The sequence below is a fragment of the Thamnophis sirtalis genome, unplaced genomic scaffold (assembly GCF_051295495.1).
Source record: "Thamnophis sirtalis isolate CommonGarterSnake01/CBP01778 unplaced genomic scaffold, rThaSir2_p1.2 scaffold_15, whole genome shotgun sequence".
NCBI classification, from domain to species: domain Eukaryota; kingdom Metazoa; phylum Chordata; class Lepidosauria; order Squamata; family Natricidae; genus Thamnophis; species Thamnophis sirtalis.
In genome coordinates this window covers 44,075,089-44,344,407 of record NW_028261395.1, presented here as the reverse complement: position 1 = coordinate 44,344,407, position 269,319 = coordinate 44,075,089, and the positions used below count along the sequence as shown (strand labels likewise).

At 44.3% G+C, this 269,319-nt stretch overlaps 6 protein-coding genes across 8 annotated transcripts; 3 read left to right on the top strand and 3 right to left on the bottom strand.

Annotated features, from left to right (window-relative positions):
- Positions 1-32,814: 32,814 nt before the first annotated feature.
- Positions 32,815-35,961, top strand: LOC148042596 (uncharacterized). The gene is made up of 3 exons (XM_087702451.1): positions 32,815-32,921; positions 34,211-34,352; positions 35,157-35,961. Exons 1-3 carry the CDS (start codon positions 32,815-32,817, stop codon positions 35,400-35,402), a joined length of 495 nt encoding a protein of 164 aa, XP_087558577.1. The 3' UTR covers positions 35,403-35,961.
- Positions 35,962-38,936: 2,975 nt separating this feature from the next.
- PRKCZ (protein kinase C zeta) lies at positions 38,937-113,178 on the bottom strand. 3 transcript variants are annotated; one of them, XM_087702369.1, is made up of 21 exons: positions 112,950-113,171; positions 112,209-112,259; positions 108,621-108,851; positions 103,894-104,015; positions 102,209-102,298; positions 101,201-101,251; positions 73,341-73,426; positions 64,195-64,326; positions 61,220-61,301; positions 59,896-59,948; positions 56,838-57,026; positions 56,039-56,136; positions 53,002-53,088; positions 52,262-52,397; positions 50,977-51,064; positions 49,076-49,195; positions 46,671-46,750; positions 46,218-46,307; positions 43,488-43,603; positions 41,818-41,899; positions 38,937-39,775 (listed from the first exon to the last, which is right to left on the bottom strand). In XM_087702369.1, exons 3-21 carry the CDS (start codon positions 108,704-108,706, stop codon positions 39,755-39,757), a joined length of 1,809 nt encoding a protein of 602 aa, XP_087558495.1. In that variant the 5' UTR covers positions 108,707-108,851; positions 112,209-112,259; positions 112,950-113,171; the 3' UTR covers positions 38,937-39,754. The 3 variants fall into 3 exon arrangements, with proteins under 3 accessions (XP_087558495.1, XP_087558496.1, XP_087558497.1); XM_087702370.1 differs by lacking the exon at positions 38,937-39,775 and having other exon boundaries at positions 40,616-41,899; positions 112,950-113,170; XM_087702371.1 differs by lacking the exons at positions 38,937-39,775; positions 41,818-41,899; positions 46,671-46,750 and having other exon boundaries at positions 43,482-43,603; positions 112,950-113,178.
- A 2,054-nt stretch (positions 113,179-115,232) lies between these two features.
- Positions 115,233-232,722, top strand: CFAP74 (cilia and flagella associated protein 74). Its single transcript, XM_087702450.1, is given in 43 exon segments — positions 115,233-117,073; positions 126,053-126,193; positions 160,903-161,023; positions 167,208-167,393; positions 169,397-169,469; positions 170,153-170,296; positions 171,002-171,100; positions 174,957-175,061; positions 176,496-176,669; positions 178,210-178,320; positions 181,449-181,551; positions 183,304-183,461; positions 184,651-184,858; positions 185,683-185,853; positions 186,231-186,404; positions 188,738-188,856; positions 190,212-190,278; positions 192,825-192,914; positions 195,598-195,768; positions 197,795-197,889; positions 197,891-197,949; positions 200,197-200,309; positions 201,381-201,503; positions 203,972-204,093; positions 205,994-206,122; positions 211,156-211,243; positions 212,047-212,220; positions 213,972-214,105; positions 215,846-216,122; positions 217,386-217,520; positions 218,673-218,812; positions 219,836-219,970; positions 220,536-220,645; positions 221,174-221,229; positions 221,928-222,047; positions 223,487-223,666; positions 224,570-224,696; positions 226,429-226,583; positions 228,150-228,177; positions 228,180-228,284; positions 230,456-230,583; positions 231,319-231,453; positions 232,352-232,722. Coding segments are annotated over 40 exon segments (5,061 nt in total). The 5' UTR covers positions 115,233-117,073; positions 126,053-126,193; positions 160,903-161,023; positions 167,208-167,278; the 3' UTR covers positions 232,463-232,722.
- GABRD (gamma-aminobutyric acid type A receptor subunit delta) lies at positions 123,638-149,729 on the bottom strand. Its single transcript, XM_087702525.1, has 9 exons — positions 149,625-149,729; positions 143,258-143,370; positions 141,819-141,886; positions 140,437-140,657; positions 139,300-139,382; positions 129,664-129,801; positions 127,811-127,966; positions 126,001-126,212; positions 123,638-124,830 (listed from the first exon to the last, which is right to left on the bottom strand). The coding sequence occupies exons 1-9, from the start codon at positions 149,690-149,692 to the stop codon at positions 124,537-124,539; spliced, it is 1,353 nt and encodes a 450-aa protein (XP_087558651.1). The 5' UTR covers positions 149,693-149,729; the 3' UTR covers positions 123,638-124,536.
- A 10,847-nt stretch (positions 232,723-243,569) lies between the features above and the next one.
- Positions 243,570-253,846, top strand: TMEM52 (transmembrane protein 52). Its single transcript, XM_087702124.1, has 5 exons — positions 243,570-243,765; positions 246,747-246,790; positions 247,496-247,540; positions 250,977-251,146; positions 252,692-253,846. The coding sequence occupies exons 1-5, from the start codon at positions 243,694-243,696 to the stop codon at positions 253,006-253,008; spliced, it is 648 nt and encodes a 215-aa protein (XP_087558250.1). The 5' UTR covers positions 243,570-243,693; the 3' UTR covers positions 253,009-253,846.
- A 2,229-nt stretch (positions 253,847-256,075) lies between these two features.
- Positions 256,076-263,538, bottom strand: CALML6 (calmodulin like 6). Its single transcript, XM_087701910.1, has 5 exons — positions 263,445-263,538; positions 261,335-261,509; positions 260,458-260,602; positions 259,385-259,485; positions 256,076-256,365 (listed from the first exon to the last, which is right to left on the bottom strand). The coding sequence occupies exons 1-5, from the start codon at positions 263,445-263,447 to the stop codon at positions 256,319-256,321; spliced, it is 471 nt and encodes a 156-aa protein (XP_087558036.1). The 5' UTR covers positions 263,448-263,538; the 3' UTR covers positions 256,076-256,318.
- Positions 263,539-269,319: the final 5,781 nt, after the last annotated feature.

Genomic DNA, 269,319 nt, shown 5'->3' with positions numbered 1-269,319 from the left:
ATAGTTCTACCGTACAAAAAGTGGCGTTTTTTAAAATTTTGCAAGCCACTTTTTTTTGGGTAAACAAACTCCCTGCCGTCTTTTTCCAGTGTGACTATTTATTATCGTGACGTAAACACACACACACAAAACGCAAAGATTTCCTTGTGTTTTAAAGGCTGGGCAAAACGGGAGCTAAACCTGCAGAGATTAAATCTGCCATGAGGGAGGAGGTAGTAAATATAAGGTAGCAAACTGAACATTCTTTTTGAAGATGATATAATTAATTTGCCCATCCTCCTAATATTTAATATAAGAGATGCTCGCCGTTCTTATCACAATTTATATGATAATCGTAGGAAATATCACCCCCTACTGGTGTGGATTTCAAACTGAGTGTGAATTTTTTTTCTTTCTCCTTTCGCGATATAATTATTTCCTGTAGATACAAGTACTTCTCGACTTATGACCACAATCGAGCCCAAAATCTCCGTCACCGAGTGAAAATTTGTTAAGTGAATCTTGTCCCTTTTTTGCAACCTTCCTTGCCACAGTTGTTAAGTGAATCACATCAGGGGTTAAGTTTCCTCATTGACCTGATTTGTCAGAAAGTCGGCAAATGGGAATCACATGACCCCGGGACACTATGACCCTCATAAATAGGAATCAGTGGCCAAGCATCTGAATTTTGACTACCTTCCCTACCGGTTCGCAAATGTGAGCATGGACGTCTGCACAGGCACACCACCTCCTGTGCATGCGCAGTGCTTATGCATTACATCGGGGCGGGTGGGCAGAGCCTCCTGCAACCGCTGCTACTGGTTACTGGCTACTGAACCGGAGAGAACTGCTGAATCCCACCTCTGGCCATAAGGATGCTACCACAGTCATAACTGTGAAAAACAGTCATTAAGTCAACTTTTTTCAGTGCCGTTGTAACTTTGTAACGGTCACTAAATGAACTTATAATGCCTTGGTAAGGCCACACTTGGAATACGGCATTCAGTTTTGGTCGCCACGAGGTAGAAAAGATTTTGGGACCCTAGAAAGAGTGCAGAGAAGAGCAACAAAGAGGATTAGGGGACTGGAGACTAAAACATATGAAGAACGGTTGCAGGAACTGGGTATGTCTAGTTTGATGAAAAGGAGGACCAGGGGAGACAGGATAGCAGCCTTCCGATATCTCACAGGCTGCTACAAAGAAGAGGGAGTCAAGCTATTCTCCAAAGCACCAGGAGAAGAAGCAACAGATGGAAACTAATCAAGGAGAGAAGCAACTTAGAACTGAGGAGAAATTTCCTGACAGTAAGAACAATTAATCAGTGGAACAGAAGTTGCCTCCAGAAGTTGTGAATGCTCCAACACTGGAAGTCTTTAAGAAGATGTTGGATAGCCATTTGTCTGGAACAGTATAGGGTTTCCTGCCTAGGCAGGGGGTTGGGCTAGAAGACCTCCAAGGTCCCTTTCAACTCTGCTATTGTATTGTATTGTATAACTGTTGTAAGTTGAGGACTGCCTGTATTCCAAAATATTTTAACCACCCTAGGGGATTTTTTTTTACCTTGGTGGGCCTAATGCTCATTTCTAAAAATCTTCAAATCGTTAGAACGTGACCAGCCAGGGTAAAAAACAGATGAAAACAGCAATAGATAAACTGTTTTAGATGAAACCCCTAAGAAGCAGGAGAGTGGGGAGGGTGGCATCATTCCCTTTTATCAGTTCCCGACTTCAACCCAGTTTCCAAATGGTGCACTTCAACCTGACTTCTTCAACTTCTGGCATGCCAAGAAGCCACAAATATACAAACTATTGGTGAGATAAGCATTTGGCCGTTCTATCACTCTGAGCCAGTAGTATCCAACACATCCAGCTGTTGGATTTAAGAAAAGACCCTCCTTGAGCAGAAGAAATTGGGATGGAGGTTGAAATCTACATTTTATCTTGTGGCTGAACCAAAGGGCATGTGTCTGACTTGAGAACACAACGCATCTGAACTTACATATATATATATATAAACACCCATTATATATATATAAAATACCAACACAGATTTAATGCCCAGAAGAAATGGCAGCAATGAAGCAAAAGATATCTGTAGCCTAAAATTTTAGAATGGGGGGCTTGGTTGATGTCATTGAGCGAATGAGGGCCCATCCAAGCGGTTTAGAAGAGAACAGAACAGAACAGAATATAGAAGAGAACAGAATAGGAGAGAAGAGAAGACAACAGAACAGAAAAAAACAGAAAATAGAATAGAATAGGAGAGAACAGAATAAGAATAGAATGTAGAAGAGAAGAGAACAGAATATAGAAGAGAAGAGAACAAAATAGGAGAGAAGACAACAGAACAGAAAATAGAATAGAATAGGAGAGAAGAGAAGAGAATAAAGAATAGAACGTAGAAAAGAAGAGAACAGAATATAGAATAGAATATAGAATAGAGAAGAGAATATAGAACAGACTAGAACAGGATATATAAGAGAAGAGAACAGAATAGGAGAGAACAGAATATAGAATAGAATATAGAAGAGAATAGAGAAGAGAATAGAGAAGAGAATATAGGAGAGAACAGAACAGAATAAAGAATAGGATAGAAGAGAATATAGAAGAGAACAGAATAGAACAGAATATAGAATAGAATAGAATTCTTTGTTGGCCATAAATTGAGGACTATCTGTATACACTTTCTGCAGGAGCTCAAACACAGGAGGTTGATAGGTGTAGACCTCCCCGCTTCTTTTTGACACAAAACTGCCTACAGACTTGCCGGAGGAAATGGCCTCTGCTTTTAGCCTTCAAATCTAAAAGCGATGACACATAAAGAAATTGTAAAGGGGAGGAAGAAGGAGACGAGACGGTACAAATGATTAAAGCTGTAATTATAGCTGGTTAGGATGAGAATGAGGGAATGGCTGCCCACAACAGAACAGCAGACAAATAAACAAGCTTCACTTCATTTCTATGGCATAACAAGATGGAAGGGCAGTTACAAGAGGAGGGGGAGGGAGGGAGGGAGGGAGGGAGGGAGGGAGGGAGGGAGGGAGGGAGGGAGGGAGGGAGGAAGGAAGGAAGGAAGGAAGGAAGGAAGGAAGGAAGGAAGGAAGGAAGGAAGGTCAATAACCATTCATAAATCCCAGGACATCTAGCCTGGTTGACAGGATGTACCTCTTTACAAAAGAGCACCTATTTTTAAACAAATGTCAAGACTACGATTATATTCCATCCTGCCTCCTCCTCTTCCTCCTCCAAGGTCTCTTCCGACCCCCTTATTCCATGTTCTATGTTCCTTTTTCTTGATTATTTTGCATTGAAAAAGAAAGAAAAAAGAAAGAAAAGAGGAAGGATGGAAGGAAGGTAGGAAAACAGGAAGAGGAAGGAAGAAGTAAAAAAGGAAGAGACAGGAAGAGAAAAGAAGAAACAAAGGATGGAAGGAAGGAAGGAAAACAGGAAGAGGAAGAAAGAAAGAGGATGAGAAAGCAGAAGGGAGGAAAGGAAAGGAAGGAAAACAGAAAGAAAAGGAGAAAGAAAGAAAAAGAGAGGGAGGAAGGAAGGGGAAGAGGAAGGAAGGGAGAGAGAAATGAAAGAAAGAAAGAAAGAAGAGAAACAAAGAGGAATGAAGGAACAAAGGAAGGAAGGAAAGCAGGAAGAGGAAGGAAGAGGATGAGAAAGCGGAAGGAAGACAGAAAGAAAGAAAAGGAGAAAGAAAGAAAGAAAGAAAGAAAGAAAGAAAGAAAGAAAGAAAGAAAGAGAAACAAAGAGGAAGGAAGGAACAAAGGAAGGAAGGAAGGAAAGCAGGAAGAGGAAGGAAGGAAGAGGATGACAAAGCGGAAGGAAGACAGAAAGAAAGAAAAGGAGAAAGAAAAAAAGAAAGAAAGAAAGAAAGAAAGAAGAAAGAAAGAAAGAAGAGAAACAAAGAGGAATGAAGGAACAAAGGAAGGAAGGAAGGAAAGCAGGAAGAGGAAGGAAGAGGATGAGAAAGCGGAAGGAAGACAGAAAGAAAGAAAAGGAGAAAGAAAGAAAGAAAGAAAGAAAGAAAGAAAGAAAGAAAGAAAGAAAGAAAGAAAGAAAGAAAGAAAGAAAAAAGAGAAACAAAGAGGAAGGAAGGAACAAAGGAAGGAAGGAAGGAAAGCAGGAAGAGGAAGGAAGGAAGAGGATGAGAAAGCGGAAGGAAGACAGAAAGAAAGAAAAGGAGAAAGAAAGAAAGAAAGAAAGAAAGAAAGAAAGAAAGAAAAAGAAAGAAAGAAAGAAAGAAAGAAAGAAAGAAAGAAAGAAAGAAAGAAAGAAAGAAAGAGAGAGGCCTTGGGGGAAGGATTCTAGCACAGTAACAGTTTCTCTCTTCCTTCCTTCCTTCCAGCTTGGCTCCCTAGCCAACCACTGCTGGTACACAAACAGCCTAGCAAACCCCTGAACTCTTCAACCCTGCGGTTGGTGGGTGCTCTTTCTCTGCCTGCCAACTCCAGTCCACCCCCAGATTCCTCAAAGCCCAGAACAAAACCCAAAGGAGGAGGATTCATTTCTTCCCCATATCTAAGGAAGCTGTTTGTTTCCCTGGCTGGCCAGCAAAACAACCCATGTCTGCCCTGGACCCTGTCTGCAGCCCCTTGCCCCTCCCCTCTCTCCCAGCGAGGAACAGAAACATATTTCTCCTGGCCTGGTCTTGTTGAAAGGCCCGTGGGGTGGGGCAGGGTGGGGACATTCTCTCCAGCTGACCTCCTGCTCGACCAGATGTTCAAAGCGATGAGGAGGGGTTGACAAGAGGATTAGGCTGCTTTTTGTGATGACCCCGCAGAACAGAGGGAGGGAGGGAAAAAAGTGTCTGGGAGAAGAGAAAGAAAGAGCAAGCAGACAGAGACAGACAGAGAGACAGGCAGACAGAAAGAAAGAAAGAAAGAAAGAAAGAAAGAAAGAAAGAAAGAAAGAAAGAAAGAAAGAAAGAAAGAAAGAAAGAAAGAAAGAAGAAAGAAAGAAAGAAAGAAAGAAAGAAAGAAAGAAAGAAAGAAAGAAAGAAAGAAAGAAAGAAAGAAAGAAAGAAAAGGAAGAAGAACAGACCGAGAGACAGACAGAAAGAAAGAAAGAGAGAGAGACAGAAAAAAAGAAAGAAAGAAAGAAAGAAAAGAAAAGAAAGGAAGAACAGACTGAGAGACAGATAGAAAGAAAGAAAGAAAGAGAGAGAGAGAAAGAGAAAGAAGGAAGGAAGGAAGGAGACAGACAGGAAAAGGGAGGAGGGAGGAAGGAGGGAAAGAAAGAAAGAAAGAAAGAAAGAAGGGACGGGGAGAGAAAGGGAGGAAGGAAGGAAAATGCAGAGAAAGAAAGAAAAAGAAGAAAGAGAAAGAGACAGACAGAAAAAAGAGAGACAAACAGACAGACGAAGGAAGGGACACAGAGAGAGAAAGGAAGGAAGGAACAGAGAGACAGAGAAAGAAAGAAAGAAAGAAAGAAAGAAAGAAAGAAAGCATTTACCATTGTTCAACCCCCCCCCCCCAGAGTAATGTGTTGGGATGGGTGTTTATATCAATTGATTAAATAAATAAACGAAACACTTTCTTAGAAAGTACGTATTATTGGGGCACACAACGGAGTCTTGTGTAATCATCTGACTATTTATCAAGATCATGAAGTGCTCAGCAAGGATAGCCTAAATCCAATTTCCCCTACCATTCAAAGGTGCCTCGAGTCAGATTTTGACAGTTGTGACTTCATAAGAAACATTCATGCAATTTTCCTGGCAACCTACAGAAACGGCTTGCCATTAACTTCGTCTCCTCCTTTTTTTAAAAATTTTTTTTAAAATTCAACCATTTTTCACGGCCTGGTGGTTGCAATAAATAACTTGATTCGAGCATTCGGTCTAAGCCTACAGCTTAGAACTAACCTTGCCTAGTTTTGAAGCCCAGATAAAAGTTGACTAAAGTTGCCACCCGCTTCCTGGCCTTTTTTTTTCTTTTTAAATAAAAAAAAGGAAGGAGAAGATGGGAGGGAAAAAAATTATGACTAAGAGTCCGAGAATGGCTCCAATTCAAAACAAGAAACGTTTGGATGAGATAGCGACCATGCAAAAGCATCTGATTTGGTCTGAAGAGCCTTTCTGTTGTGGCTACGGCCTCTCAGCCAGCTGTTGCGGTCTCAAGAGTTTCCCAATCCGAGACGCGTAGTAACCCCTGAGGAAGGAGACCTTTTATTATTATTATTTCTTCCAGCGTGGCATTTGCTTGCCTGCAGTCCCTGAGCAGCTGGCCCTTTTCTTTGAACAAGAGAAAGAGAGAAAGCAGCCATTTGGTTCTTCTTTTTTGGGGAAGGGGGGTGCGGTTAGAAACATGCAGCTGCCACGGAGAGGGCCCGGGGTGGGAATTTCCCAAAGGTGTTTGCAACTGGGGAGGCAGCTGTGGCAACCATCACCTGGAGGCTTGAGAGACTTAGTTATGTGGAGAATTTTGGCTCGGCTTTTTCCAGATCGCCCATCCAGCAGCTTCCAAAAAGGGAAATCTGGCCCTGCCTCAGATTGGGAACAGCGGAGGAAAAGAGAGGAGGAGGAGGAGGAGGAAGGAAGGCAACAAGGATAGCTTTTACCTCCGGGGAAATTTTTGCAAACGGGGCTTTCTTATCGCTGCTTAGGAGCGATTTTAGATAGAATGGAATGGAAGAGAATAAGAATGGAATGGAATAGAATGCAGAATAGAATAAGAATAAAAATAAGAATGGAATGGAATAGAATAAGAATAGGAATAAGAATGGAATGGAATAGAATGCAGAATAGAATGCAGAATAGAATAGAATGGAATAAGAATAGAATGGAATGGAATAGAATAGAATGCAGTTATAGAATAAGAATGGAATGGAATATAATGCAGAATAGAATAAGAAGAATGGAATGGAATGCAGAATAGAATAAGAATGGAATGAGAATGGAATGCAGAATAGAATAGAATAAGAGAGTTGGAAGGGGCCTTGGAGGTCTTCTAGTCCAACCCACTGCTTAGGCAGGAAACCCTACACCACTTCAGACAAATCGATATCCAACATCTTCTTAAAAACTTCCCGTGTTGAACTATTCACAGCTTCTGGAGAAAAGTTGTTCCACTGATTAATTGTTCTAACTGTCAGGAAGTTTCTCCTTAGCCCTAAATTGCTTCTCTCCTGGATTAGTTTCCATCCATTGCTTCTTGTCCTGCCCTTAGAATAGTTTGACTCCCTCTTCTTTTGGGGCAAACCCTCTCATATTGTAAGACTGCTATCGCGTCACTCCGAGTCCTTCTTTTCATCAAACTAGACATCCCCAATTCCAGCAACTGTTCTTTGTATTTTTTAGCCTCCAGTCCCCTAATCATCTTTGTTGCTCTTCTCTGCACTCTTATACCTTTCCTTTTAGGGAAGATTTTGCAAAGGAGGCTCCCTTATCTCTGCTTATTTGGCTGCGACCTTTCCAGAGATTGCTACCAATATTAGGAGAAGCCACTGCACTTAAAAAAAAAATGGAACTCCACTCTTTAAAGTGGGAGTCACCTAATGTTTTGTTTTAAGCTCGTGACCCGCTGCCTTGGCTCTCTACCTGTGTGTGTGTGCAACTCCTTTCTTTCTTTATTTTTTTTATTACATATATACGTTCACAATTATATGATCTCATAACTGTTATTAATAATATGTATTTGTAACAATTTTTTTCTCCCCTATAGTTGACAATATAATTGAAGTTGCTTTCTTACCATCCTATAAACCCATCTTATTTTACAACAATCCTACTTCTTCTTCCTTCCTTCCTTCCCTCCTTCCTTCCCTCCTTTCTTCTCTCCTTCCCTCCTTCCTTCCCTCCCTCCTTCCCCCTTCCCTCCCTCCTTTCTTCTCTCCTTCTCTCCTTCCCTCCTTCCTTCCCTCCTTTCTTTCTTACAAGGTCTGCAAAATGATTCATTCAATCATGCCACGTGACTTTTGGTCTCTAAAGAGTCTCAAGATAAAAAAAAAATGCAATTAAAAAGAGTTTGACACGCGTGCAATGAAAAAGAAAAGAGGTGTAACTAAAAAAGGGAGACTCCATATAAGAGAAGTGAAGTTTCTGAGAGATTAAGAGAAAATGGTTGAAAGGAGGAAAGAAAGAAAAGGATTTACTAGTAGAATAGAAGGAAATATGTTAATATTGCCAATGGTATACAGCTAGCATGATGTGAGGGAAAATAGATTAATACTACTAATTGTGGATAATTAACTAAGTTAAATGTTTTATTATACAAAATTAAATTTGAGGATATGTGTTATCTGTAGCAAAACAAAATAATAAATGGAAATGAAATGTTAAATTCGATTAATTTGGAGGGGCAAATAATGACATTGTTTATATATTAAGATACATTTAATTAAGGAATTAAAATGAAGTCGGAAAATTTGGAAAGAAAATAAGATGGTGGAAATTTGAAATATGATGTAAAATGAACTGTGCATAAGAGAAGATACGGGGGGGGGGCAACACTTTGTTTATAAAAGAAGTTAAAATATACAACAAAAAATAAAAATAAAAAAGGGAAGCTCCTGTTTACAACAAGCCTTAAATTAATTTGATGTTATTAAATTAATATACAATTGAGCCGTGGTAGGAAATCTTCAGCTCTCCACATGCAGGAGAACTATATAAATTCCACTGCACTCCCATCCTACGTGAAACATGAGGAGATGGTTAACATCTGTTAGCTGCAGTGTGTTTTTTTTAAATATTCTGGCCTAAAGTTTAAGAGGGAGGGAGAAAACCTAATGGGAAGGAGGGAATTCTTTAGAGGAAGAAAAAAAAAACTTCCTTCTTTGGACCTCATCAACTACATTAGTTATATTGGGGGGGGGGTTTCCCCCCTCCTCTCGTTCTGTTTGATGTCCATATACCGCAAGACCCCGAAAGGCTACAAATAATTGCCCCAAGTGTAAAAGATAAGTTGAGATATAAATCACAGGTACAGAATAGGGAGAATATTCAATCGCTATGCAGGAATATGGTACGAGAAGATTTAATCTCTCCCTTCTCAAGCTAGCTGTCTCTCCTTATCGTGGAGAGTTCCAAAACTTTTTTTTTGGGGGGGGGGGGAATGAACGTTTCTTACATGGCAACAGCGCACATGTTAAAAAGAGTTGATGGATTGCACGCTGCAGAATTAGCAAGAGCAACCTAACTCGGTTTGGTGAATCAGCATTGGTCTTCTAATTTCTTTCCCCACCACCATCCCACACACACCTCTGTTGTCTCTTTTTGGCTAGTAGATAAACCCTGGGGGACTCCTCCTCTCAAAATCCTTGCTAATGAATGCCACCTGTTCTGATGGACGTGGCATTTTTGTGAAGCCATGATTTCACATCTCTCCCCATAAATCTGCATATCTCTTTATTTAAATGACAATGACATGACCACCACCACCACCACCCTCGCAAAAAAAGGAGGGTGTTATTGTTTCTGGCGCAGCCCAACATGGTCGAGTCATGTTGTTTTTAAAAAAGGGTATGTAAGCATTTTTAGCCTTTTCTTTGGGATACACAGCAAACTAACCATCCATTTCTGTGCCCTTTTAAACACGCCTATTATTCACATACTGTCTGACCACAGCTGAGATTTTACCTATGACAAAAGCTCTGTTGTGTTTTTCCCCCCTTCTCTCTCTCTCTCTCTAAAAAGTGCTTGCTGTGTGTATATAGTCTTTTGAAACAGATTGTAGTGGTTAAAACTAGCCGTAATAGAGGTTTATTCCCTCCCCGCCCCCTCTTTTCTTTAAAGGTAGGGTTGGAATTCCACAATGGAGCCGGTGAACCCTTTATGGATTTTAACAGTGATTTTTAAGGTTAAGGTTAGGTTTCCCCGGGGGCCCTGGGCCACAATGCAGAAACTACACTTTAGCTGTAACAGTGTCATGGTTAAGCAGGAATAAGTGGATTGTGCAAACAAGAGTCCCAATGGACAGTGATGTTTATTTATCTGGGTGCCATTGCAGCACCAAATAAAGAAAACGCCAAAGTAATCCCTTTCTGATTGTGTTCTTTATAAAGCAACTTCAACAATGGGAAGCTAGCATTATTAAAAAAAGGAACGTCTCTTACACAGGTAATCCATACATTTACTGTCCGTTCAAAGTTAAACAGTCCTATTCTATTCTATTGTATTATATTCTATTCTGTTCTGTTTTGCATATTTTCTGCATTCTATTCTAGTCCAATCTACTTATTCTATTCTATTCTATTTATTCTATTCTGTTCTGATGCAGTGGCTCACTGGCTAGGACGCTGAGCTTGTCAAGCAAAAAGGTCGGCAGTTTGGCGGTTCGAATCCCTAGCGCTGCGTAACAGAGTGAGTTGTCCCAGCTTCTGCCAACCTAGCAGAAAAAAATGCAAGTAGAAAAATAGGAACCACCTTTGGTGGGAAGGTAACAGCGCTCCTTGCGCCTTCAGCGTCGAGTCATGCTGGCCACATGACCACGGAGACATCTTCGGACAGCGCTGGCTCTTTGGCTTTGAAAGGGAGATGAGCACCGCCCCCTAGAGTCAGGAACGACTAGCACATATGTGCGAGAGGAACTTTTACCTTACCTTATTCTGTTCTATTCTATTTCATATTCTATTCTATTACATTCCATATTCTATTTCATATTCCATTCCATTCTACCCAGTTTTCCTGAAAATAAGACCTCCCCAGATAATAAGCCCAATCAGGCTTTTGAGCACATGCGCTAAAATAAGCCCTCCCTAAAAATATGGCGACACAGCAGCAGCCATGAGGTGACCACACTCACCGCCTCCTTCACCTCAAAGTTAATAAGCCTTCTCCAAAAATAAGGCCAAGTGCTTATTTCGGAGGTCGAAAGAAAATAAGACCCTGTTTTATTTTTGGGAAAACATGGTATTCTATTCTATTCTATTCTATTCTATTCTATTCTATTCTATTCTGTTCTACTATTCTATTCTGTTCTGTTCTATTCTATTCTACTATTCTATTCCAGGCAATTCCATTCCAATATTTATTCTATTCCATTCCAATATTTATTCTATTCTATTCTTCATTCCAAAATTCTATTCTGTTCTATTCTATTATCCTATTGTATTCTATATTCTATTTTATTTTATATTCTATTCTATATTCCATTCCATTCTACTCTATTCTACGTGTGTGTGTGTGTGTGTGTGTGTGTGTGTGTGTGTGTGTGTAAAAGGCATTTTACCAACACAGATCGGAATAAAGAGAAGGAGGAGGGGGAATGTTCCAATCAGAAGATTCAAGGATGAATTCAGAACCAGCATTTCAGGCTGTTTGATGAATCACACAGTTAGGTTGCATTTTGGAAATCTGGCCTGTGACACCCTCGAATCCACGCAAATTCTACCCTGGCCTATTCCAGAACTCACAAAATGTGTTTTTGCTCTCGTCTAGAGGGAGTGGGTTGCAAAGCAAAAAATTTAAAAATGGAATTTCTTAGTAACACCCATGATGATATGTTACCATCTGTTGCCGTTTTACAGACACACACCAAAACACACATACATAGACGGCAGAAATGATTGTGGTATAAAAGCTTTCTTGGTTTTTATATATGAAGTGTCACATGCCCGTGTAGCAGAATGTTGAAAAAAGGAGAAATGGTCTTATTTGGGGGAGGGAAAAGTACTATATTTCACAGAGATCCAGAACAAGAGAAGGAAAAGCACGGAGAGAGAGCGTTCAAAAAAGTGAGGCTGAGCCATCGCCAAAGGATTAGCAAAGTTCCAAAGTGTTTTGAGAGGTTAGGATGGGACCAAATCTGCATTTTTCTTTCTTGTTTTGGGAACGAAGCCATTAACGACTAGTCAGATAGCATGCTCGGTGCGATAAATTTACTTTTCCCATGTTTTATTTGGAGGAAATAAAAAATAAAAGCAGCAGTCGTCCCACTTCACTCCTTGTGCACCTCGGAACAGATATTTTCCAAACACATTCACGCTCAAAGCATGTTTTCTTTAAATTTCTGCTGCCTCTGCCTTTTTTATTATTTAAAAAATCCAGCTGCAATGGATGGCTGTGAAGGTTGGAACATAAGGAAGGCTGAGTGCCAAAGAATGGAGGTCTTTGAACTCTGATGCTGGAGAAGAATACCCCTGCATTGAGTCCCTTGGACTGCAAGGCCATCCAACCGGTCAGTCCTAGAGGAGATCAACCCTGACTGCTCTTTAGAAGGGCAGATCCTGAAGAGGAAACTCAAAGACTTTGGCCACCTAGTGAGAAGGAAGAAGGACTCCCTGGAGAAGAGCCTCATGCTGGGAACGATGGAGGGCAGAAGAAGAAGGGGACGACAGAGAATGAGATGGCTGGATGGAGTCACCGAAGCAGTTGGCGTGAGATTCAATCTATCCATCCATCCATCCATCCATCCATCCATCCATCCATCCATCCATCCATCCATCCATCCTGCAAGTCCCTTGGATGCAAGGCCATTCAACTGGTCAGTCCTAGAGGAGATCAACCCTGACTGCTCTTTAGAAGGGCAGATCCTGAAGAGGAAACTCAAATACTTTGGCCACCTAATGAGAAGGAAGAAGGACTCCCTGGAGTCCTTGGCCTCATGCTGGGAACGATGGAGGGCAAAAGAAGAAGGGGACGGCAGAGAATGAAGTGGCTGGATGGAGTCACCCAAGCAGTCGGCGTGAACTTCAATGGACTCCAGAGGATGGTAGAGGACAGGAAGGCCTGTGATCATAGGTCAAGTGCTACCTGTATATATCACCTGATTTCTCATTATGGCCAGTAAGATGCTATCTCCCAAGATGCAGATCTTAAGGAGTAACCACTAAAGATTTTTATGGCTGGGCCTAATCCAGATTTTAGGACAGGGAACCATTGCTGCGCCTCATGGTAGTAAATTCTACTGCCCACCTCTGTCCTCTCAATTCTTCCTTTTCTTCTAGCCTGAAAATCCCACAAAAATCTCTTTACAATTTTTTTTTAAAAATATCAATTTGTAGAATCTGGAGAGGGGGAGAAAATTCTTCTCATTGTGTCGGATTTTGGAGTATTCTCACATGCCTCTCCCCTCTTCCAAAACGAAAAAGCCCATATGAAAAAGCTCTGTACCCACCCTGAGCCTTTCTGTTTCCATGGAGTTTCATCATAACATTGGATTTGAGTTCTTCATGACGCAATTGTCTTATTTTCTTTCTTGCACTCAATTTTCCACTTAGTCTCCAAGATTTCAGTACCATTTTTCCTCGCTATTTTTTTTTCCCTCAGTTTGCAACGCCACTGGGGTATAAGTTCACATTCCTGAACAAAACCCTGTTTTTCAAAAACCAGGAGGGCAAACAGGTCTGAAATAAGTATCCGTGTCCTGTTTAGAAATGTCACGATCAGGATAACCATGGTGGATTCTCCCTTACCAATTCTATTGCACCCTTGCAAAAATGTTGTGCAGCTCCCAGCGCGCGTGCAGCAAGGAAGACAACTCTGAAGCGATGGAAAATAATGATCTCATCATTTCCACTTCACAAGGAAGGTAGAAAGGCATCTCTGTTGAGCACAACATAGAGTGTGTTGATGAGGGGTTGTTAGGCTGAGACGAATGAATTCTTCAGCACCAACTTATATTATGCTGTATGCATGATGTGCCACTTGACCAAATATTAGAATACAAAATATGTAATAACGCAGTTGGAAGATACCTTGGAGGTCTTCTAGTCCAACCCACTGCTTAGGCAGGAAGCCCTATAACATTTTAGATGAAGGGTTATTCAACATCTTCTTAAAAACTTCCAGTGTTGGAGCACCCACCACTTCTGGTGGCAAGTTGTTCCACTGCTTAATTGTTCTCGCTGTCAGGAAATTCCTTCCCAGTTCTAAGTTGCTTCTATCCTTGATTAGTTTCCATCTGTTGCTTCTCATCCTGCCCTCAGGTGCTTTGGAGAATAGCTTGACTCCCTCTTCTTTGGGGCAGCCCCTGAGATATTGGAAGACTGCTATCCTGTCACCCCTAGTTCTTCTTTTCATTAAATGAGACATCTCCAATTCCTGCAACCGTTATTCATATGTTTAACCCTCATCATCTTTATTGCTCTTCTCTGCCCTCTTTCTAGAGTCTCAACATCTTTTCTTACATTGTGGTGATCAAAACTGGATTTTGTGGGTTTTTAAAATCTTGGATACTACACAGAGTTGTGAGATGCAATGACTAAGGGTCTTTAGGTAAAGGTAAAGGTTCCCCTCGCAGTCGTTCCTGACTCTAGGGGGCGGTGCTCATCTCTGTTTGAAAGCCAAAGAGCCGACGCTGTCCGAAGACGTCTCCGTGGTCATGTGGCCGGCATAACTCAACGCTGAAGGCGCACGGAACGCTGTCCCCTTCCCACCAAAGGTGGTTCCTATTTTCCTACTTGCATTTTTTATGTGCTTTCGAACTGCTAGGTTGGCAGAAGCTGGGACAAGTCACGGGAGCTCACTCCGTTGCGCGGCACTAGGGATTCGAACCATCGAACTGCTGACCTTTCATGAGCGATAAACTCAGCGTCTCAGTCCCTGAGCCACTGTGTCCTCTTGGGGGGTCTTTAGCTGGTCCCAAGTGTAGCAGCCTGGAAAGACGCTCTTTACTGCGTGGTCTGTTGTTATTGTTGTCATTCTGGACGGTGGTAGGGAGTAGCCTAAACTTTCTTCCTGAAGCGTCTCAAATTGGCTCCGGTTGTTGACTCCTACACAATTTCTCCTACACAGATCTAGCGTAGCAACCAGAACACTGGAGATGAGAGAAGGCCACTTGGATTCTAAGCTCTTATTGGCTTGCCTCTGCTTATCCGCCAAGCTTACTGAGTGCTGCCCTGAACAGAACCTGCTGTTCCTATTTTGTTACCAACCACAACATTGGCAGAAAGCTCGCACGACCCAGTCGATTCATTTCTAGGAAGCACCTAAGGGTGTTCACGCAGAAACATTTTTTTCTCTTCTTTTCTGGGGTTTTTTTTTTTTTAAAGGCGTGCGTAGACGTTGAAGCCGTCAGCAATCTTTTTCGTGACCTCAAAGCATCACCTCCTGTGTGCCGCAAACTCCATGCCTTTCTGCCTCACCAAAACTGCTCAACCGAGCATTGTTTTTCAGGTCTGGCTAAACAAACGCACTGTGAAAATGAAGCACACAAACCTCCACCAGCTGGATCTCTCTAGTCCTGACGGTTGTGACCAATGGACGTGTACCTCTCTCTCTCTCTCTCTCTCTCCCTCCCTCCTTCTTTATCTCTCTCTCTTTCTGCTTCTCTCTTTCTCCCTCTCCCTCTTTCTCCCTCTCTCCCTCTTTCTCTCTCTGCCTTTCCCTCCCTCTTTCTCTCTCTCTTTCCCTCCCTCTTTCTGTCCCTCTCCCTCTTTCTGTCCCTCCCCCTCTCTCTTCCACTTTCTCTCTCTCTCTTTCTCCCCCACCCCTCTTTCTCTCTCCCTCTCTTTCTCCCTCTCCCCCTCTTTCTCTCTCTTTCTCTCTCCCCGCTCTCTGCTTCTCACTTTCCCCCTCTCCCTCTTTCTCTCTCTTTCTCTACCTCTCCCTCTTTCTGTCCCTCTCACTCTTTCTGTCCCTCCCCCTCTCTCTTCCACTTTCTCTCTCTTTCTTTCTCCCCCACCCCTTTCTCTCTCTCTCTTTCTCCCTCTCCCCCTCTTTCTCTCTCTTTCTCTCTCCCCGCTCTCTTCTTCTCACTTTCCCCCTCTCCCTCTTTCTCTCTCTTTCTCTACCTCTCCCTCTTTCTGTCCCTCTCACTCTTTCTGTCCCTCCCCCTCTCTCTTCCACTTTCTCTCTCTCTTTCTCCCCCACCCCTCTTTCTCTCTCTCTCTCCCCGCTCCCTGCTTCTCACTTTCCCCCTCTCCCTCTTTCTCTCTCTTTCTCTACCTCTCCCTCTTTCTGTCCCTCTCACTCTTTCTGTCCCTCCCCCTCTCTTCCACTTTCTCTCTTTCTCCCCCTCCCCCTCTTTTTCTCTTTCTCCCTCCCTCCCTCTCTCTCTCTCTCTCTCTCTCTTTCACCTTCAGCCAAAAGCCAGTGCCAAGCATGCTCTAATTTCCATCCGCAATGTTTTCGTTGGAAAAGATAAGTGACAACTGCAAAGCAGCAAGGAACAGACAGCCTCCTCCATTGCTTCGAGTGAGCCAGGGCCAGAAGATGTAGGTAGAAAGGAAAGAAATAAAGGAAGGAAGGAAGGAAGGAAGGATGGAAGGAAGGGATCTTACAAAAGTCAGGCAAGAACATTAAAAATATCATTAAACAGAGATGAAAATGACTAGGGCTTCGGTGCAACCCTACTTTTGAGGCTGAGAAGCTTTCCTCTTCCCCAAATTAAAAAGAAATCAGGTTCGCTGATTAGCTGATGATGATAATAATAATAATAATAAGAGGAGGAGGAGGAAGAAGCGGATTACAATGATACCCATTGTCATCGGGGCACTTGGTACCATGTCTAAGAATTTTATAAATCACATTAAGAAATTGAAGCTTCCTGAAATAACACCAGGGGAACTGCAAAAACTGTGCTACTTGGAGCATCGTATATCTTAAGAAGGTCCTTGGTTGATACCTAGGACGCTGGCAGCAACCCCTATCAACCACTAGCACCAGTCAATGGTATTTGTGACACATCTTTAAATGTTCACTTGACTGAATGTCATGTTTAATGAATAAAAGAAATAATAATAATGTACTTGGTTGACACCTAGGATGCTGGCAGCAGCCTGTACCAACCATTAGCACCAGTCAATGGTATTTGTGATTCATTTTTGAATGTTCAGTTGACGGAGTTTCATGTTTAATGAACAAAGTATCATAATAATAGGAGGAGGAGGAGGAAGAAAGAAAAATAGGAAAGAAGAAGAGGAGGAGGAGGAGGAGGAGGAGGAGGAGAGGAAGGTGGTGATGATGATGAAGAAGAAAGAAAGAAAGAAAAATAAAAAGGAAGATGATGATTTTGCCCTCCAAGAGTTGCAGAAGTTATTATACAAATCCAACAATAGCATTGGAGCTGGCTTATATCTTTGGCATTTTCTTTCTTTCTTTTCACTTTCAGTATGTCTAATACAATGACTGTTTCTTATCCTAAAAAAGAAAAAAAAACCCAAACCGTGCCACTGAACTGGAGTATGTTCTAGTAACCACGAAAAGTGGGCTGTTGCGTAATGTGTGCTGCCCACTTCATTATGGCGGAAGTCAAGGACAGATTTTTCAGAACAAAAACACTGTATAAAAGTACCTAACAACTAATTAAGTCAGTCTGATTCAGACAAAAATTCCCCCGCGGTTGAAAATAGATTAATCTTATTATGACATAAGCTAAGAGTAGATTTTCACCATAATTTTTGGCCGAAAGAGTTTGTAAAGGGGAAGATTTGCTCTTGGTGATTACTGCCACCTGGATGCCATCTCATATGGAGAAAACTGACATCATTGTCGAAATTTATTCCATCGAAGCAGCTAGGTTATCCTCAAAAGAAATTTACAAATCCTTCCATTCCCCACTATTGGGTCAGAGCTGAAGAAGCTTCTTAGATGAGAAGCGAAACGTCTTCAAAAAGAAAAAAACAAGAAAGTCCAGTTGCCTCCTCAAATAGTACCTTTAGGATGTTGTGTTGCAAACAGTACTGATTTTATGAATTAGAATAACAGAGTTGCAAAGGACCTTGGAGGTCTTCTAGTCCAACCCCCTGCTTAGGCAGGAAACCCTACACCACTTCAGACAAAGGGTTATCCAACATCTTCTTAAAAACTTGCAGTGTTGGAGCATTCACAACTTCTGGAGGCAAGTTGTTCCACTGGTTAATTCTCACTGTCAGGAAATTTCTTTTTAGTTCTAAATTGCTTCTCTCCTTGATTAGTTTCCATATGTTGCTTCTTCTGCCCTTAGGTACTTTGGAGAATAGTTTGACTCCCTCTTCTTTGGGGCAGCCCCTGAGATATTGGAGGACTGCTATCCTGTCTCCCCTGGTCCTTCTTTTCATTCAACTAGACATACCCAGTTCCAGCAACCGTTCTTCCTATGTTTTAGCCTCCAGTCCCCTAATCCTCTTTGTTGCTCTTCTCTGCCCTCTTTCTAGAGTCTCCACATCTTTTCTACCTTGTGGTGACCAAAACTGGACGCAAATATTCCAAGTGTGGCCTTACCAAGGCCTTATAAAGTGGTATGAACATCTTGATTCTATCCCTCTGTTGATGCAGCCTAGAACGGTGTTGGCTTTTTTGGCAGCTGCTCCACACAGCTGGCTCATATTTGTTTATTCCCGGGCTGTACAACAGGGAAGGATAAAGTGAGATCTCAAGCTTTTGATCTGATTTGATTCGAACCTAGGTTGACGTATCGCTTCGAAGCAGTATAAAGAAGGACAAATGCCAATTTTCATTCACCCTGCCCCTTCCCTTAAGGCGCATTTTCAAACAGGAAGTTAGGTTTAGCAGTTTCCTGTTCTCACACCCATCTAATTTTTGTCTCTCTCTCTCCCCCCCCCCCAGATAAAATGATGGGGGGAAAAACCCCGCTCTCTTCAAATGGCTTTTCCTTAAAATTCATTTGGGTCAGTCCTAATGGATTGATTGTTCTATTATATACAGGGGTTGGGGAGGGGTTGGCTGGCTCTGGAAGGGCATACTTTTTAAATAAAAGAGGGCTTGCTCTTTCTTGTCTTGTTCTCCCCCCCCCCCTTCTTAAAGCAGCAGTTGTTTGTGAGAGTGGAAAGGACATTTACTTAAAATACATTTTGCACCATTGGCTGAGAATTGCATTCCGTCTCTGGGATGGGATTAGATCAGCTTTCAAATCAATCATTCCTGGGGTAGGTCATATGGCAAGCACGTTACTGTCTGTTCAAATCAGCTTCCCACTGATAAGGGGCCACCAAACCGTGAGTGTTTCATTTTTAGAAATAGTATGACCAAAATCAGGTGGGTTTCCCCACTCCCCTTTTCTTCAGTTTCCATATTAAAAAAAATGAAGTTTCTTTCAAATCGTGAACTGTATAATTTTCTTGCCAACCAGGATAGAAATGCTTTTTCCTTGCAGCCCTTTAAAGATTTTTTCCCCCTTTCTAATCTGATCTTTCTAATATTTGAGCGGGCTCCTACAAAGACTAGGGCATCGTATTTTCCGAAGCACCAGAAGGCAGGACAAGAAAGAAGGGATGGAAACTAATCAAGGAGAGACCCAACCTAAAACTAAGGAGATATTTCCTGACAGTGAAGACAATTACCGTATTTTTCAGAGTATAAATCGCAGAGGCAAATTAAAAAAAAAGTTTTTTGCACTCTGCAGACCTCCCCAAAATGGCCCTTTTTTGTCAAAAAAAAAAAAAAAAAAAGCATGCAGAGCCTTTAGGAGGATTATAGAGGGCTCCTGGGGGGGATAAAAACAGCCTGCTTTCTGCTCATTTTTGCCCTCCCAAGCCCCCAAGAGCACTCTGGAAGCCTCCTAACGGCTATATTTTTGCAAAGGGGGTGGGGCTTTGGGAGGCCAAAAATGCTGCATTTGGTGTATAAGGCGCACCCAGATTTTCAGCCTCTTTTTTGAGGGGAAAAAGGTGCGACTTATACTCTGAAAAATATGGTAATCAGTCGGGCGATTTGCGTCCAGAAGTTGTGGGTGTTCTATCACTAGAGGCTTTCACAAAGAGACTGGACAGTCCTTTGTCTGAAATGGTCTAGGGCAGTGTTGGAGAACCTTTTCGGCACCAAGTGCTGAAATGGGAGCGCGCATGCGCGGGGGTAAGCACTGGAAAACGGAAGAGCAGTTTTTCGGCGCACATGTGCATGCCGGGAAGCCCACTGTCACCTGGTCTTCCGGTGTATGGTGCACACATACACGCAAGAACACCGGCTGGTGGAAGCCCAGCTTCGTGGTGTGCGCATGCGCACCAGGGAGCTGCTCTTCCAGTTTCTGGTGCTCCCACGCGGGATAACACCAGCACGCCGGAACCTGGAAGAACAACAGGCGACAGCTGGTGTGTCCAGAGAGATGGCTCTGCGTGCCACTTCCGACACGGATGCCATAGGTTCACCATTACGAGTCTAGGGCAAAGGAGTCAAACTCAAGGCCCGGGGGCCAAATCCGGCTAGCAGGTTGCTTAGATGTGGCCCACGGGGCTGTCCGGGAAACAACAAGCCCTCCCAAGCTCCGTTTTCAGTGGCAGACGGTTGCAGGAGGCTGTTGCAGCCGAAAATGGAGCTTGGGAGCCTGTTTTCATTGGCAGACCACCACAGGCGCCCCCGACATGAGTGACGTCAAGCTGTCTATGCCCGTACTGGCCACACTCACACTCTGCCCCCCCCCCCCCGCGGTCAAATACAACCCTGATGCAGCCTTCAATGAAATCGAGTATGACACGCATGCCACAGATGGCACATAGAGCCATTTGTCTGGGCACGCAAGGCTTTGCCTTGTCAGCTGGCCAGTGACTTCGGCCTTCTTTTGAGGCCATTTTTTGCCCTCCGGAGGCTTCAGAAGCTTCCCTGAAGCCTCCGGAGCATGAAAAATCGGCCCTATGGACATAACGTCCGGTTTGCTCGTTTTACCACTTTGGAACCTTCAGGGGCCTTCAGGAGGCTTCACTGAAGGCCCCGGAAGGCAAAAAATGACTCTATTGAGCAACCCAGAAGCCATTTCCAATTCCTGAACTTCCGATTTGCCCGTAAGGCTGGTTTTTCGCATTCCGGAGGCTTCCTGAAGCCTCTGGAGGGCCTCGGGGCGGGGGGGAGGCTGTTTTCACCGTCCCCAGGCTCCTACAAAGCCTCTGGAGCCTGGGAAAGGCAAAAAAAAGCACATGGGGGGAGCGCTGATCATGCGTTCGTGCATGCCGGTATTGTGCGCATAGCATTATGGGTGTGGCATGCCCGTGCACGACCCGCCCCCTGCGCTCCCCCCCCCGCTTTTGGCACGCGAGCCACAAAAGGTTCGCCATCACTGGTGCAGGGTCTCCTGCTTGTGCAAGGGGTTGGACTAGAAGACCTCAATATGTACCTAAAGACCCTACTTAGGTACCTTAATGGTGGAAAATGTCCCTTTTAGAAGAAAGCCAAAAGACTTCCAAGGTCCCTTCCAATTCTGCTATTCTATGGGACAACTGTGCTAGTCTTAATTCACCAGACATATCCAGGTTGCGCTGGACAATTCTACACCTCCCAACTGCTTTCAGATACCACATGCAACCTTTGCCAGGTTCTGCGCAGCACTATTTAAAATTCCTCGGATGATGACCTGAGCCATAAACTAGACTTAATGAGCATCTAGTTCGCATACTGGAGTGCTCTGTAATTTGATATAGTCTTCCCCATACTAATCTATTTACTCCCTTCTAAAGCTCCCACCCCCTCCTTTTAGATTCATTGGGGCCCTTTCTAAATATAGACTTTGTTTTCATACATGTATTTTTATATCTGCTGGCCTTTCACACACACACACACACACACACACACACACGCACGCACACACACACATATAGTCTGATGTATTGTCTATGCTTTTTAATTGGCCCTGCCCTACTCTCACGATGCTGGACTGTGACCGTAATGCAGATTTAATTGATGGTTAAGTCCTTTGATCAGCTGTTTTGGGGAGCTGAAAACATCGACAGAAAAGTACTCTAGGCGGAAAGGAAGGGGGAAGAGAGGGAGAGAAGAAAGGAGGGAAGGAAGGAAGGAAGGAAGGAGGGAAGGAAGGAGGGAAGGAGAGAAGGAGGGAAGGGGGAAGGAGGGAGGGAAGGAAGGAGGGAAGGAAGGAGAGTAGGAGAGAAGAAACGAGGGAAGGAAAGAGGGAGGGAGGGAAGAAGAAGTAGGACCATTGTAATATAAGATGGATCTATGGGATGGTAAGAAAGCAATCTTCAAGTATATTGTCAACTGTAGGGAAAAAATGGTTATAAATACATATTATTAATAACAGTTATGAGATCATATAATTGTGAATGTATATATGAAATTGATAAAAAAGTACTCTAGGCGTATATAACGAAGCAGCTATGATTTTTGCTCGTGTTCTTGATCAATTTTACTGGCTGCAACTTTGCAGTTAAGGATGCTTTAAAAAAAAAAAAAAAATCCGAGGTGAGAAATTCTTTCCTATTTCCACCAGTTGTGCTCTTCGTTAACAGCATGACCCTATTCTCCGCTGCGCAGACCGGACAAAAGTGCCTTTTAATAAGTTTGGGAACGTGCTATAAATCTATAAATCAACAACCTCAGATATGCAGATGATACCACTCTGATGGCAGAAAGTGAAGAGGAACTAAAGAGCCTCTTGATGCCGAGAAAGGAGGAGAGTGCAAAAGTTGGCTTGAAAGTCAACATTAAGAAAACTAAGATCATGGCATCCGACCCTCTCAATTGCTGGCAAATAGATGGGAAAGAAATGGAGGGAGGGACAGATTTTACTTTCCTGGGCTCCAAGATCATCGCAGATGGGGACTGCAGCCAAGAAATTAAAAGACGCTTGCTCTTGGGGAGGGAAGCGATGGCAAATCTAGGCAGCCTACTAAAAAGCAGAGACGTCATCCTGTCAGCAAAAGTGTGTCTAGTCAAGGCGATGGTTTTCTCAGTTGCAATGGATGGTTGTGAAGGTTGGGCCATAAGGAAGGCTGAGCCCCAAAGAATGGAGGCCTTTGAACTCTGGTGCTGGAGAAGACTCCTGTGAGTCCCTTGGACTGCAAAGCCATCCAACCGGTCAGTCCTAGAGGAGATCAACCCTGACTGCTCTTTAGAAGGCCAGATCCTGAAGCGGAAACTCAAAGACTTTGGCCACTTAATGAGAAGGAAGAAGGACTCCCTGGAAAAGAGCCTCATGCTGAGAACGATGGAGGGCAGAAGAAGAAGGGGACGGCAGAGAAAGAGGTGGATGGATGGAGTCACCGAAGCAGTAGGTGTGAACCTCAATGGACTCCAGAGGATGGTAGAGGACAGGAAGGCCCTGGAGGAACATTGTCCCTGGGGTCACGATAGGTCAGACACAACTTCACGACTAACAACAACAACCCAACTGTAAAATTAAACAAGCTCATTTCCTAGCTGTTACAAGGGGTAATGTTTTGAGCAGGTGGAAGGATCTTTATTCAAATTAAAGGCTAAGCAATTTTGTTCCATATCAAATTTAAGGGATGCGAAGATGGAAAATGCGTCCCCCTCGTTTTGAAGATCCCAAAAGATCAGACATGTTATGGAGCTGATACATATTTAGAGCGAGATTCATATTTAGAAGCCGTGTGTAAAACCACACTCTGGATTCACCTGTCAAACAGATGACAAAATAGTAAACTAGATTTTAGCTGATCACAAGGTTGCGTGGGCTACAATTCACCATGTGCACACCTAGAAAAACAGAGTAACTCAGGTTAAGATGTTGTGCAAATACAGCCAGGAAAAAGTTACTGAACTGATCACAAAAGGAAAACAGCCAGCTTAACATTCCAGAAACTTCACATGGATGGAGAGAGAGAGAGAGCTTTAAATAACTCGATCACAAATCATTAAGGGCATAAAAAGATCAGTAACTCTGTTCTGAAACTGGCTTAAGCAGAATTAGAGTATTACAGCCCAGAGAGTTAATTACCACTAGTCACGTCCGGGCAGTCTCAAACCAGGTAAAGTTATTTGGGGCTCAGAAGCAGGATTGTTTGTATTCATCACACAAATAACAAAAAGTAGTATTTGTTGCAAAATACATATAGTCCATGCGTCCGGCCTTCATTTCCCGCCACCCCCACCCCCAAACGTGGCTTCAATTTGACAACTGGGAACTAAAGAAGAAATGTAATCCAAGTTCTCAAAAATGCTCCGTTGTTTTGCAGTTTAGATTACTTCTGGGATCTTAAACATTTTGAATGGTTGTAGCAGTTACAAAGAAAACAGATAAAGAAAACAAGGAGGAGGGAGAGGAAGAAATAAATCAATTATTTCTAGCCTGCCGGGTGTTAATAATTACCAGCAATATATGTATTTATTATTTATACAGAAAATTACACCAAGTTGTATCTCATCTCATCCAAACACTCAAAACCTGGGACATTTTTTCCTCCACTTTCTTCCAAAGGTTAAAAGGTTCCCCTCGTTAGTCGTTCCCGACTCTAGGGGGACGGTGCTCATCTCCTTTTCAAAGCCAAAGAGCCAGCGCTGTCCGGAGATGTCTCCGTGGTCATGTGGCGGCATGACTCAACTCCCGAAGGTGCACGGAGTGCTGTTCCCTTCCCACCAAAGAAGGTTCCTATTTTTTCTACTTGCATTTTTTACATGCTTTCAGACTGCTAGGTTGGCAGAAGCTGGGACAAGTCACGGGAGCTCCCTCCATTATGCAACACTAGGGATTTGAACCGACCTTCTGATTGACAAGCTCAGCATCTTAGCCACTGAGCCACTGCGTCCCACCTTCCAAACCTAGCACTGATTTCTCTGCCAGGAATGAGCTAAGCGGGACAGATTTTAATTACAAGGGTGGTAGATTAGTGATTGTATTATTTGGAGGAAAAGGCAGCCTGATGGAATGAGCTGACTTGCAATAATACAATCTGTACTTTTAAAAAAAAAATATTATTATTTTACTCATAACTTATTCTTTCTAAGATTGATGATTGGTTTTTTTTAAAAGGTTTTTTTTAATGTGCCATTGAGGAAACACTGTTCTTTGGAAGGCAGCTAATGAAACTCTCCAGATAAATTTGCATTCCAAGAAGCTTGGGAGAAAGAAAAGGAAGTCCGTGTGTGTAGCCAATGTCGAAAAGAGACAGAGGCACAAACCGCAATCTCTGGAATTTTGTCGATCCGAATCCAGACGAGATGATTTACGAGACCGATATGACTGCTAACACATGCAGAATCCATTAGATGGCTATTCTAACAGATGGGAGGTAAAAAGCCACATGCAGCTAAGTGTATGCCTGCCATTAGAAACAGCATTGTGGTGCCAAGGCACGCTTTTTTTTTTCAGATTGTGTTTTCTTTGCTATCACCCACTGATACCCGTTACTAGCCAGGAGAAAGCATGACAAATCACGCCATTTCCCCACTTTGAAAAAGAACATATCTTTAGGAGAGAGAGAGAGACAGAGAAAGAGAGAGACAGAGACAGAGAGAGGAGAGAGACAGAGAGAGAGAGAGAATAAGAGACGGAGAGGAGATACACAGAGAGAGAGAGACAGAGAGAAAGAGAATAAGAGAGAATAAGAGACACGCACACACACACAGAGGAGACACACACACACAGAATAAGAGAGAGAAAGAGTAAGAGAGAGGGAGATCATACAGAGAGAGAGAGGGAGAGAGAGAGGAGAGAAAGAGAGAATAAGAGAGGGAGAGGTGATACACATACAGAGAGAGAGAGAGGAGAGAGAGAGAGAATAAGAGAGAGAGGGAGAGGACATACAGAGATACAGGGAGAGACAGAGAGACAGAGACAAGACACACACACACACAGAGAGAATAAGAGAGAAAGAATAAGAGAGAGAGGGAGAGGACATACAGAGAGAGAGAGAGAGACAGGGAGAGGAGAGAGAGAAAGAGAGAATAAGAGAGAGAGGAGACACAGAGATACAGAGAGAGACAGAGACAGAGAGAAACAGAGACAGAGGAAAGAGACAGAGAGAAAGAGAGAGGAGACAAAGAGAGAGAAAGAGAGAGAGAGGAGACAGAGAGAGAAAGAGGGAGAGAATAAGAGAGAGGAAGAATAAGCGAGAGAGGGAGAGGAGATTCAGAGAGAGAGAGAGAAAGAGAGAGAGAATAAGAGAGAGCGGGAGAGGACATACAGAAATACAGGGAGAGAGAGAGAGAAAGAGACAAGACAGAGAGAGAAAGAGAAGGAGAATAAGAGAGAAAGAATAAGAGAGAGAGGGAGAGGACATACAGAGAGAGACAGGGAGAGAGAGAAAGAGAGAGAATAAGAGAGAGAGGGAGAGGAGACACAGAGATACAGAGAGAGACAGAGACAGAGAGAAACAGAGACAGAGGAGAGATACAGAGAGAAAGAGAGAGAGAGGAGACAAAGAGAGAGAAAGAGAGAGAGAATAAGAGAGGAAGAATAAGAGAGAGAGGGAGAAGAGATACAGAGATACAGAGAAAGAGAGAATGCAAAACAATGGTCAATGGATGGCCTTCGCAAAGACTCCCAAGTTCCGTTGACAAGTCAAACAAAGGGAATGTGAAAACAGATGGGTTGACTGGAGCATCTCACAATCCATAGGTTTATGTGCAGCCAAAAAACTTCAGCTGGAGGGTCAGATATTTGTGGCTCTTGAGACTATCTATGACTCAGCTGCTCATACCAAGCTGGCTTACTCAGAACATGTTCATGTCCTTTTAATTCCCCTTCCAGCAGTTGCAACACGAACTTGCATTAAAGCATTTTGCTCATCTGTCTGGATGGGTCTGATTTTTGGGACCACCCTGAAAGTTGCTCGATTTCTAGAGGTAGCTATTAAGACCAGATTCCCAACAGCGACGTGGTGGATGGAAAGAAAACAAGTCTGCTTGCTCAGATTTTAATAGCCTTCTACACACAACAGGTCCAGGGCTCGGTGGACATGTGTTTGTAAAGCAACATATGGCAATTTGAATCAGCAACTTGAATTAACTTCTTGTGCGCGTGATCTTTGGCGTAGCGCGAGCTGCATAATGGATGCTGTTTTCGATGGGTAGAGGTGTCAAAAAAAAAAAAAACAGAAATGGGCTGACATTTTTAAAAAATGAATGCTTTTGTTCACCTTCTCAGCTTGTTGTGGCCTGCCAGCGGAGCTGGTGGCAGATTCGGACAGTGAGGAGGTTGGGGAGGAGCATGGGTCAGTCCTGGAGTCTGGGGAAGGCTCTGATGAGGGCTCTGAGTCGGAGGCAGAGAGGGGGCCAGGGCCGTCCGACAGTTATCCTGCCTTCGAAGTCAGGGATCAGTGAGGCAGAAGAACAGCTGGACCCTGTTCCAATGTGCGCATGAACAGAGCTGCCAGGAGAAGGGAACAGCTAAGGAACAAGGGCTGATTCGGGAGTAAAGGCACAGGTGGATGGTGAATGGCCCCTCCCATAGGGAATAAAAGAGGAACAAAAGGGGAGTGGAGTTTGCAGGAGACAATGAGTTCAATTCATTAGGGTGAAGATTTGTTCCTGACTTCGTGCCAAGGAATTGCTGCTACAGCGTGGCGTTTTGATGATAGCGGCCTGGCAGCTCTCCATAAAGCCTGATAAAGGTCTGTAGTTGTGAAATCTCATGAAAGACTGTTTTACGTGACTTTGCTGGAGAGGAATTCCCTTTAACCCTAAATAAAAGAGGTTTTATCAGGACGAGGAGTCGGCTTCGTGCTCTTGGGAAGCCTAGGTCAGAACACAGCTTCATTGCAAGATGGTCGTATTTAACTTTCCTAGCAGTATTGTGGTTTTGTGTGGCTGCATCAGACTTCAGGTCAGTGTGGAAGTCACTCCGAGAGCTGTACTTAATGTTTATCTCCAGGTATTTCTTTTTCCACTTTGAGTATAATGTTAGCCATGGTGTTGAAGGCATCTGTCTTCAACTGAAATAACCCTGACCCTGTCAAGAGCTTATGCTGGTAAATAGAATTACATAACTCTACTGTGATGTCCAGTCGGTGTCCTTTCCAGCAATAAAGGCAGGATCACAACAAATCAACATGCTCAGTGCAAGCCACTGAGCCGCCACGTCCCTCTGTAAGAACTAAATTTGGCTAAAAGTACAGCAGAGTGTGAAGGGACGTGGTAGCTCAGTGGCTAAGATGCTGAGCTTGTCGATCAGAAAGGTCAGCAGTTCGGCAGTTTGAATCCGCGTGAGCTCCCGTGGCTTGTCCAGCTTCTGCCAATCTAGCAGTTCGAAAAGCACGTAAAAATGCAAGTACAAAAATAGGAACCACCTTTGGTGGGAAGGGAACAGCGTTCCGTGCGCCTTCAGCGTTGAGTCACGCTGGCCACATGACCACGGAGACGTCTTCGGATAGCGCTGGCTCTTCAGCTTTGAAACGGTGATGAGTACCGCCCCCTAGAGTCTGGAATGACTAGCACATATGTGCCAGGGGAACCTTTACCTTATAGCAAAGTGTACTTTTAGCCAAATCATACTTTTTTTTTGTGCGGACATGCTTCCAGTTAAGACACTTAAAATAATTTCTCTTATTATGAAAAATAGACTCCTTACCTTCTATTGTTAGAACTTCCATTTATGCTTTCTTCATTTTTCTGCCATCTGTAGATATAAAATTGTTTTTCCTTTTACCTTGACAAGAAAGAGAAATGATTGTTTATCCAGGCCAAGGGCATGGCCGGAATCTATCACTCATCTTTTTGAGTTTTACAATCTTTAAGCAGAAGCATCATCACAGGAATTTCCCCCATCCTTCAACAGCAGACACACACACACACACACACACACACACACACAGAGAAAGAGAGAGAGAGAGAGAGAGAGAGAGAGAGAGAGAGAGAGAGAGAGAGAGAAATGTGTTACATGCATACAAGTGATCTGCTCGTTATTACTATAAATGTATATTGTAATTTTTAAAAAAAAACACTTTTTTATTTTTGCAAGCTTTCTAAAAAGACTCATTCGCCCACATGCCACATATGGTTCCATAAACACACACTGCAATGGTTCGGTTTTGTGCAACACTATCACAAAATATTCTAAAGAACTATTTACAATGCAGACAAACATAACTGTTCTTAATCATGACCATGTATGACTGTACCCACGGAAAACCCTCCAGATGTTTGACTCCCAGTTAGAAGCTGAAATTAAAAAAAAAAAAAAAAAGGTTTTAAATGAATTTCTGGTGCCCCCAAGTGGTTAAGCAATAACATCCCATTTTTAAGGGCTCTAGCGTGAAAAAAATCCAGGGAATTTAGAAGTGAAAGAAAAGCTTGTTTTTGTTTTCACAGCTGTCGTTTAAGGCCATGAAGCAATTATGTTCTGATGTCAAGTTTTCCTTTTATGCTTTCTTTTTCCTCTTAATGACTAAATCTTTTTCTGTAGCCTTATACAAGGTAGTGCTTTTCAGCTCTAGAAATCAAACTTAAAATCCTAGCAATCTTTACTATTCCCTGTGGTTTACTCACTAAAGTTAAGAGCTACTAATTTTTTAAAATGGGAAGAGGCAGAGGTTTTTTTTAAAATAAATTTTATTTAAATAAAGCAACTCTTCACTATCTTGTTAATTTGTCACATACTATGTTAATTGGAATGTTTTTTTTTTTAAAAAAACTGAACATTCCTAAAGCATATTGCCTCCAGAGATTTTATTTCTTATTCTTAGTAATGTTCTTAAAATATTATTTCCCCTCCGGCAATATTACTCTCTATCTAGATTGTAAGATTGTTAGAACAAGTTGCATGTATTAAAACAAAAGCAAGATATGAACAACTAACCACTAAGCTGAATACATGAGACTATCAATACTAGAAATCAACATGCAGTCACATGTTCCAGTAAAGGAGAATATCTGTAGCTTAGGGTTGAAATGATGCTCTCTGAGCTTGGTGACTTTCTTGCAGACGTTTCTTTACCCAACTAGGTAACATCATCAATGCTAGGTGGTGGTGGTGGAGGAGGAGGAGGAGGAGGAGGGGGGTTAATGGCTTCACAGTACTCCACAAGGGGGGGGTCCGTCTGGTAAGGGGAAAATCCAACATTAAAAATTATGCTTGGTCCGGACATTTTCCCCCTATAAATAAATACCCGGACAACGCCGGGTTATCAGCTAGCAGTTAAGATAAAAATTAAGGAACAATTTTTTTTTTCTCCAGTTAAACCAATGCCAAATTTTCCTTTAATCAATATTTCCAAGAAGGCAGGACAATAAACAATGGATGGAAACTAAGGAGAGAAGCAACCTGGAATTAAGGAGAAACTTACTAACAGTGAGGTGTAGGAAGTTATCACCCAGCTCTCTCCCAGAAAAAATGAAATATCTTAGGAAATATTGAAAAGGCAGAATATTTCTCTGGATGTGAAAAGAAAGAAACATGTTTTAAAAGGCAGAATAGCTACCTGCAGCTTCCTGCCCATCCCCCTTTGTCAATGGGCCATTAAGAAGGCCAAGCTAGTCTACTTTACATAATAAAGGCTTCTCCACTTCAGCTGCAGGGAGATGGGATTAAAGCATGATAATATTGGCCCCAACTGACCACATGGCATCTGAGAACTCAACCAAACCTGGATTCAAAACACAGCCTAGAGAGTTGCCCCTGCATGGCCCCATGGGAGTCTGACAATAAATCAGAATACATTTCTTACACAGGAACAGGAAACAGAGAGGTGGGACTGAACAGGTTATAAAAAGCCTAGCAAGCCCCTCCCTCAGCCCTTCTCTTCTTCTCCACCAACATTGAAGCATGTGATCACCTTTTCTGTTCAGGGCTCAAGCCACGAGGTCCTGTCCACCAATAAACCATCTTTCCAAGCAGCTTCCATGTCTCCTGTGTCTTTTTCCCCACTTGAAGCCGAACCCAGAAGGACATTTCTTTCATCAGAGGACAATCAACCAGTGGAACTGCTTATCTCCAGAAGTTGTGGGTGCTGCTTCATCACTGGAGGCTTTTAAGGGGAGACTGGAAAGTCACTTGTCTGAAATGGTATAAGGTCTCCTGCTTGAACAGTGGGCTGGACTGGAAGACCTCTAAGGTCCCTTCCAGTTCTATTCTGATTGATTGATCTACAACATTTTCAATAAGGATTTGCCCCTAGAAATACTTCCTATTTCTAAAGCTCCTTAAAAGACTACCAGTGTAACTATGGCTGTGTTCAAGGACAAATCATAAACAAACTGATCAGATTTTAGCCTAGCATACGAGTAGAATCAGGCTGCCAGGGTTAATTTCTGATTCAATGGATCCAGCTGGAAAACAAACTGGGTTGAACAAACCACAGTTTGTTCAGTTTGAAAAAACCAGGGGAAAACACGCCCTATAGCACCATAAACCTACACTTTTTTTTCCCTTGGAAATAAATTATGCTATAAATTTGCATTCTGTCTGCAGGACCAGACAAGTAAATATTGTTATTGTCGCTTCTGCTGTTGCTATTCTAATGAACAAACAGGACACTCATTGTAATAACGATATAAATCTTACACCTGGGTCCCGATATATGGGCTTGGCACATTGTGATGAAGGATTTAATAGAGTAATAACAATTGTCATTATCATTAGGAACAAGAATCGATGAGAGAACTGGTAGCAGTAAAAGCTACACATTAACTTGAAAGAAAATTCCACTGCATGAGTCACTATTATTTAAAAAAAACTGTTGCTGCAAAGGTAGAAAATTTTTGTACAGCCGCTTATTTCAAATAAAATTCTCGGTACAGATTAAAGGGTGGCCTAAATTATTACTATAATTATTAATATAATTTTTTAAGCATGAGTACACTAACCTTTAAGCCCAGAGCTGCAAAATCAAAATGATTTGGCATCTGCTCATTATCTATAAAATGACATTTTATGGCCTTTAGTCTTGTTTGAATTTTTGTTTCTATTGACCTTTTGTTTGGTGGTACTTTTAAGGGGCCAAATGTGAAGATTTCGAATTGAGTCTGGGTTTTGTGTGCTTTTCTATTTTTGTATTTTTATTGTACCTGGAGGTCACCGAGGACCTGTTGGATAGTGGTGGGGTAAAAAAATAAATAATATAATCAAGTAAAATCAAAGATAAAATGCTTGCTTAGCACTTTTGGTACAGTATTTCCATGTTTATATTTTTGTTTTAACCCAGAAAATGTTAGACTACAACAGGGCAAATGTCTAATAGATTCATAACATCATATCATACTATATATCACACCATAACCATATAGAATAGAATTAGAAATAATAGAAAATAGAATTAGAAATAATAGAGAAGAGAATAGAATTAGAATAAAATAAAATAGAATTAGAAATAATAGAGAAGAGAATAGATATATAGTATCGTATTGTATCATAAAATATATATACTATATTGTATAATATTTAATATAAAATAAATATTTATTGTCATATATATATATATATGTATGTATGTATGTATGTATGTATATATATATGTATGTATGTATGTATGTATGTATATGTGTACTTTATACCCTGTGTACTATATTGTAGTACTATATACTATGTAACTAATTTGTATTGTACATATTTCACTATAGCTTTACATACTATATATTACATAATTATTTTTATTGTATCATATATAATACAACATACTAAACTATATTATAACATAATATAAACCATTACAAACACACTGTCACTCATATTTATACACCCATACCTACACACACACAGGTACGTATACACACACACACACACATACACACACACATATACACACACACACACACATATATAGGTGTATATATACGTACCTGTGTGTGTGTAGGTATGGGTGTATATACATACATACATGTGTGTATAGGTGTGTGTGTAGGTATATATAGGTGTATATACGTACATGTGCATGTGTGCGTGTATGTGTATAGATCTGTGTATGTATGCTATAAACAGATGCAATATAAAATAAAATAAAAATGATGTTCTGTCATGGACAATTAATAGGATACTAAATATATAGTATAGTATAGTATAGTATAGTATAGTATAGTATAGTATAGTATAGTATAGTATAGTATAGTATAGTATAGTGTAGTGTAGTGTAGTGTAGTGTAGTGTAGTGTAGTGTAGTGTAGTGTAGTGTAGTGTAGTGTAGTATTGTATAGTATAGTATAGTATAGTATATAAAAACGGGGGGGAAAAGCTGAGGTAATTTTACCCCTCCCCCCAAAAAAGCCCCGCCCACCCGCCTGCCCAGCGCCCTCAGCAGGCTCCGCCCCGACCTCCTCCCGCATGCGCGCGCGCCCTCTCTTCCCGCCCTCGGAGCGGGAGGAGGGCTGGAGGGCGTGGCCTGGCGGAGGGAATGGCGGGGCTACCTGTGCGCGGCGGCGGGGGCAGCGGCGGCGGGGGCAGCGGCGGCGGGAAGCTGAGCCTGAAGCGGCGGCGGGAGGACCGCGAGGGCGCCCTGGGGTGAGGCGGCGCCTGGGCGCTCGCGGGAGGGTCGGGTCGGGTCGTTCTGTGTTTGAATTGAACGCATTTCATTTCATCTGCATGTCGCTTTTGCCAAGTGACTCGAGGCAACCGTGCAACCTGACCCTCCTTCCCTCCCCTATTTCCCCCATAACAACAACCCTGCGAGGTGGGCTGGGCTGGGGGAGAGAGAGGGACCGACCCAGCTGCTTTCACGGCTTGTTTTTCCCTCGGTTGGACACCTGGGGTTCCTCTCCTCTCTTCCTCTTGTTATTTATTCCCTCCTTTCTCTTTTTCTTTCCTTCCTTCCTGCATTTTTCCTTCCTTCCTTCCTACATCTTTCTTCCCTCCCTTTCTTTCTTCCTTCCTTTTATCTTTTTCTTCCTTCCTTTTCTTCTTTTTCTTCCATCACCTTCCTTCCTTTTTTCTTCCTTCATCTATCTTACTTCCTTCCTTTTTTTCCTTCCTTACGTCACCTTCTTTTTCTTTCTTCCTTCATCTATCTTTCTTCCTTTTTTTTCTTCCTTCATCTTTCTTCCAGTCTGTTTTCCTTTCACACACTTTTCTATTTCTCTTTCACTTGGATTCTCTCTCCACTTTTTCACTGTATTCCTTTCTTATTTCCACTTTCTCCTTCCTTCCTTCCTTCTCTTCTTTTTTACCTACCTCTTCCAGCCTTTTTCTTTCTTTTTCTCTTTCTTCCTTTCTTCCTTCATCTTCCTTCCTTTTCTCTTTTTCTTCCTTCCTTTTCTCCTTTTCATCACCTTCCTTCCTTTTTTCTTCCTTCCTTCATCTATCTTACTTCCTTCCTTTTTTTCCTTTTTTCTTCCTTCATTTTCCTTCCTTCCTTTTCTCTTTTTTTCTTCCTTATGTCACCTTTTTCTTCCTTCCTTCATCTCTCTTCCTTCCTTCATCTTTCTTTCTTCTGGTCTGTTTTCCTTTCACACGCTTTTCTATTTCTTTTCTCCTTTCTCTCGGTTCTTTCTCTTTTATTTGGATTCTCTCTCCACTTTTTCACTGTATTCCTTTCTCCTTATTTCCACTTTCTCCTTCCTTCCTTCCTTCTCTTCTTTTACCTACCTTCCTCTTTCAGCCTTTTCTTTCTTTCTTTCTTTCTTTCTTTCTTTCTTTCTTTCTTTCTTTCTTTCTTTCCTAGAATAACTAAACTTCTTGTTGTACAGTTAGTACAAGAAGGAAAATATTGAACTCTGTTTTACAAGCATTTTAAATGATAATCACTTTGTTCTGACAATGTGGACCTGTTAAAATTGTACCCTTCCCTTCGGTAGGACCACCAAAACCTCCTGGTTTGAAAATCAAGAGTTAAGTGATGCTGAAACTACATGGATTTCATTGCTCAGGACTGTGGATCCACATCTGAATCGATCAAGTTTAGAAAAATTTATCAAATTCCCAGATTTTCATCCGAAGGTATTAGAAGGCGGCAATGGATATGGTCTCAAAAGAGAATATTTATAAAATTAAGTCTTCCGTTTGCTGAATGTGGTCGTGTTTAAATGTCCAGGAAGTTAAAAGTTTATTTGTTGTAGAAAATTTAAAATATCAAATGCTTTACTACAGAGAGATACAAACAGGGCCGGGACAATAGGAAATTAATAAAGTTTCAGAAAATTTAAAGGTAAAGGTAAATGTTCCCCTTGCACATATGTGCTAGTCGTTCCCGACTCTAGGGGGCGGTGCTCATCTCAGTTTCAAAGACTTAAGAGCCCATGCTGTCCACAGATGTCTCTGTGGTCATGTGGCCAGCATGACTCAACGCAGAAGGCGCACAGAGCGCTGTTCCCTTCCCACCAAAGGTGGTCCCTATTTTTCTACTTGCATTTTTACGTGCTTTTGAACTGCTAGGTTGGCAGAAGCTGGGATAAGTCACGGGAGCTCACTACGCTACTCGCCACTAGGGATTCGAACTACCAAACTGCCGACCTTTCTGATCAACAAGCTCAGCGTCTTAGCCACTGAGCCACTGTGTCCCCTCAGACAATCTGGACAGAACTAAATCAGCCAACAGACAATTAAAACAGGATCTTTACACATCAAAACAAGTCACAATCAAATATTCAGGAATATTAGCTTTTAATTGCCTTTTAATTTCATTGGTGGAGATTTGGCCAAGGACCAGAACATTTAATGTAGCAAATGCTGGTCAAAATAGAGAAAATGTAAATTCGTATCGGCATTGCTGTTAAAATGCTGACCCTTTCTTTTCCGTTACAGAACTCTCCAATTGCAAATCCTCCACCGTGTCTCGAAACATTTAATTGCGGAACGAAGACATTTGAATGGGTCCCGTTTCCAGTGTACCGCAGAGATTGGAAAGCCGCAGATTCAGGAAGGCGTCAAAAATCTGTGCTGGAAAAAAACATTCCCGCAGGAGAAAATGCCCCAGATGAGGCAAACGAAGCCATTTCCTCAAAATCTCAAACGGCCAAAAGATATAAGGTTGGAGATACAAAAGAGTGACATAAAATATTCTCTTCAGCTGGAAGACGAAGGATTGGAGATGTATTACGCCACTCACCAAAAGTTCACCCAGACATTCTTCACTGACAAATATGTTCTGAACTATTCCCCCCCCAAAAAAAATTGAGTTTCAAAATTATGGAAAAAGACTCCTTTGCAGAGTGAAAGGTATGATGCAAAGATTACCATATTTTTCAGAGAATAAGACGCACTTAGTTTTTGGGGAGGAAAATAAGAAAAAAAAAATCTCCCTCTGCCTCCCAGCAATTTGCCTCTTTGCAGCAAACAGCAAACAGCCTGTTTCTGTTTCAGCACAGCCTGATTAGCACAAGCAGCTGATTGTCGATGATCAGCTGTTTCAGGCTGCAGGAATTGCCATAGCCTTTGTGTGCCCCATTTCCCAGGCGGCAGGGATTGGAATGCGCGGAAAACGGGGCATGCGGAGGCCGAAAATGCGGTGTGCGGAGGCTGATCCAACCGACAATCAGCTGTTTGTGCTAATGAGGCTGTGCTTAAGCTGAAACAGGTTGCTTGCTGCAAGGTGGAAAATTGCTCAGAGGCAGAGGCCAAAGGGTGGGGGCCGGTGGGTGGGCGGGGCTACATTCGGTATATAAGACCCCCACCCAATTTTCACCTTCTTTTGGGGGGGGAGTGTGTCTTATACTCCAAAAAATACGCTACTTCACAATAACTTATCTTTATTACCTCCTTGAGATGGCTGCTGTTTTTCCCATTGGTAGGCAAGAGGATCAGGGTGGCATATCCGGTTCACCGACAAAAGGGTGACCGACAAAAGCGCGCCCGACTAAACCGCGGTGACAAAACCGCGAGTTCTAAACCGCGTCGACGAATGAGCGCTGAAGCGCACCGACAACAGCGCGCCGACAGAAGCGCGCTCTAAACCTAACCCTAAACCTTACCTTAACTTAAATCGCACTTCTGTCGGCGCATTGATGACATCGCGGTTTTAGCGCCACGGTTTTGTCGGCACGCTTTTGTTGTGCGCGCATGTGTCGGGTCACGGGCATATCCAACTCATAATATTGCAGAACTTAAAATGTTTCAGTGAAATCTGATTTTAAGAAAAAAAGGCGGCTAAGAGCATCATCAATAAATTGGGGGAACGGGTAGGAATAAAATGAATGCTAATTGACTACCACGCGTTAGAAAGCAGGGTGTTAGGTGATAAATACCCAGTTTCACTGAAAATAAGACCCCCCCTGGATAATAAGCCCCAGCCGGTTTTTGAGTGTGTGCTAAAATAAGCCCTCCCCGAAAATATTGCAACACAGCCGCAACCATGAGATGACCACGCTCGCTGCCTCCTGCACCTCAAAAATAATAAGACCTTCCCGAAAATAAGGCCAGTTTTGGGGGGGAGGTCAAAAGAAAATAAGACCCTGTCTTATTTTCGGGAAACACGGTAGGTAGAAAATCAGTGATGTTCCCTGACAAAGGAACCTAATATTAAAATGTCTTGGAAATTTTTTTTTTATAATTTCAGCAGCTTTTTATTAGCATGAAACACGGCTGTGTACCTACTCAGAGTCCCCCCCCCCTCATTTAAATGCGAAGGGCAAATCTGTCCCTCCCTACAGAAATGTGAATGAATCATCAACCAGATAAATAGAAAACCTGTGAAGAATTTTTATAAGTAATAGGTTGGCATTAAGTGCCAGCTTTAAAAGCAGCAGGAGGGGCTGACTCATATTTTTCAATAATTTTTTGCAAGAGAATAAATGGAAACACTCAATTTTTGGAATGGATAGGAATTAAGTAAAAAAAAAAATTAGCCGGAGTTTTATATCTAGCCAATATTTTATATCCAACAATAGATTCAGAAGTTAGTCAACTCCATTTACCATGTGGCCCTGTTAAAAATCGAACAAGATAGTAAGATTTTTCTGTGTTAAACTAGAGTAAGAATATCATAGAAGAATGAGCAGTTACCTGGAAATATAATAGATTTCCGTATTAGGAGATAGTGATTTTATCTGCAGATCAAATTATCTCAATTGATTATACTCCAAACTGGGACATGATAATCATTTTGCTAAAAGCTTATTTGTAAAGTTTGTGTCCCGTTTCACGACTTTTCTTGACAGGTTAAATAAATCACTTGATTTGTTAAATTACTAACATGGTTTTTGAGTGAATCTGGCTTCCCCATTGCCTTTGTTTGTCAGGAAGTTGCAAAAGGTGACTCTGGGACACGACTACCGTCATAAATATGAATCAGTTGCTAAGCATCTGAATTTTGATCATGTGATCATGGGGAAGCCACAAATGTAAGTGTGGAAAAGTCTCATTTTATTTTTTTATTACGGTCACTAAACAAACTGTTCTAAGTCGGTTATATGTATAGTGAAATCTTGATGGGTACTTTGTTATGTAGGCTACAAAGGAAAGGTAAGTTTTCTTTGTAAATGTATCATGTTTTTCAGAGTATAAGACACACCGGAGTATAAGACGCACCAAGGTTTTGAAGAGGCAAATTTTTAAAAAAGTAGGTAGGTAGATAGAGAAGGGGAGAAAGAGAAATACAGTAGGTAGGTAAAGAGAGAGAGAGAAAGAGTAGTTAGGTAAGTAGGTAGGTAGATAAAGGGATAGAGAAATATATAGAGAAATAAAGTAGGTAGGGAGAGTGTGTAGGTAGGTAGGTAGAGGGATAGAGAGAGAGAAATACAGTAGATAGGGAGGGAGAGAGAGTAGGTAGGTAGAGGGATAGAGAGAAATAGAGGGAGAGAAATACAATAGATAGGGAGAGAGAGTAGGTAGGTACATAGATAAATAAAGGGGGGGAGAGAGAAATACAGTAGGTAGGTAGGTCGATGTTTCCAGGTGTATATATCCATGTGCTGGAGAAGGAAATCGCTGACAATCTGCAGCACTTAAGACTTTGTTTCTGCTGGCACAGCACTTAATCAATGTAATTCTCATCAATCAATTAAAGAGCTTTCCAAAAGGAAAAAAAAAGTTTTTGCACTCTGCAAACTGCCCCAAACCAGCCTGTTTCCCCCCCCCAACAAAGGCATGAATAGGGGGATGAGCAAAAAACGGGCCCGTTTTTTGTCAAAAAAAAATGGCATGCATAGCCTTATGGAGGCTTATAGAGTGCTGCTGGGGGTGTGTGTGCAAAAATGGCCCATTTTTTGCTCATTTCTGCCTTCCCCAGCCCCCAGCAGCTCTGTGAAAGCCTCCATAAGGGTATGCATGGCCATTTTGGTGAAGGGGGCAGGGCTTCGGGAGACAAAAAAATTGCTGTATTTGATGTATAAGACGCACCCAGATTTTCAGCCTCTTGAGGAAAAAAAGGTATGTCTTATACTCTGAAAAATACGATATTTCAATAATTTGGAGGAATTGAGTTTATATCATCAGCTTGTTGGAATTAAAAGGACAGGTGTCAAAAAAAATATCACAATTTTAAAGTATGGTTTCAACCTTAGCAAACTGAACACAGCTGCACTGACAGCTCTAATTTCATGCAGATTGAAATGTAAGCCCCTTTGCGCAGTTATAGAGAAATACAAATTATTGTAAAGTAATTAAGAGTTCATGTTTGAACTCTGTTTTTATTATAATAGTTTCTTTCCAGACAGTTTGAAGAGATCAACTCTGAAGAAATCAAATGGAACAGAAAACATTTCGTGTGCAGGATGTATGGAACTGAAACATACTAATAAAACATTGTAATCCATCTGAAGAAAGTCTATTATTTTTGCTTAATGAAAACAGTCGGAATATTTTCATTAAAGTCTTTAATAGATGTGCAAGAATATAAATGATCTTAGCTGTTTTAACTGGTTAGGATACCATCTTTTTTTTTGCACAAATAAAACTGGCCAAAGATCTCAACTAGTTAATTATACAAAACTACAAGAACATATTTTACTGTTTTACAATCATTAAATTAGCTAGAGTGTTTTCATTTACATTTCATTTACATACTAAGACAATGATATCGTCACCAGCTCCATTTGCAATATATTAAGGATTTTTTTTTAAACCACACACTTAATTACATCCTTCATTTTTCTTTTTAATTTATAAAACAAGAACTTTATATAAAAAAATTTCCCCTTCATCATGGACAGAACATTATACATTGCACACGAGCAGCAGCAATCGACTTTTTAACCAGTAACTTATTTGGCAACACAGCAACATTGTAAAATGCCTTAAATTGTAAATAAATCAAGGACTTGGTTTTTTTTTTAATGATGCCTGGGACCAAGTGCGTATCTAGTCCTGCTTTGATGTTTGGACAGTTATACCAAGTTCGGAGCAAAAGTATTCTCACGTTTTTTTTTTTGCCTCCATAATCTGATGGCATCGGATCAGTCACATGCCTACAAAAACCAGCTGCTCAGCTGTAAATTGAAGGGGAAAGAGAGGGAGGGAGGGAGAGAGAGAGCAGTGAAGGAAATACTGAATTTGTCGCTGAGAAGAAGGAGAGGGGAAGTAGGATACTCATTTTCAAGCTTTGCTTAAAAAGCAAAGTAGCTTGGTTATTTAAATCCCGAGCACCACGGAGGAAAAACAATAATAGTCCTAGCTGGATAAGTGCTGGTTAGAACAGACTTAAGAATCTTGCTGGAAAACAAAACAGCCGAAATTCCAAGAACTCGGCCTGGGAGTGCTAGCGTTTTTGTTATCGTGTGTATGTGTGTGTGCTTTTAATTAGCGGCCAAGCTAAGGGGAGAATCCAAAAACGAAATTTAACGAAATGGTTCTTGGCCAGATTTATCCACCTTCCAGATTTGCCCATCTTAAATCTACGAGCATCTTATGACTGCAAATGCAGGTAAGGTCTCCTGCACAGCAACCAATGCAATGTTATATATCCTGAGAAATCCTAGACGGAGTTATTTGATATCTATCAAGTCATGACGTTAATGGGATTTTTCACCCCCTATCTGTCGTCATAATGGATCCCGTAAAGTCAATCTGATTTATTTTCTTTTTTTAACCTTATTCTCAAAAACTGCAATGGACCCAACAATATTCAGAAAGGGCTACGGTATTAGATTAGCAATAATGGACTGGTTCAATCTGAATTTTCTTTCAATCCCAAAAATTGACAAGCAGTTATCTCGATGAAACACCCCACAGTTCTCCAAAAAAGGAAATAATGGACATTTTTATATCCAGGTAATATTTTTTTAAAAATCTGTGGTCGCCTTTCCCATCACTGAGTTGCTTTTTTGTTAAGTGTTTCATTTACCATGACAACCCCTGGGAGAACTAAACATTTCAAAGCAGTTGTTTTTAAGTAGGAGGTGTGCTTTATCAGAAAAATATGTATGTTGATGGATATCCTAGAATTCTTTTTTTTTTTTCCCAAAAATTTTTTTTTAAGGCTAAGATCTATTACATTTCCATTGTTCCTTTTGAATATTGCATTGATAAAAATATTATTCAAAAATCTAGTATACAACATAAATCATTGTAGGCACTGCTCAAATATTTTCATAAATCCACCATGTGCAAATTTAAATTTTCTGATGAGATTTTGGTAGTATATATATATATATATATATATATATTTATATATATTTCTCCCACGTTCAGCATAATCCAGAATGTTTTAAGATGCTAAATTGTAATTTTTGGAATTGTTATTGCTAAGATTCCTGTCCATTCTGAGACCATGATTAATATTAGATAGCAGCTGTTAGTTGTAGGTTCCATGTGTAAAATACTTTTTCTTTTCTTTTCAATAACCAGAAACTTCACAGGGTTCCTCAAATGTTCCAAAAATGGAATAATTTAATGTAGATTATCCATTTAGGCACTTAAAATACTGTACCCAAATTTGTTAACGTTGCTAATAAAACACAACCCCATTTCTATTTATTTAGCAAGTGTGCGCATACATGTGTGCCTACCCAGATGTGAATGTACACACACACATACAGACCCACGCACACACTGAGACACATAGGATAGGTACCACTTGTGAGAAAAGGCATCTAAAGTTAAGCTTCAACACCACAAGCAATTGTATTCTGGATGTTTGACTGTTTTATAGGAGGCTGTTGCATGGAAAAAGGTCCGTTAGAAGTTGGTCTACTTTCAACGTGATCTGGAATCTCTCCCCTAAGGATGCAACAAACCATCATTGAACCCTTCGTTGAAGCAGGCACGGAGTGCAGAATCCATGAAGCTAGCTCCGCCAGTTTCCCCCGGACTTAAAAAAAAAAGAAAAAAAAAGAAACAGGAAGCCGCCCCCCCGAATCACGTGATCTTGGTTTTTGTCAGCGGCCGTCTTATCATTTGGTCTCCATTCAAAACCTTATGGTGGCCCCGCCCCAGCCTTGCATGCATATACTGTAGTTCAGGATTAAATGTCCAAGTGCATTCATTATTATTATTATTATTCTTTTGTTCTCTCTGTGCCTCTTTCTCATACCGTTTCCTCGGTCGATAGCATCAATGGGTTAATATATTCAAATCCTTCAAACTCCGACTGGTCTATTCTTTTTATTACATCCCTGGGGACAGGAAGAAGAAAGAGGAGAAGAATTAACGCTCGTCTGTAATGTCTTCTCCAAACCAGTGGTAGGATTCAAAAGATTTTATTACCAGTTCTGTGGGTGTGGCTTGGTGGTGTGGCAGGGGAAGGATACTGTAAAATCCCCAATCCATCCCCACTCCAGGGGAAGGATACTGTAAGATCCCCATTTCCTCCCGATCAGCTGAGACTCAGGAGGCAGAGAATAGATGGGGGCGGGGCCAGCCAGAGGTGGTATTTGCCGGTTCTCCGAACTACTCAAAATTTCCGCTACCGGTTCTCCAGAACTGGTCAGAACCTCCTGAATACCACCTCTGCTGCAAGCTGAATAGGCAAATCATGGTCAAAATGAACAGGAAAAAACAACCCACATTTTCTTTGCAATAACCAATGTTTGTGGGTCTGTGTGCTTTTGGCTAAGCAGTAAGAAGGGTGGGAAATACAGATGGTCCTCAACTTGTGACCACAATCAAGCCCAAAATTCCTGTTGGTAAGCGAGATGTTAAGCGAGCTTTGCCCCGTTTTACCATTTTAAAAAATACCACAGTTGTTAACGTGAATCACTGCAGTTGTTAGAAGTTAGTAACATGGTTGTAAAGTGAGTCGGGCATCCCCTTGCTTGTCAGAAGGTTGCAAAAGGGAATCACGTGACCTTGGGGTACTGCAACTGTCACAAATATGAGTCGGTTAGCCAAAGGGTCTGAATTTTGATCATGTGACCATGAGGATACTGCAACGGTCATGTGAAAAAATAGTTGTAAGTCTTTTTTTCAGTGCCGTTGCAACCCCAAAGGGTCACTAAATGAACGGTTATAACTCAAGGACCACTTGTAAAACTCAGGAAGTACAGAGAGAAGCATTTAGAAAAAGCAACAATTCCCAAAACAAGGAACAGGAGCTCAATCTTTCAATCTTTACAGTTAAGGTAATTGTTGTGGGCCGCCGTGGCCAGCGGAGCTAGGGGCAGGCTCGGATAGTGAGGAGGTTGGGGAGGAACATGGGCCAGTCCTGGAGTCTGGGGAAGGCTCTGTGTCGAAGGCAGAGATGGGGCCAGGGCCATCCGACAGTTATCAGCTGCCTCCGGAGTCGGATATCAGTGGGGCAGAAAAACAGCTGGAGCCTGTTCCCGATGTGCGCATGCGCAGGGCTGCCAGGAGAAGGGAACCGCTAAAGAAGGGCCGACTCAGGAGTAAAGGCACAGGTGGACAGTGAATGGCCCCTCCCATAGGGAATAAAGAGCGAAAGGGGAGGGGAGTTTGCAGGGAGAGGAATTCCCTTTAACCAAAATAAAAGAGGTTTTATTGGGACGAGGAGTCTGCTTCATGATCTTGGGAAGCCCAGGTCAGAACAAAAATATTTAAGGTGGACAGCAATCTGTCCAGGGGGTGAATCAATTCCACATTGGGCAAAGTTGGGACTAGAACAGTGCTTCTCAGCAGTTGCTGGCTGGGGAATTCTGGGAGTTGATGTCCGCGCAGTTTAAAGTTGCTAAGGTTGAGAAACACTGCACCGTGTAACCCCAAAGTTCTTTTCCCTTCTTTGATTCAAGGCTAAACAATGACACTTACTCATCATCTGGAGTTAACTGCACAGGTTCACTGGTGAACTGGGTATCAAAGTTATCCAAACCATAATCATCCGTGATCTGAGGCTGAAATGGTGGGGTGGCCTGCTTCTTTTCCAGCTGAGTTGAGAGCAAGGAGGGGAAAAATGAGAGAGACAGAAGAGAGGAAATGATGTATTGTTTAAAAGACACTAAAATTCACACACACACAAACGTTATAACCACAATGTAATCAACCAAAGAGGCATTTCCAAGGCCAAGGTTGGCCATTTTCTATGTTTGTCCGTGTCTTCTGTGGACCCTTTCGGGTCAAGGTGGAGAATGAGCCAGAAACAGGCTGTGCCTCTCAGAGAGACAGAAATGTAGAACTAACTGCTCAAAAGAGAATTTTGACATCTCACAGTCTCGGGGTTTCTACCTTCCTTTTTCCCATGACACATTTTGAGTAAGTACCAATATGCATTTTAAAATGTTTCAATCGTACTGAGGTTCCCTAGATACTACTATGTTTTCCCCGAAAATAAGACCAAGTCTTATTTTCTTTTGAAACCTCCCCCTCAATATACTGCATATTTCAGAGTGTAAGATGCATCGGAGTATAAGACGCAGCAAGGTTTTGAAAAGGCAAATTAAAGAAGTTTTTGCACTCTGCAGACCTCCCAAAAAGGGCCTGTTTTTCATGAAAAATTTTGAGCGTTCCTCCCCCCCCCAAAAAAAAGGGCATGAATAGCCTTTAGGAGGCTTGGAGAGTGCTCCTGGGGGATGGGGGGGAATGAGCAAAGAACAGGCCATTTTTAGCAAAAATGGGCCCATTTTGTGTCAAAAAAAGGGCATGAATAGCCGTTAGGAGGCTTATAGAGTGCTCCTGGGAGCGAGGGGGGGGGAGTGAGCAAAAAATGGCCCATTTTTCACTCATTTACGCCCTCCCCAGCCCCTAGGAGCATCCTGAAAGCCTCCTAAAAGCTCTGCACAGCCATTTTGGTGAAGGGGGTGGGGTTTCGGGAGGTAAAAAAATGCTATATTCAGTGTATAAGATGCACCCAGATTTTCACCCACTTTTCTGAGGGAAAAAGGTGTGCCTTATACTCCGAAAAATACGGTTAAGTGCATCCGTGAAGTCGAAAAACTACGTGAATCCATCGTGTAATTTTTAAGGGGCCTTGAAATGGGTTTGTGCAGGCTCGGGACTAAGGTTGCAAGTCTTGCCAATGCTGGTGTGTGTAATTTGAGCGAGTGAGAAAGCCTCCGTGGACGTTTGTCATTTTGCACCTGCTGACTTTGTCTGTCTCCGGGGTGGGGGTGGGGGTGGAGCAGTGGCTGTCCTGTTTTTACCCTTGAAATACGGTGACCGATTCGGGGTCATCCAAGGAGTTCCCCAGCTGAGGGAGGATCTGTAAACATGGGTTTCTCCTAAGCCTATCTAGGCACATGACGTTGGCTTCTTGTTGACCTCCTATCAAAACTGGCTTTGAAAGAGGGCGGGGGGGATTCGGATCCTTCTTATTCTTGGACTCCACACAAGCAAAAGGCACCAAGTGGGGAAGAAATAGCTTAACGATGGCTTGATGCCACCTCTCAGCAGCATCAGCTAACAAAACAGAAAGCACACAATAATTCTGATTCTGCACCAGCTTTAGATCTTCTCCAGTTGTCTTAGAAAGTCAGGTGCCATCCCAAAGCAGATCTGAGGGGATAGCAAACATCTTCTTAAAAGCCACCAGAAGTTGTGAAGTTGCTCCAACACTGGAGGTTTTTAAGAAGATGTTGGACAGCCATTTGCCTGAAGTGGTGTAGGGTTTCCTGCCTAAGCAGGGGAATGGACTAGAAGACCTCCAAGGTCCCTTCCAACTCTGTTATTCTATTCTATTACAGAGTGTGGCAGGATGGGGAATAGAGGAATGAGAAATTCCCACAGAAGGAGGAAGAAGTAGGTCTCCTTTGGGAGCTGGTTGTATGGATATGCAAAGATTTAGGTTGGTCTATTATGGGTCTAATGGAGCTACCATCATGATAAAACTAGACTGGACATTCTGCATTATGGTGTACTGTATTATGGTTTATTCAAAATGGCCACTGTAAACCTGATGTAGAATGTTGTTTGAACCAAGTTATAGTTCCTCACTCATTCTATTATGGTTTATGTAGAATGTTGTTTGAACCAAGTTACAGTTCCTCACTCATTCTATTATGGTTTATGTAGAACGTTGTTTGAACCAAGTTATAGTTCCTCACTCATTCTATTATGGTTTATTCAAAATGGCCATGGTAAACCTGATGTAGAATGTTGTTTGAACCAAGTTATAGTTCCTCACTCATTCTGCTGGGTCACCAATGATTCTAATAGTTACACTTGCTTCTTGAAGTTCTCACACAAATGATGTAATCCACCTTCACGGTAGCAACAGAGGTGATGGTATTATGATCAGTGGTGGTAACCACTTACCTTCCCTAACGGTTTGCAAATGTGAGCACCTGCTCCTTCCTTCCACACATGCGCTTTGTCTATAAAAAAAGGGCCTTAATAGGATGCCGTAGAGCTGGGGCAAGTGGGCGGGGCAACCCGCAATTTCCACTACTGGCTCAGGCGAACCGGTAGAATATCACCGATTATGATACCTGTGACATCACTTGCCCCTCCCATTAAAGGACACGCCCCTTAGCAGGTGCAAAAGAACAGCTCAGACACACAGGCACAAAACCGAAGGGGGGAAAAAGGAAAAGTGAAATGCTTTACCAGATCCCAGTCTATGCTGCGAAAAAACGTGTGTGACTTGATTTCAGAAAATCCTGTTTGGGCTTGGCATCCGAGTCTCTCTTTGGGATCCTAGAAGGAAAGATAAAATTAATTTTCCCACGATTGTATTTAATTGACAGGTTTGTGAGGCCGAAAGACAAAGAGTCTTTAAAAACGAATTTGTAAACTTTATAAAATAAATCACCAAGTTCATCTTAACCATTCTGTCTCTCTATATTTTCACTTTACAAGTTACAGAATAGAATGTGGAAGGATTCTCTTAGTGTATTTTTCCCTAGTTTGAACACTGTTCAAAAACAATGAATAGGTTTTATTGTTTTTAAGGTTTAATGAATAAACCACAGGGATAACAGACGGTACTGAGAGCCAAAAAGTGCTTTTGTGCTTAATTTGCTGGGGGGTGGGGGTGGAGACAAAACATTGTAGACCTACCTTATTTAAAAATCCTTTCAAAACATGAGAGGCCTTAACAGAAAGGAATCTTGGAATTCGGATTGGTTTTTCAAGGATAACTGTTAAAAGTTTTTGGAAAGAGAAAATATTATATTCCCCAAAACATCAGTACAGTAATCATTTTAAATCTGTGTTAAAATGCAACACAATTTCCTCTCCACCCCTGCTTAACAGAATGTCAGGGTTCCAAATAACATCCAAAAGTAAATCAGAGTCCAAGGCAAAATATTGCTCAAAGTTCCAATTTATTAAGAGAGCCATGTTGGCACATCTGGGAAAACCAAAATCTGAAAGCTTCCCGGTTTTCCCCACCCGGTTGAAAGTTCAAGATCTTTGCCCCACACCCACAAGCCCATCACATGGTCCAATGTTCCACTACCGCAAAGACAGATTCCTCCCATCCAGTTCCGGCCAGGTGCCGAGACAAAGATGACCTTGGCTTTCTAAGAAGAATGTTATTATGGCTACATATCACCCCACTCCATATAATCCCCCCTCCCATTTTCCCACAGAAGAAAGTATGGCAGGCCTGAAATCTAAAAAGAAAAGATGGCTTGTAGGCAGGACATCAGGATTTTGTCAAGCACTTCAGTAGGAGACTCCCTTTGAAGTCAATGCAGAACCCAAAAACTAAACCATAAACCGGGTACCTCTCTTAATTAAGGGGACTCTGCCAATGTTAGCACGTTAACTGTAAGTTCTGAAGTAACTACGATACACAGGCTCACACTTCCCTCCTTGGCACAGTTCAAATGCCAATTCTGCTCAGTGATCTTTCCAGAAATTAGCAAAATGTAGGGACAGGATGTCCTGAATAACCTTCCCTATGAAATATAGAAATCCTCGGTGCTAAATAAAGAATATTCCGTATTAAATCAGTAGCTGGTGTGGTGTAAAAGATGGAGTCTTGACAGCAGACAATTCTTGCCTTTCATAAGGCAATTTTCTATCTGTCCTTCAATTTCATTTCAATGGGCATTAGGTACGCCAGCTGGGTGTATGATTTTGGCCTGATTCAAGATATTTTAACAACCATATAAGACAGGGGTCACCAACAGAGGTGGCTTCCGGCAGCCACTACTGCTGGTTTGCTCATGGGCACGCGGTGCGCTTGATGTGCGTGCAGGCGCAATACAATAAAAATTGTTCTGCACAAGCGCAGAACCAAAAAAACAAGATGTTGCTGCCCGGAGAACCACGGTGTGGCAGGCCTGCTGCCAGTTCTAGTGACCCAGGCTGCCAAACCACTACCGGTTCAGTCGAACCGGTCCGAAATGGTAGGAACTTACCACTGGTCACCAACCTTTCGGACCTCAGGGATCACTAAATTCGTAATTTTAAATCCGGTGGACCATTAACATGAATTAATGACGGGATGGGGTCCTTCAGGCACTTAGCTTGGGCGCCTGTTAGCAGAAAGAAGCGCCCGGGGGTCAACTCTAGCTTTGCTATCCATTGCAGTTGGGAATCTCGAATACAGCCAAAATGAATGTTTGTCTTGTAGCTAGCCCGGGCGCTAAATTGGCCCCCTGCAAACTCTGTGTTTCAAGGAGCCCGGCTGAAGTTTCGCGCACCTCTCACTGAAGTGCCTGGACTCCCAGGGAGGGGAGGGAAGGGCTGGAGCTACTAAACAGGCAGCCAAGCTAAGTGCCTGAAGGACCCCATCCTGTCACTAATTCATATTAGTGGTCCCATCAGCGAGTGGGAGTAATTGCTTTGGCAGGCGGTAGTTTGAGGATCCCCGATTTAGGGCAATATAAAAAAAATAATGCAAAAATGCAAAGATTTTTCTGCGGACCACCAAAATTTTCTCACGGACCACCAGTTGGTGACCACTGATATAAGAGGTTGAGTTTTAGAAGAGGCTATTTATAGTTCAGGGTGTCTTTGGAGCTCTCTGAGCTTGGTGGCTTTCTTGCAAATGTTTCATTAACGTCGATAGCCAATATCATCAATGCTAGCTGATGAAAGAAAATTAGGTCTGAGAAATTATATATCAGTGAACTTGCCTAGCGCTGATGGTGTTATGTAGTTGGGTGATGAAACGTCTGCAAGAAAACAACCGAGCTCAGAGAGTCCCAAGGACTCCACAGGTTAAATTTTTGTTTTCCAAATAATTTTTATTCTCACAGATGAAGGCATACATACATACACAGGTCCCAGGATAACGTTGCAGGATCAAATCTGAGTCAGTCGCTGGGACCAGAGGTTTAGTCTTTAAGTTTTTGGACTCGTGCTGGAGCCCATCCCTAAACCTCTGATCCCAGTGACCAATCCAGATTGGATGCTGCAATTTTTATACTGCTCTTGAGTGAAACTTTATTCTAATTCTTAACACTCTAGTTAAATGTTGGATACTAATCTGTCGTTACATTAAAAAATACCTTGGAAGAGGTAATCTTCAGTGTTCATATCTGGATTGTCGGTAATGATATCAAAAGGAGATCTTCCTGCCATCATTTCAAACATGAGGACACCAAGGGCCCACCAATCCACACTGAATCCTGTAAAGAAATATTAGAAAAATGTGTTTTCAATAAAAGATTTCAGGTTACGGAGCTGACTGTTACTGCTTTAATATACAGAACAACACTTAAGGATTAGAGACATTGATTGAGATGGGTGGCTATAGAAAAGAGAGAGGGTTTTTTAGCATCAGATAAAGATATGGTTGGAAGAGATGTTAGATCAAAAGATAGATTTAAAACAGAACTATTCCTATTAGGAATAGTAAAAGAAAAATATAGTAAAGGAGTGACGTATTTAATGCTGCATGGGATAACCACAGCAAGATTGGTATATGCGCAAAATTGGGAAAAAATGAGATGCCCGCACCGAAAAAGAGGTAATAATTTTTTTTTTAATGTGTGCAGAAATGGACAGACTGACACTAGAAATCAAAAATAGAGACAAGACAGAATATTATGAAATTTGGAACAAAATGTATCAATGGTTGGAAATAAGGAAAAGGAGTCGGAACAGAATATTTTGGGGATTGTAGAATTGGAACTGGATAATACACAGATAAATCTATAAAGGAGGATAACGGATATGTTAATAAGATTAATGTATCTGTGTACAATAAGTAGAAACTGTATTTGTTGTTATGTTAAAATAAGTATGGAAATGACAAAGCCAGAAAGGTCGCTCTATGTCCAATGTTTTTAATGTTTATTCAATACAAAAAATAATTATAAAAACATTTTTTTTTAAAAGGAGAGAGAGAGAGAGAGGGAGGGAGGGAAGGAAAAGAAAGAGAAAGAAAGAAAACAGAAGGAAGGAAGGAAGGAAAGAAAGAAGGAAAGCAAGAGAGAAAGAAAGAAAGAAAGAAAGAAAGAGAAAGAGAGAGAGAGGGGGGATGAGAGAGAGAAAAATGATAGATAGAGATAATAGATGAGAGAGAGAAATGACAGATGATAGATAAGAGGGAGAGAGATAATAGATAGATATATATAGAGAAATGATAGATAGATAGGTAGGTAGGTAGGTAGGTAGATATATAGAAATTAGGGAGTCTTCAGAGAAGATTTTAGTGGTGTACAAGGGCTGCTGTGTTTGTGTGTGTAGTGGAGAACATAAAAACAACCAGAACAAAAAAATTAATTCAGATGTCCTGCACTTTTAGTTTGCAACAATGCCATGAAAGATTGCTTCAAAGCAACAGATAAATTTAAGATTTGGGAGGAGGGGGGGGGGGAATTGCTTAAAAATTCAAACCCAACGGCAACTGTCGATCCCGTAAGTAGTGTGGCTGTCAGAACTATCTCCAACCCAGTATCTTAATCCCGTTTTCTGACACTCAACACTTTGGCTTGTGAAAGGGCAATCAGAACTCCCCAAAAGGAGACTTTACTGTATTTCTGCAGCCTTTTACAAGGAAAACATGGCAGCGATGGTATGAAGTCCTATCAAAGACCCATTGGGGTTAGCTAGCAATAGTTTATTTGCCAAAGGCATTCAACAACGTAGACCAGCCTTCCAAAGTTCATTATCTGAGGTTCCCTCAAAATGGATTCAGGGCAGCCTTCGAGCCTACAAACACTTGAACTCTACGTCACAAAGTATGGAGACAGGACAGTTTCTCCATCCTTCTCCATTTTGAACACTGCTCTACTCTTTTCTGCTCCAGAACATAATAAGGAACCCAGAGATGCTTCCGTTAGGTCCAACTTCTGCTTAAGGGCGTAAAGACATTAACACAAACACACAGCACATCTGTAATCACTCCGGATGAGAAGGCTTTGCAGTCTCTACATCTTAACACGCTCTCTATATCGCAACTCACCGTATTCTTCTCCTCGGAGAATCTCCGGAGCGATGTAATTTGGCGTTCCGCAGAAAGTGCTCGTCGTGTCGCCGGGGCCCAATCCTTCCTGCAAAAATGAAACGATTTGAAGCGTGTCGATGAAAGAGAAAAAATGGTTTTGGGAGGGTTTAGATTAACAAGAGTTGGAAGGGACCTTGTAGGTCATCTAGCCCACACACACACCTCTGTCCAAGCAGGAGACCCTACACCGTTCCTGACAGATGGCAGTCCAGTCTCTTCTTGAAAGCTTCCAATGATGAAGCTCCCATAACTTCCGAAGGCAACTTCTGTTACATTGCTTGATTGATCTCACTGACAGAGGCAGTGTGGGGGGTGGGTTGGTCGTGCACACACTGCATTGTAAGTGTGGGCAAGTGCATGCACACCTTCAGCACACTTGGACAGAAAGGTTAGCCTACACTGGTATAGGCTATGGACCTCCTCTGTCCTCATCAATAGTTCTAGATACACTACATTGCCATAAGTATTCACTCACCCATCCAATCAGGTGTTCCAATCACTTCCACGGCCACAGGTGTATAAAATCAAGTCCCTAGGCATGCAGACTGTTTTTACACACTTTTGTGAAAGAATGGGTCACTCTCAGGAGCTCAGTGAATTCCAGCAGGGAACTGTGATAGGATGGCACCTGTGCAACAAATCCAGTTGTGAAATTCCCTCGCTCCTAAATATCCCACAGTCAATTGTCAGCTGTATTATAAGAACTTGGAAGTGTTTGGGAACGACAGCAACTTGGCCACAAAGTGGTAGGCCATGTAAACTCGTCCGACATCAGTGTGTGACCTCACAAATGTGCTTCTGGAAGAATGGTCACACATCCCCATCAACACACTCCTGAACCTTGTGGGCAGCCTTCCCAGAAGAGTTGAAGCGGTTATAGTTGCAAAGGGTGGACCGACGTCATATTGAACCCTATGGATTAGGAATGGGAGGTCACTTACAGTAAGTTCATATGCGAGTAAAGGCAGGTGAGCGAATACTTTTGGCAATATAGTGTACCTCCTTCCTGTCTGGGCCAATTTTTCTTCTCTTGGTCTTTCACCCCTCTCTAAAGAGCAGAGGGATCTCTCCTGATCTCTGGCACCCCAACATGAGATCCCTTTCAAGACCAGGGTGAAAAGTCTCTTCAGCGATGGGAAAGGCTCCTTTGATCTCAGCAAAGGAAGAGACCCATCTTCAGCCTTGGCCACCTGTACAATCAGGTCCCGATTCTTAGGGAGGCTGACCCACTGACTCGATTTACCTTACACATGCCGTAATCTGTTAGCTTGATGTGGCCCTCTGTATCCAGGAGAACATTATCCAGTTTTAAATCTCTGTAGATAATGCCTCTCTCGTGGAGGAAGTTGAGAGCAATGCAGATTTCAGCAGCATAAAACCTGAAAGGAAAACGTAATTTCACTCCTTAGGGCCATTTAACAGTTGCTATTCCTTTCATTTTGCAATGGATGGATCTGTGAAGGTTGGACCATGAAGGAAGGGTGAGCGCCGAAGAACGGAGGCCTTTGAGCTCTGGTGCTGGAGAAGAAGACTCCTGCAGTGAGTCCCTTGGACTGCAAGCCCATCCAACTGGTCAGTCCTAGAGGAGATCATCCCTGTCTGCTCTTTAGAAGGGCAGATCCTGAGGAATCTAGCCTTCTAAATTGAGGAAACTCAAATGCTTTGGCCACCTAATGAGAAGAAAGGACTCCCTGGAGAAAGAAAGAAAGAAAGAAAGAAAGAAAGAAAGAAAGAAAGAAAGAAAGAAAGAAAGAAAGAAGGAAGGAAGGAAGGAAGGAAGGAAAGAAAGAAAGAGAAAGAGAAAGGAAGGAAAGAAAGAGAGAGAGAGTGAGAAAGGGAACGAAAGAAAGGAAAAAGAAAAAGAAAGAAAAAGAAAGAAAAAAGAAGGAAGGAGAGAGAGAGAGAGAAAGGAAAAGAAAGAAAGAAAGAAAGAAAGAAAGAAAGAAAGGAAGAAAGAAAGGAAGAAAGAAAGATTCACAATACCTTGCGTGTTCCTCTGGAAGTTTCCTCTGCCGTTGCATATGAAACATGAGGTCACCCCCATTCACATATTCTATAACAAGAAACAACCTGAAAATAGAACACACAACTTCTGTTAGTCAGCAGATTGTCTGTGGAGGGAGGGTGAGAGCGAACAGACAAAATATTGCGTCGCTGCTAACATGTTGTAAACACCCCCCTTGTGGTGTGTACTTCCTAATGAATGTTGTGTGTACTTCATAATGTTTGACTTCTCATCCACGAAGCCTCTTCCATTCTGGCTGAAGTTCTGACAGACTGATCCATTCCCCACCACTCAGTCAGAGCTGAAGAAGCTTCTTGGACGAGAAGCGAAACGTCTTGAAGGAGAAAACAAGGAAGTCCTCTTGAAAAAGCATGATCTTTGATTATTAGTCTTCTCTCCTGCTCCATTTGAATCCTTGTCAATGGTCATTAGAAAGATGGAGAGTTCCCCCAAATCATATTACTTTTGAAAATATTTTGCAGCATGAAATGTTGTGACATCAGACCCTCCTAAAGACCAAGTTGAGATTTCAGAAATTCAAAATAACAATGAAGTTGCCAGGTACAAGAGTTAGCTCTGTAACTCAGACCAATCTTAAGGCTTTCTTTTACAAATTAGCTATTTAGGGAAGGATTTTCTAAGCTTCAGTATCTATACCATGTGAGAAAACTAAGTAAGGACATTCCTATATTTTCTTTTCATTAACAAGAAATGTTGTTTGGAATGTTTTGATTACATGGTTTAAAGAAAAAAAACCCTGAAGTTTTCAGCTAGTGGAGGAAAAAACTCTGAGAGGGAGAGGGGGGGAGGGAGGGAGGGAGAGAGAGAGAGAGAGAGAAAGAGAGAGAGGGAGAGGAGATACAGAGATACAGAGAGAGCGAGGAGAGAGGGGGAAAGAGAGAAAGAGACAGAGAGAGAGGAGAGAGAGAGAGAATAAGAGAGGGAGGGAGAGGAGATACAGAGAGGCAAGAGACACAGAGAGAGAGGAGAGAGAGGGGGAGAGAGAGAAAGAGACAGAGGATAGAGAAAGAGAGAGAATAAGAGAGAAGGGAGAGATAGAGAGGGGAGAGAGAAAAGACAGAAAGAGGAGAGAGAGAGAGGTAGAGAGGGAGAAGCAGCTAAATTTACTACGCTCCTAAAAGAGCCAAAATTGTCTCTCCATCTAGATGATGCTACCCAGATGTAATAGAAGTCCCCATTAATAAATAAACACTTTCACACTGGCATGCCAATGCAGCCTCTAAAAGAGAAATAACTAAGAGCCTTTTAATTGTCTGTATTGCTGGCCTCTTTGGTGATTTGTTAAATGTGCACAATGGGTTTTAAAGCCTTTGTTTTGGGATCAACAGATCAATCAAGTTACTGCTCAACCTCCTCCCTCTTCCTCCCTCCAGCTAAAAGGAGGAAAACTCTAAAGGGAGTTTTAAATGTCCTTCTTCTCTTTCTAAACAGGTTGGGGGCTGTTGACCCATCACTGGCCACTGGAGACCAAGCTATGCAGAATGGGGTTGGTGGAGAGGTATATATGACTTCTGGCTAGTAGGAACTTTTTGCTCCTTAATCAAGAGGTTGAGTTGACCTTGACTGATTATCACCAAGGAGGGCCCGAAAGGGTTGGTATGTGGGATGGAAGACCAACAAAGACTAAGCCTGACCTGAAGGGGATCTTCTCACCTCTCTTAAAGGTAAAGGTTCCCCTCGCACAAATGTGCTGGTGGTTCCTGACTCTAGGGGGTGGTGCTCATCTCCGTTTCAAAGCCGAAGAGCCAGCGCTGTCCGAAGACATCTCTGTGGTCCTGTGCCCAGCATGACTCAATGCCAAAGGCGTACGGAAGGCTGTTCCCTTCCCACCAAAGGTGGTTCCTATTTTTCTACTTGCATTTTTTATGTGCTTTCGAACAGCTAGGTTGGCAGAAGCTGGGACAGGTCACGGGAGCTCCCTCCGTTACACAGCACTAGGGATTTGTGTGTTTCATTTCCCAACTAGGTAACATTATCAGTGATGAAGTTACCTAGTTGGGTAATGAAACATCTGCAAGAAGACAACCAAGCTCAGAGAGCACCGAGGACCCCACAGTTGAACCCTGAGCTATAAAGAGTCTAGAATTCTTTATAGCTCTACAAGGGTCTCTAATGAGACCCCTGGTCTAGAAGACACTACGCACTACTTCACACAACCCTCTAAAGCAACAAAGAGCTGGAGCTCATTCTTGGATCATCTCCAGGACAGCAGAAGCTCTGGAAGATGATATCATGCCAGACATAACATTGTTTTCCAGAAGGAAAAAAAAACATTACCCCTCATAAAAGATCACAGATTCTCTTTGGACCTACCAGCCTCCCTGACCAGGAACAGCTCATGACTCCGTCAATTCACTAACAAATAGAATCATTTCCAACTTTGAACCTTCACGTCATGTCAAAAAACAGAAAGCACATGTGTTCTTCAGAGGATTCTGGTCCCCAACGTCAGGGGTGAAATTCAGCAGGTTGCGACAGGTTCTGGAGAACCGGTAGCAGAAATTCTGAGTAGTTTGGAGAACCGGCAAATGGCTGGCCTCAGAGTGGGGAGGGAATGGGGATTTTGCAGTATCCTTCCCCTGGAGTGGGGAGGAAATGGAAATGTCACAGTATCCTTCCCCTGGAGTGGGGAGGGATTGGAGATATCACAGTATCCTTCTCCTGGAGTGGGGAGGGAATGGAGATTTTGTAGTATCCTTCCCCTGGAGTGGGGAGGGATTGGAGATATCACAGTATCCTTCTCCTGGAGTGGGGAGGAAATGGGGATTTTGCAGTATCCTTCTGGAGTTGGGAGGGAATGGAGATTTTGCAGTATCCTTCCCCTGCCATGCCCACCAAACCACGCTCACCAAGCCACACCCACAGAAACCGGTAGTAAAAAAAAATGAATTTCACCACTGCCCAACATGCATGTCCATTTAGATCCAGGCAAGGAATATTCCATTTAAAAAAATAAATAAATAAATAAATAAATAAGGGGATCTGCTTACTTACCGACTTGTCGTTTGAAAACAGGAATGTAAGCCAACTAGAAAAGGGTTATTGGATGCCTGCTCAAAGACATGCTTTTCGGTTTGCACCCAATCAATATCCTGAAAGAGAGTAATTGGAGAATGCAAAGGGATGCTATCAAACAGGGTGTTTAACACCAAAGGCCACACACTAACACACACACACACACTCACTCAAAACCTTTAATAATAAACATTCATAAAGTCCAGTGAGAGACTTCTCATTCCTCTTACAATCTTTTTTTCAAAAAAATCTTCTTATATATTACTTCGCTTCTTTTTTGTTTTTTGTAAAAAGTTTTATTTTTTTCTTTCCATATACATTCACAAATATACATTCTCATAGGTACTATTAACATATTTATCTGTTGACTTCTACCTTTTATCACAATCTGTTTAAGAATATAAAAAACACAATTGGGGTCGCTTTTTGTCACTCCGTAAATCCATCTTATTTTGCAACACTACTACTTGTTTCTTCCCAACCTCCCTTCTCTGCCTTCTTTGCTCCTCTCTTTCCTCTTTTCTTCTTCCTCTCCCTCTCCCCCTCTCTTCTTCTCCTTCTTACCCTCTCTCCTTACTATCCCTCCCTTACTTCCTCTCCTACTTCGCATCTTTTTTTTTTGTCTGGTCGAAATAATAACTGTTTTATGTTGGGTTTTTTGGAAAAGGCTGGAAGTTTTAATCATGTTAGTATATATTATTTTTCTCCCCCCCCCCCCGCTTAGAAAGCAGGAAGCTCAACAAGGTTAGGCTGGCGGTGTGTTGAAGCAGCTTTTTACCTCATCGTCGTGAACTAATTCCTTCTTGACGACTTTCATTGCATAAATTTGATCGTTCTTTTTCAACCGCACTAAAAGAACTTTGGCATAGCTTCCTCGTCCAATGACTCTGATCAGGTCGAAGTCTTGAAGGCCAAGCCCCTGTGAGATCTTGATGCCATCCATTCCGTCAATAACTGGCTTGAGTTCCTAAACGGAGACGTATGGAAGACAGCACATTATAAATTCCCCCCTCCAAAAAACCCATCTTTGCAATCAGAAAGGGAACATAGAATAATGGGGTTGCTTCTTGTCCTGCCCTCGTGTGCTTTGGAGAGTAGCTTGACTCCCTCTTCTTTGGGGCAGCCCCTGAGATATTGGAAGACTGCTATCCTGTCTCCCCTGGTCCTTCTTTTCATCAGACTAAACATATCCAGTTCCTGCAACCGTTCATGTGACTTGCACACCTCCTACCCACCCTGCCTTCTTAGGTATAATTACTTTTGTAAATATATATATATATATTCAATGGGTCTGGAAAAATGAAGTGTTGTGGAATGGAAAGCGCATAGTGAAAAGGGAATTCAATGCCTGCTCGATACCAACATCACCCCATCCGATCATGCAACTGTGATACTGAGACAATAAGATTCATAATTTTCTCGCTTGATTTACAGGGATGACCTTTAAATAATGGAGTGTTTTTAGTATCAGAATCTCAGGATGTCCTCCTTCAAAACCATGCTTGATTGCTACTATTAGCTTTATGGTTTCTGATCCTATTAATACTACACAGCTAAAAATAGGACCTTTTCCATCAGAAAACCAACACGCTAGAACCCCGGCCTGGAGAGATCTACGGGCTATCTTTTTTTAAGTTTTTAGGTGGCTGTTGAAGACTTGTTTCTTTAAAAGACATTTTCATCACTGAATGCCCTACTCGGTATGTCCCCTCTCCCCAAATATTACATGAGGGTCTTGTTCCATTAAAATTCCTCACGGAAAAAGACATCATTATCTTATTATCTATCTATCTATCTATCTATCTATCTATCTATCTATCTATCTATCTATCTATCTATCTATCTATCTATCTAATCTATCTATCTATCTATCTATCTAATCTATCTATCTATCTATCTATCTATCTATCTATCTATCTATCTATCTATCTATCTATCTATCTATCATCTATCTATCCATCCCTCTATTCATCCCTCTATCTTGTCTGTCTATCTATCTCTCTATCCATCCATCCATCCATCCATCCATGCCTCTGTCTGTCTGTCTATCCGTCTGTCTGTCCATCTATCTTCCTATCTTCCTATCTTCGTATCTATCTACCTATCTACCTATCTATCTATCTATCTATCTATCTATCTATCTATCTATCTATCTATCTATCTATCTATCTATCTATTATCTGTATGTATCATTTATCTATCTATCTATCTATCTATCTATCTATCTATCTATCTATCATCTATCTATCTATCTATCTATCTATCTATTATCTGTATGTATCATTTATCTATCTATCTATCTGTCTATCATCTGTCTGTGTCTGTCTATCTTCCTATCTATCTATCTATCTATCTATCTATCTATCTATCTATCTATCTATCTATCTATCTATCTATCTATCTATCTATCTATTTATCTAACATCTATCATCTATCCTATCTATCTATCTATCTGTATGTATCATTTATCTATCTATCTGTCTATCATCTGTCTGTCTGTGTCTGTCTATCTACCTATCTCTCTCTCTCTCTCTCTCTCTCTCTCTCTCTCTCTTATCTGTATGTATCATTTATCTATCTATCTACCTGTCTATCATCTGTCTGTCTGTGTCTGTCTATCTTCCTATCTTCCTATCTATCTCTTCCTATCTCTCTCTCTCTCTCTCTCTCTCTCTCTCTCTCTCTCTATTATCTGTATGTATCATTTATCTATCTCTCTATCTGTCTATCATCTGTCTGTCTGTGTCTGTCTATCTTCCTATCTTCCTATCTATCTATCTTCCTATCTTCCTATCTATCTATCTATCTATCTATCTATCTATCTATCTATCTATCTATCATCTATCTATCTATCTTCTTTTTTTTCTATATATAAAAAAGGCTGTATGTATGTTCCAGCATAACTCCGGAGTGCCTCAAGCAATTTCAACAAAACTTGGTACACAGATGACCTACCCTCTGGAAACAAATACTGGGGGAGAGGGGTAAGACACCCTTGAGGGGGGGTGTATGTGTGTGTGTGTGTGTGTGTGTGTGTATGTGTGTTGTGTGTGTTCCAGCATAACTCTGGAACACCTGGCCTGTTAAGGAGAGCGAGTGCGGCATCCTAGAGTGGCAATTGTTTGGGATATCATGGGAGGGAGAAGGGAGAGCCTGATTGGAGACAGGGCAGGAAAGAGGAGCACATGGGAGGGGAAAGGGAGAGGGCAGGGATAATGGGCATGGGAGTAGGGGGAAGAAAGGCCCCTGTCAGACAAACACTTCAACGTCTGTAAATACCCAGGCAATGCCGAGTCATCAGCTAGTCAGTAATAACAATGAATCAAACTTATTTGTGACCCATTTCTGATGTGGAGTAACCATTAAATTCTGAAATTAAGCCCATTCTGAACTTAGCAACCAAAACTATCTAGGATCGCCACAATGAACATAGAATCATAAGGCTGGAAGGGACCTTGGAGGTCTTCTAGCCCAACCCTCTGCTCAAGCAGAAGACCTTATATCATGCTGGCTTTTCTGTCAGCTCATCACGTTAAGAACTTTTGCAAGCAAGAATTAGTATTTGTACTGCCCATTTTTTCCCCCAATTATGTCTTCCAGACTGTACAGTTTTTCAGTGAGACATGCTGAGATTCTTTTTTTTCAGAGAAAAATGCAAATATAAAGGAAGAACGGAGGGAAGAGGCCAGTGTTGCTCAACTTCATGAACATTACGATGAGTGTCATGCTTGGGAATTCAGGGAGTTGAAGTCCACGTGTTAAACAGCTTTGTCTAACGGACCTGTTCCAACTAAATACAGGGTTCTACGAAAGGTGTACTGTAAAATGAGACCTACCTCAGAATCATCTTTAATGTTATCGTGTTTCCGAGAGGAAGAAATATAAGATACTGCAGGAGAAAACATACAAAACAGAACCGTAAAGCAAACACATTAGCAATTTTTTTTTTTACATCCAATAGCGGGCAAAGATAAGAGGGTTTACATTTAGCTGGCCAAGCCGCCAATTTAACCACTCAGGTGTCACCTTGTTCAGCTGCAATTTCACCTTATTAAAGGGATTTTGGAAGGAAAATCTTTTAACACGCATTTTGGTACACTTATCGAATATTTTTGCAGAAATTATTTCTTCTTCTCCGGGGCAAATGACCGGCTAGATATCCAAAAGTGTGACATTGGGTCACCTTGACTCTGCCCGAGGGTGGGGGGGAAACCCTGGGCAGTGTAAAACTAACCAAAGGGCAAAATGTTTTCAATGTTCACAGTTTCACTTAGCAATAGAAACGTTGGTCTCATTTGCGATAGTTAAGTCGAGGAATAGAAGGAATTGAGTGGAGTGGCTTAGAGTAGTGTAGAATAAGAGTAGAGTAAGAATAGAATAAAATAGTAAAAAGAGAATCAAATTAAGAATAGAATAGAACAGAATAGAACAACAGACTTGGAAGGGACCTTGGAGGTCTTCTAGTCCAACCCCCTGCTGAGGCAGGAAGCCCTATACCATTTCAGACAAAGGGTTATCCAACCTCTTCTTAAAAACTTCCAGTGTTGGAGCATTTACAACTTCTATAGGCAAGTTATTCCACTGATTAATGGTTCTAACTGTCAGGAGGTTTCTCCTTAGTTCTAGGTTGCTTCTCCCTTGGTTAGTTTCCATTCATTGCTTCTTGTCCTGCCCTCAGGTGCTGTGGAGAATAGCTTGACTTAGGATCTTAGGGATCAAAAAACCCCAGTTACAGTAACTGGTCTAGGTAAATTTCTTTATTTGATTGATAACCCAGTGGAAGACAGTGTATTATATTATTTCACTGACCTCCACATCAGCCTCCCTAATCGAAGCCGACTGTGGACCAAACCGTTGGATCTCCCCATTCCTAATCTTACACTTTTAACTACCACGCCACACTGATTGACAGTCCCAGAATAAACCCAGGAGCAAACTTTTATAAGTAATTGATTTTGCCACTGGGTCTGGCAAGTGACTCCACAGCTGTTCTTCTTCTTCTGCATGGCCCCCTTGAGAAGCCTATCAATTAGTCATTGTCCTTGGGGGGATGTTCTGAAATTTGAAGAATGCTGAACGGGGGAATCCCTGAAAGGTTTGTCCTTTTATTTTTATTTTTTTGCAACATCTTTTCTAGATTGAGGGGTAAGTCGTACTCACGTCCGTCTGTTTCTTCTCTGGGGACATCAGCTTCATCATTCTTATCATCTAAGTGAGGTTCCTGGGAAGGCATCACAGAATCCTGAAAGAATACGGATCTGTTAATAATAATAATAATAATAATAATAATAATAATAATAATAATAATAATAATAATAATAACAACCACCACCACCACCACCACCATCACCACCACCTTATGGGAAATGTAGGCAGAACTGCCTTGTGGGAAACGTAGTTCCATAACATGTGATCACATCTGTGTTCCCTGATTGGGCAGCGGGGTGCTCTGCCCGGGAAAAGTGATTTATGACGGGCACTCTGTGAAGAGTTTTTGGTGTTAATTGAGAACCAGGGATAAACGCGTGTTTCCTCACCCCCCCCCCCCGCTTCATCAGAGGAATGGAAAAGCATCGTTTTTTTCCACATCGCGCAATGGACAGATCAAGGTAAGATGTATCTTAATACTGAACTGTATGTTTGCTACTGAGAATTCCTGTCAATAAATTCATCTGAGAGACACCAATCCTAAAGCGTGAAGTTTAAAGCTGACTGGCCCCTGGCATGGTTGCACGCCGGGTCCAGAACAGTGAAACAGTTCCTAGGTCTTTGGTTAGGACTCGAGCTGTTGAGCTACCAACCAGCCCCAAAGGCTGTGAATCTCACCAAAGACTAACGTAATAACAATAATAACAATAATAACAATAACAACAACAACAACAATAATAAAGGCATAGGGTAATGGTGGTTATTCCCGAAAGCCAAAAAACATTGGACTAAAAATACTAAAAACCACATTTCAAAAGCGAAAATGGTAGGGGAAAAAACAACTTTTGTTGTAGGATGGATACAACAAGGCTTCCCTGGTATCTATGTCATCTCTCTGATGGTCAAGACAGTATCTCAATTTCAGGCTGGGATCGTTTGTTAATCTAGCACAGTGTCTCTCTATCTCAAGGGGTCGGCAACCTTAAACACTCAAAGAGCCACAAAGGTCCTAATCGGAAGCCCCCCTTTCAATTCTGGAGCCAACTGGAAGTCCGGTTCCCCTACCATAGAGTCTCCTCCTAGGGCGGCGTCCTTTTTCCTCTGCCTGTTCTAACCGAAAGCCCTATCAATTGTGGAGTTGACCAGCTACAAGGAGCCGCAGCAGGGAGATGAAAGAGCCACATGTGGCTGTAGAGCTATAGGTTGCGGAACCCTGCTCTATCTCAGCCACTTTAAGATGGGTGGACTTCAACTCCCAGAATTCCACAGCCAGTTGAGGAACATGGTCTAACACCATTTTGTCTGTGAATGACAGAGAAGGATTTTTCCCATCGTCTCCTATGTAAACCTTTGAACTAGAAAGTCCAACAATTTTCTATTTATGAATTACCATATTTTTCGGAGTATAAGACGCACTTCCCTCCATAAAAGAGGGTGAACATTTGGGTGCATCTTATACACCAAATGTAGCCCCGCCCACCCCTCAACCATTTTCAGCCTCCGCATGTCACGTTCTAGACCTGTTCCATGCTGCAGGGATTGCCACAGTCCATTGTTACCTCCACACATTGCGATTTTGGCTTCTGTGTCTCGTGTTTTCGGCCTCCGAACACTCCATTTTAGACCTGTTCAAGGCTGCGGGGATCCCTGCCACCACCAACCCCCCATTGCCTGGAACCGCCCGAAAATGAGACATGCAGAGGCTGAAAACGCGAAGCGCAGAGGCCAAAAACCTGATGCGCAGAGGCAGCAATGGGCTCTGGCAATCCCCGCAGCCTTGAACAGGTCTGAAATCGAGAGTTTGGGGGCTGAAAACGTGAGGCACGGAGGCAGTGATGGTCTGTGGCAATCCCTGCAGCTGCAACAGCTGATTTGGGGGTATTCCGGGAGGCCGATCCACCTGCCAATCAGCTGCTCGTGCCGAATCAGGCTGCAATAATGTGCTGAAGCTGAGCTGGCTGTTTGCTACAAGGACGCCAGCCAGAAGAATACCGATGGATGCTGGTAGGCAGAGGGAGAATTTTTCCCCTCGTTTTCCTCCCCCAAAAACTAATGTGCATCTTATACTTTGAAAAATATGGTACCCACGCCTAGCTAAAATAAGCACATTTTGCTGTATTTCACCTATGCCACCAGAAATAAATTTCTTTCTAAGGTTCTTTGGGGCAAAGAGTCACCCCACCAATAGTGGGTTCCAGATCGCATTGCAACTAGTATGATGCAATGGGGCCGGGCATCCACATGAACACACGCACCGCGCGCATGTGTACTTACCACCCATGATGCCTCCGTGACGCTCCAGCTGCTTGCCGGAGTGTCGCGCAGGCACTGTAAGCTTTGTGCGCATAAGCCCCAAACAGGTCAAATACAGGTAAGGCATGTGGGCCCGCGGGTCCTCTGAAGCACCATACCGGAACAGTACCTGGTGCTCCCAGCAGACACTGGTACGCCCGTACCAGGGCGTACCGGTCATATACCACCACTGCACCCCACATAGAGCACTGAAAAGTATATAAACCTGCGATGTGTGTGCAGAAAAAGCTTCAAGACAAAAAAAATGGCTGCAATCCATTTTGTTTTTTCACTTCAGAATTATTGTGTTTTTCCTTGTCAGAAAAGAGCAGTTAGACTTATATACCGCTTCATAGGGCTTTCAGCCCTCTCTAAGCGGTTTACAGAGTCAGCATATTGCCCCCAACAACAATCCGGGTCCTCATTTTACCCACCTCGGAAGGATGGGAGGCTGAGTCAACCTTGAGCCGGTGAGATTTGAACAGCCGAACTGCTGAACTGCAGTCAGCTGAAGTAGCCTGCAGTGCTGCACTCTAACCGCTGCGCCACCTCGGCTCAGAGGAATGAAGGAGTGATTGATCCCACACACACAAACCAGCTGACCAGTCCCGAGCCTTGACAGCGGCGTAACCTCTGCTCTCGTTGTAACTAATACAACCCAGCCAAAGCCTTGGGCAAGGAAGGGTCCAACTTACCATATGCCTTTTGCAGGTCAGTGGGACAAGAACGTGACAACGTTTATGGACCAGCAACTTGCAGTTGATGCACTTGTAACCTTGTCTTCCTAGACCCCATATCCTTTCGCTGCACTGGCCGCAGTATGCTCTCTGGAACACAAAGGGGAACACTTTGAAGCTTAAAGACACCCAGGCCTCCAGGTAAACAAAACCACATTTCGAAAGCGAAAACGGTGGGGGCGGGGTGGGTGGGGGGAAACAACAGCCAAAACTTTGGTTGTAGGATGGATACAACAAGGCTTCCCCTGGTATCTATGTCATCTCTCTGATGGTTAAGACAGCATCTCAATTTCAGGCTGGGATCATTTGTTAATCTAGCACAGTGTCTCTCTCTCAGCAACTTTCAAGGTGGGTGGACTTCAACTCCCAGAATTCCACAGCCAGCATGTGGAATTCTGGGAGTTGAAGTCCACCCACCTTAAAAGTTGAGGAACATGGTGTCAGCCTCTGCCTTGCACACTTGCTATCGCGGCTGCCATAGTAATGGGGAGGGTGAGGGGCTCCTGGTATTTGGGAGGGGAAAATGTGCGGATGGAGATATCCCAAAAAGGGAGTTTTGTTCTTGCCATCTTCTGCGCGGGCTAATGGCTCGTGTTTGGGTTTGGTCAAGGCCAACTGTCTCTGCATACCAACTGGATGAGGCCACTTGAAGACATGCTCCACAGGACACTTTTGGGAGCTGGAGATTGGACACTGGGTTGGGGTAACTGGGGGGAGGGATTTGGGTAAACGTTTGATATATACATGTTCACACTTTTTTTTTTTTGCTTCAGATCTTCGCTGTTTTCATTTCCTGTCCAGTAAAGGTACCTTTTTTTCTCTAATTAAATGGAGTTGGGAGGTTTTCTTTCTTGGATTTTGAATGAGGCACACCTGACACATGGCGTAGCACAGGGATGGCAAACCTTTTCATCACCGAATGCCCAAACCAGAACATGTGTGCATGCATGCTTGCCAGTCAGCTGGTCTTTGAGCGTACCGGAGTGCCGAAGACCAGCTGGAACTGCGCATACGTGCAGCGGAAACCCAAACACTAGGTGGCGACGTTGCACATGCACACAGAGAGGGCTCCGCGTGCCACCTCTGGCACCTGCACCATAGGTTAGCCCTCGGGGGTCTAGCACCATTTTCTCTGTGAACGACAGAGAAGGATTTTTCCCATCATTTCCTACTTAAACCTTTGAACTAGAAATGCCAGCACCAAATCTAGCCAACTTTTGAATAGGAAGCAGATAGAATATAATAGGTCCACTCTGAAAGTCTTCGTCTTCTTCATCCGCTCCAATCTTCAACAAACCAAAGGAGACCTTTCCATTTTCACCTCGACAGTAGCCTGAACGTGAGAATTCAGGACAAGAGTTTCTGAGTGGAGAGGTAACTTGTTAGTCCAACTACATGGTGACTCACCTTTTTGCTTATTCTTAACCCACCTGGTGTCAGGCCCTCTTTTGCATTGAGCCTTCGGACCTGCCACAATTACTGCTGTGGGAAATTGGGAAGGGGGAATATATGGAGTGGGATAGATCTAGTCAAAATAGCGTGCCTTTCTCAGAGAGTCAGGGACATCTTGCCCTGCGTCTGGAGTGGCGTGACTGGGAGGCATCTCCTGTTTTGGATGGTGCCTGATTGGGCCATGTGATGGACATGTGGGTGCTGGGCAGAGACTTGGGACTTTCATTTGGGTGGGGAAACCTGGAAGCTTACAGATTCGGGGTTTTCCCAGATGTGCCAACGTGACATCTCTAATAAAATGGAACTTTGAGGAACCTCAAGCCTCAGAACTTTCTTTCAGTGGGGGTGTTACTGACACCTGGCTTGTAAAGTCAACCAAGTTCATTCACTCATTCATTTTCTTCTATAGCCATCCAGCTCGGCCAAGTGACTTTAGACTCTTTTTAGAATAGAATAAGAGAGTTGGAAGAGACCTTGGAGGTCTTCTAGTCCAACCCCCTAGCTTAGTCAGGAAACCCTACACCACTTCAGACAAATGGTTATCCAACCTCTTCTTCAAAACGTCGAGTGTTGGGGAATTCACAACTTCTGTTCCACTGATTAATGGTTCTAACTGTCAGGAAATTTCTCCTTAGTTCTAGGTTGCTTCTCTCCTTGGTTAGTTTCTACCCATTGCTTCTTGTTCTACCCTCAGGTGCTTTGGAGAATCGCTTGATTGCCTCTTCTTTGGGGCAGCCCCTGAGATATTGGAAGACTGCTATCCTGTCTCCCCTAGTTCTTCTTTTCATTAAACGAGACATCTCCAATTCCTGCAACCGTTATTCATATGTTTAACCCTAATCACCTTTATTGCTCTTCTCTGCCCTCTTTCTAGAGTCTCAACATCTTTTTTTACATTGTGGTGATCAAAACTGGTTTCTGTGGGTTTTTAAAATCTTGGATACTACACAGAGTTGTGAGATGCAATGACTAAGGGTCTTTAGGTAAAGATAAAGGTTCCCCTCGCAGTCGTTCCTAACTCTAGGGGGCGGTGCTCATCTCTGTTTGAAAGCCAAAGAGCCGGCGCTGTCATGTCACCCCTGGTCCTTCTTTTCATTAAACTAGACATACCCCGTTCCTTCCTATGTTTTAACCTCCAGTCCCCTAATTGCTCTTCTCTGCACTCTTTCTTTTAATTCTTGTTAGCGAGCATTATATCTGTTCTATGTAAAATTTGCAACAAAACAAAACAAAAAAACGGCCATTAAAAATGAATTCTTTGGTGCATCAAATCTCGGTTTTTCATGCATCAAAGCCGGAGTTGTTCACTCCCTCGCATTTACGGCGAGGGAAGCCGTTCGTTTATTTTCCTTTGCCAAGCCCAGAGATGGAAAAACTCTTCACATGCTCTGCATTAGCCGACAGAAAGTGCTCTGCCGAGAGAGAGTTTGCAATGGGAAAGGAAAGGAGGAGGTCACCCTGAGAACGGAGACGTGCATTAGATCCAATTGTAATCACGGAGAACCATTTTTCCACCCTGAAGGGGAGATGGGTTCTTTTTTGTTGTGGTTGTTGGCTTTTTTTCAGGTCACTAGTCGAAGTAAATGCCTTCCCACTGTTAAGATTGCGAGAGGCTTAAGAAAAAAAAAATGTGCCTCTTGACAGAAGTGTGCTGGCCGACTACGAAGTGGGCGATTAGCTTTTGAAGCAGATAATGTCATTTCCGCTTTGGTCTGCCCCTTAAAATCCCGTTGGGTAGGAGTGGCAAACAGAACCCCAGTAAATCGATCGATATAAAAAGCATTTCCCCTCCTCTCCCACATAGCTGCTCCGTAGAAAAATATCCCCTTGGTTTAATTTGTAAGAATTTGCACTGAGGCAAAAAGAAGAAGAAGAAGAAGAAAGGATGACCCCTTTTCAGGTTCTGTAGACTCACACAGCTATCCCCCTCTGGGGAAGTCTTGAGAACAGCTCCTTGATGGATGTTACAAGGAGTTGTAACAGTTGAGGAGGGCCGTGACAGTTCCTCTGGCAACCGGTTTGCTTTTACATCCTAACCGAAAACTACAATTTTGCAAACCAGAGCTGCAGTGTTGTTTTCCTTTTAAAAGGCAAACAGATTCTTGCGCATCAAATGCTGAAGAATTCCCACGGAGGTGCGCTAAGAATCAAAAGGATCTGATTAATGTAGAGATTTTTTTTTAACTTAGCAGGAGCCTTTTATAAAGCAAGAGATCTCAAAGGGAGTTTAGCTCTAGGTTGAGGAGGTGAGGGGCAGAAAAACATACACTCATTAATCCCGGAAAGTGTGTGTGTGTGTGTGTGTGAGAGAGAGAGAGAGAGGGAGGGAGGGAGGGAGGGAGGGAGGGAGAGAAACAGCCCATCCCAAGAAGCTGGCTGGCATGAACTAATGGGACCAGCCACCTATAATCATCAGAGTTAAATTTTATTTTATTTCAATCATTTCCTGGGCATGGATTGCAAGGGAAACTGGCTACGGAACTATATTACCATAACGGACGTAATTCAATGTTACGGCTTTTGGTTTTAGAGCAAAATATTGTCGTCTTTTAAAATAGTTGCATGGAATGACCTGGAAATAAAAGATTATGGTAACTAACCTGCTGTGATCTGGATATGTTTCCTACATAAAGGCAAGCTTTATTTAGTTATTGTTCTGACCGAGGCCTCCCAAGAGCATGAAGCAAACTCCTGGTCCTGACAAAAGCCCCTTTTATGAATTGATTGTGAATTCTGCTCATTCACATCCAGCAAAATCTTTCCAGGGAGGATTTACAGTCACAGACCTTATCTGGCTTGGAGAGCCGCCAGGCTTGGCAAGGAGAGTCACAAACCAATGAAGTGAACTAATTGTCTCCTGCAAACTCCACTCCCCTGTCGCTCTTTTATTCCCTCTGGGAGGAGCCGTTCATCATCCACTTGTGGCCTTACTCCCAAGTCAACTCCTGTTCTTTAGCCGTTCCCTTCGTCTGGCAATTCTGCGCATGCGCACACTGGGAAGAGGCTCCAGCTATTCGTCTGCCTCACTGATGTCTGACTCCGAAGGCAGTTGATAACTGGCATATGGCCCTGGCCCCCTCTCTGCCTCTGACACCAAGCCCTCTTCAGAGCCTTCCCCAGACTCCAGGACTGGCCCATCTTCCTCCCCAACCTCCTCACTGTCCGAATCTGCTGTCCGCTCTGCTGTCCGCTGGCAGCCACAACAGTTATGATCTGTGGAGTCCTTGCTGTTCTCTTAGCTGGGTTGGTTTCTTACTTAGATATAATCCCAGATCAATAAGTAAATCTGTGGCTAAACATTTGGTGATAATAATCTAACTTTTTATCCTAAAGGAAAGCAGCAAGGGGGAAAAATAATAACACCCCCATTTCTCTGGCAGATAAATCTCATGAAGTTTTTGAAATGTTCCTCAATTCGAATTCATCAATTTCTCACGGGGAATGCAACAAGATCACTTTAACCTCGCAGCAATTTTTGTGAAAGTGAAAATTTAATTTTCTTTTTTCCCCCCAATTCTTCTCCCCACCACCACCTCAAGACTGAACCTCATTTTTAAATTGTTAGTGGAGTCCTCCTACTTTGCTTTGTCCACAAGTCAGAACAGGATTCTCCATTGTAACTAACTTTGAAAGAGAGCAGTGTTCAAACCGACTGGACGCAATCTGACTTCCCTTATCATTTTCCCCTTGTGAATTTAATTTCATTTTACATTCATTTTTATAAAGCTCCGGTCAGATTATTTATTGAGGACGTGAATGGTGTTACACTGTGAGTTTGGATTTATAAACCCATCCGATCCAATGCTTAAACTGCAGGCAAGAAAATAAAGGCCCATTAATGAATTCTAGAATTCTTGCTGAATTTTAACTGAATTATATGCCCTCGTATCCGTCTTAAACTATGAGCTAATGGGATCAGGACCTTCCTGGCTCTTTTACTAAGCCAAATAACATACCCAAAGTTGGGGGGGGGGGAGAAACAGATTGGAAAGTAAAGGTTCCCCCTGTGCTAGTTATTCCTAACTCTAGGGGGCGGTGCTCATGTCCATTTCTAAGCCGAAGAGCCAGCACTGTCCAAAGACGTCTCCGTGGTCATGTGACCGGCATGATTCAATGCCAAAGGCACACAGAACGCTGTTCCCTTCCCACCAAAGGTGCTTCCTATTTTTCTACTTGCATTTTTTACGTGCTTTGAAACTGCTAAGTTGGCAGCAGCTGGGACAAGTCACAGGAGCTCACTCCGTTACGCGGCGCTAGGGATTCGGACTAAACTTTCTGATCGACAAGCGCAGTGTCTTAGCCACTGAGCCACCACCTCCCTACAGATTGGAAAGTGAGACTCAAAAAAATAAGTAAACGTTAACGGTTCTCAGTGTTAAGATTTTGCTCCAGTAAAATGATGGGTAGATTATCAAGAATTTCAGCGTTGTATTTTTTGGGGGGGAGCTGCCGCTCTCCTACGTGGACCAAGGAGTTTACAACATCCCAAATTTCGTGACTTTCGAATCCCCTCGAAATGAGAATGAAGGCCAATTGACAGAATGGAAAATTATACATAATTGAGGCCATTGTCCAATTGCAGCTAAGCTCCCCGGCATAAAAAGTGTTTTTGTGCCTTTGCAAAAAAAAACAAAACTCCAAAAACACCCTTAATTTTCTGGCGACAAGAGCAATCAGAGGAAGAGAAGCGCCTGGCTGAGTAACCCTCAACCTCTTCGCACAAGTTACTATGGCCCAGTTCACACATCTCCCCCACGCCGGCATGTGGGAAGCCACTTGAAATGGAACTGAGTGGGAGAGCAAGTGTTTTCAGCAAGCCCGGTTTACGTGGCAGCTGCTCCACACGTGGTCTGGGCCACGCCATCGGCGCCGTGGCAGCCCACTGAAACCGTCCAGGCTTTGCAGAAAGCAGTTCTACGTCAAGAAATCGAATCGTGAAAAGCTACCCAAGGGCTTTCACTGATTTTTTTTTTTAAAAAAAATGAAAACATGCCCGAATGATCAGCTTTTAAACGCCCATCATTAGATGGGACTTGATTTTTGCAATGTTTTGATTTTGCCACCTAAGGCGCTTTGATATGGAGATGGGAGGCGTGCACATTTATTTATGCAATAAATTAAATGAACGTGCCATAATAGTTGATCAAGGGAGCGTAGGACTTACTACAGAATTTTGCAGGGGTTCCCTTCCATTGATAAAGGAAGTTGTGATTTTCCTAGGGTTAGGGATGGGACAAAAATAAAATACCCCACAGACTTGATGATGTTTAGATTTCTATATTATTGGGGGAGGGGGGATTGAAAGGTACAAGAGAAGCCTGACCCAGAGGGAGCTTTGACAGTATATCTGCTCTGCCCCCACAAACCTATTAGCTTCTTTTAAAAATTGTGAAACGCCCCCTCCCCCCAAATTATTTGCAACTCCCGCCAATAACTTTAGGGTAATATTTCAGCCTTAAGAATTTTTAGTCTCTTCAGTATTTAGAATAGAATAGAATAACAGAATTGGAAGGGACTTTGGAGGTCTTCTAGTCCAACCCCCTGCTTAGGCAGGAAACCCTACACCACTTCAGATAAAGGGTTATCCAATCTATTTTAAAACTTCCAGTGTTGGAGCATTTACAGCTTCTGGAGGCAAATTGTTCCACTGATTAATTGTTTTAACTGTCAGGAAATTCCTCCTTAGTTCTAAGTTGCTTCTCTCTTTGATTAGTTTCCACCCATTGCTTCTTATCCTGCCCTCAGGTGCTTTGGAGAATAGCTTGACTCCCTCTTCTTTGGGGCAGCCCCTTTATGAGACTCTTGCTGCAACAAAGTAATCCTTTTGTATTCTTTTCAAAGTCTTGTTTTCAATAGAAAAGGTTTTTTTCTTTAAAAAAAAAAGACTTTCAATTTGATAAAATAAAGAGCAGACTGAGACAGGAGACCTTAAACTGCCAGATGTGGGCAGACATATATGATGTAAGGATGCACTAGAGGCCCAAATCTTCCTGCAATTTAATTATGGCCCTGTTGTGATGCCGATTTAATTCCTTAATTGCTACTGTAGCGGATCCTGGAATCAGACGCGCCCTGCGTGGGGCTTATTAAAATGAATAGGTAGATGAGCCCACAGGTAGGTATTTGTTCTGCAGGGGAAAAATATTTGCAATCTACACATTTGATACAGAAACTTTTGTTTTTCTGGGATGTGAGTTTTGACTTGCCCCAGTTGGATTAATGCTTGACTGAATGCTCAGTCAAGTTTCCTTAGGCACACATAATTAGCTGCGCTTCTAAGCCAACCGATATTGTTAAAGAAACACATTTTTAGACATCTTTGTGCCTGGCAATCTGATATAGATGCATGAGAGGTTTGCAAAATGGAGAACGTTATTTTTTTAAAGAAAAACTGGACACCTGAACCTAACAGCTATGAATTCCAATAAATACATTTCAGAATAAATCAGGAATAGCTTTTTCTCGACTGCTTTAATTTGATCCCCATTAACTGCTGGAAACATTGCTCAAATCCATGGGTTTTAATAAGATCGACAGTAACCAGATCCAGCTTTCATGGTTTATGGCTTTTCAAAGATGGGTGATTCAAACCTCCTGCCTCAACTGCTTCCTAAAATGCAATTTTAATATTAAAATAAAGGCATATTCGCGTACGACATTCCTCAGGGACCTTTACGCGATCCAGATGTCTATATATCAAAACCAGAAATCAGGAAAGATTCCAGTCACCAGGAATGAGATTAAAAATGTGAGCTGCCATTACAAAATAATAAATCTAATTCTGCTCCGAACCCCTTCAACGGATGGAGATTTGCATCAGAGATAACAAGTGTGTGTTTGTGTGAGGGCATCCACACTAGCACAACAGCCTCCTCTTGTATCCAGAAGTAGTGACGGCCATGCCATCCTGACAGTTAAATAAACCTTTCGTCCAACCCTTTCTCAAAATGCACAAATCTTCACACACACACACACACACACACCCAAAAAATGGATTAGATACTGATTACAGTCTGCAGCATTAAAGGGATGGGTTAAGAAGGGGGGTAGGGGAAAGCTTTGCTTTATAGATGAAGTCAGATCTTAAACACAGCTGTGTCTCCGACACACACACACACACACACACACACACACACACCACTCCAAAGATAGAAATATTTATGGTGCCGTTAATTAGGTCACATCTATTTAGCTCCCCATGCATTTTAACAACAACGCTAAGCATCGTGAGGCTAATCCAGAGAAACAATAAGGGTAAGAAAATCCATGTGTATTGGGAGAGTAGATATCTCCACAAGCTGGAAAGCCAGCATAATATATAAATATATATACATATATATTCCTCTGAACATAGCAACCCACACAAACAAATACATTTGAGGGTTGGGGGGAATCATGTTCGGATTTTCTCTCTCCTGAACTGCAAGCTTGTTATTCAATCACTGTGTGTAGCTTAAGCTGAATTGATTCTTTCTCCCCCTCCCCACCCCACCATTTCCAGGCCAGGAGAAGGATTTACCTGGCAGGAAAAGCAGCCCCTGTTTTTTCTCTCTTCCCCACCCATCCCCTTACCCCCCCCCCACATGCACACACTTGCCTCCGGGCGGCTCCCCCCCCCCACCTCCGGCGTCTCTTTCGGCCACAGTACTCACTCTGTTAAAGCGCTTGGCTTGAAACAGATGGCCATTCACTCGGTACAGCTTCCTCCATCTCCTGGCGCCCCGCCGGTAGATTGATTCTGAGAAGGATATTAAAAAGGTGTAAAGCAGGAGCATATTATTAATCCGTCCCTACGGCGAGCTGGCGGCCTGTGGATTCGGGGCTTCTCCGAGCGCGGTCCGACAGAAAAGAGCATCGCCCGGAAAGCTGCGCTGTCAAAATGCATGTGAAGGAACATGTCTCCCCATCGCTCTGGCCTCTCCCTCCCCTCCCTCCATCTCTCTCCCCCCCCTCACATGATCATGGTCTTATTACAGTTCTAGGGCTGCAGACTCAGGTGAGATGGCGAGAGATGATAGACCTCGGAGAAAAGGCTGGGTGTTTAAGCCAATGGCCGACGAGGCAAGTTAGCTGGGAAACACCCCCCCCCCAGACAATACATAGATGCACAATTATGGTTCCCCCTCCACATTCTCATGGAAGATGATGTCGCTAGGCTCAAAGGGGGTAAAAGGTCTGGGGAGGGGGCTTTGGACATCCGTCAAGAAAGGACAAATATTCGGGAACTTTGTCCAAATGGAAGTCAGATTCAGGTGAAGAGTCCTCTTGGGCTGTTTGGAGCGGTACGGAGACCACATTCAATTAATATATATATATCATTTCACTGGATTTTCAAAGCATGCCCTAAAGCTATTTTAATACCAGCTTTGTAGCTTTTTTTTTTTTTTTTTTTTTTAGTTTTTCAGAGCAGGCTCAGCTGCAGGTGGAGAGCATAACTTGAGTGTGTTCCCTTTTGCAGAGCCAATTTCTGAAGAAAGGGGCTAAAGTAAGGGGTGGGGGGGAAAGTACGATCATCACCGACGATGGAATCCTTGATGACGCAGACATCATTGAACCGCATTTCGGAAGGATACCCGCCCCCACCCCATCCAAATATGGATCAGGAATCGGAAGACTCCCCCCCACCTCCCCCACCCCAAATGGCTGAGAACTTTCGACCCACACCATCGCTTTTCCTTCAAAAGAAACGCTCCTTCCATGCAAAAAGTCCTACATCGCCTTGGGTCCAAAGCACTCGCTGTCTGATCTTCGGGCTCTTTTAAGAATATGCAATGTATGCAGCTGGAGAAAAGGGATTATTATTGTTGTTGTTGTTGTTATTATTATTATTATTAATAATAATAATAAACCCAAAGCATATCAAGTTTTATTTTAAATACACGCCGTATTTCAGCCTGGAAAAAAACCTCCCAGAGGAATTAAAAGAAAAGAGCGGAATAAAGATCAATAAAAGATTACATTAGAAGAATAAAAGATCTGAAACGGGGGGTGGGGGTGGGGGAATCCTCCCATCAATGCTATAAAACCAAAGCAGATTCAGGGTTTTGCATCATTTAGGGAACCAGATACTTAGAAAAACTGGATTCTGGTCTTTTGCATCAATTAATTGTTATACTCAATTTATGAATGACGCGATGCATGACCTTGGTGCAGGTGTGTTCTAAGGACCACAGGTAGAGAAGCCAAAGAGTCAATGAGGTTTGAGGCTAAGATAACTACACGTCCAACAACTCACACCCATCGTATTGCATCCTAAATCAACTGTCTAAATGGATCAAGCCAACAATGTCCAACAAAGATTTCAACAGGCCTTTGGCTCAAGGACCATCACCCAAGAAAATGTCCTCTAAGATATTTCACCCCTCCCCACGGAAGCATCCATGATTGTCCTTTATAAAAAGTTTGGGCTGGGAAGACTTACATTTCCTCCATCGATGAAAAATCATTAGTCGAAATAAGCCCCTTTTCCGCATTCACGCCCAGCAAAGCGAAGTCAACCTTAGCCTGAAGCTTCCAACCAGACCAAAGGATCTTGAGGTAGACTTTAATTTCAGTGGGTTTTTATTAGAAAACGTGGAAAGGAATGTAACTGTTTCTATGACAACTGGACGGCCAAAACACATTCCGGGTTTGAAATAAACACAGGATGCGAGACGTACACACAAACACACATCCGCGGAGAAGACCTGGGAGAATTCGACCCTAAAATTAAAATCGCCACGAAAAAAAAAGAGATGATTTGTATTCAAAAGCCAAAAGAGCAAAAAAGGTTCATCCGCTTGCACCTCAATTCTTCTCAGAATTCCTTGGGAGCCATTTTCAGTTCTTCCCACCTCTATCTCTACGCGATGTCCTATGTCAGGGATGGCCAAGCTATGGCATGCGTGCCCAAAGTGGCACACGGACCAATGTCGCCCAGCATGCGGTGCCTTGCCTGTTTGTCTTCTGGGTTTCTGGCGCGCATTCGTGCACGATGATCAGCTGCTCTTCGTGTGAGTGGCAGTGCCGAAAACTGGTGCGTGCATGCGTGCCAGCCAGCTGATTATCGGGTGCGTATGTGCGCCGGAGGTTCAGCTTTCCTGGAGCATGACCCCTTCGTGCGCGGGGCTGTGCTGAAAACTGGCCTGCACATTCGTACCGGCCAATTGATCATTGGGCGTGCATGCGTGCTAGAACCCGGAAGTTCGGCTTTTCCAGAATGCGGCTCCAATGAGCATATGAGATGTTTGCACGCCATCATTGTCCTATGTTGTGCAGTCTGCATCTGTATCTTTCAGAAAAACCAGGTTTCAAGTCCATGACAGCTTAACACGTTACTTCCTAGCCACGTTTGACTTACTCCCTGTCAGAAAATCTTTTGGTCGGCCACTCTTCTTAAGAACCTCTTAGAGATGGAGCAACCCATAACTTCAGGAGGCAAGTCGTTCCGCTGATTTATTGTTCTAATCGCCAGGAAATTTTCCCCAACAACTAAGGAACTAAGGAGAAATTTCCAGACAGAACAATGGATCAGTGGAATGACTTGCCTCCAGAAGCAGTGGAGGTTTTGAAGAAGAGACTGGGCAACCATTTGTCTGAAACGATAAGAGGGTTTCCTGCTTGAGTAGGGGGTTGGACTAGAAGGCCTCTAAGTTGCCTTCCAACTCTTCTGTTATTCTGTCTTATTCTTCTTCTAATGTTTTTAGTAGACAAGCTCAAAGAACATACCCCTCCACTCCAGGACTGCAACCTGTGCATGTGGCTCTTTCATCCCTCTACTCTGGCTCCCCGTTGCTCAAAATATGCATCACAACTACCAATGCGCGACACCTGCAAGCACACAAGCTTTATTGAGCTTTTCGACCCATCTTTTTTTTTTTTCGGACTTCAAAATGTTTTTGTTGCATGCAGAAATAAAAATTTGTCTTCTCTGTAGCTGTTCATTGATTTCATAAATGCAACACGCTATATAGTTTTTGTATACATAGCATAAAAACGATTTATGCAGTGTTATCGTCATTTTAGATGTCAAAAGGATTTTGTGGCTCTCGGCGTTTTCTTTTCTGTGGGAAACACATCCAAGTGGCTCTTTTGAGGGTTTAAGGTTGCCGGCTCCCGCACTAGCTATTCTTGGATATTTCAAATAAACATTGAGTTAATAAATTTTTATCCTTAGTAGAGTTTGGAGCTTTATGCGAAGTTGGATAATATTAAAACAAACACTTCTATTGGAAGAATGCTTCCCATTTATCAATTATATAGATGTATATGTACCTCATTGTAAGGGGTATACTGTGGAGTTTGCCTGATGCTATGCGTTTCCCAAAGATAGTTCCATAATCACCAGAACACAAAAAAATCTAGAGTGCATCACGGTTGGATCAAGTATAGCTTTCTTGTGTTAAGTTAGATCATTTGATTACTTCGACAAACCTTTTAGATTTTTCTATCTGTAAGGAAGCAATTCTCAGGTGTTTTCACCTGCTCTCCAATACATTTTGGTTTAGAAATAATTTGATAGCACGTGGTGGCAAATGTTTCCCGATAGCTCATTCCCAAATATTCCATAGGTAAAGGTTCCCCTCGCACATATGTGCTATTCATTCCCGACTCTAGGGGACGATGCTCATCTCCGTTTCAAAGCTGAAGAGCCAGTGCTGTCCGAAGACGTCTTCATGGTCATGTGACAGGCATGACCCAACGCCAAAGGTGCACGGAATGCTGTTCCCTTCCCACCAAAGGTGGTTCCTATTTTTCTACTTACATTTTTTACGTACTTTCGAACTGCTAGGTTGGCAGAAGATGGGACAAGTAACGGGAGCTCACTCCGTTACGCAGCGCTAGTGATTCGAACCACCGAATTGCAGACCTTTCTGATTGACAAGCTTAGCATCTTAGCCACTGAGCCCCCACGTCCCTCTTAAATGGAAATATTCCATACCGTGTTCTATTTAAGGATCTAAAGCAGCCTTAATTCTTTAAAAGCAAACTTCTCTGGGATAACCTCTCACTGTTTACACAGTCGTTGATCGGCGCAAGGGGAATAAGAAAATTAAGTCCCTTTGGGTCTCGAAATAGCAAGAAAGATGTGAACTAGTTGTAAAAAGATGCTGTGGGAGATTCTGGAATCTGACCTTGAAATTTGATATTTAGTCCAATGAGCTCTCCAAAACTGGGACTCTACATTGTAATGCTAGTTACTGCAAATGAAAGGGATTGATTTTGACAACCTGCCTTAAGAGTATCGGTTGTTAACAGCAGCTAAGGAAGCGTTAAGATTTTGGACTGGAGTTCTCCATTAGTTGGTGATAACTACAGCAGCCGTAATGGCTCTATTGGACTTTGTAGAGGAGCTTCCCAGACAGCTGAATTAAAGGGTTAAAAGAAAAGGGAGATTAACCACCCGGAGGAGAGCCTTCTCAGTTGCTGCTCCGACGCTATGGAACAATCTCCCCGTGGAGATTCGTACCCTGACCACAGTCCAGGCCTTCCGTACAGCCCTCAAGATCTGGCTAGCCCGTCAGGCCTGGGGATAAATTTTCTTGCCCCTCGCGAATACTGAGTGAATGTTGTGTTTTAGTACTTTTTAGTTATTTCACATTTTCTTTTGTATTTTGTCTTTCACTCCCCTTCCCTTACTATTGTAAGCCGCCCTGAGTCCCCTCAGGGAAAAGGGCGGCCTATAAATGCTAAATAAAATCTAAAAAAAAAAAAAAATCTAAACCCATCGACAAGCACGTAAAAGGTAAAAGGTCACCAATGAAAGAAAATAGAGGTAGTTCTCGACTTATGACCTAATGGAGCCTATCCATTACAGTCATAAAGCAGGTCACCCATGCGACTGATCTAACTTTAAAGCTTTTTTTTTTGCGGTCGATGTAAAGTGAATGCTGTGGTTAGTAAGCGAAGCCATTGCTTGCTGCGGGGCATTTTTGCTGAAAACTAGACGTGAAGGGCGTTTTTTGGAGGGGGAAAACGTCATAAATCGTGGTCATGTGACTGCGGGACGTTGCAAACAGCCCGTAAGTGCAGTCAGTTGTTGAGTACCTGAAAGGCAAGTGACATGGCTGTGCGGAGGGAGGGGGGCGCACTGGAACTTCGGAGTGGGGGTCCATCATAACTTCCAACAGTTGCCAAGCAACGTGAGGACTAGCTATAAAAGCCACTCGAAAACACTCCACGACCAACAAAAACGGTGCATTTATGAGAATATCACAGAACATATGCAGTTATGCTCAAATCGGAGACCAAAACAAGCTTTTCACTGAGTTTTAGATCAAAGACCTGACTCATGCTCAACAAATCTCACCCCTCCTACAATTAAATCTTCCACTCTAAAATACCTGCTGAGTCATAACTCCACATGGAAGGTTGGCTCCAAACGGTAGCAAGTTAGCCTTCGAAGCAAGCTGAAAAAAATGGGGAGCTAAAATGAAATTTAAGGAAGCAAGGTGGGGGGGGGAGGAGAAAGAAAGGAAGGATGGATGGATGGAGGGGTGGGAAGGAAGGAAGGAAGGAAAAACGAAAGAAAAAAAAGAGAAAAGAAAGAAGAAAGGAAGGAAGGAAGACAAAACCAGTACTAATAGCCCTGTTAACTTTAATAGACTCTACACAAATAAATGCAAAACTTTGCACTGGGGAAACATCGGGGAAACATCTGAGAAGTGAATATGAAGAAGGCCGCTTAAGTCAAACTACAAGGCTTAGTGATAGTGCAGAAGGAGAGCTGGCTAGTCGACGGTCGGAAAGTAGCCCTTTTCCAACTCCTAAATGTTATTCAAAGGCCATTGGTGAGCTGCAGCTCCGTTCATCAGACACAGAGTGGCTAACCCAGTGTTTCTGAAACTTGCTGACTGGGGAATTCTGGGAGTTGAAATCCACAAGTCTTAACGTGGCCACTGTTGAGAAACCCTGGGCTACACTGATGCAGGAACTGTCCTGGGATGACAGCACAAGGGTTTCCAGCTTTGCTTCCGGTTGCCATCTAATGGAAAACCACCAGCTGCAGGTGCAAATCAGGAGCCAGCCGTACAAAGGGCTCCACTTTGAGAACGAATCGATTGCTCTTTAATCTTCCCTTAGTCAATCTATCGCCGGTTAATTGCTCGACTTCAGGCAACATCCAAGACCAGTGGCAATCTGTTAATGTTGCTACCAAGTAAAAGGGTTTTTCCTGCCACAAAACCTAGAGAGACGTTTCTAAAAATGGGACACTGGCTGATCAAACGTTCTCCTGCTGGCTGTGAATTTATCAACCTGCAGGGAATTCCCCATGCGAAGACCTTGTCTTCCAGCACTGTTTATGCCCTGCCAGGCTTCTAAGTAAACATTGCAACATAGCAGCACCGATCTTCCCTTCCAAATATGTTCCTTGGAGCGGGAATAGAGTCTTATCTTTTATGCAGAGGTGGCAGACCTGGCTTTAAAAGCTACAGCGGATGGTAACGGGGGGCGTTTCGGAAAGAAAAGGCCTCAGGGATCGCATTGGCAGGCAAACATGGCCCACAACTCTTTAAAGCAGCTGCCTCTTTTTTTGGAGCCAGCCCATTGCAGAACTTGGAGTAAATTGGTGGCTGCCTTCAAGAGTCGCAGATGGTCATTAAGCATGGGAAAACAGTCATGACCAGGGGTGGGATTCAGCTGGTTCAGACCAGTTTGGGCAAACCTGATGTTAATTTTACATCTGCTTTGCAAGGACTGGATGGCCACGCCCACCCTACCCCTCCCAGGAGTCTCCACGCGGTCCATTTTGGTTGGCAGGTAAGGCTCTGGAAGGGTGAAAAATGGGCCTCCTGGAAGTTCTGGAAGTCCGAAAACTGGCCCATTTCTGGCCTCTGGAGCCTGGGAAGGGCAAAAATGTCCCCCCTACTGTAGTGCAGAAGGTTGAGTAAGCCATGCCCACCGTGGCAGCGCCCACCCAGCAACCGGGCAGAGAACTGGTTGCTGAAATTTTTGAATCCCACCTCTGGTCATGAGTCCCTCTTTTCAGTGCTGTTTTAACTTCAAACAGTAAGGTTGTATCTATATTTCCTATTTCATCCTTGACATCATACGTTAAAGAGAAGGGGATACTTATCTGTGCTGGGAGTGTTTTATGAGACAGCTATTTTAACAGGTATTCAAAAAAGTTGAGAAGTTTAGCTGTCCAGAATTATGCCAGTGGAGTTCAACGACTAAACAACTTCTTGTCACAGTCAATAAAACATTGGACAAGACAGCTTTGTATGGGCCATAAGACATTAAGACATTAAGAAAGAAGCGTCATCCATTCTCAACCTTCTTGTTAAATGGTTGACAATTGTCACTGCTTAGCAGTATGCCAACCTGCAAGTTTTTTTTTCTTTTAAATAAAAAACAACAGCTAATGCATCTTCCCACAAGCAGTTTACGGCTTAAACAACATCACAAGCTACAGAGAACAAATTAGGAAAGAGGCACCTAGAGAGGCGAAATCAGCTTCAAAACCGCTTTGAGGGAAGGACACCGTTGTTAAAACATTTTAATTTAGTTCTTTTCCCTTCTAGCAAAAACGACACCGTAAAAAGGCCCTTAACTTCTCTTGATGGAACTGTTATCTTTTCGGTAAACAAAATTATTCTATGGAGAACCAGGAAAGAAGCTGACTGAATGGGGATCTGGGGCACGTTTTCTCCCGAGTAAGCCAAAACTAATAAATGTTACTCCATCACCAAAAGACAGAAATTGCTAAATGCTGTTTATTAAACTGTTGTTTATAGCTAAGTAAACACCAGCCCAGTCGTGGCAGGATTTCTATAAGGAAAAATAAAGGCAAGGCAAGACATAAACTTAGCATCTCATCAAACCTTTCTTTTATTCATTTTTGGCGTTAGCAGGGATGGCTAAATGGACCTCTTTGATTAAAGAAAAGAAGGCCATTTCGTTTCTCTTTGGAAACCACTTTTGGACTTTGTGCCTGAGGAGGGGGGGGACACGAAACTTTGATTTTGGGTTTTGCTGATTAGATAGATTTGTTTTTATAAATTGTTTAGGTGCTTTCGAACTGTTAGGTTGGCAGAAGCTGGGACAAGTAACGGGAGCTCACCCCATTACATAGGGATTCGAACTGCCGAACTTTCTGATCGACAAGCTCAGCATCTTAGCCACTGAGCCACCGCGTCCCTTCAAAGGAGAAATATCTCCAAGGAGATTTCCAAGGAGAAATATTTCTTAATTTCATGTATCGTCCCCCTGTACTGAGAGGTGCTATTTATGCAAGACTGATCTTATGCTTTTCACCCATCGATGTTTCTTTCTTTCTTTCCTTTTTTTTGGGGCCTCGTGCAACTGATTCTCCCGGGACTGCTTTGAAGCTGCTGTTTCATAATTTACTGTTTTATTTCTGTTTATTTCTTGACATTTTCCTGCTGCTTTCTCTCATTATCATTCATATTTCAAAACCTGAATACACATAATAAACTGGGAGTGCCATGAGCAAGTTCTGAAAATAAAAGATGCAAAACAAACCAAAAAATTGTACAGGCAGTTCTTGACTTACGCCCACAGATGAGCCCAACTTGCCTGTTGCTAAGCGAGGCATTTCTTAAGAGAGTTTTGCCCCGTTCTACATTTTTTCTTGCTGCAATTATTAAGTGAATCGTTGCGGTTGCTAAGATAGTCACACCGTTGTTAAGTGAATCTGGCTCCCCCTACTGACTCTGCTTATCAGAAGGTCGCAAAAGGGGATCCCATGACCCTGTGATTTTGCGACCGTCGTCAGTATGAATCGATTGCTAAGCATCCAAATTTTAATTGCGTAACCATGGGGATGCTGCAACGGTCGTAAGTATGAAAAAACAGTCATAAGGCACTGTTATCCATGCTGTTGTAGCTTTGAATGGTCACTAAGCGAACCTGCATTGCAATATTAATCTTTCTAGAATTTCATTTCGGGACTTCATTATATTGTAAAAGCCATACAGGATCCCGATTGGATCATTACACCTCCCACTGAAGAGACTTCTTAAAGGTAAAGGTTCCCCTCACACAAGCGTACTAGTCATTCCCGACTCTAAGGGGCGCTGTCCATCTCCGTTTCAAAGCCAAAGAGCCAGTGCTGTCCAAAGATGTGCCCGTGGTCATGTGGCTAGACGCTGAAGGCGCATGGAACGCTGTTCCCTTCCCACCAAAGGTGGTCCCTATTTTTCTACTTGCATTTTTTACCTGCTTTCGAACTGCTAGGTTGGCAGAAGCTGGGACAAGTAATGGGTGCTCAATTCCATTACGTGGTGCTAGGGATTCGAACTGCCAACCTTTCTCATCAAATCCTGTGATTGTGAATATTTGACGTTATTATATTTGGATATTTGAAGTCTTAGCCACTGAGCAGTGACTAAGACTTCAAATATCCAAATATAATAATGTCAAATATTCACAATCTCAGGATTCGGTTTTATTATCATCCCTTGACTTGGTTGTAAAAAAAGCTGAAAAGGTAAAATCAGTCAGATGCAATTCCCATAACTGGCAACGTGGCCAACAGATCAAAAGTTATTTCTAAGGACAGAGCATTTAATTGCGAACGCAAGGAAAAGGCAACCATAACTTCCTAGATTGGGGGTGATCCATGAAATATTTCATCTCCAACAGCATTGAGAAAACATCCAATTTATTCTTTAAGAAGTATCCTTTTTGCTCAATTACTGTGAATTGTTGAGCCCCAAAGAATATAATGTTGCAATTGTGTCTTTTGCACATGATGTTTCTGCCTTAGAAAGTGTCTCAGACTTTGAAGTACTATAAAGCCCCAACATCCATCTGGGAGTCAACTCAAAACTCAACTGCTGCCTGCCAGACCACTCACTGAAATTCCCTTGAAGGGTATTGAAATTCGTACGCTAAATATAAACCATAAATATTATTGAAACTAAAACAGAAGCTCACAAACGACGCACCGCTTGCTGAACAGATGCCATTCGTGCTTCCGGTTCCAATGAGCACAACTCTGCAAATCAATAAACTCTTAAATTTGTGCGGTGAACTCACAGCATTAAAATATTGACCGGAATAGCTTTGGGGATTATGAAATAATATTCAGATGGAATGAAGTTCTTTCAAGGAAAATTTGTGAGGTTGACAGGTCTAGAGGCCTCCCTGGTGGATGGAAGATCATCTTTTCTGACAATTTTGTTTCTAAACACACCCATCTGGAAAACGGGGCACAACAATCGCACTTGATTTTGCAGCCAGCTAGAGGGGAACATTTCAAGTCCATCTCCCGCTGCACCCTCATGCGATGGGATGAGGTGTCAACGCACAGGAAGGCGCATAGTGTCTACTACACCATCTCAGCTGGTTCAGATTGCTCATGAATTGTTGAAGGCACTGTTCTTTGGACAGTGCTGAAGTAATGTTGTTGTTAGTCGCGAAGTCGTGTCCGATCCATCGCGATCCCCATGGACAACCTTCCTCCAGGCCTTTCTGTCCTCCACCATCCTCTGGAGTCCATTGAAGCTCACGCCGACTGCTTTGGTGACTCCATTCAGCCACCTCCTTCTCTGCCGTCCCCTTCTTCTCTTGCCCTCCATCATTCCCAGCATGAGGCTCTTCAGGGAGTCCTTCTTCCTTCTCATCGTGGCCAAAGTCTTTTGAGTTTCCGCTTCAGGATCTGGCCTTCTAAAGAGCAGTCAGGGTTGATCTCCTCTAGGACCGACCGGTTGGATCGCCTTGCAGTCCAAAGGGACTTGTAGGAGTCTTCTCCAGCACCAGAGTTCAAAGGCCTCCATTCTTTGGCGCCCAAGTAGTACACAACTGCAAATAGGTATTTTGTTCTTCCTCTCAGTGTGGACAATGTCTTGGCTTGGCCCAGAGGGGAGGGATGAAAGCTGAACTCCTAAGTGGAAAATTATGTTTGGGTACCAGAGCCTTGGAAAAGTCACTTGTTAGGATCTGAAGCAGTCAAGGACCTTTGTGAAAAGGCTTAAATCCAAGTGAAGCCGGACACAAGGAAATGCAACAGAATCCTTCCAGAAAATCATTGGACGAGGAACGTTCTGAACTGCAACGTGGTCACAAGCTACCGTCTTCTCTACATTCTTCAATGACCATCATTACCTTTTCTTACATTTATATCCCTCTGTCTCCTACACGGATCGAGGAACAAGAACGTGGATTATCAAAACGAGTCGCAGTGGCCACTAAAATGATGGTGACGTACGAAGGAGAAACGCTGGATAATCAATGCTTCGTTATCCAGGAAGTAGCTATTAAGACAATTCCTAGCCAAGAGGAATTAATCATATGCCTTTAATGGAGTCACATCTGGTCTTCTTAGCCAGATCTCTCTAATTACTAATCATCAGGTTGGCCATTCTGATTCTCTGCAGTTCTTGCACAGGTAGTCCTCGACTTACAACAGTTCGTTTAGTGACTATTTGAAGTTACAATGGGAAAAGTGACGTTTTTCATGTCTACAACCGCCATGACATCCCCAGGGTCATGTGACCAAAACTCAAGACGCTTGGCGACTGGTTCGTATTTATGACGGTCGTAGTGTCCTAGGGTGTGTGTGTCACGTCATCCCCTTTTTGAGACCTTCTGACAATCCAAATCTATGGGGAAGCCAGACCCACTTAATGGCCATGTTACTAACGTAACATCTGCAGTGATTCACTCAACAACTGTATCAAGAAAGGTTGTAAAATGGGGTCAAAACTCACTTAGCAACTGTCTCGCTTGGTCATAGACTTTTTGAGCTCAATTGTGGTCATAAGTTGCGGATTTCCAGTATTGTCTTGAAGGCCACCACAGTTCACTAATCAAAGCACAAATTTTGACACCCAAAATGGGACAGATTTTATAGGCAGATTGCTTAGTATTTCCCAACATACCTTAGTTAAATGTACGAACTGTATCTTAGTTGATAAGTTAGTATTCTTATCTACAGTTTCACATGGACTGACCCTTCAACTTGGCATTTTTGATATAACTGCAGATTATAATCAGCCTCACCTCAAGACCCAGCCCAGTAGGATATACATCAAGGTCAAATTTGCTCTTACCATATGACACACAATTTTGGCCTTTACTAGAGTACTCACAACAAATGGACTTTGTAATGCGTTTGTTGGCTAACAAAATTTCAAAATGAGTTGAAGTTTTCAACTCAATATGAGGGAGTTTTCTGAAAGTCTGCGTGGATGAGTCAGTCTTACCACATTCACGCCTGCAGCCTCAATCACACAAGTTAACTGCCCCGTTTTGAGTCTTAGGTAAACAGCAGGAAGAACTGTCCCTTGTTTTCACTGGAAAAAGTTTACATGATGAATTAAGCGACTTCCTAATAAGAACTGAGCTAATAAAGGCACCTTTATTACCATGGCTATGAACCTGAAGTCCCACGTATGGTTATTTTTAACAGCCTTCTCAGTTTACAGGCGTAATGAAAATACAATATTTTCTCTTGTTCAAGATCAGGGATTTCTAAACCTGAGTACTTTAAGACTTGTGGACTTCAACTCACAGAATTCCTCAGCCAGCACTGGCTGGGGAATTCTGGGAGTTGAAGTGTACAAGTTTTAAAGTGGCCAAGTTTGGAGGTCCCTCTTCAAGAACATGGGAAGGCATTCTTCCCAGCCCTTTTTTTCACTTGCCTTAAACCCAGCTCAAGATTAAGCCAGGATCAACTCCCAACGAGACTAAAACCAGCATTTACTTCTATTTAGGAGCAAAACTTTATCTGTGTTAAATCTGTATATCAAACGGGAATGATGAAAGTAAGATAATAATGCCCAGAAGCGAACAGAAAGGCGTCAAAGCTATGTGGATATTCCTTAGGAAAGACAGGAAAAGACAGAGTGACAAAATGCAGATTTTATCATCTGCATTTCAGTCACTTCATTTTCCTTTAAACTTATCTGCTACAGTCAAATCTTGTGATTATTCTCAAGTATTGCTAGCTTCGCGGTGCTTTTTTCAGTGATTTTTTCCCTAATCTCTTATCTCCATTTTCCTCCCCTGATTGCGTCCTTGAATGAGCTGTTGTTGTGTCTTCTCCTGGCTTCACACCAGAAGTCTGAATTTAGTCATTGTGCAATCATTCAAGGCCAACCATCTTTCTTCAGCGATTATGAAAGCTTATTCCATGGGATCTTTTCCTCTTTTAAATTTTAAAACTCTCCCCCCACCCCCAAACTTCCATTTGGATTTCCTACCTGCTATCTCTTTCTTAGCTTCCCAGTTTCTCTTCCACATAAGCTATGGATGATGAATCTGTTTCTTATGGGGATCTTATATTCTGAGTGCATTTCCTACAAGCCAAATCTTTCATGCACTGTATTTCTCTGCATTTAATACGATCAAGATCTGTTCCATAACATCTTAGTTGCTGGACTGCATTTTCCCACTGTGTGTTTCCTTATCCCATGTTAGATACCTGCAGATGTCCATGGATCGTTTGAAGCAGAGGCTAGCAATAAATGAACAATTCTCCTTACAAAATTCTATTATTGCCAACATTATTGCAATCCATACGTTCATTTCAATCACAAATTAGTAGTCTTCTCTTGATATTGTAATTTCCACCCTTATATAATTCCTGAGATTACATCTAGAGTATGTGTCAATGATGTTGAATGTATATTCATCTCTTCATTTTAATAGATATGATCCTCTGTTTACTGGGTAAAAGTCCAGCACCACACTCAGCAATGATTTTTTAATGTTGCTGTCCTAACGTTCCTTTCTATGGCCTAAGTCTTCAACCATGTAATCATCTAATTTAAACTGATTTATGTTGGTCGCTCCTGTATGCTTATCCAAATACATTCAATTTAATATCCTTTATTTCCATTTCCAAGTTCTAGTACTCTTTCATGCTTACAATTACCCAGACTTATGCTCACAATTACCCACGCTTTTACAACAGTTGCCTTTGTTTAACCATGTCAATCGTGGCTTCTCAGAACATGGCTTGTCCCCTTGAGTCATTCACAAGTGCATCAGAATCTCCCTGGAATATTCAAAGTCTGCTTACCTCTTGAATACATATGTGTAAGTAATACTAAGACTGCATTACTATTGTTCTTCTCATCCTTCATATTACCCATCTCCTCCTACTTATGACTATAACCTTGTTGCTTGTATCTTTATGATTTATATTATTTAGTTCCTAGAATGATTTCATTGCTTATTTAATATCCATGACTATCACGAAGTGTATCTTATGATTCTTGATGAATGTATTTTTAATGTACACTGAGAGCTTATGTACCAAAGACAAACTCCTTGTGTATCCAATCACACTTGGCCAATAAAGAATTATATTCTGTTCTGTTCTATTATTATTCTATTCTATTCTATTCTACTTTACCTTCAATCACACATGGTCAATAAAGAATTCTATTCTGTTCTGTTCTATTCTATTATTCTATTCTATTCTATTCTACTCTACTTTCAATTACACTTGGCCAATGAAGAAGTCTATTCTATTCTATTTTACTGATGAGAAATACAGATGTTAATAGCCATACGTAAGTCTTTTGTGTCACAATTCTTGTTTGCTCATCTGAAGGGACAATCACCTCATGCAGGAAAGCCTGTTGAATGACCAAGTTCCTTCTTCTTGGAGTTAACACAAGACCAAAATATTATCCCAAAGTAATATCTCTTAAATCTCTTACATCAACAGATCTGCAGCCATGCTGTGAATCTTACTTGTTACATCACCCACCTGGATTAGACACTGACTCGTGGGACAATTTCGAAAGAAGCAACAATTAGAGATGGGCAGGTTTAAAGGCCGCACTTTTGAACAACAGGTTTTTTCACATCTATTTCATCCAACTCCAGAAGCCCCGATTCCCCCATTGCCTTTGATTCTACTTACCATCTCGCAAAACTCCCCAAACCATGTAAGTTGAAGTAGAATCAGATTTGCCCTTTGGACCAAAAAAACCCCAACCTTGAGATTCCCATTTTGCTCATGATTCTTCTGCACGTAAAGGAAAAAGTACTTTAAAAAAAGCAGCACATTCAGCATAGCTGCCATTTGAAATAACCGGCACGCCAGCCAGTTATGATCCAATTTGACAAAAGAGCGTTCAAGAAACAATGGCAACATAAACACGAGACAGGGCTGTAATAATCTTTAACGGAAGTGACTTGGAAGCCTGGATGGGGGACACAAGCGTCACCCACACAACACAACACAGATGCAATAATCCTGTTTACTTAACCGTGATTCAAAAGATGGAGAGTTTTAGACGCCTGTGGGGACTGCCATTCATGGGGATTCTCAATTGCTGTATTTTTCGGAGTATAAGACGCACCAAGATTTTGATGAGATAATTTTTTTTTAAAAAAAGTTTTTGCACTTTGCAGGCCTCCCAAACCCTCTGCACGCCTATTTTTTTATGGAAAACAGAACATGCAGATAGTTTGAGAGGTCTGCAAAGTGCTCCTGGGGACTGGGGGGGGGGGGGACAATAACGAGCAAAACTCCAGCCATTTTTTTTTGCAAAAACGGGCCCATTTTTTTTTTTTGCAAAAAACAGGGCATGCATAGACTTTGGGAGACTTGTAGAGTGCTACTGGGGGCTGGGGGAGGCAAAAACGAGCAAAAAACGGCCCATTTTCACTCATTTTTGCCCTCCCCAGCCCCCAGGAGCACTTTGCAGGCCTCCCAAACCCTCTGCGCGTCTATTTTTGTGAAGGAGGCGGGGTTTCGGGAGGCAAAAAAAATGCTGTATTCAGTGTATAAGATGCACCCAGATTTTCATCCTTTTTTGAGGGGGGGGGAAAGGTGCATCTTATACTCCAAAAATACGGTACCTATTCATCAATGAAAAGTGGAAGTGAAATATCCTAAAAAAAACCATTTCCTCCAATTCTGTGAAGTTGATCCTACAAGCCTGACACTCTGATAAATCAGCCATCAACAGACACATAGACATCAACAACATCTACCATGTTCCCCCCCCCACAAGTAAGACAAGGTCTTATTTTATTTTTGGGGAGGGCTTATTTTTTGGGAGGAGGGCTTATTTTAGCGCATGTGCTCAAAGGCCCGATTGGGCTTATTATCCGGGGAGGTCCTATTTTCAGGGAAACAGGGTATAGACTATGCAAATGAGACAATCACCCAGCCCAAAAGATAAAAAGACACCAGCACCTCTCCACCAGTAATCGGAACGCAGATCAGCATAGATTAGCTCCAAGGTTAACTTCAGACGAACCATCAAGCAAGCACTACCCCAGCTCACCCAAAGAATCTCAATCGCCCCCACCCACCCAGATAGACAAGCTATCAGAATATAAACTGAGAACAAATCCCATTCCTTAACTAGCACTGATGGTGTTATCTAGTTGGGCAATGAAACGTCTGCAAGAAAACAAGCAAGCTCAGAGAGCACCAAAGACCCCTCAAAGTTGACCATAGATAGCATAAGTAAAATTTCACTCTAGCCAGGCTTGGAAATCCATCCCCTGCTGATTGAATATTTACAAATATAAATTTATATATAAAGTTATTTATGTCCTAGGCCTTGAGAGATAGAACTAACATACTTGGAATTAAAAGAAGAAAGAAAACAATGACATAGCTTCAATACTTAATTGTATGTGGTGGTGACGATTATACAAACCACACCCCAATGCTAGAAATAACCCTACGGCCTCCATCTCATTGCTCTAAGTTCGAAGTGTTAAAAAAAGGGGGGGGGATAAATGTGCACTCCGAGAATTCAAAACCAACAAAGGTTCTTTCAAGAACCAACCGCACACATTCCAGTGTCCAAAAAGGTTGGGCCTGAACGGTGCTATTTCTCCCCCTTCTTTATAAACAGCAAACTCATGAGAAGATCATATAAATGTAATAAATAAATAAATAAAGATCACTTCTTAAAAGCCCCTTGGGGTTTCAAAAGCATATTTCCTTAGGGAAGAAATTCCGGTTGTTTGGGGGGGGAGAAAGAAAGAAGAAAGAAAGAAAGAAAGAAAGAAAGAAAGAAAGAAAGAAAGAAAGAAAGAAAGAAAGAAGGAAGAAGGAAGGAAAGAAAGAACGAACGACAGCTTTTTTTTTTGCTATTGCCCCAAACATAAACGCTTCCAACTAGGTAACCACAAACATCAGATGGGAATTATCCTATTAAAGGTCTGCGTTTCTCTTCCAAAATAAAGAGTCTGTTTCAATGAGGGGAGCAGACTTGGAAGTCCTGAATTGCTGCAAATGCAGGCCGGCAAATTTATTTATATTTTCACAAAGGCGCCGGTTTCAATTTCCCTTACACACCCACACAAAACCAATCCCCACACTTTGCCTTGCTAGCCGTAGCACAAAAGGTTTACTCTCTCTGCAAGCAAAGCTGCTATCGCCAGAGTTGCCTCATCATCTCTCACGCTCCTTCCTTTCTTCGCGGGAGGAAGGGTTCTCGTTCACGTGCTCTGAATAACCTAAGCATGGCTGCTAATACGGCAACAATTGAAGGGAAAAGCTGTGAGTCACACAGTGTGTTTACAGGGCCAGGAACGGAGAGACAATTCACATATTGGACCTTACACTATGACTTTCTTCCTTTAGATAACAATGCGTAGCATCCTCTGTACGATACAACCGAGGGTCCAGAGGGAAAATATTGTCTAAGCACCAGAAAAGCATGCAAGGAGTTACGGATTTCCTTGGCACTCACAGCCAAAGGGACACACCGATCACTGACATTGTCAGACAAATATCAAACATTCAACCTGTATCGGACGAAGCAAGTCGGAGGTGAAAATAAAATAAATAAAACAGGCCCAAGACTCCTGACAACAAATCCAATTACATGCCCACTCCCACCATCACATCCAAGGAACCCCTGTCTATAAAAAGGGCATGAGTAAGAAAAGCCCAGCTACACCACCACGACAACAACAACCACCGAAAGCATCTTTTCTTCATTTTCTCGGCTGGAAATTTTAAAAAAACAAACGAAAGGAATAAAAAGCCGGATTAAAAAGTGATTTGGGGTGAGTCCCCCGGCTGATCTCCCGCACAAAATCCAATTTGCCCATTCAACGGATCGATGTCGCCTAATGTAGCAATGCAGTACCATCTCTATTCTCCTGGATGCTGGCGCCCGCTCTTTTCCCAGGCTGCTGCTTCGGAAAGATGTCAGAAATCCAAACCAGAAGGCGACCATCTCCCCCACCACCACCTCCTCGCCACAAAACAGGCCGCAGACGTACCGTCAGGTTTTTTGGGGTACATCTCCTTCATCGGCCCTGACGAGCAGCATCCCTCCGCAGACGCCTCTGTCTGGTCTCTCTCTCCCTCTCTCTCTCTCTCCCCCCTCCCTAAAGCCTGTCACCTGGCGGGGGAACGTCTTTTCAGGGCAAACCCTCCCCGGCCCCCCCTCCCTGCCTTTCTCAGCGCTGTCTCAGCTACATCCCAATAAGCGGCGAGATCTGTGTGGGTTGCAACCGCGGCGACGGGCAAGGTGGACTGGTCCACCCCAGTGCATGTCCAATGCTGGTGCTGCTGCCGTTACAATCCCTCACCCTCCGCGCCCAGACCGACTGCATCGCCCTAACAATTGCAGTAAAAAAAAACACAGGAAATCGAGGGAGAAGGGGGGTGGGGTGGGGGTGGAAGCGTTACTCACTGAGTTTTAGTCCTTTCCTTCCTCCGCATGTAATTTGTTATGCTTTACAATGCAGTCAAGGATGCTGCCGGGCTCTCCTTGCCGGCTAATTCATTGCTGCTGCTCCTGGTGCTGCTGTTTGGCGGCTGCTAGACAACCCCCCCCCTCCCAAAAAAAGAAGGACGACGGCGGGCGGGAAGAAGCCGGAATATTAAGAGCCAATATTTAATGGAAGGCTGGTTCTCCTAGTTCTCTCACATCTCTGCCTCATGTATCCAGGCTCGGGTTGGACTGGCCCCCTTGGGAGGCTCTCGCTGGCAGCCGAGGCACCAACTAAAACACGGCATGGATGCCGGGGAGGCGAGGAGAGAAAAAAGCACGACTCGGTTTCCCCAAATGTTACGGAGAGGTGCCTTGGGGAAGGGTACGTTGGCAAGGGTCTGGAAAGAGGGGAGGGGGGAGAGAGAGAGAGAGATGGAGGGAGAGGGAGGGAGGGAGGGGAGAACTGATTGGGTTTTAAGGAGAGACGGTTTCAGACATGCGGTGAGCCAGCTGAGGATTGCATCTGGAAGCAATTTAAAGAGCAATTTTTCTCTCCGAGGCAGAGAGTGGAAAGCATCACCAGGGGTGTGTGCTATACAAAAAAAAAAACCCAAACCCCAATAAAATAATGCATGTACTTTAAATGCCGTGGGAATGTAGTAGATTTCCCAATGTTCAGCCTAAATCGGTGGCTCTTAGGCCTCCCCAGCTAAGCAGGGGGATCTTGAGCCTGCCGAAGGGAGATGCTTTTGATACAGAAGCCAGCAGAGGCCATGAGCCCTTCCCCAGGAAACCCTCCCCCGCTTATGCTAAAAATCAGAGGGTGTATTATCTTGTCTGCGCCCTTATCGCCCTCCTCCAATGAAGGAAACTATGTGGTCGCGCACCACAAAATCCTGGGAGAAGCACACACTGGTGGAGACAAATAGGAAGTGGAGGGGAGGGGATAGAGGGAGGATTTCCAGGGAGGGGTTTTTTTGGGGGGGGAATGAGGAAGTGGGAAGTCTGCTTTGAAAATGACAGTGCTGCAAATGTGCAGGTCGCCCCAGACCTATGACAGTTTGTTTAGTGTCCGTTAAAAGTTCCATCAGCACGGGGAGGAGTGAATTGGGACCGTTTTTCACACATGACCATCGCAGCATCCCCACAGTCACATGATCAAAATTCAGGCGCTTGGCCGCTGATTCGTACTTATGACAGTTGACATGATCCCCTTTTGCGACCTTCAGGGCAACTGTGTGACTAACTTAACAACCGCAGCGATTCACTTAACAAAACGTGGAAAGGAAAACGGGGCACAATTCACTCAACCACTGTCTCACTTAACAACAGAAATTTCAGGGTGAATTTTGGTCACACCTGTAGTTAAAAACAAGTTGTATCTTTTGCCACATAATCCTATCAATAGAAAATTCCTAGTCTGAATTTTGTTTTTTTTTTAAAAATCACGCTAAGGATACGATGTGAATTCAAAGGTCTGCAAGAAATTTGGAGGAAGCGACCCTTTAAAAAAACCGGCAACCCCCCCCCACCCAAAAGAGTGTTTACTTCACACAACAGTAAATGTAAGCATTGTGTAACCGCCTAATACAAACAAGAATCTGCTTTCATGATAAAGAGAGGAGGGACAATTAACCACACACTGTCTGTTCGATTCATTCCAGAATGTCCATATTTTTCTCCCCATTGTAGAAAATGATCGTGTGCTAACAGATTGCTAATTTAAGTGGCAGCCTATTTTGAGGGAAACGGGAGAATTGAAATTTCTCGCTCCGGTCTCCCAAAATAATTCCCAGGCACAGAAATGTAAATATGGCTCACTGTAAACAACCAGACAGGAGAATGAGTGAGAATTTTAGGATCAATTAAAACAAGCTTTCCCCGAGATTGGGGGGGAGGGGGGGGTTGAGTTATTTTTAGTGAGAATTATAGCAGTATACAATACAATAGCAGAGTTGGAAGGGACCTTGGAGGTCTTCTAGTCCAACCCTCTGCCTAGGCAGGAAACCCTATACTGTATCAGACAAATGGCTATCCAACATCTTCTTAGAGACTTCCAGTGTTGGGGCATTCACAACTCCCGGTGGCAACTTTTGTTCCCCTGATTAATTGTTCTCACTGTCAGGAAATTTCTCCTTAGTTCTAAATTGCTTCTCTCCTTGATTAGTTTCCACCCATTGCTTCTTGTCCTGCCCTCAGGTGCCCTGGAGAATATCTTGACTCCCTCTTCTTTGTGGCAGCCCCTGAGATATTGAAAGACTTTGATCATGTCTCCCCTAGTCCTTCTATTAAACTAGACATACCCAGTTCCTGCAACCGTTCTTGATATGTTTTAGCCTCCAGTCCCCTAATCCTCTTTGTTGCTCTTCTCTGCACTCTTTCTGGAGTCTCCATATCTTTTCTACATCGTGGCGACCAAAACTGAATGCCGTATTCCAAGTGTGGCCTTCCCAAGGCCTTATAAACTGGTATCAACACTTCACATGATCTTGATTCTATGTATGGTGGAGCACAAACTATTCTATAGACTATGAAGACTAACCTTTTTGTCGTTGCATGCTGAAAGTGTGCGCATGCAACAGCACGCACCTGTGCACCTGCACCCACAATGCAATGTGTGCATAACACCCCACCCACCTGCTCCATCTACTGCGCATGGGCCGTTTTGGGCCTCGTAGGCCACCCTGCAGTCTCCTGGGACCAAAAGTAGGCCACGGGGAAGGGGGGCGCACTGCCCCCCGTGCCTCCCTCCCCACATGCGTACGCGACTTCCCCCCAGTACATGCATACATGTCTTCTACATGCGTCCTGCCCCTTGTGCATGCACGGCAGAGACCCGAAAATCAGCTGGCCAGTGGGAGGCGCGCGGGTATGCGCAGTGTGGCTGAGCTGGGCCGACGGCTTGCATGTCCGCAGAGGGATCTGCGTGCCCCATGTGCCATAAGTTCGCCATCATGGCTATAGACAGATAATGTACAGGGTATACAGAAGGAAATTATTTGGATGTTTAAAAGCCTCTAATGATGACATAAATTGAAACAAACTGATTTATACACAACCGCTTCAGATATTAGCTGCTAATCGTTGGAAATTAATGCCATCAATTAACGTTGGTTCCCGAGTTATAGACACCTTTTTCGGAACTGGAGGACGATGAAATATATGGTAGTAATTTAGTGTATCTCCAAGACATTTATCACCTGTCTTCTCCGGAACTGCCTTTTCAAGTGTTTCATGTGTTAATTCAGGCTGACCACTGAAACAGCGGGACAGCGTGCTTCCTACACATATCAGTGAAGAATTAGGTCAGGCGAGTTACGCTAATCTATACAAATCCATAATTTATAATGGGGCTGTCAAATCAAGCGACTTTGTGAGATAATGCCGTGGAGATATCTTTAATAAGTGTAGCTGATCGTTATTGCCGCAGGTTCAGCTCTTGACCGAGTGGGTCTATTTTTACAGATCTGATTTCCACCCCCCCCCCCCCACCATTGCTCTGGAGAGGTGGTGCCATGATTCCGCACCCTTCTGTGGTAACATGTGCATCTAACTGGTAGTGCAACAGCTACAACAGGCTTACTAGATGTTTAAAAATCCAGATCTCCTCAAAATCAAGCCACTTCCTTTGCATCACTGAATAATTTTTCTAATTTAAAGGGGTCCCCAAAGATTATTTAGGCCTGCTCTGTTGTGGTGAGAACACTGCATTACCTGGAGATTAATCTTTAAAACTAATGATACACTAAAATTATTTTAAAAGCTATGGTTGGTTTAGGGATCAGCAAACTGCGGCTCCGGAGCCGCATGTGGCTCGTTTTATTCCTCTGCTATGACTCCCTATCGCCTGTCGGCTCTACAATTGATAGGGCTTTTGGTTAGGACAGGTAGAGAGAAAAGGACGCCGTGCTAGGAGGAGACTCTATGGTGGGGGAACTGAACTTGTTGGCTCCAGAATTGATTGGGGGGCTTCCGGTTAGGACCTTTGTGGCACTTTAAGGTTGACGACCCCTGGGTTAGTGTGACTACAGTTAGCCCTCGTCTTACAATAGGGACCGTTTACAATGGCACAGAAAGATCATTTTTCAGTTACACTTTGCAGAATCCTGACAGTCCTGTGATCTAAATTCAGACGCTTGGCAACTGACTCGTATTTATGACGGTTGCAGCGTCCCGCCTGGGGGTCATGAGATCAACTTTTTAACCACGTTCTTACAAGTCAAGTCAATGGGGGGAGCCAGATTCGCTTAATCGCGTTACTTGTATTTGTATTTAATGAATTTATAGGCCGCCCAATCCCGGAGGACAGAAAAGAAGTAAATTATAAAAAATAAAAAAATAATTTTTTTTAACTTAACAACAGCAGTGATTCCCTTAGCAACTGTGGCAAGAAAGGTCGTAAAATGGTGCACAAACTGGTCTCGCTTAGTAACAGGCATGTTCAGTTCTGGTCGTTAAGTCGAGGACTAGCTGTATCTGTGTGAAGAAGGCGAATTGAGCCAAGGTGGCGCAGTGGTTAAATGCAGCACTGCAGGCTACTGCTAGATCAGCAGGTCAGCGGTTCAAATCTCACCGGCTCAGGGTTGACTCAGCCTTCCATCCTTCCGAGGTGGGTAAAATGAGGACCCAGATTGTTGGGGGCAATATGCTGACTCTCTGTAAACCGCTTAGAGAGGCCTGTAAGGCCTATGAAGCGGTATATAAGTCTACTGCTATTGCTATTGCTATTTTGTTGGGCTTTGACCCCGCAGTGGAAACAATGGCTTGTAACAAACCACAGAGCGGTAACTGCCAGTGTTTTAAATCAATGTAGCTGTGGATTTATAGAAGCGTATATTTTACATTTAGCTGTTGGGGGTGTTTCCTTCCATTTATTTATGAGCTGAGCACAAAAACATTTCTCCAGCGACTATCAACCATACTGTAAAGATTCAAAGTATGTTCTACAAGGACAAAATTGTAAAAGCCATTTATTATTATATAACCCTTTCAATGAGACAAGAAACCCTCTGCTATGCATTTCTTGCAAAATATGAACCTTAGGGGTTTCCTCTTACAGTCATAAGATGGGTACCTGTTAAGATGAAATCATACCAAGATGGCCTAAGATAGCCTGGCTCTGTAGGAGTGCACCTCCAGTTTTTTTGGGGGGGCAGATGGCACACACTTTTAGGGCATAATTGTTTTGCCATATAAACTTGCAAATTTCTCATTCCAGAGAACTAAGACAAGATAATTTGAATATAGCATCAAAGCAATCTCGCCTCACAACCAGAAGTCTGTGAATTCAATCCTAGGTAAGATGTTTCTATCTCTGGCACAATGATAATATATCTGCTCTGCATTGGCAACAGGAAGGGCATCCAGCCAGTAAACACACAGATCCATTCAGTTGCCCACACTCTGCAAAGGATTATGGGGGTCATTAAAAGAAGTTGATCAAAGCAATCAAACCTCAACCCAACCAAGGTTCATGCAGATGTGGGTCTCCGTTTCAACCCAAATTTGCCCCCTATTTCAGAGGTCTCCAGACTTAGCAACTGGTAGGATTTGTGGACCTCAACTCCCAGAATTCCTCAGGCAGCCATGCTGGCTGGAGAATTCTGGGAGTTGAAGTCCACAAGGTTGGAGACAGCCGATCTGGCTCCAAGTATTAGCAATGGTCCGTGTGAAGAGGGTTGAGTTTAGTATTGCATCTCCCAAAGCATCCGCCACAGGGCAACTGCCATTAGAGACCCTACACAAGCAATAATGATTTAGGCGTATTCAAGCATTTAAAAAGTGACAAGAGCCATGGACAAATACGCATGCTCAGCATCACAAGACAAGATGTGGATTACAGAAGAAACGAACATTGGCGATGCCACCCAAAGAGTAAAAAGATAGAAGTGGAAATGATCCGGTCGCATCGCAAGAAGAACTGAGGTCAGGTGGACCGAGGGGGTCACAGAAATGGATACCACTTGATCAAAAGCATCCACAAGAGACCCAAAACAAGATGGATCTATGACATCTGCAAATATTATGGGCCCAATTGGCAAAAGAAAGCTCAGGATCGTATGAGTTGGAAACACGCGGAAGAGGCCTTCATTCTGCAGTGGATAGATAATGGCTAAAGTGATGGTGATGAAGTATTCAAGATATTGATAACTTTCACCCATAATAATTCACTTCTTTTTCAAGTAATACGCTGCCTTGTTATCAGTTTGCCGCTGAATTACTACTTATTTAAGCGAACTCTGAGTCAAGCCAGCATTTCAACTGACTCTCGGTTGCACTATAGCTTAGGAACGGCAAAATTGCTTACAGAACTAGAGGTATATATTGCTTGTATGTCTACCCAATCAGAAGAGGAGGAAAACCATCTTTAATCATACAAAGCATAACCTTTCAAGTGTCTCTAAATGTTTTTTGTGAAAAGCATCTATATGACACCACGGTCAGATAGGGGGACAACTCCACCATGTGTCTTTCAAAGTGCTAAATGCCACGGAGCAGCATCAGAGCTGAATGAAAGATTAACTTGTCAAGTGAGGGGTTGTTTTTTTTCTGCCGATCATTATCCGAGACTATCCCAGTAATTCAAATCAAGTTGTGTATTGGTCCCACTTACCTTGATTCGATTTAGCAAAGAAAGGGATTTATGCGTTGGTAATAATTTTTTGCAAGCAAATTTTGTGAGGAAAAAAAACCTGTACTTTCTTCTTGATGCCAATGACATGTCTGATATCTCTCATACCCAGCTGGATTGAATAGCCTTTTAGACAAAGGTTTCCCCACCCACCCCAATTTACTAGCTATCATAGTAAAGCTAAAATTATTATTGCTGCTAGTCAAAAATCTTTCAAAACAGAAACAGAAAACTGTTCTGCATCCAAGAGAGCAATTTCTTGTTTCATGTCACCTGGAAGAGGCTAATTAATGCACCTGGCAGATTGATAATCAATCTCAACAATTAATGTGGGTTTCTTGGTACATACTAAATAGAAATACAGTCATTACGTGTTTTTTCTTCCATGCAAAAGAATGGAAGTATCTCCTCAAATACTGAATTTTTGCAAAACAAATCGCTGAGGATAATTCTGGGGGAAACCAGCTCCACATCCAATTCATTTCTCTGTGCTGAAACTAGCCTTATGCCAATTCCATTCACACGATTGTTAGATCGCTCAGTTTTTGGTTGCAACTGTTTTTCCGCCCAAACATTTCTTTATCAAATTTATTGGCTGCCCATCTTACCGCAGGGTAACATTAGTTTAGTTAATCTTGTTTCCTAAAGCAAGTAAGAGTTGTATCAGTAAAATACTTGACAGTTTTAAAAGTATTTCCCATCTAGCTTTACAGCTTCTCCTTATAGATTTTTCTCCCCTTTGGTTCTTCTCCAGCCAAACAAATCCTTCAAATTGTGTTTCTCAATCTTGGCCACTTTAAGATGGGTGGGCTTCAATTCCCTGGCTGGGGAATTGTGGGAATTGAAGTCCTTATTTGACTTATGAAGACTTATTTTTCTGACATAGGATCCAAGTTTTAGATTTAAATAAAGGGAAAGTTAACTAGTCTGATTGCCAGAAGGAGGTAATCTTACTGACAGTGATGAACTTTGTCCTGTTAGTCTGGGCTAAATTATTAGAGTCCCAACTGACAAATTAAATAGGATTAAAATATTGTGGATATGATTTTCACATATAATCCTTTAGTCCTTTTGTAAAGTATGAGAATCCTCTTTCCTTCCTCTTTGTTGTTAAGTTTTAGCGTGGAACAATAATGTTGTGTTGACAGTTGAAGTGAATAATATTCCCAAACACTATAAAATCAACGGATGCAACTTTGAACTGTTTCGTTTCACCAAAAATTGCTTGGTTTTCTTTATACATATCTATCTATATCGATATATATTTAAAATGTATTTATTTGCCTGCTGTCCCTAATGAAAAGCAAATGGAAATTAGAACAGAGCTACAAGCAAAATCTTGTCAAGTACTCTCTCACAGGAATTACCTCCAGATTTACATAAATTGGATTATCTTTCCCCTTTTTAATCCATAATTTATTAATATAGGTGGGTGCGGCTGTTTACAAAATAGGTTAGAGCAACTTCAGCAGAATCCCTACATTAACTACTCATGCTTGGCCCTATTTTTGGGGAGGTCTTATTATTTTTGAGGTGCAGGAGGCGGCGAGCGTGGTCATCTCAAGGCTGCTGCGTTGTAATATTTTCAGGGGGGGCTTATTTTAGTGCATGCGCTCAAAAGCCCAATTGTGCTTACTATCTGGGGAAGTCTTATTTTCGGGGAAACAGGGTATGTACAAAGGGACATGGCTTGCTGATCACACAGTTGTAACCACCATCTTCATTTTCCTGGCCCTTCCCAGAGATGCCACTATGTACTCAATTTTTTCCCCCTTCTAATTACATCAGGAGCAAAAGACTCTAAAATGAGTAACTGCCTGTTTGTCTTTCCACGTCAGAGGCTGTTAGTATTCTTCTCCACTGAGATAAATCCAGTTGGGAAAATAAGGCCTCCAAATAAGGAGTTAATACTGATTTAGAGTAAGAATGTGCAGTTCTTTAGAGCAAAAAAGGTACTTCAGAGAATGCAGACACAACAATGCACCTCTCTGTAGTTTTCCCTAGAATTTTGCTAAAGCAACCATACACTCCAGGGTGAAATTTAAAATGCTGCTTGAAAGAAAGGCAGACAATTGCTACATGAATGCCTTGGGGTAATTTGAATAAAACAACACACTATTTAAATATTATTTACCATGTGAGAAAATGTCTGCCTAGCAATGCATCAAAACTACATTGTCATTTTGCCTTTGCGGGCCAGAAATATTTTGAAGGAAAATCAAAAGAGGAAGGCATGTGCTAAAACTTTCTTTAAAAAACCAGAATTTTGTGCCCCGATACTTACGATCTTCACCAGGACACCGCATGCCGGGTTGTTCTGGAATGCTTGGGAAGACTGCATCAAAAACATAAAATACGCATCATAAATATATAAATATATTTCCTGCAGAGGAGTCTTTCCTAGCTACTCAGTCTTTTGAATAAATGTGACAGTGACAGACTACTTCCTTAATCACAAAACTGGGAATTTTATAAACATGAGAATTCTTTGCAAACACCAATTACTGAAAGGAAAGTCAGGCTCAGCAACATGCAGAGAAAGGAGTTATTGGCAGTGAAAATAATCCTCGGAAAAGGAAAGGATGAGCAGGCAGCAATCTCACACAAGGAAGCATAAAATTATTCAAATCAGAACAATCAGAATCTGCAGAAGATAAAATTCCTATGATTTTTCTGTGGGTTTTTTTTTTTAACAAACAGCTTGTAATTTATAATCGCATCTCATTTATTTTATCAAGACATTGATACACCAGTTCTGCTTGATCAAAAGGTTACATGGCTCCTAAGGTCACACAAAACACTAAGACAAGAAAATTGCAACGAAACACGCCAGTGGCAGTGAGCAAGCGTTTTTAAAGCCCGTAAAAGAGTGATTTGGTTAAAAGAGGCAAGAGACTCCTATGGTAAAGGCCCTTCCCCCAATAGTGAGCATCTTCACCAAGTCCTCAAAGAGATTTTAATACAAGGTAGGTCTTCTTAGGAAAATGTTCCAGAGCCGAGACAGAGAAAAGAAATTTCACCAGTGGCATTGGTATCAAAGAGACCACAAAGCACACCTCCTGGTTATTTGTTGCGGTAGGTAGATAGGATTGTGTTATAAGCGTAAAATGGCTAAAGGTCAGATCTTGTTGTTCAGCACCAATCCAAAGAAGAGGCCAGTGGATGCCTAAACCCTGCACTTTTGCGCTTGCTTGAGAAAGAAGACAGAATGGAAGAACCGAAGCAGGATTTCTGATCTGAGAAGATACAGCTCAACAAAATGGTTTGCTAAACTACAAGTCTCAAAACTTGCCATGAATAATAAGCCCTTCGTCTCTGTACCGACAGTACAAACGGAAGGCTTCTTCCAGTTCCATCTGTGACGAAATGGTACAAGGATCACCTATTTTTTAAAAAAGAAAGAAAAGAAAAGAATGAATGTCATTTATGGAAGCAATCCGTGGGTGCAACTCTCTGATCTAAAATTGTTTTTCTTATTTTAAAACAGCGCGATTTGGAGATGGTGGGAATTCATTTATATATTTCAGAACAGCGGAGAAGGGACACTTAGCGGTTGAAAAAGAATTGTTCTGGGACCCAGAGACCCTTCCCTTCATCAACGTTGAGTGTAACTCCGTCTCATAGTTGTTACTCGTTGGGAAGGGCTGTGGGGAAATGGTATCCTGGCATAAAAATAAAACACTGAAAATCAGGATAGCACAGAATAGGGCTGGCTATTCATTCCCTAAGTCCCAATTTTCCCCTCTAATTAACAGAGCAAACATTTTAAAGGATGGCAATCATTCTGCAGGATTGTTTAGTGTGTTATTATGTCTTCCTTAGTTGGAAAACACCCGTTTCCTAAAGCAAATTCTCAACAGGTAATTGATGGAATTTAATGTTGCTTATTTGGAATGAAGCACGAAGGGAGGCCCCCAAAGAATAGTGAAGTTAGAAAACACCAGAATTGGAATACATCAGTCCCTCTATATTATTGCCTATGCTGACTGAAGAACAAATTAACTATGCTTTAAGGAAACAATACAATTACGAATTTTACCCAAATCTCGGCAGTACTTTTCATGTCGATCAGCTGAACTGCCCTCTGAACAAAACAATATACCAATATAGCTCTAGGTTACATGCTGATCATGGTTTATTAACCAAGGTTTAATCATGGTTTACTAAGGAACCACAGCTGGCTAGGTTTACACAATGTAGTAAGTTAAAAACCATAGTTAATCAGGCACATTGGCTTAACATAGGCCAGAGGTGTCAAACTCATGTCGTCACGGCGGTGTCCCATGATTTCCCCCCCTTGGCTAAGCGTGGGCGTGGCCAGCGCGTGACGCATCTGGATGCAAGTTTGACAGTCCTGACACAGGCTAAGCTCCTAAAACTCTAATCCTTCTCTACAAATTAACAGAAGACACCAAATTCTCCCCCCCGCCCCCTCTCTAGGTGATACAAAGAAAAGGAGATCTATCTATACAAGTTGTCCTCAAAATACAACCCATCATAAATGGAGTCTGACTATTATGCTCATTTATATCATGACAGTTGTAAATCTGGTCAGTCACAGGACCAACTGGTGGGTTTTTTTGGTGGCAATAATTAAGCAAATGCTGCAAAGATTAAGCAAGCCCGTTGTTTTTTATACTGCCGTTTAACTGAAAACCAAAGCTAACTTTCTATTTTCAGCAAAACCATCCTAAAATTCAGTCGACTCGTGAGGCAAAGGTTTAAAGGGAAATTCTGCCTAGTCCGAACATCTGAGGCTATTAATTCAAAATAAAGTGAGATATTGTATGTCCCTGATGACTTCAGTTTTATTTCTCTAATCGGAAGCTGCCCATCGAGTGACAGTTTGAAAAGGCTTTCAAAATAAAAAGTTATCCATTTAATATCTCCCTTTTCAGCCCAGATAATTAACTGCGCCATAAAGTGCTTTAGGGAAAAATGTTTTCCAAAACCACCGCTACGAAAAGCCTGAAATACCTTCATTATCAATCCACTTCAGGGTAATTGGCTGTTCCTGTGACAAACTGCACATTTCTCTCACTTCATCGCAAAGTTCATCATAGTTCATTGAGGCACCCAAGTTGGTGATGAGGATGTCCCTTGAAAAAGAGATGAATTCACAAATTAAGTAAATAAATGCTTTAAAACGCCTGGTGTTTGTAAAAAGGCAGATTAGCTCAGTCAAGATCCTTGGCAACTCCCTCCTTCAAGAAATATGTAACATCTGTGTGCAGGCAAACAAATATAAGTAAATAAATATGTGGTTACAAAAAGGAATGATCCTGCAGAATTGAGCAGCTAGACTGAAAGAATGCACCGGGGGTGAAATCAACTTACCTTCACTACCAGTTCGCAAATGAGCCCGCGTGCCACCTCCGCGCATGCGCAAGACCTTCAATTTCCAACCATCAGCTGTGACATGCAATTTAGATTAGATATAGAAAGCAGGAAATTCGACGATTCTAGCTAATATAACTCATGCGTCACAGCTGATCGGCGGAAATACTGGTTTGCCTGAACCAATAGCATTTTTTTACTACCGGTTTGGATGAACTGGTAGTATTTTTACTACCGGTTCGCTGGTAGCATTTCACACCTGGAATGCACTGCAGATGTCAGCCTCTGCTTCGCTACTTGCTTTCAGCTGCCATGAAACGGGGAGTGGGGGCATGGTATTTGGGAGGGGAAGTGTTCAGTACAGGAGTGATTGTAAAAAGGGAGTTGTTCTCACCATCTACTACGCACGCTGCAGATAGTGGATTTGACGCCAAGGCCAATTGTCCGGCATACCAACCTAATGATGCTTTTAGAAGATGTCTCCCACATGACACCTGAGGGATGTGCGGAATGGACTATGGGATGTGGTTACCAGGGGGAGGGAGTTGGGTCACATATTGATATCTATGATTACGCGCGCTTTTGCCTCAGATCTTGCTTTGCTTAGCTGCTATCTACTCATGACCAGTAAAAGTACTCTTAATTCTGCAAAATAGAGTTGAGCGGTTTCTTTCTTGGTTACTGAGGGAGGCTGCCTTGAGAAAAATACATGCATTTTCCTAATGCCATTACAGCTAATCCTCGATTTACAACAGTTCATTTAGTGATAGTTCAAAGTTACAACAGCACTGAAAAAGTGGCTTATGACCATTTTTCACACATATAACCCTTGCAGCATTCCCCCAGGTCACGTGGTTAAAATTCGAATGCTTAGCAACGGATTCATATTTATGATGGTTGAAGTGTCCTGGGGTCATGTGATCACCTTATATAAGTGACATTCTAACAAGCAAAGTCAACGGGAAAGCCAAATTCACTTAACAACCATGTTAGTAATTTAACAACTGTAGTGATTCACTTAAACAAATGTGGCAAGAAAGGTCGTAAAATAAGTCCCTGGGCCAAGATCTTTAGGCTCTTGTGAAAGGATTACATTTTAGATGGCTATCTGATATCTCAGAAAATGATAACATTTATCCTTATGTGTCAAAGATAAATTATTAGTCACATTTGCCCTAATTTCTGCTTTTTACCTGTAAATAAAAAATATTGGAGGTTTTACAGTCAGGGATGTCCATGTTTGTGATTCTGTTCATTGACATTTACCGGTCTATCTCAAGAGCCATCAAATTTCTGGTGGAAAAAAGCACCACCCTTATTTTCAGGTGCAAATAATAAAATGGAAAATTCCGTTCCCATTTTGGGTTAAGATAAGTGTAAACTGGGTATGTGGAAATATTCAGTTTGTAAATAGTAAAACAAGAATAACCATAGCTAAGCAACTACAATAAAGCAGTTTAAAAAAAGAAAATTAGCATTAAATAGCAGCAAGCTAGATCCAGTGTACAGGGGAAAAAAGGAGAGGTAGACTATTTTCAACGCATGATAGTGAAGAACGGTTAAGTAAGATTTGAAACGTTGTAGGAGATAGTAAAGGCTTCATACTCAGGAGACCTTGTTATGGCCTGCCATCGGAGCAGCCAGCAGACAGTAAGGAGGTTGGGGAAGAACATGGGCCAGTCCTGGAGTCTGGGAAGGCTCTGATGGGGGCTCTGTGTCAGAGGCAGAGAGGGGGCCAGAGCCAGAGAGGGGGCCAGAGCCATATGACAGTTATTAGCTGCCTTCAGAGTCAGACATCAGTGAGGCAGATGAACAGCTGGAGCCTGTTCCCAGTGTGCGCACATGCAGAGCTGCCAGACGAAGGGAAGAGCTAAAGACTAAGGTTCGACTTGGGAGTAAGGCTACAGGTGGACGATGTATGGCCCCTCCCGGAGGGAATAAAAGAGGAGCAAAAGGGGAGTGGAGTTTGCAGGAGACAATTAGTTCGCTTAATTGGTACATGACTCTCTGAGACTCCTTGCCAAGTTTTGCAGATATCATCCTGGCAGCTCTCCAAGCCAGATAAGGTCTGTGACTGTAAATCCTCCCTTGAAAGAATTTGCTGGATGTGGATGAGCAGAATTCACAGTAAATTAATAAAAGGGTTTTTTTTTTGTTGGGACAAGGAGTTTGCTTCATGCTCTTGGGAAGCCTCGGTCAGAACAGAACTGTCCTTTATTCAAAATATTAGTGTGAAGTTTAGTCTTGGGAAAATTTCAAATTAAAATACATTCCTCAACAGACTTCATTCCTGAGTCCCTCGGGAATAGGGCAGCATACAAGTTGAATAAAACCTACCGTAAACCTAAAGATTACATTACTGCAACCTGTATTTTAGCCATTCAGGATGAACACTTATACCACTTTAAGTAATGTATTTGTCACACCCAAAAATGTATAAAGTATCCACCTTTTAAGCATTCAAGGAGGCACATTAGCAAACATGAATAGTACAACTTCCTCATGCTTACAAGACTTCAATTCAGTCACACTATCAAAGGTGTTCTATACCAGAAATAGACATTGTAAATAATTTAACACCTTCCCGAATAATTCTTGACACTAATTTTGTATCCTGGTGTCGGCGCCTCCACAATGTGTGACACGTCAGATCACATGAAAATAGAAATCCTTTGCGTAGTGGCAACTTTGAGTAAGATTATTTATACCACGCTTTACATGTGATCAATAAACCCAGACGGAGTAATTACAGAATTCTACACTGCGTCAATTCAAACCCCTTCCCAACTGAAAGTGATGGGAAACAGAGGATGTGTCGCTGGGTAAGATTTTTCCCCAGATCCATTTTACAAAATGTGAAAATAAAGGAAGGTCTGACATGAAGCTAAGGGTTTTTGGTGTTGTTGTTTTTTCATGCATGCCTTATAGCATTACCCAAACTTCAAGTTCATTTGGATTTGCTCCACTTGTTGTGTTATATATGCACAAAACGGGACTTCAAAAAATAGTTTTTATCATTAGGATAAGCTATGCTTTAAAACTTTAATCTCTGTCCTGCATTATTGTACATATGAACACGTTTTTCATGTAAAGATGGGATTAGAAGTTTAAGGTTTATATTATATTCCCCATGTATTCTCTACATAGAAGGAAGTGTACCAATAGGTAGACCGATATATGGTATAAAGTAATCTTATGCCACTTTTACAATGACTTTACAAGCAGATCTGCCAGCACAATAGGTCTTGTCTCTCATTGCCAATGTCACTACAGCTGCAAAGGCCAAATCTCAGAGTCAGACAGCCTATGGATAAGTTGTGAGTTAATTCTAAGATAGTTGGTTCGCTGGTAGACAAGGTTCACCTAAGGGGATTTAAATAAGAGTTTCACCCATCTCCCTTAATACCTATATATCTTTTTTTTTTTAAAGACATTATTGGAAGTAAAAAACAAAACAAAGTAATTTGCTCAGTAGCATCTGGGAGAATGTATAGTTCAAAAGCAACTAATAAAATAGTAGAAAGGCATCCAAACGATTGTTTAGGATCCTAAACCGTGTTCAGAATTACAACATTATCCCTGACCTGACAGTCTTAGGATTTGTATAATTCCCTCTCTTGTCATGAGTCAGTGAACTCATTTTTACAGCGCAGATGTGAACATTTTTACCACAGGGCAATCTACTAATGGATAATGGTCGACAAATGCACAACTTTGTGTCTTTTCATCTTTGCCAAATTTGGCCATTCGTCTTTCTTTCTTTCTTTTTTTGCTCCCTTAAATTGTGCTTCAGTCACATAGGCGATGCTTAAGAAAGCAAGAAAACCAAAGCATGCAAAACAGTAGCTCAGAAATTTCATGAGAATTTCCACCTTCAATGAAAATGAAAGAAATGCAAATATACACCGGTAGTCCTCAACTTATGACCAGGATTGGGACCAGAATTTCTGTTGCTAAGCAAGGCAGTTGTTAAGCGAGTCACATTCAATTTTACGACCTTTTTTGCCATGGTTAAGTGAATCACTGCAGTTGTTAAATGAATTATGGTTATTAAGCAAATCTGGCTGTCCTTATCATTGACTTGGCTTGTGGGAAGCCAGCTGGTCACAAATGGTGATCACATGACCTTGGAATTCTGCAACTGTAGTAAGTACATGCCAGTTGCCAAGCATCTGGATTTTGATCACGTGACCATGAAAATGCTGTGATTATCATAAGTGCAAGACCTGGTTGCATTTTTTTCTCAACACTGTTGTAACTCACAAAGGTCTCTAAATGAATGGTTGTAAGTTGAGGACTACCTATATAGCTTGAACAAAATGAGCAAAGAAGAATGCAGTGCATAAAACACCCTAAATGTAACTTACCCATTATAATGAGTTTTTACTCTAACGAAGTCTTTCTTCGTGTTCATTTTTGATCCCATCCTGCTAGGCATGATACTATGCAACATTCAAATGGGGGAAACAATGTCCTCGTTTTATAGACTCGTCTTCAAATCATTCAAAGAATGACGAGGGGTTGCAATAAATGAACAGGCAACATTTTTATGCTTCGTCCCAGTAAAAAACTTCATTAGACTGCATGCACACACAAGTCTATACACACAAAAAAAGAAGAAAACAAATGAATGGAAAACATTCAACATAATAAATACTGAATTAAACCTAAAAAGGACATGCAAAGTCAAACAAATCAACCGTGTAATTTGTGTTCCTTTCCTTGCTACAATAAAGTTTTATACTATTGCTTAAGGTGGGGGAAAACCCAACCTTGTAACTTTAAGCATGATTACATTTAAATGGTGTACGTTCTAGAATAGAAGTTGCATCTGCTAAAACAAAGCAGGTAATATTTTGGCCAATAATGTTTGTTATTCCCACTTGAAAAACTGAATCATTTTTAGCAAACAAATTTGCTGGCTTGATTCCTTCCCTTCCAAGCACAGAAACTACAAAATGTGTGATATAAACTGTTCAAAAGGAAATTTTCTAATCACCAGTAAAGTTTGACTCCGGAATTCTTAAACATTGGAAAGTTTACATTTTGTTTTTATCTTAATGACAGTCTTTGAAGCATGGAACAAATTGTAACCTCCTTGCCTTTAGTTAGAACAGCTGAAAAGCAAATACCTTCAATAAAAAGATTAGCATTTCCACAGACCCAACTCTCACAACTTTTAAGAAAGTTGTCAAATTCACAAATCGTGTCTTAAATCTTGTGAACATTTAAATCTTGTATGTTATATTTTATGGGGCGAGTGCAACTCTCACACTTTGCGTTCTGGAGTGTAAAGACGCTACCTGTCACTGAATTACATGAAATGGTCTTCATTTTACACATAAAGAGAAAAGTCAGCTCAGTTTTCCCAGAAATTATCTCTACTGTATAAGCTCTCCTCTTTTAAAAGCAGTGTTCTATTTTTGGATGGCTCAAAGTAGCAATGCAAGTTATATATATATGGTATTTATTTAGGAATTAGCTCCTTTCTGTTCAAAGCCTCTTGTTTTTAAGTGTGCAAAGGACTGCGGCCCCTCCCATTCATTTGCAGACAGCCTCTAACTTCAACTATCCGGTAACTCAGAGGTGGGGAATTATGGCCCCTTTATTTATGACTTGTGGACTTCAACTCCCAGAATTCCTGAGCCACAATGGTTGGCTCAGGAATTCTGGGAGTTGAAGTCCACAATTCATAAAGGAGACATAGTTCCCCACCTCTGCTGTAAGTTCTAGGCTGCCAGACAGTACATGCATTCCTCACATACCACCAATGCCCTCTTCACATTATAATTGAAGAGAAGGAAAAGCACACCCTTTTCACCTTCTACTCCCAGGGCCTCACCCACTTACTACACATGCTCACCTTCTTAAAAAGACTTCCTGTTCCTTCAGCATCAAGTTTACCTCCTGGCTCAATCACTATAATTTAGCCCACTTATATTTAATTGAAATTCTTGCAAGTTCTTTTTTTTAATTACCCTGGCACCCATTCCTTTGTTTATTTAGTTGTAGTGCTCATGGTGGGACAAAAACCTCTCTCTTGCACAAAAACCCTTTAGACTGTATTAAATAATAATAGTATCAGCTCACCCATTTCCATGGAACCACTTTTGATTCATGCAATAGGTGTGTTTGTTCCACACGCATAAACAACCACAAGTAGCCTGACAAAAGCATAATCTTAGACTGACGTTCACATCAGCCAGGGAAGCCAACTGTTATTGTGGGAGAAAATGGCAGGAAGGACCATCATCTAAGCCAAAAATGGCATACAAATCAAATAATATCTCAATTTTTCTTTTCTTCTATGCCTTCCCAGCAAAGTAGACCTCATACCTCTTTTCCATTGACATTGTCAATCCCTCACAAAAGGGATCGATCTTACCTCCACCAGGTAAGAAGCAATGACAACACACTATTATGCAGAACAGCAATGATAAAAGTCTCCTCTCTCAAGCCTATCCCTTGACTCTCTCTCTCTCTCTCTCTCTCCCCCCCTCTCTCCCTTCCTCCCTCCCCCCTGCAGAGACACTGGTGGGTCTTTCTTAGGACACATTTTCCCCCAACCCCCCTTGATACAAAGGTTTGATAGCAAGATGTTCTGACAAAGGAAAGTACTGTAGAAACTATTAATAAATAACATTTATGCCTTTCACTGTGGAATATTTAACTATATGAATTATTAATTTAATCTAACTGTAAACTGATCCAATATACATATAAATGGCTATATAATGTTCAAAAAGTTCATACATACAAAGGTAATAGTATATACAATATTAACATTCATAATACACACATAAACAGCACATGCATGGCAATACACTTATTTTGTTGTATGTGTAAATAGCACTAAATATAATTATAACACTATTCATAGTCATAAGCTTTCCATCACCTTAACACCCCTCTATTTAAATGCAGAATCATATGGTGATTCCCCATACATACAACTTGTTTTTCCACACAATATGGAAGCAATTTGATGCCCCTTTTGGGGACAATTTCATTGCCTTCCCAGGTAAGTTTACAGCCCTGACATTTCCAGGTGGTCTTCCATCCCACTAGTAACTGGCTCCAAATTTTAGCTTTTTGAGATTAGACCAGGTGGGCAACATTCTAACATCTGCAATGGAGAATACAGAATGATTATCTGTATATGTGTGAGAGGTTTGTATATATACACTATAACACAATATCAGTTTTATGTACCCTTTGTTGCCAATATTGCTATTGTTGCTGTTCCTGTGCTCCTTGCAGTCCAGTGAGACTGCAGGAGTTTATATACAATGGAGTGTTTGATGAGAATAACAAAAAGCAACAGTAACACCCACAATGTTTGTATTCTTTCCACTAGTTCTCTGCCATACTAATCTCTCTGGCTACAGAATATGATCTAATTATATACAATGCACATATACCCACCATATACACAATGATCACTGCAACTTATAGACCACTACAAATTTGAAGTAGAAATAAACTTCCAAGCATCTTAAGGAGTAACCGAAATAAATTTACAAACAAATCAATACTTATTTTACACAGAGAATTCTAATAGCAACTGTAATAGAAGCTACATTATCTCCTATCTTGTTGGCTCTGTCCCATCTGAATTTCTCCTCAATGTCAAATTAGTCTACATTCAGCTAAAGAATATGATCTAATTAGACATATGGAGAGAGAGAGAAGGAATACTATGAATATTAGTAGTAAGGGAATGGCCTTCTCCCAAACTTTTCTTTTCGACACAATGTTGTTGTGACTGCTGGTTGTTATGGGTTTCGAGACAATCCTGAGTCTTGGAGACGACAGGAACAAATGCACGTCATTCTCGTGCCAACATTTTTCGGAAGTGGCTTGCCAATATTTTCTCCCAGAAAGGGGGGGGGGGAGAACCACCAGCCAGAAGTTGCCCTAAGTGGCTTTTGGTCGGAGGCAGGATTAGAACTCACCTCTTTCAGCTTGGGAATCAAGTTCTTTACCTCTGGACAATGAAATAGGACCTAATTGGAAAGATTAATAATAATAATACATTAATATTAGTTAAAAGAACAATAGCTTGGCTAGCCTTTCCTGGGGTGGGGGGGGTCCCCAATAGTTTAGCTTCCTGCTTTAGGTAATGAGGAGTGGGTTGCGTGGGGGGGGTTCTTTTCCACTTGACCCTTCTCACCCTCCCCCATTATTCCTGGCTCTCCTGTTTGCCCCCTTTCCCTCCCTCCCCTACCCCCAGCCTCCTAGTTCCCCCCAAAAAAGCTTCCTGCTTTAGGTAATGGGGAGTGGGCTGCGTGGGGGGGTCTTTTCCACTTGCCTCCTTCTCACCCTCCCCCATTATTCCTGGCTCTCCTGTTTGCCCCCTTTCCCTCCCTCCCCTACCCCCAGCCTCCTAGTTCCCCCCAAAAAAGCTTCCTGCTTTAGGTAATGGGGAGTGGGCTGCGTGGGGGGGTCTTTTCCACTTGCCTCCTTCTCACCCTCCCCCATTATTCCTGGCTCTCCTGTTTGCCCCCTTTCCCTCCCCTCCCCCCAGCCTCCTAGTTCCCCCCAAAAAAGCTTCCTGCTTTAGGTAATGGGGAGTGGGCTGCGTGGGGGGGTCTTTTCCACTTGCCTCCTTCTCACCCTCCCCCATTATTCCTGGCTCTCCTGTTTGCCCCCTTCCCCTCAACCTCAGTTTCCCCCCCTCCCCTCAAAAAGCTCACCTGCTTTAGGGGTCTCCCCTTCTACAGGTATCCCACCCACCCCTCACTTCCAGGTGAGGTGACGGGGGTCGTCGCCTCTCCGCACTTCCCGCGGCCGACTCGCTCCGCGAAACTTCGGCTCCAACTTCCCGGAGGAGGAGACGCGAGGGAAGGGCTCTGAGTCGTCCTTCGCGTCCGCCCCTTCCTGACAGGAGCTTTTTCTTTCCCGCTCCCCCCCCACGCTTCGGGTTTTTTCCCCCCTTCCTGAGTAGGGGGCGCGCTCCCGTCCGCGCGGGCAGTTAAAGAAGGCGCGCTCCCGCCGCCCGGCTCACCCCCTCAGCGACCCCCAGCCGCCCTCCCGCCTCCCAACATGGCGGCCCCGCCTCACTGAGGGGCCGCCTCCCTGTTCGGCCCCTCCCTCCTCCCTGTCAGCCAATGGCGCGCTTTCTAAGCGCCCGCCTCTCCGCACTTGCCGACCTATCGGAAGCCAGGGCCGGGCTGGCACTTCACCTGAGAGCCATTGCTTTCACACACCCCCACCCTCACCCCAATCTCAGACTCCAGCCAATCAGAGCTCGGAGACATGTCCTTACCTGGCGCCAAGGCGAGGGCGGGATGTCGGCCTGCCAATGGCCGGAGGGGAACCCGAGAAGGGGAGGAGAAGACTCACCTACCCGCCAATTGGGTGCCGCGAAGAGGACTGATTTGCCTAGCAACGAAGAGAACAGGAAGGGCCTGAGGTAAAAAAAAAAAAAAAAAAAAACGGGGTGAAAGTCGAAGTGCAAACTTTCCAGGTGGGCGGAAGCATCTTTAAGTGATTTTTTCTACCTCAAAATTATATATTAAGCCTCTTGATAAAGAAAAGTGGAGTTTATAAAAGGTTAGCCATTAAAAATGAGTTAGCCAGCCTGCAGTCCAGCACACATGGTCACCTCTATTATTTATGTACTTATTCAGAAACGAGTCCATATTTACTTAATTGAAAGTTAAATTTACTTTATTTTTAAATTTCTGAGACCCTTTGTGTGTCCTTTAGTCTTTTGCAGGATCGAAGTTACAGCAGAGAAGGAGGAAAGGAAGGGGGGAGAAGAGGAAAAAGAAATACACAGGAAGTCCTTGACTTAGGACCACAATCGAGCCCCTCATTTCCGTTGCTAAGCGAGACATTTGAGTTTTGCCCCATTTTACCACCTTTCTTGCCGTCGTCGTTAAGTGAATCGCTGCAGTTCTTCAATTAGCAACATGGCTGTTAAGCGAATCTGGTTTCCCCCGTTGACTTTGCTTGGTAGAAAGATAATCATGTGACCAGCAACGGTCGTAAGTATGAACCAGTGGCCAAGCATTCTGAATTTTGATCACATGACCCTGGGGGGGTTTCTGCAATAGTCATAAGTGTGAAAAGCGGTCACAAGTCACTTTTTTTCAGTGCTGTTGTAACTTTGAACAGTGACTAGCGAGCGTTTGTAAGTCGAGGACAACCTGTAATCCTAAAATTTGACTTTAAAAACAAAAACAAATCTCTATTAATATATTTTATCTTTTCTTTTCCTTCATAAAGTTGCAGGGTTTGGGGTTAACTTCTGTTTTCTGTTTTCTTTGTACGCTTATAAGAGAATTGGCGGTATCAAAATAGAACCATGTGAAATAAAATTTTCTCTTCAGTTTTAGCAAAGGATTGTTTGCAACAGGTACAAGGCATGAACTATGGTTCACTGAATTAATTCAATGACTCAAGTTCATGCAACATGTTGAAACGTTATAAAACTTATCTGGATTTGCACACTGGGCCATAAATCAGCCAATCACAGTTTAGCATTGCCATTGCCTTCTTTAATCCCAACCATATGATTTCCTTAATCATGTCAACACAATCAGTGTGGCTTAGAAGCAAACCATGGTTTAGCACTATGTGCAAGTCAGGTGTTTTTTCTATCTACCCAAATATAGTAGGGAGCATATTGCTTACAGCCCCAATCCAGGAGCCTTCGCAGGCAGTCACTTTTGCGACAAACTATTTTTGTGTTGAATTTATATTTACCGTCAGAAATAAAGGGAAACTAGTATAGATTTATTTCGAGCTATTTAGCTCTCATCAGCTAATCATACCTTTCTGGGATTCAAACCTGGGCTGCTTACATATTAGGTAGATGTATTAACCTCTAAGGCAATGTGCAAGCCTGTTCATATTCTTACAATAACAGAAAGTCGTCTTAAGGTATCTTCAAAAGTAAAGTTCCACGGTATGAACTACAAAAACTTACTCTGTTGTTTTATTTTAGGCCAAACACAACCTCAGATTTCTGTATACAAGGAACATATACGGTATTGTTTTCTTCCAGCAGAGGGCAAGAGAACATTAGCTAAATTTTAGTGGGGAAAATTGTTTCAGCCAATCATCTGATTCAATTCTGTTTTTGAATTTCAGAGGCTATTACGAAAAAAAAACAAAAGATAAGAGAAATGTAAGTGGCCTTCGGGCAATAGTATTCATCATTTTCTAAGAGAATACCTCTGTATTTGTAAATAGTAGACATTAAACTTTCATAGTAGCAGAGGTTGGAATCGGGTTTTGTCCTAGTGAAAATATGTGGTACAGGTAGTCCTCAACTTACGACCACAATTATCTGCATCTCTATAACTGTCTGGTTTGGCTCTGCAACCCAATAAGACAGAAACAGACTTCAGAGGATAATTAGAACTGCAGAAAAAACAATTGCTACCAACCTGCCTTCTATTGAGGACCCGTACACTGCATGAGTCAAAAAGAGGACTGTGAAAATTTTTACAGACCCCTCACATCCTGGACATAAATTGTTTCAACTCCTACCCTCAAAACGACACTATAGGGCACTGCACACCAAGACAACTAGACACAAGAACAGTTTTTTCCCGAACGTCATCACTCAGCTAAACAAATAGTTTCCTCAACACTGTCAAACTATTCACTAAGGCTGAATTACTATTCCGATTAGTCTTCTCATCGTTCCTAACCCCCATCTCCTCCCACTTATGACTGCAGGACTGTCATTTTGTTGCTTGTATCCTTATGATTTATATCGATTGTTTCATAGTATGATTTAATTGCTTACTTGTACTCTATGACTATCATTAAGTGTTGTATCTTATGATTCTTGATGAATGTATCTTTTCTTTTATGTATACTGAGAGCATACGCACCAAAGACAAATTCCTTGTGTGTCCAATCACATTTGGCCAATAAAGAATTATATTGCTATATTGCTTGAGCCGAAAATTTCTGTGAAACATTTGTTAAGCAGGTTTTGCCCCATTTTACAGCCTGTCTTGTACAGTCATTAAGTGGATCACTGCAGGTGATAAGTTGGAAACCTGATTGTTAAGTGGATCTGGCTTCTCCATTGAGTTTGTTTGTCAAAAGGTTGCAAAAAGTGATTACACGACCTTGGGACAGAGTTGTGGTCATAAGTATGAACCAGTTGCCAAGCATCTGAATTTTGACCATGTGATCATGGGGATGCTACAAAGGTTGTAACTTTGAAAAATGGTCATATAAGTCACTTTTTTTCAGTGATGTTGTAACTTTGAATGGTCACTAAATGAATTGTTGTAAGTCGAGGACTACCTAATCTAGGTAGAAGGGCCGGTGTTGGTCATATGATTAATTATTTAACATTTTAGTATTTTGGAAAAAAGGATGTCCTGGTTTGTTTTTTTTAAAGCAGAGAAAGATTTGCAAATTTGAAGGTCAATGGTACTGTGGACAGAAAGTACAGGGACCAGGTTCACACTTAGTGTACCAAAAACTGAATGTGAGCCAGCCTGGCATAGAGACCACAGACTAGCGATGCATGAAAAAATTCTGATCTCCATGGTAATTCCATTGCAACTAAGTATGATAGATAGCACATAGCTATTATTTAGCTGCTTCTTAATATAGACCACATCTATGTTTAACACTTACAGGAAGAAAACTATTTTTTCTCCAATTAGAGAAAGGTTAAAGTATTGTCAGTTCAGCTCTTATATATATGAGAAACTCAGGTGAGCTACAATCATTTAATGCACTAATGGAAACAATGTCTTATCTTGCAGGAATTAATTGAGTCCAGGAAATGTCTCTACAGGTTCCATCAAACTGGAATTTGGCCTCTTAAAAAAAGGACAGGGTAGGTATTTGTTTAATTCACGTTTGAAGATATGTTCAGATTTCATGATGATAGTAATTACTTTCAAAGTTTGAAATAATGTACAAATCAAAGACATTCTCCAAAATTCAGTTTTCTTATATTTATAAAGTAATTCACTACAAAAAAAGCAACCTATATTGGAGTGAGAATTGCTGCACAAAATGTCACAGTTGAGAAAATTAGGTTAGGGTGAGCTGCATACAAAAATATGTACATACCCATATTTTTCGGACTATAAGATGCACCTGTGTATAAGACGCACCAAGATTTCGAAGAGGTAAGTAAGAAAAAAATGTTTTTGTCCTCCGCAGCCCCCAGGAGCACTCTGCAGGCTTCAGCAGCGCTGGGGAAAGGCAAAAATGCCCACATTTTTGCAAAAAATGGGCCATTTTTCGCAAAAAATGGGCCATTTTTGCTTTCCGCAGCCCTGCTGAAGCCTGCAGAGTGCTCCTGGGAGCTGGGGGAAGGCAAAAACGCCTCCATTTTCACCCATTTTTCGTAAAAACAGTGGCATTTTTGCCTTCCCCCAGCCCTGCTGAAGCCTGCAGAGTGCTTCTGGGGGCTGGGGAAAGGCAAACATGTCTCTGTTTTTGTGAAAAATGCAAAACATTTTTGCAAAAATGGGATGTGGGGGCAGGGCTTCGGGAGGCCAAAAATGGCTGTATTCGGTGTATAAGATGCACCAACATTTTCATGCTCTTTTAGGTGGGGGGGAAGGTGTGTCTTATACTCTGAAAAATACGGTATATTAAAAATATGGATGGGTTTTAGTACAGGCTGCTAGCCAACCAAGTTGTGTGAGCGACCAAATTTATAACTGAAGGACTTGAGAAACTGAAATCAGCACGGTAGGGGGGAAGAGCTGTGTTACTCTACGATAGCAAAACATCAGGAGGTGTCTAGGAGCATCTTTTCTGACTAACAAATTTTTATTAAAAGGCATAAGTGTTCCGGAAAGCTTTCGGAAAAGGGTGCTGAGACGGCTTGACAAAATTGCAACCTTGAAAAACTAAAGAGGAGAAATAAAGCCCGCGAATGGATCTCAAATGTTGAGCCTTTCAGTGCTGCTCCCCAGCATTTTAAAACGTATAAAATGCAGGGTGTCTTAGGCAGACTGAGGGCACTAGCATACTTCTGGTGGAGAAGCATGCTACCCCAGCAGATGTCTTACAGCTTGTTCTCAGTTGGGCCAACTGTCTTTGCTTAATCTCACTGGCTGTTGGGCCTCTTACAAATGCCACAAGATACAGTTTTCCCCACCTCCCACAGTAGCTACAACAGATGGTGTGCGAGTGAGGGGAAGAAAATTGTCTTCTCTCCATTTAGCATCAACAGACTGCCTGTCCTTTCAAGCACAGTTCTGCGGGATCCACTCAGAGTCAAAACAAGCCGATTTTCTTGTGACTAAATAAAGACTCGAATGACATGAAAATCCAAGGTATGCTTTTTTTGAGGTGGGGAAAGAAAAAAGAAAAAGAAAAAGAAAGTGGGGGGGAAACTACCTAAAACAGAAAGGGCTCCTGTGATGTTATTTTACACTGTTTTTTTTTAAATTAAATCCTTGAGATATACAGTATATATGTGCTGTCATGTACTGTACTCCCATTAGCTTTTTCTTAAATTCTTTTCAAGAACGGGAGTGTGGGTGAGGAATTACCAAACGCTTTCAGTGCAACACATAAATTACAGTCTTTGACATGTATTATTCAGCAATCTAACAGGCTTTCCTGCCACTTCTAATATTCCTTCAGTATCAGGACTCCAGTAAAAGAGATAGGCGAATGACAATAGGCAAATAATGACATCGAAAGGAAGCGGAATAATAGAACAACAGGGACCCTGGAGGTCTTCTAGTCCAACCCCCTGCTCAAGCAGGAAACCCTATACCGTTTCAGACAGATGGTTGTCCAGTCTCTTCTTAAGAGCCAGTGTTGGGGCACCCACAACTTCTGGATTAATTGTTCTAACTCCCAGGAAAATTCAGAGATGTGCTCCTATGCTCGGAGTTGCAAAATGTAACACAAGACCTCCATACATCATGCCAAACTCAGATCAATCCACGTGGTGGCTTAGCAGTGGTACCCCCCCTACTCATTCGTTGAGTAGGGTCACACATCTAAGCCAAGGCGGGGTTTTAAAAGGCATGTGCCAGAGGTGGCATGCAGAGACCTCTCTCTGGGCATCACCAGCTGCTCTTCTAGCTTCCGGTGCGATGGCCCGCTGATCTTCCCAAGCATTGGAGAACCAGAAAATGGCCTGAAAAGAGACCAAAAGTGACTAAAACACAGGTTTTGGGGGGCATTTTCGGGCCTTTCTCCAGGCTGTTTTCAGGCTATTTGTGGGTCGGTTTTCCAGGCTGTTTTCTGGGGCATTTTCCAGGCCATTTCCAGGCCATATTTTGGGCTGTTTTGGGGCCATTTATGGTGCCAAAAACAGCCTGAAAATGGCCCAGAAAAGGTCTGAAAACAGCCCCCAAACAGCCCCAAAATGGCCTGAAAACAACCAAAAACAGCTGGAAAATGGCCAGGAAAACAGTCCAAAAATGGCCTGAAAACAAACCAAAAACACCCGGAAAATGGCCCGGAAAACTGGCCCAAAAAACAGGCATGCGCACACCGCCCAGCTGACCTTCGGCACGCACATGCCAGAACCCCAAAGGCCAGCTGTCCAGCACATGCATGCACACCAGATAGCTTAGTCTTTGGGTTTCCAGCGCACACACATGCACATGCGATGCATGTGCGTTCCGGTGTGGGCACTCGGTGCCGAAAACGTTCCCTTATCACTGCCCTGTGGCGTTTTCGAGGAGGAGGTTTTAAAAAAAAAAGTTGGCTGATTCAGTAACCAGGGTTTAGGGAAATAACCTGATTCAGTAAAACTGGTCCACTAGTCAGCAGTCTCTGATTGCAAGAGGCAGAAGAAAAATGCAACAGAAAAAAAACGGGAAGAGCAGAATAAACAATCAGAGCATGGCTGGCTGGCCCCAACATGCGTCCTCTGTGTAATCTTTGGGGAGGGTCCATTAATCCCTCCCCAACTCTATTTAATTGTGCTGGCACAGAGAAAAGGCAAACGACAGGGTGCGAGGGAGGGAGGGAATCCCTGCTTCTAACACACAGTAAAAAAAAATTCTTTCAATTCCTTTGCCTAACAACAGACGCTATTAGCTGTAAGCACTTCGAGGACTGAATAGAGTTAGTTGCTCCTGATAGAAGGAGACTTACTGGAACGGCACTAATATATATATATTTTTAAAGTTCATTATCTGCTAGCGGAAAACAATTCCCTTTAAGAACCAAAGAGGGACTCTTTTCAAGGGCCATCTTGCAGCAGCTTCAGCCAGCCGACTTTCCTCTCATCTCCCTTTTTTTTTCCCTCTTCCCAAATACAACGATGCGTAATTCAACTATACCACCGTCCCCTTCGTGGCAAACCTCAATCCCGTTTTTTGTTCTTTTACCCGGAGCAGAAAAAGAAGTTGGGCACACCACGTGAAGTATTAGAACTAACAGTTTAACAGAGTTGGAAGGGACCTTGTAGGTCATCTAGTCCAACCCCCCGTCCAAGCAGGAGACCCTACACCATTTCTGACAGACGGCAGTCCAGCCTCTTCTTGAAAGCCTCCAGGGATGAAGCTCCCACAACCTCTGAAAAGGCAACTTCTGCTCCATGGTTCTCACTGTCAGAAAATTCCTCCTTATTTCCAGGTTGAATCTCTCCTTGTTCAGTTTCCATCCATTGTTCCTTCTCTGGCCTTCTGGTGCCTTGGAAAATAGCTTGATCCCCCGCTCCTCTCTGTGGCAGCCCCTCAAATATTGAAAGATGCTCTCCTGTCTCCCCTGGTCCTTCTCTTCACTAGTCTAGCTAGACTAGCTTCATTAGACTTATTTCAGATAAGTCGCTGTCCAGTCTCTTCTTAAAAACCTCCAGTGATGGAGCACACACATCTGGTGGCAAGCAGTTCCACTGGTTAATTGTTCTCACTGTCAGGAAATTTCTCCTTATTTCCAGGTTGAATCTCTCCGTGTTGCTTTATAAAGCCTTAGTAAGGCCACACCTGGAAGACTGCATCCAGTTTTGGTCACCGCAAACCGTTCTTCATATGTTTTAGTCTCCAGATTCTTTGTAATTACAGAATTTTTACAGAAAAAAGATGTAGAGACTTTGGAAAAAGTGCAGCGAAGAGCAACTAAATCAGTGGTGGGTTTCAAAAATTTTTAGAACCTCTTCTGTAGGTGTGGCCTGCTTTGTGGGAGTGGCTTGCCAGCCATGTGACCGGGTGGGAGTGGCTTGCCAGCCATGTGACTGGGTGGGAGTGGCTTGCCAGCCATGTGACCGTGTGGGAGGGGCTTGGCAGTCGTGTGACTGGGTGGGCGTGGCCAACTTGTAAAATGTGAAACTCACTTAACAACGCTCTTGCTTAGCAACCAAATGCTCAGAAACTCTGGCATTTGAAGCACGCAAGTCTTATAGCTGTCAAGTTACAAGACCCTTTGCACCCCTAACCCTTTAGAAAAAAAAAAACCAGGCGTGTTCAAACTTGACAGCTTTAAGACTTGTGGACTTCAACTCCCAGAATTCCTCCTCCAGTCATGTTGGCTCAGGAACTTTGGCATTGAAGTGTGCAAGTCTTAAAGCTGTCAAGTTACAAGACCCTTGCACTCCTAACCCTTTAGAAAAAAAAACCCCGGGGGTGTTCAAACTTGACAGTTTTAAGACTTTAAGGTTTAGATAGGACTCTTAGAGGCTGGCGGGGCGATTGGTGAGCCAGCCAATCAGTGAGCAGTGGGTGGGGCAAGTGTGGTGCAGATGGGTGGTGGGAGGGAGCTGGAACCGGTTCTAACCAGCACGGTAGATTTGGAAGAGGTTAGAACTGGCAGGAACCCACCCCTGAACTAAATTGATTAAAAGCCCAGAGATTAAAAGATATGAAGAACGGTTGCAGGATTTGAGTTTGGGCTAGTCTAGGGGGAAAATGGATTAGAGGGGGACACGATAGCAGTATTCCAATATTTGAGGGGCAGCCCCAGAGAAAAGGGGGGTCCATTTATTTTCCAAAGCACCAGAAGGCAAAGACAAGAAACAACAGATAGAAACTAAATCCAGGACAGAAGCCACCTGGAATTGAGGAGAAACTTCCAGACAGAGAAGTGGGTGCTTCATCACTGGGGATAGTTAAGAAAAAACTGGACAGTCACTTGTTTGAAATGATCTCCTGCTTGAGCAGGGGGTTGGACTAGAAGAATGCCCCCCCCCCCCCCCGCCCAAGGTCCCTTTCAGCTCTATTCTGATTGACTGGTTGATCTGATCTGGTTTTGTCAAACTAGGTTAGCACCTAGGCTCCCTTGCCAAGGCCTTTGATACCGATGCAGATAATTTTGTATTTTTCTAGCTGGCTCTGCTTCTTTTTCAGCTGATCAAAAGACTTGTGTCTTCTTCCACTGTCTAAAAATTCACTGTAAAATATTGTAATAATATTCATGTATGTTTCCTCCTTCTCTTGACATCATTTTTATATAGACCTTCCCTTGCATACGCAGGCCATCGTACCATCTATCATCTATCTATCTATCTATCTATCTATCTACCTACCTATCTACCTATCTACCTATCTACCTATCTACCTATCTACCTACCTACCTACCTACCTACCTACCTACCTATCATCTATCTATCTATCTATCATCTATCTACTATCTATTTATCTATCATCTATCTATCTATCTATCTATCTATCTATCTATCTATCTATCTATCTATCTATATCTATCTCTATCTACTATTGTCTATTTATCATCTGTCTATATCTATCTATTTATCTATCTATCTATCTATCTATCTATCTATCTATCTACCTACCTACCTACCTACCTACCTATCTATCTATCTATCTCTGACTGTATCTATCTGTCCATCCATCCATCCATCCATCCATCCATCCATCCATCCATCCATCCATCATCCATCCAGTATTTGTGTATCTACTATCATCTATTTATCATCTGTCTGTCTGTCTGTCTGTCTGTCTATCTATCTATCTATCTATCTATCTATCTATCTATCTATCTATCTATCTATCTATCTATCTATCGTATCTATCTGTCCATCCATCCATCCAGTATTTGTCTATGTGTATATGGTATTATATAACCTTTCATGTGTACATTTCTATGTCAACTGCATCTGTTTGCTATCAAAGGAAAGTGTGTGCAAATTGTTGCAAATTAATAATGATAATAACAATAAGCTTAAGGAACTCCCAATTGCAAAACAAATGCTTTTGAAACAACATTGGTATTTCTGCCTATTTGTTAAGGCATTCAGGCTGGAAAACGCAGGCATCCTTACATGTCTCCAGGAAAAAGAAAGATTACTTGGGTTATTAATAAGATTCAAATGACTTGTTAGCATGGCTTATTTAAAAATGAGCGACACATCGTTTTACATTTTTAAAAGAATTGTTAGGGTTTTGGTTCTTGCAGTGAGCTACATTTCAGCAAAAAAAACAAAAACCCCACAGTTTTGCTGCAAGCAGGGCCTGTTTCATATTCTCAGTTAGGTTTGTTCTAAACCCTTTGTGCGAAAACAAAAGGTACATTAAAAATTACGAAGACCCAAATTGGGAACATGATCTTCCCTGTCCAAATCCGAAAGCGGCCTAGAATAAATAATTAAAAGGTAAGGAAATCATTTCAAAAATTACCAAATATAAATGATCATGCCATGACCGCTATGGCGAACTTTGCAGCCAAGGAGGAGAAGGAGTGTGGTAATGCCTCAGGTAAAAAATAAAAAAAAGAGAAATTCTGCAAAATCTCAACCAGCCCATCTTTGAGTAGTTGAAACCTGAAAATTGTCAAAAAGCTTTAAAATCAAGAGCAGCTGCTCCAGACAACTAAAAAAAAAAAAAAAATTGCTCGTTTCATTTCATCCCGCGCGTGATGTCCCAGCTGAATTATTGCCCAGATAATAAATTTCTCACAAGAAATTGTGTCCTACTTTCACAACAAATTATTTCAGATATATTCCTGATATTTCGGATGCTCCATGGTCTTAATCCAGAACTTGGCACAGTTAATGGAGAAACGAGAGACATTGTTTATAGGCTGGTCAAATCTTGGCAGAGCTGTTTGTGCCTTCCTGGGGGGGGGGGGGGGGAAACACTGTCATTTGGGTTCGCCAAGAAAGTGAAACAAAATCAGATGATAAAGTGAGCCGTTCTTCCTTTGCCTTCGTTGTCAGCACAACTTCTTCCTCCCCTTGGGGATGGAAGAGGGAAATGAAACAAACATCTGTGTGTGCAAAAGAATAGTTCGGCTCTGGAACAGCTGTGCTGAAAAAGCGCTTCCCGAGCTTGGCTCCCCTCGTGGGGCGTCCTCTCGATTGTCCTCAAGCTCCTGCAGGGAAGGGCGAAGGAACGGCTGGATGCCCTTTGGGGGTCCTCACATGGTGTAGGCCACCCAATAGATGACGTTGACTGCAGCAAAGGCCGCTGGGAAAACCGCCCTGGCATAGATATCGATGGTGTCGGCATCGATGGGTTTGAAGAGAGACTTTAGGCCTCTTCTGGGCTTTGGTGCCCCCCCTTTCTTGGTGTCCCCCGTTTCTACTTCAGCTGAGCCGTACGAGCCAGATAGGTGCCGGGGCCTTCGACGCGGCCTGCTGGACGTGGCCAGCTCCTGGTTGACTCCAGCAATCGAAAGAGAAAACATAACAATCGCATTTTTCACATTGACCTGAAAGGGGAAAGAGGGCAGGTAAAAATTGGGAAGATGGTCAACCGGAGGCTCAGCTTCCCCCCCCCCCCCACCCGCAACCTGGGTAATCCAGACATTCTGGCCTACAAAAATAGACCTGGACTACCCTGGTGGCATAAATAGCTTTTGCAAACCGTTACAGAAAGAAAGTTGTGGGTTTGTTGCCTAAGCCAAGATGGCTGGATTTATAAACCCTTCCTAACCAAGTGCCAACCCCGGATGAATCTGGCTGGAGATGGGGTGGGGGATAGTTAGATGGGGGTTTGTAGCTGTTGTGGTCTGCCAGTGGCCTGAGGAGCTGGCAGCAGAGTCGGACAGTGAGGAGGTTGGGGGGGGGGGACATGGGCCAGTCCTGGGGGCCGGGGAAAGCTCAGACGAGGGCTCTGCGTCGGAGGCAGAGAGGGAGATAGACAGCAGTGAGGCAGAGGAACAACTGGAGCCTGTTCCCAGTGTGTGCATGCGCAGAGCTGCCGGAAGACAAGAACAACTAAGAAAGCAGGGTCGATTTAAGAGTAAAGCCACACCTTGGAAGTGATTGGCCCCTCCCATAGGAAACCCAAATGGGGAGTGGGCTTTTGCAGGAAACAATTCGGTCATTCGACTATGTCAAGAGAGAAAAGTTTTGTTTGTAATTATAAGACACTCCATGCCAAGTTTGCCTTGCCTGCAGTTGGGAACTAGTTATCTGGCAATGTTCCAAACGAGATAAGGTGTGTGTATATAAGCATTCCTCTGAAAGACTGTTTGCTAAGCCTTTCTGACTGTGAATGAAAGGAATTCACAGTCATGTAAATAAAAAAGGTTTTGCAGGGGCCAAGACTTTGCTTTTTGCTTTCTAAGGAAGCCTAGGTCAAAACAGTAGCCAAAACAGTAAGATTTTCCTGTGGGAACAAAGGACATTCTCACAGGTGGCTGGCCAGAGGAGGAGCGAAGTAACCAAGCAACCAACCAGCAACTGGATTGGACAGTGTAACCAGTGACCTGGGGGGGAGGGAAAGGGAAAACTTTTAATTGGGTGAAAGCCACGAGAACTTTTAGAGTCAGTTGCGCCAATAAGATGTATCCAATAAAACACATGAATGCCATCAAAAGCTAGCTTTGGGCCCCATCCAAGCTAAGAAACGGGTCTTAGCCAGACGTTATACTGACCTCTTCTGCCTGCCTGTTGGTCTTCAGTTTGTCTTTCTGCTTTTTCATATAGTCGGCATTGAAATGGGCAAAGGCGTACTCCACCAGTGCAGCGAAGACGAAGACGTAACAGATCCAGAAGTAGACGTCCAACGCTTTTATGGCCGAAGCCCTAGGAAGGGAAGAACGAGCGCTCACCATCAGGGTGGTCATGGTAAGAACTGTGGTTATGCCTATAAGAAAGAAACAAAAAAAAATTAGCGCCTAGGGGGAGCATATCCCCCCCAAAAATATAACACAGAGGCCTTTCCACTTAGAGTTGTAAGAATTTTATTTACGCCAATATCAGGGTTCCAAGTCAAAACACCCATGGTGAACAAAACTCCTAGGCAGATAGATTCCTCAAAGAATAGTTTTATTTGGATAGATCATACTAGCTGGAGACCCGCACTTTGCGACAAAACTATGTGATCGGGCAATGCAGGAGAAATCTGGTTCAATCTATTGGCCTAGTGGTGGTCAGTGATTGAAACACATAAGAGTATATTGCTCCCGCCGCCTTGAGTCCGGAAGCAGTTCCATGGGTGGAAGGCGTAGACATTTTGGTGAGGTACTGATGTTTAGTACGGTAAGGAGCCCTAGATTGCTCTGAGTGAAGGACTGGAACGTTTGCCAGTTTGAACGGAATGTGAGGCAACTGGCAGTTGGAACAGAGTTCTTTTCAGGTGGGGAGGGGGAGTAGAACGTCTTAGCATCAGAGCATGTTAATTAATATATAAGAAATACTAATGAACTGATGGTCGTTTCAAAATATCCCTTAGCGAGGACCTAGAAGCCAAGAGGAACATACATGACAAACTTCCAAGTTTGTAGGCTTTACGGTTCTAGAGATTCCGTGATGAGTGAGCGGTATTTGGCTCTTACATATATATAGATTGGCACAGTTCTGGGGAAAACTGACGCTGAAGGTTCCTGCGGTTTTCACCTAATTAAAAGTCAAAAGTTTTTCCTCCTCCCCGAACAATTAAAATGGGTAGAACCAACTGGCTTGCATGTTGATCTAGATGGACTAACCATCTGACTTATACAGGGATGTTTTGTCTGAGTTCAACCACCACAATTTATTTATTTAACCAACTTGGCTCAGGATTTTTTTTTTTTTTATTATGTTAGAAGCACAGCGAAGTTAGCTAAGGATGTCTTTGCATGATTTTTAACCCCCCCCCCCATCTTTGATCTAGTCCAAGGAGACAGAAAATTAGGTAAAGACAAAGGTTCCCCTCGCACATGTGTGCTAGTCGTTCCCGGCTCTGGGGGGCGGTGCTCATCTCTGTTTCAAAGCCAAAGAGCCAGCACTGTCCGAAGACGTCTCCGTGCAAAACTCAATGCCGAAGAGCGCATGGAATGCTGTTCCCTTCCCACCAAAGGTGTTCCCTATTTTTCTACTTGCATTTTTTACGTGCTTTCGAACTGCTAGGTTGGCAGAAGCTGGGACAAGTCACGGGACCTCACTCCATTAGGCAGCACTAAGGATTTGAACCTCCGAACTGCCGACCTTTCTGATTGACAAGCTCAGTGTCTTAGCCCCTGAGCCACCCACTCCCTTGACAGAAAATTACTTACTTGCTTTTTCAACCTTGGATTCTCAGGAGCTTAAGATAACACACACATCACCCTCCTCCTCCTCCTCCTCCTCCTCCCAACAAATCTGTGAGGCAGGTGAGTTCAGAATTTCAATTAAATCCTCCACAATCCTTATCCAGCACTCTATTCAATGCGCCACCCCGGCTCCAAAGGGCTTTGTCAAAACCAGGTGGAGTCCTCTCTTTACCTAGGGAGACCCGTGCAGGTACAGCTGACTGGCTGATCCAAAAGGAGACCCAGGACATGGCCACCAAGAGGATGGAAGGCACGTAGGACTGGATGATGTAGACCCCTCGATTCCGCCTCAGGTGGAAATGGAGACTCAGACGGGGGAACCGGCCCGCTGCAAAATGGAGAGTATTTTTAAAGTTTTTTTGGGGGGGGGGGTTGTCCTTATATCCTGCTCCCATTATTCCCTTTGTTTTTTTCCCACCCATATGGTTAACGGAAAAATAAAGCTGCTGGAGAAGTTTCCATAACTCTGCACAGGTAGAGTATAAGTGGCACCTTGCTCAATAGTAGTAACTGTGACAGGGATCTTGGAGTCCTAGTGGACAACCGTTTAAATAGGAGGCAGCCGTGTGCAGCAGCTGCCAAAAAAGCCAACACAGTTCTAGGCTGCATCAACAGAGGGAGAGAATCAAGATCACGGGAAGTGTTGATGCCACTTTATAAGGTCTTGGGAAGGCCACACTTGGAATACGGGGATTCAGTTTCTGTTGCCACAATGTAAAGAAGATGCGGAGACTCTGGAAAGAGTGCAGAGAAGAGCAACAAAGAGAATTAGGGGACTGGAGGCTAAAATATACGAAGAACGGTTGCAGGAACTGGGGATGTCTAGTTGAATGAAAAGAAGGACTAGGGGAGACATGATAGCAGTCTTCCAATATCTCATGGGCTGCCCCAAAGAAGAGGGAGTCAAGCTAATTTCCAAAGCACCTGAGGGCAGGGCAAAAAACAATGCGTGGAATCTAATGAAGGAGAGAAGCAACGTAGAACTGAGGAGAAATTTCCTGACAGCGAGAACAATTAATCAGTGGAACAGAACTTGCCTCCAGAGGTTGTGAATGCCCCAACACTGGAAGTCTTTAAGAAAAGGTTGGGTATCCATTTGTCTGAAGTGGTGTAGGGTTTCCTGCCTAAGCAGGGGGTTAGACTAGAAGACCTCCAAGGTCCCTTCCAACTCTGTTATTCTATTCTTGTTTAATGCTTCACTTTTAAACAGAGAACCTGCATGCCACACTAAATCATGGTTGGTTATCATCAGTGGGGGTTCACCAACACTTGCACCCATGAACCGTGGATTACAAACCATGATAGGAAAAAAAAAATTAGGCCTCCTCAAGCCGCCTCATAGGTAGACTTCTGCTTACCAGTGTGAAGCTCCAGTTTTACACTTTGTGAACTGTTGCTCCTAGCTACGTGTTACGTTGTGTGAGTTTAGGCGCATAAAGAGCAAACCACAATTAAAACTTACTTAGCATCCTGAACGAGCCCTGTGTTTTAAAGCCCGAGACTTATCTTTTAAAATGCCATTTTACGCGTCCTGGTGCGTCGGGCCTAGTGGCTTGTTCAACCCGGCTAGTTTCCTGTCTCCTTAGTAAATATGCTAGTCCAGTGACGGAGAACCTATTCGACACCGAATGCCAAAAAGGGAGCATGCGCTGGGCCGCAACCCGGGAGAGGAACTGCCCAGGGGGGGATGCGGGTACTGCAAAATGAACTTCCAGTTTCCAGCATGCGCACTGCACATGCATGCTGGCCAACTAATGTTCCGCTTACTGGCACGCATGCACCCAAGATGATCAGCCGGAAAATGGAAGGCCAGTTCTTCCACTTTCCAGCACAGCTGCATGCACGAAGGCAGGCTGATCATCGTGCGCATGTGCGTGCCAGAAACCCGGAAGAGGAACAGCGACGCTGCACGTGCCAGGCGACATGGCTCCATGTGCCACTTCGGGCGCGCATGGCGTAGTTTGGCCACCACAGCGCTAGTCAATAACTACCCAGCCTTTAAGTAACAGCAATTATTTTACTTACCCGATTTGAAGTTCATAAGTTCCGTAGTGAATCTGTAGTTGATAATGGTGAACTGAGCAAGCTGCAGCTTATCCAAGCCGTGAATTTCCTTTTGGTTCTCACACCAGTGGTAGACAATGTCCTCGGAGGAGTAGCCATCTGTTTAAATAAAACAAATCCTGAATCGATGCAGGTGCATAAAGAGGAAGGTGGAAACCGGGTTCGTACAGTAGGCTAAACCTGTTTTGTTTTAAATAAACCTTTTCACGGGGAAGATAAACGCTAAACTCAACTTCTGATGACTGCATAAAGGTGACTTTTTTTTTTTCAGACCACTGCCCAAAAATTATTTGCTCTTAACCGTCAATCCGTTTTTATTTCATCACAGGTCAGCTTGTTCTTTTTTTTTTAAGTTTTTAAAAAAAATTTATTTATACAATCATATCGTTTGTGCAGCACATTTTACATCTTTTACATGTCCATTGTGTTACCTTTATCAATACATACGTATCTTATATAACTATATCCATATCTATATCCATATTTTATACCTCATATTTCATACGTACTATATACATTTGATCCTCCCATATTTCTTATATCATGTACAATCTATCTTGCATTTCCCACTCTTATTGATTCTGCGGTTTTGTACTTCTTTTGTAGTTTCTTGATTTTTCTTCTTCTCTTTGTTACTATCCTGTTTTTTTCTCCTCTTTCCCCTAGTCAATTATACCCATACTAAGTAGTACTCTGATTCCTCTTTGTGTTTTTGCTCTTTTGTGAGCCTGTCCATTTCGGCGCATTCCAAAATATTTTTATCACATTGTCCTCTGTTGGTGAATGCTTGTTTTTTCAATTCTGTGCATAGGAGATTGATACAATAATACAATAGCAGAGTTGGAAGGGCCCTTGGAAGTCTTCTAGTCCACCCCCCTGCCTAGGCAGGAAACTCTATACCATTTCAGACAAATGGCTATCCAACATCTTCTTAAAGACTTCCGGTGTTGGGGCATTCACAACTTCTGGAGGCAAGTTGTTCCACTGATTGATTGTTCTAACTGTCAGGAAATTTCTCCTCAGTTCTAAGTTGCTTCTCTCCTTGATTAGTTTCCACCCATTGCTTCTTGCCCTGCCCTCAGGTGCCTTGGAGAATAGCTTGACTCCCTCTTCTTTGTGGCAACCCCTGAGATATTGGAAGACTGCTATCATGTCTCCCCTGTTCCTTCTTTTCATTCAACTAGACATACCCAGTTCCTGCAACCATTCTTCATATGTTTTAGCCTCCAGTCCCCTAATCCTCTTTGTTGCTCTTCTCTGCACTCTTTCTAGAGTCTCCACATCTTTTTTTACATCGTGGCGACCAAAACTGGACGCTGTATTCCAAGTGTGGCCTTCCCAAGGCCTTATAAAGTGGTATCAACACTTCACGGGATCTTGATTCCATCCCTCTGTTGATGCAGCCTAGTTGGCTTTTTTGGCAGCTGCTGCACACGGCTGGCTCCTATTTAAATGGTTGTCCACTAGGACTCCAAGATCCCTTTCACACAGTTACTACTGTTGAGCAAGGTACCACCTATACTGTAGCTGTGCATTTCGTTTTCCTTGCCTAAATGTAGAACCTTCTTTTTTTTCTTGCTGCCATGGTTATATGTAGAATTAGATATTTGATTTTCTTCTCATGCTTCCCCTTAATTATTCCTAATAAAAATAGTTCCGGTTTTAGTTCTATTTGATGTGCAGTAATCTCTTCAAGCCAATCATTTATTTTTGCCCAATATATATATATATATTTTGCAGCCTCGCAGGTCAGCTTGTTCTTAACCACTTCAATGTTTCTTCCGCTTCCCACACTCAAACATGGCTTTGATTCTTCCATATATTGCTCATTTGCTGTGATCCCCTTCCAGGTTATTTATTTTTCTCCATTTCCCTCCTTAGCCTACAAACCTGGAATCTTCCATCCTATTCCTAATTAGATCCAGCAGTCGGGCTTTTAAAAATCCTACAGACTAGATTTTCAGATCATGTGAAGTCACAGTTCGGTGATCTCGGCTTTTGTTGGGGAAAAAAAAACGACAGGCAGTTCACTTAGTGACCGAAGTTACAACAGCACAGAAAAAAGCAACCCATTTTCTCACTCTTACGAACATTGCAACAGCCCCCATGATTGCGTGATCAAAATCCAGATGCTTGGCAGCCAACGGTTGCGTGTTGTGGGATCATGTGATCCCTCTTTTGCGGGCTTCTGACCCGCAAAATCAGCGGGGAAGCTGGATTCAGTTAAAAGCCGTGTCGTTAACTGCAGTGAGTCACTGAAAAACTGTGACAAGAATGGGACGGAACTCATCTGACAGCTGTCTTGCTTCTGCGACAGAGATTTTGGCCTCAATTGCGGTCGCAGGTCGAGGACTACCTGTACAAGATCTGCGACTTGTAGCAATATAGCAATAGCAGTTAGACTTATATACCGCTTCATAGGGCTTTCAGCCCTCTCTAAGCGGTTTACAGAGTCAGCATATCGCCCCCACAGTCTGGGTCCTCATTTCACCCACCTCGGAAGGATGGAAGGCTGAGTCAACCTTGAGCCAGTGAGATTTGAACCGCTGAACTGCAGATAGCAGTCAGCTGAAGTGGCCTGCAGTATTGCACCCTAACCACTGCGCCACCTCGGCTCTTGTATCACACACTGAAGCCCCAATCCATGATAGCAATAGCACTTAGACTTGTATACCGCTTCACAGTGCTTTACAGCCCTCTCTAAGCGGTTTACAGAGTCAGCCTCTTTCCCCCAACAATCTGGGTCCTCATTTTAACTACCTCGGAAGGATGGAAGGCTGAGTTAACTTTGAGATGGTCAGAATTGAACTCAGTGGGCAGAGTTAGCCTGCAATACTGCATTCTAACCACTGAGAGGGAGGGAGGGGGGGTGGGAGGAAGGAAAGAAAATAGCAATAGCACTTAGACATATATCGCTACCTGGTGCTTTACAACCCACTCTAAGCGGTTTAACAATCTGGGTCCTCATTTTACCCACCTCGGAAGGACGGAAGGCTGAGTCATCCTTGAACCTGATGTGATTTGAACTGTCAAATTGCAGGCAGCCGGCAGGCAGCAGAAGTAGCCTGCAGTACTGCACTCTAACCACTGCGCCACCATGGCTTATGACTGATCAACTATAAAAATGAGATTCACCAAACTAACTAACCACCATTGGTCCGAAACCAAACCGACTACTATAGATTTCAGCATCTGGCCCTGTTTTGGTACTGCACTCTAACCACTGCGCCACCATGGCTTATGACTGATCAACTATAAAAATGAGATTCACCAAACTAACTAACCACCATTGGTGCGATACCAAACCGACTACTATAGTTCTCCTGCACACTGCTCAGAGAGTCCAAGAATGGGTTATTATCACAGTCTGCTTGCCCTGGACTGAGAAGTCTTTTCCCTGGCCACGCCTCCTGCGTGGTCACGTCTCTCCTGAAAAAATTCTCAGTCAGCCCGATCGGATTGTTTCTATGTGAGCTCCAGGTTTTTTGAATTATTTTTTACCTAACTTGGACTCTCTGTCTTTTCCCCCTTATTCTTTCCTCTTTTTCCCTCTCCTTTCATTTCTCTTGTAATAGCAGCCTGATTGCTGCTTGAAGCCTCTTTGAGGCTGGGAGGCAGACGGTGGGGGTTGCTTCTCCGGCTTCGGAGAAAACGCTGATTGTTATTTAAAGTGCACAGCGGGTGGCAAAGCCTTCAGGGAATGCAGCAGGGCTGCGTTTGGTCACCTTTATTGTTTTCTCGAGGTTTTTTCGCCCTTGGCCCTAAAAAAGCTTGGGAGGCTGCCACGGAGATGATCGGGGCCTGCTGAGCAGACGCACGTGCTCACGATCATTCTCCTCTTTCCCCTCACGCTGTGCGGAGGCCCTTTTAAGGCTGGGAGTTTCGCGCCCTTTTAAGGCCTTGGCCTCCGCTTCAGCCCCGTCTCACTAGGCTGCCGCTGGATGGTTGTGGGATCAGCGGGGGTTCTTCCCATCCCTCAACTGCCCCCAGACCATCCTCTTCATTGTTCTCGCGGCCCTGGCTCTTGGGCTCCAGGCCTGAGCCTCAGTGCAGGTAGGCCCCCGGCCTGCAAATTGGCAATATTTTTAAAAGAAGTAGGAGAGGCCCCTTTTTTCCCTCCTCATTGCTGGCTGTGGGTGGCTCCTGCTCGAGCCTAGTTGAATGTTAACCTATTAGGTTACAACATTCTGTATTCTCCCCACTCTCTGCTCTGCTGATGCATTATTCTCTTGTCATTGTGCATTCTTCTGCATTGTGATGTGCTTCTCTCATGAATTCTCTCGTTCCTTTTTCTTGCAGAGCAGTTTGTCAGAGTTCCCTGTTCCCTTTCTGCCAATTGCCTGATCAACCTGTGTGTTTCCTCATGGATTCTTCTGTCTCTGGTTCCCTTGCTGGTAGACAGGGTTCCCCTCAGGCTCCGAGCGTGGGTTCTCCCCAGGCTATGGAGGATGGTTCAGGCAGGGCACGGGTGGTCAGTCAGGGTAAACCCCCCAAGACTCCCTCTATGGCCGAGGCCAGGGATGCTGAGAGGCGCCAGAGGGCCCTTGACAAACAATTTGAGAAAGCCAGGCGCCTGGCGGAGAGAGACTCCCTCTCCTCCACCCCTGGGGTTTCCTTGGCTCCTCCCCCCAGAAGGGATCCCGCAGCTCTGTTGGCTGAGGAGGTTGAATCACAGGATTTGTCCCCTGGCAGATCCTTGGCCCCTTCCTCACCTTCTCCTTCCTGGTCCTATGACCAAGGGCAGGAGCCGGCGGTTCATTCTATTACCATTCCTCAGGATATTTCCCTTCCTATTCAGGGGGATCAAGCGGATCCGGACATGGGTTTGGATTCTGACTCTGAGGCGGAGCTTTCTCCTAGCATGCAGAGGATGATGGACAGGGCCATTGCTAGGGCTGTGGAGGCTGCCATGCGTAAGCGTGAACGCCCAGTGTCAGGTCCCCCTAAATCCACCCTTACCGAGCCGCCTCCGCCAAAGCGGGTGCGACATCCCTCTATTGAATCCTCTGTGGTCAGTGAGACCTCAGCTCCTGAGGATCCGATCCAGGATCTCTTTCAATTATCAGATGACGAGGACGATCTCACAGCTGACGCCCCATCCTTCTCGGGGCTTTTCAAGCCTTCTCTCTTTAAATCTATTCTGCAGAAGGTGAAGGTGGCCACTGGGGAGGGGATAAAGCCCACCCCTGCTCCTCCTGCCGCTGGGGCCGCTCCGGCGAACCCCAATGCGGCGATGTTTAAACTTCCTCCTTCTCACCAACAGCTGGTCCCGATTCCTGAACTATTCCTTGATTTAATTCAGCGCCAGTGGGATCAGCCTGCCACTTCTTCTTCCCCCAGTGGGGTGGATAAACAGTTGTATACCATGGAGCCGGCTCTGGAGAACCTTCTGGTACTCCCGGAGGTAGACCCCCCCATCACGGCCCTAACTTCCAACACGCCCCTTCCTGCAGACCTTCTTGAGGGTCTCAAGGCGGAAGATAAGAAAGCGGAAAAGGCCTGTCACAAGATTCACCTAGCGACGGCCTGGGCCATTAGAGCGGCCTCATCCGCTTCTTTCTTCAACAGGGCAGTGGTAATATGGCTGAGGGAACTCCTGTATAAGCTTCCTCTTGAAGACGGTCGTCTTCACCAGGACGTCTCCAAGACCATTGCGGCCGCCCAGTATGCCGCGGACGCCTCTCTTAACGCCACCAAATTTGCGTCCAGGGCTCTGGCGGCGAACGTAACGTCCCGTAGACTTATTTGGCTCCGCCATTGGCAGGCGGACCAAAAACATAAATGGAAGCTGGCCGCAGCGCCCTTCAAGGGTGCCAAATTATTTGGAGAAGTGCTAGACAAATTTCTTATCGAATCCAAGGATAAGAGGAAGGTCTTGCCCTCTACTGCTAAGAAGGACCGCAAGCCCTTTCGCTTTCGCAGGAGGCAGCCTTTTCGTGCCTCAGAGCCTTCTACCTCCACCGCCTTCAATCCCACAAACCGGTCCTCGGGTCAGTCAGGGGAGAGGGCGCAAGAGAGGGCCTCGTTTCGCGACAGAGGGGGGCAGCAGTTCGGGTTCCGCAGGTTTAACCGCGGCGGAGCCTCAAATAGGCCCTTTCGCAAGTCAAAGTGACTCCCCGATGACATCTCCTATAGGGGGGCGCCTCCAGCTGTTTGCGTCCCATTGGGCTCGGACAGCGGAGGATGCCTGGGTACTTCAGACCATCCGGGAGGGGCTCTCTCTGGAATTTCTTTCCCCCCCTCCCAGGAATTTCATCAGGTGCCCTACCCCTTTCTGTCCCGTAAAGAGGGAGCGGATGGATCAGGAGGTTCTTCACCTTCTGGAAATAAACGCCATAGAGCAGGTCCCCCCCGGGCAGGAGGGGAGGGGTTATTACTCCATTCTCTTTCTCGTCCCCAAGAGCTCGGGGGGGTGGAGGGCCATCTTGGACCTCAAGAACCTCAATCGGTTCATCGCCTACCGGAGGTTCAAGATGCAGTCCCTCCAATCCATCCTGGCGGGGATCCGCCAGGGGGACTACCTGACTTCAATAGACCTGAAGGAGGCGTATCTCCATATCCCCATCCGCCCCCAGCACAGGAGGTTCCTACGCTTCTTTTACGCCGGCCGACATTTCCAATACCGGGCCCTCCCATTCGGCCTGTCGTCGGCCCCCAGGACCTTCACGAAGGTTCTGGCGGTGGTGGCTGCGCACCTCCGACGCAGACCCATACGGCTCCAATGCTACCTAGACGACATCCTCCTCCAGTCGTCGTCCAGGCCGCAGGCCGTACGGGACCTGCGCATAACCATGAGAGCCCTCAGAAGCCACGGGTTCTCCCTAAATCTGGAAAAGAGCCATCTTTCCCCCTCCACCAGAATCATTCACCTGGGGGCGGTGATAGATTCCTCCTGTTGCAGGGTCTTCCTTTCCCCAGACAGAGTAGAGGCCCTCCGCTCTCTTGCACACCAGGTGATCCGGGCAAGGCAGTCTCAGGTGATTCTCCTGTCTCAGCTTTTGGGGAAGATGATCTCCTGCCTGTCGATCGTTCCGTGGGCCAGACTGCACTCAAGAACCCTGCAGTGGCTGCTTCTACCCCACCAGAGGGCCAACAGGAGCAACTCAAGCCTGTTAATCACCGTTCCTCCTCTGGTGAAGAGGTCTCTCCGATGGTGGACGTCACCGGCAATACGCAAGGGGCACCTCTTCAAGGAACCCGTCCGGGTGGTCGTCACCACCGACGCCAGTCTCTCCGGCTGGGGAGCGCACCTGGGCCACCTCGTGGTTCAGGGGAGGTGGTCCGCATCGGAATCCCGCTGCAACATCAATCTACTGGAGCTGAGGGCAGCGAGGTTAGCCCTCCGTCACTTCCACCGAGAGGTCCGTCGACGACACGTCTTGCTGATGACGGACAACGTGGCCACCAAGGCGCACATCAACCGCCAGGGTGGCACCAGGTCAAAACGTCTGATGATGGAAGCGGAAGCCCTAGGTCGCTGGGCGGAGCGCCATCTGGAGTCCATCCGCTCAGACCACATCTCGGGAGTAGACAACACCCGCGCGGACTGGCTCAGCAGGAAAACCATCGACCCGGCCGAGTGGCAACTCGATCCCGCCCTCTTCCGCCGTCTGACCGTCAGGTTCGGTCTACCCCAGATGGACCTGTTTGCCTCCAAAGAGAACGCTCAACTGTCGAGGTTTCTCTCCCGCTTCCAGACTCAGGGGGCAGAAGGGACGGACGCTTTGCGGTGCCACTGGCCCCCAGGCCTGCTATATGCCTTCCCGCCGCTTCCACTTCTACCACAGGTAATCTCCAAGATCATGGAGGAGGAAGCAGAGGTGATTCTCGTGGCCCCCCATTGGCCCCGGAGATCATGGTTTGCCGACCTAGTCAGCCTGTCGGTGTCTCCTCCATGGCGCCTTCCTCCGGATCTGGTCTCCCTTCGCCAGGGGGCAGTCGTACATCCCGACCCCCAGTGGTTACAGTTGGCCGCCTGGCACTTGAAAGGGACCTGTTAAGGAGCGAAGGTTTTTCGGATGAGGTAATACGTACCATTCAAGCTGCTCGTCGTCCCTCCACGACGAGGATTTATGACGCCACGTGGGTCTCCTTTGCCAAGTGGTGCGAGGAACGACTTTTGAACCCCGTCACTGCGCCCGTGAAGCGCGTTTTGGACTTTCTGCAGGGGGGTCTGGACAGAGGTTTGTCCCCCAACACTCTACGTCGCCAGGTTGCTGCCTTGGCTACTGTTTGGGCTGGGGATTCTTCGCTAACCCTAGGCAAGGTCCCCAAGGTGCGCATCTTTTTAAAAGGCGCCTCGAATCTACACCCACCCACCATCCACCGTTATCCTTCATGGCAGCTGTCCGTAGTACTCCAGGCACTCACTGCACCACCCTTCGAGCCTATCAGCTCTATTTCTCTTCGCCATCTGACGCTGAAGACAGCCTTTTTGATTGCTATCACATCGGCACGTCGCATCTCCGAGCTGGCGGCCCTGTCGATGCGTCAGGACCTCTGCATCGTCCATCCCGACAGGGTCGTCTTGCGACTTGATCCCTCTTTCATTCCGAAGGTCAATTCACTTTTTCATAGAACACAGGAGGTCATTCTCCCTAGCTTCTGTCCCCGTCCTTCCCATCCTCGGGAGCGCTCGTGGCATACCTTGGACGTTAGGCGAGCCCTGAAGACCTACCTTCATCGAACGTCGGAGTTTCGGCAGTCTGAGGCCTTGTTCATCTCCTTTCAACCTGGCTCTCTGGGCAAGAAGGTCTCCTCTTCCACCGTGGGGCGCTGGCTCAGGGCTTGCATCGCCTCCGCTTATGAAAGTCTGGCCAAGACGGTCCCTCGAAATATCACGGCCCACTCAACAAGAAGTGCCGCCACCTCCGCAGCCTGGGCTGCCCAGGCCTCAATCGAGGAGATCTGTCGGGCGGCAGCATGGTCTTCACCTTCCCCGTTCGTCAGGCACTACAAGCTGGATGCCTTCGCCTCCGCTGAGGCGGCCTTTGGCAGGAGGGTGTTACAGGCGGTGGTTCAGACGGATGTGACCCGGGACAGCTCTTCTACCCGCCCTGATGGGCAGTAACTTGGGTATGTCCCATTCTTGGACTCTCTGAGCAGTGTGCAGGAGAAAGACCATTGGTTCTTACCTGAAGGGTCCTTCTCTGCACACTGCGGGAGAGTCCAACCCACCCAGCTGTCCCGGGGGTGATAGTGCCATCTTCTAGTGTTTCTGAATTGTGACTTATGTGTCCTCTGGACTTGATCTTGTCTCTTAGCAGGACACCTTCACGGTCTTGTACTCTACCTTATTGCGACATCCTCACGGACTTGACTACTTCCATTTTTTCTGGAGAGACGTGACCACGCAGGAGGCGTGGCCAGGGAAAAGACTTCTCAGTCCAGGGCAAGCAGACTGTGATAATAACCCATTCTTGGACTCTCCCGCAGTGTGCAGAGAAGGACCCTTCAGGTAAGAACCAATGGTCTATTTCAGCATCTGGCCCTGTTTTGGTTCCCAATTTTCCAAAGAAAATTGATTCAAAAGCACACAAAGTCATATCCCTTCTTCTCCCCGGCTTGTGTGATTTGTGATTCGTGTGTTAAACTCACAGCTTTCCAAGTCTAGCATGCATTCCTGCTCATCCATTGGATACTTGGTGAGGTCCATGTCACAGGCCACTGTAGAGGTAATCCTGCACCAAACGAAGAGAAAGAAAAACACACAACTCTTAACATTCAAACGTCTCTCTGCTTACCCTCCACACTTAAGGCCGTGTTTCCCATCCTTGGCCATTCCTAGGTATGTGACAATGGTGGAATTCACATAAGTTTACCACCGGTTTGCAAATCTGAGCGTGCACTCACATATTGCTCAGCATCAAAAACAAGACTACATAGGACATTTTGGAGCTCTACCAGATCGCCGCTAACTGTTGTGGCCTGCCAGAGGCCAGCAGAGTTGGAAAATGAGGCGGTTGGGAAGGAACATGGGCCAGTCCTAGAGGCTGGGGAAGGCTCGGATGAGGGCTCTGCATTGGAGGCAGAGACGGGGCCGAGGCCGTCTGGCAGTTCTCAGCTGCCTTCGGTGCTAGACAGCAATGAGGCAGGGGAACAGCTGGAGCCTGTTCCCAGTGTGTGCATGCGCAGAGCTGCCAGAAGAAAAGAACAGCTAAGAAATCAGGGTCGACTTGGGAGTATAGCCACAGGTGGACGGTGAATGGCCCCTCCCATACAAAATAAAAGAGGAGCGAAAGAGGACTGGGCTTTTGCAGGAAACAATCCGTTCATTCGTTTCAGGAGTGTGAAGATCTGTCCGTGAATCTCAGAGACTCTGTGCCCAGTCTTTCCTTGCACAGCATTGCGTTTGGAAAATATTTACATAGCAGCTTTCCAAGCTAGATGAAGTCTGTGATCATAAATTCACCTTTGAAAGGCTGTTTTACCAGACTTTTGCTGAATGCGAAAAAAAGGCTTTTGTCGGGACCAGAACTCTGCTTCGTGCTTTTTGGGGAAGCCTAGGTCAGAACAGTACCAGCTCGGGCGAACCGGTCCGAACTGGCTGAATATCACCTCTGGTATGTGGACTTCAAATCCCAGAATTCCATATGGCCACTGACGAGAATCATAGGAGCTGAATCTCCAACATCTCGCTATTCCCGAGATTGGGGAAATGCTGGCTTAGAGGAACTTCCTGCCGTTTCACTACCCGCTAAATACAGCTGTGGCCACAAAAATTGTCATTTTTACCTGATGCTGTAAAGAATGACTCCATCGGGCTGCAGCCTAATCAGCTTATTCTCCACTGTGACGTCATGAAACCAGGCTGACTTAGCGTTGACTATAAACGTATCCGGCACCCAGAGTTTGTCCACAAAACGGCTATCCAAGCCCAACGTTTCGTTGGTCTGGTTGTACGACAGCCGGTGGTCCCGCCAGCTTTGGTGCAGAAAAACCGTCATGGTGTATTCCTAAAGACAAGAATTAACAGAACAAGATTTTAAAAAAAAAACAAAATTCCCTTTAAAAAGATGGCCGTGACAACATCCCTGGGCCAAACAGGAGCATATTCCATTTTTCTGTCATATTTCTAACTGCTTATTCTTAAACTAGCTGATAACTTGTTGCTGCCCGAGTATTTATTTATCCCAACCCTCCTTCCATGAACACTGCCGCAATTTCTAATGTTGGATTTTCCCCCTTACCAGACAGAGTGCCCTTGTGGAGTACATGGCAACTCCAAAGCACTGTACAATAGAAGCCATTTTAAGGCAGTACGGTAGTAACCATTTTATGGCACAACAGACTGTATCTTAACAGAACACACCCTGAGGGGTGTTTCCAGAGGGTAAGTCATCTGTGTGCCAAGTTTGGTTGAAATTGCTCGAGGCGTTCCAGAGTTATGCTGGAACACAAACACCTATTTTATATATAGATAGATTAGAAATTTCTAGGTAGTCTAAAAACAATTGCCATTTTCACTTGTTCCGACCTAGGTTCCCAGAAGCATGAAGCCAACTCCTCATCCCAGTAAAACCCGTTTTATTTAAATTAAAGGGAATTCCGCTCCAACAGTCTTTCAAGCGATTTCACAACTACAGACCTTCCATCAGGCTTAGAGAGCTGCCAGGCCGATATCTTCTAAATGCCAGGCTGTAGCAGCAATTCCTTGGCAAGAAGTCAGGAACAGATCTTCACCAAGTGAATTGAACTAATTGTCTCCTGCAAACTCCACTCCCCTTTCACTCCTCTTTATTCCCTATGGGAGGGGCCATTCACCGTCCACCTGTGGCTTTATTCCCGAGTCGGCCTTTGTTCCTTAGCTGTTCCTTTCTCCTGGCAGCTCTGTGCATGCACACCCTGGGAACAGGCTCCAGCTGTTCTTCTGTCCCACTGATGTTTGACTCCAAAGACAGCTGATAACTTGTATATGGCCCTGCCCTCTGCCTCTGACACAGAGCTCTCCTCAGAGCCTTCCCCAGATTCCAGGACTGGCCCATGTTGCTCCCCAACCTCCTCACTGTCCGAATCTGCCACCAGCTCCGCTGGCTGCTGGCGGGCCACAACATCACCATCAGTAAAACAAAAGTGGTCTCACTGTGTCTGGTTTAGCTCTGGTGGTGCTCACTCACCATGTTGGCTTCAGAGATGTGGTCGATGCTAGCCACTTCGATGGCCAAAGCCACATTAACAGGAGGCCCTGGATAGACAAGACGAAGGGATAGATTAAAACAGAGGCACTGGAATTCCCCTTCATCCTAGGCCAACTTATTTCTGTCTCCTACCTAAATTAGGGTAACTTTTTGGGAGTATAAGACACACCTTTTCCCCCCTAAAAGAGGGTGAAAATTTGGGTGCATCTTATACACTGAAAGTAGCCCCACCCACACACCGTCCCCCACCCTTTGGCCTTTGCCTCCCTGCAATTTACCTCCTTGCAGCAAACGGGGAAAATGGGCCTTGCGGAGGCTGCAATAGGCTATAGCAATTCCTGCAGCCTGAAACTTCTCTTATGCTAATCAGGCTGGTTACTGTTTGCTGCAAGAAGATAAGTCAATAACTATAAATGCCTATAGAATGTTCAAATTATTAGACTTATTTTTTAAAGACTGCTTTATTCTTCTTCTAATCTAGACAATTTAACGAAATGAAGAAGCTTTTAAAATAAATGCTTGATCTGAAGAGGCCCAGTGCTATTGTGTCTTCTTTTAAATAGCAGAGAATAACTATACTTCCAGAAAGCAGATCAATTTTAACAGCATCTGTGCAAGTATAGTCTGAAATGTTATTGTATATTGTCTGTACTGTTTGCTGTTTGTTGCAAGGAGGCAAATATCTGGGAGGCAGAAGCAGATTCCCCCCCCCCCCGTTTTCCTCCCCAAAAGCTTGGTGCGTCTTATACTTTGAAGCGTCTTATACTCCGAAAAATACGGTATGCCTGAATGAGTAGAAAAAGTTATGCCCTGAATCAGATGAGACCACATTAGCCCCGTAGCTCATCTTGGTGGGCATTATTTTAATGTGTTTTTAATTTATAAATTTTATTTATTCACTTTGCATCGCAGTACATTTTTTACAACTCCTTCCTGACCATTGTGGATAATAGGAAGGGATTAAAAAGTGTAACCCTATAGCAGAAGTGGTATTCAGCCAGTTCTGACAGGTTCTGGAGAACCAGTAGCGGAAATTTTGAGTAGTTCGGAGAACCGGCAAATAGGCTGGCCCCGCCCCTGCTGCCTCCCAGCTGATCTTGTTTTGTTGCCCTGAACAGAAGAACGGAGCTGGAAAGCAGCTTAGTGGGGTGGGGAGGGAATGTGGATTTTGCAGTAACCTTCCACTGGAGTGGGGACGGAATAGGGATTTTGCGGTATCCTTCCCCCAGGAGTGGGGAAGGAATGGAGATTTTGCAGTAACCTACTCCTGCCATGATCACAAAGCCACGCCCACAAAGCCACACCACACCCACAAAGCCACACCCACAGAACCGGTAGTAAAAAAATTTGAACCCTACCACTGCCCTATAGTTGATCTATAATATGTAAATAGTACATCCAGTGCCAAATCACCTTACCTCCAATTCCTGGCCTAAAATTCCGGGCGTATCCTTTCATCAGGTCATCCAAATTAGGCAGCCAAGATATTTCTATGTTTGACCCAATATAATCTCCAATGTCATTCAGGGCTCTGCATTGGAAGAACGAAAGAGACAAAAGGGAAGATTGTTAGAAAGAAAACCAAGCAGTTTATTTAGTGATCACAGCTTAAAAAAACAACAACCAGCACTTTTCCTGTTAATGGGCTTTAGTCGGAATGTATTGATTGCTCCCTTGGAAAACCTGCTTTTGGTAATGTGTTGTATATTGTTATTATTTTGAATCCTGCTGAATCTCTTACTGTGCTCTCTGAATGTGATGGCTACTGCAAACTCGGACCAGCCAGCTCAGCTTCAGCACTTATTGCAGCCTGATTCAGGACGGCTGATTGGAGGGTGGATGGGACTGCCGGAATACCCACAATCAGCTGTTCCAGGCTGCAGGGATTGCCACAGACCATCGCTGCCTCCGTGCCTCGCATTTTTTGGGCTCTGGCGGGGGTGGCTGGGGCTAAGAGCCGAGGTGGTGCAGTGGAAGAGCCGAGGTGGTGCAGCGGTTAAATGCAGCACTGCAGGCTACTTCAGCTGACTGCAGTTCTGCAGTTCGGCTGTTCAAATCTCACCGGCTCAGGGTTGACTCAGCCTTCCATCCTTCTGAGGTGGGTAAAATGAGGACCCGGATTGTTGTTGGGGGCGCTATGCTGACTCTGTAAACCGCTTAGAGAGGGCTGAGAGCCCTATGAAGCAACTGCTATTGCTATTGCTACATTCGGTGTATAAGACGCACCCAAATTTTCACCTTTTTTGGGGGGGGAGGTGTGTCTTATACTTTGAAAAATACGGTAGTGGGAGGAGAGAGAAGAGAAAACAAGATGTGCAGCCTACCTCTTTTCCTCAAACACATACCGCAAGCATAAATTGAAACTGTATCCGAGGAAAAGTGACTCATCTCTACCCAATTACTGTTCCAAGGTTTAATAAGTCACTGCGTGAAAAGCTGCCAGAAACCAAGGAGTCATAGGGTGGGGAAGTTTGGGGGGGGGCTAGGAAGAGGAAAAGAGAGAGGCAGAGAAGCTGACGGCACCCCCAGATTTCGTTTTGGGTTTCCCCCCCCTCCTCTGTCCTCTTATTTAAAAGTCGTGGGGAATCTCTCATTTATTTGAGTACAAACCTGGCCTCATTTTAGTATTTAGTATTTTAGAGCCATTTTAGGGGCGCAGTGGTCAGAGTGCAGTACTGCAGGCTACTTCTGCTGACTGCCGGCTGCCTGCAATTTGGCACTTCGAATCTCACCAGGCTCAAGGTTGACTCAGCCTTCCATCCTTCCAAGGTGGGTAAAATGAGGACCCGGATTGTTGGGGGCAAGAGGCTGATTCTGTAAACCGCTTAGAGAGGGATGTCAAACCACTGTAAAGCGGTATATAAGTCTAAGTGCTATTGCTATTTTCTTTTTTTCCTTCCTTCCTTCCTTCCTTCCTTCTTCCTTCCTTCTTTCCTTCCTTCCTTCTTTCCTTCCTCCCTCCGTCCCTCTCTCCCTCCTAGTGGTTAGAGTGCAGTACTACAAGCTACTTTTGCTGCCTACCGGCTGCCTGCAATTTGGTAATTCAAATCTCACCAGGCTCAAGGTTGACTCAGCCTTCCAAGGTGGGTAAAATGAGTACCCAGATTGTTGGGGGCAAGAGGTTGATTCTGTAAACCGCTTAGAGAGGGATGTCAAACCACTGTAAAGCGGTATATAAGTCTAAGTGTTATTGCTATTTTCTTTTTTTCCTTCCTTCCTTCCTTCCTTCCTTCCTTCCTTCCTTCCTTCCTTCTTCCTTCCTTCCTTCCTTTCTTCCTTCTTTCCTTCCTTCCTTCCTTCCTTCCTTCCTTCTTCCTTCCTTCCTTCTTTTCTTCCTTCTTTCCTTCCTCCCTCCATCCCTCTGTCCCTCCTAGTGTTAGAGGGCAGTTCTGCAGGCTACTTTTGCTGCCTGCTGGCTGCCTGCAATTTGGCAATTCAAATCTCACCAGGCTCAAGGTTGATTCAGCCTTCTGTCCTTCCGAGGTTAGTAAAACGAGGACCCAGATTGTTGGGGGCAAAAGGCTGATTCTGTAAACGGCTAAGAGAGGGTTGTAAAAGCATTATGAAGCGGTATATAAGTCTTAAGTGCTGTTGCTGTTGCTATCCGGTGGTTCAAGCAATTACAATCAGTTGGAAGGTAGAACTAAATTCTGGCCCACAGTACGACTACGTAGTCCTCAACGTACGACCGCCATTGAGCCCAAAATTTCTGTTTTTAAAGCAAGACAGTTGTTAGGTCAGTGTTGCTCCATTTCATGACCTTTCTTGCCACAGTTGTTAAGTGAATCGCTGCAAGAGTTAAGTTAGTAAGACAGCTGTTAGGTGAATCTAGCTTCCCCATTCACTTTGTTTGTCAGAAGGTCGCAAAAGGGGATCACGTGACTCCCCGGGACACTGCAACCGTCATAAATATGAGTCGGCTGTCAAGCATCTGAATTTCGATCACCTGACCATGGGGATGCTGCAATGATCATAAGTGTGAAAAACAGGCCTATTCCTATTTTTCTACTTGCATTTTTGACGTGCTTTCGAACTGCTGGGTTGGCAGAAGCTGGGACAAGTCACAGGAGCTCACTCCGTTACGCGGCGCTGGGGATTCGAACCGCCCCACTGCTGGCCTTTCTGATCCACAAGCTCAGCGTCTTTAGCCACTGAGCCACTGAGCCCTTTCCCCATCCTCATTCCCTCATGCCAGGATGAGGTGGATCTTTAAGAATGTTTTGAAATTTCTTAAGGCAGCGGGAGCTATAAAGTTCTTCCATGAGCCTCTGGGCAATGATTGTTGTGGCCCGTTGGCAACCAGCAGAGCTGGCAGCTGAGTCGGACAGTGAGGAGTTTGGGGTGGAACATGGGCCAGTCCTGGGGGCTGAGGGAAGCTCGGACGAGGGCTCTGCGTCGGAGGCAGAAAAGGAGATAGACTGCAGTGAGGCAGAGGAACAGCTGGAGCCTGTTCCCAGTGTGCACATGCGCAGGGCTGCCAGAAGACAAGAACAACTAAGAAAGCAGGGTCGATTTAAGAGTAAAGCCACACCTTGGTGGTGATTGGCCCCTCCCAGAGGAAACAAAAGAGGAGCGAATGGGGAGGGGGCTTTTGCAGGAAACAATTCATTCCTTCGGTCGTGTCGAGAGTGGAAAGTTCTGTTTGTGACTATAAGAGACTCTGTGCCAAGTGTGGCCTTGCCCTGCCTTTGGAAACGAGTTATCTGGCAGCTCGCCAAGCGAGATAAGGTTCGTGTGGATAAATATTCCTCTGAAAGACTGTTTGCCGAGCCTTGCTGACTGTGAATGACAGGAATTCACAGTTGTGTAAATAAAAGGGGTTTTGCCGGTACCGAGACTCTGCTTCTTGCTGTTTAAGGAAGCCTTCGTCAAAACAATGACGTTGATCCTCTGGAGCGCTGTCCTATCTGCTACCATACAGGTGCAGCAAGTTAAAATAACTCTCGGTGGTGCAGCGGTAGAAGGTCACCAGCCGTTTTCCCATTCAGGTGTTGTTTCCTGAGAAGCCTCAGGTAGCATATAATCTCTTTTGGAGATTTACCTGTGTGCTGCAAAGAGAGAAAACGCTCGGCTGAAATCGAAACTGGGCGTTCGGTGCCAGGAACCGAACTTAGGCCAGTAGACACCTAACCAAATTGGAAAGGGAGTCCCATATCCCTGTGATGGCAAACCTATGGCAAGCGTGCCAGAGGTGGCATGCCGAGCCCTCTCTGTGGGAACGTGCACCGTCGCCAGCTGCTCTACTGGTTTCCAGCACACATGTGGCCGTTTTCTGGGCCATTTCCAGGCCGTTTTTTGGGCCAAAAAGAACCTGAAAGTTCCCCGAAAAACACCCCGGAAAATGACCCCCCAAAACAGCAGGAAAAGCCCCCCCCAAAAAACAGCCAAAAAACAGGGACAAATAGGACATGGTATATTTTTGGTCCTTCGGCAAGAAACTCTCTTCCCCTTTGGCCTTTGTCAACATATAACCCACATTTTTTAGATCAGGCGGAGTGAAAAACCATGGTATTTTTGCTGTCAGCAGAGGCGGTGATGACCGCCAATTTCGATGGCTTTAAAAAGGGTGGTGGTGTTAGATGCAATCCTGAGCAATCAAACTCTCACAGTGCTGAAGGTTTCAATCACACACACACACACCCTGCCTTGGATATCCACAGTTGTTGGAGAGCCTTAAGAAATGGAGCACTTGGTTGGCAACTGGATGGGGCCCTTGGCCTGATCCGGCTCAGATCCGGGGTGGCCTTAATGTATCCCTGTTCCAAGTGGAGCAGTCGGCTTGGGACAAAGGCCTCACCCTTATGGTAAAGGTAAATGTTCCCCTCGCACATATGTGCTAGTCGTTCCCGACTCTAGGGGGCGGTGCTCATCTCCCTTTCAAAGCCGAAGAGCCAGCGCTGTCCGAGGACGTCATGTGGCCAGCATGACTCAACTCCCGAAGGTGCACGGAACGCTGTTCCCTTCCCACCAAAGGTGGTTCCTATTTTTCTACTTGCATTTTTTTACGTCCTTTCGAACTGCTAGGTTGGCAGAAGCTGGGACAAGTCACGGGAGCTCCCTCCGTTACGCAGCGCTGGGGATTCGAACTGCCGACCTTTCTGATCGACAACCTCAGCATCTTAGTCAGTGAGCCACCGCATCCCTCCACCCTTGTGGAGCGGGTTTTCAATCTCACTTGAAAGCCATTTTTTAAAAAAATGCCAGCGTCCACAAACCAACTTTTCCTCTTTTTCCAGCCCAAAAAGGAGACCATTCTGTGCGTGTTCCGAGCCACACACGTTCGGAGCCGCACAAGTCCCTTCAAATGTCCCAGCAAACAAACCAACGAACCCCAGAGTAGTTGTGATGCAAGTGGGGAGCTCAACAAAACTCTTTCTAAAGGTGGGAGAGGACTCCTGTTTTGACTGTCCTTTGCGCAGGTTCAGTGGCAACCTGTTAGAGGGAAATTTGGGGGGGAGGGATCAAGGGCTTAGATTGGTTCAAATCCTGTACCCCTTGTAAGCCTTGGTCTTACCTCATAAAGTTTTTGTTTCATTTTTTTCCTTTCAAATACATTCATCAATATACTTTCTTGTAAGTACTATTAACATTTATCTATTAACTATTTACATTTATCACTATCTTCTTAGAAATATAGAAAACACAGGGGGTCACTTTCTTGCCACCCCAAACTTCCATCTTTTATTTTGCAACAACCCTGCTCCTTTGGTCTCCTCAATCTTTCCTCCTCTCCTTCCTCCTTCCTTCTTCCCCTCTCTTTCCCCCACTCTTCCTCTCTTCTCCTCCTTCTTACCCTCTCTCCTCTTAATTCCTCTCCCTTACTTCCTCTGCTTTTACCCTTTCTTCCTTTCCCTCCTCATCCTTCTTTCTTCTTCCCCTCTCTTTCCCCCACTCTTCCTCTCTTCTCCTTCTTCCCCTCTCTCCTCCTCTTAATTCCCCTCCCTTGTTTCCTCTGCTTATACCCTTTCTTCCTTTCCCTCCTCATCCTTCTTTCTTTCTTCTTCCCTTCTCTTTCCCACACTCTTCCTCTCTTCTCCTCCTTCTTCCCCTCTCTACTTTTCTTAATTCCCCTCTCTTACTTCCTCTGCTTTCACTCTTTCTTCCTTTCCCTCCTCCTCCCTCCCTCCTTTCCGCTGTTGCTTATTTACTTTATTTAATGGGTTCTCGATACCATAAGCCTTGGGTAATCCCTGGTACCTAAAGTAAAACACACACACAACAAACCAGGGATGTCAAGGCAGATGCCTGGCTGGTGTTTTTTTGAGAGGGGAGATGAACCCCGTCTTCCAGAAATAAGATCTCCCTCCTTTCGTGGCTCTTAATAGGGTTTCCTGCCTAAGCAGGGGGCTGGACTAGAAGGCCTCCAAGGTCTCTTCCAATTCTGTTATTCTAGAATTTCTTCGCTAAGCACCTGGCCTCTTTCGAACAAACCGCGAAACTGGAATAAACTGAGCCGGGATTAAGGTTTCCCCGCGCGCAGTGTGGCTTCGGATTGCGCCAGTAGCGCCGCGCAAGGCCGATTCCCCCATTCCCTCCCCCATCCCCAAATGTCATCCCCCCCCCAAAAAGCGCTGGGGCGCGCGCAAAGGGACGCCTTTCCTCGCCCCGTCCCTCCAGGGAGTGCCCCGCTCCCCTCTTTCTTCCCCCACCCCCCAGCCGACTGAATCGGGGCGCACAGGCAGGACGACGCGGCAGTGCCCCCCCCCAGCAGCGCTCCAAGGAGGCGCGTGGGAAAAAGTGCCCCAAAGCGCAGCAAGCCTCGCTCGCTCGCTCGCTAGCTCTTACCTGGTCCAGGTGTGCTGATGGGTGCAGAGCAGCAGCAAGGAGGGGAAAACCCAGGTGAGCGATTCCATCTCTGCTTCCGAGAGGCAGGGACATTGACCGAAGGGGGGGGGGCGAGAGAAACGGGTGGGGGGGGGATTTTCTCCAAACTTGCGGGCAGGGGGAGGGAGGGCGACGGGAGGGCGCAGTAGGCAGCTCCCGAAGAGGGCAACGCGGTCCTGCTCCGCACAGTGGAAAGGAAGAAGAGGAGGGGGGGAACAATGTGTGTTTGTGGGGCGGGGAGGTGGGGGGAGAGAAGTTGGGCGCTCCGTTGCCTCCAAGCGACGCGGTTCCGCAGCAACCAGAGGGCGCCCACGTTGGCAAACACACAGAGACACACACACACCACGAAGTAGGGAAGGCAGAAGGAGAGAAGGGTCCGGGTGGTCTCTTTTCCCTTCCGCGAGCTCCGAGTAAAATTGGAGGGCAACTCTTCTTCTTCTCCTCCTCCTCCTCTTCCCTTAGCTCTTTCTCTCTCTCTCTCTCTCTCTCCTTCCCTCGTTGGTCAGTCCGCTCCGGAAAACGAGAGGGCTGCCACTGTAAATACAATTTTATTTCTTTTTTTAAAAAGCCAAGCACAGAACTGCACAAGAGCTGCTGGCCGAAAATAAACCCCTTTGAAAATTACAGATTTTGAGTGTTGCCAAAGCAGCTCAAACAGCTGGAGGAGGAGGAGGAGGAGGAAGCACGTTGACACGCGTGTGTCTCCCCCCACCTCCTCCAGCCTAGATTTCGAAAGTGAGATGGAGCCAGAGGGAGGGAAGGAGAGAGAGGGGAGAAGAGGAGGAAAAAAGGGAAAGTGGTGGAAAGGCTGCAAAGGAAGGAAGGAAGGAAAAATGCAAAAGAAATGTGGGGAAGAGATCAGGGGTGAATCCCAAAGAAAAGGAGAAAGGAGAATGGCGAAGAGGATTTCTGGAATACAGAGAGAAGATTTTCAAGAGCAAAAGACAAATAAAGCAAGATGAGTTAATCCTCCTTTCCTGGAAGGTGGCAAACTCTCAAGTTTAGGGATCTGGCAGGCTTGAAGGTTAAATGCAATGCTGCTTCCCCTCCCCCTCTCCTTCCCATCCCCATTTCCTATCGCCTCCCCAATTGGAGGAGGTATGTGTGTGTGTGTGTGTGTGTGTGTGCAGGAATAACTCCAAAGGCTCAATCTCGGTTTAAAAAAAACGAGAACCACTTTTTCTTCCAAATCTCCCAAATCTAACCTGGGCGCCTGTGGTTCAGCAAAGTGCTGAGCCATGCTTAATAGTGCCCTGGGTTTGGCTCAGTCCAATTTCCCCAAGGACGTTCCTAAAACTTATAAACTAGTTTTCAGGACCAGGGTTTCCCACCACACCTGGGGCTAAATGGGGATCGGTTAGCTTGTAAGCTTTCAGGCGGGTTGCGCATTTGTCAGCCTAAGTGCCAAGGAAAATGGGGACGGGACCCAGAGGTTTTCGCCCAAGTCTTGAACCGCCTAAACTTTGCAAACGATTACCCTCCAAAGATAGTTTTTTATTTGCTTTTAATCACCCTGGAGAGATTCCCTGGGACAATCCCTTCCATCCCAAGCTACTTCATAGTAAGATTGTTGTTATCAGGAAAAAACAGAAGGACATTTTGTATGCTGCAACTTTTGGCATCGTTTCAGGAATTATTGGGGTGCGTTTTGTGTCTTTTAAAAAAAAAAAAGATGTATGCAGGTCAGAGGGAGGCAGAAATTCAGATTTGGGGTCTGCTTCTGCCTCCTGGTGGGGGGCTTTGGGCGAAGGCTGGAGGGAAGTGCTGCTGGTGGCAAAGAGCCTGAGGGCCTCCTTCCAGTGGGACTCCATCATGGCCTGGAACTGGCTGGCCATCTCAGCCTGCTGAGCCTCCAGGCGCCGGCACCTGAGCTTGCACTCCCGCAGGTCCTCCCTCTGCTTGGAAAGCCTATGCTCCTAGTCCTCAGTGAGGTGCTTCTGCTGAGCCTCCTTCTCGGCCAGATCCAACTTGAACTGAGCTGTTTTGCCAGCTCTTTCTCCTGGTGGCTGCTTAGCTCCAGCAACTGCTTTCCATTGGGGCCCTAAGGAGCCCGGGGCAGGCAAGCGAGGAGGAGCTGGGAGGGGAGGGGTGAGTAGAGGCCGGTGAGGCGCCCCTCCACATGAGTGACATCAAGTTGGCCATGCCTACCCAGTCACATGACCACCTAGCCACACCCACCCAGCCAGTCCTTAGGCAGATCATATTAGTGGTCCCCGGGATTTAAAATTACGAATTTAGTGGTCCCTGAGGTCCAAAATCTACAGGAACTCCTGGATTAAGCCATCCTGGTTAATGGTGTCACCCAAGCACAGCTTTAAGGCAAATAAAACTAAAACAGATAAAAGGCTGAGCAATCTGTTTTGTTTTAAGAAGGGCATATTTTGAATGTTGTTCTAGTTTTGTTTTGTTTTTTAATCCAGCTGTAATGGGAGGAACTGTTGCCTCAACGGCGGATTTGATGCGAGTGTTGGGAAAGTTGAAGCAGATGTGAGCTCGTGAGATAAAAGAAATTAATAAGGGGGATGAATTGCATCTGGCAGATGCTGGGAAGGACTCATGGCCCCCTGGGGGCTCCTTTGTTTCAGCCAAGTAAACCAGAGTCACACCTCATAAGTCATTTTTGGGCCCCGGAGTCAAATCTATTTCAGTTCATTGTCTTCTAAATCTTTTAAAAAGCCATCGGGATAGTTTCACTCTTCTCTTTTTCAGCCAGATGGTTGGTCGCCTTCAGGACCAACAGCTGCAGGATAAACCTTGTCCTTTCTGAATGCATTTTGTTGGTGTTAGTTGTGAAGTCATGTCCAACCCATCGCAACCCCATGGACAACGTTCCTCCAGGCCTTCCTGTCCTCTACCATCCTCTGGGGTCCATTTAAGCTCATTTAAGTGACTCCATCCAGTCACCTCCTTCTCTGCAGTCCCCTTCTTCTCTTGCCCTCAATCGTTCCCAGCATGAGGCTCTTCTCCAGGGAGTCCTTCTTCCTTCTCATTAGGTGGCCAAAGTCTTTGAGTTTCCTCTTCAGGATCTGGCCTTCTAAAGAGCAGCCAGGGTTGATCTCCTCTAGGACTGACCGGTTGGATGGCCTTGCAGTCCAAGGGACTCAATGCAGGAGTCTTCTTCTCCAGCACCAGAGTTCAAAGGCCTCCATTCTTTGGCGCTCAGCCTTCCTTATGGTCCAACCTTCACAGCCATATGTTGCACCTGGGAAAACCATCGCCTTGACTAGACGCACTTACTTGAATGCATTTACGATTAAGCAAATGTTTGGAAATTTCATTTTCTTCCCTTATCAGCCAACTTCCCTTTCAAAGCGGTTCGAGGGACCGTTGAAAATACCTTCCTTGTAGCCAGCCAGACTGACTAAACGTGTTCTTCTATTAAAAGTATCTGTCAACGGGAAGCCAAAATCTGCAAAGCCAAGCGTCTTCACCTAACCTCCTCTCGGTTTCCAAGAACGCCCCCTTGGCCCATTCCCATTAATCTTTTGAGAACATAAAAAACAGTGCCTTAGTTGGAAAGTATGAACCCCCCCCTCCATGCCCCTTCCCCGCAAAAGGCTGAGCTGGCAGAATGGAGGTCATCTGGAGGGCTTGGTGTCATCCCTTTAGAGGGTGGGTGGGGGGAAATGACAGGAAGACGTAGGCGATGATGAATGCCAGGGTTTCTTCAAATGGCCTTTGGAGAGCCGAGGCAATGATTCTTCCCAGGCGCACATGAGTCAGCCAGATCAAAAAATGCCCAAGGGCGTTTACTTGCCATGGAGGTAGAACTAAAGAACCAACTTCCAGGCGGGTTAAGGCAATGAGATAGCTGGCCTCCCAGAGCCACCAGCGCTCCATCACTGGAGGTTTTCAAAAACCAGGGGTAAAATCCTCCCGGTTTGGCCCGGTTCAGCCGAACCTGTAGGGACATCCTTGGTTCTGAGAACCGGTAGTTAAAAAAAAAAGCTTCTGAGGATCGCGCAGCTCAGCTGTGAGCCGCACGATCCTTGGAAGCTTTTCTCCTACTTTTAAAAGCATTTAAAAGCATTTTTTACTGCTGAGCCACACGATAGTCGGAAACTATTTTTAAAGCTTTTTAAAGTCTTTTTTCCCCCCCTGTGGGTTCTGGCTAAATATAAGCCAGCTGTGTGCAGCGGCAGCCAAAAAAGCCAGTGCAGTCCTAAGCTGCATGAACAGAGAGATAAAATCAAGATCAAGGGAGGTGCTAATACCACCCTAGAAAGCCTTAGTAAGGCCACACCTGGAGTACTCCATCCAGTTTTGGTCACCACGCTATAAAAAAGATGTGGAGACTCTAGAAAAAGTGCAGAGAAGAGCAACCAGGATGATGAAGGGACTGGAGGCTAAAACATGTGATGAACGGTTGCAGGAACTGGGGCACGGCTAGTCTAGGGAAGAGAAAGAACAGGGGAGACAGGATAGCAGTCTTCCAATATCTGAGGGGCTGCCCCAGAGAGGAGGGGGGTCAAGCTATTTTCCAAAGCCCCTGAAGGCCGGACAAGGAATAATAATGGATGGAAAAACTGACCAAGGAGAGATTCAACCTAGAAACAAGGAGGAGTTTCCTGACAGTGAGAACAATCAACTGGGGGAAGTTGCCTTCGGAAGTTGTGGGAGATTCATCCCTGGAGACTTTCAAGAAGAGTTTGGACTGCCATTTGTCAGAAATGGTGTAAGGTCTCCTGCTTGACTGGGGGGTTGGACTAGATGACCTACAGGGTCCCTTCCAACTCTGTCAACCTGTAATCCGTGAAAGCTTCAAGGCACCTTCCAGCCCTGTGATCCTATGTTCCTAACCCCTGCTGAAACGGTGCCTGGTGAGCTCTCCAGGGTGCTGAAACGGCCCCAATCTTGGCGTGTTGTCAGTTACAATACAATAGCAGAGTTGGAAGGGACCTTGGAGGTCTTCTAGTCCAACCCCCTGCCTAGGCAGGAAAGTTATGTGGCTGGCCTTGCATAGCTTAAATAGCTTGGGTATTTTTTTTAAAATAAACTTTTTTATTTTTATACATCTCATTGCGTGAATGGTTTTATTCCTGGGTGTCATACAGTTAAACACCAATAAACATAACAGTATTATTCCTAGTCATTACATTTCATTTTCATTTTTAGTTTTACTAACACGTAATTTCTACTATCATCCTTCAATTCTAAACCTTCTCATAGTTCTACCATACGTTGTATCATCTTAACATCTATTTTTGCTCTTTTCCCCCTCTTATTCCTACCTCTATTTTAGCCCCTTCCCCCATTTCCTTTTCCCCGATCATTCTAATATTCAAAGACCTGATCCTTCCTTTTTTCATTATTCAATATTTCAATATGCACTTCTAGCATCAATCATGATCTTTCAAGCATTTATCAAATGACTTAATCCTAGCTTTTCTCTGTTAATCCCATTTTTATACATATTTAATAATACCCTTATACAAATTTTGTTTATCTAATTTACAAACTATTTTTCAGCCTCTATAATTCTAATAATAATATACATTACGTTACTACCTTACTAGTATATATATTCAAAAATGATTTTTGTCTCGCACCACATAGAGAATAGTTATCCAAGCGATGTAGTTCCAATGCCGACTGTCAACCACCCAGAGGAGGGCCTTCTCTGTGGCTGCTCCGGCCCTCTTGAATGATCTCCCCATGGAGATCCAGACCTTCACCACCCTTCAGGCTTTCCGCAAAGCCGTCAAGACCTGGCTGTTTTGACAGGCCTGGGGCTGATGAGTTCCCAGCCCCACTCGAATTGTGTGGCTGTTGAGAGTTTTAAAATTGTTTCCGTATTTTGTTGTCTGTCTTTTGCTTTTTTCTGTATTGTTCCCTTTCCCTTCTGGTTTGTTAGCCGCCCTGAGTCCCTCCGGGAATAGGGCGGCATACAAGTTTAATAAACCTAACCTAACCTAATATTTCATACACATTATAAGGTATTTTCATAAAATGTTGCTTTACATTCCTTTCCCTTTATCCCACATCTTAGATTGGCTTGTGAATGGACCCACTTTCTGGGTTCACATTGACCTCCAGACAAAGCATATGGGCTGGCTTCACATAAAATACTAAGCCGCCTCCTCCTCCTCCTCCTCCTCCTCCTCCTCCTCCTCCTCCTCCTCCTCCTCCTCCTCCTCCTCCTCCTCCTCCTCTCTCCCCAAAGTCATCACATCGAGAGTCATGCACCAATGTAGCCGTTGGGTTTCCAACCAAATGGTACGAGTGCTGCGTTCGCTTTCTTGATGTCTTCAGGATGACCAGGAGAAGGATGGGAATGAGGAAGATGAGGAGATTACATGCCTGCCATGTTACCAGGAACAAGACAGAGGTGGTTTGCCACTCTCTTTGTTTAGGATGTTTTTGTTTTTTTTCAAATTTGCAGTCCAGTTGACCATTCCAGAATTTCCGGCGGTTTCTTATCCAACTGTTAGCCACATCTGGCCTAAATTAGCTTTTTTCTTCTTCTTCAAATCAGCCATGGTTGACTATGGTCTGCCACTTAGACGGGCACCATGCAATTTAGTTCCTAATTATAGGACAAAGGGTGGTAGAATTACAGTCCGTTGCAAGAAATATGCTTTCTTCATGTAAGAAGAAGCTTCCAAGGCATTTTTCCCTCACTGTAAGAAAGGAGACATCAGATAGCAATAGCACTTAGACTTATATGTCGCTTCACAGGGCTTTTTACAGCCCTCTCTAAGCAGTTTGCAGAATCAGCCTCTTGCCCCCAACAATCTTGAGTCCTCATTTTACCCACCTCGGAAGGATGGAAGGCTGAGTCAAACTTGAACCAGGATTGAAATGCTGGCAGTGGGCAGAGTTAGCCTGCAATGTTGCATTTGGACAACTAGGAAGGAAGGAAGGAAGGAAGGAAGGAAGGAAGGAAGGAAGGAAGGAAGGAAGGAAGGAAGGAAGAAAGAAAGATAGTAATAGGACTTAGACATATATCACTTTTCAGCCCTCTCTAAGCGGTTTACAGAGTCAGCCTCTTGCCCCCAACAATCTGGGTCCTCATTTTACCCACCTCGGAAGGACGGAAGGCTGAGTCAACCTTGAACCTGGTGAGATTCGAACTGCTGGCAGCCGGCGATCAGCAGAAGTAGCCTGCACAACATACCGACCTCCCTCACAGGGTTGCTGTGCGGATGCAAAAAAAAATCCTGAAAGTGACTATTTTCCCCCCAAAGAGCACCTAAGGACAAGCATACTACAATTAAAGGGGATAGGTTTGTGATAGTACTGTATATAGCTGTATATATAGTACCACTGTTTACAGATATATGTTCTCTTCCTCCTTTCAGCGTTTCCAAGGTGACAACTACTCAAATAAGCTAAAAATTTCTATCCCTGGCAGATAGGAGGGGGTGTAATAAAGATCCAACCAGTATTTTTATTTTTTTAATGTTTGGGTTCCTCTAGGGTGAGTTCTCTTCAACAGGAGGTTAACCTCTTTCGCTCTTAACCAGAACAGGCCAGCGATCGTAACATTCCTCATTAAAACTTGAGGACTGAAACGAAAGAGAGAGAAGCGGATCAGCCCTTCAACTAAAACAACAATAAAGCTTGATTAACACTTTCTCAGGCAATTCTACTAAAGGCGTTGCAAAGCGATCTACAAGTCCCCACTCACAGATCCCAGATTTAAAATATATCGCGGAACAGGCGTTGTGGGAGAGGGGTAAAAAAAAGACATCAGTTGTCGGTTGGCCCACCCTTGTATCAATTTTCTCTCCTTCCTCTCCTCCAGGACGTGATTTATTTTGGCCTTGTGTGGATTAAGCCCAGTTTGTTGAGTCATGGTGATCATTTTCGTGTTTTAATGACCCCATAATCCCTTGCAGAATGGAGTCAGGGCAACTGAATGGCCCAATGCCCTTCCTGTCACCATTGCGGAGTTTTGTCCAGCAGATATATTCTCATCGTGCCCAGAGAGGGAGAAATATCTGCCTCTACCAGTATCGAACTCACAGCCTCCTAATTGTGAGGCGAGAGCTCCGCCTCTAGGCCACCGCGCCACTCGTGAGTCATGGTTATCATAAATACCAGAATTGGCTCAGCCCACTTAACTTAAGCCTAAAGCAAACGAAGGGCATTCTGGTTTAGCACAATAGGCAAACCCAATTGATTGTTACTTACGTGAGAAGTCAGATTTCGCACCATTGGACAGTGTCAGTTTTAAACCATGGTTTATGGCTTTGTGTCTTAGGCAATTCCAGCCAGTGGTGCTTTACATAACTATGGTTTAGCAGGATCCATGGTGACACAGTGGTTAAAGTATAATACTGCAGGCTACTTCTGCTGCCTGCCGGCTGCCTGTAATTTGGCAGTTCAATTCTCAACAGGCTCAAGGTTGACTCAGCCTTCTGTCCTTCCGAGGTCAGTAAAACGAGGACCCAGATTGTTGGGGGCAAGAGGCTGACTCTCTAAACCTCTAAGAGAGGGATGTAAAAGCAATATGAAGCGGTATATGTCTAAACGCCATTGTTATTGCTAACTCTGCCCATTGCCAGGAGTTCGATCCTGATCGGTTCAAGGTCAACTCAGCATTCTGTCCTTCCGAGGTGGTTAAAATGGTGACCCAGAGTGTTGGGGGCAAGAGGCTGACTCCGTAAACCGCTTAGAGAGGGCTGTGAAGCGGTATATATCTAAGTGCTATTGCTATTTTCTTTCCTTCCTCCCACCCTCCCTCCCTCTCAGTGGTTAGAATGCATTTGCTAACTCTGCCCACTGAGTTCGATTCTGACTGTCTCAAAGTTGACTCAGCCTTCCATCCTTCCAAGATAGTTAAAATGAGGACCCAGATTGTTGGGAGCAAGAGGCTGACTCTGTAAACCGCTTAGAGAGGGCTGTAAAGCACTGTGAAGCGGTATATAAGTTTAAGGGCTATTGCTATCTTCCTTCCTTCTTTCCTAGTGGTTAGAATGCAGTATTGCAGGCTAACCCTGCCCACTGCCAGCAATTCAATCCTGGCTCAAGTTTGACTCAGCCTTCCATCCTTCTGAAGTGGGTAAAATGAGGACCAAATGCTAAAATTGTTGGGGGGCAAAAGGCTGACTCTGTGAAGTGCTTAGAGAGGGGCTGTAAAGCACGGTAAAGCGGCATATAAGTGCTATCACTATCTGCAGACACAATCGGAGAGAAGCAGCTCACCTTCGCTCTCGCGTCTGGCTCCGACTCCTGTTTAGAAGCTTGTAAGCGGAGTTCTTGCTCTTTTTTTCCCCCTTTACATAACATGTCTTTTATGCAACGCTTACCTCCTCCACAGAGCAAAAAAACCCATCCTTGTAACGTTCCAATTATTTCAATTATTCCCACCCCACACGCACCTCCCGGCAAATCCTTTTAATAGCTTGCTTTGCTCTCGGCGCTCCTGGGAAAACTTGCGGTGCTTCGAACCGGAGATCTGTAGGCATTCGCAGAGTTCCCCATCTTTGAAAGTTGCCTGCCTGTTTCCAACCCCCTCCTCAGCTTTTTTTCTTGCTTTTCCAAAGTCTGTTTTCTCTTCCAAGCCCCCCCCCCCCAACCCCTCTCTCTTTCCAAAGCTGTTTGCAATGTGCGCGAAAAGGGCTTGGTAATCAGCGTGGCACAAGTCAAGTAAAATATAATTGAATGATCAGGTCAGAATTAGATCCAGGAGCATTTTCTTAAAAAGTTTTTATTTTTATTTTTAATCTCTTACATACAATTACAGGTATACAGTTACATAGTTATTATTCTTATTTAGATTTATCACTTTATACATTCTGGGCTGCTTTGCTCATCATCCCATACGCCTGTTTCGTATTATCACCACCCTGCTTTTTCCTTCTTTTCCCCCTCTCTCCCTTCTCTTCTTCCTTCCTCCTCTCCTTTCCCTTTCCTTCTTCCCTTGCCTCTCCCCTGCCCCTCTTTTCCCCTTCCCCCTCCTGCCCTCTCTCCTCCTCTTTCTATCCTTACCAGCCTTCCTCTCCTTTCCTCTTCCTTCCTTCCCACTCTTCTCCTCTCCTCTCTTCCATTCCTTTTCGGTTGTCGCGGTGATCTCTTTTCATCTCTCTTACTGGTGTATTTTCAGGATGATATTCCCGCAATCGCTTTATGCTTATCATTTCCGATCCAGGAGCATTCACAAGGGTGTCCTTGCCTTTGGAGACTCTTGGTACGCTTAGGGGAATGTTACTATTACACATTGTGAAACCTCTTTTATCGGAGCCAAAGAAACCGAGTTTGAAACGCAGCAGGGGCAGGCGAGTGGGCTTCAGTTGGGAGCTAATGCGTTCAGAAGGATATCGTTACTCTAACAATGTTTACAGATATGTTTTAAAATGTTCCCTGCCGTATACCGGTACGGTAACAATTACAAGAAATGTAATGCAAGGCTGACTCAACACATGGGCTTGATGGACACTTGCCTATGGGCCCCATGAGCATAGGGGCCCCATACTAATCTGTGTATGTTAACCCTTCCATGCACCTTGGATCATATCAATACAGCTGTCAGGCCTGCCGCCATCTTTTCTTTTGGATCTTTGGCCTGCCACACTTTCTAATCTTCTACCATGCATTTTCTATTGTGGGAAAATGGAAGGGGGATTGTATGGAGTTAGATGACAGGTAGCCATAACAACATTCTTTCTAGAAACCCAAGGTCATCCTTTGTCTCTGCTCCTCTGCACCTGACCGGAACTGGATGGGTGGAAGGTCCCAGCATGGCAGTGGGAGATTGGACCATGGGATGGACTTGTGGGTGTGGGGGCAAGATCTTGAACTTTCAACTCGGTCGGGAAAACCGGGAAGCTTTCAGATTCGGGTTTTCCAAGATGTGCCAACATGGCTCTTTCAATCAATTGCAACTTTGCGGAACTTATTGCCTTGGAGTTTGATTTGTTTAAGGGTGCTAGTTGGAACCCTGACAACAGCAACTGTGTGGCTTGCTGTGTATTGTTGTGTTTTTGAAGACTCCTGTATTGTTCCGGTGTTTATCATGTTGCTTACTTGTTGCTGCACAGCATGGTTTTAATGTTTTCAACGCCGATTTTGTTGGAAGTGCCAATTAAATCAATATATGTTTAATGTTATCGACGGTTTACATTTTTAATTCCTGTGAGTAGTTGTCGTAGGGGCCCACAATGCTGCTACGACGGCCCTGATTTCTCGTGTAACTTGGACGTGTAAGTTGCACAAGAGTCGGTGTCAAGTAAGTAGCTAGAGTAGGATTTCTAGAGCCTTATCTGACAGGAGAATTTGAATCTCTGATCCGTAGGGCAACTGAATGGAGAGCTAGGTCAGTAGAAAAAGCACTACGCCAAGTAATTAGAAGATGAAAATTCTTCTGGAGCCTTTGAAAAGGAGCAGAACATTAGGCTGCCCTTGCTAATTCACAGGTATGTGCATACGCGTTGACAAGGTGGGAAGAACTAAAGCCATCAAGTTACTCTTTTTTGTGTGTGGGGGGGGGCATAATGCTTGAAGAAGGGTGCAGTGTTTTTTTTACCCGAGGTTTACTCATCCTCTCTCACAAGGAATGTCGATGGAGATTCCCAGTCATCCGAGTCATGTTTGTCCCAAAAGTGCTTTTCAAAAGACCACAGGACTTTTCGCTTCTCATCCAAACAAGTAACCTCTGGATGTTCTTCCATTCAGAACTGAAGAAGCTTATTGGAATGGAATGGAATGGAATAGAATAGAATAGAAATAGGAATAGAATGCAAAATAGAATAGAATAGAAATAGGAATAGAATGCAAAATAGAATAGAATAGAAATAGGAATAGAATGCAAAATAGAATAGAATAGACCAGAATAGAATAGAATAGATTGCAGAATAGAATAGAATAGAGCAGAATAGAATAGAATAGAATAGAATAGAATGCAGAATAGAGCAGAATAGAATAGAGCAGAGTAGAATAGAATGTAGAATAGAATAAATGCAGAATAGAATAGAATGCAGAATAGAGCAGAATAGAATAGAATGCAGAATAGAATAAGCAGACTAGAATAGAGCAGACTAGAATAGAGCAGAATAGAATAGTAGAATAGAATAAATGCAGAATAGAATAGAATGCAGAATAGAATAGAGCAGAATAGAATAGAATGTAGAATAGAATAAATGCAGAATAGAATAGAATGCAGAATAGAATAGAGCAGAATAGAATAGAATGTAGAATAGAATAAATGCAGAATAGAATAGAATGCAGAATAGAATAGAGCAGAATAGAATAGAGCAGAATAGAATAGAGCAGAATAGAATAGAATGTAGAATAGAATAAATGCAGAATAGAATAGAGTAGAATAGAATGCAGAATAGAGCAGAAGAGAATAGAGCAGAAGAGAAGAGAACAGAATAGAATTCTTTTTGAGCCAAGTGTGATCAAGACTAATTTATTCCTCTGAGGAGAGTTTAACCCCCCAAATAAACCTTGTTCTGGGCCACTTAAGGCTAAAACTCTGCACTTCGTTTAGGAGAATCAATTGCAGTCACCAAGCTGACGTATATAAGATATTTACTTTTAGTACGGTGCTAATAACATAAATCTCAAGACGGGTCAAACAATATTAGCATCAATATATTAATACAGCATTAATGTAATAACATTACATCATTATGTTGGCATAGCATCATTATAACACCCCAGAGGCCTAAATAAAACCATGGTCCCATTTGAAGAAGCCCCTTCGTTTACCTGGGGCAGAGGGGGCCTGTCAGAACTCATCCTTCGGCGAAGGGAATAAAATAGGTTCCCAAATTCACTAGAACGGCAGGGGAAATGTTTTTGCCCCATGCTTGTGTGGGCGGAGGTGTAGGGAGTGTGAAATCCAACTTAAAAGCAGCACAAAAGAGCTGTCATTCAAATGAAACACAAGAATTAATTTTTAGAGGAGCTGCCAGCTCTAAAAATAAAAAATAAAAAAAAAGTGGGGGTAGAGGGAGCCAAAAGGAACAGCTTAGAGAATTAGAGCAACTGGAGTCCTCTAAATAAGAATTTATCTGAATGTTTTGAATCGGGCATATTTTTTATTTTTTATTTTAGCTATTGGCAGGCACTTCCTTGCCAGCCGGCTGGCAGACTAATTAAAAAAATGTCTTCGTACTGTCGAGAAAATTACTGGTGACCAGGTTATTTGCTTACTGCTGCCATACTGTACAGATTTCGCTTCTCCTTAAAATATTCCAGCTTGAGCAAATTTCATATCACGTTGCTGTCAATCAGAAAAGGCCTAGAATTAGGAGAACTAAAGAGTCACTTTGTGCTAATGCGCAAGAGCAAACGAAAGAAAATTGATGCTTTATATTTGCTCTGGACTACTATTCTTTGGTCACTGGTCACGCTGGCTCGACTTATGACCACCTTTGAGCCCCAAATTTCTGTTGCTAGGGGAGACATATGTTAAGCGAGCTTTGCCCCGTTTTGCAACCTTCCTCGTTGCCGTTGCTAGGCGGATCACTGCCCGTTATTAAGCCAGTAACACGGTTGTTAAGTGAATCAGGCTTCCACATTGACTCGGGGACGCTGCAACCGTCATAAATACGAGTCAGTTGCCACAATTTTGATCACATGACCCCAGGGGTCATAAATGTGAAAAACGGTCATAAGTCAGTTTTTTCAGTGCCGTTGTAACTTCAAACAGTACTAAACGGACAGTTGTACTAAGGAAGAGTTGCTTCGCTGTTAGGACTAGCAGCAACAATTGAGACAACCACAAGAGGGCAGGAAATATTAGATTTATTTATTTTCAATACTCTATCCTGCCATCTAGTGGTCATCTGCATTTTTACTCCCAGATCTGCTGCATTATACTGGCTGGGACTGTTCTAAGCTGGAACTTCAAACCGCAATTAGTTTGATTCACCCTCGTCTTATTTACTTCAAAGGTTTGTGAAGATAAATATTATATTTATTTATCTATTTGGACTTCAAGATGTTGAGGAGTTACACTTACACACTTACACTTACAACTGTGGCAGCATCCCCAGGTCTGTGTGATTTACATTCGGGAGCTTGACAACTGACTCACATTTATGACGCGATCCCCTTTTTATGACCTTCCGACAAGCCAAGTCAATGGGGAAGCCAGATTCACTTAACAACCATGTTATTCCTTTAACAACGCCAGCGATTTGCTTTAACAAAGGCGGGGAGAAAAGTCATAACATGCATGGGGCAAAACTCAACAAATTTCTCATTCAACAACCCAAGTGCTGGTCTCCATTGGGGACTACCTGTATTGTGGATTCCGTTTAGTTCAACTTGCCTCCACAAGTTGTGGGTGTGTTGAGGTTTGCAAGAAGAGATTAGACAGGCATTTGTCCTGAATGGAATGGAATCTCCTGCTTGAGCCAAGGGGTTGGACTAGAAGACCTCTTAGGTCCCTTCCCATCCATGTATATATAAGTGGTGTAGTGTTTCCTGCCTGAGCAGGGGGTCGGAGTAGAAGACCTCCAAGGTCCCTTCCAACTATTCTATTCTATTCTATCCTATCCTATCTTCCTCTCCTCCCCTCCACTCCATTCCAATATTTATTCTATTCTATTCTATTCTACTCCAATATTCTATTCTATTCATATTTTATTCCATTCCAATATTTATTCTATTCTATTTCATTCCAATATTTATTCTATTCTATTCTATTGTACTCTACTCCACTCCATTCCATATTCTATTCTATTCTATTCATATTCTATTCTATTCCATTCCAATATTTATTCTATTCCATTCCATTCCAATATTCTATTCTATTCATATTCTATTCCATTCCATTCCATTCCAATATTTATTCTATTCTATTCCATTCCAATATTCTATTCTATTCATATTCTATTCCATTCCATTCCATTCCAATATTTATTCTATTCTATTCCATTCCAATATTCTATTCTATTCATATTCCATTCCATTCCATTCCATTCCAATATTTATTCTATTCTATTCCATTCCAATATTCTATTCTATTCATATTCCATTCCATTCCATTCCAATATTTATTCTATTCTATTCCATTCCAATATTCTATTTTATTCATATTCTATTCCATTCCATTCCAATATTTATTCTATTCTATTCTATTCCAATATTCTATTCTATTCATATTCTATTCCATTCCATTCCAATATTTATTCTATTCTATTCCATTCCAATATTCTATTCTATTCATATTCCATTCCATTCCAATATTTATTCTATTCTATTCCATTCAAATATTCTATTCTATTCATATTCTATTCCATTCCATTCCAATATTTATTCTATTCTATTCCATTCCAATATTCTATTCTATTCATATTCTATTCCATTCCATTCCAATATTTATTCTATTCTATTCCATTCCAATATTCTATTCTATTCATATTCTATTCCATTCCATTCCAATATTTATTCTATTCTATTCCATTCCAATATTCTATTTTATTCATATTCTATTCCATTCCATTCCAATATTTATTCTATTCTATTCCATTCCAAGATTCTATTCTATTCTATTCTATTCCATTCCAATATTCTATTATATTCATATTCTATTCCATTCCATTCCAATATTTATTCTATTCTATTCCATTCCAATATTCTATTCTATTCTATTCTATTCCATTCCAATATTCTATTCTATTCCATTCCAATATCTATTCTATTCTATTCTATTCCATTTCTATTCTCTGTCCTGCAATTGCATTGTTGTTTTTGTTGCAGGCTTTTTTTGGAAAAACGAACTAACCCCAACCGGCTTTACGGAAAGAAAAAAAAAGCAAAAAGCAACGAGGCACCTTTAAGAGTTACCTGCCCTGTGCGGGGGTGGGGGGGTGGGGAGTGAGGGTGGGGTGGGGAGGATCAGAGCGGCCGCCTCTTCTCTTCAGCCTCCCCCCTCCCACCCCGAGACAAACACAAACCGCTTGGAATGTACCACCCGCTCCTTAGAAGAGGGGGCGGAATCCAAAACTCCCTCCCCCCCCATATCCCGGAACATCCCAACTGCGCAAACAAACTCTTTCTTACTCAGCAGGCTTCAAAGCGGGGGTGGGAGGTGCGGGGGGGGGGAAAAGAAAAATTATTTTTCCTCCTTCCTAGAATGTGTCCCCCCCCCGCTTGCCATTCCAGTTGGTTTGTCTCCGTTGCCTTAGGAGCTTTCCCAAACGGACGGACGGAGACGGTGATTAAAACAATTGTAAGTTTGCTCCAACTTGCTTTCGCCAGTTGATACCGTTGTAAGCGGAAGGGAACGGGGTGAATGTAACAGTAACAGAGTTGGAAGGGGGCTTGGAGGTCATCTAGTCCACCCCCCTTGCATTGGCCCTGTAATCACTGTCATTCGTTATGTAGCAGCGCTTAAAAAAAGGACCAAAAACCAAGTTATTTTATTTTTTTTACTTGGGTTGGTGATGATATCCTTGGGGGGTGGGGTTTGTCAACTGATGCCTTGGAATAGCAATAGCAATAACAGTTAGACTTATATACCGCTTCATAGGGCTTTCAGCCCTCTCTAAGCGGTTTACAGAGTCAGCATATTGCCCCCAACAACAATCCGGGTCCTCATTTTACCCACCTCGGAAGGATGGAAGGCTGAGTCAACCTTGAGCCGGTGAGATTTGAACCGCCGAACTGCAGAACTGCAGTCAGCTGAAGTAGTAACCACTGCGCCACCTCAGCTCTGGCTAAAAAAAAATACAATTAAAAAAAAAGCATTGTAACATCTAATCATGCTTGGTCTGGGGGGGGTTGGACTAGATGACCTACAAGGTCCCTTCCAACTCTTGTGAATCTGCATCTCCCTAGCAGGGATCGAGAACCTTTTTTTTGGCACTGAGGTCTGACCGAAAAGGTTGCACGGAAACATCAGCAAGCGCGTCACAGCCATGTGGCGGAAAAACCTAACCTCTGGGTTGTAGCGCGCATGTGCACCCAACAATCAGCTGCCAGTGTGTATGCCCAGGCCTGTTTTCAGCACTGCTTGCGCACGCGAAGGTCAGCTGATCGTCGCGGATGCATGCACCCAGGAACAAACAGGCATGACTGCCCGTGCCGAGGGACATGGCTTTGCGTGCCACTTTGGCCAGGTGTGCCATAGATTCGCTCTATAGCATAGCTTTCATTGTCATTGTACATCATGTAAACCAGGGGTCTTCAACCTTGGCAACTTTAAGACTTGTGGACTTCAACTCCCAGAGTTCCTCAGCCAGCTTTGCTGGCTGAGGAACTCTGGGAGTTGAAGTCCACAGGTCTTAAAGTTGCCAAGGTTGGAGACCATTGAGTAGGCCAGTGGTTCCCAAACTTGGCAACTTTAAGACTTGTGGACTTCAACTCCCAGAATTCTCCAGCTAGCTTTTCTGGCTGGAGAACTCTGGGAGTTGAAGTCCACAAGTCTTAAAGTTGCCAAGGTTGGAAACCACTGATTGTAGACAACGAAATCTCCATCTGTATCTGCACCTCCGAAGAGACAAGAGTTCAAGAACAGGACGAAGCGAATTGGGAGCGCTGAGATTTTGACTCCCGACTCTTGGAGAGGAAAAAGAGAGGAAAAGGCTTCGATAGGACTTAACGGCCGGTCAGGAAGGAAACCTTTCACCTTTTCTCTTTCAGCTTATTCGTACGGTTTTGTGGGCTGAAGGCCCTTTGAGAAGAGGGGAGCTCCAGCCCCCCAGATGAGCAAGATGGAATTCCCTAATATTTTGGAAGAAGACCTTTCGCCCGATTTATATCCCATCGTAGAGGGGCCCAAGGAAGAAGAAACAAATATATTTGAAGAAATTGTGCAAGACATGGAAGGTTGGAATGTTTGTCTGTCTGTCTGTGTATCTGTCTGTCTATCTATCCTTTACCTGTTTGTCTGTGTCTATCTATCATCGATCTGACTGACTATCATCTATCATCCATCTGTCCGTCTGTCATCTATCTATCTATCCTATCTGTTTATCATCTGTCTATCTCTCTCTCTCTCTCTCTCTCTATCTATCATCTATATCTCTGTCTATTATCTTTGAATATCACCTGTCTGTCTGTCTATCTTCTATCTGTCTATCCTTTATCTGTCTGTCTGTCTGTCTGTCTATCTGTGTCTGTCTATCATCCATCTGTTTGCCTGCCTGCCTGCCTGCCTGCCTGCCTGCCTGCCTGCCTGCCTGCCTGCCTGCCTGCCTGCCTGCCTGCCTGCCTGCCTGCCTGCCTGCCTATCTATCTATCTATCTATCTATCTATCTATCTATCTATCTATCTATCTATCCTTCCTATCTATTCTATCCTATCCTGTCTGTCTGTCTATCATCTGTCTGTCTATCTGTCATCTATCTATCTAACGTTTATATCGGTCTATCTATTATCTTTGACTATCATCTGTCTGTCTATCTTCTATCTGTCTATCCTTTATCTATCTGTCTGTCTGTCTATCTGTGTCTGTCTATCATCCATCTGTCTGCCTGTCTATCTATCTATCTATCTATCTATCTATCTATCTATCTATCTATCTATCATCTATCTATCTATCCTTCCTATCTATTCTATCCTATCCTGTCTGTCTGTCTATCATCTGTCTGTCTATTTTCTATCTGTCTATCCTTTATCTATCTGTCTGTCTGTCTATCTGTGTCTGTCTATCATCCATCTGTCTGTCTGTCTGTCTGTCTGTCTATCTATCTATCTATCTATCTATCTATCTATCTATCTATCTATCTATCTATCCTTCCTATCTATTCTATCCTATCCTGTCTGTCTGTCTATCATCTGTCTGTCTATTTTCTATCTGTCTATCCTTTATCTATCTGTCTGTCTATCTGTGTCTGTCTATCATCCATCTGTCTGCCTGTCTATCTATCTATCTATCTATCTATCTATCTATCTATCTATCTATCTATCTATCTATCTATCTATCCTTCCTATCTATTCTATCCTATCCTGTCTTGTCTATCATCTGTCTGTTTATCTGTCATCTAGCTATCTATCGTTTATATCTGTCTATCTATTATCTTTGACTATCATCTGTCTGTCTTCTATCTGTCTATCTTTTATCTATCTGTCTGTCTATCTGTGTCTGTCTATCTATCATCCATCTGTCTGCCTCTGTCTATTATCTATCTATCTACCTATCATCTATCTATCTATTTATCTATCTATCTATCTATCTATCCTATCCTATCCTATCCTATCCTATCCTATCCTTCCTGTCTGTCTATCATCTGTCTGTCTATTTGTCATCTAGCTATCTATCGTTTATATCTCTCTGTCTATTATCTTTTACTGTCATCTTTCCGTCTGTCTGTCTATCATCTATCTCTATCATTGACTATCATCTGTCTGTCTGTCTGTCTATCATCTATCTCTGTCTGTCTATCATCTCTCTATATGTCTGCCTGTCTCCTAACTACTCTGCACATACCTGCATCTGGAACAGGCCCCAGCTGTTCTTCCTCTTCACTCATAGCAGCCTCCAAAGGCAGCTGCCTCTCTGGTGGCTGGGGAAATGCTGGACAGCCCTGGCACTATCTCTATGTCTGACATTGAGCATCCATCAAGAGCCTTCCCAAGACTTCAACACTGGTCCAAGCTCTTCTCCAACCTCCTCCTCTTCCGAGTCTGACACCAGCTCTGCCAGCAGCTGGCGGCCCACAACATCTTTAGGCCTTTTAACAGAATATGTGTGTGTGTGTATGTATGTATGTATGTATGTATGTATGTATGTATGTATATGTATATGTATATGTATATGTATATGTATATGTATATGTATATGTATATGTATATGTATATGTATATGTATGTATATGTTTTCCTTGTAGGAGGTGAAGAAGAAGCCCAGCCAGCTGAAGATGTTTCTTTTGAAGGAACCGAAGCGGCTACGGATATTAGCAAGTGAGTCTGTAACAGGTAGTCCTCGACTTACAACAGGGTTCAAAGTTACAGCTGCACTGAAAAAAAGGGGACTTATGGCCATTGAGGTAGATAAGGCGAGGGTGAATCAAACTAATTGTGGTTTCAAGTTCCAGCTTAGAACAGTCAGTATAATGCAGCAAAGGGTGGAACTGGGAGTAAAAATGCAGATGACCACTAGATGGCAAGATAGAGTATTAAAAATAAATAAATCTAATGTTTTCTGCCCTCTTGTGGTTGTCTCAATTGTTGCTGCTAGTCCTAACAGCGGAGCAACTCTTCCTTAGTACAACAGTCCATTTAGTGGCCGTTTGATGTTACAACGGCACTGAAAAAAAGTGACTTATGACCATTTTCACATTGATGACCCCCATGGTCATGAGATCAAAATTCAGACGCTTGGTAACTGACTCGTATTTATGACAGTTGCAGCGTCCGCGGGTCATGTGTTCCCCTTTTGCAACTTTCTGACAAGCAAAGTCAATGGGGAAGCCTGATTCGCTTAACAACCGTGTCACTAACTTAACACCTGTGGAGTTTCAACTTAACAACAGTGGCAAGGAAGGTCGTAAACTGGGGCAAATGTAGTTATTCAATTTATAGACTGTCACTTATCCGTCTCAGGCTGTTCCTTGCTGTCAATAGCATACTTTTCTAACCAATAGGAAAAGTTCGGAAGGATTCCCAGTGCCGACCCGAGGACGGACCATGACCTACGCAGACCGAGTCCGTGTGCTCAACTTACGACGAAACCTGAACCAACTCGACAGTCTCACCAAAGAGAAAGAGCTGCTCATTCAAAAAACAAGGTCAGTTTTTTCCCGCGGCAGTGCCGAAAACCGGCCTGTGCATGCACACCGGCCAGCTGATTGTTGGGCGTGCATGCGCGCTAGAACCCAGAAGTTCGGCTTTTCCGGAAAGTGGCTGCGACATGTGTGTGCGGCATTTCGGTGCAACCTTTTCTAGCGCTCAGTGCCAAAAAGGTTTCGCCGTCACTGCCCTAATTAATTTGTGAGCCCCGAGCCAAGTTTCAAAAGAAATCCCGTTATTTGTTAGGAGCAGCATTTCAGCAATTACTTAAGCCGAGTCAGATCTGACGTCACGTTAAGTTATGGCAGAACTTTGCCCCTGTTTCCCTCCCACCCCCCCTCCCCTCAGTCTGTGTCATAAATCACATTACCCAACAAGGTGCTCCAGCAAGCTGTAGAATTCCACGCCTCACAATCCTGCTGGGTTAACCTGACATCCGACCCTAGGCGAAGGTATGCACGGAATGTATTCTCCCCACCCCCCTTCTGCCCATCATGGCAACTCGATAACAGACATGGCAAGTGCTTTGCGAGTTGACAATGAGTTATCCCCCCTTGTGTAGCGCCTTTTTGGGCTAGTTTTTCCTTTTGAGCTATGCGCGGCATATTATCGGCATGGGAGGGCGAGTAGTGCCACTGGCGTCCCAAGAAGAAACAGACTGCGCCAACCGCTCTGGCTGAATCCTGCTCCCCTCTTGTTTCCAGGGAAGAGTTGGCGACTTGTCATGACCGACTGGACATGCTCTCCGACCAGCAGAAGGACGTGGAGGAAGAAATTGAGAAGGAGAAGGAGGAAGGGAACATGTAGGTTGCTCGCCCACCTTATCAGCAGTTTCTCCTCCAGGTGTTTCCACGGGGGTTATAAAATTGACTGAATTCGGCTCCGTTTGGTGGCTGAGAAATTAGAGCCGAGGCAGCGCGGTGGTCAGAGTGCAGTACTGCAGGCTACTTCTGCTGGCTGCCGGCTGCCTGCAATTTGGCAGTTCGAATCTCGCCACAGGCTCAAGGTTGACTCAGCCTTCTGTCCTTCCGAGGTGGGTAAAATGAGGACCCAGATTGTTGGGGGCAAGAAGCTGACTCTGTAAACCGCTTAGAGAGGGCTGTGAAGCAGTATATAAGCTAAGGGCTATTGCTACCTACCTACCTACCTACCTACCTACCTACCTACCTACCTTCCTCCCTCCCTCCTTCCCTCCCTCCCTCCCTCCCTCCCTCCCTCCCTCCCTCCTTCCTTCCTTCCTTCCTTCCTTCCTTCCTTCCTTCCTTCCTAGTGCTTAGAATGCAGTATTGCAGGCTAACTCTGCCCACTGCCAGCAGTTCAATCCTGACCCACTGGCTCAAGGTTGACTCAGCCTTCCGTCCTTCCAAGGTGGGTAAAATGAGGACCAAATGGTAAAATGATAAAATTGTTGGGGGCCAAGAGGCTGACTCTGTAAACAGCTTAGAGAGGACTGTAAAAGTACTATGAAGCGGTACATAAGTGCTCTTGCTATGTGCAAAATCCCTATCTGCCCCCTCTTTCATTTCTTCTGTGTAAAGGTATGTAATGAATTAGCGATAAAGGTCTTTGATAAATAAAACAGAGTCATCTCCAGAGATCGCAGCCGGCTATAGGAGGAGTTAACCTTTTGCCAGGTGCGTGCAAAAAAAAAAAAGTCTATTTCTGATGTCATCTTTTATCTGTCCCCACAAGTTATTAGTGCGTGAAAATGGGCTTTTGTTCAGCGAATGTATGTCCGTGCCATTTCTTTCAAACAGCTCGCTTTTCTTCGCTGCGACCTCAGAGGCAAGAATCCACCTAAGGAGACTTAAAACCAGCACTGGGGACAAACAATGTTTTCCCCTCCCCCCCCCCCGGTCACTGTTCGTTCAGTTTAATCACAAATAAATTCCTCATTCCTTTCCCCACTCTTTAAATTAAAACGTTGGCTAAAATGTTCTCGAGGTGCAAAGTTCTTGCCCCGGGATCAGCCAAGAAATCAAAAGAGCTGAAAGGGACCTTGGAGGCAGGGTGGATAAATAAAAATCTATAGTGTTTTTTTTTTAATTTAAAAAATGGATTTTTTTAAAATTTACATCGGATTTATTTTCACTTAAATTGGATTTTTTTTTTAACCAAATTTATTTTAATAAAATGCTTTTGGAGTAAAAATCTATCTGAAGATAGAGTAGAGAAGAGTAGAGTAGAATAGAGTAGAGTGGAATGGAATAGAATAGAATAGAATAGAATAGAATAGAATAGAATAGAATAGAATAGAATAGAATAGAATAGAATAGAATAGAATAACAGAGTTGGAAGAGATCTTGGAGGTCTTCTAATCCAACCCAACATCTTCTTAAAAACTTCCAGTGTTGGAGCATTCACAATTTCTGGATGCAAGTCATGAGAATTGTCTAGTTCAGTGTTTCTCAACCTTGGCTACTTGAAGATGTCTGGACTTCAACTCCCAGAATTCCCCAGCCAGCATTCGCTGGCTGGGGAATTCTGGGAGTTGAAGTCCAGACATCTTCAAGTAGCCAAGGTTGAGAAACACTGGTCTAGTTGAATGAAAAGAAGGACTAGGGGAGACATGACAGCAGTCTTCCAATATCTCCGGGGCTGCCCCAAAGAAGAGGGAGTCAAGCTATTCTCCAAAGCACCTGAAGGCAGAACAAAAAGCAATGGGTGGAAACTAATCAAGGAGAGAAGCAACCTGGAATTAAAGAGGAATTTTCTTGACAGGGAGAACAATTAAACCAGTGGAACAACTTGCCTCCAGAAGTTGTGAATGCTCCAACACTGGACATTTTTAAGAAGAGGTTGGATAGCCATTTGTCTGAAAAGATAGAGGGTTTCCTGCCTAGGCAGGGGGTTGGACTAGAAGACCTCCAATGTCCCTTCCAACTATTCTATTCTTTCACTCCCTCCCTCTATTTCTCTCCCCCCCCTCTCTTTTCCGTTGTCTCCCAGTGTTTGAAAAGTGTGCAAATACAACACAACACTGACACCAGGTTTGGGAGACGGCACGCAATTGTGGTGCTGGTTCCGCTCCTTCACTTTGCTTGAATTAAAAGCTGCCAGGAAGGCGGGGGGGGGAAGGGAGCTTGCACGCCGCAGATCAACTCCATTCGCATCCAGCCTTGTTGCTTCTTGCCATGAATTGAGTTAATAAAATTGCGCCAAGGTGGAACGCATTGTGTGCCGACTGCCCCCCCTCAAAAAAAAACCCTCAAAAAACCATCCCGATGAGCAGAATTAAAAGCCTCATTATGTGCCTGAGAGCAAAAAAACAAAACAAAAAACCAAATGGGCGAAGGTGGCCCCCTGCAAATGCTTAAATTGAAAAGAAACAATTGGAGGCAGGATTGGATAAAAGTTGCATTCTGTTTGAATAAACCAGAGTTAAATCTGGTCCTCTCACAAGGAAGATGCCTTCGTTCCCTCACACCCAACCTTTTGCAGCTAGAGGCCTGGCATTTGGCAAAGGTGGCATCCAAGGATAGGTGGGATCTTTCCTCTGTGATGTTTTCCCATTATCATCCTATTTCTATCGTGTTACAAAGCATTAGGATTAAATTGGGTTTAAGGACTTTATTTAAGGGGCCGCCATCAAAGCACAGGGAGTCTTGAATTTCCCGTGTGTTTTTTTTCTTTTTCTTGAAGTTGTCAAATGTGTGTTCTGATCGAGGCTTCCCCAAAAAGCACGAGGCAGACTCCTGGGCCCCGACAAAACCCCTTTTATTAATCGAGTGTGAGTTCCTCTCATCCTCTCATTCAGCCGAGGCCTGGCAAACAGTCTTTCAAAGGAGTATTTAGGACCACAGACCTTATCTAGCTTGGAAAGCTGCCATATAAATATTTTCCAAATGAGGTGCTGTGCAAGGAAAGGCTGGGCACAGAGTCTCTGAGATTCAGGGACAGATCTTCACACTCCTGGAACGAATCTAACAGCCGAACAAATTGTTTCCTGCAAAAGCCCCCTCCCCTTTCGCTCCTCTTTTATTCCCTATGGGAGGGGCCATTCACCGTCCACCTGTGGCTCTACTCCCAAGTCGATCCTGATTTCTGAGCCGCTCTTTTCTTCTGGCAGCTCTGCATATGCGTACATTGGGAACAGGCTCCAGCTGGTCCTCTGCCTCACTGCTGTCTAGCTCCGAAGGCAGCTGAGAACCGCCAGACGGCCTCGGCCCCATCTCTGCCTCCATCGCTGGATGCTTTCAAGAAGAAACTGGACGGCCCTTTGTCAGAAATGTTGTAGGTCTCCTGCTTGAGGGGGGGGGGTTGGACTAGATGACCTACAAGGTCCCTCCCAACTCTGTTATCTGAACCTACATTCTTTGCAGTCGGGTCACGCCAGGGGCAGCCGTAATTATTATTTTAAATGCAGGCTCTGATGTCTGCAGGGGGCACCAAATAAAGAATCTCTTATTCGAAGTTCTGCCCGTCAGCTGGTGTAAAGCTTTCGAAAGAGACCGAGAAGGATGCTTTTTAGAGTAGAATTGAAAAACATTCCATTACTATAAACCTCCGAAGGTTCAGAAGAACAGCGGCCTTGAACCCCCTCCGGGCTGCAGAATTGTTTGTTACGTGCTGGTTTTTAAACAATTCACTCTTTCCCATTTTCTTCCCCTTTCTTTCTTTCTTTTCTCCCCTCCTCCCCTCCTCCTTTTAATGGCTCAGCGCGGCCGTGAATCGCCTACAGGCACTGCATCGGCGCTTGTGCACCGAACTGGGAAACGAAAAGGGACTGGAGTCCAAAATCAAGGCAGCCCTAAATGAAAGCGTGTAAGTGAAAGGAGAGCGGGGAGAGAGAGGGGGGGGCACAGATTGGGCCAACCAATCCTTGTGCTTTCCTCTTAATGCAATTTAGCGGCTTGGCCTGACTTTGGGAGTGGGGAGGGGAACACTCTCTAAAATATGAATGCTTCATAGGGTGAAGGGGAATGGATCTATAAATATGCAAAGCGCGTTCCGCGTTTTCCAAGCTCTGTTAGAAAAGTTTGGGCTTTGGCAAGGAAGCTTTTCATCCCATCTCCCCCCATCTTCCTAACTCTTTAAACAGTCCTGCCCAAGTGAAATGCCTCCATATTCCTATACTGCTAAGTTTTCTGTAGGAATTCAAGCTGTCACTTTAGTATCCCCTTCCCCTTCCTCCTCCCCCAATGAAACCTCGTAAGGGAGGTTGTTAAGTGAATCGGGCTATTCTGAGTTCGCATGAAGCAAACTCCCGGTCTCGACAAAAACCCCTTTTATGAATTGATTGTGAATTCTGCTCTTTCACATCCAGCAAAATCTTTCGAGGGAAGATTTATAGTCACAGACCTTATCTGGTTTGGAGAGCTGCCAGGCCGATATCTGCAGATATCCTTGGCCAGGAGTCTCAGAGTGTCACGAACCAATTAAGGGAACTAATTGTCCCCTGCAAACTCCACTCCCCTTTCTCTCCTCTTTTATTCCCTCCGGGAGGGGCCATTCACTGTCCACCTGTGCCTTACTCCCAAGTCGACCCTTGTTCCTTAGCTGTTCCCTTCATCTGGCAGCTCTCTGCATGCGCACACTGAGAACAGGCTCCAGCTGTTCTTCTGCCTCACTGATGTCTGACTCTGAAGGCAGCTGATAACTGGCATAGGGCCCTGTTCCTCTCTCTGCTTCCAATGCAGAGCCTTCCCCAGACTCCAGGACTGGGCCATGTTCCTCCCCAACCTCCACACTCTCTGAATCTGCTGCCAGCTCTGTGCCCGCTGGTGGGCCACAACAATTGCTGAGTTTTCTTTATGAATTCAAGCTGTCACTTTAGTATCCCTTCCCCTTTTTCCTCGCCTAATGAAACCTCGTAAGGGAGGTGTAGCATAAGAGGAAGCAACCGGCTTGAAGCCATCCTGGATTAGGGTGGACTTCAGCTCCTATCTCCATAGCCTACGTCCAATACCTATCCCAACAGCACAACCCTAGCTGGTTGCGTTGGAAATGCGTTGATGTTTCTCAACCTGGTTGGGATTTCCTTGTGGTCTTCCATCCGAGTCCTAACCTGGTGCAACTTGGCTTCCCTTGTTAGTTAAAGTCTGATTAACTCCAGGTGAAGAACAGCCGTTTCTGTCACTAAGGGAGGGGAAGGTGAGGGCTCTGGCGCCAGGAGAGGCTGCTCCCAAGCGTAACGTGGACGGGTGGAGGCCCCCCAAAAGCCGGCTCGATACTCACTAAATCCTCCCTTTGCCAAAGGTTCGAAATGTGGAAGATTGAAATAGAGCAAGGGAACTTCGCCAAACTCCGCAAGCAGCTCAAAGTGGACGAGGCAGAGCTGGATCAGCAGCGGCAAGACCAGGCTGAGGAGAGGCTCCAGAAACAGAATGACTTGGCCCAGCTCTTGAGCCAAAAGTGGCAGAGCAACGAAAGGTAGGCTGGCTTTCAACCCCCTCCCAAGGAAGCCTCGGAATTCCCACTACAGCTCATGTTAAAGGCACCGGGAAAATCAGGAGGTCCAGCCAGTTCCAATGGATATTATAAAGATTTTTGTCAGGGTTCCGACCGATGCCCTAATAAAATTAAGAGTCTCCAGCCATTTAAGCAAGAAAAAACCCAGTTGTTTACTAGGAGTGCGTCGTCAGTCACATTCCCCAATGAAGCCATTTCGCGGGTCATAGAAGTCACTCCCTCCGGCCGTTGCGGGTCTCCGTGGAGATGGCCTTGACGTCGGCTGGCTAGGCTGCGTCTTGTTTTGACTGAGGCGTGAATTCCTTGGTTTCCCACCCCTCCCGCCTAGGGCAGCTTGGGAGCAGGTCAGGAAAGCTTCGCGGGTTTTGACAGATGTATTGTCAGCTTCAGCTTTCTACGAGAACCTGAACTACTAACAGCCAAGGGAAAGTAGTGGGAGATAAGAGTAAGAAGGAAAACAGCTCCTACCCCAGGGCAGTAACCCTATTGAATTCTACTGTATATATGCAATATGAATGCAACACCAGAGGTTTTCGATTCAATTGCATAGAATGTGAAGGATGCGTGTTTTGTCTTTTTATTTTTATAGTTATAATGTACGCTGAAGAGGGCATTTAATTTTGTTGTAGCAGTGCAATGACAATAAACTAAATTAAAACTAAGCTAAAGCTAAACTAAAACTAAATTTCAAACTAAACTAAACTAAAACTAAGCTAAAGCTAAGCTAAAACAAAACTAAAACTAAACTAAAACTAAGCTAAAGCTACTAAAACTAAAGCTAAGATAAAGCTAAGCTAAAAGAAAAACTAAACTAAACTAAAAATAAGCTAAAGCTAAAACTAAAAAAGTAAAACTAAACTTAAAACTTAAAACTTAAAACTAAAACTAAACTAAAATTAAGATAAAGTTACTAAAACTAAAGCTAAGCTAAAGCTAAGCTAAAACAAAAACTAAACTTAAACTTAAAACTTAAAACTTAAAACTTAAAACTTCTTAAAACTTAAAACTTAAAACTTAAAACTTAAAACTTAAAACTTAAAACTTAAAACTTAAAACTTAAAACTTAAAACTTAAAACTTAAAACTTAAAACTTAAAACTTAAAACTTAAAACTTAAAACTTAAAACTTAAAACTTAAAACTTAAAACTTAAAACTTAAAACTTAAAACTTAAAACTTAAAACTTACTTAAAACTTAAAACTTAAAACATAAAACTTAAAACTTACTTAAAACTTAAAACTTAAAACTTAAAACTTAAAACTTAAAACTTAAAACTTAAAACTTAAAACTTAAAACTTACTTAAAACTTAAAACTTAAAACTTAAAACTTAAAACTTAAAACTTACTTAAAACTAAATTAAACCTAAACTCTAAACCCTAAACCCTAAACCCTAAAACCTAAAGGATGACTGATGAAAGACCTTTTCTGTCTATTACACATTAGGATTTCGCAGTCCCCTTTGAAAAAAAATCCTGCATTTTTTTTCTCTCTCTCTCTGTAGAAAAATCCAGGAAGCGAGCCAGGCTTATGAAGACAATCTGACCACAGTGCTGGAAGATTCTCAGAGGAACCACGCAAGGGCTGTCCGGTTTCTGAAAGAAAGTTTAGGAAAGTATGTTGTTTACCTTTTCTCCTCTCTGTTTCTCCTTCGAAAGAATGCAAGAGGTCTGGTCCGTTAACTTTTGGGGTTTTCCTTCTCCAACCTTGTGGCTCCAGATATCTTCAGCTGCAAAACATACAGTACTTCAGAGCCACAAAAGTAGTTCAAAGCCATAAAGTAGGGTAGGTAGTCCTCAACTTACGCCCACCAGAGAGCCCAAAATTTATGTGGCTAAGCGAGACATTTGGGAAGTGGGTTTTGCCCCCATTTTATACATAAACAACTTTATAGAACTATCTTGCCACAGTTGTTAAGCCAGGGGTCGGCAATTCGGCGGCTCTGGAGCCGCATGTGGCTCTTTCTTCCCTCTGCTGCGGCTCCCTGTTGACATTCGGCTCCACAATTGATAGGGCTTTCGGTCAGGACAGGTAAAGGAAAAAGGACGCCGCGCTAGGAGGAGACTCTATGGTGGGTGGGAAATGGACTTCCCGTCGGTTTCCGGTTAGGACCTTTGTGGCTCTTTGAGTGTTTAAGGTTGCCGACCCTTGTGTTAAGCCAACCACTGCAGTTGTGAAATTAGTAACATGGCTGTCAAGTGAATCTGACTTCCCCATTGACCATTGTCAGACGACTTCAAAAGATGACCACGGCAATTCCTCTAGACGATGAGTAGCGATGTGTTGTGGCCCAGCAGGAGCCGTTGGAGCTGCCACCAGACTCCGACAGTGAGGGGCCCGATGAGTCGGCTCTGGAGGATGTGGAGGACCCTGGACAGGGTTCCGACTCCGAGCAGGGCGCAGAGAGGCTGGTTGGCCACCAGGAGGCACCTGAGCCTTGGACCAGTGGGGAGGAGACAAGGGAGAGTGAGCCGGATGTCAATAGTGAGTTGTTCCTGGATGCACGCCATCGCAGAGCTACTAGGCGTCAGGAACAGTTGCGCAGTTACAGGAGGTAATTGCACTCAGCTGGTGGTCAATAGGCTCCTCTCCAGACTATAAAAAGACTCCTTGTGCACACGGCCCGCTTTGCAGAAGTCAACGCAGGATTGAATGTCGGAGGACATTAGTGTGAGCTTGGCAGGCTGGATTGCTGCCAAGCCTTATCTGTGTTTATTGCTGCCCAAGCTTCTCTGTGCCGGTTTGCTGCCAAGGACCTGTCTATCTGTTAATTAAATGCCGTAACTTATCTCTGGCTCGGAGTGTTTGTTGGTGTGGGACGAGGGGGGTCAGAACAGCGATGCTACTGTGTTTCAGCTCCTGAATAAAGTCATAGGACTATAGCGATTCTCCATCATCCAGATCAAGATTGTCTCTAAAGGTGCAATTTTTTTCAGGAGACAACTGGACTTCCTTGTTTTTTTCTTTTGATTTTTTTTCTTCTCAATCTAAGAAGCTTCTTCCGCTCTCACAGCATTTTCTTCATCTCTTCCATTCCCCAAGAGCCGAAGAAGCTTCTTGGATGAGAAGCGAAATACCTTCAAAGCACAAAAACCCAAAAAGTCCAGTTGGTTCCTGAAAAAGCACCTTTGGGACGGAGAGTCATCGGGCTGGAAGGCAGGTCTTTTGGCACGATCTCCCACCCAAGGCAGGAGTCCTTGTACCATCCCGGACAAACGGATGTCCGATCTTTTCTTGAAAACCTCCCAACGATGGAGAACCCACAACTCTGAGAGGCAAGCTGTTCCGTTGATTAATTCACTAATTCTCACTCTCGGGAAATTTCTCCTTAGTTCCAGGTTTGGATCTGTTTTTCACGAGCTTCCACTTGTTAATTCCTGTCCTGCCTTCTGGTGCTTTGGAGAATAAATCAACCTTCCTCATCTCTGTGACTTCCCTTTAAGTACCGGAAGACAGCTATCACGTCACAACCATTTAAATAGGAGCCAGCTGTGTGCAGCAGCTGCCAAAAAAGCCAACACAGTTCTTGGCTCATCAACAGAGGGAGAGAATCAAGATCACGTGAAGTGTTGATGCCACTTTATAAGGCCACACTTGGAATACTGCATTCAGTTTTGGTTGCCACGATGTAGAAAATATGTGGAGACTCTAGAAAGAGTGCAGAGAAGAGCAACAAAGAGGATTAGGGGACTGGAGGATAAAACATATGAAGAACGGTTGCAGGAACTGGGTATGTCTAGTTGAATAAAAAGAAGGACCAGGGGAGACACGATAGCAGTCTTCCAATATCTCAGGGGTTGCCACAAAGAAGAGGGAGTCAAGCTATTCTCCAAGGCACCTGAGGGCAGGACAAGAAGCAATGGGTGGAAACTAATCAAGGAGAGAAGCAACCTAGAACTAAGGAGAAATTTCCTGACAGAGAGAGCAATTAATAATTGGAACAGAATTTGCCTCCAGAAGTTGTGAATGCCCCAACACTGGAAGTCTTTAAGTAGAGGTTGGATAGCCATTTGTCTGAAACGGCATAGGGTTTCCTGTCTAGGTAGGGGGTTGGATTAGAAGACCTCCAAGGTCCCTTTCAACTCTGCTATTGTATTGTATTGTATCTCCCCTAATCCTTCTCTTCGTTAGGCCACTAGACATCGGACCTAGCCTTCCCCAAATCACGAAGCAGACTCCTTGTCCCGACAAAACCCCTTTTTATGAAGCTCATGCGAATTCTTCTCATTCACATCCAGCAAAGCCCCAGCAAACAGTCTTTGAAGGGTGAATTTACAACCACAGACCTTATCAGGCTTGGAGAGCTGCCAGGCCGATATCTTCCAAACTCCACCCTGTAGCAGCAATTCCTTGGCAAGAAGTCAGGAACAAATCTGCACACTAAGGAAGCGAACTAATTGTCTCCTGCAAACTCCAAGCTCCTCTCTATTCCCTCTGGGAGGGGCCATTCACCGTCCACCTATGGCTTTACTCCCGAGTCGGCCCTTGTTCCTTAGCTGTTCCCTTCTCCTGGCAGCTCTGCGCATGCACACATCGGGAACAGGCTCCAGCTGTTCTTCTGCCTCACTGATGTCTGACTCTGAAGCCAGCTGATAATTGTTGGACAACCCTGGGCCCATCTCTGCCTCTCCCCTGGCATGCTAAGCCCTACTACCCTTTGATGGACATCAGTCAAGATGGCTAGTTTTGCACCAGCCCCTTCGCCAAAATAGATCAGGATTGACGCTGTGTTTTTTCCAACAGGATTCGTGAGAAGGAATCGGTGGAGGAAGTAAAGCACCAGGAACACTTGCAGAAAAGGATGGAAACGGTGTTGTCCCTGAAAAATAGCATCAGTTCAAACCGGGTGAGGGCTAGCTGCTTGAGAAGGAGAATGTGCCTTTAATGCTTTTTACCATAAAGCTTTCAAAATTGGGCCTTCCGGTTTCAATTAATTAAACTCCAGTGGGGTGTTGGAAGAATCCTATCCCAATCTCTTTTTTTCTTCCTTTTTTCTTTAAACCTGTAAAGAAGGAGTTTGTAAAGGGATGGGGAAATTTGTATCGGTAACACAACACTGCTAGCTATACTGTAGTTCGCAACTGCCGTTTTGTGGGGAAAAATGGAACACGTTGGCCAACAATGTTTGGAATGAAATCAAACAATCGAAGTCTTATTGTAAGGAGGCTTCAGTCTTAGATCAAGCCATGATTTTAACTCAGCTTTCCTGACTAAATCACAGTTTCTGAACCAGTCTCCAGATCAATCAAACCATGTTATGAATCTATCTATATAAAAATGGCTGTGTGTGTGTGTATATGTATGTATATTCCAGCATAACTCTGGAACGCCTTGAGCAATTTCAACCAAACTTGGTATACAGATGACTTAGTCTCTGGAAACAAATACTGTGGGGGTAAGACACCCCTAACATCCCTTGGGGGGGGGGTGCTCTGTTAAGATACAGCCTGTTGCGCCTTGAAATGGCTTCTACTGTACAGTGCAGTAGAGTTGTCATGGTAATGGCTTCACAGTACTCCACATGGGGCTCCCTCTGATAAGGAAGAAAATCCAACATTAGAAATAACACTTGGTCCAGGGTTATTTTTGAGGACAAATGTATACCTGGGCAAATATATACCTGGGGAACACCAGGTTATCAGCTAGTTTGAATATAATTGATAGAACATATTTTGCTTGGCAAGATAAATTGGGCTCCGTTGTGATTGTAAGTCAACATGTAACTTTTGAAAGCAATTGAAATCTGGGCATGGGATGAGTTCTGCTCTCGTGAAATGCTTTCCTGCAAACCCCAAAGCGAAGGTTTAATAGTATGTATGTATGTATGTATGTATGTATGTATGTATGTATGTATGTATGTATGTATATTTAGTGTCACAACCCCTGGTATGCCCAAATATGGGAGGAAGCTTACTGCTTCCTTTCTCTGTCTATCGGCTCGTCACAAGAGACCATCCAGACACTAAATACATACCTATTTCCCTGGCTCAGCTGATAAAGGAGGAGAACCTTGTGGCTTAGTGGTTAACACATCTGCCTAATATGTAATACAGCACAGGTTCGAATCCCAGTAAGGGTATGGCTAGCTGATGAGAGCTAAATAGCTTGAAATAGATCTATACTAGTCTCCCTTTATTTATTTATCAGCACAAATACAACATATATATACACACACACAACATATATATATATATATATATATAGATAGATAGATAGATAGATAGATAGATAGATAGATAGATAGATAGATAGATAGAATTTAGAATTTTTTAGAATTTTATTAGTATTTGTAGGCTGCCCTTTTCCCTGAGGGGACTCAGGGCGGCTCACACAAAACCGGGAAGGGGGAATACAGACATTAAGACAGAAACATGTAATAAAATAGTAAGCAACATACATTCATCATTCGGGAGGGGTAACTATCCTTATCCCCAGGCCTGACGGGCGAGCCAGTTCTTCAAGGCTATGCGGAAGGCTTGGACGGTGGAGAGGGTACGAATCTCCACGGGGAGCTCGTTCCAAAGATAGATAGATAGATAGATGATAGATAGATAGATAGATAGATGATAGATAGATAATTTTTAATACTCTTGTCTAGGAAAATCTCCGAACTCGTCAAGTCCTGGGCAAATTGATTGGACTTGATGCTCAAGAGCAAGATCAGAAAATCAAGGAAGCCATTCAGGCTGAAGGACACAACGTGACCCGGGAATTTTTTTGCCAGAAGCGACAAATCGAGTTTGAAAAGCGGAAAAAGTGAGCAGCTAATTTTCGGTGAAATACCATGTTGATGGAGGTGGGGGGACGGGAGCGTTGGGAAGAGTGCTATAAATTAACAGCCTTATTGTTATTTCCTTCTAAGTCCTCCATAGGTGAAACCCATTGCAAAAGGCGGGGGGGGGGGAGGAAAAGTTTTTTAAAAAGGCATTTGGACTATAACTCCTTGCCATTAATTAATTAATAATTTAATCTTCCTTTAACATTTCAGGGCAGTTTTCTGCTTGAAACGATTCTTTTTTGTTTTAAATAGCTGTATCGTTTTAAAAGTACTATGTGCGGACATAGATATATATATATTTTTTTCCTTTCTGTAATGTTATTTTTAAGGTATTTTCCACATTTCAGAAAATGTTGGCTAGAAGTAACCTCAATGTTAATGGAGTAGATCTACAAAATAGAATTATTAACCCCTCGCCATCTGACCTCCTTCCTGATAGCTGGTCATTTCTTGTTAAAACCATGGAAATTCTTCTTCCTTAGTTAAATTTTGTCAACAGGTGGGAGGAGACCTGAATTTTTGCAGCTAGTAGCCACCAGCTATCCGAGTTCTTTTCTTAGCAACCTCAACAGTCCCTTTCAAGGAAGGATATTTGCAAATGCAATAAGAATGCAGGTCACAAAATAAAGGACACAGTTTCCCTCCTTCTCCTCGTCCTCCTCCTCCTCGTCCTCCTCCTCCTCCTCTTCTTCTTCAAACAAACTTGGTATACAGATGACTTACTCTCTGGAAACAAATACTGTGGGGGGTAAGACATTCCTAAAACCCCTCGGTGTGTGTGTTCTGTTAAGATACAGCCTGCTGTGCCTTAAAATGGCTTCTACTATACTTCCGTAAAATGGCTTCTACTGTACAGCATAGTGGATTTGCCATAGTAACGGCTTCACAGTACTCCACAAGGGGGAAAATCCAACATTAGAAATTATGTTTGGTCCGGACATTTTCCCCCTATAACTAAATACTCGGACAACACTGGATTATCGGCTAGTATGTTTTTAAAAAGGACAAATCCTTCGGGATTGGGCGGCCTATAAATTTATTAAATATTAAATACTTAAATAAAATGATTATTCCGCTTGGGTTCTTAGGCCAGCGGTTTGTTTCCTCTTCTTTCCGTGGGGTCTGTTCCCAGTTTGTCTCCATTGTCTGCCGTTGCGTCACCCACAGGGAGTTTCTGGAGCAGCAGAAGACAAGGAAAATCGAAATCGTCGCTCGGATTTTGAGAGAAGAAGCCCAGGCGGAGAGAATAAAAGCGCAATCTCGCCCCCGGAAATCGAAAGGCCCGGACAAACTCTCCGACGCCGTTAAGTGGCGCTTGAAAACGTGGCGTTACATTGAGGAAACGTGCAGCGATAAGGTGGTGCCCGTCACGCCGGTGAGAGGAAGCAGGGAGGGCTTCTTATTGTTGATAGGACTGTTGGGATCAAATCAAAATCCTTCTACATCCTCCCTTCCTTCAATTAACATCTTGTAAAGGTTCTATGAAATGGCCCAGAATGGAAACTCTCCTGATTTGTCAATGTGGGATTTCATCTTTGCAGACATCAGCCTGGAGAGGCAATGCAGAGTTGTATATCTTAATTCCACCCCTTTTCCCCCCCATAAATAGTAGATTTAAATAGGATGAATCCATGTGGATCTTTCTTGGTTTGCAGTAAAGATGAAGTGTACTGGTCCATAAGTCAAGACCAGACAACCTTAAACACACAAAGAGCCACAAATGTCCTAACCGGAAGCCCCCCCACCCCCAATTCAATTCTGAAGACAGCTGGAAGTCCGGTTCCCACCCCACCATAGAGTCTCCTCCTAGCACGGCATCCTTCTTCCTCTACTTGTCCTAAGTGAAAACCCTATCAATTGTGGAGCCGACCGGCAACAGGGAGCTGCAGCAGAGGGATTAAAGAGCCACATGCGGCTCCAGAGCCACAGGTTGATGACCCCTGGCCAAGACATAATGATTTAATGCCGTCTTGGTTTGTCTTCATGGATGTTCTTGGCAAGAAAGCCATTTATTTGGAAGTCTGTTTCAAATTAATTGGAGTTTCTGGGAGTTTTATAATGAATTGGATGTGCTTTCTTCTCCTAATTCTTCCAATATTTTTTGTGATTTAATTCACCCGGCTAAAATCACCATTTGACGTTTTCACCGATCATGAGCGTCTCTCTCCCTCCCCCTCTCCCCCCTCTCTCCTGTGGCAGAAACCTTGGCGCAGCCCTTCTGTTTCCCCCTCGCTGGATGACAGAAGTTGTAACGCCTCTTGCGACTACATCCTCGAAAGCAAAACCGAAGGCGAACAGGAAAATGAGGACAATATTCTCGCGGAGGCCGAATTTGTGGGGATCTGGGACCAGGAATATAACCCGCTGCAGGTACAGATCCATAAATGTGATTTATGACACCCTGGGAGGATGGGGGAAACAGGGTCATAATCGGGTTGTCAATTACATGGGATCAGAGTTGGCTTCACTTGGATACGTGCCAACATGTCGCTCCTAATAAACAACTGGATTTCTTTTGAAACTTGGCTCAAGGCTCATGATTTAATTAGGGCATCCTAATTAAGGAACCCTGACACCCCACTTTAGCTGAAAAGAGATAATTTCTTTTATTAAAAAAGACAGAGAATAAATGGAGAAAGCCACCATTTCCCCCCAAATCTGCTAGTCCCTTCTGAATCAAACACTTTTTTTTATCAAACTGCTTTATTTTATAAGCCCTTTTGAAACCACCGTTGCCTATTTCTCAGATCTTGGATGACAAAATTGATTCCAAACCCCTCGGGGTGTCGAAACTCGAAAAGGACATTTTTGCCCGGAACTTGGAAAAACTACATGCCGGAGTCATTCGCAAACACCGCGTTTGCGGGCGTGAGTTTAAAGGATGTCCTTTTTACAGCAAGCCGAGCCTCATTCATTTCAAGGTGAGTTATGACTTGATCAACAGCGTTCACACCGCGGGCCAAAGTGAGGTTGTTTCAGTCAGGACTAGGCCTGGGGTTGCAATAACCCAGGGCGTGGCGCGCACAGCCAGAGAACTGGTATGGGTCCCTTTTTTGGCACCAATTGTGCTCCCAGCATCCCTTTCACTCCCCGTCCTGCACAAAAGCTCTCCCACAAACTTGCAGCCCAAACGCTGTAAGCAGAATGATTGCAATCAGTCACACCAGCAGGACAAGATTGGGAGTCCCAGGAGCGAAAGATAATTCCAGCAACACGAGATAAACATACAGAAGATCGGGTGGGAGGGAATGCCAGGAATCCAGGCCACAACTCTACACTAGGAGAACTCAGTGTTTGTTCCCGACAAACACCCCTCCCAACTGCCTCTCCTTTAAACTCCATCCCCAGGTGTGCCTTGTGAAGGGAACCGGGGGAACCTTCCTTCTTCGTAAGCCACGCAACCCCCGTTGCTCTCTTCTGCGTTCTTCCCTGTGCTCCCTAGGATAAGCAGAGCTGGTGTGCCTTGGTCTTCATCTGAATTCCCCTCTCCCTTCTTCTACCTCTCCCCTGCTCTCAGTGGTGGGTTTCAAAAATTGTTTGAACCTACTCTGTGGGTGTGGCCTCCTTTATGGGAGTGGCTTGCCGCCCATGTGACCGGATGGGAGTGGCTTGCCGCCCATGTGACCGGATATGAAGGTGCCGGCGACACTTGTCAGAACCACCTTAAATGACCTCACACACAGCACTGGCATGCATAAGAATAGGATGTCAACTTGTTTTTTAAAAGGCATCTTTGGTTTGCGTTAAAACAACTTCAACACACACAATGTTCTGATTGCACCACAAATGCAGTAGTCATCCTTACCTTCCACAGAGGCACTGAGTTTTATAAATATGAGCATGATAGTGTAGAATAATCATATCCAAGGACCAGTGGTGGGTTTCAAAAAAATTTGGAACCTCTTCTGTAGGTGTGGCCTGCTTTCCGGGTCCACTGGTGGAACCATTTCTAACCGGTTCGGTAGATTTGACGAACCGGTTCTACCGAATAGGTGCGAACTGGTAGGGGACCCACCGCTGCCTGCTCTACCCAGCACGACTTTGCCCTTCCCCAGTTTCCTCCACAGCCAATGGAGGCATTCTCCCGCTGTCTGTCAGCTGTTCGCCTTCCATCTCAGAGTCAGACTCCGATGGGGTGGCAGGGCAAACCCTGGGATGTGCAAACTCAAACCGTTGAATTAGTTGGTAGCTTTGGTGTATTGTGCAAAGCTAGTGAAACGAATCTGTGATTCCACAGACTGTGATTTACACTGAATACATGGTCAGTTTGTGAGAAGAGGAATGGCCTTTCTTGGCCCAATTAAAATGTAATGATTGCGGTGACAACAACGTGAGCGCTTTTAAGAGCTTTGATCCAACACTATAACTTAGTCTTTGCTAATTTGGATGCCCCCTCTGTATGTCAGGATCAATTCTTCAATTCCCCAGTCAGCATATTGCTGGTAATTTTTTTTAATACACATTTGGAGACCATCTACTTCCTTATCATCCATCTCCTTTAAATGCCTTCCTCCATTAAAGAAGGCAAGTTAGTCTGTAGCCAGCATGTTCAGATGTAGAGCTGCCATTGTTTTAAAATAATATTTTTTTTAAATTTTAAAAAAAATGGAACACACCACATTCTGGTGAATGAAGAGCCTGTTGCCTAGTTAATTGGAACAACATTTTTAAAAGCCAAAATCAGAAAGTAATTTAAAAGTACTTAGTTGATTTGCCATCTTACTTCTGACCCAATAAATACGTACATTCCAGAAGTGAAATTCAGCAGGTTCTGACCAGTTCTGGAGAACCGGTAGCGGAAATTTTAAGTAGTCCAGAGAACCGGTAAATACCACCTCTGACTGGCTCCGCCCCCATCTATTCTCTGGCTCCCGAGTCCCAGCTGATTGGGAGGGAATGGGGATTTTGCAGTATCCTTCCCCTGGAGTGGGGAGGGAATGGAGATTTTGCAGTATCCTTCCCCTGGACTGTGGAGGGAATGGAGATTTTGTAGTAACCTTCCCCTGGAGTGAGGAGGGAACAGAGATTTTGCAGTATCCTTCCCCTGCCACGCCCACCAAGCCACGCCCACAGAACCAATAGTAAAAGATTTTGAATCCCACCACTGGTACATTCTAGCCAATCGAACGCTTTCCAGTTTCTGTTGTGTTCCACCAATCAAACCATCATGTTCCGTTACACTCTTCGTTGCATTTTTTTTTCTAAAAATAAAAATAGAGCTAATATCATCTTTTAAAAAAACACATATTTCCAGGACTTTGACGTCGGAAAAACCTATAAAAAGAAGGTGACTTTGATCAATGCCTTCTATAGTATCAACTACTGCAAGCTGGATGGCGTCAGCGAACATCTGAAAGATTTTTTCACTGTGCTGTAAGTCGATATGCGTTAGCCATTTAACCAGGATTTGTGGGTTGTATGACTACGTGGGCATTCTGGAAACGTGTGAGGGAGAAAGAAGGCTCTCTGTAAAATAATACCCCGTTTCCCCAAAAATAAGACCTCCTCGGATAATAAGCCCAATCGGGCTTTTGAGCGCATGTGCTAAAATAAGCCCTTCCTGAAAATATTGCAATAGAGCAGCAGCCATAGCAATAGCAGTTAGACTTATATACCACTTCATTGGGCTTTCAGCCCTCTCTAAGCGGTTTACAGAGTCAGCATATTGCCCCCAACAACAATCCGGGTCCTCATTTTACCCACCTCGGAAGGATGGAAGGCTGAATCAACCCTGAGCTGGTGAGATTTGAACAGCCGAACTGCAGAACTGCGGTCAGATGAAGTAGCCTCCATTACTGTATTTAACACTGCGCCACCTCGGCTCTTGACGTGACCACACTCGCCCCTCCTGCACCTCAAAAATAATAAGGCCTCCTCGAAAATAAGGCCAAGCACTTATTTCAGGGGTAAAAAAAATAAGACCCTGTCTTATTTTTGGGGAAACATGGTAATAAGGGGATTGTCAATATGTCAACGTTTTAACTTTTTATAAGTTAAAAACTCTTAGAAATGTATGTTGAAATTGGTAATTGCTTTGCTAGAGTAAGAAGAACAAGAGGATGATTAGGGGACTGGAGGATAAAACACATTACAAAGAATGGTGGCAGGAACTGGGTACGTCTAGTTTAATGAAAGGAAGGACTAGGGGAGACAGGATAGCAGCCTTCCAATATTTGAGGGGTTGACACAAAGAAGAGGAGGGCTAAGCTATTCTCCAAAGCACCTGAAGGCAGGACAAGAAGCAATGGGTGGAAACTAATCAAGGAGAGAAGCAACTTGAAAAATAAGGAGAAATCTCCTGACAGTGAGGACAATTAACCAGTGAAACAACTTGCCTCCAGGAGCAAGTTGGATGTTTTTAAGAAGAGATTGCACAGCTGTGCACCTGTGTGAAATGGTATACGGTTTCCTGCTTGAGGAGGGGGTTGGACTAGAAGACCTCCAAGGTCCCTTCCAACTCGGTTATTTTGTTATGTACTGGGGAATAGTTGTGAAATCTAGGCATTCTTCATCATGCAGGGAGTAAAAAGCGAAAGGGATACTTCACTGTAACTCCTCACCATACACACCGAATGAGTAGCGTCTTTCTGGTCTGAAGTAAAATTGGCTTTCAACTCCGTGAATGTCCAACCAGCAACGAATACGTCTTATGGGGAAAGATGGATTTTTTCCCCCTTTCATTAGAAATTCTGCCATGATCCAGTTCTCTCTTTCCTTTTCCCTCGCAGCTTTGATCCTCCGGGCCCGATGTCTTCAGGGATGTCTTGCGAAGTTGGGGTGACCTTTAAACCTATGGTAAGTGTTGTGGCCCGCCAATGGCCTGCGGAGCTGGCAGCAGATTCGGACAGTGAGGAGGTTGGGGAGCAACATGGGCCAGTCCTGGAGTCTGGGGAAGGCTCTGAGGAGGGCTCTGTGTCGGAGGCAGAGAGGGGGCCAGGGCCCTCTGACAGTTATCAGCTGCCTTTGGACATCAGTGTGGCAGAGGAACAGCTGGAGCCTGTTCCCAGTGTGCGCACGCGCAGAGTTGCCAGACAAAGGGAATAACTAAGGAACATGGTCGACTTGGGAGTAAGGCCAGACGATGAATGGCTCCTCCCAGAGGAAATGAAAGAGGAGCGAAAGGGGAGTGGAGTTTGCAGGAGACCATTAGTTGGCTTAATTGCTCAACTCTCCGAGACTCCTGGCCAAGTTCTGCAGATCTCGGGCTGGCAGCTCTCCAAGCCAGATAAGGTCTGTGACCGTAAATCCTCCTTTGAAAGACTTTGCTGGCTGTGAATGAGCAGAATTCACAGTCAATTAATAAAAGGGGTTTTTGTCGGGACCAGGAGCTTGTTTCATGCTCTCAGGAAACCTTCGTCAGAACAGCAGGGGACATGTCCACTCCGCCTGATTAAATGGGTGATTTCGCAGTAGCCAAGAAGATTGAAGGACGAATCACGCTTGGTTGACAGGGCGATGAAGCCACGAATTTCCATTGCTGCGTTACCACCCTGGCCTTTATAATCAAGATTTTAGAAAAAAGCTGCTTGGTGGGAAAAAGGAGACAACCAAGAAGAAGTCTATTCATTTTGGTCCAGTGCTGTTTACTACTGCTAGTCTACTGCTATTGCTACTTTCTTTAACTCTAGTTTTTCAGGAGCAGAAAAACATGCTCCAACCTTCGTTTTAACCATTGGGGAGAAAAAATGATTTCAAACGGAAGTTTAGCCTCTTAGCAGAAAGGACTATGGCAGGGGATTGTTCCCCAGCGTTTCTATTTCAAACCGTAGAAAAGATCCCAGGGGTTTCTCTCCGGGTTGATGTGCTACCAGTGATTGCTTTTCAGCCAAGGGTTTCATTAGTTCTTGAGGACTAGGGCAATTTGATAACAACTCTCAAGGGGCGGCAGCCTAGATTCCCGTTAGTGCTATAAATACCAATTTTAAGTTTGAGGAAGCATTTCTCGCCGCTATATTTCAGCCAGTTCCAGGTAGTTCCTGACTTACAGCCATTCGTTTAGTGATGGAAGTTACAACAGCATTGGAAAAATTGGGATGCATGACCCTTTGTCACATTTAATGACCATTGCAGCATCCCCATGCTCGCGTGATCAAAGATTCAGATACCTGTGCAATTGGCATGTAATTTATGACGATTGCATCTCTCTCTCTCTCTCTCTCTCTCTCTCTCTCTCTCTCTCTCTCTCTCTCTCTCTCTCTCTCTCTCTCTCTCTCTCTCTCTCTCTCTCTCTCTCTCTCTCTCTCTCTCTCTCCCTCCCTCCCTCCCTCCCTCCCTCCCACCCTCCCTCCCTCCCTCCCTCCCTCTTCCTCTTCCTCTTCCTCTTCCTCTCTCTCTCTCCCCTCAAGTACTGGAAGACAGCTATCACATCACAACCATTTAAATAGGAGCCAGGCGTGTGCAGCAGCTGCCAAAAAAGCCAACACAGTTCTAGGCTGCATCAACAGAGGGACAGAATCAAGATCACGGGAAGTGTTGATACCACTTTATAAGACCTTGGGAAGCCCACACTTGGAATACAGCATTCAGTTTTGGTCACCACAATGTAGAAAAGATGTGGAGACTCTAGAAAGAGTGCAGAGAAGAGCAACAAAGAGGATGAGGGGACTGGAGACTAAAACATATGAAGAACGGTTGCAGGAACTGGGTAGGTCTAGTTTAATGAAAAGAAGGGCCAGGGGAGACGTGATAGCAATCTTCCAATATCTCAGGGGCTGCCCCAAAGAAGAGGCAGTCAAGCTATTCTCCAAAGCACCAGGAAAAGAAGCAATGGGTCGAAACTAATCCAGGAGAGAAGCAACTTAGAACTAAGGAGGAATTTCCTGACAGTGCGAACAATTAATCAGAGGAACGACTTGCCTCCAGAAGTTGTGAATGCTCCAACACTGGAAGTTTTAAAGAAGATGTTGGATAACCATTTGTCTGAAGTGGTGTAGGGTTTCCTGCCTAGGTAGGGGGTTGGACTAGAAGACCTCCACTTATTATTCTAAGTGGGTGTCTCTAGGACTCCATGATCCCTCTCGCAGTTACTGCTATTGAGCCAGTTCACATTTTGCAACCTTCTGACAAGCTTAAGTCAACGGGAAAGCCAGATTCACCGAACAACTCTGGGGCTAACTTAACAACTGCATGGATTAACTTAATAACTGTGGCAAGGAAGGGCGTATAATGAGGCAAATCTCACTTGACAATTCTCTTGCCGAGCTACAGAAATGTTGGGCTCATTTGAGGCTTATAACTCCTATACACAGGAAGAGAAATGATATGCTGTTTGTGAGATGAATTTCCCAGGCCCTTCAGATGAATAATGGGCTGATAAAGATAACCTGCTTGTTTCCTTTCAGATAAACGAAGATCTTGAAGGAGAAGTCACCTTTTTATCCCAAACTGGATCCTTTTCCATTCCCCTGAAGTGTTCAACCAAGAAGTGCGTGGTAAGTCCAGATTTTCCCTTAGGATCAGAAAGGAAAATTCTATCTTGCTTTAGTGTACTATACACAAGAGCAAAGAAAAAAATATATGTTGGAATTCATTGTTGGAATGTATTTTTATGCAACAACTACAGAGTATTTAGCCAGTAGATGGCAGTGTTTACAAGCTTAGCTCTATGATATCTACTCTATGCTTTTTTGCTCTAAACAGTTTCCTGTTACAGTTATGTAGTTGAGCGGTAAAGCACATGGTGACTGTACTCCCTATTTGCTTTGTGTGCTGCTGTATATAAACAGAATTTCTAACAAAATATTAGCAGGAAAAGAGGAGAAACAGATAGAGGTCTGGGAGAATTCAAATGAAGAGCGGTCTAATAGCATTTCAATAAATAAAACGCCACACTTTTTTAAAAAAAATAAATCCACAAATCATTTACTCTGTAGCTGGCCCTGTATATTTAGAGGAGGCTGCTGTGAAATGACACAAATAATGTAAGATTACATTATTTGATTTGGATGGCAAGCATCATGCTAAGTAAACCCACAGATGTTTAAATCCTTTTTCACGCATGAAAGGAAATGCCTTTTTAATATATTTTTTTAAATGAAGGCAAGTGAAAGAATACATGAATACAGAAATCGGGCAGATGCTTATATATCTCTCAGTGTTACTTTATTTCTTTTGTTAGATTTTTATCCAACCTGTCCCCCAAGGACTCAGGGGGAGATCCATACCCCCCCTCTCTCCCAGTTTTTAACCCACATCAACCCTGCGAGGTAGACTGGCCTGTGGCAGAACAACTGGCAGAGTTTGACTCAGCAAACCAATTTGTCTGCTCCACATCCAGCACCTTAACTATTTCCCCATGGTGTGTGTGTATTTGTGTATCTCACACACACATCTGTAGACATTACTTTCCACCCTGATAAAGTACATTATTTTGATCGTTGTCAAGTGGCCAAGTTTTTGAGTTGTGGCATTGACAGGTGGCTAAATCGAGGGTCTATTCTGTAAATTGCCATTTAAGATTCTGTCCTTTTTTTAAAAAAAAAATTGTTTGAGTGTTTGAGTCGCGCCCGATGTGATGACCGTTTTCACCAGGGTCGTTAAGCAGATCGCTTGAAGTTGTTAAGTGAATCCTGCAGTCCTTAAGCAAAATCCAGCTTGACCGATTGACTTTGCTAGTCGCCCAAGAAAGTCGCAAATGGGAACACCGCACCCCTTAAATACATTTGTTGTTGTTAGTTGCGAAGTCATGTCCGACCCATCGCGACCCCATGTACAACGTTCCTCCAGGCCTTCCTTCCTCTGCCATCCACTGGAGTTCATTTAAGCTCACGCTGACTTCTGCTGCGACTCCATCCAGCCACCTCCTTCTCTGTTGTCCCTTTCTTCTTTTGCCCTCCATCGTTCCCAGCATGAGGCTCTTCTCTAAGGAGTCCTTCCTCCTTCTCATTAGGTGGCTAAAGTCTTTGAGTTTCCTCTTCAGGATTTGGCCTTCTAAAGAGCAGTCAGGGTTGATCTCCTCTAGGACTGAGTGGTTGGATCACCTTGCAGTCCAAAGGGCTTGCAGGATAGATAGATAGATAGATGATAGCTAGCTAGCTAGCTAGCTAGCTAGCTAGATAGATAGATAGATAGATAGATAGATAGATAGATAGATAGATAGATAGATAGATAGATAGATAGATAGATAGATAGATAGCTAGCTAGCTAGCTAGATAGATAGATAGATAGATAGATAGATAGATAGATAGATAGATAGATAGATAGATAGATAGATAGATAGAATAGTTGTTGTTAGTTGGGATGTTGTGTCCGACCCATTGTGACCCCATGGACAATATTCCTTTTGGCCTTCCTATCCTCTACCATCCTCTGGAGTCTATTGAAGCTCACGCTGACTGCTTGGGTGACTCCATCCAGCCACCTCCTTCTCTGCTGTCCCCTTCTTCTTTTGCCCTCCATCTTTCCCAGCAAGAGGCTCTTCTCCAGGGAGTCCTTTTTCCTTCTCATCAGGTGGCCAAAGTACTTGAGTTTCCTCTTCAGGATCTTGCCTTCTAAAGAGCAGTCAGGGTTGATCTCCTCCAGGACTGACCGGTTGGATGGCCTTGCAGTCCAAGAGACTCAATGCAGGAGTCTTCTCCAGCATCAGAGTTCAAAGGCCTCCATTCTTTGGCGCTCAGCCTCCCTTATGGTCCAACCTTCACCGCCATCCATTGCAACTGGGAAAACCATCGCCTTGGCTAGGCGCACTTATGTTGGCAGGGTGATGCCTCTGCTTTTTAGTAGGCTGCCTAGATTTGCCATATAGCTTCCCTCCCCAGGAGCAAGCCTCTTTTAATTTCTTGGCTGCAGTCCCCATTTGTGGTCATCGTGGAGTCCAGGAAAATAAAATCATTCCCTACCTCCATTTCTTCCCCATCTATTTTCCCTCTCAACTCCTGGTGTAAAGACATATATGTAGCCAAAGGCCCCAGTTTTGATCACATGCCATAAGTGTGAGGACCGGTTGGTTATTTTCTCAGTGCCGCTGAACTTGTAATCGATGCTAAACAAAATGCTTATAACTCGAGGACTTTTTTCTTAGAGACGCAGAAACACTTGTGCTCCTTCACCGAACCAACATGATTGCGCCTGTAGCGTTAAATCAAATTATGTCCGCTTTCTCTTATTTTTTTTCAGCTGTCCCTAGATAAAGAGCTCATAGATTTCGGCATGCACGTGGTCGGGGAGACCATTTCACGCACCATCACCCTGATGAACGATGGGGCCCTGGGGACACGGTTCCGGCTCCGAAAATTAGGTGACACCGAGGCTTCGTACACAGTTCCGATGCCTTCCACAGAGAAGCCGGTAAATCTGCATTAACTCCTTCTGTTCATCAGTCAAATCTAAAAATAGCCAGTTAATAGTCCTTTTTTCCCCTCTCCGCCCCACCCTGAAAGGACCAGTTTCAAGGTCCTTTTGGACCTCCTGGGAGCTATTTCCAAAGAGTTAGTCATTGCAACTTTGTTCCAACTAAATAAAGCTGTCTTTAATTTCATATTTTGAATAGAGATAGAGATAGAGATGATAGATGATAGATGATAGATAGATAGATAGATAGATAGATAGATAGATAGATAGATAGATAGATAGATAGATGATAGATAGATAGATAGATAGATAGATAGATAGATAGGATGATAGAATAGAATAATAAGAAGAGAATAAAATAGAAGAGAATAAAATAGAATAGAGAATAGAATAGAATAGAATAGAGAAGAGAAGAGAAGAGAATAGAGAATAGAGAATAGAGAAGGTCGTCACGATGTAGAAAAGATGTGGAGACTCTAGAAAGAGTGCAGAGAAGAGCAACAAAGAGGATTAAGGAACTGGAGACTAAAACATAGGAAGAACGGTTGCAGGAACTGGGTGGGTCTAGTTTAATAGAAAGAAGGACTAGGGGAGACAGGATAGCAGTCTTCCGATATCCCTCTCTCTTCTCTGTCTCTCTCTCTTTTTCCCTATCTCTCTCTCTCTCTTTCTCTCTCTCACACACATTATATCTATCTATCATCCATCCTATCTATCCATCCATCATCTATCTATCTATCTATCTATCTATCTATCTATCTATCTATCTATCTATCTATCTATCTATCTTCATCTTATCTAACATTATATCTATCTATCATCCATCTTATTTATCTATATCTATCACCCATCTTATCTATCATTATCTATCTATCTATCTATCTATCTATCTATCTATCTATCATCTATCTATCTATCTTTATATCTTTATATCTTTATATCTTTATATCTTTATATCTTTATATCTTTATATCTTTATATCTTTATATCTTTATATCTTTATATCTTTATATCTTTATATCTTTATATCTTTATATCTTTATATCTTTATATCTTTATATCTTTATATCTTTATATCTTTATATCTTTATATCTTTATATCTTTATATCTTTATATCTTTATATCTTTATATCTATCTATCCTAGTCTAATGAAAAGAATGATTTAGGGATGACATGATAGCAGAGTTCCAATATCTGAGGGGCTGCCACAAAGAAGAGGGAGTCAAACTATTCTCCAAGGCACCTGAGGGCAGAACAAGAAGCAATGGGTGGAAACTAATCAAGGAGAGAAGCAATTTAGAACTGAGGAGAAATTTCCTGACAGTTAGAACAATTAATCAGTGGAACAACTTGGCCTCCAGAAGTTGCGAATGCCCCAACACTGGAAGTCTTTAAGAAGATGTTGGACAGCCATTTGTCTGAAACGGTATAGGGTTTCCTGCCCAGGCAGGGGGTTGGACTAGAAGACCTCCGAGGTCCCTTCCAAGTCTGCTATTGTATTATTGTATAATAGAATAATATAGAAAAGAATAATAGAATAGAGAATAGAATAGAGAATAGAATAGAATAGGAGAATAGAATAGAGAACAGAATAACATAGAATAGAATAGAAGAGAGAATAGGGAATAGAATAGAGAATACAACAAAATAGAATAGAATATAGAATAAAATAGAATAGAATAGAAAATAGAATAGAATAGAGCAGAATTCTATATTATTTTCCCCATCTCCGTTTTTGCCGCATGCCATTTCCTAATCACTTGACAAACATCAACAAGGTAAGGAGATATTTTGGAATGTGGTCCTTTTTTTTTTTTTTTTTGGCGACCCACCAAAAATGTCCATTCTGCCATGCGAAACATTTGGCTGATGCTCACTTCCAGCAACCATCTCCTGTCATCGCAACGGGAAGTGAAATCCGCCCTGGAGGTGCACAGCCTCAAATCTTGAGGTTCCATCTGGGGGAAAAATAATTGGAATGGACTGTTTTCAACGAAGCCACCCGTCCTTCCCATATTTAGGTCTCCACTGCGGCCGGTGAATTATTCGGCACGGAAAAAGGCAGCCATTACGCAGGAGCTGACGCCATGTCTCTGTCCCACTCGGAAGAAGTTATCCCAAAGCGTTGCCCCGCTGGAGAAACTTCGTAGCGATACCACCGTGATCACCACAAATGGTACTGGGCAGTGGTACAATTCAATTTTTTTTACTACCGGTTCTGTGGGCATGGCTTGGTGGGTGTAGTGTGGTTAGTGGGTGTGGCAGGGGGAGGATACTGCAAAATCTCGATTTCCAACCGCACTCCAGCAAAAATCCCGGCAGTCTTTCATGAGTTTTCACAATTACAGACCTTTATCAGGCTTTATGGAGATTTGCCAGGCCAATATCTTCCAAACAGCCAAGCTGTAGCAGCAATTACTTGGCAAGAAGTCAGGAACAGATCTTCACCCTAACAAATTGGAACTAATTTATCTCCTGCAAACTCCCCTCCCCTTTGCTCCTTTTTTATTTCCTCTGGGAGGGGCCATTCACCATCCTCCTGTGCCTTACTCCCGAGTCGGCCCTTGTTCCTTCGCTGTTCTCTTCCTCTGGCAACTCTCTACATACGCAAACTGGGAACAGGCTCCAACTGTTCTTCTGCCCCACTGATCTCCGACTCTGAAGGTGGCTGATAACTGTCAGACGGCCCTGGCCCCCTTTCTGCCTCAGACTCAGAGCCCTCCTCAGAGCCTTCCCCAGACTCCAGGACTGGCCCATGTTCCTCCCCAACCTCCTCACTGTTCGAATCTGCCACCAGCTCCCCTGGCCGCCGGTGGGCCACAACACATTTGTGGGTTTTTTGTAAACTCGAAGGCACAGGCACAGACATGAAAAATCAACTAAGATTGTTCCCTTGCAGCCCTCTCTGTCCCCCACGAACACACACACACATACACACACACACAAACCCTCTTAATCTCTCAGGATTTTTATTCCAATGTTCCACTGAATTTTGTCCTCAATATTTGCTCTCCAAACCCACCCCCCATCTTTCAAAAGGGAGCGAGCGAGGGAGCAGCACACAACCAGTTTATTTTTGCAACGGGTAATTTTTGTCAGCAGAATGACGCTGAGATAAGAATTAATTTTCCTCCTTCCCCCTCTTCAGCATTTTCAGGAAAAGTGTTTTATTTTTTGTTCTTTACATACAATTATAAGTATACATTAACATAGTTATAATTCTTTTTTACATTCATCATTCTTATACATTTGTCATTCCATTTACAGGGTTATAATATAACAGTTAGGTTAGGTTACTTTGTTTAGTATCCCTCACCTGTTTTGACACCATCTTTTTCCCCTTTCTTTCTCCCTCCCTCCCTTCTCTACTTCCTTCCTTCCTCCTCTCCTTTCCCCTCCTTCTTCCCTTTCCTCTCCCCTATCCCTCTCTTCCTCTTTCCCTTCCTACCCTTTCTCCTTCTCCCTTCCATCTCACCTCTATCTTCCTTCCCTCCTCTGCCTCTGCCTCTCCTCTCCTTCTCCCTTTCTCTCCCTCCCTCCACCCTCTCCTTTCTTCCTTCCTCTCTCCTTTCCCTTCCTTCTTCCTTTCCTCTCCCCTACTCCTCTCTTCCTCTTCCCCTTTCTGCCCTCTCTCATTGTCCCTTCCATCTCACCTCTATCTTCCTTCCCTCCTCTGCCTCTCCTCTCCTCCTCTCTTCCTCTCCCTCCCTCCCTCCTCTCCTTTCTTCCTTCCTCTCTCCTTTCCCTTCCTTCTTTCCTTTCTCTCCCCTGCTCCTCTCTTCCTCTTCCCCTTTCTGCCCTCTCTCATTTTCCATCTTCCTCTTCTCACCTCTATCTTTCTTCCCTCCTCTGCCTCTCCTCTCCTCCTCTCTTCCTTTCTCTCCCTCCCTTCTCTCCTTTCTTCCTTCCTCTCTCCTTTCCCTTCCTTCTTCCCTTTCCTCTCCCCTGCTCCTCTCTTCCTCTTCCCCTTTCTGCCCTCTCTCATTTTCCATCTTCCTCTTCTCACCTCTATCTTTCTTCCCTCCTCTGCCTCTCCTCTCCTCCTCTCTTCCTTTCTCTCCCTCCCTTCTCTCCTTTCTTCCTTCCTCTCTCCTTTCCCTTCCTTCTTCCCTTTCCTCTCCCCTGCTCCTCTCTTCCTCTTCCCCTTTCTGCCCTCTCTCATTTTCCATCTTCCTCTTCTCACCTCTATCTTTCTTCCCTCCTCTGCCTCTCCTCTCCTCCTCTCTTCCTTTCTCTCCCTCCCTTCTCTCCTTTCTTCCTTCCTCTTCTCCTTTCCTTCTTCCCTTTCCTCTCCCCTACTCCTCTCTTCCTCTTCCCCTTTCTGCCCTCTCTCCTTCTCCCTTCCATCTCAAGGTTGTTATGATAGGAAGAGCCCTGGGGTGAACATCATGTCTCTTTATTCTCCTCCGTTTCCTTTTTCAAGAGCCACAGGCCTCAACGGAGGTGGACGTTGCTGAAGAAATCTCACCGCTTTCTCCAGATGCCGGCTCCCTGGATGACCCATCGGAAGAGTTCTGCGAACTAAAATTGGGCAAGGTAAACAGAGTGATGGAGGACGTGTTCGATCTGAAGGTGGGGTTTGCGGAGGATCCAGGTTGTGTGATTCCTGGGTGGGCAGTCTCAAGAGTGGACTATCAAAGAGAGATCCAACCTAGAACGAAGGAGAGATTTCCTGACAGTCATCATCATCATCGTCTCCTTTTTATGACCCCATAATCCTTTGCGGGGTGGAGTCTGGCCAACTGAACGGAGGAGAGTGTTGACTGGCTGGAAGCCGTCCCTGTCGCCAGTGCGGATTTTTTTTTTATTCAGCATATAAAATTCTCATTGTGCCCAGAGAGAGAAATATCTGCCTCTACCTAGGATCAAACTCATGGGCTCCTGATTGTGAGGCGACAGCTTCACCTCTAGGCCACCACACAACTCCGTGTGTGTGTGTGTGTGTGTGTGTGTTGTCTTTTTTTAATCCCTTGTGGGGTGGAGTCTGGGCAACTGAATGGAGCTATCAGAATGTTTACTGGCCGGATGCTGTTCGTGTCGCCAATGAGGAGTTTTGTTCAGCAGATAATATTCTCATTGTGCCCTGAGAGAGAAATATCTGCCTGTACCTAGGATCAAACTCACAGCCTCCTGATTGTGAGGCCAGAGCTCCACCTCTAGGCCACAGCGCCACTCAGAGATTTCCTGACACTGAGAACAATTAATCGGTGGAACAACTTGCCTCCAGAAGCTGTGGGTGCCCCAACACTGGAGGTTTTCCAGAAGAGATCGGGCAGTCTGGAATGGTCTAGGGGAGGGGTGGGCAACTATGTTACTTTATAACTTGTCGACTTCAACTCCCAGAATTCCTGAGCCAGCTATAATTGCCCCCTCTTGTACATAGTCTCCTAGCCAGGGCTTGGACTAGAAGACCTCTAAAGGTTCCTTTCCAACTCTTCTGTTGTTCTATTTTTCCCACCCTTGAGTTCGTAATAAGAAAATGTTAGAATAAAATCGCTTAAAAAAAAATCTCTTTCAAGAATCTGGTGGGGCGTGAAGACCTTACTGAAAGTTACTAATAAAAAGAGCAACTTAATTTCCAGAAACTATCTTTGATCTTACCTGCAGGTAACCGAGGGCGATATCGGGCCCTTCAGCTCGGTCAAACTCCAGATTATTTTCACACCCGTGGTTCCGGGGACTGTCCAGGCTGATTTTGAGGTCATCTTTGAAAACCCAGATTGCAAACCAGTAAGTGATGGGATCAGTGGTGAAATTCAATTTTTTTACTACCCGTTCTGTAGGCGTGGCTTGATGAGCGTGGCAGGGGAAGGATACTGCCAAAATCCCCATTCCCTCCCCACTCTTGGGGGAAGGATACTGCAAAATCTCCATTCCCTCCCCACTCTTGGGGGAAGGATACTGCAAAATCCCCATTCCCTCCCCACTGCTGGGGGAAGGATATTGTAAAATATTGCCTCCCTACTCCTGGGGGAAGGATACTGCAAAATCTCCATTCCTTCCCCACTCCAGGGGAAGTATACTGCAAAATCTCAATTCCCTCTCCACTCCAGGGGAAGGATACTGCAAAATCTCCCTTCCCTCCCCACTCCAGGGGAAGGATATTGCAAAATTCCCATTCCCTCCCCACTCCAGGGGAAGGATACTGCAAAATCCCCATTCCAACCCCACTCCAAGGGAAGGATACTGCAAAATCTCCCTTCCCTCCCCACTCCAGGAGAAGGATACTGCAAGATCTCCATTCCCTCCCCACTCCAGGGGAAGGATACTGCAAAATCCCCATTCCCTCCCCACTCCAGGGGAAGGATACTGCAAAATCTCCCTTCCCTCCCCACTCCAGGAGAAGGATACTGCAAAAAACCCCTTCCCTCCCCACTCTGGGGCCAGCCAGAGGTGGTATTTGCCGGTTCTCCGAATTACTCAAAATTTCCGCTACTGGTTCTCCACAACCTGTCAGAACCTGCTGGATTTCACCCCTTGGTGGGATTAATTTCTCTCCCTCTCCTGTGCCGCAAATACATTAAGAACAGACCAGTCCAGTGTCTGTTAAGGTTCCAAATAATATATCCCATTCAATAAGAACTCCCGAGGCAGGCATATTCCCCAAAGAACATTTTATTGGGACACATCACATTGGCACTGATGTGGTGGAAAACCGGTTCTGCGTTCCCACTGGTTTTACACCCAATTAAAAGCCACTGCGTCCATCTAATTATAGTATAGCCTTTATTGTCATTGGGAGGAGGTTTCTCTTCACATTGCTTCAGGGCTGACACTGCCTAGAGCTAAGGGGCAGAGGAAGATGGGGTGTAGAGATAGCTGGGATGTTGTAGCCAAAATAAAGTTATTTCCCCTGGGAATCGAGGATGTTCATGCAGGTGTTCGAAAAGACGTAAGCCACCTAGGAACCGGACTACATGCTGACTGGACCATGGGATTGGTGACTTTGGGGGCAAGTGACAAAGTTTGACTTTGTTTTACTTTTAAAATTTTACTTTTAAGTGGGTATAAAACCAATTAAGTTCCGGCGGGAACATAGAGACGGTTTTCCCCGGAAATTTTTCTCCGAGGTATAATTATTATTATTATTATTTATTTGTCTTGTATGCCGCCCACTCCCGGAGGACTCCGGGCGGCTCACAAAAGACAAGGGAAAGGGGGAAAACGAGACAAAGACAACATATTAAAAACAAAACCAACATTCACAATTTCCGTGGAAGTAAATGCTTCTCAGCCCCCCCCCCCCCCCCAGCCTGCTGGAACAGCCAGGACTTGGTGGCTTTGCGGAAGGCCGGGAGGGTAGTAAGGGTAGTAAGGGTCCGGATCTCAACAGGGAGGGCCGGAGCTGCAACAGAGAAGGCTCTCCCCCGGGGAGTCGCCAGCCGACATTGGCTGGCAGATGGGATCCGGAGGAGACCTAACCTGTGCGATCTAATTGGTCTGAGAGAGGTAATCGGCAGGAGGCGGTCTCTCAGGTACCCGGAGGGGTTTAAGAAAGATACACTTTATCTAATTATACATTTACTAACTGCGGCGCGCATAACTTATGCACAATATTGGAAAAAAGAAAATACACCATGAGAGCTAGATATCATCAGAAAAGTGTTGGGCGGAAGCAGATAGGCTCCCTCTTGAACTTAAAAATAAAGGGGAATCAGAATGTTTTGATGTCTAGAACAGATTTTTATGACTGGTATAAGACAAGGTGACAAGACTGGAACAAATTGTATATATTGTGACTGGACAGAAGGATAGACAATGTACTAAGTAGGCTAATAGTTAATGGTTGAGACTAGCTGTATATAATGTGAATGTATGGTCACTTCGACTTCGTGGTACTGTATTGTTTTAAATGTAAAAATAATAAAAATATATTGGGGAAAAAAAGACAGACGGTTTTCCACCATTTCTGTGCCAATGTGATATGTCCCAATAAAATGTCCTTTGAGGAATATGCCTGGCTCGGAATTCTTATCGAATGGGATGTATTACTTGGAACCTTAACAGACACTGGACTGATCTGTTCTTAACGTATCTGCTTAACGTATCTGCCTGACGTTTGGGCAACCGAGTCGTATTTATGACGGTCGCAGGTCACGTTATCCCTTTTCGCGACCTTCTGAGGAGGAAAGTCAGTGGGGAAACCGGATTCACTTAACAACAAGTTGACACCGAGTTTTGCACGGATTCACCTTTAGTTGCCGATTGGGGCCATCGCCGTCGCGATGGCCGTGCCGGTCTGGGTGTGCAATCCCACGATCGACCTGAAAATCTGCATGTACGATCGGCTTTACCAGGACTGCATTGTGGTTCAGAGCAGGTGAGCAGTTTTTAATTGTCTGGGAAAGGTTAGCCATCCCTGCTCATTTTGACAGACCCCGCAAGGAATTTGCAAAGTTACAAAACGGGGGGGCTGGGTTTCCCGAAGTAACGGATCCCAGGCATGCAGTTTTTGCTTTTTTTCAAAAAGCGTTGCTGGCGCACACCAATTTCCACCTTTCTCTCGTTCTGCAGCTTCAGCTGGCAAGATGTTCTGAGCCTTTGCTATTTTTAATTTCCTCGCCGTTTTAGCGTTCTATTTTGAATGCGAGCAAATGGGATTGGCTTTTTAAAAATGTATGCCAGATTAGCCTCTTTTCCTATGTTTCCTCTGTGTGTGTGTGTGTGTGTGTGTGTGTGTGTGTGTGTGCGCGCGCACGCGCGTGAACAATCTCTTTTGGTACAGCAACAGCACTTAGACTGATATACCGCTTCCCAGTGCTTTTACAGCCCTCTCTAAGCGGTTTACAGAGACAGCCTTTTGCCCCCCAACAATTTTAGCATTTGGTCCTCATTTTACCCACCTTGGAAGGACGGAAGGCTGAGTCAAACTTGAGCCAGTTGGTCAGGATTGAACTCCTGGCAATGGACAGAGTTAGCCTGCAATACTGCATTCTTACCACTGGGAAGGAAGGAAGGAAGATAGCAATAGCATTTAGACTTACATACAGTTTTACAGTGCTTTACAGCCCCCGCTAAGCGGTTTACAGAGTCATCCTCTTGGCCCCCAACAATCTGGGTCCTCATTTTACTCACCTCGGAAGGACGGGAGGCTGAGTCAACCTTGAGCCAGTTGATCAGGATCGAACTGCTGGCAGTATGCAGAGTTAGCCTGAAATAATGTATTCTAGCCATTGGGAAGGAAGGGAGGGAGGGAGGGAGGGAGGGAGGGAGGGAGGAAGGAAGGAAGGAATGAATAGTACTTAGACTTATATATCGCTTTACACCCCTCTCTAAGCGGTTTACAGAGTCAGCCTCTTGGCCCCAAACAATCAGGGTCCTCATTTCACCCACCTCGGAAGGACGGGAGGCTGAGTCAACCTTGAGAGTGTCAGAATCAAACTTCTGGCAGTCAGCAGAGTTAAACTGCAATGCTGCATTCTAACCACTGGGAAGGAAGGAAGGAAGGAAGGAAGGAAGGAAGGAAGGAAGGAAGGAAGGAAGGAAGGAAGGAAGGAAGGAAGGAAGGAAGATAGCAATAGCACTTAGACTTATATATTGCTTTACAGCCCTTTCTAAGTGGTTTACAGAGTCAGCCTCTTGGCCCCAAACAATCAGGGTCCTCATTTCACCCACCTCGGAAGGACGGGAGGCTGAGTCAACCTTGAGCTAGTTGATCGGGATCGAACTGCTGGCAGTATGCAGAGTTAGCCTGAAATAATGTATTCTAACCATTGGGAGGGAAGGAAGGAAGGAAGGAAGGAAAGTAGCAATAGTACTTAAGTCTTATATACCTCTTCACAGTGCTTTTACAGCCCTCTCTAAGCAGTTTACAGAGTCAGCCTTTTGCCCCCAACAATCTGGGCCGTCATTTTACCCACCTCGGAAGGACGGGAGGCTGAGTCAACTTTGAGCCGGGTGAGACTTTAACTGCCAAATCGCAGTCAGCCGACAGTCAGCAAAAGGAGCCTGCAGTACTGCACTCTGACCACTGCGCCACCGATGGCGCGCAGATTCCCAGTTCCTTACTAAGACCTTAAACACCGCCAAGGTTTTGTTTTGTTTTCACCGTTGGAAGAGAATGAAGGTGAGATCTCCAAAACCCGGCTTCCAAATGCGGCAAATATTTGTCACGTCGTAAAGCGGAGCAGATTTCAACTGATGTCTCACTTAGCAAGATAAATTTTGGGCTCAACTGTGGTCGTAAATCAAGTGCCCTCCGCTTTCTTGCCTTTCCCCAGAGCGACCAGTGCCTTACGCCTGAAGTTTGAAATTTGCAAGGAGTTGGCTAACTACGTAGAGCTGTTGCCCAAAACTGGGTACATCCAAGCGCAGTCCTCTTTTAGTGTCCAGCTGAAATTCTTGCCAAGGTAAGGAATGTGTTGCTTCCTTTCGGTACGTCCTGCTTTAACTACCCGCTGTGTTTCTTTCTCAGCCACCCTTCTCTTTGAGAAGGGCCCGCATTCAAAACCTGGCTTCTTTTCATTAAACTAGACATACCCAGTTCCTGCAACCGTTCTTCGTATGTTTTAGCCTCCAGTCCCCTAATCCTCTTTGTTGCTCTTCTCTGCACTCTTTCTAGAGTCTCCACATCTTTTCTACATCGTGGAGACCAAAACTGGATGCCGTATTCCAAGTGTGGCCTTCCCAAGGCCTTATAAAGTGGTATCAACACTTCCCGTGATCTGTTGATGCAGCATACGATTGTGTTGGCTTTTTTAGCAGCTGCTGCACACAGCTGGCTCACATTTAAATGATTTGTCCACTGGGACCAGGGGTTTAATCCTCCCAGTTCGGCCTGGTTCGGGACGATTGTCGTTGGTTCTGCGAACCCGTAGTTAAAAAAAAAAGCTTCCAAGGATTGCGCAGCTTGGCTGTGAGTCGTGCGATTGTGGGAAGCTTTCCCCCTGCTTCTTAAAACATTTTTTCGCTACTAGTTTGGGTGAATCAGCAGGGAAAAAAGGATTTAAAAAGCAGAAGGGAAATACTTAACCACTATATGGATTAATAATTAATAATGGAGAACTACTCTTCGAACTCTGGATGATTGGGGGCATTATGGTCAATTGAAAATATGAATGTATATTATAAATTAATGGGAATTCTTTGTTCTAATCTCCGCTTTTTCTCCTTGGAGATAGGTGGTATTATGATACTTCAAAGACTTATTGTTATTTGATAGATAATTATGAATTCAAAGAAATGAGGATTGTTACAAATGAAAGAATATTAATGGTAATTTGAACACATAATGCTCAATGACAGCGAAATATTCAGTTATGTTAAACGCAAAACCAGTGATGTTATTTTTAATCTTAAGAATTGATGCACAAAAACTTGTAACCAAACGACATGCTTGATGAAATGGAGGAAAGTTGGTTTTTTTTCTTGCTCTTGTTTTGTATGTGTTGTTTTGTTTTTTAAGAAAAAGAAGAAAAATATATATTAAAAAAAAAAGCAGAAGGGAAAGCTTCCACCTATCGCAACTCACAGCTGATCCGCGCAATCGTTAGGAGGTGTTTCCCCCCCCCACACTTTCTAAAGCATTTTTTTTCCTGCTGATTCGGGTGAACTGGAAAAAAATGCTTTAAAAAGTGGGGGGGAAATTGGCCACACCCAACCAGTCACATGACACCTCCCACAAGCCACGCCCACAGAACCGGTGGGGGGGGGAATGGATTAGGACTCCCAAGATCCCTCCCACAGTGACTACTATTGAGCAAGGTACCACCTATACCAGTGATGGCTAAGCTTTTTGTCGTTGTGTGCCGAAAGCGCACACATGCGACAGCACGCATGCGCGATAGCACGCATGCCCATACCCATAATACAATGCGCGCACCCCCTACTCATGCTCCCCCACCGAGCTCCCCTCGTGCATGTGTGTGTGTGACCCCCATGAAACCCGCATGGGGGGGCTCCACCCCCACCCACCCCCGCACTCTGGTGGCGGGATTCAGCCAGTTTGCACCACTTCGGGAGAAAGGGCTGTTAACTTTCTGAGAAGTTTGATGATCTGGTTGTTGGAAGAAATCATTAGGGCAGAGAACCGGTGGTTAAATTATCCAAATCCCTGGATAAAATAAATCCCACATCTTATAGAATTGTTTATCTTCTCGTTCTCTTAATTTATTTGATCAATGGTTAGACAAAAAAATATGGAAATGAAATATGCTAGAGAATTTTACAGTACAAGAATAATGGAACGATATAGAATATAATATAAAGGTGTACTACTATTGGATGGATTTGGGGTGAGGTAATGAAACGCCATAATATAAATTAATTCTGTTAGGGGTATCTCCGTTGGGAGACAAAATGTTGCAGCTAGAGAGAAAGAATGTCGCTAGTAGAAACACACGAATAGAGTTTCAGACACTGCTAGTAAAAACAAGTAGGTTTACTACTGATAATTGCTTCACAAGCAGTGATAGTAGATATTAGTCCAAACACAATTCAAAGAACAAACATTAGCTTACAGTCGCAGTTCACATTCCAGTCATCAAGTCATCAAGCATAGGACAAGCAGAGAGAGAGAGTGAGATCTCTTGACTCCTTCTAATAGTAAAGTTAATTACAGTTGTTAAGTACATCCACTCATTTAAAGCAACAACGACCATTTGTTGTTGTATATAGATATATATTGCCTACCCAACACCAGGAGTATACTCCCAACAAATTCAAAATTTAGAATATCTCGCATAAAAATGAAGTAATAATAGTTACGGTCAAATAAATGATTAACAATGATAATAATGTATACATATATACTAGATTGATAATATGAGATTTTATATAAATTGTAAGTGAGGACTACGGAGGGGATGCACAAAAGCTTTGTAACCAATCGACACACTGCATGTAACTGGAGGATGGTTTTATGTTTCATTTGTGTGTGTTTGTCTAAAAATAAAAAAAAAATCTTAAAAAAAAATTATTCGAATCCCGCCACTGCCGCACTTCCCTCTCCTCCCCCCCAACAGGCACCTTTGACCCCCTCCCCTGTCCATGCACAGACATCTCCCACATGCGCCATGCCCCCCGCACACCCGTGGCAGAGACCCAAAAATCAGGTGGTCAGAGGGAGGGGCACATGGATACGCAGTGGAGCTGGCGGGGCAACAGCTGGCTTGCCCATAGAGAGGGCTCTGTGTGCCACCTGCGGCAAGCGTGCCAGGGGTTCGCACATCACGGACCTGAGCATTTGTTTTTTTGTTGCCTAAAAGTAGAATTTTCTTGCCGAAATGTAGAAAACTCTCGTTTTGTTTCACCTCCGTTTCAGGGAGGGGCAGTTAGAAAGCCTTGTGGACTTGACCGGCCCATCGTCCCCTCTCCGCTTGAGTTGAGGGGTCGGTGGAGGTGCCAGGAGATTGGGGGAGCCCAGCGCAGCCCCATCCGCGCTGCTCCGTGCTCCCACCGGAGGTGACTCAGAATTGCTGCTAATTAATTCACGTCAACGTCAAAAGGAACAGATTGCCCAAGCTGGGTGCCTGAGCTCATACAGCTGGGACCTCGGAAGCTGACATACTGATTAGTGTGCAAGTTTAAGTTCTATTTATATCCAAGAGTTACTGTCCTGAAAACAGAGCCATCACTTGGTCTTTTTTAAAAAAAAAACAAAAAACCTACAACAGTAAATATAACAGCATCGGCTTATCTTTGGCTCCTATTTAACATCGCGAGCTGACAGAAGGATTTCCTAGCAGTGAAAAGCATTGTCTTGCAATCCCCGTACGGAATCGAGGCTTTAAAAAAAAAACTACTTTGACACTCGATCAGACTAATAATAATTTGTACTTCCCCCCAAAAAAGACACCAAAGGAGAAAAACCTTCTCACATATCATAGAGGTTTGGATGTGAAGGGAGTGACCTGAACATAGGTAACCCCAAATTATTTGCAGGATGTCAGATGCAGAGAGAAGGGACGCCCAGTGGCTAAGTGGCTAAGACACTGAGCTTGTTGATCAAAACGTCGGCAGTTTGGCGGTTTGAATCCCTAGCGCCGCATAACGGAGGGAGTTCCCGTTACTTGTCCCAGCTTCTGCCAAGCTAGCAGTTCTAAAGCACGTTAAAAATGCAAGGTGAAAAATAGGGACCACCTTGGTGGGAAGGAAACAGTGTTCTGTGCGGCTTCGGGAGTTGAGTCCTGCCGGACACATGACCACAGAGACGTCTTCGGACAGTGCTGGCTCTTTGGCTTTGAAATGGAGATGAGCAGTGCACACACACACACTCCCCCGAGTCGGGAATGACTAGCACATATGTGCAAGAGGAAACTTTACCTTTACCCTAAGATGGAGGGTTGTGTCCTTCCTTTTATTTATTTATTTTCTGTTTATTCAATTGATATGCTGCCCAACTTTCTGTCACTAAGCCCTGCTTGGCTGTGGGGTATTGAATAAACCAGGATTGCTAGTTCCATTAATTCCTCAAGTGGGAGGCTAGGATATGCAATGCCCTTTGGATGGGCTCAGATCAAGGGACAATGCGAGATTCAGCTTGGCTTTAAAACCTGTTTTTGTGACCAGGTGGAATCTATATATATAAAAGCCAAGTACTATTCATCACGAAATCTCCGAAACCGTAAAGCCTACAAACTTGAAAATTGGCACGAATGTTCCTCTTGGTTTCTAGGTGCCCGCTAAGAAAGGATTTTTCAAAATGAACATCCGATCATTAGTATTTCTTATACAGTAATTAACACACTCTGATGCTAAGGAGCTCTACTCCCCCTCCCCACCTGAAAAAAACTCTGTTCCAACTGCCAGTTGCCTCACATTCTGTTACGTCAGTTCAAACTGACAAGACGTTCCACTCCTTCACTCAGGAGCGGTCTGAGGCTCCTTATAGTACTAAACGTCAGTACCTCACCAAAATGTCTACACCTTCCACCTATGGAACTGCTTCCGGACTCAAGGCAGAGGGAGTGATATTCCCTTATGTGTTTCAAACTCCAACCATCACTGAGCCAACAGATTGTGAAGCGAATTTCTCCTGCATAGCTTAATCACATAGTTTTGTCACGAAGCACGGGTATCCAGCTACTAGCATTCAATAAGATATTCTTTTTTTTCTTGCTCAAAGAAATCCCATTTAACTAGATAACCTGAATACATTTAAATCTGGAATTTGTGGCTGGGCAACGTTGTGGGAATATCCTTAAAAAGCTTGTTTACGAAGTTGCGTCGAGGTCATTTATGTTGTCTTCCTCGAAGGCATTCTCAACCTTTTAGCACAGGGATAGGCAATTATGGCCTCTTTCGTGATCCGTGGACTTCAACTCCCAGAATTCCTGGGCCAGCAGGAATTCTGGGAGTTGAAGTCCACAGGTCATTAAAGGGGCCATATTTACCCACCCCTGCTTTAGCCTGGAAAACGCCACCCCCTCCTCTTCTCTTTCAGACTCGCCCTTTCAAAAGATGCCAAGAAGTACTTTGATGAGAGGACCCGAGTTCTGGAAGCTCCCTTGACTATCATTGTTTCTGATCAGGTCAGCCTGGGGAATTTTTGGCTTGTTTTTTGCTCTGTAAGCACAAACCCCAGGTCACCCACATCTCATTCTAGACAAACCTGGATTCTTTACCTCTATTCAAATGTAATATATTTGGTTCTGACTTAGGCTTCATGAAAAACTCTCTTTTATTTAAACGGCTGTGAATTATGGTCATTCACAGCCCATATCGTTTCACAAACACTCTGTAAAAGAGTCCGACAGATGTCTGCTCGAGTTGCCAAAGTCTTTTGGGGTGATGATGATAAGCATAAGCACCCACCTATATCTCCTTTGAAACGCTTGCCATAGACCTAATTGCCAATTAGTTTTGCAAGGCCAAACGTAGCACAGAGTCAAAACAGAGCTTCAGCATTTAAACCAACCAAAACGAACAAAATTGCTTCCTGCAAAGGCTCACGTCCCTTTGCTCCTCTCTTATGTCTTATGGGAGGGGCCAATCATCTCCAAGCCTTACTCCCAAGTCACCCTTTTTAGTCTTAACTTTTCTTGCCTTCTGGCAGCATGCGCACACTGGGAACAGGCTCACACTGTTCTTCTGCCTCGCTGATGTCAGATTCCGGAGGCTCCAGAGGCAGCACATAACTCCCAGATGGCCCTGGCCCCCTCTCTGCCTCCAACACAGAGCCCTCGTCCAAGCCTTCCCCAGACTCCAAGACTGGCCCATGTTCCTCCCCAACCTCCTCACTGTCCGACTCTGCTCCCAGCTGCGCAGGCCGCTTGTGGACCACAACAATATTGCTGATCCTGTCACCGTTCGGCTTCATTTTCTTCATTTTTAGAGCAAGCCGGTGGAATTCAGCATGCATGCCATCCTAACCACCTCAGATTTAGAGATCGTCCCAAACGAAGTGGATTTTGGATACTGCTCTATCTACGAAGCTGTTCGGACAACCATCACCGTCACCAACAAAGCAATTCTCCCGCAGGAGTTTGGTTTCGTCGGGCAACCAAAGGTAAAAAGATCTGCTTGCCTCCCTTGGAAATTTGCAGCCCGGGTGAGAATTATGCGCAGCTGTTTAGGATGGAGACTTCTGGTGGTTGCTGCTTAGAACGAAATCTACATCAGGAAATTGCAATTTCTTCATTTTTGTACCCTGGGCAAGGCAGTACATTTCCGTCGTGTCTCCTAGTGTGTGTTCTGACCTCGGCTTCCCGAAAAAGCATGAATCGCAATCTTAGTCCCCCAAACCCTCTTTTTATTTATACGGCTGTGGGTTATGGTCGTTAAGAGTCCGCAAGGCTTCACAAACAGTCCATGAAGAGTCTCCGAAGTGAGGCGTGGGAGGAGTCACACATGGGTATTAACACAGTCCTTTTGCCCTGGAGACTGAGGTAAATCTTGAGGCCACACCTCCATTCCTTCTCTAACCTCCCAGATTAACCTCAGTCTCTGGCCCAGGAGGAGTGTTTTACCTGACTCTCCCTCACTTCGAAGATTCCGATAGATGTCTCCTCGAGTTGCCACAGTCTTTCAGGGGAATGTTGATAAACACCCACCTTTATCTCCCTGGAAATGCTGCCAGAGACCTCATTGCCAAATGCAGAGGAAGGCCAAACATAGCACAGAGTCAAACAGAATTTTTCAAAGCTTGAACCGACCAGATGAACTAATTGCTTCCTGCAAAGGATCACCTCCCGTTCTCTCCTCTTTTATGTCTTATGGGAGGGGCCAATCATCTCCAGGCCTTACTCCCAAGTTGACCCTGTTTTCTTAATTGTCCTTGCCTTCTGGTAGCTCTGCGCATGCGCACACTGGGAACAGGCTCCCACTGTTCTTCTGCCTCACTGATGTCAGGCTCCAGAGGCAACACATAACAACCAGATGGCCTTGGTCCGCTCTCTGGCTCTAATGCAGAGCCTTCCCCAAACTCCAGGACTGGCCCATGTTCCTCCCCAACCTCCTCACTGTCCGAATCTGCTGCCTGGTGGGCCACAATTCCCTCATAATTTCTGATGTTTTAAACTTCTCCTGGAAAGGACCTTTAAAGCATATATATATTCAGGGCCACGAGGACTAGTAATTTGGCTTATTTAGGATTGGGGGGGGGGGGGGCCAGCAGACGTCCATAGTCAATACAATATTCAAGATGTTTCCTTTTTTTTTTGCTTTGCGATCTCACTAAATGTATAAGATTTCTGAGGACCTAGTTTAATAACAGATTAAGAAGAGTTGGAAGGAACTGTTCAGGTCATCTAGTGTCCAACAAAAATAAAATAATCCTTTGGATAAGAATAAAATATTTACCTGTGAAGTTTCCAAAGGATGCCCTAATTAATTTACGAGCCTCGAGACAAAGTTCAAAAGAACTCCAGTCATTTATTGGGAGCAACATTTTGGCATGTTCTTCTGTGGAGCCAAAACTGATTTCCGGTTCATGGTCTCGGAACTTTACCCCTGTGTCTCTCCTCCCCTCAGTCTGTGTCATAAATCATATTCACCAATGAGGTGCTTCAGCAGGCTGTGAACTTGCACCTCACACGCCGGCTGTAGAAATCTGAGATCCGACTCTGGTTGAAGGTATGCATGGAATTCTCCCTTTTTCATGTCAACTTGATAATAGTCATGGAAACGCTTTACAAGTTGGCACTACCGTTGATACCATAGAAATGATAGGACATTCCTTTTTCTTAAACGAAAAAACAATAATAATCGTCCATTTTCTAATACTTTTCCTTGGTCATTTTTTCTCCTGGTTTTGGGAAGTTTGTCGAAGTTCAGCCCAACGATGGGTTCGGGGTGCTGCTACCTCTGGAGAGCTTGACCCTGGATGTCATCTTCAAAGCCAAGAAGGCGAAATTGTACAGCTTTGAGCTCACCTGCAAGACGGAAATCAACAGGTATGGGGGGAGGGGTGTCAGTTGCCAATTCCGTGATGCTGTTGGGCAAAAGAAGATTTTGAGGAGTCACAGAATCGAAGCGAGGTCCTCTTAGGGTTCAACTCACCCCAGCTAGAACAGAGGGCTCCATATTTAGCCTCCGGCACTTTTTTACACCGCTAACAGAGCCGAGGTGGCGCAGTGGTTAGGGTGCAGTACTGCAGGCCACTTCAGCTGACTGCTATCTGCAGTTCAGCGGTTCAAATCTCACCGGCTCAAGGTTGACTCAGCCTTCCATCCTTCCGAGGTGGGTGAAATGAGGACCCAGACTGTGGGGGCGATATGCTGACTCTGTAAACCGCTTAGAGAGGGCTGAAAGCCCTATGAAGCGGTATATAAGTCTAACTGCTACTGCTATTGCTATTGCTAGCTTAAACTCTAGAACCGTGATGGCGAAGCTGTGGCACAGGTGGCACGCAGAGCCCTCTCTGCGGGCATGCCAGCCGTCGCCTCAGCCCAGCCCCACCACCAGAGGTGGGCTTCTGCCGGTTCGCCCCGGATCGGGCGAACTGGTAGTGTCCGGCGGCAGGAGGCACCGCCCACTTGCCCGGACACTTCTGCGCATTCACGAGCGAACCGGTAGTAAAATAAATTGAAACCCACCACTGTCCACCATGCCTCCTGCCGTCCAGCTGGTCTTTGGGTCTCTGCTGTACATGTAGGGGACATGCCCCATTTTGGGCCTGGAAGGCCTCCTGCACTGACCTGGAAGCCAAAATGGGGTGTGGGGGGGCTGCGCGAGGCCCCAAAATGCAATGCGAGCACCCCCTGCACTCTGTTTTGGCTTCCAGGTTGATGTAAGAGGGCTTCCAGGCCCAAAACGGGGCACCTCAGCCCTCTTAAACTTATATACCACTTCACAGCGCTTTATAGACCTCTTTAAGTAGTTTATTGAGTCCACCTATGGGCCCCAACAATCTGGGTCCTCATTTTACTGACCTCGAAAGGATGGAAGGCTGAGTCAGCCTGAGTCAGGATCGAACTTCCTGACTGAAGGCGGAGTCAGCCTGTAATGCTGCCTTCTAACCACTGCACCAACATGGCAGAATGGACTGGACTGGACTGGACTTGAATAGAATAGAGCAGAATAGAGTGTAGAATAGAATGCAGAATAGAATAGAGCAGAATAAAATAGAATAGAGCAGAATAGAATGCAGAATAGAATAGAGCAGAATTGAATGTAGAATAGAATGCAGAATAGAATAGAGCAGAATAGAGTGCAGAATAGAATAGAGCAGAATAGAATGCAGAATAGAATGCAGAATAGAATAGAGTAGAATAGAATAGAGCAGAATAGAATATAGAATAGAATGCAGAATAGAATAGAGCAGAACAGAATAGAGCAGAATAGAATGCAGAATAGAATGCAGAATAGAATAGAGCAGAATAGAATATAGAATAGAATGCAGAATAGAATAGAGCAGAACAGAATAGAGCAGAATAGAATAGAGCAGAATAGAATGCGGAACAGAACAGAATGCCGAACTGCTGGCAGTCAGCAGTCAGCAGAATTAGACTGCTATACTGCATTCTAACTACTGCGCCACCACAGCTCTTTGAAGCCACAAAGCAGTGGCGATTTCTCTCTTTATTTGCAGAAGTGGTTCTGTGTGTGACAAAATGCCAACTCTTGTCACGCTGCTTCTTCAAAAAGAATCCGATGCTGATCCCGAAACATTTCGGTCCTGTTTCCCATTTTAGGGAGTTCCTGCTGTCCTGTAAGGCTGTCGGAGTCCACCCTCCCCTCGTGCTTTCCCACTCCTTTGTCCAGTTTCCGGCCACGGCTCTGGACGATGTCTCGGCCGCCACCCTCTTCATCATCAACCCTCACGAGAGAATCAGCCACTTCACTCACACCATGCCCCGAATCGGCGAGGGGGAAATCGCTCCGGTTGGACCCACTTCCTTCCAGTTCCTCGTGCCCGAAGATTCTCCCATCATCATCATTCCCTGCGTGGGGACTGTCCTGCCTGGGAAGGTAAACTCTGAGCGTGTTTAAATAAGATAATTACTAACCCACCCATCCCCGCCTCCCAACCAGTCTTGTGAACTTTTTGCTCGGGGTTTTAATTCCCGGCGATGGATCCGCCGTTGGAAAATTCAGTGCAGTGTCTGGAGGGACTAAAAATGAGCAGATAATGATTAACAGAATTGGAAGGGATCTTGTAGGTCATCTGGTCCAACCCAAGCAGGAGACTCTATGAGATCAGATCTGACGGCAATGAGATCTTGCCGAAATGGTGTTCCTAATAAATGACTGGTTTTCTTTTGAAACTTGGCTCGAGGCTCATGAATTAATTAGGCCATCTTTCGGAAACCTGACACTCTTCTTAAACACTTCCAGTGATGAAGCTCCCACAATTTCCGAAATCAACTTCTGTTCCATGGGTTTGATAGTTTTCACTGCCAGGAAATTTCACCTTATTTCCAGGTTGAAATTTCTCCTGGGAAGGTTCCCATCCATTGTTCCTTGTTTGGCCTCGGGTGCTTCGGAAAGTAGCTTGACCCCCCTCCTCTCTGGGGCAGCCCCTCAAATATTGGATATGTATTTCTTCCCTCTTCATTTGGGCTTTTACAAACCTTGTTGGAAGCTAAGAGAAGAGTTATAAGATTAAATAGGAAATAATTGCATAAATAATTAAATAAACAATTAAAGCTACCTCCACCATCCAATCCCACATATGTGGTGGAGGCTAAAACATATGAAGAACAGTTGCAGAAATTGGGTATGTCTAGTTTGATGAAAAGAAGGACGAGGGGAGACATGATAGCAGAGTTCCAATATCTCAGGGGTTGCCACAAAGAAGAGGGAGTCAAACTATTTTCCAAGGCACCTGAAGGTAGAACAAGAAGCAATGGGTGGAAACTAATCAAGGAGAGAAGCAACTTAGACCCAAGGAGGAATTTCCTGACAGTGAGAAAAATGAATCAGTGGAACAACGTCTCCAGAAGTTGTGAATGCTCCAACACTGGAAGTTTTTAAGAAGAGACTAGACAACCATGTGTTTGATAGATGATATGTGGCTTCCTGCTTTAGCATGGGGTTGGACTAGAAGACCTCCAAGGTCCCTTCCAACTCTGTTATTCTGTTATTTTGAGGTTCAGTTGCAGTTTTGTGGCTTCAGCCATTTCATTTCCTCTGCCTGGTTTATTTGGTTTTACGTCCTTGGTCATTTCTGCTTCTAGTGAGGGTTTTTCTCCCTCCTCATTTCTTCCTCTTCTGTTGGCTTCTGTTGTCCAGAAATGCCTCCTTGACGTCTCCTTCCACCCAGCGCTGCCGGATCAGCTGATCAGGCAAGAGGCAGTCAACATAACGTGTCAGAATGCAGAAATAAAAGCTCAGATGGAAAAAAGAGCCCGAGAATTGGAAATGCAGGTAAACAGAAGAGTGACGCAGGCTACTTCCTGTCAGTTCTTTCTGACCATGGGAGCGTATGGCAGGGTCACAACTTGGAAAAGCTGGTGGCAAAGGGGCAAACATACACACACATACACACACAGTGACAGATCTATCTGGGTGTTGGGGGGGTATCAGATGAGCTGGACTTGAAGAAGGGGACGTTGTGCAGAGATTAGAGACCAGCAATTCGTCATAACGGTGTAATACTTCATTTAACACCCAGTAAAAGTAATTAAGTCCAGTGGCATAATTAAGAGAGTCACAGAATGGCCATAAGGTAAGGGGAGGGGAGGGAAAGGAAAGGAAAGAAGGAAAAGAAAGGAGAAAGGAGGGAAGAGAAGGAAGGAAAAGGAAAGGAAAAGAAAGGAAAGGAAAAAAGGAAAAGAAAGGAAAGGAGAAAAGGATAGGAGAAAGAAGGGAAGAGAAGGAAGGGAAGGCGGAAAGGAACAGAAAAAAGGAAAGGAAAAGAAGGAAGGAAAGGGGAAAAGGAAAGGGGAAAAAAGAGGAAAGGAGGAAAGGAAAGAAAAAGGAGGAAGAAGGGAAGAGAAGGAAGGAAAGAAAAAATAAAAGGAAGGGAAGGGAAAGGAAAAAAAGGAAAGGAGAAAGGAGGGAAGAGAAGGGAGGAAAGGAAAAGGAAAGGAAAAGGAAAGAAAGGAGGAAAGGAAAAGGAGGAAGGAGGAAAGAGAAGAAAGGAAAGGAAAAAAGGAAGGAAAGGGAAAGAAAGGAAAGTGAAAAGGAAAGGAAAAGAAAGGAAAGGAGGAAGAGAAAGGAAAAGGAAGAAGGGAAGAGAAGGAAGGAAAGGAAAAAAAGGAAAGGAGAAAGAAGGGACGAGAAGGAAGGAAAAGAAAGGAAAGGAAGAAGAAGAGGGAAGGAAAGGAGGGAAAGAGGAAGGGAAAGAAAGGCAGAAGAAGGGAAGGCAAGGAAGGAGAGAAGGAAGGAAAGAGGAGAGGGAGGGAGGGAGGATGGAGATGGAGGAACTTTTCTTAATCTGCGCTGAAAAAAGCCGAGTGGCCCCAGTCTCTCCATTTCACCTCCAGGAGGAAGGCCCACAGCTCTATTTTGTTTGCTGCCGTCCATACAGAAGGGTTTGACTTTCCCATCTACTCTTTTTTTTCCCGGTGGCGGCAGAGGAAGAAGGAGGAGGCGGCCATGTTGGGACGGAAAGACGGGAAGAAGTCGACCAGCTTCTCCTTCGTGTCTGAACCTTCAAAGGACAAGAGCCCCATCAAGCCCTTTGAAGCCCCCAACCCAGAAGACATCTCCAGGGAGTGAGGATGCAAAGAATTCTACTGCTTCCCAGCCAACACTTACCATATTTTTCAAAGTATAAGACACACCTTTCCCCCACCCCCACCCAAAAAAGAGGGTGAAAATCTGGGGGCGTCTTATACACTGAATACAGCATTTTTGGTCTCCCGAAACCCCGCCCCATACATCCTGTTTTTCATAAAAAGTGGGCGTACACAGGGTGTGGGAGGCCTGTAGTGTGCTCCTGGGGGTTGGGAAGGGCAAAAACGAGCAAAAATGGGCCTGTTTGTCTCAAAAACGGGCCTGTTTCTGCCCTCCCCAGCCCCGAGGAGAACACTACAGGCCTCCCACACCCTCTGCACGCCCCATTTTTGTGAAAAATGGGCCCATTTTTGGCTCCTCTTTGCCGTCCCCAGCCCCCAGGAGCACTTTACAGGCCTTCCAAACTCTGCATGCTCCATTTTTCACAAAAAATGTCTTATTTTGGGGAAAACATAGATTGATGGCAAATTTCTTTATGTATGTGGTGTGACTCAGCAGAAGTTTGTTGTGAGTTGAGTCGGGATGCAGGAATAACAATGCAGCTGGGGCTCGTTAGTGTGGTCTTCTGGAGATAAAAGGATTGATGGTGCCACACCCTGGTTGCAGAAGTCAACGTTCATTTGTTCATGGTTCATTGTTCATCGGTCGTGATTTGTTTGTGAGAGACACTTGGAGAAGTGATTTGCTTTCTTTCTGTACACCTGGTTTAGCCGTAAGAGATCTTTGTTTTTGCATTCTGTTATCTTCTTGCCAGAGACTTTATTTATGTTCATTTTGGTCTCGCAGCCAGTCTGAGCCGAGGACTGATAAAGTTATTTCCTTTTAAGTCTGTCTGCCTGTCGTCTTTGAGCGAGCGAAGGAGGGGGATCAGAACATGTATGTATGTATGTATGTATGTTTGTTTGTTTGTTTGTTTGTTTTAGTATACGATAACTGTAGGAGTTGGGTGTGCTCATTGGTCTACTTTGGCCAACTTATTGATTGGTTTCTTCCCCTTCTAGCTCCGAAGAGTACATTGCGGCCCATCTCAACCTAGTCCGCAGCTACACCAGCTGTTTCGATAAGTACATCATACCTTGCCTTGTTGCGAGTGGAGACATCGACGAGAAGAGAGGGGCCGAAAACATGAACTTCAGGTACGCCACGTTGCAGAAACCGGAGACCCACCGCAGGCTGAAGGGATGCTGTCTGGGTTCCGACGGATGCCCTAATTAAACACCATGAGTCTCGAGCCAAGCTTCAAAAGAAATCCAGTTATTTATTAGGTGCAACATGTCAGCACGTACCCAAGTGAAGCCAACTCTGACCCAACGTGCCCGAGGCGAGGCTGGTGCTGTGGCCTCTGAGAAGCAGGGTTGTGGCCCGCCAGGAAACAGCAGAGTTGGCAACAGATTCAGACAGTGAGGAGGTTGGTTCCCTTCTCCTGGCAGCTCTGCACATTCGCACATTGGGAATAGGCTCCAGCTGTTCTTCTGCCTCACTGATCTCCAACTCCGAAGGTAGCTGATAACTGGCATACGGTTCTGGCCCCCTCTCTGCCTCCGACACAGAGACCTTATCCGAGACTTCCCCAGACTCCAGGACTGGCCCAGGTTCCTCCCCAACCTCCTCACTGTCTGAGTCTGCCACCAGCTCTGCTGGGCCACAACACTGTGTTGGAAACCAGAGGCATTTGAACTGCAATGTATTTTCTCTCTACAGCCCTTATAATACTTTGTACTTGGAGCTCCATTGTCCGTCAGTCGCTCCTGTCGTGGTGGTCACATCAAACAACGGGAGAACCTTTTTCAACTTTGGGGACGTAGCTGTCGGTATGAAATCCTCTTTCTTTATCCTCTTTTTTTCCCACCTCTTCTTGGCAGAATTTAATTCAACTAAGGTTTAATTAAACCTTGGCTGTTTGTGGTCAAGATGCACAAGTTTTTTCAGTGGCCTTATAAGCATCTTAAGAGCAACCAAGAGGATTAGGGGACTGGTGACTAAAACATATGAAGAACGGTTGCTGGAACTGGGTATGTCTAGTTGAATGAAAAGAAGGACCAGGGGAGACACGATAGAAGTCTTCCAATATCTCAGGGGTTGCCCCAAAGAAGAGGGAGTCAAGCTACTCTCCAAAGCATCTGAAGGCAGAACAAGAAGCAAAGGGTGGAAACTAATCAAGGGGAGAAGCAACCTAGAACTAAGTTTGGTGATTTGGTTGGTTTTGATATGTGCACAGTGAGAATTCTTCCTTCTTATATTTTTCGAGATCGATGTAAGAATGGCTCCTCGATGTTGTCCTTCTTTTAAAATTGTTCTTGATTGGCTTTTTTTTTGACCCGGGCTGTCTCATCACACAGGGCATAGAATCAAGAAAGAAGTGGAGATCCAGAATATATCCAAAGAACACTTGGTGGTATCCTTTTTGTTGAACTAATCCCTGATGCTACACCATATTTCCCACTAGAGCAGGGGTCGGCAACCTTAAACACTGAAAGAGCCACAAAAGTCCTAACTGGAAGCCCCCCGTTCAGTTTTGGAGCCAACCGGAAGTCCAGTTCCCCCACCATAGAGTCTCCTCCTAGCACAGCGTCTTTTTTCTCTCCTGACAGGAAATCCGGTTCCCCCACCATAGAGTCTTCCCCTAGCATGGCATCTTTTTTCCTCTATCTGTCTTAACTGAGAGCCCTATCAATTGTGGAGTCAACCAGTGACAGGGAGCCGCAGCAGAGGGAGGAAAGAGCCACATGCGGCTCCGGAGCTGCAGGTTGCTACCCCTTCACTAGAGTACTTTTCTCTGTCTTTTTTTTTTAAAGAATAATTTGTTTAGTTATTTATTTTTTTAACCAGAAAAGTCCTCTCTGTGATTTAGAAATATTACCGGCTAGGAAAAAAAACAAAACATTTACTTATAGGCTTACAGTTCAAAAGACATCACACGAGGAATGAAGGTGGGATGGGGGGGGGGAAGGAAAGTTGGAAACTCAGGTTTCAGCTTCTAAGACCTCAGTTCTTGAAAGAAAAGCATTCAGAGGCCAGTTTGTATAAGTGGCCCAAGGCTAGGAATTGGCTGTTTTTCTTTGTCCTGTGGATTCTTTGAACCAAATTTTTCAGGTGGGATATTCCCTTCTTGATCCCTTCGGACCGTTTCTGCTAGCCAATCCAATTTGTTCACTTGGAGAAGGGGAATCTCGGGAGCTAGTGCTTTCCTTCTGTCCGGAGGAGAGCAAGTCGGTGAGTTTCTTCACTCCCTTGTCACACTTTTAACGTTTTATAGCGGTGCTTCTCAACCTTCTCCGCTTTAAGAGGTGTTGACTTAAGGAGTTGAGGCTCACACCTCTTAAATTGGATAAGGTTGAGACACCCTGATCTACACAGTGTCCCACTGACCGTTTCATCCATTCCCTAGGATAGATAAATAGATATATACAGATATATGGATGGATTGATGGATATACAGATAGATAAATAGATAGACAGACAGACAGATGTACAGATAGATGGATGGATGGATGGACAGCTAGATAGCTAGATGGATGTACAGATAGAGAGACAGACAGACAGACAGAGACAGAGACGTTTAGATAGATGTTTAGAGAGATGGATGGATGGATGGACGGATGGACGGACGGACAGACAGACACAGACAGATATTTGATATTTGATCACCATTTAGGTGGGTAGCTAGGTAGATAGATAATATTAAATGGATGGATGGATGGATGGATGGATGGATGGATGGATGGATGGGCTGGCTGGGGAATTCTGGGAGTTGAAGTCCACATTTCTTAAAGTGGATAAGGTTGAGACACACTGATCTATACAGTGTCCCACTGACCATTTCATCCATTCCCTACAATAGATAGATAGATAGATAGATAGATAGATAGATAGATAGATAGATAGATAGATAGATAGATAGATAGATATAGAAGATAAGATTAGATAGTTACTTGATCACCATTTGCGTGTGTGTTTGTGGGGGGGTAGGTAGCAGTGGTGGGTTCCGGATCCTGTTGCAACCAGTACAGTGCAATGGGGCCGGGCGTTCACCACATGCATGCGCGCAGCATGTGCATAGAACATGCATGCCTACTTATCACCCGTGATGCTCCAGCTGCTCGCTGCTGTACGGATGGATGGATGGATGGATGGATGGATAGGTGTGTGGATGGACGGATGGACGGATGTGCTGGCTGGGGAATTCTGAGAGTTGAAGTCCACACCTCTTAAAGTGGAGAAGGTTGAGACACACTCATCTATAGAGTTGCGGTTCTCAACCTGTGGGTCGGGACCCCTTTGGGGGTCAAACGACCCTTTCACAGGGCTCACCTAAGACCCTCGGAAAACCCATATCTTCAAAAAAATACGGAAAACATAAAATAATTTTATGGTTGGGGGGTCACCGCAACATGAGGAACTGTATTAAAGGGTCGGGGGCCAGTGTTTCTCAACCTTGGCAACTTGAAGATGTCCGGACTTCAACTCCCAGAATTCCCCAGCCAGCATTCGCTGGCTGGGGAATTCTGGGAGTTGAAGTCCGGACATCTTCAAGTTGCCAAGGTTGAGAAACACTGGTTGGGGCATTAGGAAGATTGAGACCCACTGCTATAGCGTGTTCCACTGACCATTTCCTCCATTCCACACTCTTCCCCTGAAATTTGTCTTCCCAGTATTTTGAAATCCTGGAGATACGAACTGAGAAAGCCACTCTGACTCTTACACTGACTGGCAGGGGAGTAATCGCATCCATTGCGTGTTCGCTGGAGGAAGATGTGTTGAACATGGGATATGAAGATGTGTTGAACATGGGATATGTGGTCTCCAAGGAAACCACCACCTCTGTCTTCAAGGTACCGTCTCCTTTCCAAGGAAGTCAAGAACGTGATCCTATTCCCCTAAATCGTTAGGGGAGATACCGTGTTTTTTTTTACTAAAGATTTTTTTAAAATTTTTGAATAAACACAGACAAAACACACATACAGACACAAAACACAAAATCATGGTCCATTTCTGGAACAAAGGTTCTCTGAAATAATTCATATCTGAACCAGGGGTGTTGTCAGTTTTCCAAGTAATAAGTCCATTGCAAGCAAGACCCCGAGGCAATTGAATTCCTCAACAATTACTTTCATCAGAAATACGATATTGGCACATACCTGGTGAAAACCGACTCTGAAAACCCCCGCAGTTTTCACCGCACTCAAAGTAAAAGATTTTCCGCTTTCTCAAAACAGTCACTTGGTCCAATCGCCGTGTTATCCGACAACTAGGTAGCATCACTCCGCCTCCTCCTGACCAGGTGTGAGAATGACCTTGGTTTTCAAGAGAAAGTATTTTGTTTTGGCTACAAAAATCCTTCTATCTCAATTCCGCCTTCCCTGACCCTCAGCTCCAGTGTGGCACAAAAATGGCTTCGGTCCGGCCACCTTCAGAGTTGACAGGTGTCCAACCTTGGCACCTTTAAAGACTTGTGGACTTCAACTCCCAGAATTCCCCAGGTCTGAAGTCCACAAGTCTTAAAGTTGCCAAGGTTGGACACCCCTGAATTAAACCATGTTAACTGTTCTCATCCATGACAGCTAGGAAATATTTCTTGATCCTGGGTTAACAATTACTTTCCCGCCACCGTTTTCTTCCTGAATCCGCAAAAAATGTGTGTTTTTGCCAAAGGCCAATAGCATCTGAACTCTGCTATCTAAGGGAAAACGGCTCAATATTTGGGATAATTTTAGGACGATGGGTTCTTTTTGCAGATCGAGAACATTTCTCCTTTGGCCTTGAAATATTCTATCGTCTTGGACTCTCTTTCTCCGGACAGATACCAAGAGCTGCAGACGTTTCCCCCATTCCTTAAAACTCCAAGAGAAACACATATAATTGGTAAGGAAATGGGCCCTGTGTTGAAGGCTATTTTGTGCTAGATGTGGGTTGCGTTGCTTCATGGTTACGATTCACATGATTTGAACAAATTCTCCATGTTCCAGTTACATGAAGGATCGTAACAGGTTATCTTTATTATGGCTGTTTTGGGTGGGAGGGCAAATTTAATGGGAAAACAAGGCAATAATCTATCTATCTGTCTATCTATCTATCGATCTATCCATCTATCCATCCATCCATGTCTATCTCCATCCATCCATTTTATCTATCTTTCTTATCTATCTTATCTATCCATCCATTGATCTCTATCCATCCATCCATCCATCCATCCATCCCTCTATCCATCCATCCATCCATCCATCCATCCATCTATCTATCCATCTATCTATCTTTCTTATCCATCCATCCATCCATCCATCCATCCATCCATCTCTATCTTCATCCATCCATCTTTTTTTTTCTTATCCATCTATCCATCCATCTATCTCTATCTCCATCCATCCTTCTTTCTTTCTTTCTTTCTTTCTTTCTTTCTTTCTTTCTTTCTTTCTTTCTTTTTCTTTCTTTCTTATCCATCCATCCATCTAGCTCTATCTCCATCCATCCGTCCATCTATCCATCCATCTATCTTATCAATCTATCCATCCATCCATCCATCTATCTCTATCTCTGTCTGTCTGTCTGTCTCTGTCTGTCTGTCTGTGTCTGTCTGTCTGTCTGTCTGTCTGTCTGTCTGTCTATCTATCTATCTATCTATCTATCTATCTTTTATCTATCTATCATCTATCCACCCATCCATCTATCCAACCATCTTTCTTTCGTTCTTTCTTTCTTTCTTTCTTTCTTTCTTTCTTTCTTTCTTTCTTTCTTTCTTATCTATCTTATCTATCCATCCATCATCCATCCATCCATCCATCCATCCATCCATCCATCCATCCATCCATCTATCTATCTATCTATTTATCTATTGATATTTATCTATATCCGTCAGTCTACAAGTACAGGTAAAGTATATGTGGTACCTTGCTCAACGGTAGTAACTGTGAAAGGGAGCTTGGAGTCCTAGTGGACAACCATTTAAATAGGAGCCAGCCGTGTGCAGCAGCTGCCAAAAAAGCCATCACATTTATAGGCTGCATCAACAGAGGGATAGAATCAAGATCACGTGAAGGGTTAATGCCACTTTATAAGGCCTTGGTAAGGCCACACTTGGAATACGGCATTCAGTTTTGGTCACCACGATGTAAAAAAAGATGTGGAGACTCTAGAAAGAGTGCAGAGAAGAGCAACAAAGAGGATTTAGGGGACTGGAGGCTAAAACATGTGAAGAACAGTTGCAGGAACTGGGTATGTCTAGTTGAATGAAAAGAAGGACTAGGGGAGACAGGATAGCAGTCTTCCAATAGCTCAGGGGTTGCCACAAAGAAGAGGGGGTCAAGCTATTCTCCAAGGAACCTGAGGGCAGGACAAGAAGCAATGGGTGGAAACTAATCAAGGAGAGAAGCAACTTAGAAGTAAGGATAAATTTCCTGACAGGGTGAACAATTAATCAGTGGATTAAACTTGCCTCCAGAAGTTGTGAATGCTCCAACACTGGAAGTTTTGAAGAAGATGTTGGATAGATAACCATTTGTCTGAAGTGGTGTAGGGTTTCTTGCCTAAGCAGGGGGTTGGACTAGAAGACCTCCAAGGTCCCTTCCAACTCTGCTATTTTTTTCTACTCTATTCTAAGGTACACAGAACTACAGTGGCGAGAGTGTCTTCAGCATCTTCCCAATGCAAGGCACCATCGGGGTTGGGAAGTCTCAGGAATTCACTGTCACCTTCAGCCCTGATCACGAGAGCCTGTATTATTCCGACCGCATCCAGATCTTGCTTTTTGATAAGGTGAGCTTAGTTTAAGCTCGGCTGCGCTAACACTGTCCCTGAATTTCCCACCCACCCACCTACCCCTGGGGCTTAAGCAGAGCAGTGTCCAGATAACGAAGATAACAAAACGACTCGACAAAGAAGGGAAAGGGATGAAGTGGGCAGAGGGAAACCCTCTCTTTAGAATCTCCAAACTTTCCGATTTCAAAGGGACGGCATTGGTTTTTTTTCTAACGTGGTTTTTCTCTAGAGAGGTTAGATGAAAAAATCTTAAGAGGTTCCCCTTGGATGACCTCCGAGTGACCCAGGGGGCTGAGGAATCTTTGTGTGTGTGTGTGTGTGTGTGTGTGTGTGTTTGTGTGTGTGTGTGTGTGTGTGTGTGTGTTGTGTGTATTTTCCAGCATAACTCTGGAACGCCTCAAGCAATTTCAACCAAACTTGTTACACAGAGGACTTACTCTCTGGAGAAAAATACTGTGGGAATAAGACATCCCTAACACTCCTCGGGGTGTGTGTGTTCTGTTAAGATACAGCCTGTTGTGCCTTAAAATGGCTTCTATTCTGTTCTGTTCTGTTATTTCTATATTCTGTTCTATTCTTATTCTATTCTTTCTCTATTCTATTGTATTCCTATTTTCTATTCTATTCTATTTCTATTTCTATTTTCTATTCTATCCTCTATTCTGCATTCTATTCTATTCTATTTTCTATTCTATTTTCTATTGTATTTTCTATTGTATTTTCTATTCTATTTTCTATTCTATTTTCTATTCTATTTTCTATTCTATTTTCTATTCTATTTTCTATTCTATTTTCTATTCTATTTTCTATTCTATTTTAAGACGAGGTGGCACAGTGGTTAAATGCAGCACTGCAGGCTACTTCAGCTGACTGCAGTTCTGCAGTTCGGCTGTTCAAATCTCACCGGCTCAGGGTTGACTCAGCCTTCCATCCTTCCGAGGTGGGTAAAATGAGGACCCAGACTGTGGGGGCGATATGCTGACTCTGTAAACCGCTTAGAGAGGGCTGAAAGCCCTATGAAGCGGTATATAAGTCTAACTGCTATTTTCTATTCTATTTTCTATTCTTTTTTCTATTCTATTTTCTATTCTATTATTATTGTATTGTATTATTCTATTCTATTATTATTCTATTCTATTCTCTATTCTATTCTCTATTCTATTCTCTATTCTATTCTCTATTCTATTCTCTATTCTATTCTCTATTCTATTCTCTATTCTATTCTCTATTCTATTCTCTATTCTATTCTCTATTCTATTCTCTATTCTATTCTCTATTCTATTCTCTATTCTATTCTCTATTCTATTCTCTATTCTATTCTCTATTCTATTATTATTCCATTCTATTTTCTATTCTATTACTATTATTATGTTCTATTATTCTATATTCTACTCTTATAAGTTCCCAAAGTTGAAGGATATTGTTTTAAAGGGAGTAGGGCTTCTTTCCCTTTGGAAGGTTTTCTTCCAAGATTCCTTGGAAAAGGTGGTGGGAATAATACCAGGTACTGTAAGTGACGGAGAGGCATTTTAGAAACCTCGAGCTGTTTGAAACCCCTTGCAGGAGATTATCCGGGTGATCCAGCTGAAGGGGCAGCAAGGAACCACATCATGTACGTGGAAGGCGGAGAGCCGCTGGATGTGCCCTTCGAATCGCTGGCTGTGCTAACCTCCATAACTGAGGAAGCCTCCAAAGCAGGTGACGCCGCCTTGAAGAGAGCTCAACTCTGTTCGTCCTGGGCTTGGAAACTGCAGGGGGGGGGGGATTTTGGGTTCCGGCGGGCAGAGGATGGGAAGGAATGCCAAGAATACCCAAAGAGATCTGTTCCGAGCTACCCTGAAAGGTTCTTGTAGTTTGCTTTTAGCGTCCAGGAAAGAGATGATGATGATGAGGATACCAGTAAGGATTTCTCTGAACAGGCAGAGGCGTTGCACTGATGATGTTGCCTAGTTGGGTAATGAAACGTCCGCAGGAAAGCCACCAAGCCCAGAGAGCACCAAAGACTCTACAGTTCTCCTCCTCCTCCTCCTCCTCCTCCTCCTCCTCCTCCTCCTCCTCCTCCTCCTCCTCCTCCTCCTCCTCCTCTCCGCAAAACCCACTCCCTTCTAGCACTGATGATGTTCCCTAGTTGGGTTACGAAACGTCTGCAAGAAAACCACCAAGCTCAGAGAGCACCAAGGACCCCATAGTCGTCGTCCTCCTCCTCTTCCTTTCCTCCTCTGTCCTCCTATCCACACACCCCACTCCCTTCTAGCACTGATAATGTTACCTAGTTTGGTAATGAAACATATGCAAGAAACCACCAAGCTCAGAGAGCACCAAGGACCCCATAGTCGTCGTCGTCCTCCTCCTCCTCCTCCTCCTCCTCCTCCTCCTCCTCCTCCTCCTCCTCTTCCCTCCTCCTCTCCACAAACCCCACTCCTTCTAGCACTGATGATGTTGCCTCGTTTGGTAATGAAGCGCCTGCAAGGAAACCACCAAGCTCAGAGAGCATCACAGACCCTAGAAAGAGGCATTTCATTTGAAGATGGAATCCTCCAACTCCCCATACCCAAAGGCATAGATTTGGGGCCACAAAGTCAGCTGGGTTCTTATCCCTCAGCCTCTGATGTGCTTGTGCCTGCTATCACTTAGCATGCTGGGTCAAAGCCAGCCCATGGTGGCTTATTCGGTAAACCGCAACCGAAGCAACGGGGTCATTCATTCCACCTAAAAGAGGTGCGGGGGGGGGGAAATGTTTTAGGTAAATGCAATTTCTTTCATATTTATCTACGCCGCCATGGGAATCCAAAGGTGCTTCCCCCCCCCCCCTCCTGGAAAAAGCAACTGGACTTCCTTTTGTTTTTTGCTTGAAGGCAAAGTTTCGCTTCTCATCCAAGAAGCCTCTTCCGTTCTGACGGAATGGAAGGTTTCGTTTCGTTTCTTGGTTTTGTATGCCGCCCACTCCCGAAGGACTCCGGGCGGTTCACAATGAAACGGGGGAGGGAGGAGTGGTAGAGGGGGAAGGGGAAGTAGGGTAGAGGGGAATGATGGAGGGAAGATAGTAAGTTGGAGGGGGGCGGAAGAAAGAGGTGTATGGAGAGCGGAAGAGGTATATTGGGTTTCTATTTGAGTTTGAGTCTTATTTTATTTATATTTTGGGGGGTATTTGTTGACAAGAGGAACTGCTGTGATTATTGTTTAATGTTGTATGGCCCCAGTTATGCACAGTATATATGTGACTGTATGAAAAATGGAAAATAAAAACATTAATTTTCTTTAAAAAAAAAAGATTACTAAATTAATTAACCTTCAGGTTTTATTCTCTCTCTATGCCTCCTGGTGTTGTATAAGAGCTTAACTGAGTTTGATTCCAAGTAAGTTTGATTGAGATGCAGCCTGAGATTATGTGACCTTTGTAATAAACCATAGCTTTACTTAAAAAAAAAAAATGAAATGGGGGAGGGGATAAATAAGACAATACAAACAATATTAAAATACACAATAGTCACAAATGAAGCGGGGCTGGATACTTCAACAGCCCCCCAGCCTGCCGGAACAGCCAGGACTTGGTAGCTTTACGGAAGGCCGGGAGGGTAGTAAGGGTCCGGATCTCCATGGGGAGCTCGTTCCAAGGAACCGTTCAGTTAGAAGTGAGGAAGCTTCTTGGATGAGAAGTGAAACGTCTTCAAGCAAAAAACAAAGGAAGTCCAGTTGTCTTTTGAAAACAACCCCCCCCCCCCAAAAAAACCCCACTTTTGGGACAAACCCTGACTTGGATGACCGAGAAAATGTGGAAATTCATGGTTGATTTTTTTTTTATCAAAACCCGTTCTTCCCCCCCCTCCTCCTCCTCCCATCACTGATGGACCAAAATTGCATCTCTGCAGAAGCCGACAAAGCCACCAATTGCATCCTGGTCAGCTTGAAGTGTGTGCAGACGGAAACTTTGGTGATCCCAGCCGTGCGGGAGTTGAAAGTCGGAGCCATACGGACTGCTCAGTTTGCGTCAAAGAAGGTGTGAAAATCTTCGGGGAGGGGTGGGATGGAGTGGGTACGTTTATCAAAGCTAATTGTGAAATTCGGGAGAGGACTTGGCCTATAGCCGAAGCTCTCGCCTCACTATCAGGAGGCTGTGAGTTTGATCCTAGGTAGAGGCAGGTATTTCTTTCTCTCTGGGCACAATGAGAATATTATCTGCTGAACAAAACTCCGCATTGGCAACAGGGAAAGGCATCCTGATAGCTCCGTTCAGTTGCCCAGACTCCACCCCGCAAGGGACGATGGGGTCGTTAAAAGGAGATGGTGATGACTTGGTCAAACACAGAAGAGGGAAAATCTTTCACTTGACTCTCTTACCATCTGCCCTGCTTAGCAAGGAAAATTCTGTCCGCTGTGATGGTTGTAAGTCGAGGACTATCTGTACTGAAACAGGTGCTTGCTCGCTTGTATTTTATGCTGCTCTTATCTCAGAGGTTAACAGAGTTGGAAGGGACCTTGCAGGTCATCTAGTCCAACCCCTCCTTGCCCAAGCAGGAGACCCTACACCATTTCTGACAGATGGCAGTCCAGTCTCTTCTTGAAAGCCTCCAGGGATGAAGTTCCCACCACTTCCGGAGGCAACATCTGTTCCTTTGGTTCTCACCGTCGAAAAGTTCCTCCTTATTTCCAGGTCGAATGTCTCCTTGTTCAGTTTCCACCCATTCTTCCTTGATTGAGGTTTCCTCCCTTTTTTTCTCCCCCCCTTTTGCAGAATGTGGAATTCACCTGGGAAAGCTTACAGGTTTTGCTGCTCAAAGGATTCAGCGTAGACCCAGTCAAAGGAATGGTGGAACGTGGGCAGACCAAATCCATCATCGTTTCTTGGGTGCCCCCTGCTGGCTCAGATGTAGGTTGGCACGCTTCAAAGTCCTATTCGATTGAGGTCGTTTCCTTTCGTTCTCTCCTTCCCTTTGAACTAAGTCTTGGCATCACACCCCCCCCCCCCGTTCTTAACCTTCAGCAAGCTTAAGAACGGGTGGTTTTCAGGATGTTTTTCGGTCCATTTCCAGCCCATTTTTGGGTTGTTTTCAGGACTTTTTCTGGGCTGATTTTGATTCCCAGAACGAGGAATTCTGGTAGCCGAAGTCAACACCCTGTTTCCCTGAAAATAAAACCTCCCCAGATAATAAGCCCCATCGGGCTTTTGAGCGCATGCGCTAAAATAAGCCCTCCCCATAAATAAGCCCTCCCCCCCCAAAATATTGCAACACCGCAGCAGCCACGAGGTGACCACCCTCACCATCTCCTGCCGCCTCAAAAACAATAAGACCTCCCCGAAAATAAGGCCAAGCGCTTATTTTGGAGAGATCAAAAGAAAATAAGACCTTGTCTTATTTTCGGGGAAACGGTATCTTAAACTTACCAAGGTTGACACACACTGCATTAAAGCAGCAGAACCAGGAAGTGGTTCCGTGGAGTGAGGTTTTTCCGTGGACTGGAGAGTACGTGGTTTCACATGCAGGGGGTGGGATTGAAATTTTTTAGCAACCGGCTCTTTGCCCGGTTATTAGGTGGGTGTGGTTATGGGGGGCATAGCAATAGCAATAGCAGTTAGATTTATATACCACTTCATAGGGCTTCCAGCCCTCTCTAAGCAGTTTACAGAGTCAGCATATCGCCCCCCCCCCTACAGTCTGGGTCCTCATTTCACCCACCTCGGAAGGATGGAAGGTTGAGTCAACCTTGAGCCGGTGAGATTTGATCTAGTCTAACTGCTATTGCTATTGCTCTGTCTTTTCTCATAGCCCAATCAGCCTATCACCGGATCAGCCACACTGATCGTGAAAGGTGACGTGAAGGAAGTTTACGGTGTCTACTTCATGGGCCGGATCGTGACCAAAGAAACTCCAAACTGAAAGATCTTCCCAGCGGGAGGCTCCAATTGAGGCTGTGGAATCTTAAAGAACGTCCTGGAAAGGCCATTTGGAACATGGGAGGTTTTAAACCCCAAATAGAATTCCGGTTTGATACCTCTAGAATGCCTTGAGGCCGAACGATATCTGCTTCCCCCCACCCCCTTTCTTCTTCTTCTGAACATGTGGAGAAGGCTTCAAGCTGAATTGCTTTTCCATTCATTTCCGTTTCTGTTGGTAAATAAAATTTGCCTTCCTGGCAATGCTTGGATTTGTTACCTTTTGGGATGAGAATGGATCTGAAAAGAGGAGAAATGCCATCTAGGAACGTGTGTGTGTGTGTGTGTGTGTGTGTGTGTGTGTGTGTGTGCATGAGAGAGAGAGGGGGAGAGAGGGAGAGAGAGAGAGATCTTATTTTAATCCCTTGTGGGGTGGAGTCTAAGCAACTGAATGGAGTTTTTTTACTGGCCAGATGCCTTTCCTGACGCCAGTGTGGAGTTTTGTTCAGCAGATATATTCTCATTGTGCCCAGAGAGTGAGAGAAATATCTGCCTCTACCTAGGATCGAACTCACAGCCTTCCCTCCCTCCCTTCTTCCCTCCCTCCCTCTCTCTCTCTCTCTCTCAGTGTGTGTGTGTGTGTGTGTCATCTTCTTTTAATCCCTTGTGAGGTGGAGTCAGGGGCAACTGAATGGAACTAGCAGAGTTTTTTACTGGCCAGATGCCCCTCCTGACGCCATTGCGGAGTTTTGTTTGGCAAAACTGTTGCAAAACTTACAATAGCTCATGGCACTTTCTAACGGCCAGCTTCCAAAACACTCAGATCAGATCATGATTGTGAGGCCAGAGCTCCACCTCTAAGGCCACCGCACCAGTGTGTGTGTGTGTGTGTGTGTGTCTGTTTGTGTCTGTGGGTGGCTGGGGAATTCTAAGAGTTGCAGTCCACCCGTCTTAAAGTTGAGAAGCTCTGCCATAAACCATGGGTTTCCAAACCATGTTGGTTGGTTTTCGGCAGGAGGCAGAGTCCCCTAGGGCCCAACCACGTTCTCCAGCAGAAACAACGTGTGCGTTGCTTTGACAAGAGTTCTATTTTTTTTCCCTCTCCAAGTTGTTCCAGGACTTTTGCCGACAGATCTCCTTCTGCACCGAGAGCAACTAATGGTTGTTTAATTTTGCTGGTCTGGCCGGACATTTCCTTCCAGATTCTGGACCAATGAGATTAGCTCTGGGGAATAATTGCAGACTTTGGATGATGAAAGACCATAAAAGACCATAATTATGTAGTTGGAACAGCCTCTTCCAGTCAGGGACATGGCCTCTGCATACAGATAACTCCAGCAGGCCATTATTACAATTAATGTGCAAAATGTGATTTTTTTAAAATGCAAAGGTTTGCAGACTTTCTTGATCATAATAAGCTCAACCTATTTGAGTCCAGCCGACTCCTTTGCTAAGATATCTGGACGTCCTTTAGCAAAAGCGCTTAGACTTATATACCACTTTACAGTGCTTTCCAGCCCTCTCTAAGCAGTTTAGAGAGTCAGTATCTCTTGCCCCCAACAATCTGGGTCCTCATTTTACCCACCTCGGAAGGATGGAAGGCTGAGTCAACCTGGAGCCTGGTGAGACTCGAACTACTGGCAGTTAGCACTGAATTAACCTGCAATAAGGAAGGAAGGAAGGAAGGAAGGAAGGAAGGAAGGAAGGAAGGAAGGAAGGAAGGAAGGAAGGAAGGAAGGAGAGAATGGGGGAAGAGGAAGGGAGAGAGAATGGGGAAGGAAGGGAGGAGAGAGAATGGGCAAAGAAGAAGGAAAGAAGGAGAGAGAAAGGGCCAAGAAGGAAAGAAGAAAGGAAGGAAAGAGAATAGGGGAAGAAGAAGGAAGGAAGGAAGGAATAGCAATAGCACTTAGACTTATATACCACTTTATAGTGTGCTTTCCAGCCCTCTCTAAGCAGTTTAGAGAGTCAGTATCTCTTGCCCCCAACAATCTGGGTCCTCATTTTACCCACCTCGGAAGGACAGAAGGCTGAGTCAACCTGGAACCAGTCGGTCAGGATTGAACTGCTGCCAGTGGGCAGAGTTAGCCTGCAATACTGCATTCTAACCACTAGGGAGGGAGGGAGGGAGATAGCAATAGCACTGAGACTTACATACCGTTTTACAGTGCTTTACAGCCCTCTCTAAGCGGTTTACAGAGTCAGCCTCTTGCCCCCAACAATCCAGATCCTCATTTTACCGACCTCAGAAGGCCGGAAGGCTGAGTCATCCTTGAGCCTGGTGAGATTTGAACTGCCAAATTGCAGGCAGCCGGCGGGCAGCAGAAATAGCCTCTAGAACTGCACTCTAACCACTGCGCCACTGAGACTCATTTAGATAGTTTCAGATTCGAACAAGTTCTGATGTCACTGGTATCAACCACGGCTGGGCGAAAAAGCTTCAATGTGTTACATAAAAACACGAAGTTGTTGTTAGGTCACATTAAGGAAACAACCACCGTTGTGTCGAAATCCATCTGGTACCGTCACAAAGGTTTCTGGTTTTCTCCCCCTCCCTCCCTCCCTCCCTCCTTTCTTTCTTTCTTTCTTTCTTCTGGAGATGCTTGGAGAGAGAGAGAGAGAGGCCCTTTGCAGCTACAGGTATGCACCCCAGGGTTGCTTCAGCCCTAAAAGAAAAAACCTGTTAGTGCATGAAAATTCTTCACTTTGTTGGAAAGAAACTTCTGAATCAGGATTCTCCTTCCTCAGATCAAAGAACTTATAAGAATTTGAGGAGAGGGAAGAGACAAATGCCTTCCTCCCTCCCTTCCTCCCCACTTTTTCATTCCTTCCTCCTTTTCTCCCTCCCTCCCTTCCTTCTTCCTTTTCTCCCTCTCTTCCTTTTCCCTTTTCTGCCTCCCTTCCTTTCTTCCTTCCTTTTCTCCCTCCCTCCCTTCCTCCTTTTCTCCCTCCCTCCCTTCCTCCCTCCCTTTCTCCCTCCTTCTTTTCTCCTTCCCTTCCTTCCATTATTCTTTCCCCCCTTCCCTCCTTGCTTTTCTCCCTTCCTTCTTCCCTCCCTCCCTCCCTTCCCTCCCTTCTTCCTCCTTTTCTCTTTCCCTTCCTTCCATTCTTCCTCACATCCTTCCCTCCTCCTTGCTTTTCTCCCTTCCCTCCTTCCTCCCACCCTCCCTTCCTTTCTTCCTCTCTCCCTCACTTCTTCCTTCCTCCTTTTCTGCCTCCCACCCTTTCTTTGTTCCTTTTCTCCCTCCCTTCCTCCTTTTCTCCCTCCCTTTCTTTCTCCATCCCGCCCTCCTCCTTTTCTCCTTCCATTATTCCTTCCCCCTTCCTTCCCTCCTCCTTGCTTTTCTCCCTTCCCTCCTTCCTCCCTCCCACCCTTCCTTTCTTCCTCTCTCCCTTGCTTCTTCCTTCCTCCTTTTTTCCCTGCTTCCCTCCCTTCTTTCCTCCTTTTCTTCCCTTCCTTTGCGTGTTGTGGTTTATGAATCCTCACATCACACTTAAAAACGTTTCTGGCATTTTTAAGCCTAACCCTAACCTTTCCCTAGTGCTTAATGTGGCTTTTGAGTTTAATTTTTGAGAGGTTAAAAACTTAGCATTGCTATGGTAAGAACTGGGACGGAAGAAGTGGCCATGATGTCGCCATCATAAGTCGAGAACCAGGCTAGTCTGTGTTGCCCCCTCTCCAACCCCCCCCCCCCAGGGATCTGGTAGCAATTGATAAAAGGCCTTTGATTAAGAGGCAGAAGGTTTCATCCGACACCCGGTAAATTGGTGCCTCTTATTAAAGCTTTGTCACCATTCTAAGCACACACCCCCAGACTCCCTCCAGCTGGCAGGGCAGGTTTTAAAAATGGTGATACACACCCAAGTGAGAAAAACACAGCTGTCTTAAATTGGCAGCCCTCATAATGCAGGTAAGTCCTCAACATGCAACAGTGCATTTAGTGACCCTTCAAAGTTACAGCGGCAATGAAGAAAAGAGATTATTTCACACCTTTGCACCACCCCCCTGCTCCCCTCAGATGCTTTGGGGGAACTGGTTTCACATTTTATGACGGTCATGGTGCAATACTTCCAATTTCTGAACAACTAGGAGCAAATGAAACGAGAGAGGATTCGTCCAGTTCAGTTGTCTGCCAAGGTTATCTGATCCTGCATTGCCCTGTGGTTACCCAGGAGGATCTTAATTAGAATATAGAATAGCAGAGTTGGAAGGGACCTTGAAGGTCTTCTAGTCCAACCCCCTGCCTAGGCAGAAACCCTATACCACTTCAGACAAATGGCTATCCAACATCTTAAAGACTTCCAGTGTTGGGGCATTCACAACTTCCTGAGGCAACTTCTGTTCCACTGATTAATTGTTCTAACTGTCAGGAAATTTCTCCTCAGTTCTAAGTTGCTTCTCTCCTTGATTAGTTTCCACCCATTGCTTCTTGTTCTGCCCTCAGGTGTCCTGGAGAATAGCTTGACTCCCTCTTCTTTGGGGCAGCCCGTGAGATATTGGAAGGCTGCTATCCTGTCTCTCCTGGTCCTTCTTTTCATTCAACTAGACATACCCAGTTCCTGCAACCGTTCTTCATATGTTTTAGCCTCCAGTCCCCTAATCCTCTTTGTTGTTCTTCTCTCCACTCTTTCTAGAGTCTCCACATCTTTTCTACATTGTGGCAACCAAAACTGAATGCCGTATTCCACGTGTGGCCTTACCAAGGCCTTATAAAGTAGCATCAACACTTCACGTGATCTTGATTCTATCCTTCTGTTTATGCAGGCTAGAACTGTGCTGGCTTTTTTGGCAGCTGCTGTTTTCAATTGCCAATTGAAAACAAAAACGGTGAGATAAATAGCTTTGATAAATTTTCCAGTTTCTTTGTGTTGCGACAAACTTCCTTCACAGGTATCAACGTGGCTAAAAAACAAATGTCTCAGGCTCCTCTCCTTCCTGTAATCCTAGCTTTCGCCTTTAGTTTTCCAACATTGATAGCTTATCTGGTTAGAAGTAACTTTTTTTCTCCTTTTCTTTTGACTCGAAGGGAGTGGGGTTTGTGGGGAGGAGGAGGAGGAGGAGGAGGAGGAGGAGGAGGAGGAGAAGAAGAAGAAGAAGAAGAAGAAGAAGAAGAAGAAGAAGAAGAAGAAGAAGAAGAAGAAGAAGAAGAAGAAGAAGAAGAAGAAGAAGAAGAAGAAGAAGAAGCTTGGTGGTTTTCTTGAAGACATCTCATAACCCAAGTAGATAACATCATCAATGCTAGAAGGGAGTGACAGAGGAGGAGGGAGAGGACGGTGAGGTCCTTGATGCTCTCTGAGCTTGGTAGTTTTCTTGAAGACATTTCATTACCAATCTAGGTAACATCATCAGTGTTTCTCAACAGCCATCTGAATCCGGTTATCTGTTTGCATTATTTCTGTTACACACTTCAGTTGGGAAATTCCCCTTCTATTCCAAATGATTAATGGCTTCATTAATTCACTAACCCTTTAATAACACTGGAATCTATGACCAAAAAGAAGATACGTCCCTTCCTTATTCACTCATCACCTGATTGAATGCCCTTTGGCACCTGCAATTTTCATTTGACATTTCCCAGAAACTGCATGTTTTGTTTTATTTTTATATATATAAACAATCCATTTTCCATTAACCACTGTGTCATCTGGGTATAAATATTTTGTGCCAACATTAAAATATACAGTCTTATTCATTATTTAACCCCATCTTAGCTTATTTCCAATACCTTAAGTATCTAATATTACAACAATCCCATTGTAAATTATTTAACTCCATTAGTTATATTAACTATTAATACATTTTCTATACTTTCGATAACTTCTTTTACTATTAATTCTTATGTCTAGTCTCTAACCACCGGTAAAAAGATTCCCAAATTGTATAATAATCAGTTTGTTCTTTCTCAGTGTCAATCTGTTTATTTCCTTATATATTTTCCTAATCACGTTCTCCTCTGTAGGAATCTCTTCGCTTTTCCAATTTTGTGCATATACAATCCTAGCTGCTGTTATAACATGAACAATCAAATATACATTTTCTTTACTATTCTGATAAAATCCCCAACAAAAATATTTCAGGTTTTAAATCAATATGTTGTTGTATGATCTTTTCTAGCCACCTATGTATTTTAGCCCAATATTTTTTTATCTTGAGGCCTAGAAACTTGTTCATATTTTTCTAACTGAAGGCGGAAGAAATTTAAGCGTTCCCCCCCCCCCCCCGGCAATCTGATAAAACACAGATTTAAAGAATAGAAACCGAGGAATCAACAAGATTGAGATAAAGCTCGTGGGAACTTGTGCCTGGAACCGGCTGAGTTATATAGGAGCTAAGTGGAATTTTTATTAGCTAAGAAAATTCAGGTCACCTCCAATTTCGCAAGCGAAGGTATAAATAGTCAACACCTTGTGCCCATAATGGATAGATAGGAATCAGCTTTCTTTAATGACATAATCCAAATAATATTTACCTCCAGCTATCGGTTGGTTTTCCTCCCATTGTCGTTTCTGTTGATCAAACACTTTGCTCATTCATACATATTTCCTTTGGCATTGCAAAGTTTCACATTTTGGAAACACAAAGAAATGATTCATGTTTAAACCAACCTTTGGTTAAAAGACCCTTAAAAAAAATATCTCATGATCTTAAAGGAGATGCTGTGTTTCAAAATAATTCCTGTTGAATTCAGGGACTTTTTTGTGACTACCAATGAAACCTGGATAAGAGCAACAGGCTTCAGAGCATGTACAGAGTGCCGTTCTAGAATCTCTCGATTCCATCCATCCGGTCAGGTGCAGGAGGTGCAGAGACAAAAGATGACCTTGGCTTTCTAGAAAGGAATTTTGTTATGGCTACATCTCATCTAACTCCATACAATTCCTACCCCCTCCCATTTTCCCACCATAGGAAATGCATAGCAGAGGAATAGAAAGTGTGGCAGGCCAAAGATCCAAAAGAAAAGATGGTTGCAGGCCTGACGCCTACATTAAAAAAAAATAAGAGGAAGAAGGAGCATTATCTACGTCTGTGTCTTACTTACAAAGTAATAAAGATGGGAGAAAAAATAATAAACGAAGGCAGGGAGCTCGGAATGACGTCAGCACACCTTGGTTTTTATATTTAACAGGGCCTTCTGACATACTTTACATTTCTTTTCCTCCATTTTTAAGATCCTGAAGATGGAGATAACGCTAACAGGAATGCCGATCATCTCCCTTTAGACCTACAGTGTGATTTATGCAAATCTCCTTTTTTTTTTTTAATACCATTCCCTGCTGGAGATCCTTTGCGTCGTCCACCCTGAGAAGCCGCTGAAACCCGCCTGCAGCCTGACTGGGTAAGTTTTAATGGAATCCCCTTTGAAAAGGTTCCCCGCAAATTTGAAAATAGGCAAATCCCAATTCCTGTTCAGCGACAAAAGAAAACGTCATTCTGCCCAGATGTGGCACGTGCCTGCCGGGCCTCGGTTTCCCCATTTCCTTCCTTTTGAAAGACTCACGAGCAGCCAAACAGGTCCAGGGGTGAGTTATTGAAACCTAGGAAAACAGTTTACTACCATGCGTTTTTCCATTGCGTTTCAGCTCCCTCCCTGCAGATCTGTGTGGCTCTCTTGCAAAAGCACAACCCGATATAAAATACACAATTCTGGGGCTGCTGAGAAGCCTTAAAATAACAGCCGTATACTTTCTGAAACACAACAAGCACCAGGCCTTTTATTTTATTCCCCCCCTTTCAAAAAAAAGAGAGAGCCAGAAATATAAGATGGTAGTTTTAGAAAAACGAAAGAGCAGGACTTTTTTGGGGGCAGTTCTGACAGGCTTTTTAAAAATGCGTCGGCCTGTTCGTCACTTGGCGTGTTGCATGAAAGAAGGTAGGTATGTTTAGCCCAGGGGTCAGCAACTTGTGTGGCTCTGGAGCCACATGTGGCTCTTTCATCCCTCTGCTGCGGCTCCCTGTCGCCGGTGGGCTCCAAAATGGATAGGGCTTTCGGTTAGGGTAGGTAGAGGAAAAAGGACGCTGTGCTAGGAGGAGACTCTGGTGGGGGGAACCGGACTTCTGGTTGGCTCCAGAATCGAATCAAATAGAATAACAGAGTTGGAAGGGATCTTGGAGGTCTTCTAGTCTGACCCCTTGCTCAGGCAGGAAACCCGATAGATCATTTCAGACACTTCTTCCCTCTACGCTGAACGTTGGCTAAAGTAGATTCAAAGATGGGTCAATACGAGGGGGAGGGAGAAAACCACCACCCAGTTGAGCCTAATTTATGTTGTGAAATTGTGGTGGGATTTCCCCCATCCCCCCCCCAATTAAGGTGGCTACCGAGGTCTCGGCCTTAATACTAATTTTTAAAAAAGAGCCAGAATTCTCATTTTCTCCCTTGCTGTAATCCCACCTCTTCACATGCCGTTTCCTTTCCAGCAAGGGCCACCTCAAGAAAGATTTTCCAGCGTGTGAATCGGTGGTCTTCTCACCCACCACCACCACCACCACCAGAGCAGAGAGGTAAGCTTTTTCTGATCCAAAGGGAGACTGTTTTTAAAAGCCCGCTCTAGGTGTAGCAAGTTAGCACCCACCCCTCCTCCTAGAAAAAATGAAATACCCCGGGAAATATTGAAAAGGCAAGAATATTATATTTTCCTTGGATGAGAAATGGAGAAACATGATTTTAGGCATAAAACTCTTAATAGCCCCCACCTTTGTCAATGGGCCATTGAAAGGCCTGAACCAGTCTATTCTACATAACAAAGATCTCTCTCTCTCTCTCTCACCCCTTCAGCTCCAGGGTGATGGGATTAAGGCATGATAGTATTAGCCAATTACCCATTTCACCAACAGGGCACCTGGGAAAAATCAATGCTCAACCAACCTTGAGGCTCAAAAGACACACAACCTACAAAGTTAGCTATGACCCCCTGCCTCTGACAACCAATCAGAATAATTTCTTTCACAGGAAGCAGAGAGGGTGGGGCTGAACAGAGAGTATAAAAACTCTCAGTAAGCCCCCTTTCCCTCTTTTTTCTTCTTCACCCAACACCTGGAAACACGTGATCCCCCTTTTCTGTTCAGGAGCTCAAGCCATGTGATCCTGTCCACCATTAAACCATCTTTCCAAGCAGCCTCCATGTTTCCAGTGTCTTTTTCCCCACTTGTAACATCATCAGTGCTGGAAAGGAGTGGGTTTTGAGGAGTGGAGGAGGAGGACAACTGTGGGGGGGGGGGTCCCTTGATGCTCTCTGAGCTTGGTGGTTTTCTTGCAGATGTTTCACCACCCATCTAAGTAACATCCTAGAGGATGATTAGAGGACTGGAGGCTAAAACATACGAAGAACGATTGTAGGAACTGGGTATGTCTAGTTTAATGAAAAGAAGGACCAGGGGAGACATGATAGAAGTCTTCCAATATCTCAGGGGTTGCCACAAAGAAGAGGGAGTCAAACTATTCTCCAAAGCATCTGAGGGCAGAACAAGAAGCAATGGATGGAAACTAATCAAGGAAAGAAGCAACTTAGAACTAAGGAGAAATTTCCTAACAGTGAGAACAATTAATCAGTGGAACAGAAGTTGCCTCCAGAAGTTGTGAATGTCTCAACACTGGAAGTCTTTAAGAAGATGTTGGATAGCCATTTGTCTGAAACGGTATAGGGTTTCCTGCCTAGGCAGAGGGTTGGACTAGAAGACCTCCAAGGTCCCTCCCAATTCTGCTATTGTATTGTATTGTATTGTATTGTATCATCAGCGGACCGGGCGGAATTGACGAGAGAACTTAATGATGCCATGTTTTAATGCTTGTGGTTTTCATAGACCTCTAGGGTATGTGTTAATGATATATTACTGTCATTTTAACTGTCCGCCGGGAGTCTCTCAGACTTCCGATGTAAGGTGGGTGGCTCTATTGGTGTTTGAAATGAATAAATAAGTATAGCTAAGGCTCAGCCTCTCTTGGGAAGGGCAGCTGGAGAAGAGATCCAGGTCTTGGAGGGAGAGGCGATGCTCTTGATTGATGGTTCTGGACAGCAGGATGGATGGATGGTTGGATGGATGGATAGACAGATAGATAGGCAGATGGATAGATGGATGGATAGGATAGAAATAGATAGAAGATAAAAGAGATACAAATGGATGGTTGGACAGACAGACAGGGATGGTTAGATGGATGGACGGATGGATAGGATAGAAATAGATAGAAGATAGAAGAGATACAAATGGATGGATGGATGGATGGATGGATGGATGGATGGATGGATGGATGGACGGACGGACGGACAGACAGACAGACAGACAGGGATGGATGGATGGATGGATGGATGGATAGATAGATAGATAGATAGATAGATAGATAGATAGATAGATAGATAGATAGATAAACGGATAGATGGATGGACGGATGGATAGGATAGAAATAGAAGATAGAAGAGATACAAATGGATGGACAGATGGACAGACAGACAGACAGACAGGGATGATGGATGGATGGATGGATGGATGGATGGATGGATAGATAGATAGATAGATATTTAGATATTTAGATAGATAATTAGATAGATGATAGATAGATAGATAGATAGATAATTAGATAGATAGATATAGATAGATAGATAGATAGATAGATAGATAGATAGATAGATAATTAGATAGATGATAGATAGATAGATAATTAGATAGATGATAGATAGATAGATAGATAGATAGATAGATAGATAGATAGATAGATAGATAGATAGATAGATAGATAGATAGATACGGATGGATGGTTGAATAGACAAACAGACCGACCGATAAAAGTCACCGGACAATAGAGGCTTAGTCAGGGATTGCCGGGGGGGGGGGTCCTTGACTGCCAAACCCATCCTCCTGATCCCCCACCTCCTGATCAATGGCTCCGCGCCTCCGTATCCCCCCTCCCCCAATTAGACAGAAAGCGCTGGTGGAAACCAACCCGTTTGGAACGGCGGGCGGGCGCCCGGTTGGAGAAGCCGGCCGCTTCCGAGTCCTTAGGAAAGCCCCCCCCCCTCTCTCTCTCTCCCTCCCTCCCTCCCTCCCTCTCTGTGTGTGTGTTGAAGCTGGGCGTGGGCGTGGCCTGTCAGGGAGAGGCGTGGCTTCTGGCCGACGACTCTCCTTCGCTAGGCGTCCCCTTTGGACTCTCCTGCGCGATCGGCGGCGCTCTTGGGCCGGCGTCCGAGACAAAGGCGGCCTCGGCGGGCCCCGGAGGCCGCTCAGCCGCTTCCTCCCCGCTGCCTATGGCTTCTTCCAGCCGCCCAGCCAGCCGGCTCTCCTCTCCTGTCCTCTGGGCGGCCGCCATCGGGGCGCAGGTGAGTGGCTTTCCCCGCTCCCCGGGGCTTTCGATCACAGCCTCTCGGGGGATGCTTGCGGGTGGGTGGAGGGGGGAGAAAGCTGGGTTCTCACGACCGCCGAAAACCCGGGTCCATCCTTCGGGTGCGCGTCTCTTGTGAAATACCCCCAGCGCCCACTTTCTAGCGCGTCCAGAAATCCCATCTGTAAAAGCGACTTGCTTTAGAGTCCCGGAGAAAGAGTAGAGTAGAATAGAATAGGGAATAAGAAGAGGAGAGAAGAGAGAAGACAATATAGAAGAGAACATAGAAGAGAAGAGAATATAAAATAGAATAAAGAAGAGCAGATAGAAGAGAAGAGAAAAAATAGAAGAGAATATAGAAGAGAAGAGAGAAGAAAAGAAAAGAACAGAATATAGAATAGAGTAGAAAATAGAAGAGAAAAGTATAAGTAAAATAGAAGAGAAGAGAAAATAGAATAAAATAGAAAAGAGAAGAGAAGAGAAAATAGAATAGAGAAGAGAAAAGAATAGAAAAGAATAAGTAAAATAGAAGAGAAGAGAAAATAGAATAGAATAGAAAATAGAAGAGAAGAGAAAAGAATAAAATAGAAGAGAAGAGAACATAAAATAGAATAGAGAAGATAGAAGAGAACATAGAATAGAATAGAATAGAATAGAATATAGAAGAGAACAGAATAGGAGAAGAAAAGAAAAGAGAACAGAATATAGAATAGAATAGAAAATAGAAGAGAAGAGTATAAGTAAAAAAGAAGAGAAGAGAAAATAGAAGAGAAAATAGAAGAGAAGAGAATAAGTAAAATAGAAGAAAAGAGAAAATAGAATAGAGAAGATAAGAGGTGAGAACAGAAGAGAACAGAGTATAGAATAGAAAATAGAAGAGAAGAGAAAATAGAAGAGAATAAGTAAAATAGAAGAGAAGAGAAAATAGAATAGAATAACAGAATTGGAAGGGACCTTGGAGGTCTTCTAGTCCAATCCCCCTTTGAGACTCAGTTGTGGTCGTAGGTTGAGGGCTGCCTGTATTATATTATGTTGCTGGTCAGCTTTGCCATCCAAGGAATGCGCAGGAGCCTTCCCCTGGCACCGCATCTCAAAAAAGCCCATTTTCTTCCTGTCCTGCTTTTTTTAACGTCCAATTTTCACACTATAGTTACGGGGAACACAATAGAAATAGAATAGAATAACAGAGTTGGAAGGGACCTTAGAGATCTTCTAGTCCAACCCCCTGCTTAGGCAGGAAACCCTGCACCAATTCAGACAAATGGAGATCCAACCTCTTCTTAAAAACCTCCAGTGTTGGAGCATTCACAACTTCTGGAGGCCAAGTTGTTCCACTGAGTTATTGTTCTCACTGTCAGGAAATTTCTCCTCAGTTCTAAGTTGCTTCTCTCCTTGATTAGTTTCCACCCACTGCTTCTTGTTCTGCACTCAGGTGCCTTGGAGAATCGCTTGACTCCCTCTTCTTTGGGGGCAACCCCTGAGATATTGGAAGACTGCTATCCTGTCTCCCCTGGTCCTTCTTTTCATAATACTAGACATACCCAGTTCCTGCATAGTCCCGTCTCTTTATTCTTATTTTTTGTAGAGCAATGAAGGATGTGCATTTTAGGTTGAGTGAATAAACAGCAGGGTTTTCTTTGTCGTGGAGTCGAATTCTGGTTGGGGAAGAACTTCCGGGCAGAACGAACAGGGTTTGGAGTCCAGAACAAACCCGTTTTCTAAATGTTTTGAATTAAAAGTCCAGCAGTGCGTTTGTGTTGTGTTCACACAGCATTGTTTTGAGTTTGTCCCCAAGCCAATGCAGCAGGATTTCTCAACCCTGGCCGCTGGGAGATCATGTGGACTTCAACTCCCAGAATTCCCCAGGCATGGGGGATTCTGGGAGTTGAAGTCCGCATATCTTCAAGGGGCCAACCGTTGAAAAACATTGGGCTTAGCATCTGCATTTGTGAAGAATGCTGGGTTGATTTTATTTTTAACTTTGGCTTGTTTTACAGGGTTTGGATTATTGATTGAATTTAATCCCTCAGTAATGGCATAGGGATTCCTGCCTGAGCAGGGCGTTGGACTAGAAGACCTCCAAGGTCCCTTCCAACTCTGTTATTCTATTCTATTCTATTCTATTCTATCCTACCTTACCCTACCCTACCTTTCCCTACCCTACCCTACTCTACTCTACTCCAGTGGTCTCCAACCTTGGCAACTTTAAGACCTGTGGACTTCAACTCCCAGAGTTCCTCAGCCAGCAAAGCTGGCTGAGGAACTCTGGGAGTTGAAGTCCACAAGTCTTAAAGTTGCTAACGTTGAAGATCACTGCTCTACTCTACTCTATTCTATTATACCCCTGGCTCCCCGGGGAAGGGCCTTCTCTGTAGCTGCTCCGGCCCTATGGAACGATCTCCCCGTAGAGATCCGGACCCTTACCACCCTTCCGGCCTTCCGTAAAGCCACGAAGACCTGGCTGTTCCGGCAGGCCTGGGGCTGTTGAGTAGTATCCAGCCCCACTCCAACTGTATGCATGTTGTTGATATTTTTAACACTTGTATTTTTATCTTAAATTTTTTAATATATGTTCGTCTTGCCTGTAAGCCGCCCAGAGTCCCAATGGGAGTGGGCAGCATACAAATACTAATAAATTGGAAATTACCCTACCCTACTCTATTCTACTCTATTCTATTCTATTCTATTCTAAATATGAATTGAAACTCTCCTCTGGTCATTCTGTAAATCCAGAAAGTAATTTAAGAACTCAAGGCAGGAAAACGTGAGTATCGGGGTATAATTTTGTGAACCTCTCAGGGAGATCCGAGTTGTGGACGATTGGTACTGTAGTACTTGAGTCTGATTCTCAAACCCATCAGATCAACAGAGTTGTTTTAGCTGCTGTCTGTTTTTAAGAGCCACCAAATCAAGATCCAGAATTTGCCTTCTTGTCTTCCTGTTCTGTGCTTAATATTCTATTTTCCTCCTCTCCGTCAGGCTCTGCCTTCCTTTTGTGAGATCCTCTGCACCGGCCACCAAGAGTGAGTAAATTTTAAGTGTCATCTTTGAGTAGGTACACACAGGCAGTCCTCGACTTTCGACCACAACGTGAGCCCAAAACCTTAGTCATTAGCTGAGCCATTTGTTTAAAAGTGAGTTTTGGCCCATTTTTATGGCCTTTCCTTGCCGCTGTTGTTAAGTGAATCTCTTCAGTTGTTAAGCCAGTCACACGGCCGTTAAGTGAATCAGGTTTCCCCGTTGATTTGGCTTGTCAGAAGACTGCAAAACGGGACTCACGTGACACCACCACCACCCCCGGCCAGGAGACTGCAACCGTCATAAATAAGAGTCATCTGTGCAGCGTCTGAATTTTGATGATGTGACCGAATGCGGTGGTAAGCCTGAAAACTGGTCGTAAGCCTGAAAACTGGTCGTAAGTCATGTTTTTTTCAGTGCCTTTGGAACTTTGGACACTAAACGAATGGCTATAAGTCGAGAACTACCTGTGCATAAATTTTCAAATACTTAAAAGGTGGTCTGTTGTTGCGTTTTCTGCCTTCCAGTTACTCACCTCCAAACTGGAAGTGACAAAATCTCTGCCTCCCTTCTTTTTTGTTTGCTCTGGGTGTGGGTGAGCTGGATCAGGTTGTTATCTGTGTGTGTGTGTGTGCGCGCGCGCGTGTGTGTGTGTGTGTCAAGCTGGGTCAAGTGATTGATTAGTGATCGGTGACTTCCTTCTCCGGCAGATGTTCCGAACAAGGCACCAGCTGGACAAGCCTGTGGTACGTTTGGTAAGCTGCATTTATTATTTTTATCGTTCCCGAAGCATCTTTGTTTAAGCAGCAGCTCATCCAGAACTGCAGATCCAGTCCTGGGTGTCTCTCTGAGCAGCCGTCCCCAACTGGGGGTCCGCGAGAAAATTTTGGTGGTCTGCAGAAAAATGATTTGCCTTTTTTATATCGCACTAAATTAGGGGTCCTCAAACTACGCCCCCCCCCCCGGGACGGTTATGTGCAATGAAGGCTTGTGTTGCTGCAGAGAGTCTCCCCCTTCGGGGTCTTTTTGAGGGGGTCGGAGGGGGGCAGAAATCCCAACTTGGGGTCTGCTTCAGCCTCCTGGTGGGGGGCTTTGGGCGAAGGCTGGAGGGAAGCACCGCTGGTGGCAAAGAGCCGGTGGGCCTCGTTCCAGTGGGGCTGCATCATGGCCTGGAACTGGCTGACCATCTCAGCCCGCTGAGCCTCCAGGCGCCGGCACCTGGCACAGATGCCTGTTTTTTGGCTGGTGTTTTTGCTATTTTCGGGCTATTTTCAGGCCATTTTTCAGGCTGTTTTCAGGCCGTTTTTGGGCTGTTTTCAGGGTGTTTTTCAGGCCATTTTCAGGGTGTTTTTCGGGCTGTTTTCAAGCGTTTTTCAGTCCGTTTTCAGGACTTTGTGGGGCTGTTTTCAGGGTGTTTTGGGGGATTTTTTCAGGCTGTTTTCAGGACATTTTGGGGTTCATTTTCATACCAGTTTTTGGCTGTTTTCGGGGTGTTTTTCAGGGTATTTATTGGGCCATTTTCAGGGTGATTTCGGGCTGTTTTCAGGAGGTTTTTTTTGGTCTGTTTTCAAGCATTTTTCAGTCCATTTTCAGGACTTATTTGGCCTGTTTTCAGGGTTTTTTTGGGGGGGGGGATTTTCAGGCTGTTTTCCAAGCTAATTTCAGAGCGTTTTGGGGGCTGTTTTCATGATGTTTTTCGGACTGTTTTCCAGTGCTCCAGCACCAGCAAAGACCCAGCTTGCTGGCGCTCATGTGCACGGCGGAAACCAGAAGTGCAATTAGCAATGGCGCATGGGTCCACAGAGAGGGCTCTGTGTGCCACCTCTGGCACGTGTGCCACAGGTTCGCCATCACGGGACTACACCCCCCCTCTCTGGAAGTGGGGGAGATCACAGAGGTGCCCAATTAAGGCTCAGCCCACCTGCCCAAGAGAGGCAAAAAAAAATTTGGTTTCTTCTAGGGCCCGTCCTCCTCCGCCTTTCTTCTTCAGATGAATTCCTCGTTTCTCTTCTCGTTGACCAAAATTCCTGCCTGCTGCTACGGGTGTGTGACTCACAAACACACCGAGTTAGTGGGTCAACATCCTCCTGAGCTATCAGAAACCTGAGCAGTTGGCCTCACCCAGAAAAAGTGGGTGGATTTTCCCTCCTTTGCGGTGATTCAGATGACCGGGTTTTGTTAGCTGAAGGAGTCGAGCGCGGGGCAGGGCCTTCTACTCATTCTGAATTAGCTTTGGGAGGGAGCATGTTTGGCATACCCGAGGATGAGGTCAGGTTTCCACCTACTTCTCTCTGCTTCCGGGGAATTTTTGAGAATAAAATCAACCGAACGAGACTCGCTGAAGACGACGAAGTACAACTGCTAGTTTCCATTCGGCCACTAATTTGCAGAAGCCACGTAAATTAAGCAACGGCTGGGCTCACAGTCTCAGGTTGCGGCTGTCGTGGGAAAGCAAAAATCACGTCATTCCATAAAGGTGTTTTACCGCACAAGGTGGATTAAACATAGACATTCTATTTAGCCAACCCCGGGTTTAATGCATTGTGTGGATCTTCTGGGGTCGGGCCTCTACGATTTGCGCCTTGCTACCCTGAAAATAAGACTTCCCAAGATAATAAGCCCAATTGGGCTTTTATGCGCTAAGATAAGCCCTCCCCCGAAAATAAGCCCTCCCCCCAAATATTGCAACACAGCAGCAGCCACGAGGTGACCACGCTCGCTTCCTCCTGCACCTCACAAATAATAAGACCTCCCCGAAAATAAGGCCAGGTGCTTATTTTGGGGGTCAAAAGCAAATAAGACCCTTGTCTTATTTTCGGGGAAACTCGGTAAGAGTTGGTGAATCCTGTTTTAGCAACTTTCTAACAGCTGCCCCTCAAAACAGTTTGCTTTCAGGACCAAAATAAATAAATAAAATGATATTGCTCTTATAAATACATTCCTGAAATACAGCTGCTGGTGGAAACCTCCCGGCACTCCCACGCGGGCTCGGGAATTCTGGGAGTTGAAGTCCACAAGTTGTAAGGTTGCCATTATTGGCTGTGATGGATGGACAACTGCCTAATTAAGGGGAAACACCCTTGCTGGATTAAATATGTGTTGTAATTTTTATCATATATAGTGCAGTTTTATCATCTGATCTCTGTCCCTGTCTCTCTCTGTCTCTGTCTCTCTCTGTCTCTGTCTCTCTCTCTGTCTCTCTCTGTCTCTCTCTCTCTGTGTAATAGATATACATACACATATATAATGTACATATTTTTACTTGGCCTAAGAACAGAAAGCAGATGACAAAATTACAACGGGTAGTTCTTTTGTGTCAATCATTAAGGATTTTGGCAATGTTTTACCTAGAAATGTCAAATCCCTAACTGTCTGAGTGCCCATTTTCTTTTTTTCCTTTTCCTTTTTGTCTCTTGGCGATCTGCCTTAGTGCCCTCTGCAACAGATCACTTAATCGTGCAAAGGTTTTATGAGCTCTTTTTTTTAAAAGCAGGCAGTAAGGACTATAATTGGGGGGAGGAGACACGCCCACGCGTGCCCATGCACTCACGGATGTAAAAAATCTCTTTGCCTTCCTCCCTCTCTCCTGCTTTCTATCCTTCTCTTTTATCCCTTCCTTTCTTCCCTCTTTTACCCTTCCATTCTTCCTTTCCTCCCTCCTTCCTGCTTTCTCTCTTTTCCCCTTCTCTCTTTGCCTTCCTCCCACTCTCCTGCTTTCTCTCCTTCCTTCTCTCTTTTATCCCTTCCTTCGCTCTCTCTTTTACCGTTCTTTCTACTTTCTTTCCTCCCTCCTCCCTACTTTCTCCCTTCCTTCCTTCCTTCTCTCTTTCCCTTCCTCCCTCTCCCCTGCTTTCTCCTTCCTTCTCTCTTTAATCCCTTCCCTCCCTCTTTTACCGTTCTTTCTACTTTCTTTCCTCCCTCCTCCCTACTTTCTCCCTTCCTTCCTTCCTTCCTTCCTTCCTTCCTTCCTTCCTTCCTTCCTTCCTTCTCTCTTTCCCTTCCTCCCTCTCCCCTGCTTTCTCTCCTTCCTTCTCTCTTTAATCCCTTCCTTCCCTCTCTCTTTTACCCTTCCTTTCTACTTTCTTTCCTCCCTCCTCCCTTCTTTCTCTCTTCTTCCTTCCTTCTCTCTTTGCCTTCCTCCCTCTCTCCTTGTCATCCCACTCACTACCTTTCCCCCCTTTCTCCCCGCAGGCTTATCCTGCTCACGGTGTTCCTGCTCCTGATGTGTGGGATCGGAGCCAGCTGTGCCAAATTTTGCTGCCGCACCAAGCAACCCCTGCGTCAGACCTTCCCACCCCATGCGCACAACCTCACCGTCATCCCCATGGAGCATGACAGCACCGCCCACAGCACCGTTACCTGTAAGTAAACAATGACAAGTTAAGTCATTTGGGAAGAGGCAGATTCACTTCACAACTGGGGGACTGCAAGTATGTTTATGTTTATAAACATAAGTAAATGAGATGAAGACTGTGAAGAATAGCCAACACTCCGGAAGACAGGCTTAAGATACAGAAGGATCTTGACAAACCTGAACATTGGGGGCTATCTAACAAAATGAAATTCAATGGTGAAAAGAGTCAGGTTCTACATTTAGGCAAGGAAAACGAAATGCACAGCTACAGTATAGGTGGTACCTTGCTCAATAGTAGTAACTGTGAGAGGGATCTTGGAGTCCTAGTGGACGACCATTTAAATAGGAGCCAGCCGTGTGCAGCAGCTGCCAAAAAAGCCAACACAGTTCTAGGCTGCATCAACAGAGGGAGAGAATCAAGATCACGTGAAGTGGTGATAACACTTTATAAGGCCTTGGTAAGGCCACACTTGGAATACGGCTTCCAGTTTTGGTTGCCACGATGTAGAAAAGATGTGGAGACTCTAGAAAGAATGCAGAGAAGAGCAACGAAGATGATTAGGGGACTGGAGACTAAAACATATGAAGAACGGTTGCAGGAACTGGGTATGTCTAGTTTAATGAAAAGAAGGACCAGGGGAGCCATAGCATGCGTGCCGCAGGTGGCACACGGAGCCCTCCCTGTGGGCATACAATCCGTCGCCCCAGCTCAACTCCACCGTGCCTGCCGGCCTTCTGATTTTTGGGTCTCTGCCACGCATGCGTGGGGGCGAGGTCAAGGGTGGGCTCCAGCTTCTGTTACTGCTGGTTCGCTCAGGGACATGCTTTGCGCTGCACAGTAATAAAAAAATTGCTTCTGCGCATGCACAGAAGCAAAAAACAAGAGGGCAGCACCTATGGTGCCGCCGATAGAACTGGTACTTCCCAAACCGGTAGGAACCCATCCCTTGGCAGGGTGCATGCAGGAGACGCGCAGGCATGCAGGGGGTGATGGTATCGTCACATGCGTAGGGACGAGGGAAGCACGGGGGGGGGGGGGAGGCAGCGTGCTCCTTCCCGTGCCCTGTTTTTTGGTCTTAGGAGACTTCAGAGAGGCCTATTGGGCCCAAAATGAGGCGTGGTGCGGCATACTCCCAGGAAGGTGGGTGCAGTGGGGGGGGGTAATGTGCACATGTGCAGGGGTGGGGCACGTGGGGGGGAGTGTCCTGCGCGCATTGCGTTATGCGCTTTCGGCAGGTGATGACAAAAAGGTTAGCCATCACTGGCCTAATCCAGGGGTCATCAAACTGCGGCTCTTGAGCCGCATATGGCTCTTTCATCCCTCTGCTGCGGCTCCCTGTCGCCAGTCAGCTCCACAATTGATAGGGCTTTCGGTTAAGGCAGGTAGAGGAAAAAGAACACCGCACTAGGAGGAGACTCTATGGTGGGGGAACCGGACTTCCGATTGACTCCAGAATTGAACAGGGGGCTTCTGGTTAGGACCTTTCTGGCTCTTTGACTGTTTAAGATTGCTGACCCCTGGCCTAATCTTTCTGCTTCGTTGTTTTTACAGCCTATAGCTCCCTCCAGTACCCCGCTAACGTCTCACTCTCGCTACCTTTTGGAGACCCGGATCGGAATACGGCTTGTCCTCCAGCCTACAGCCTCTACGCCATAGAGATGCCCCCTTCTTACGACGAGGCCATCCGCATGTCCAAGCCGGAGACTCCGTCAGTGGGCCCAAAACCAGACAGCCACGCCTGTGAACCAGCAGCGTCAGATAGGGAGAGGAACGAAACCCCCAATTTGCCCGGATCATCCCAAAACCACCCCATGGAGGCGCAGGAGAACCCGGGGGATGCATCTGCTTCTTCCCCCGAGCAATCGTAGTGGTAGGGGAAGAGGGGAATGCGGACTGAAGTCACAGTGGAGAAGGGAAATGTGATAATCTGTGCTTGGATCCAGTGTCTCCTGCCACTTCTGGTAAAAGTAAAGGTTCCCCTCACACATCTGTGCTAGTCGTTCCTGACTCTAGGGGGCGGTGCTCATCTCCGTTTGAAAGCCGAAGAGCCAGCGCTGTCCGAAGACATCTCTGTGGTCATGTGGCCGTCACGACTGAACGCCGAAGGCACACGGAACACTGTTCCCTTCCCACCAAAGGCGATTCCTATTTTTCTCCTTGCATTTTTTAATGTGCTTTCAAACGGCTAGGTTGGCAGAAGCCGGGACAAGTCACTGGGGAACTCCCTCCGTTACACGGCGCTGGGGATTCAAACCGCCAACCTTTCTGATCGACAAGCTCAGCGTCTCAGCCACTGAGCCACCCCCATGGGTACCGTTGGACTTTTCGGGAAAATGGAAACGAGAGCCTTGCCAAACCCCTTCTGCCGTGTCTGAATTATCCAAGGTGAAAAATAAAGCTTTTTTGGGGAGGGGGGAAACAAGCCCCCTACCCTTAGAGGTTCAGCTGCCCTGAGTGCATTGGATTAGCAGAAAGTTTGTGCCTGCTGGACTTAAAGGGGGTCAAAGGATTTGTACCCCACACATCCCGAAAGGAAAACCCCCCCGAGAGCAAGTCCAGATTAATCTCTCTCTTCTTCTGGGAAGACTGGATTTTCCAGCAAATCGCTGGAAGATGGAATTCGTTGCTATGTAACGGCCAAACTTGGACCCAGGTCCCGTTTTTTAATTTTCTTTTTCCCCCATCGTCTTTCGATAGACTGGGCGATATTTTCCACGGTGCCAAAGTGTTGGGAACTCTTCCGGGAAAGGCCAAAGTTCCTTTTGTTTTTAATCCTAAATCCAAACCGGAGTATAGTTTGTCGGTTTCCGGCAGCCCCGATTCCGTCGACTCCTCCGAAGACAATTGCTCTGCGTCCAATTAGGATGGGAATTCTGCGTTGGGATGTATTTTGAGTTCTTGCTGCGGATTTAAAAGAAGGATGCCGTCTTTTTTGCCAAGAAGCCCTTGAGGTTTTTTTTAAATTTTGAATCTAGCAATATTCTGCTGGACTATTGATGTGTTTTGTATTTTAGGTATTTGTCTTAAAAAGTGTTTTTCTCTCTGTGTGTCTCTCTGTCTCTTTCTGTCCCTCTGTCTGTCTGTGTGTCTCTGTCTCTGTGTCTCTGTCTGTCTGTGTCTGTCTCTTTCTCTCTGTGTGTCTCTGTCTCTCTGTGTGTGTGTTTGTGTCTCTCTGTGTCTCTGTCTCTCTGTGTGTCTCTCTTTCTCTCTCTCTCTCTCTTTCTTTCTCTATGTGTGTCTCTCTCTCTGTCTCTCTCTTTCTCTGTCTCTCTTTTTCTGTGTCTCTCCGTGTCTCTCTCTTTCTCTCTGTCTCTCTCTGTCTCTGCCTGTCTGTCTCTCTCTGTCTCTTTCTCTCTGTGTCTCTCTCTTTCTCTCTGTCTCTCTATGTCTCTCTTTCTCTTTCTTTCTCTCTGTGTCTCTGTCTGTCTGTCTCTCTGTGTCTCTTTCTCTGTCTCTCTCTGTCTTGTCTCTCTTTGTGTGTGTGTGTCTATCTGTCTCTCTGTCTTTCTCTGTCTCTCTTTCTCTCCCTTTGTCTGTGTGTCTCTTTCTCTTTTCTGTCTCTCTCTCTCTCTCTCTCTGTTGTATATACATTGGAAGAATGCTTGTATAAATACTCACCTGAATAGTGTTTTCCTCCCCATTGATCTAATTTTTCATAGAAAATCTTGGAATGAAATTTTGGAACGAATCTGAAATAGTCTCTAATACTCAACCCCTTTAAGGAACGGGTGTGTTTTGCCGCGTTATTTTCTCTTTCAATCATTCATTGTCTCTGGAGGGCCTCCGTTTCACAGTACAGGCAGTGGTGGGGTCAAATAATTTAACAACCGGTTCTCTGCCCTAATGACCGGCTGGGTGGGCGTGGCCATGGTGGGAGTGGCCAGAGGTGTGACAGGCAGCACACAGCATCCTGCACCTCCCTGGGATCAAAAATGGGGGGGGGGAACTGGGCAGGGGTGGGGCCAGCCAGCAATTTAACAACTGGTTTGCCCAAACTATCCCAAACCAGCTGAATCCCACCACTGTGTAGAAGTAGCCCTCAACTTAAGACCACAATTGAGCCCAAAATTGGGGCTGCTAAGCGAGGCATCGGTTAAGCGAACTTTGCCCCACTTTACGACCTTTCTTGTCACTGTTGTTAAGTGAATCACTGCCATTGCTGTTAGTAACCCGGTTGTGAAGCTAATCTAGCTTCCCCGTTGACATGGCTTGCCAGAAGGTTGCAAGAGGGGATCACGTCACCCCAGGACACTGCGACCGTCATAAATACGAGCCAGTTACTAAGCGTTTGAAATTTGATCACACGATCACAGGGATGCTGCAATGGCCATAAAAGTGAAAAATCCCAAGTCATTGTCACTTTGAACATTCACTGTTGTAAGTCGAGGACTCCCTGTGCAGATTTAAGGGAGAAGTGGCTGGGTGGGAAACCACCATCCTGGTTTAATACCAGAATGGCAGCTTCGCACAATCCACTGGGCTAGGGCTTAACAAACCCAGGTTACAGCTTAGCAGAAGTCATGATGCTCCATTTGCGCAACTCCTGGGTCGTTTGGAAGAACACACAGGGTTTCAACTCATAAAGTTGCCATGGTGAGGAAAAGGGGGGAGAGCATTCCATGCATACCTTCGGCTAGAGTCGGATCTCAGATTACTACAACAGGCTTGTAAGGGGTGCACCTCGTTGGTGAATGTGATTCATGACACAGAGTGAGGGGAGGGAAGGAACAAGGGTAAAGTTCGGCCATAATTCAAATGAGGTTTTAGATCTGACTGCAGGGAGGTAATGCCGAAATAAATGACTGGTTTTCTTTTGAAACTTGGCTTGAGGCTCATGAATCAATTAGGGCATCTTTCGGAAACCTGACACAGGGGTTGCGTACAAAGTACCAAGTGTCACCCATTCCCCCCCCCCAAAAACTTTGTGTGTTAAATTTGACACAGGCTTTATTGAGAGCACTCAACGCGGGTAATAAATTCTGTCCGAATGTGGCTACTAAAAAGAAGTTTCACGCCTCTTCTCCCAACTTTAAAGACTTCTTGCTGTGACCCAGAGCTGTGACTTTACGTGTTGCTGTTTGGTGTCCAGGTTCTGTCACCGTCTTTTAACCCCCTTGGCATCGCCGAAGGAAGAGAAAGCAGATAGGGGAGATGGAACCGAAGAGTTTCTCCGAGGACTTATTGAGTCAGTTTGAAGGATTCTCCCGTCATCATGGCCACGAATTCTGGAAAAGGAAAAACATACTAGAGCAAGAAGGTAGAAATGTCCTTTAAAAAAAAAACAAAAAACCTGTGTCCTTCCTTCCTTGCTATCCCCTAAACATGTTGACAGGATGTGTGTTTTGACCCAGTTCCCCAAACACGACAAACCATCTGAAGTGAACTCAAAAGATTCCTTTATTAAGAATGCCGGCAGCTCTGGCAAAAAGTTTCTCTCTCAGGCTGACTACTCTGGCTGGCTGGAGATGAATAGTTGTCTGGCACACCTATTCACCTCCACTCCCTGCCTTTGATCCCCAGAGCTAGGGGTGGGGGCTTCGCTAGCAGCAGTGGCTCTTCCGTCCCAAGGACCAGCCCATAGTTTTCCACTGCTCTCCTCACCTCTGCCTTCTGTGCAACCGCAGAGCTAGGGGTGGGGGCTTCGCTAACAGCAGTGGCTCTTCCGTCCCAAGGACCAGCCCATAGATTTCCACTGCTCTCCTCTGCTTTCTGCAAATCCACAGAGCTAGGGGTGGGGGCTTCGCTAGCAGTGGTGGCTCTTCTGTCCCAAGGACCAGCCCATAGATTTCCACTGCTCTCCTCTCCTCTGCTTTCTGTGCATCTGCACGTCAGGCACTGGATGCAGCTGTTTCTCTTCTTCCTCATCAGCCACTTCCAGACCTGGGGGCTGTTGACCCTCCATCTGAGGGCTGACGGACGACCCAGGCTCCACCTCTGTCTATGTCTGTCTCTCTGTCTCTGTCTCTGTCTCTGTCTCTGTCTCTCTCTCTCTCTCTCTCTCTCTCCACTCCATTCCCTCTTCCCCCTCGGAACTCCCAGGTTGCCCTGATGCTGACCCTGATTTCATACCTCCTCTTCATCTGATTTGGCTTCTAGAGGGGCCTGCTGCCAATAGGCACAGGATGCCCCAAATTACACCTAGTAGTAATTTTTCCACCCGGGACTAGCCCTTCTGTTGAGCAAGATGAAGACACGAAGTTAGCCACTTTGGTCCTGGAGGTGACCTAGATGCCTACACTACCCTGCTTTCTTTCCATGGGGTGGACGTAGGATTCTACAAGTAGCCCTCAACTTACAACACTTCATTTAGTGACCGTTCAAAGTTACAACAGCGCTGAAAAAAAATGACCTAAGACCTTTTTATAAATACTTACAACCATGACAGCATTTCCCCCAAGCTCACGTGAATAAAATTCAGACGCTTGCCCACTGATTCATATTTATGACGGTCGCAGGGTCCCAGAGTCACGCGACCTCCCTTCCGCGACCTTCCGACAAGCAAAGTCAGTGGGGAAGCTCGGTTCACTTAACAACCACGTTGCTAAACAACTGCAGTGATTCACTGAATGACTGTGGCAAGAAAGTTCATAAAATTGGGGCAAAATCCACTTAACAACCGTCTCACAGAAATTTTGGGCTCAATTTTTGGTTAAAAGTCAAGGACTACCTTTATATGCAGAGGCAGAATATATATAAGAGTGGCGCAGTGGTCAGAATGCAGTACTGCAGGCTACTTGTGCTGCCTGCCGGCTGCCTGCAATTTGGCAGTTCAAATCCCGCCAGGCTCAAGGTTGACTCAGCCTCCCGTCCTTCCGACGTGGATAAAATGTGGAGCCAGATTGTTGGGGGCAACACGCTAACTCTGTAAACCGCTTAGAGAGGGCTATAAAGCACGGTGAAGCAGTATATAAGTCGTAAGTGCTATTGCTATAACCGCCAGGGTCTGTTACAATACGGTCATTGGATCAGGGTAAGTTAGGCCAGGGTTTCCCAACCTTGGTCATTTTAAGCTACTTGGACTTCCACTCCCAGAATTCTCCAGCCAGCTGGATTATGAACATATTTCCAAGTAGGTCTTAAGATGGGTGAAAATGTCAAGCCAATGTGTTGGTTGCAAAATAAATACATGTATTTAGCTGCAGCAGCTGAATCGGTTTCTATCCGGGTGGCGCCTTCTGGTGGACAAGGGGAGGCATGGCGTGCCTGTTTGCTTCCATGCTTTTTCCCTATATAATTTCCCAATTCCACCTTTTTATTCTCCAGCTTTGAACCGGGCTGCGGGAGAATTCTGAGATGTGACCTCCAAGACATCTCCTGGGGGGTCATCTTTATCTTTGCATATAAGATAAAAAGAGGCAGTTAATCAATTTGTTTACGCGTAAGCAGAGGCTGTAACTTGGTTTCGTTTGCGACTCTTATTTTTAAAAGTGAAGTCTTCCAGTCCAGCTACTGTGTTTCCCCTAAAATAAGACCAGGTCTTATATTAATTTTTGCTCCAAAAGACGCATTAGGTCTTATTCTCTGATTAGATCTTACTTTCGGAGAAAATACGGTACTAAATGCAACCATCTGGCTGACAGTCTTAACTGGGGCTTATTTTGGGAGGTGTATGGTTTATATTACAAGCATCCCGGAAAATCATACTAGGACTTATTTTCTAGCTGGATCTTATTTTCGGGGAAACCGGGTAGGTGCAGAGATGGAGCTGGAAGACAGAACTAAGTTTAAAACGAAGGGATAGATGTGCAGCATTAATAATTCCTCAGGAGTGTAACAAGCCAGCATTTAAATTCTTCCAGAGGAAGATATTCTGACAGGCAGCGTGTAGAAGTAAGAGCTTTTAATTCTAAACTATTGTTAACTGGGAGATGGGAGAGGTTGCCAGTATTTCTCACAATATTGTCATATGATTGCCATGCGAACCGCACACGTGTATCCATATGGTCTCCATCTCTTATTTGCAAGCACTATTAGTTTTTCAATGTTCAGAATTAGCACTTCCCCCCCCCTCCCTATCCTCTTTCCTTTCGTGTCGAGAGATTTTTTAGACTGTCGATCTGCAGGCCAGGAATGGTCCAATGATCCATTCCGGGAGCTTTTAATGAATTAGTCTCGCTTTCAATAAATTTAAAATCACCGCGCCGTCTTGATTTACGTAGAACTGACTCTTAAACCCTACGTTCTTCAAGGCAGCCTTTTTGGCTCGCGCCATCGGATGACAGGCGAGGATTATGCTTCCAATACCTTCGTAGTCGATGGTCCCGTCCCCGTCTTTGTCGGCTTCCTTCATCATGAGTTCGGCTTCATGTTCATCCAACGGTTCTCCAGCGTTCATCAATACGTATCTAAAAAGGCAGAAAACATGAGAAGGGTTGAATTATCACCAGGTGTGGTATTCACTTACTTTCCCTCTCGGTTCACAAATGTGAGCTCGCTTGCTTTGCTCGCGCACATGCCCCCCCGTCCATACATGCGGTTGGCCTTCTAGGCGTGCGCTTTGGCTTGAAAATATGCCTAAATTGGATGGCATAGAGCCGGAGTGTGTGGGCAGGCTCATCTGCAATTTCTACTACTGGTTCGGGCAAACCGGTACGAACCGGCTGAATACCATCTCTTAGCACCCGTGATTTCCACTACCGGTTCGAGTGAACCAGTCTGAACTGGCTGAATCCCACCTCTTAGCACCCACGATTTCCACTACCGGTTCGGCTGAAATGGTTTGAACCGGCTGAATCCCACCAGTAAGAAACCCACAATTTCCACTACCAGTTCAAGTGAACCAGTCTTAACCAGCTGAATACCACCTCTTAGGACCTGCGATTTCTACTACCAGTTTGAGTGAACCAGTCTGAACTGGCTGAATCCCACCTCTTAGCACCCGCGATTTCCACTACCAGTTCGAGTGAACCAGTCTGAACTGGCTGAATCCCACCTCTTAGCACCCGTGATTTCCACTACTAGTTTGACTGAGCCAGTCTGAACTGGCTGAATCCCACCTCTAAGGAACTCACGATTTCCACTACCAGTTCGAGTGAACAGTCTGTACTGGCTGAATACCATATCTTAGCACCCGTGATTTTCACTACTAGTTCGAGTGAGCCAGTCTGAACTGGCTGAATCCCACCTCTTAGCACCTGCGATTTCCACTATCAGTTCAAGTGAACCAGTCTGAACCGGCTGAATACCATCTCTTAGCACCCGCTATTTCCACTACCAGTTCGGGCGAACCAGTACAAACCATCTGAATACCACCTCTGATTACCACATTTCCTGTGTCTTGAACCCAGAGGTTCTACTTCATGCCTTTGGCTGCTTACTTCAAGGTATCCCACTCTATGTAGCCTTTGTGTTCTTTGTCAAAGACTTTAAAGGCGGCTCTGAGTTCCTCGTCCTGATTTTTGGATTTCTCGTGGTAAATGCCCATCAACACCAGAAACCCATCGCAGTTGAAGGTGCCTTTTTCTGGAGGAGAAAGAGACAACAGAGATCAAATCTGCATAGGCAGAGGGATAGAATCAAGATCACGTGAAGTATTAATACCACGTTACAATGCTGTAGTAAGGCCACACTTGGAATTCAGCATCCAGTTTTCGTCACCGTAATATTAAAAAAAAAAAAAGACTCTAGAAAGAGTGCAGAGAAGAGCAACAAAGAGGATTAGGGGATTGAAGGCTAAAACATGTGAAGAACTCCTGAAAATCCATCCTTGCCAGACGAAGGGAAGAGCTAAAGCACATGGGGTTCACTTGGAAGTAAGGCCACAAGTGGACGATGAATGGCCCCTCCCAGAGGAAATAAAAGAGGAGCGAAAGGGGAGTGGAGTTTGCAGGAGACAATGAGTTCGCTTAATTGGTTTGTGATTCTCCCAAGATTTTTGCAGATCTCGGCCTGGCAGCTCTCCAAGCCAGATACGGTCTGTGACTGTAAATCCTCCCTGGAAAGACTTTGCTGGATTTGAAGGAGCAGAATTCACAGCAAATTAATAAAAGGGGTTTTTGTCGGGACAACAAGGAGTTTGCTTCATGCTCTTGGGAAGTCTCGCACAGAACAATCCTAGCAAAGAAGCTGTAACAGCCAAATTATCAGACAGAGATCAAGAGAACTGTGAAGGACAAGACATTCTGGAGGACACCAATAGTTGTTGGGGTGTTTTTCGGAACCCAAGGCAGTCCCTTGGGATGGCAGCCCACTTACTGTCTTTGTCGACATCCTTGGCCATGTTGACCAGGTCTCGCTTGGTGGGGTTGATGCCAATCAAACTCATGAGGCTTTCCAACTCGTCCGTCTTCACCAAGCCATTCCCCTCTTCGTCAAACATCTCAAAGATGCCTTTGTATTCGGTGATCTGCTCCGGCGTTAGAATTTCTGCCTGTGGAGGGGAAGGAAAGCGGCATGAACTTTAGGCGAGGGCAGTGTTGATTTTGGGTTGTCGCACGACAGATTACATTACAGACTAAAAGAGTTGGAAGGGACCTTGGAGGTCATCTAGTCCAACTCCTCCCCCTCCCCCGCCCAAGCAGTAGACCCTACACCATTTTTGACAGATGGCAGTCCAGTCTCTTCTTGAAAGCCTCCAGGGATGAAGCTGACACAACTTCTGAAGGCAACTTCTGTTCCGTTGGTGGATTGTTCTCACTGTCCTTATTTCCAGGTTGAATCTCTCCTTGGTCAGTTTCCATCCATTGTTCCTCCTCTGGCCTTCGGGTGCCTTGGAAAATAGCTTGAGACCCCCTCCTCTCTGTGGCAGCCCCTCAAATATTGGAAGATGCTCTCCTATCTCCCCTGGTCCTCCTCTTCCCTAGACCAGCCATGCCCAGTTCCTGCAACCGTTCATCGTATGTTTTAGCCTCCAGTCCCCTCATCATCCTGGTTGCTCTTCTCTGCACTCTCTCTCAACATCTTTTGCCTTCTTCTGCTTCTCCTAGATGGCCAGTTGTGGCACTTGGAGATGAGAAAAAGGAAGATTTAAAGAAGAGCAAGCCAAGGCTTCACAGCTTTCCAGAAGGCTAAAAAAACTAGCGCTCCATATGATGTCCAGTGGGAAGCTGTTCCGAAGGAGTGGAGCAGCCACAAAGAAGGTCCCATCAGATGGCAACACTTAACAGAGGGGACCTGGAACACACCCATACTATCAGACTGAGTAAGGTATAGATTCCCCTCGCACATACGTGCTGGTCGTTCCCGGCTCTAGGGGGCGCTGTTCATCTCCGTTTCAAAGCCCAAGAGCCAACGCTGTCCGAAGATGTCTCCGTGGTCATGTGGCCGGCATGACTCAGCGCCCGAAGGTGCACGGAATGCTGTTCCCTTCCCAACAAAATTAGTGGTTCCTATTTTTCTACTTGCATTTTTTACGTGCTTTCAAACTGCTAGGTTGGCAGAAGCTGGGACAAGTCACGGGAGCTCACTCCATTATGTGGCACTAGGGATTTGAATAATAATCAAAAATTGATAAAGTTAAGCCAACTCGAACAAGTTTTCAGACCCCTCGACTGAAGGAACTTTGCACACGAGACAAAGAACCATACAGCCTGTTCATTCGAGAGAAGCAATGCTTAGAAATCAGAGGAAAAATCAAATTTATCTGGGATTCTCTTATAAGAACTAAGGAGAAATTTCCTGACAGAACAATTAACCAGTGGAACAACTTGCCTCCAGAAGTTGTGAATGCTCCAACACTGGAAGTTTTTAAGAAGATGTTGGACATCCATTTGTCTGGTGTAGGGTTTCCTGCCTGAGCAGGGGGTTGGACTAGAAGACCTCCAAGGTCCCTTCCAACTCTGTTATTCTATTTCTATTCTATTTCTATTCTATTCTTCTCAATTCTATTTTATTTTCCAGTCTATTCTTATTTCTATTCTATTCTTCTCAATCCTATTCTATTTTCTATTCTATTCTATTCTCTATTCTATTCTATTTTCTATTCTAGTCTATTCTTCTCAATTCTATTTTATTTTCTATTCTATTCTTCTCAATTCTATTCTATTTTCTATTCTATTCTATATTATATTCTATTCCATTCTATTCTATTCTAGATAGCCACAAAAGCAGATCCATTCAGCCGTCCAGCCAAGGATAGACACTTAGATGAAGGGAAATATTTTTGCAGACGTTTCTCTTCCAGCTGTTTTAAAATCTAGTAGTTAGGGGTAAAGTCTCTTTTTTAAAAAAAATCTGCCAATTGATTAGAAACAAGACAGAGCAAATAAAAATCTACAAATCTCATATACAAGCAGGGCGGACTGAGGTTCCTCTCCAGAGATAAGTTTTTTATTTATTTTTAATTTATATTTGATTAGAAACTCACCATTTTCTTGGCTCTTTTTCGCCCAGGATGGTGCCCTTCAGCTAACTGGCGATGGGGTAGGACATGCGGGCAGGAGTGGTGGAGAAGCTAAACATTTGTACAGTGAAGGAGAGAGAGCAGGAGCCTTGAACCCCCCAAGGGAGGAAGGGTATCGGAGGCCTTTTATGGCAATGGAAGCTGGAGGATCCTATTTATGGGGGAAAGAATTTTGTCTTAAGGCCCCTTGCTAAGACTTGAAGAGGGTTGGGGGTCTTGCAATGAAATGGAACATCTGCTTTGCTTGGGTGGGTGGGAGGAACTGGAGCTCTCTGGGCAGCTGTCAGAATTCTTTCTTTCCTTCCTTCTTTCCTTCCTACCTTCTGATTTCCATTTCCTTTCTTAACCCCCTTATTTCAGTTTCCTTCCTTCTCATTTCATCCCTTCCTTTCTCCCTCCCTTTCATCTCAGCTTTCATTTCCATTTCCTTCCTTCCATCTTTCCACCTTCTGATTTCCATTTCATTTCTTTCCTCCCTCCCTTCCCTTCTTCTCATTTCCATTTCCTCCCTCCCTCCTTCCTTTCTTCCTCCCTCCCTTCTCATTTCCTCCCTCCCTTCTCACTTTCTCGTTTCCTTCTTTCCATCTTTCCACCTCCTGGTTTCCATTTCCTTTCTTCCTCCCTCCCTTCTCATTTCCTCCCTCCCTTCCCACTTTCTCGTTTCCTTCCTTCCATCTTTCCACCTTCTGATTTCCATTTCCTTCCCTCCCTCCCGCCCTCCCGCCCTCCCTTCCCTTCTTCTCATTTCCTTGATGGCCGAAGTGACAAAAATGAAAGGATAGGACGGCCGTCAGCTGTCCACCTGTTCTTGTCTCTTAAACAAGGGTGAGCCACAAAACCCCATGCCAAATAGCAAGAGGGTCTCTGGAGCCCCAGAGTCCATCAATCGTGCACTAAATAAGGACATCTCTTAGGAGCTAATATATTTTGAATATCACCCCCAAGGGGTTGGAAGCCATGAAATAACCCCTGGAAATATATGTATGTATATATATTCCCTGCAATTAAGGAGGCTTCCAGAGTAGAAATCTGAAGTGTGATTGGCTTGATTTCTTTCAAAGGTCCTGGGGAAGCCAGCAATGCTGGTAGTCCTTGACTTATGGCTGCCATTGAGCCCCAAATCTCAATGGAAGAGGAGAAGAGGAGGAGGAGAAGGGGAGGAGGAGGAAGAAGGAGGAGGAGGAAGAAGGAGAAGGAAAGGAGAAAAATGAAAGGGAGGAGGAGGAAGAAGAAGAAAAGAGGGAGGAAAAGGAGGAGGAGGAAGAAGAAGGAAGGAGAGAAGGCAGAAAAAAGAAAAGAGGGAAGAGAAGGAGGAGGAAGGAGAAAAGGAGAAGGAAGGGAAGAAGAGGAGGAGGAAGGGAAGAAGAGGAGGAAGAGGAGAAGAAGAAAAAGGGAGAAGGAGGGGAAGAAGAGGAGGAGGAGGAAAAAGATGAAGAAGAGGAGGAGAAAGAGGAAGAAGGAAAGAAGGAAGAAAAAAGAAAAGAGGGAGAAGGAGGGGGAGGAGGAAGATGAAGAAGAGGAGAAAGAGGAAGAAGGAAGAAAAAAGAAAGGGAGGAGGAGGAGGATGGTAAGAAGAGGAGGAGGAAGATGAAGAGGAGGAGGAGGAGAAAAGAAGAAGAGGAGGAAGAAGATGAAGAGGAGAAGAAAAGGAGGAAGAGGAGGAGGAGGAGGGCCTCCTGCTGCCCTGCATATGTGTGGGTGGAGGTGTGATTGTGTGCATACACTCAGGGGTTGCGTTCTTGCCCAGGTAATTCCCAGCTTGCTCGTCTTCCACCTGCTGTTGGATAAATGCATTCCCCTCCCTTTCCTTCTTCCCTGCTTCCACCCTCAGCTCTTTCGTTCCTTAGGCCACTCTACCTCCTCCTAACGCCGAGGGAGGGGCTGAGCCCAATGGCATTGGCTGGCACAAGCGCTGGGGGGGGGAGGAGAGACACACGGGCACTCATCTGATTTGCCAGGGTCTAAAAATAGCTCTCGAGCTGGCTCTGATATGCCAGTCCATGGTCTCCCTTCCCTTCTAGCTGGTTGGTGATGATGCTCATTTTGGGGTGGCTAGGAGGCCTGGCAGGCAGGCAGCCTCGCTTAGCGGCGAGGGAGGGGGAGGGAGCACCCAACAGCCCCTCTTCTCTCCATTGCGCGGCGGAGAACGTAAAGGAATGTAGTTCCCACATTTCCCTACTTGGCCACTTGGTGGCGCCAAATTCCTTGTTGGATCCTGGTTTGATCTTAAACACCCCCCCCCCCCTTCTTATTCTAGGCAAGGAAATTAAGCATTGAAATCTGCAGGTCGGAGGACGATTCGGCTACCTGGGTTTTATAGGAGGAATTTCAATGTATGTATGTATGTATGTATGTATGTATGTAGGTGGGTGGGTGGGTGGGTGGGTAGGTGGGTAGGTAGGTAGGTAGGTAGATGATAGATAGATAGATAGATAGATAGATAGATAGATAGATAGATAGATAGATAGATAGATAGATAGATAGATAGATAGATAGATAGATAGATATGGATGGATGGATGGATGGATGGATAGATAGATAGATAGATAGATAGATAGATAGATAGATAGATGATAGATAGATAGATAGATAGATAGATAGATAGATAGAGATAGATGATGGATGGATGGATGGATGGATGGATGGATGGATGGATAGATAGATAGATAGATAGATAGATAGATAGATAGATAGATAGATAGATAGATAGATAGGGATGGATGGATGGATGGATGGATGGATGGATGGATGGATGGATAGATAGATAGGGATGGATGGATGGATGGATGGATGGATGGATGGATGGATGGATGGATAGATAGATAGATAGATAGATAGATAGATAGATAGATAGATAGATAGATAGATAGATAGAGATGATGGATGGATGGATGGATGGATGGATGGATGGATGGATGGATGGATGGATAGATAGATAGATAGATAGATAGATATACACACATGCATACAGTGTTGGGTTCTGGCAAGCCGCTACTGCCAGTTCCCTCATCGTTGCGTGCGCACGCATGTGCAGTACTAAAAAAATGCTTTGCGCATGCACAAAAGCCAAAAACAAGATAGCGCCGCCTCAGGCACTGCCAGGAGAACCAGTTCAGGGGCGTGGCAGGTCTGGGTCGCTGCCGTTCCAGGTTGCCAAGTTACGACCAGTTCGGCTGAACCGGTCCAAACCGGTAGGAATCTACATCTGCATACATACATACATACATACATACATACAGGGGAGGGTTCTGGCCAGTGCTACATGCACAGTTCAATAGAAAATTTCTGCGCATGCACAGAACTAAAAAACAAAATGGCGCCAATGGTGCTGATCGGCAAACCAGTTTGGAGATGTGGCAGGCCTGGGTCACTGCCAGTTCCATACCAAATCTATATATAATAAAGGTAAAGGTTCCTCTCGCACAAGTGTGCTAGTCGTTCCTGACTCTAGGGGGCGGTGCTCGTCTGTTGTTTCAAAGCCGAAGAGCTAGCGCTGTCCAAAGACGTCTCCATAGTCATGTGGCCGGCATGACTTAACTCCCAAAGGCGCACGGGACGCTGTTCCCTTCCCACCAAAGGTGGTCTCTATTTTTCTACTTGCATTTTTTGACGTGCTTTCGAATGGCTAGGTTGGCAGAAGCTGGGACAAGTCACGGGTGCTCCCTCCGTTATGCGGTGCTAGGGATTCGAACCGCCGAACTGCCGATATTTTCTGATCGACAAGCTCAGCATCTTAGCCAGTGAGCCACTGTGTGTGTGTGTGTGTGTGTGTGTGTGTGTGTGTGTGTGAGAGAGAGAGAGAGAGAGAGAGAGAGTTTTCTGCTTCTCCACCACCCACTGCAAAAGGAAACTAAATAAATAAATAAAATGAAATAAAGAGAGAGAGAATAGCTCACCCCAGGCCCTTTGAGCATACTCCCGCTGCTAAGGCGCGATAAATAATAAATAACATGACGCCAGCGCTTTAAAAAAAGGCCCAAGAAATTCTGCAGTGCTTCGCCTTCATCAAACCTTCCGCTCAGGTTTGATGGAAGCCGTTTAATTTTGGCCAAAATGCACAGCCGAGTCGGAAAAGGGAGAAGCACTACGATGCAATCAAGAAATCCCAGAACTCGGGGTCTTCAGATTAACAAGAGTTGGAAGGGACCTTGCAGATCATCTAGTCCAACCCCCCACACCCTTGTTTTTGGGGAATGGGTAAGCCACTCGTTCCCCCCAAAAAAACCCAAGGAAGTAAATAGGGAATAAATTTAGTTGTAGGCAAGAAGGCCACCTGAGCTAAGGTGTTGTGCATTTCTGGAATTAAATCGCCGTTTAATTCAAGCAAGCAAGCTGCTTTGTCAGAAAGGTAAAATTATTCTCCTTGAGCAAGAAATGAGACGAGGAAGGAAATGCATCAGCAAGAGATTTCAAGGAGATTGCTAAAGGAAAGTCGAAGGCGCCTCTCATTTTAAAAAACAAACACCACCACCCCAAAAAAAACCCGTTTTATTTTAGATCCGTAAGGCTTTCTGCCTTTATGACAATTGCAGACAATCAGCAGAATTGCTGATTTCCTACAGGGAACGTGGGGGAAAGCAGGGGCTTTTTTAGAAGCAAGGGGGGGAAAAAATTGCGTCTTCTGGTTTTAAAAGAAAGCTTTTCGAATAATCTCTGTTGAAAACTGCTGAGTACGTGACTAATTTCTTAGCAAGAATAAAATCGTTTTATTTCTTCTGGTTCAACGCTTTGGCGGTAAGCTAGTAAAGGCGGTCCCTGACTTATGACCTGAAACTCAGCCCAAAGTTTCCGTTGCTAAGGAAGGCAGTGGTTAAGTAGATTTGGGCCCCCAATTCAGGAACTCCATAAATGAAGATTAGTTGCCAAACACCCAGGTTTTGGTTGCGTGAAGGAGGGGATGCGAACCGTCGTAAGCGTGAACTTTGTCCGCCAATTATTTCCCCCCCCCTTTGCTGTTGTAAGTTCACACGGTCGCTAAAGGGGTGGTTTTAAGTCGAGGTATGCCCTTAATCCCTTTGTAAAACCATTGAACTGAGAACTGCCACGCCATCACTCTTCCAAAATTTAAGAATGCTGCTCTCTTCGTCCTCCTTTTAACGAATCTCATGGCGAGAGAACGCAAACTTTTTCGGCTGAAGAGCATCCTGTGTTATGAAACTGTTTACATGCGTCTGGCGGGGCCTCCGGGACGTCGGCACCTTCGGGGAAATGCACACGTGTGGCTCTGGCGTGTGGTTGCGTGGAAACATCCAATTTCTGGAACAACAGGTGTTTTGGGAGGGTCTCTAGCCAAACACTGCTCCCCTGCCAATAGGGGTGGAATTAGGTTCTCAAAGGACTCTGACGTTAGAACTGATGCTGTTCCCCAGTTTGGGCAATGAAACGTCTGCAAGAAAACAACCAAGCTCAGAGAGCACCAGGGTCCCCACAGTATACTTCCATCTCTTCCTCCTCCTCTCCTCTTCCTCTTCCTTCTCCCCCTCCTCTCCCCCTCCTTCTCTTCCTCTTCCTCCTCCTCCTCCTCCTCCTCCTAGCGTTGATGATGTTATCTAGTTGGGTAAAGAAACATAAACAAGAAGACAACCAAGCTCAGAGACTGTGGGGACCCCACAGTCTTCCTCCTCCTCTTCCTCCTCCTGCTCTCCTCTTCCTCCTCCTGCTCTCCTCTTCCTCCTCCTCCTCCTCCTAGCGTTGATGATGTTATCGAGTTGGGTAAAGAAACATCAACAAGAAAACCCCACAGTCTTCCTCTTCCTCCCCCTCCCACCCCTCCTCCTCCTCCTCCTCCTCCTCTTCCTCCTCATCCTCCTAGCGTTGATGATGTTATCTAGTTGGGTAA

Bases quoted from the DNA above. Each gene is read 5' to 3' on its own strand.
- LOC148042596 (XM_087702451.1), top strand. From the start codon at position 32,815: ATGGCGGGGCTACCTGTGCGCGGCGGCGGGGGCAGCGGCGGCGGGGGC. The intron at 32,922-34,210 runs GTGAGGCGGCGC...TCCCTTCGGTAG, and splicing joins GACCGCGAGGGCGCCCTGGG to GACCACCAAAACCTCCTGGT. The intron at 34,353-35,156 runs GTATTAGAAGGC...TTTCCGTTACAG, and splicing joins TCCCAGATTTTCATCCGAAG to AACTCTCCAATTGCAAATCC.
- PRKCZ (XM_087702369.1), bottom strand. From the start codon at position 108,706: ATGTTGCATAGTATCATGCCTAGCAGGATGGGATCAAAAATGAACACG. The intron at 59,949-61,219 runs GTGAGTACGACT...TTTCTCCTGCAG, and splicing joins CAGAGAAGAAACAGACGGAC to TATCTTATATTTCTTCCTCT. The intron at 56,137-56,837 runs GTAAAAAGCTGC...ACTCTCTTTCAG, and splicing joins AATTAGTTCACGACGATGAG to GATATTGATTGGGTGCAAAC.
- GABRD (XM_087702525.1), bottom strand. From the start codon at position 149,692: ATGGAATCGCTCACCTGGGTTTTCCCCTCCTTGCTGCTGCTCTGCACC. The intron at 143,371-149,624 runs GTAAGAGCTAGC...CTTCCAATGCAG, and splicing joins CATCAGCACACCTGGACCAG to AGCCCTGAATGACATTGGAG. The intron at 127,967-129,663 runs GTAAGTAAAATA...TCCATTTTGCAG, and splicing joins ACTTATGAACTTCAAATCGG to CGGGCCGGTTCCCCCGTCTG.
- TMEM52 (XM_087702124.1), top strand. From the start codon at position 243,694: ATGGCTTCTTCCAGCCGCCCAGCCAGCCGGCTCTCCTCTCCTGTCCTC. The intron at 243,766-246,746 runs GTGAGTGGCTTT...CCTCTCCGTCAG, and splicing joins CGGCCGCCATCGGGGCGCAG to GCTCTGCCTTCCTTTTGTGA. The intron at 251,147-252,691 runs GTAAGTAAACAA...TTGTTTTTACAG, and splicing joins CGCCCACAGCACCGTTACCT to CCTATAGCTCCCTCCAGTAC.
- CALML6 (XM_087701910.1), bottom strand. The intron at 260,603-261,334 runs GTAAGTGGGCTG...TTTCTCCTCCAG, and splicing joins CAAGGATGTCGACAAAGACA to AAAAAGGCACCTTCAACTGC. The intron at 259,486-260,457 runs GTAAGCAGCCAA...CTGCCTTTTTAG, and splicing joins ATAGAGTGGGATACCTTGAA to ATACGTATTGATGAACGCTG.